Source organism: Saccoglossus kowalevskii, chromosome 2 (assembly GCF_978046115.1).
Source record: "Saccoglossus kowalevskii chromosome 2, keSacKowa6.1, whole genome shotgun sequence".
Taxonomy (NCBI): domain Eukaryota; kingdom Metazoa; phylum Hemichordata; class Enteropneusta; family Harrimaniidae; genus Saccoglossus; species Saccoglossus kowalevskii.
In genome coordinates, this window is record NC_140642.1 from 25,220,498 (window position 1) to 25,484,155 (window position 263,658).

General features: G+C 35.8%; 14 protein-coding genes, 2 long non-coding RNA genes and 1 pseudogene across 29 annotated transcripts; 7 read left to right on the forward strand and 10 right to left on the reverse strand.

Moving 5' to 3' along the window:
- Window positions 1-5,149: 5,149 nt before the first annotated feature.
- Window positions 5,150-13,836, reverse strand: LOC100376154 (uncharacterized). 3 transcript variants are annotated; one of them, XM_085493463.1, is made up of 4 exons: window positions 13,794-13,836; window positions 8,776-8,849; window positions 7,263-8,122; window positions 5,150-6,567 (listed from the first exon to the last, which is right to left on the reverse strand). In XM_085493463.1, exon 3 carries the CDS (start codon window positions 7,973-7,975, stop codon window positions 7,274-7,276), a length of 702 nt encoding a protein of 233 aa, XP_085349589.1. In that variant the 5' UTR covers window positions 7,976-8,122; window positions 8,776-8,849; window positions 13,794-13,836; the 3' UTR covers window positions 5,150-6,567; window positions 7,263-7,273. The 3 variants fall into 3 exon arrangements, with proteins under 3 accessions (XP_085349589.1, XP_006813603.2, XP_085349588.1); XM_006813540.3 differs by lacking the exon at window positions 13,794-13,836 and adding an exon at window positions 13,535-13,669; XM_085493462.1 differs by lacking the exons at window positions 8,776-8,849; window positions 13,794-13,836 and having other exon boundaries at window positions 7,263-8,284.
- A 5,260-nt stretch (window positions 13,837-19,096) lies between these two features.
- Window positions 19,097-37,990, reverse strand: LOC102805147 (uncharacterized). Of its 9 annotated transcripts, none has more exons than XM_085493483.1 (2): window positions 37,801-37,990; window positions 19,097-25,351 (listed from the first exon to the last, which is right to left on the reverse strand). In XM_085493483.1, exon 2 carries the CDS (start codon window positions 25,224-25,226, stop codon window positions 23,865-23,867), a length of 1,362 nt encoding a protein of 453 aa, XP_085349609.1. In that variant the 5' UTR covers window positions 25,227-25,351; window positions 37,801-37,990; the 3' UTR covers window positions 19,097-23,864. The 9 variants fall into 9 exon arrangements, with proteins under 9 accessions (XP_085349609.1, XP_085349593.1, XP_085349599.1 ...); XM_085493467.1 differs by lacking the exon at window positions 37,801-37,990 and adding an exon at window positions 31,331-31,578; XM_085493473.1 differs by lacking the exon at window positions 37,801-37,990 and adding an exon at window positions 31,134-31,277.
- LOC144346717 (uncharacterized) lies at window positions 27,668-28,626 on the forward strand. Its single transcript, XR_013419555.2, has 2 exons — window positions 27,668-27,804; window positions 28,160-28,626. It is a non-coding gene; the product is annotated as an uncharacterized LOC144346717 (long non-coding RNA).
- Window positions 37,991-39,524: 1,534 nt separating the features above from the next.
- Window positions 39,525-41,995, forward strand: LOC146748615 (uncharacterized). The gene is made up of 2 exons (XR_014931387.1): window positions 39,525-39,700; window positions 41,870-41,995. It is a non-coding gene; the product is annotated as an uncharacterized LOC146748615 (long non-coding RNA).
- Window positions 41,996-42,747: 752 nt separating this feature from the next.
- On the reverse strand, window positions 42,748-50,123 carry LOC102800670 (protein SpAN-like). Its single transcript, XM_006821428.3, has 9 exons — window positions 49,876-50,123; window positions 49,572-49,701; window positions 49,409-49,478; window positions 48,850-49,053; window positions 47,342-47,468; window positions 46,357-46,473; window positions 44,970-45,067; window positions 44,243-44,367; window positions 42,748-44,105 (listed from the first exon to the last, which is right to left on the reverse strand). Exons 1-9 carry the CDS (start codon window positions 50,111-50,113, stop codon window positions 43,973-43,975), a joined length of 1,242 nt encoding a protein of 413 aa, XP_006821491.1. The 5' UTR covers window positions 50,114-50,123; the 3' UTR covers window positions 42,748-43,972.
- Window positions 50,124-65,555: 15,432 nt separating this feature from the next.
- LOC144359454 (somatostatin receptor type 2-like) lies at window positions 65,556-66,422 on the forward strand. The gene has a single exon (XM_078012633.2). It carries the CDS (start codon window positions 65,556-65,558, stop codon window positions 66,288-66,290), a length of 735 nt encoding a protein of 244 aa, XP_077868759.1. The 3' UTR covers window positions 66,291-66,422.
- An 8,709-nt stretch (window positions 66,423-75,131) lies between these two features.
- Window positions 75,132-95,941, reverse strand: LOC100370229 (RNA-binding protein 25-like). Of its 2 annotated transcripts, XM_085493488.1 has the most exons (21): window positions 95,836-95,941; window positions 94,090-94,229; window positions 93,716-93,759; window positions 93,506-93,571; window positions 92,577-92,630; window positions 92,353-92,424; window positions 91,977-92,072; window positions 91,346-91,495; window positions 90,635-90,727; window positions 88,620-88,734; window positions 88,470-88,528; window positions 87,953-88,036; window positions 82,847-83,010; window positions 80,097-80,220; window positions 79,626-79,789; window positions 79,022-79,172; window positions 78,798-78,926; window positions 77,727-77,865; window positions 76,957-77,237; window positions 76,224-76,370; window positions 75,132-75,796 (listed from the first exon to the last, which is right to left on the reverse strand). In XM_085493488.1, the coding sequence occupies exons 2-21, from the start codon at window positions 94,190-94,192 to the stop codon at window positions 75,704-75,706; spliced, it is 2,328 nt and encodes a 775-aa protein (XP_085349614.1). In that variant the 5' UTR covers window positions 94,193-94,229; window positions 95,836-95,941; the 3' UTR covers window positions 75,132-75,703. The 2 variants fall into 2 exon arrangements, with proteins under 2 accessions (XP_085349614.1, XP_085349620.1); XM_085493494.1 differs by lacking the exon at window positions 92,577-92,630.
- Window positions 95,942-96,176: 235 nt separating this feature from the next.
- LOC100369488 (exosome complex component MTR3-like) lies at window positions 96,177-97,158 on the forward strand. Its single transcript, XM_002738699.4, has one exon. The coding sequence runs from the start codon at window positions 96,256-96,258 to the stop codon at window positions 97,075-97,077; it is 822 nt and encodes a 273-aa protein (XP_002738745.1). The 5' UTR covers window positions 96,177-96,255; the 3' UTR covers window positions 97,078-97,158.
- Window positions 97,159-101,968: 4,810 nt separating this feature from the next.
- LOC100370380 (testis-specific serine/threonine-protein kinase 2-like) lies at window positions 101,969-102,847 on the reverse strand. Its single transcript, XM_002738705.1, has one exon. It carries the CDS (start codon window positions 102,845-102,847, stop codon window positions 101,969-101,971), a length of 879 nt encoding a protein of 292 aa, XP_002738751.1.
- A 275-nt stretch (window positions 102,848-103,122) lies between these two features.
- LOC100370525 (testis-specific serine/threonine-protein kinase 3 pseudogene) lies at window positions 103,123-104,133 on the forward strand (annotated as a pseudogene).
- A 973-nt stretch (window positions 104,134-105,106) lies between these two features.
- Window positions 105,107-132,615, reverse strand: LOC100370676 (WD repeat-containing protein 64-like). The gene is made up of 28 exons (XM_078012634.2): window positions 132,266-132,615; window positions 131,758-131,888; window positions 128,632-128,737; window positions 126,333-126,439; window positions 124,382-124,414; window positions 123,899-124,009; window positions 121,675-121,889; window positions 119,382-119,424; window positions 118,894-118,991; window positions 118,515-118,734; window positions 118,123-118,249; window positions 117,392-117,540; window positions 117,046-117,169; window positions 116,531-116,700; window positions 115,693-115,851; window positions 115,038-115,165; window positions 114,581-114,730; window positions 114,234-114,306; window positions 113,361-113,442; window positions 112,294-112,523; window positions 111,725-111,830; window positions 111,179-111,240; window positions 110,255-110,367; window positions 109,440-109,655; window positions 108,647-108,824; window positions 107,998-108,123; window positions 107,419-107,442; window positions 105,107-106,470 (listed from the first exon to the last, which is right to left on the reverse strand). The coding sequence occupies exons 1-28, from the start codon at window positions 132,411-132,413 to the stop codon at window positions 106,375-106,377; spliced, it is 3,525 nt and encodes a 1,174-aa protein (XP_077868760.1). The 5' UTR covers window positions 132,414-132,615; the 3' UTR covers window positions 105,107-106,374.
- A 7,392-nt stretch (window positions 132,616-140,007) lies between these two features.
- Window positions 140,008-142,659, forward strand: LOC100370823 (methyltransferase-like protein 25B). The gene has a single exon (XM_006821431.2). It carries the CDS (start codon window positions 140,008-140,010, stop codon window positions 141,685-141,687), a length of 1,680 nt encoding a protein of 559 aa, XP_006821494.1. The 3' UTR covers window positions 141,688-142,659.
- Window positions 142,660-146,175: 3,516 nt separating this feature from the next.
- Window positions 146,176-171,769, reverse strand: LOC100369635 (presenilin-1). Of its 3 annotated transcripts, none has more exons than XM_002738700.4 (10): window positions 171,301-171,769; window positions 159,095-159,339; window positions 158,541-158,682; window positions 157,485-157,552; window positions 156,058-156,278; window positions 153,947-154,045; window positions 150,164-150,289; window positions 148,511-148,714; window positions 147,556-147,668; window positions 146,176-147,073 (listed from the first exon to the last, which is right to left on the reverse strand). In XM_002738700.4, exons 1-10 carry the CDS (start codon window positions 171,478-171,480, stop codon window positions 146,918-146,920), a joined length of 1,554 nt encoding a protein of 517 aa, XP_002738746.1. In that variant the 5' UTR covers window positions 171,481-171,769; the 3' UTR covers window positions 146,176-146,917. The 3 variants fall into 3 exon arrangements, with proteins under 3 accessions (XP_002738746.1, XP_085349637.1, XP_085349641.1); XM_085493511.1 differs by having other exon boundaries at window positions 146,595-147,073; window positions 150,176-150,289; window positions 171,301-171,763; XM_085493515.1 differs by lacking the exon at window positions 171,301-171,769 and adding an exon at window positions 163,522-163,557 and having other exon boundaries at window positions 146,595-147,073.
- Window positions 171,770-175,134: 3,365 nt separating this feature from the next.
- Window positions 175,135-187,990, reverse strand: LOC102801373 (cubilin-like). The gene is made up of 4 exons (XM_006821432.3): window positions 187,744-187,990; window positions 186,990-187,038; window positions 176,705-184,570; window positions 175,135-176,031 (listed from the first exon to the last, which is right to left on the reverse strand). The coding sequence occupies exons 1-4, from the start codon at window positions 187,873-187,875 to the stop codon at window positions 175,781-175,783; spliced, it is 8,298 nt and encodes a 2,765-aa protein (XP_006821495.1). The 5' UTR covers window positions 187,876-187,990; the 3' UTR covers window positions 175,135-175,780.
- A 5,365-nt stretch (window positions 187,991-193,355) lies between these two features.
- On the reverse strand, window positions 193,356-200,931 carry LOC100369786 (ras-related protein Rab-1A). Its single transcript, XM_002738701.4, has 7 exons — window positions 200,782-200,931; window positions 197,445-197,517; window positions 196,850-196,897; window positions 196,399-196,446; window positions 196,059-196,154; window positions 195,558-195,689; window positions 193,356-194,046 (listed from the first exon to the last, which is right to left on the reverse strand). Exons 1-7 carry the CDS (start codon window positions 200,802-200,804, stop codon window positions 193,846-193,848), a joined length of 621 nt encoding a protein of 206 aa, XP_002738747.1. The 5' UTR covers window positions 200,805-200,931; the 3' UTR covers window positions 193,356-193,845.
- Window positions 200,932-212,810: 11,879 nt separating this feature from the next.
- On the forward strand, window positions 212,811-227,484 carry LOC100369935 (adenylate kinase 7-like). The gene is made up of 17 exons (XM_002738702.4): window positions 212,811-212,954; window positions 213,631-213,804; window positions 214,250-214,358; window positions 214,569-214,663; window positions 215,062-215,172; window positions 215,441-215,524; window positions 215,682-215,770; window positions 215,936-216,026; window positions 216,682-216,759; window positions 220,360-220,509; window positions 220,812-220,940; window positions 221,038-221,149; window positions 221,389-221,517; window positions 221,842-222,105; window positions 222,306-222,526; window positions 222,686-222,844; window positions 227,066-227,484. Exons 1-17 carry the CDS (start codon window positions 212,862-212,864, stop codon window positions 227,102-227,104), a joined length of 2,127 nt encoding a protein of 708 aa, XP_002738748.2. The 5' UTR covers window positions 212,811-212,861; the 3' UTR covers window positions 227,105-227,484.
- A 2,980-nt stretch (window positions 227,485-230,464) lies between these two features.
- Window positions 230,465-252,324, reverse strand: LOC100370975 (UDP-galactose transporter senju-like). The gene is made up of 5 exons (XM_002738709.4): window positions 252,067-252,324; window positions 243,776-243,893; window positions 242,492-242,538; window positions 232,580-232,719; window positions 230,465-231,354 (listed from the first exon to the last, which is right to left on the reverse strand). Exons 1-5 carry the CDS (start codon window positions 252,194-252,196, stop codon window positions 230,659-230,661), a joined length of 1,131 nt encoding a protein of 376 aa, XP_002738755.2. The 5' UTR covers window positions 252,197-252,324; the 3' UTR covers window positions 230,465-230,658.
- Between the last annotated feature and the right edge of the window lie 11,334 nt (window positions 252,325-263,658).

Genomic DNA, 263,658 nt, shown 5'->3' on the forward strand with positions numbered 1-263,658 from the left:
CACCTGCGCACCCGAGTCCCAAGCGACGATAACAACACACGCTAAAAACGCAAAGGCTCATGGGTAGACGCTTGTTTGTAAACAATGACACGCTATGGCCATCTGACGCATGCGCAGGTGACGACTCCCCGCTTTAAGGTACTGTAAAGGGGTTAATTATTCACTGGGTTTTAATTTAGCTTATTTCGCTGACTGGAAAAATGCGCTAAATTAAAACACAGTGAACATGTAAAATTTAGCATAGAACACATTATCTAAATGACGAAACAGTGAATTTAAAACCCACTGAATATGCCTGAAATGGTAAATCAGTGAAATTTAAACCCAGTGAAAATTAGGCATTTTACAGTATACAATAATAAAATCTTGTATTTGTCGTTTTGTAAGACTTACCTGGTATGGGATATTGTATTTTTTCTATTCAATTTTATCCTGAAATAAGATTTGTTAATAATACTAATAACTACTGTTATAGATATTGCGGACTTGACCTCTTTTTTATATGCACATGTCGACTGGAACCACATACTGCTATCAGGGTAAATTGCTCAACATCTATCAATGATTCTAATCTCGTAGTATAAACTTGGACTTTGGACACTATTTGCTGACAATAATAATACAATAAATGGTTGCTCCGACATGATTTAGATTTCTTTGTTTGATCATGTATTATCTGTACAACGTTTTGATCGGTGAAGGCTCACCCCTCCGCAGTGTAGGGTGGGTCATGTTTAGTTACACCGTTTTAATCAATGAAAGCTCACCCCTCCGCAGTGTAGGATGGATTATGTTTAGTTAAACCGTTTTAATCGGCGAAGGCTCACCCCCTTCGCAGTGTGGGATGGTTCATGTAAAGCTCGCCCCTTCGCAGTGTAGGATGGATTATGTTTAGTTACACCGTTTTAATCGATGAAAGCTCGCCCCTCCGCAGTGTGGGATGGTTTAAAAGTGTGCCTGGTCTTGAAAGGGCATATAACGGTATGAAAAATCATTTACAACTACATGGTTTTGAAAGGGTATGAAAAAACGGGATTTAAAAACATGGTCTATGTAAGGTAAGCAAATAACACCGAATAAACGGCAAGGTAAAGACTATGTCTAATTATAGTAAACACGTACTGCGTGCATGACTTTAACGGGCGCTCGTGTACGGCACCTAATCGCCTAGCTTCACGCCATTACACGTCTTCCCCTCGGCCACCGGGCATCCCCAAAAAAGGATGCTTAATAACCGAGCTTATTACGTGCAGAGAACATGAAACCCGTCCACGCGATCCGCGTCACACAGCGAGCGCGAGCGCCGGTTCGAGTCACGCACGCAGTACGTGTTTACTATAATTAGACATAGTCTTTACCTTGCCTTTTATTCGGTGTTATTTGCTTACTTTACTTCCTATGTCGACAGCAACTATGGTCTATGTAAGGGTATGTAAATGGTATTCACAACAACGTGCTTAGCCACCATTTCCAAAATCAAACTATCCCACGTTTTGGCTGAGTGGCCTGGGATGTGTACGTCATAGCAGCTCTGTGCACTCATGTTTGTTTGTTAGTCAGTACATGCGCTGGTTAACACTCGATCAGTTTGTATTTGGTATTTACCTTTTGTAGTTGCTATCTCTTAGACCAGGCTGCTTGTACTTGAAAAATGGTACTTGAAAAAATTTAAAATAAAAGTTCAGTTGACAAAAATGTGGAATACAATTAACTCGTGGCTTCCTATATTACAATCGGGTGGATTTGCTTCCCGGCACTTGAACATACAGCGCCCTCTAAGTCGGGTGTCGATTTTCGTGCTGGAATGTACATTCTGAAATATTTTCTTAGAGCATATGTTTGAAATTATAATGGTTTTTAATAACTAATCATTTAATTAATTATCTATGAAAACATTTCGTTCTTTACGTGAAATTATACATATTACTGATACATTTATTACCATTTTCACATAATTATCTAAATTAATCGACGTTCATGATAGATCGGCATCAACTAGCACTTATAAATATTAATATGATTAATATCTGTTTTGTTGGGTAGAACATGGAGGTAGAAAAGAGAAGGAGTGAGGACGCTATTTAAGCCCATGTTAATCTTATAAACATCCTTTGTCTTCGCTCTGGTTAAGCCACTTATTGTTTTTGTTTAGAAGTCGTTTTATCTACATGATGATAGCCGCTTATTTACACAAGAAAACGAGAGTAGAACTGAAAAAAATAAATTCCGTTTAAACATCGTCTATAAAATTGAATGCGCAAACCATAAATAAAAGAATTGTGCATGCGCAATGACCTTTATCAGATCACAAAGGTCATTTCACACTTGTAGGTACCGGAAATTCTGCATACGGACGCCACCAAGATGTGTGATTACTTCTTTTCTGATATTTTACATCGCAATAGTCGTCCAACTTTGGACATTGATTAAAAAAATCCCGCAAATTTCCGCAGTGAAATTTAAATATACATGATAAGATTATAACAAGATGTTTTGACTCGTCATTTTTCATTGGTGTGCAGAACTGTGCAGATGTTTAAAATCGCGCATTTTGTTGTAATAGATTTCGGGCGTTGAGTACACTCAGCGTACGTCTTTCACTGCATTCTGTATTATTGTTATCTGTTTGGGCATGCGCAGTGCGTTGAGAATCTTCGTGAAGCTTCCGAATACAGCCGAAACACGTAAGCCGATTAACTGTGACATTGTACAGCGTGTTTGCAAACTAATTACATTGTGTATGTGAGTAAACAAATCCAAAGCATCATGAAACCAGCGGAAACAATAGCGTCATCACTCCTTCTCTTTTCTACCTCCATGGGTAGAATGATTATCAACACTGGTGGGTGGTTAGCTTCAAGGTCACTATCTCTGGCGATATTGACGTTATAGCTAGTATTCTAGCTAGAGTGGGCGATAATCGATAAGCCGATATTACCATGAATGTGTCATTGGTTGTCACACTACTTGCATTTTAAGAATAACAAACATTCCGGATAAAACTGGTAGCAAATAACACGATGCGGCAAAGTCGTTGTTTTTTTCACGAATGGGGATGGGGAAGTAATACGTCATTTTCACATAAAGAAGCTACTTTTACGGTATTAAATTCAGCATGAATGTGTTATTTTTAATCAGGTGACCTCATTCTGAAATAACTAATTCATAATTATCGAATTTCGTGTCCGCTGCGGCTCGACATCGATCAATGACAGCAAGTGACGTGTCGTGATCAATATTAGCCCCCTGTTTGTGGTTAATTAGAATATTAAGTAATTACATAATTAGTTTTATTGTCACTCCGTAGATAAGTTTCTATTTGACAAGGATGTGTTTGTAAATGTTCCAACCTGCGTACACAATGATGTAATATCCTAATCCCCGATAGGTAAGCACACCTGCATGAGCAGAGCGCTTTATGAACACCGGCCTTATACTGGTCGGTTGCTATGAACTCCTCAAATAAAAAGCAGCATTATAAATTTAAATTTTAAATTATGGTTTATATATAAATAGAACGAAATAAAATAATCGAAATAAACGATCAAGATACACATGTAGATCAATACAAAATTGTAGCTGTGACAAACAAGGTAGCCTTGACTTCTACTACCAATGTTTGTTCATGATCGAGGTCGCTTTGCACGTTACGTATAAATCAATTCGCCAATATAAGATATGAACTTGGGCATTGTATGTTTGAACGATTTTATCGAATTTAAGTGGAGCCAAAATGAGAAGCATCGATTTTGGGTAAGGTTTCGTGGGATAGAAGCGTTCGTAGAGCGACGTATTCATAACGCTGTGACCCCACGTTGTACATATATAGCTGGTAACGACATTACTAATGGTCCTTTATCGCATCTCCCATACACTGATTTATTACTACTGTTATCTTAAGTGGTTGCCAGGATTTGGGCTTGATATTTATTTTGATTTAATTAAAACCGCCCCCTGATACAAAGATAAAACACCTTGGTAACTTTTAATCTATCAACAAAATCTTGTAGCCAAAACACCTGCTGCTATATTATATAATATTATCTTATATTATCTTATAATATTGGGTTGCTAGCTATGGGTGGCATTCTTATCGCTGGTTTCTCCATTAAATATGTACGATTGTGCCCAGTTGCCGAGTGAATAAATGGCATCATTGAGATAATGTGGGCAATGTGTTCTTATTTCTCACGATCTAATACGATCTCATTATAATTGTACTAAATTGATTCATATATTGATTTGTAAATACAACCGTGAAAAGATATCCGCATTCACCAATGTGCGTGTCACGGGAAGCATTGTGCAATTCCAGCTTGTTCCAACTAAATCTACCGCGTCACGCCTCTATTCTTATTGCGGAAGTAATACACAAAAGCCTGTACTTTATAAAAACAGAAAACTGTATAATTGCTTATAACATGCCGTGATACAGGAGACCATTTTCTGAGGTGTGTATGATGCTGGGTACTAATCAATGCCAAGTAGTTTAGTAGTTTTAGGATGTATACGCGGCACACTATTCAAAGAATGTTGACGTAAATATTAAGTGTCACACAATAGTCACAAGGAACAAACACATCGTTGTGTGCGTGGTGACAAGGACTACTAAGATGTTTTACGTCGTCCATTCACCATGTGATGAATGGTCAAAATACACACTGAACGGATTAAAGTTGAAAGGTGGGTAACAAAAACCCACAATTATTTTCTCGCCACTGGAGCACAGTTTTAAAAATGATATGTTTTTGTTTTAGATTAAGATAGAAGGTTGCAAATTAAGGATGTTTCGCCGAGTACTAGGTTACGCCAAAGGTATTTAGCGGTTCCATCACGGCTCTTGTTTAGTAACCGTGCATGGTGCCATGCAAGTTAGTAACACACTGTAAATACAAGAAGAAGGTACCAGTCGTGGTTCCTTAACTGAAAACAAGCATGTTTTGATTTTCACTAATTCGGAGGCCATTTGATCGAAAAATGGTGAATTAAATCTAGTCAACAAGTATGGGGAACTATATTTTATATAATAAAACAAAACTATGGGGAAATGTCGACATAAATGTTCAGGCTTCTAAGACGATGTCGAGACAGATTACAGTGATCCAGTTAGACAATAAAACAAGAATAAAATAACCAATAAACCCATCAATTCAAAGAATGCATACTGACGTTTATTGCTCGTTGACACAACACGTGACCCTTTCAGTTAGCAGTTAGTTAATCAGTCTAGTAACAAATCCTGCTGGTTCGTGGTACTTTAAATAAACTTTGTTGACAAATAATTGTAACTACAGTATACACAGGTATAAATATACTATTTGCAGTGGCTTCAATAATCTGTGAAATATTGTTACGTCATAACAACAAATATGGTGATAAATAATAAAGCTGAAAGAAAATTTTGATCAAAAATAAAAGTTTTCCTAACACTCATTTGTAAATAAAGTTCAATCAATAACTGGCATTAACACAATCCTTCAAGGTCTGCGATCATGCCAGATATTATCGTCATGGATACAGATAGGATAATTGTATAATCATACTATTGATATACTATCGTGATATCTCGCATACTGTCTCTGACCATGAATCTGAAACTGTGCACTGCGTACAATTCATAGATAAAATGAGCGATAACGGCGACAGGCTGGTGCCACAATCCATCTTACTGATCCTAAAATGTCTCTTTATACCAATGCAGGCCTGTAATTAGCGTTCCTTGGATGCAAACTTACTCTAACCCCGTGACCCCGGAGATTTTTTTAGGAGAGGCACTAAATCCCCCCAACTACTCTGTAATCTGGACAAATGTTGGTAGAAATGTAGATATTACACGAGAATGCAGTTATGAGATGGCGCATGTGTTTGTTCATCATAACCATTTTTACCAAATCCAATTAAATTACTGTAAATTATTCACCATTGTTTAATTAGCGAAATTCGTGAAATTAAATCAACGTGAACATGTAGAATAGTAATATTACTGGCAAATTCGTGAACTTAAAATCCTTCGAATATGCTCAAAATATCAAAATAGTGAAATTTCAATGTCAGTAAAAAATATTTTGTCTCAACAATGTGGCGTTTGTCCACTGATAAAACATTAAGACCACGAAACATTGAGATTCCGATGAAAAGGTCTATTTTGCTGATCAGTTGAAAACGTTCGGAGATAAGTCAAGAAATTCATTATAATGATAAACACGTACAATTACGAAAAAATAAAGACCCAACCCACCCTGAAGTCTGGCGTGCACAAGGGCTATAGTATAGGACGATGAACCCTTTTATCCTTGTAACCGTGCATGTTTTTGATTGTACAGTCAGTGGAATTTGGCGCGACATTAGCGGTCGCGGAATTTGACGAATTAAATGTGTTTTCTCCTTCTTGCGAGACCAGTTTCGACTTCATTTGAACCACTACGCGTGGTCAATATGCCATGAATGTGGAGACGGCAAACAACCCATTGACAAGCAAGCAAGCGTCCATCGGAACAAAGAACTCGATTCTCAACACGGGGCTCAATACATTGGCTTCGAACACGGAGTCGCCACGTGCTGGCTTCCCTGGAAGAGAATAATATATAAAAGAATATTATTAATACTCATTGAAGGAAAACGTTGGAACCGAGAATTGTAAGAACTTAATCTTCTTGTCGAAATATCGCATTTCGTTTCGGTGGGACATTGAAAGAAAGTGTTGCTGCAAGTCGTGGGGTAATATTTAAATGATAGAAGGCATCGCGTGGCATAGGTGCGACAAGAAGCAGTCAACATAACACACTATTGCAATAACCACTCACATGGTAGTAAAAAGAAGAATAATGCGCGAAAAAAACGCGTGGTCTCAGAGACTGCGTTCATGGCCACGGGCGTGTCAATGCTTACACCGAGACAAAGGGGAAGGGTCACGTCATTGTAATAATAACTGGCCATTAAGGAGCACTTACTTGGTCAAGCCGAAAACTGACCGCAATATATTTATAGTGTGTTATAGTATTATCAAATATATGCCATGTTTTTTTTTCTAATGATAACATCAATTCATTGAATTTTATTATGTAGCATTATTATTTGTGGCGAGTGAGAATGGTATTTTCACGAAATGGTGGGATGATTTCGCGACAACCTTCCATCAATCAAGACAAACTACTATTTTCACATGTTTACGATACTAGTGTATAAAAAACAACAAGTCCAGTATCGTACGACTGGAGCAAGTATGTCATCCTAGACCAGGTAGTGGATACACTAAGACTTACCGACGTTTCCATTACTGTTGGTCGATGTAGTCGATTGGATCCTCTGGTACATAGTCGTCCAATGCATCTGGTAACGGTGGGGTAAATGATGGGGCTGGTGCTGACGGTCTACTTGGTATTGCTGGTCTTCCGATAGGCGGCAAGTGATTAACACTACCAACTATATTTCTATTTGTGTTCCCACGTCTAGTTCGTACGTGATCATTTCTGTTGTGACTTTCACAATGATAGCTACGATGGGATCGAGCGAATCCTCGTGAATTTGCCCCATAGACACCGTAATCAAATATATCCGTAGGTGTGTGTGCCCGAGGAGGGCTGGGAATTGTCCTGCTGTACATATCAAGTTCATAGTCTGAGTCCGAATCGATCATGTCGTTGTACCCCGATTCGTCACTATCGGGTGTTCGAACCTCGTAGCTTGGAGTCACGGTGTGTTTTGTTCTTATGCTAGGCAATGGCGCCGGTTTCCTCAAATGTGCCAACTCACCTCCTCGCCGGTATCTACGCGTTGGATGTGTGTCTTGGTCCCGTATAAATTGCATAATTTGTAAAACCTGATCGTTATTTCTGTGTCGCTGTACCACATTTTCGTACGAAATTGGCTTCAATGACACGTTCTTCGCTTTTCCCGGCTCCATGTTGATTTTTCCAAACCGATACAACCTGATATCAGAAGCTGCGATAACAAATACTTTCAATCTGTCTGTCATGAGTCACGGATGTCCTTAGCGATTGGAAACACGGTATGTGTGTCGGATGTTCACGCGGTTTCTACGTCGAAAGTTCTACATCATATTAATTATTTATATTTGCTTTGTTTCACAGTGAAGCCTACCTTTTCCTTATTCTTCAATTTGCTGTGGAAGTGAGCATTGATCGATAAGTAACAAAATATTTGTTTTCAACTGAGCCACTGTACGGACAAATAGCGAACGACAGCAGACTACTGAACCGTCAGTTACAACAACGCCGACACGAGCTAATGGAAGCGATGCGATCACGTCAGTGGCTATTTAGACAATCAACTGGGTCTTGAAAGCCCTACCAACCCTGACCAGTTCATGGAGTACAATTGAATGAACAAAAATACGAGCTAACAAAAGATTGTTTACCTTTCATCTACTCTAAAAACAAGGAGATGGACATAAATAAGGACATCATTTATTTCACTCGCAACTATATTATCGTTGGCAAACGATTCTCATGAACTAAATGATATCAGAGGTCGTTTATGCAATTAATAGCACACAGGCCCCGAATACGCAATTAATCTAATTACCGGCCATGTAATTAATACAAAATAATAATAACACTTCGAATAAATAGCCGTTTATTTTTTTAATTAGGATTCACATATATGTTTCTATGGCCTTGACGAAGACTGAATCGTGCTCAACAAGGTGACAGCCACAGACCACAAAGCAGGTTTGTGTCCTGATGTTTTTTACTTATTCTTTCTGTACCAGTAAACGACATTTGAATGAAAAGGAGTTTGAATCAAGTCACATACCTGAGTGGTCCGAAGAAATGGTCTTCAGCACGTAGTGTTGTATAAAATAAGCAGGCACAGAGCAAAGACCAGTGCTGTTGACAGAAGGGAAATAAATGTTAAACACACAGTCCTCTCTTCATGCAATTTTCTTGGTTTCGGTCACAAACATAGTTGCCCGGCTGCAACAGTTTGTGCCTTATACTTACTGTGACCGAGTATACATCGAGTAGGTGATCTGACAGGTGATAACGCTGACAACGATATGATTCGACGAACCTGTGTATTGTAACCCTTCTTAGGGTTTTCGAGTATACTAGTAGGTAAACTCCAGGTGTGTCACTTCAATCAACAACTCGATATACACTTTTCATTTTGTCTTCATCGACTCCATTATTAAAAAAAATAAACGAAGAACAAACTAACGTATTATGTGTATTAAATCTGACTTACACTAATAATGACCTCGGAACTCCTAAGGCGAGTTGAGAATATCAAACAGATGTTTCTATGACAACGCCGAGAATGAGAATGCCTACCTTGGCGAGGTCTGATATTTCAGTTCTCGTTGTCAGTCGTCACGGTATTTAAAATGCTTACAAGAAGAGCATAAGATTGACCGTGAATCGTAACTGCTCGTTAACTAATTCTAGAGGTGTCCTTGATCGACATGACATCGCTAAATAGCTCGAACAGTGCCGGTAGGCATATTGGCAATGCAGCGAAACGCGGTACGGTGATGCCTTAAAATGCACAGTACACGTAATACAGTTTTGGTGATGAATTTTGTGGCAAATATTGGTTTACGTACGTCTCGATAACATCTCCGATACCGATAGATGACATATCAAATTTGTGCAAGTTAGTTTGGTCAGTTCATTTCTAAGATATTTTTAGATGGAACATAAAGTGATGGATGGATATAAATAGGGTTTGACCCCTTGCCCGCAGACTGTCGCCGACCTAGCCTACGATTCAGCCAAGAGTAAATACTAGTATACATTTTTCCGTTTTCCAAGCTCAGCATGAAACATCAGTTTGACGTTGTCATTCAGTTGTATTTGTATAGGTATAGTCGGCATATGAAAACGTTGAGGTTGTTGCCATGGCCACGTTTATAACTAGAAGCAATTGGGAGAGGTGTACTACTTTCTGCGGACGGGAAGATTTCAACTTGGCCAGTACCGTGTGTAGGAGGGTGTTATTTGAACGCAGCTCTCCCTCGCCCGATGCGTAATATGGCCCATCCCTTATATGTCATTTCACGCCCAATTTCACTGGTAAGACTCAAATGAATTCCATGAGCGTTTACTATTAAAGCATGGTCCACTCATACAATTGGATCGATAAAATAACTAAAGAAACCTTCAAATGCATTTTCGCTGGCTACCTTTCAGTTTATTTAATAACACTGGCACGATACAATAGATTCTATGCTCTTAGTATACTTCACAGTGACCTTTAGCTCGATTGTGGTGGCAATGATGAACACCCTAATGACGTCACCTTCTCTATGCGATGGTCGTTTCCTGCAATAACCAATCTGATGTAGAAAATTGGGATAATTTATTTATTCATGCTGTGTTAGTGTTCATCTTGTATTTTTTATTGTCGAATAACCTATTCATAGCCGGTTTGTGGAAACAATTAAAACATCATTGATGTTATTACCTGGTTCATTATTTGTCATCATGCAATAATAGTTAAATGGAAGGGTAATACTTGTAATAAAGTGTCCGCATTGGTTGGATTAAATAAGTTATGGCCATGTATCAAACATCTTTCGAAAAAGGCAATACTGTTTCCATAGAAACAAATATCAACATTCCATCATCAATTTGGCCTCATCTTCTTGTTGACATGGGTTCAATGTCCATGAAAAGGACTAGAAATCAATTCTAAATTTCCCAAATAAAAAAGTGGCTTTCAACAACATGGCACACAGTATAACCCGTAACTATTAGTCTGGAATATAATGGCATTGTATGAATCTTAATTTTCTGTTTTATAATTAATTTTCAAATTTAAGTAGGATTTGGGATTCTATGTTTCCTGTTCTGTGCATGTATATCTCCCTGGGTGCAATACTCCGCAACTAGAAAATGTCTACATAATGCCAATTTGGTTTGATGTGTTAACTTTCACCGAATATACTTCTGCCACGAAAAGAACAGAATAAAACAACCGATGGCCTCTTTATAAAAGTGAATATAGTAGTTGACAACTGTGAGGTCAAGTTTGCATACACTCAGTATTGACAGCCACGCGAGGCTGATTGTTTTCATCCTATTTAACCAGATAATGTCATTACCGTCTTTGTCGACAGCCGTGACCTCGGACAACAAACGGCGTGTTTATTATTGTATCTTAGTGACGACAACTGTCATTTTCTGTGCTTGACAGCTTGAAGCAGAAATGGGCGTTTTATGTTATAAAAATATGAAATGGTATTGTATCGGATCAGTGGAGACTGACAGCCTACTAACCCGAGATATGTATGATATCAATTGAATAAGACGTATATTCGCTTTATTAGTATCAGTACGCACCCATCACTAATGTTATTTTGAAAAATAAAACTACGCCGTTTCACTGTCTGCACGTGGAAGTAAACAAGTAGATGAACCCAACTATATTTGTATGCGCATATCAATATTTTCATTGGTGGCTCACGCGATATACGTATTCGGGGTATGCGAGGTCTGAAATAGAAATTGAGACTCATTACGATCGAACATGTCAAAACGATCAAATTAAATAGAAAGCCTGTAATCATTTGTAATTACATGTGAATTAATGAAATGTCATTTTCGATGGATTTGACGTTAACCTGGACAAGTACGGTTGTTCGCGTGTATTTGTTGGCTGAATGTCGGACCATTTTGTGCAACGATGAAACAAACAACTGGATTTCCAGCAACTGAGAAAACGTCCATTATCAGCTCTATGTTTGCAATACCCAACACAGATCTTACAAAATAAAAATGGCCGATAATCACATCCTAATATTGTATCGATGGCTCCGTCAAATATTGCTATATTGAGTGGTAATTTAATAGTTCTATACGTGACATATGTTTTTTTAAACATGATGATTGGTACTAACATCTTTTTTTGCAAAATATGTCAAAAATGTAAATCAAAATGTACCGACCTACGAATACCATGCGATCAACACAAACAAATGTATACGTGATGTGACCAAATCGAAGTTTGATGTCTTCACTGTAAAAATCGTCGTCACTTACTAATGCGGCATACCATCTCAGGGATGGTGTATGTCATATAGACAGTACAATAGAAAACACCATACACTTCACTTTTACGGGACATTAGACAACTTGAATACGATATGAAACAAGTCTACATGAGGTTTCTTCCAATATACAGTCGCTATAAGCACTTGTAAATAAAGTTGAAATAACTTGAATTATAAATTGAGTTGAAAAGTATTCTACAGTATTTAAATAGCTCTTTTGTAAATTTGGTCATATGCAATAATATGTTGTGCCAGGAAGTGTTAGGTGTTATATATATATATATATATATATATATATATATATATATATATATTGGACACTACATTTCGAAAATACACAATTTACAACAAAAGCCGATATACCATCTGTATGCTACACAATTCGATTAACTTTATTACTTTAAAAATTATGTGAAATGATAATACCCAGAATGCATTATGTTGTACTGTCGATTAAAACAATATAATCATGATGTCGGCCATTTTTCAATTTTGTTACCACGGTGTTGTCATTGGTTTATATGGTGCATATATCATATCTTATCTCAATATGACCATGGAGGTAATACTAAAATTATTTCCACCGTGATATGAACAACCCTTTTTTTTTACAATGTTTTAATCTGCTTTTTGAGAATAGATTTTATTTAAATAATGTTTTACCAACGAGTTGAAAATAGCAGTCCTTGTCACATCATATTGGCTATTTTCTAATAAATATGGTTTGGACACATGGCAGAATAACGTTCACAGGGTGAATATAATAACTTTACACAAATTAATGTGTACGACACTGTTCTGCGATTTTTACCACGTTTCTAAAAACCTATACGAATTATTTAATTACAAATGTAATTCTTCGATCCGCCGAGTTATTTAGTCCGCGTCGAGATATAAAACATGTAATGGCAATTCATCGAACACTCCAGAATTGCCATTGCAGTATTTTCGATAGTAGTAAATTTTGTTTCTTTGTAATCCTGGCTAGTATTCCCGACTACTAAAAATCGAATTATTATGATTAAGTAAAAAATATATGAAACGAAATTACGACGCCTTTCAATTACGACAGTAGCTTATTGCTGGGGCCGTGCGTCAAGCGATTGAAACCCGACATGGTGAATTCAACGCGCGTTGCCGAGTTCTGTACAATCAGCGTACCTCTCGTGCGTGGTAAGGAAACACGGGGGGCGGGGTACGGCCTCTTTGAATGTTTGTCAATATTAGACGGATCTGTTAATGAAAATAACTCATTCAAACGCACCGCGCTTGTTTTCACACATCATGATATTGTATTAGTTCTCTTACATCTCGTTACTTGGGAGAATGAAAACCATGCAGTTGGTATCCTAGTGACGAGACGTATTAATAATAAGTCTTCTGTTGTTTTTTTTCAACGCAGCAGTGATGGTGCTGGTCGAAGCTACCGACTAACGTAGTGTGACGATACAGTTATCTACCAGGAACTGAGAACCGCTAAGTTGGTTTCAAAAACTGTGTATTGGCGCTGGTCATACATACCTTACCTCGTTGAGATTAATCTTGCCGTTGGTCATAGACATTATACTTCAGTATGGACCCAATCTTATCGATTTGTCGTGCCATAGCTTTGTTCGTTACTGGTTATGTTGAATAGCGAGTGTTCAGCGCTGAATACTCTCTATAAGTGAACACGATTCTAATCTAAAGACTTACCTATGTCCCAGTCATTTGAATGCCAAAACAATTCCTTTCATGTTATCCAATCGTCTTTGAAGAAATACTTTCTTTTTGGACTTACCGTAGATATAGTCAAAGCGTTTTTCTTTTTGCGTTGTTGTTGCTACGTCACCAATTGCAAAAGATTTGTGACCTTAGATCGCCTCCTGCTTAGAGTATAGGAAAGGTGTTTCCACGCTCGTCAAAGGACACAAAACAACCACACCAAACATATCCTTCTTATCGACAATATGTTACACGCCTATAAGGCCTCTAAAAGACAAAAAACTACGACGTGTATTTTGTCTCAGAGACACTCCTTTATAAATATATATACGCGATCATATTATACTTTATCTCTGGTTAATTATACACACTTCAACAACACTTACCAAATATTTCATCTAGTTTTTGTATAACGAAAATAAATTATTTAATAATAGTTTTAAACTACCGTGACGAAATGCCTCTGAAACAACTATTAATGTGACCCCAGTATGGTTCATACACTCCGTTGTCAAGGATACCTACACCACCCATAAACAATGTATTCCTTTGGGGTTTGGCTTCTTTATACAAAAATAAAGACGAAAGGAAATTTTTAAAAATTGGTCTATACATATGTATATTTCCAGTATTATCTTGGTCTAATTATGTGTTCATATTAAAAATATAGAAAAATATCAAAACATAATATTAATTAGTGCCTTCTATCAAACAAGTACTCTCATCCGTGGTCACCTTTCCCATGCAACATTCGATGACCCAGTAGACGTGGATATCTTTACAAATAATCTTTCCTTTTGTGGCCGCGATTGCATACAGTAAAAACAGGCACAACCACGCGACCCTGTGACTATACAGAGTCAACTAAACCACCGTCGACCCCATGAATATACAATCAATTGTAGCCGAATGTGTTATCTCATTCGGTAAAGACAAATTTCTCCCACAGGTAAACAAGCCTACCGCTTCGCTGAATTTCAGTATCAATCTAAAGTAGCGTTTTTACGATCGCTTAAAGAAAAGACGCCTGATCGCTTGAACGGTTCCCTGTGGGGACACTGTGCGATATCCCATGAATAAGAAGTCATCGACATGTCAACTATTTTCAATTGAGGTCTTCTCACCGAGAATCAGTTACTTCAGCAAAACAAATTACCCCCTATTTTTTTCATTATACCCGTATCCTTTGTGGGTACATGTAGTATAATCTATATATCGATTGTTTTAGATACAACAAGTATGTCAATAACGCAAAGTCATGTGCTGTAACATAGCCAAATGACGAAATTGAACTTTAGTATAAAAAAGATGTGTACACACAATTGGAGATAACAAGACCTATTGTGATTCAAATGTGATGTGATTCGTGTTATTGCCAATGGCAACTTGGTGTTCAAAGCTCTAATGCTAAACTGTATAAACAACATACTGTCAGATTTACATGTTACGGTAAATATGGCTCTTTGTAAATGGAGAACTTGAAAACGATACGTTCAACTGTTTTATTTTCCTCAATAAAATCGAATTACTAGAGGGACGATTAGCCCACTCATTCAATAGCAAGGCCAACGAGATTATTTTATGGACGATTGAAGTAGTCTTTGTGGCTAACACTGCGTGACTATAGTGTTAAGATCTGCACTAACTGGGTCAATGGTATAGTTAAACCAGAACACGGTTTTCGAGTATATGTGTACAGGGTGTGTTTTTGTGAAGACCACTAGGTTGTAAATGTGTATGTCCAGTAAATATTAGCAGTGCATGGTTTCAATCTCTTTAAACTCTTTGAGTTTAAATAATATTCCCTCTTATTCACTAACTACCCCAGTAGTACACGTATAATATTGTTCATACAACTTGGAGATGAGCTGACCTCAATATCGATTTCACGCCGTTTCATGGCCAATACTATGTGATGAGAAATAGCTTACGTATTATAACCCCTAGTTCAAAGTCTGGAGATAAACAAACACATAAACACAGAATATATTTTCTGTTTGTTTCTGGAAAGAGTTTTATGATATAAATTTGTAAAAAAAAAAAATGTGCTTCTCTTAACAAGAAATATAATATTGAAAATACATTCTGTACGTCATGCAGTTATTGCAACCGTTTAAATTGTTTTCGATATTTAAAGCATATATAAAGATGTAAGCTGCAATATCAGACTGTGAAAGATGCAACTACACATTTTGGCATAATCCTCCACTATTAATACGCGTATATAGTGGACACTGTTTTTAAAATGCCAAAGCGACTACAACCTAAGAAATAAACATGTTTCAAAGCGGCCCTGAGATATACAAATGATATGGTAAATTGGCACTTTTCAATGTAGATAAGTTGGTTTTATGTGGCAGAATTCATCACAGCAACATTATCAATAATCCCGTTCTCGTCGAATTCACCATAGGATGACCGTGAGTTCGTGTTCACCATTCTATATCTAGGGTGATGGGGTCCTGGACTCTTAGGCCTGGGTTTTCGTAATGCTCTTTGTATTTCCGATGGTTCATCCTCACTCACTTCGCCCTGTTCTCCCCTCCGCCTCCCTCCGCCCCTTGCTGTTTTCGGCCGCTCATACGGTTCGTAAGCGTCCTGTTCGCTGATTTCACGCCTTCGACCTCTAGTCCTCGGCCTTGCATCGCTAGAGTCACCGTCAACAAAACGCCTACTTCTGGCTGTTTTGGGCCTTTCTGTTATCATACCAGTATCAACACTGGCTGATGAGCACCTACTTCTTGGCGTAGATCTTTCTATAACTTCGCGTTCATCTCTCCTTCTCCCCCTGGCTGTTTTCGGTCTTTCGTATGGCTGATCCTGTTCTTGTGCACCACCTTCTTCATTGTCCATAGCTTCAGTTGCAGACCACGGTAACAATCGTTCTTGTCCGCCATTATTAGTGTGTTGAAAATATCCCGTATTAGTGTCGTACGTCGAACTTCCATCACATAGTTCGGCGTACTTAGCATATTGGTTGTTATTGTTCGAACTCAAGTCTATATTTATTCCCTCTTCATGTGTGTAGAATTCCTTCGATAAAGGAGACGGTGCCGAAGGTCGCTCAATGTCGCATATGTCCTGCATTTGAAAACTGGAGAGCGGAGGCAAGTGATAGTTGGTGCCTTCCCTTCGCATCGCATACGGGACACGAGGGGCTGGTTTCCCCTTAGATTTACACTTAAGCACATTCTGATCGCCTTTTAATTTGGGGGAGATATCAAGATTGTCTGTGCTGAGATTAGGTCCTATATTGTTGGATCTGCTTTGCTTCAAATCAAATATTGTCGATTCCCGTTCTAACTTGGGTTGTACATGGCGAGCATTAGACTTAGTCTTATTTTTACCGGTCCCATTCAAAGCACCGATCGACGGTCCGCGTTTAGTTCCAATTGCTGGTAAGGGGTTGAAAACACGACCACGAAAATCCCCGTCGTGTACTTGCTGTCGCTGAACTAGCTCCAACATTTCTTGTACGCTATCCTCTGAAGGTTTCTTCATTATCGTATTGTGTTCAGCCGTGGTGCTATATTCCATATCAACACATAATACTGCGTGCACATAACCTCCAACTACGCCTCGCTCATATACTATTGGTGTATCATCGTGGCTCAAATTTCAACACGCAAGACAAACAAGGGAACACTACAACTTTGTTTCAGTCTCCCTACCTCTGCCTATAGCTGTATTTTGAAATCGCACCACGAATGGAACATCCCAAATGATCGTAGGGGTGACAGGGTATGTAACCGTTGACGACGGACCGAATTGCTTATGAAAGATAAACTGTGCGGTTTGTACAAGTTGAATATAGGTCAGCCGAGGTGGGCCAATGACAGTAAAAAAACTTGAGGAATTTGAAAGAAAAAAATGGTAAAATTTAAAAAGTGTGATGGCTTTATTTGATCCCTACGAGATACCGACCTTTATTATTGACGGAATGCAGCATTCCAAAGTTCCCGTCCGATCGCAAGTCTTTGTGCATTTTTCAATTGGGCTAACTATGGTGGGTAAACAAGTAGTAACAATGAGAAACCATTAGAAACCAATAGCGTAGAAGTTGAAGGGACGTCAAACACACTGCCCAATCCATATGACAACACATATAAATGTAGTAGTAATGTACCAGATTTAGTACGTGGCGGTCCCCTATACTAAATTAATTATTTGTTTAATGTTTTCTCAGTTTGAATCTAGTAATCTTTATGATCAGTGTTAATTGTGTGATATGCACCCTCGTGTGTTTGAGGTGAAGATAATAACAGACCATAGAATATAACAGAAACCGCTAAATGGTCGTCATTGTGGCGGCCTGGCCGATGGGGAATATACAGTACGGTACGATGCCTCCAAGCTGGTTTTAACGTTGGCAGTGTGGTGGAAATTCGACATGGTAAAATGGCTGATATAAGCATGTATTGACTTGTCGTTCGGATGGCACGGTTCCAAATTTACGGTGCCATCTTGAGGGCGAACTCAGTCAACCAGGTATATTAACCATATAATAGTGAAGAGCTGATTACATAGTTTCCCCCGCGAAACTGCATAATTTGAAGGCCATTGTTCAGTGTGTATCGATGTTGTGTTTGATGGTTCCAAATAATAGGTGCGTATCGTATGTTTATCGAGTCCACTGCGTGACATCTTGAGTGTTCAGCGTGCACAGTGTGTCAAACTAATATAACTGCCCCTCAGCGTCTCTCTTATATTCCCTGCCATACCCACCTAACGCCCCTCCGCATCGCAATGGTTGCGTCCATAGTTGTTGTGGGTGAGCTGAGTGCAGCTATGTTGCACGACGATAGCGAATAAAACCTAGGTACGGCCATAGCCTAGGGTAGCCATAGCGTCCACTGTTCAGTCAATATCATAATTGCTAGTGGGTGTTCCATCTCACTGTTCATGTCCATTCGTCCGTACAAAATTTCAATCGCGATATGTCAAATGCTCGTTTTTTTTATGAGAAATCCCAGTCAGACTACATCTTAAAATGGATTTAGCTTAGGGCGTGAAATGCAGACAACATAAATGGCAATTGTCTAGTCAAATTTATCATCTATGGTAGGAGGGGGGCTCATGACATTTGTTTGTGGTTCCCGCTTTCCCTTTTACAGTTATAATTCTGAATATTCAATATATATTGTGACCAAAGGCCGAGAATTTTTAAATAGACATTCTCATCTATCGAGGATTTGAATCCCGGCCGAAATCGTCAATTATGTCGAGAAGCCTGGAGATAGGCAAGGCCCATTGGATTCGTGATAATTATAAAAGCAATCGTAAATCCTGCTCATAACGGAACATTTGAGACATGCGATTAATGGATGGACTAAGAAAACACCCTTCGTTAGAGATATAATCATTGTCCGCTCACAAAAGAACACGGCAGCTTTGCTAGTTTTATTATCAAATCTGACAGCTATGTTAACGTCAAAATCAACTAACTAAGTGGAACCCCAAGTACGGTACCATGTGATAGGAAAAAACAACAATTGTATTACTTGAGACAAAGTTATAACAAGAGAGTTTGAGTGATTGTTGTAGGTTGAAGTGGGTGATCCAAGCCATTACCGGGTCATTGGCATCACCACAGTTTCAATTTCAACATCTATAGCTGACCGCGCGACCGTCTTACTGGTATTGATTTGTCGTAAAGTCGATCATGATTGTTGAAAGCAGATGGGCTTAGTCACATCACAGCCCCGAGTAATTAACGGACTGTCGTCAAAATGTACCATTGTAGCCTTGCCCTCGACCTATTATATAATGATTTATCATAGCACTGACTTGACAAAAAAAAAAAAAAAAACGTCTACTCCAGAAATTCGATATCAATCATAACTCATTTCAATAATAATAATAAATTGTCTAAATTCATCGTAGATGGCGTTGGACAACACTACTTGCGGGAATGTAGATGATTGGAAAAGGGCATGGTTCAATTCATATGACGTCACCGCTTCTAAATATATATATATATATATATATATATAATTTATTCAGTATTGCTGTAAATATAGTATACAAATCAACACACACACAGTGAGCTGAATTCAAGCAGAGTATATTGACACGCAAAAATAAGACTGAGCAAAGCGAACTCACGAGACGGACACTTTCGCCAGTTATCAAACAAAATTGCATACAATAATATCTCTGCGCTTAAAGCGGGGGGAATTCGCCACCTGCGCATGCGTCAGATGGCCATAGCGTGTCATTGTTTACAAACAAGCGCCTACCCATGAGCCTTTGAGTTTTAGCGTGTGTTGTTATCGTCGCTTGGAATTCAATTCCTGCACGTGCGCAGGTGACGACCCCTCCGCTTTAAAGTAATATTTAAATAATATATGACGGATTTTAAAATTATCAACGGGCTCTCGCAGAACCGCGAGAAAATACACAATTGAAGACGAGAACATGGTATATCTCGGAAATTAGATATGTACTTGTCTTGGTGTTCGCGATACGCGAAAATATGTGGAGTCGTCAAATAATAAATACATGACGAATTCACATATTCCATCATAATGTTAACGACGACCACGAGCGACAGAAACAATATTCTATATTTCATTTTTTGCTCATTGTCCTTAGCCGGCAAAATAATTTATCAGGAAAAAATGACGATTTTTTGTAAATGGTAATACAGACTCGAATACGTAAAAACACTCTCTAAATACAATCACACACATACACACATTTTGGTTACAATGAAATAATATGTACAGCACGAACAAACAAACTGTGGAGGGTTCCGGTCATGCGACAAATACCGGACGAAATATATATAGTTTTTGTCCAATTAGATTAATAAGGGATAGTAGAGATCAAATTCACATAATCCTGATTTTTGGGAAAGTTCCCTCACCCTAACTTTTCGCAGCAACATGCTTTAAAACGGTGCCAATTTCTGGAGAAGACAGGAAAACTTTCAAGAAACTCTTGTAGTTATCCATCAGAGATACATGAGAAGTTTCAGAAATTGATAGTCTGTGTTCACTCATTAGTAAATGGTTAATGTCCATGTTTGATCAATAATGGATGATTACAGTCAACGATCCTTCATCAATATATCATTACAGTCTAGGTTCCCTCATTAACAGATGAATACAGCCTAAGTTCCCTAATTAATAGATGATTACAGTCTAGGTTTCTACATCGATAGATGATTACAGTCTAGGTTCCCTCATTAATAGATGATTACTGTCTAGGTTCCCTCATCAATAGATGATTACTGTCTAGGTTCTCTCACTAATAGATGATTACTGTCTAGGTTCCCTCATTAATAGATGAATACAGTCTAGGTTTTCTCATTAATAGATGATTACTGTCTAGGTTCTCTCATTAATAGATGATTACTGTCTAGGTTCCCTCATTAATAGCTGATTACTGTCTAGGTTCTCTCATTAGTAGATGATTACTGTCTAGGTCCACTCATTAATAGATGATTACAGTCTAGGTTTCTACATCAATAGGTGATTACAGTCTAGGTTTCTACACCAATAGATGATTACAGTCTAGTTTCCTATCGATAGATGATTACATTTTAGGTTCCCTCATTAATAGATGATTACTGTCTAGAGTCTCTCATTTATAGATGATTAATGTCTATTTCCCCTTGTCGATAGATGATTACAGTCTAGGTTTCCTCATTAATAGATGATTACAGTCAACGTTCTTTCATCAACAGATGAATACAGTCTAGGTTCCCTCGTTAATATATGATTACAGTCTAGGTTCCTTCATTAATAGATGATTACTGTCTAGGTTCCCTCATTAATAGATTATTACTGTCTAGGTTCCCTCATTAATATATTATTACAGTCTAGGTTTCTACATCAATAGATGATTACAGTCAACGTTCTTTCATCAACAGATGAATACAGTCTAGGTTCCCTCATTAATATATGATTACAGTCTAGGTTCCCTCATTAATAGATGATTACTGTCTAGGTTTCCTCATTAATAGATGATTACTGTCTAGGTTCCCTCATTAATATATTATTACAGTCTAGGTTTCTACATCAATAGATGATTACAGTCAACGTTCTTTCATCAACAGATGAATACAGTCTAGGTTCCCTCATTAATATATGATTACAGTCTAGGTTCCCTCATTAATAGATGATTACTGTCTAGGTTCCCTCATTAATAGATGATTACTGTCTAAGTTCCCTCATTAATATATGATTACAGTCTAGGTTTCTACATCAATAGATGATTACAGTCTAGGTTTCTACATCAATAGATGATTGCAGTCAACGTTCTTTCATCAATAGATGATTACAGTCTAGGTTCCCTCATTAATGGGTGATTACAGTCAAGGTTTCCTTATCAATAGATGAATACAGTCTAGGTTCCCTCATTAATAGCTGATTACTGTCTAGGTCCCCTCATTAATAGATGATTACAGTCTAGGTTTCTACATCAATAGGTGATTACAGTCTAGGTTTCTACACCAATAGATGATTACAGTCTAGGTTCCTATCGATAGATGATTACATTCTAGGTTCCCTAATCAATAGATGATTACAGTCTAGGTTCCCTCATTAATAGATTATTACAGTCTAGGGTCTCTCATTTATAGATGAATACAGTCTATGTCCCCTTGTCGATAGATGATTACAGTCTAGGTTCCCTCATTAATAGTTGATTTTAGTCAACGTTCTTTCATCAACAGATGGTTACAGTCTAGGTGCCCTCATTAATATATGATTACAGTCTAGATTTCTACATCAATAGATGATTACAGTCTAGGTTTCTACATCAATAGATGATTGCAGTCAACGTTCTTTCATCAATAGATGATTACAGTCTAGGTTTCTACACCGATAAATGTTTACAGTCTAGGTTCCCTAATCAATAGATGATTACAGTCTAGGTTCCCTCATTGATAGATTATTACAGTCTAGAGTCTCTCATTTATAGATGATTACTGTCTATGTCCCCTTGTCGATAGATGATTACAGTCTAGGTTCCCTCATTAATAGTTGATTTTAGTCAACGTTCTTTCATCAACAGATGGTTACAGTCTAGGTGCCCTCATTAATATATGATTACAGTCTAGATTTCTACATCAATAGATGATTACAGTCTAGGTTTCTACATCAATAGATGATTGCAGTCAACGTTCTTTCATCAATAGATGATTACAGTCTAGGTTTCTACACCGATAAATGTTTACAGTCTAGGTTCCCTCATTAATAGATGATTACAGTCTAGAGTATCTCATTTATAGATGATTACTGTATAGGTTCCCTCATTAATAGATGATTACAGTCTAGGTTTCTACATCAATAGATGATTACAGTCTAGGTTCCCTCATTAATAGATGATTACAGTCTAGAGTCTCTCATTTATAGATGATTACTGTCCAGGTTCCCTCATTAATATATGATTACAGTCTAGATTTCTACATCAATAGATGATTACAGTCTAGGTTTCTACATCAATAGATGATTGCAGTCAACGTTCTTTCATCAATAGATGATTACAGTCTATGTTTCTACAATAATAAATGATTACAGTCTAGGTTCCCTCATTAATAGATGATTACAGTCTAGAGTATCTCATTTATAGATGATTACTGTATAGGTTCCCTCATTAATAGATGATTACAGTCTAGGTTTCTACATCAATAGATGATTGCAGTCTAGGTTCCCTCATTAATAGATGATTACAGTCTAGAGTCTCTCATTTATAGATGATTACAGTCTAGGTTCCCTCATTAATATATGATTACAGTCTAAGTTTCTACATCAATAGATGACTACGTCTAGGTTTCTACACCAATAGATGATTACAGTCTAGGTTCCCTCATTAATAGATGATTATCGTCTAGGTTCCCTTGTCAATAGATGATTACAGTATAAATTCTCTCCAGGATACATGATTAGAGTTTAGGTTCCTCCATTAAATAGATAATTACAGGCTATGTTGCCTTAGAGTTGTGTTCACTGGAGATTTCCGATGTGAATGATTCCCAAGACTCGGTGGTTGATGCTGCCAGTTGTGTAAAATAAGACCAGATTAATAATTATTGGCAGAACACAACGAGCAGAAAAAAATAATCAACTTGATAATAAAGCAACAAAAGCCATCTACGACCACAGGTGGCGCTATACACATCTACGAAAAAGTGTTAGTCTTAGTGTTCTATATCTTCATCGGATGGTTTTCTCCGCAAATATCGACAGTTTTCCAATGACGCAAAATCTATTTCTGGCGTTATCAGTACTGGTGAAGGTGGCATTGTAGAAGGCAATGATTTGCGCCTCGTTCTGAATGATCTCTGTGTCTGTCGCTCTGGTTGTAGGGGTGAAAGACTCTCGGAAATTACGTTTCCGTACGATTTAATTTCACGTTTACGGATCCTCAAAGATCCCAATTTGGACTCAAGATTTTTCATTTCTTGCTCGCGGTTAACGTTATCTTTGGCAGAGTCTGGTGTAAAAGACGATGATTTGGACATGGGTTCCAGTGCAGCAAGATCCGGTTTGGCATTCTGACCCAGCGAGACCGCTCTTCGCTTTAGCAACTTTGGGGGCGTCGTCAAAGAGTTCCTTGGACTGCGTGATTCAGGAGAACCTATATTGTTCGTATTCGACGAAGACCCGTTTTTGTTTGTTAGCTGTTGGTCTCGAGCGTCAATACTTCGCGACGTTGAATCGGGTGTGCCATTAGACATCCTGGACACCGGTTTAAATGTATTGTCTTGAGGTGTTCCAGTGTTATAGTTCACAACACCCATTCTGCGTCGACGCGGAGTTGGAACTCTGGGAGAAGAAATGGACATGAGCGGAGATGGCGTCAAAATCGCCGTATTTTCATTAATAGACTGTAAAGGCGACTCAGTTGTAACTCGATCTTCTTCCATTGGAATATTATCCTCGGAATCGTCGGAATCGTCTTCAACATCGTCACTGTCTGACGAACATTTCATGGCGGCTAAAAAATGTGCTGATCCTAAACTGGAGTTTTTTGTTGCTGAATCTTCCCTTGGTGTACCGGGTGTGTCCCTGGACACCAACGAATTCACTAGTTTATCCACGGATTTTACCTGGCTTTCATAGAAAGTCTCTACCGTATAATTTATCGGTGGTAAACTACTTTTACGTGTTCGTCGTATCTCGCCGCATGTAGTGTCGTCACTACTTTCGTCTCTCGACAAATTGCCGACCATTGAAGGTGTCGAGAATCGTCGAACGCGTTGGAGTTCTTCCTCTACTCTGGCGGGAAATAGACATTTCCCGCCCATTCCAGGTAGGCTGAACCGAACGCGGCGCCGTACTTTACTGTCTGCCGAGTAAACATTTCTGCCCCCGTTATCGCATCCACTATTACTAACAGCGCCCTCCTCGTCAATCATCGATTTTGGACTTTTCACGTTTATCATGAAGACGTCGTCTTCTGTTTGAGCGAAATGACTCTCGTCCTCCATGATATCGCACAACGTTTTACCGTCAGATATAACACTGATTATTCCCTTTCTTTCTTCTTTTTTAGTCATTAAATGTTTTATCCGCTGTCTTTTCAAACGTACTTCATCAGCCGGAATGAGTGTGGCGTTAACGTTGTTGACACCATCCGTAGTTTCGGAGAACGTGGGACTTGGTAGCTTCGGTAGCTTCACACCTGAAATTTTAAATCAAATTAGAATGATGAACTCAAATAATCAATAAACAACCAGGCCATGGTGACTTTTGTAAGTGTCCCACTTTTAACCTCACCTTCCCCAGGCTAGGGTTATTTCAAAACTTACAGAACATTCATATTGAATTGAGACTGTCAACAAAGCTGAATTAAAAATACTTTTCATGACTCCGTAGTAATTCTCGTTAAGCAGCCCGAGGGTAGACGAACAAACAAATCAACATGATGGTTGCCAATAACAAGGTATGCCAGCTAATCAGTGAGTGAAGTAGAATGGCTGGCGGCATAAACAAGAATCATGTGACGCTGGGGTCAAAAAGCCACAACGTTGCATTCAGACGGGGCCTTATATGTTACAAGTAAGAACTAGAAACAAATGAACGAGGGCCCTGGAATTCGACGTTTTGATACTATCTATAGTTGAGCACGGAAAGAGTGTTGGCATCAACAGATTGTTTAAGTTTGCAAGGGATTACGTTGTATATACGCTAATTGGAAGGCGGTATACCAACACAAAAGTTAATTAAAAATAGTCGACTGGAATATTAATATTAACGCCGAGTCAGGCAAAAACGCAGGTAACGTTTGAATAATGCATTTGAAATCAAGAATTGCGCCGAGGGTCAAACTGGTATGTTTTCTGTATTACGTGTCTGACAACATTGAGTAACACAAGGTCAGCTAGCAGGCAACGTTTTCACGAAAGATTTCAACGCTATGTCCGTGTTCAATTTTTAACTGCTTGTAAGGAGGTTTTTTTTATCGTGCGTGTTGTTTTAAAACTACTATAGTAACAATGAATATATGTGTCGATTATTTTTACGAGTTTCGTGTTGAATTGGGGTTGTTATTTATACGGCAGGCTGTTTACATGTGTACAAATGAGTCTAGAGCGAAGCGAGCCGAGAGAGGCTGGATATGCACCCGACGATGGGTACCTGGACACGTAAGTCGAGGCAAAGTTGTTTTTCGCGTATTTACAATGCCAGTGAAACAATAGAACTTAAAGTGTCAGCTATCAAGATACTTGCTTTCCGTAATATCACACCACTGAGAGTATGGTATGAGGGAAAAGTGTTTTACGGTTTGTCCGAATATATTCCAATAAATACTACCATGACCCAGCCTTGTTTTATTTCAGACATAATAATCACTGAAATGCATGGCAATTGAAAAAAATAATAATCAAAGCATTCGACAGTATAAATGGGGCGTTGAAATCGCTAGTAAATGTCGTGTAGTGACTTCAAGTTGTTCCAACCACCACGTCACGGTCGTAATCCTCGTCATTGCTAGGAGTTGTTCGCTGAGCTGGAACAGGAAATAGGAGAAGGCGGATCTGTGCCACGGAATTATTAGATGTAATTATAGTGTTTAGTAGTAGCACTCACAGACCGTTTTTCAAGATAGCAAATCTGTTCTGATTCTAGGTGATAACGGGTATATCTGATATATAATATTAAAAAAAACATAATGGCTTCTAGTATAAAGTGTCTAAGGAGTGTTCGAGTTGTCTGCATTCAGTCGGAGCCTAGTTTCATAAGACTTGATGGTGTCACACACGACGTTGAAGGTCAGCCAGCCAAACAACTTGTTGATTACAATACAGTTCATCACAGTTAAGTAAATCGCCTCTAAAGAAGCACGCATGCGTTTACTGGTTAAGCAATTGTTCAGAGTTTATATAAATTGCAATTATTGATTGATTGAAATTAAAAAAAGTCGTGGTTTGCTAAACCCATCGCGACAAAGCAGGCATTTGGCCAATTGTATAAGTTGAGTTTGTCGGAGAATTTACCGAGTCAGAGACCGACAAAGACTGGTATACACACAAGTCAAGTCATATTTGTATTACAAAACTAAGAATTAAAACAACGAGATGTCCATGTAAGGACGTATAACTCACCATGACAACTCTTACGCGCGATATTTTCTGTTTGTTTGTCAATACTGCCGTTGTTTGCTCGAGCGTTAATCCCATAACTAGTACGATGTCTACTCTCTAACACCATTGCTATTCGCACACGAGTTTATATAACGACTATCGAATTTGGAAAGGTGCGACTAAGTCTGCTTGAAACTACGATCTCACCGACGGTCCTTCCTAACAGAAATACTTCTGAATTATATATACTCAGGCAAGGTGGATGACCTAGATTGGATTACACTCGGTCAATCCACACAAACAGTTCATATCAATGGCATTACGCACGAGGTGGCGTCCATCGCCGTACAAATAGTCAGCGTACCCATTCGTGACTTGGACAACGCATGCTTTCCATTGGCTATATATATATTCAAGTACTACTGCGTATACAGGGATTAATTTGTAAGAGGTCACCTCCTATAAAATAAACACAGCATGTCGCTAAGCAGCTGAGTATTGGTAATGCGTTTTCAATCCCTACGTAACGGTGGGTTCCCTCTTAGCACAGGTATGTTTGCTGTGGCAGCGCCCTTGGTTCTGTCAGTGTGTTTTTTTTTTCTTTCTAGCGACGTTAACAGGTCTGTTTTCCAAACTAGTGGGGGCCTCGGCCAAAATAAGTATTACCTTAGCTTTGATGTAAATTGAATCCGTGATTTTATCGTACTAGACAATTGACACTTGTTTTTGTTTAATCACTATATAGCATTTTATGAAAGACGCCGCAGTTATTGTGCGTAAGATTTTAAAGAAACGTGTGTATTACTCGTTTCATATCTTCCCTATAAAATCACCCTTGAATCCAAACAAATTATTATTATTAATAATTCCACATTTTCTTTTTTTGTTTATGACAACCACTACAGGTGGCGATATATGGGAGGGGGTGATACAATAATGTCCATCTATGATGCCACGGCCACGGTCTGAATCGCCTGACTGATCCAAAATTAACAACAACGAGGAAGGGTATATATCAATCCATGTTCGAGTTGATTGGATAAATTGACCGATGATGTAAAATATCATTTAATTTATTGCTGAACTAACACTGTTATCAATGAAATCGCGTTGTCGTAACTGATTGACACTTCACGTCTGGCCTATGACCCCACACGAATAATATACGTCATCGACTATAATTTACAGCATTTCCTATCACGGTATCACTTGAAAATCAGTGCGAGGTTTGAATTGTCACGAAGATATTAACCTTATTATATCTCAGCTTGATCTATGACGTCAGTGGTCACGTGATCGTGTCCGTGACTTTGTTTGCTAAACTGTAGTAAAAAAAAATAATAATAAAAAGCCACGCTATTACTAAATGGAATATACCTTTGATTTTGTTTAAAAAAGAACATGCTAACTTGCCGATGACAAACGGAATCCTGTTTGAATGATTAAGTGGAGTAACTCTAGTGTGGACAGTATTGAACAGATGATTCTATTGTAGTGTGCGTATTCAGACACAGCCATTCGTTCTATATATAGAGAGCTAGTCTTCTCTGTTCGTCAGGGTCGATGTTGTAGTATTTCAACCGAAGTCACCATGTCGTTTTTTTGAAGTGCGTTTTTGCCAAAGCTGGAAAGACGCAGCTATCGCCGCTTGCTTTATATCCACTGTAAGAATCAAAGTCGTGGTAATGAAATCTATATCAATCGCTCGATGTGACGAAAAACGTAAATAAATAGGAATGTAATGACTTGTCGTATTGAGATTACAGGTTCCAATTATACTTAGATTACGGTTAACATGCGTGTTAATGGGGACGTGGGTATTGGAACTAGACTAATTTAGGGTATCATAGCAACGCAATATCAATAGAAAGCATTAACTTCTAAGTATCCAAAATAAAGCAAAACTAATATGAAAAAGATACCCCGTATAAATTGACAACATTATACGAACCCCCACCCCACCCCTATAATGTCATGTACCTGGTTTTACTTAACACCGCGGTATCACCGTGAATGCAGACAAACAGACCCCAGGCAACCGTTGTCCTCGTACGTTGCGTGTACTAAGCGGACTAAGATATCGACGTACCAAGTTGTGACGTCGCGTTTTATAATATGCTGTTCTTGCACTGCAATGGTTGGTTCGTACACGGCGATAAGTCTTACCGTTGCATTACTTACAAGCATAGCAGCCTTGAGGGACCATTCTTTCGTGGACACGAACCGAATCGGATAAAAGCGACGTACGAACTGCGCACGAGTGTGGTTCCATGTTGATTGAAACGACCACTACGTCTCTGATACCCTACTTATATACTGCCACGTCCCACGGATTACTACGAACATTCACGCCGTATTCGACAGACATTGTACAATGGTCGTGGTCGACGTACGACACACTAAGTCAAGCTTTTGAAAAGGGACGGTGACTCGAGGTTATTTACAGCCTTTAATCTGAGGATTTAGTGAAGGGTCACCAACTCGTCAAGACCCATGTATACTTTAAATAGAACCAATTGTATATATTGAGCAGCATGCTTGTTGAATCATATTCCGGTATCGACGTCTTTTTTATATCATCAAAACAAAAAAATTAGCGGCGGCTTTGAAATCACACTTTAGAATAGAGGGCAGTTGCTTTGACAACCGTCAACAGATTTTCTAAAATTAACTAAATTTTACAACGCGTATATTTTAATTTCAATTCCACAATCTAATTACAGAAAACTGCCGTCATTGAAATACAATCTAATTGAACTCTGTGACGCAAGGCATATGAACGATTAATGTACAGCAACTATATCGAAGTAAAACGACACGTAGGTCATAAATAAAATTGCGGTTATTTTTTAAGGTATGTTGTTCGGGGTATAAGTGCTTGCGTATCGAATGGGAATAATGCGACCCTAAAGAATAAAAAAAAGCCGATTAGTCGCCATTTTCTACAAACTATTGAAATGTTGGTCAATTATGCACAGAAGAGCAGGACAATATCGCCATGTCACTTGTGATGGTCGATTAACAAACTACGGTGGCACTCACTCATAAAATACGGTCAACGCTAAGTGTTTTTTTTTTTTTTTTGTCAATTTCTCTGAAGATATACAATTATGACCGATTAAGCACAGACACAAGTCTTCCAATCCATTATGATCATGATCAGACGTGACGAAATTCGCCCAAGAAAGAAGTTTTTTAAGCAAATAATCCTAATAATTAAATATTGGTACTACGTAAACTCACGATGATAATGTAAACTACCAGTTTTCTGTTCACGACCCAATGTATTAATAGATACACCATGACCCTACAATTAATCTTGGAATTGTTAATCGATTTTGATGATGATTATGGTGAAGAGTTGGTCGTCGATGCCACCGGCTACGTTGTGCTCCCCCGTATGCCACTGTGATAGCTCCTATCATGATGTCATAGAGACCAGATAAGTTTGTTTTAGCGTCTCATAAAGCATATTATTTTGACAGTAGGTGAATAGCATATATTGATATATTTAGCTAATACGATTCAAAGCAGGCACAACTTTACACGACAACACATAACAAAAGCATGAAAGTAATATTACTTATAAAACTGTTACGAAATACTCACCAAGGGCTAGGTCACAGAATTTTCAACCCCCGCCTTCTCCAAAGAGAAACAACCTTGTAGTAGTGCCTATTAACGATTGTGCCGCCCATACACCATACGTAAACCACCCGGCCATTGTGGGACAGTGTAAAGGACTCTAATTATGTACAATTATGGAGGTGGCCGCACTACCAAAACAAATCAGGGTGTCGTTAATACTGTGTAAGTGGGACCGGGAACTGTGTATACAGCAATAGAAACCCACCTACCGCTTATGAAAGCAGATCCTACCTGTGAGATACTGTTACGAAAACGGGTTGCCTAAACACGCATTTTGACAATAGCATAGAGTGGGTTCTCTAACAGACCTGAGATCGACTCCGATGAGCGGCACATGCATCTAGCTTGGTACAAACAGACCTGTCACTATTGTCACTGTGTCTAATAGATATGTCTAGAAAGCAAAATGGCATCAGAAAAATACTTACAAAGACATCAAGTGTTTCTGTTGGATCTAAGTACGGTACTCTTTTCATCAGCTGAGATAAAATGTCTATGTTTGCTACGAGTGAATAGACTTTGGACACCGCCATCGGGAAATACTCAATTCTCCTAAATTACCATAATTTATTGCCTGTGTTCAATAGATATAACCCAGTCTGTGTGGCCGTGACATCGTATAAGGACGTGGTCTGGGACGACAAAGTTTGACAAAGTCACGGGGTTTCTTTTTGTTGGTGGCAGATCAAGTGATCCGTCCTTCAATCAGTAGCCATGTTCACATAAGACGGTTAATCGGTCTAAATTTGAAATACTGAGACCATATCTTGTTGCCAAAAATGTAATTTGGTGGAGGCGGTTTAGAAAACCGTGTTTCTGATTGGGCGGTTTCCACTTAGACAGTCTGTGTACACTCAACGACTTTGTTAGTCAAACCGTAGATAAAACAGTAATTTATTTATCAATATTTTATGACTGTATTGTAACCGTTTAAAGTTGACGGAATCATCATGGCTATAAAGAAGCTTACAGTGATGAATCGCTGAATGTGATTTAAGGCAGGATGAAAAAAAAATTGAATGTGATTTAAGGCATGATCAATAAGAAATACACTTAAAATACGTCAACTAGATCATGGTGATGGTTGTTTTATTCTGTGCTAATTGCTTGTCTTTCGGTTTCGCAATGTGTTTTATGACATTGAAATAGGTTCCCATTACACTCTAATAAAAATATATAAACACAAATAACAAGGCATTATGTCAACGCTGACATTACTGATTGTGCGTATCATTTCTGACACTGTGTTTGGAATGGAACTCCGCCTTAAGCCACAGCCCGGTACGGTACGGCACGGTACGACACCCGGCATGGTACACTAGATCAAATATATTCCCTGTTGGTTAAGGTTTGTCTTCAGTAGAGCGTTAAGATTCTGATGAAGAACAATTGTTTCTTAAATATCCCGAGTTATTTAAGAATTATATCAATCACGTTTTTCGTGTGGGTTCTTGTTAACAAGATGTCACGCACATACAAATGTCATCATTAATACCAGCATCGGTATGTATCGATCCGCACGCTTGTCACAGCATTTCAAGTCATTACACGTACGGCGTTAGTCCACGTGATACACATTATAAATTATGACCGCTTTGTTTGCTTACTAACTTGTCAGCATTTTGTGTGTGTGTGTGTTATTAAGTAACGTGTCTATAACATATTGCATTACAAATTATATCCATGACTGGCGTGGAATTGGGGTAAAGCGCCAAGGGGTTTATAAACGGATGACAAGAATTCTCCGGCAGCTCAGAGGTTCAGTCTACTAATCATGTTTTAAAAAACTATTAAATAGGATTTTGTTAATATGCTGTGGTCTATAGGGGATTTTTTTTATGTTAAAGCACTCATTACGCTAACAATGAAATACACAATAGATCGAGTGAAGAGATAGCATTTTAACTGTATGATTGTTGACTATATCTACTATATCGTTAACGCTGTCAACAAGGTTTAAATGAGTGAGAAGTAATTTCACCTGTGTTACATATTTCGACGCCTAACATGACCATGTTGTTAAAGTACTATCGAGAATACTATCGTCGTTCAGTTGTTGTTCTGACACCCTGACCAGCTGAGTAATTGTCACCAGTTGACAAGTCGTAATGTATTCACATCGGCCAAGAGTAGACAAAGCTATGAAGTGAGTTGCATAAATGACATAACAGAGAGAAGAAAACGTGCTAGGGGCTAGTTTCATTTCTGCTACGGAGAAGCAGTGTTGTGTTTGATCTTTTTTTCCAAGTAGGTTCTAAATATTTGAAGATGGCAACATATACACCAAACGCGTGACGTGCCCGGCCAACATATTTACCTCTAATTATGTGTTTCAAGTTTGCGTACCCAACTTTTAGCCGAGTAGCCCGGCATTGTACGCATAAAGCGGCGTGTTGTGTTTCTTGTCTTCTCTAGTAGGCTGGGCACGGACAGAACTTAAGACTATCTGTGGCTTCTGGTGGTTACCACAAGAACGCCGTGGTAAAATCCACTTACATCGTGGTATCCAATATCTTACAAATGCACCAATCAGCGTATTCCATTACTGTACCAACCGATCATTTTGTTCGTGGAAGCAACTTTCCTCTTTCTAAACACGCGCTGATTTACTCATTCACTTTCGTGACTTTTACTCATGAATATTGAAATCATGGTTCCACATACTGTGGATGAGAATGAGGCAAATCTGTACCATCAGCGGAGTAATGCAACCTACACGCCGCAGTATTACATTACAAGGGACATATAATTGATAACTTTGAGTATATACTTTAAAATTTAGGTTCGTTATATATCTGAAATTTGGGTCCAGTTTTTTTCGTGTTTTTAGCACACAAAGTTATACTTACAATTCAACTATGTCTTCGTGCACCTGCTTTCAAATGGCGTATCGATTGAATTGCGTTAAAATCGACTCAAAGTAAATGATACATGCCTTTGATGTCGGACATCACATCATGTCGAACAGTTGTTGATGTTACATATCTGTAACAAATTCCCACGTAATTAGTTGTTCCTGTATGAGAGACATACGTTTGCGTAACATACGAGAATAACTGACTACTGATGTATAACCTCGGTGCGTACTATACGAGAGATAATTTCATGAACCAGAAACAATGAACCACATTTAATCAAGGGCTGCAAATCCACCACATGTACATGCGAGAAATCAGGCATTGTTTTGATACCGTGTGTCCAACACAGTAAATTAGCGTCATTGTAAGATCATGATGAAATATCGGACTTGCCGTGCGGACGATAACCCACATTTCAGAGGTTGCACTTCCTTACTGATGAACGTCACGTGTTTCAAGTGCTCCTTGGCAAGTCTGCCTAATTACATAGAAAGTGTGGAGTGGTTGGTGACATGGTCCCGGCTAAGTGTTTTCGATAGACATTTCAAGTATTTACTAGTGATCGGTGCATACGTCATTTCGTGAGGTTGTCGTTAACAAATAGAAACCAACAAAAAAGACCTACTGACTACATAAGTTGGTGAATTTAGTGCTCGCAAAATATGCGATGACATTATATGCTACTAACGAATAATCCATGATGGTGTTTTTTTTTAATATCCATGTTTTAATATTGGCTTAATTTCCCGAGGCGCGTTGCATTGTTGCTCAATATTGAGAAGATGAGAACAAATTTGTTCACTTCAAGTTTGTAAATATCAATCATTTTCGAAACAGAATGAGGTGTAATACTAGTATCCGAGTTGCTGAGCAGTGTTATTTATAATAAGTAATACAACTTAAATATAATCTATACTATAGGTCACTTCATTCATACGTCAACTACGATCGTCAATGACTTTCTTAATCGAGAAAGGTGGGGTCGTACGTCATTGTAGTATATATATAGAACAACGAAATTACCGCGTCTAGCGAATGTTCATTTCTATAACCTAATTTGATGACGTCATTTTCTGAGAGAAATACACTTGATATATTAACTAATATGCTCAAATTAGTCTATCGGCGCCCGCCATCATGATTTTGATATACCGAATTACCAGTTAATTCGTTTAATGTCATTTTTGATAAGCCAAACTGTCTGAAAGATTTGAATATGCTTGATCATTTTATCATTCAGATTGAACCAATCTGTTCGTCGTGTGCACTTCTCAACCCAGTGCTGTGTAGATTTCATAAATAACACGAAGTACCATATATTGTACATCGTTGTCATGGCAATACTCAAAGCAGCAATTGTTAGAATAATTCAAATGTAAAGTATTTATCATGTATGAACAAATAGAGTATATTGTTACATGTCAGAGTGGTAATGATGTGATGAATATATTCCTAGTGAAAAACGATATAGGACGAAAATCGGTCAAATAACTCGGAATTGGTCGTTGTTACTACATATCATCATTCCTGATTGTTATAGTTACTATCGATTTCAAGGACTCGACGATAAGCTAGGAATATGGGGGCTCGCGTTTCTTTATTTGAATAAGGCGTAATCTTGTATGTATGTATGCAATGTACTAGTGTAGTCTTGCGTATAATCACGTGACATGTGTAAAGTTTAATTATGCGTACAAAGAACACGTGTAAAAGGTTACGAACTGATGTATCCCTTAAATTCCACAGAAGTAGTCGAAACAACAACCCATTAAAAAAATTAAACTGACATTTTCTCAATGTTATGATGCAAAATCCTGTTTTTTGTTTGTATTTTTTTTCTTTAAATAGGCTTACATACTAGTACTAACAGCCGCTATCAGTGATTTGGAAATCCTTCAAAAATGTGTATTATCTCTAACTGATCAATGGGGCGGATATTTGCCGTTATATTTGTGTAATGTAACGTAAAATTAGTATTAACGGTTCTCATATATGATACAGTGATAATAAGTTATTGTATATCTGATTGAATTACAAATACAATACATTTCCTGTTTGTGTTATCGTCGAATACTTCCACGAAGGTATCTGCAATTATGTAGCCCGCTGGAGCATGAAACCTCGTCATCCGTTGACTGGTCGATGTCCGTATCGTTTTCTTCGTGCGATTGTATCCTGTTGTTGTCGATATCCCACTGACGTCTTTTTGCTGCTAATTGTTGTAGTCGCCTCTCTAATCTCGCCACGTACATGTTTCGAATGTATGACTTTCTCCCCTCGTATAGAGTATATCTTGTAATGGCCTGTGGTGATATTATGTGAGGTCTTTTAGAATACGAAATCGTGATAGTCCTCTGGGCTATATCTTTATCATCTGAGAATCCTACAGAACCGCACTTTTTGGTGGTTATCCGGCGGTTCTGCAAATATTGGTTTGCCCGCTCTGTGCGAGTATCGAAGAGCAGCTCTCTCGGGGTACTCAATGTCGACGCGAGAGTCACGTTGCTGCTAGACATTGAACTTGATGATCTTGTAGATTCTTGGCTGGGGACGACTGGCTCGGAAATACTGAACTTCTTCACATTCAAAAAGACTCGTTCATTGTTTTCTTCACTTTTTAAAGTTTGTGAATATTTCCTGTCTCGTCCCTTTAACAGCGATTGCACTATCGGTTCCAGGGACTTCACTTCGGTATCATAGTATGAGGACACTGCTTTGTAATCGTAAGTAATTGGATGAGGCAAAGACTCTTTTACTAGTGTTTTTGGATGAAGACACCGCTCGTTGTTTAGTCCATGTTTAAATTTCTGTGGTATTTTCGGTGTTGGTTTCTCTTTAGGACAAGTGTAACCATTATTTCCGATATTGTTTTTTCTATGGCCACTGTAGCTCTCGGTTTGTTTACAGCTCGCCGTATTACTGTCTACTGTATTCACTCGGTCCTCTTCATCATCAGCGCAACTTACAACATCGATTTCGTCAAGTTCAACCAGCGTTGGAAGAACTGTTACAATGCCCTGCAGATTTGTCCCACGGTTGCGATATTGTTTCACCTGCGTATCGAGTGTTCCTCCAGCCATACTCACAATGCTAGCAAAGTGTAACAAGGTTCATACATGGATAACTCAAAGAAAAACAGGTTGTAACACTTGACCGCATCACATAATTCTGCGTCTAGTTTTCTTCTAAAGCTCCCTTAACAACATAACTGACCTGACTATAGAAGGATGGGAAACGTCCGTCTGAATTCACAATCGCATAAATGATGACAAAAGTGACTTCGAAATGGCGACTGCACGATATACAGTACTCGTCCCACAAGTGTAGTGAGTCGAAATCCCCCCACATAATCTGTTTACAATGTACCCCATTGTTGTCAAGAATTTCCTTTTGTTTAGGTACGTTCAACACATGTTTTGAGCAAGTGGAAACGTCTTACAACTCGTTCTTAAGTTACTCTTCGACTTGTGCTGGGAATTGTGTGTTTTTTCACACCTGAATGGTAGTACATCAATGCTGACTGGTTTCAAACAATCACATTCGTTCGTTTCACACGATGCAGTGAGTCGAAACCAAACATAAATCACCGAGTATAGTAGGGCTGGTTTCATATCACATATTAGCTATGACGCTCGATAGCCGTATTACTTTCTCTATACTATATTGTTTTTATATTTCAAATTTAATATTATTTAAAGAGGCAATATGGTGTAGTTTTCAAAAATATTTTGTTCGATAATTAATCAGTAGGTTTATTGAGAACTAAAAATACTGCAATGTCGTGCATATTACAGAATTTTGAATTACTGGAACGTACTATTAATCAAATCTTATTTATCGATCTGCATCCCATTCTGGAAATCATACCAACAAACTTGGTTGTAACCCTGAGATGTTATGCAAACTTTTTCTCTTTCTTTTCTTTTGACAACGATCCGAAAAAGGTCTTAAACTGTACTTTTGACTAACGCGCGCGCTGAGCAGTATAAACAGTTGGCAGAAATACGTCATTGTGTATGCCCAATTCTAGTGCTACTTACCTGTGCGTATAGATGTAATTTAAAATGATCAGAACATTCATGATTTAAGTGTGGCGCATGATATTCATCTACGTACTTAGGTGACGTCATCAGATACTCAGATACCCGAGCGAAATAGCTGCCCTGATGACGAAATGACAACAGGTAATCAGTCAAACAGGAAAAACTATTCCCTGATGGCGTCATTGCACCATCCATACGGGTAATCCGGGTGGAAAGCTACTCTGACGACGTCATCATGCTAGTCATTCAGACCGAGATGAGACTCTGTATAATTTGATATCTAAATCATATTTATTCCCAGAGGGTAAGCAATAATGTTTTTTTTTTATGTTATTGTTTTATTTGCAAATATAAGAAATACAAAAAAGGAAAAACAAGGAAGCTGGAACGAATGGAAACATTAGAAATTAATACATATAAAAAAGGCAATGAAGAAATGATAGTGACAGTGTAAGCAATAATGATGAGGTCGTCATTTCAAGTGTTTTTTTTTGGGGGGGGGGGCATCACGGCATTATCATTGGCGGTGCCTGTTGGCGTGCATCGCCCCAGGTAACACACAATTAAATTTGTTTATAGTTAACAACATTTCTGGTATGCGTGACATCAATCTCAGACCATCAATGCTTCACAAATGACTGGTTTAGTGGTTTAATAGCAGTCACGCGGTCTGCATTTCACAGAATCATGTACCGCAAATTTCACTACCCTGGAAAGTGCACAAATTGTGCGATGAACCGTCCCGTCATGAATAAAACAAAACTCACCTTATATCTGAACGCGTCGTGGACTCGTACTATATTGAAATATTGGTTAAAGTATTTGGAATTCATTATGATATCGAAGTTTTACTTAATATACAATGCTACTTTTTTTCGTTTCGTTTTATTTATTTGTGTGTCCGTGAGACAGAGCACATATTTATCTTCTACGAGGCCTTCAGAGTAAATTCCAGTCATCCCATGGAAATCAAATACTCGTTGCAATAAGGATACCGTGATTTTTTACAGCACATGGATCGACAGGTTTACGTCACTTCCGACTGGAAGTCGCATTTCCACATATACGTAAATATTAAGTTGCTGCATAACGTGCCCACTCCATCAAAGCACTTTTTTGGTGTAGCAAGTGGAATCACAATAGTGCAGCGGCAAGAGACAGTTATCTCTTGAAAGAAAACGTTCACAATGTTAACAATTCCAACATGATCATTTTGTGTATCACATAGTATGGTCACGTGACCATAACACAAATCACTTAAAAGTAAGAGCATATAGTGTTGAACTTAGACAAAAGAAGGCATGATATTTTCTTTGCTGTAATTATGGCATATGTATCTTCGTGATCTAGAATCGTAGTGGGTCATATGCTTTTTTTATCCAAATTTTATCATTTTATTTCAATTTTATACTACTTCTACAGCGTGTCCCGTTTCCTTATTGAATTTTAGAATAAACGTCAATTTTCATAAATGAATTATTATCATTCTATGTTGTGAGTTTAATTTTGTTCAGTTTTTAATGATACTGGGTAACAAATGCTCTTATACAAAGTCCCAATCTGATTAAAATCTGATGTAGTGTACGGGCTTTAATTATTTTGGCTATAAACTTATTTTAATTTAATTCTTTAATACTTTTGTTATTAATGCCCTTTTATTTTATTATTTTACTTTGATTTTGTGATTTTTTTTAATTCCGCCCCACCTACATCTGACCCGATGTCTATGTAACGAGAATTCAACGAGACCCACTATCGACGATTTTAGTCAACGAATCACAGACCTCCTTCTATAGCGCACATGATGACGTCACTGGACAGAGTCTGGTGGCAAACACACTCAAATAAAATGGCGGATTATACCGACGTTAGCGACCGAGAAAAACACGGCTTTTCGGTAAGTTTATCATTGTCAAATGCAACGAAAGTCATTTTTAGTCCCCGTTCGGACGCAGTCCGAAAACGGGGACTTATGTTTTGCCCTGTGTGCGTCCGTCCGTGCGTCCGTGCGTCCGTCCGCGATCACCTGTATCTCGAACATGCATGGACCGATTAAGTTCAAACTTCACTCATACATCACACATTATATGGGACATATGCACATGCATTTTTTTCATGATCTGATTAACGATAGCCGAATAGCGGCCATTTTAAGGCCGAAAATGCATCAAAATCGCACATTTTCACCATTCCGGACCCGGATCTCAGTTATGCATGGTCGGATTTTGTTCAAATTTGGTACATACATTAAACATAATAGGACCTTGATGCACGTCATTTTTTTTTTGGATCGGGTTCGAAATGGCCGACTGGCGGCCATTTTGTTTTAAAGAATTCAGTTCTGGATCCGTATCTGAGACATGCTTGGATTGATAGAGTTCAAACTTCACACACACAAGGTACATCATGTCACAAATATGTATGTGCATTTGTTTCATGATCTCATTAACGATAGCCAACACTGCGCGAAAAGGCTATAATTCACATAAATACAGCCATGCATTATAGCCCATATTAAACGTTAATACAGACAAATACAAAACAATACACATGAATACAGGAATTACAAATACATTTCCTGTATTTCTGCTTGTATTTAGCTGTATATGCACTATTGTGTATTTTCCACAAATACAGGTAAATGTAGATAAATAGAGTGCATGAATTCACTGTGTATAAACGTCTGTATTTCTCATGAATTTAATGCAAATACGTGCAAAAATACAGGCTGATAAATGTAGTATTATAGCTGTTTCACGCAGTGCAAATGGCGGCCGCTTTAAGGCCGAAAATGCATTGAAATCGCACATTTTCACCATTCTGGACCCGGATCTCAGTTATGCATGGACGGATTTCATTCAAATTTGGTACATACATTAAACATAATAGGACCTTGATGCACGTCATTTTTTTTTCGGATCAAGTTCGAAATGGCCGACTGGCGGCCATTTTGTTTTAAAGAATTCAGTTCTGGATCCGTATCCGAGACATGTCTGGATTGATCAAGTTCAAACTTCACACACACAAGGTACATCATGTCACAAATATGTATGTGCATTTGTTTCATGATCTCATTAACGATAGCCAAATGGGGGCCGCTTTAAGGCCGAAAATGCATTGAAATCGCACATTTTCACCATTCCGGACCCGTATCTCAGTTATGCATGGATGGATTTTGTTCAAATTTGGTACATACATTAAACATAATAGGACCTTGATGCACGTCTTTTTTTTCGCATCAAGTTCGAAATGGCCGACTGGCGGCCATTTTGTTAAAGAATTCAGTTCTGGATCCGTATCCAAGACATGTCTGGATTGATCAAGTTCAAACTTCACACACACATGGTACATCATGTCACAAATAGATATGTGCATTTGTTTCATGATCTGCTTAACAATAGTGGAATGATGGCCATTTTAAGGCCGAAAATGCATCAAAATCACGTATTTTCACAATTCCAGAACCGGATCTCAGTCATGCATGGATGGATTTTGTTCAGATTTAGCACAATGTGTTGTACATATGCAGGTGCATTTCGGTCATGATCTGCTTTGACTGTATATGTCACTCAAATATGAACGGAACGGGGACGTGTCATTGACAATGACTTGTTATGTTAATATTGTGGCTCGAATGGTTCGACTTTAGATCGTTATTTTGCATAGTTATTCTGGGAGTGACGATTTTGTTTCCACCGGTTCGACCGAACATCAGTGTCTTTTTTCCAGTCGCATGCCCTGGAGACGGGTGATGTTTTGTTGACGATCGGGCCAAAATCGTCTACGGTATTGAAGCCGTACCTGTAAATATTCATCAAATTGTATCAACATTTTGTACATTATACAATAACTCTTTATTAAAGTAATTGAGCTGATTTGGACTGGAATAAAATATTTTTTATTTGGAACACATCATCGCAATTGATCAGGAAATATTTTTTGGCTCCAATTTTCTGCGTCGATGCCGTGGGCCGGTGACCGTTATACAATTTAAAATTAGTTTGCATTGTTTACTATAGCTGTTTACAGTGTTCTAATCATTACGATTGTTTTGCTTCCATTCTAGATAATTATGCTCAGTGATGTCAAATTGAAGCGATGACTGAATGAACGAACCTTGGCTGGCGAAGATGTATTTGGAGGTGTACACATTTGTTGGAAGTGAAAAAAATATTCAATGTAATGACAAAAATTGCAAAATGCTGTGGAATTTCTTTTGTAAATAAAAATATACTAGCAATTTTCTATTAATGGTTTATTCAAGTGGGCAAAATATAATGTACAGAAAGATTGCCCGTATACACTGAAAAGTAAGCAACCGACAGCCTGTATAAAAGGGGGGGGCTGTGATTGGCTGTTACTTACGCGAGATTTGAACGGGACTTACATAGGCGTCGGATCAGATGTAGGTAGGGCGGAATTTAAAAAAAATCACCAAATCAAAATCAAAGTGCATTAATAATAAAAGTAATAAAAAATAAAATTAAAATAAGTTTATAGCCAAAATAATTAAAGCCGATGGTTGTTGAGTCCCCTGAACAGTGTAACGAGATTTAACCCGTTTTAGTTCGAATAAAGGTAATGCAAGTCGATCGATAGTTTCTACCGATGTCATGCTTGAGTTGTGTGAAGCGGATCGAAATATAATTTGGAAAATCGTGTTATTTTCGGGAAGTTTCGATGTCATGGTGTCAACGCTTTCCTACCTTGTGTTATTATATGAGTAGTAGGGGAATTTACCGGCGACTGACTAACTATGCCGATCCCACTTTAGGTCATTTTTTATTATCCAGGAAACGTTCCGAGCGCCTGTGGCGCACACAAAGCCCATAGAAATACGTGGTACAGTGGTGCGCGTCTTTGCAACGTAGAACGTCTGTGACGTAGCTCTGTCCCGAGGATAGGGGGCTCGGGGTTATCTTCAATTGCCAATAAACGTTCAACTTTTAAATTGTACAAAACCATTCATTTATTTGCTTATAATCCAAAGTACATTACGATGACGTAGTTTAATTATTTAAAGACAAGCACGAATATTTACACTTATTTATTTATCTTTATCAACGTTACATAATAGTTATACACTGTCAATCTGTCTTGTGTTTCCATTGTAATTATAATTCGGTAGATAAGTAGATTTGCCGCGAGGGTAGGCTTAACTGAGGGCATGTAATGTTAATAAAAAAATAATTTAAATTTGGAGCCCACATACAATGGCATCACTCACAACAAGTGTTTATATATATACAAGCATATATATATATATTGGAAAATGTACGGTTTGGGTACAATTTTCTCTATATAGTATAAAGAACATTTCCTAATGCACTCTACCAGGATTGATTGTAAATGAAACAATGTGTTAGTGTGCATGTTGTTTAATATCGCCCTATTGTCATTTCATTATTTATTGTTCATAGTACATTATATGTGTAAGAAAACACAATATATAAATATGTGTGTGAAATATGATTATTTCGAATGGCTTATTAAATTTTTCGCGAGAAATGGATTTATGTTAAATGCTGTATGTATTTCGATATCTCTGTTTCCTGTGTACAATTCGTTACTTTTTACAGGCGACCAACACGGAGAATTACTTTACTAGAAACTAACCATCTTTTATACACAATCTACTATGTTTTGACAAGCTGTAAATCTTCAGTGCAGAGTTAAGAAGACCACAACAAAGATAATATAAACTAAGTACAACTGCAAACATATCTTGATATGGAAACACAATTGTGAATGACGTCACGACATTATTACATGACGATAAAGTAAAATAAAAATTACAATTTTTAATCAGCATATCAATTTCACATCAATACTAGACGAACATATTGTTTATATAAATCTATTCGTGGCGAATGAAGCAGGTTGTGATATTCATTTAAATCACAATTATTGTATTTTAATAAGCACGTAGACGATATATCGCCGTGTCAGCAGACAATACTACTCGATAGGTACGTATCTATGAAAACTGAACAGAAATCACACTCACCATACCACCCACTAATGATCGGTGATGAGACACGTAAAATATAAACACAATAAAATAATCAAGATCACCGGTTAAACAGTTTCTGAGAAGCATGTAAGATGAAATGTGGTTATTGCCGTATGATATCAAGGTAATGGAGTGTATAACAGCGAAGTCGTAATCCTATGTGGTTGGAATGAAGTGGTAAGTTGCAGAGAATCCCGGCATTCCAACGCTGTAGTCGGAAGTAAAATTTAGAAAGATGGAGTTGTGACTGGATTCCAACGTCACGCCGTACAAGTCGGTACCACAGGCGCTGAAAAATGCAAAACATCAGCATAGTTTGAAGATGGCAACGTGACATGTCGTAATAATGTCGAGAGAATGATCATCAAGAACTTTCCAATATTTTATGTTTGTATCTAAATCAGCACTCACTGCACATTGCCTTACCTTCGCGGATAGCCATCATAATAAGGCTCGTCATAACGTATTTCTAAACGATCAAACTCACAAGGTTCGGAAAACTCCAGTAAGAAATCGTCGAATGTAATGGAAACTCTGTAATCATCTGGTGCCTGCAAGAAGTAAAGATAGAAAGAAAGAAACAATTACCAAATCCCATGTTATAGTGAACGTGAAGACGATTTCCACTCAAATATTACCACAGAGGGCGCAAACCACGAAACACGCTGCAGTCACCTTGGGACCATGTACGATGAAACACACACGATCGTTTCCGCATACATGATCTGGTGAAACATGTATGGTGGCTGCGAATTTTGATCTCGAAGTGATATATTTTGCAAGAAAGTTTTGGAATTCTTAGCGATTGCGTAATCCAAGAAGGTTTTGGATAACAGAGACGCAGGCGGTCGACCACATCATCGATATAAAACTTATACGCAAATAGCCGCCGAAATCTCGAAGACAGCCCCTCATTTAGGTTTCCATTTTGTCCATCAAGTAAACCGTTTCTGTGATCTATGTAACAATAGTATGAAACAGTGTACGCAATGGCGACAGAGTCTGAGAATGGAGAATGGAGAACGGTGTTTGAAAGACAAAAACACGTTTCGTAGTTTTCTCGCTCGCAACGAGAACGCAGCGGCCACATGCCCCTAAGGTCTATTTTTCATGTCATTCTCAGTTGCAGTGTGACAAATTTTTGTATACATACTTGTATAAACCAGCTACATTGTACATTATCGTCGTAATCGTCGGGATAATTCGGTGATGTAATGGTACCTGATGAACTCGTCAACTTCTCTCCACAATCTGCAAAGTGGAATGACATATCCAACCTAAGATCTTTAGACAAAAGTCGTATAGGGAAATTTAAAGTCCAAGAACACACAAAAAAGAACTGACAACGATTGACAAAATAATCCACAAGCACACTACACTGCATAGTCAAGTCAGTCAGAGAAATGTATCATGGACCGTGACTCCGCATGGCTCCATGGTATATAGGAAGTGATGTCAAAAGAGTACATCCTGCTTCATATGTGACACCCGCTATATATCTCTGAGTCATAATCAAATTGTTTGTTTTGTTTTTTGAAACGCGAGGACTACACCAGCCAAGTGACATTGGTGTCATCTGAGATCCAAATAGGTTCAGCGATTTATTGTTAATGCGCATTCGCTTTGTGTTAATAATAAAAACTCAAATGTCCTGAAGCAACATGTATTTCATCAAACGATGTTGAAAATAAAACAAACAAAGACATATTTTAATTGACACTAAATCGTCATCTGGCTTGTACCGGGGTCACGTGTGTACATCAACATGCATTACAGGAGTAAATTAATAAGAATTAACACACAGTTCAACGAGTGTGAAGACAGAGTACGATTGACGTGCGATTGATACTTCCGTTGAAATACCTATAATTCACGCAAATGTTGATATATAGCAATCTTAGCCAATGCAACAATATTTTTGCGCGGAAAAATGGGGATCAACTTAGTATTTTATAAGAAAATCAAGATTATAAATACTTTTATAGTGCGCACAACAGTTCATTGACACGTCTGCGCATGCGGGAGAAGGTCAAAGGGCAATGAATATAAATAAATAAACAATATCTTCAACGTCCTTGTTTCAGAGATTTCATTTGTATTTTAACACTGTGTAGTGATAATTTGAGACTATATATTTTACATGTTCTTTTAAACATATTTCTGCGATTCTCGTGCGTTTCTATAGCCATGATTTTCTAAAAATAAAAATAGGTTGATCTCTATTTTTCCCACATAAAAATATTAAAACATTGGCTCAAATTGCTATATATAATATCTGTGTAAATTATAGATATTTCAATGGGAGTATCAATCTTACGTGAATCGAACAGTACGTTGTCTTGCACACTCGTTACTGTACATAATTTGTACGACACAAACAACTTGAAAGTTATACGATCAGTTCACCGATGTCATAGGTGGGTGTTTGTGTGCTTCGTTTAGCATTCAGTGATATTCTGCATATATCGCCATCACAATGCGCGTAGTCGAATATTCATTTATATATCATATATGTTATTGTATTATTTCAAATTTCTAACCTGATCGGGAGACCACGTCGTTACATGTAACACCACTAAAACCATTTGGACATACACACTGACAGTGACGATCCATGTAACCCCCGTACAAACATTCCAATCTATTGGTGCAGTTGTCTATAAACAAATAGAAATAAATAAATCTATAATCGCATATTATGATTTAGAGACGACGGTGAACTGTAAACACAATGTAATTGTCTTCATATTTCATAAAAGGGAGCCAGTGAGACACAGAATGTTGGATGGGGTAATATCTATCATTACACGTTAGATTTTTTTTCTCCCAGAATGCATCGTATGTTCGGTACAAATATCAAAATATGCAAATCTTGAAATAGACTCAGATTCCCTTAAGTGATTTTCAGTGTTCTGAAACCTTGACTTGATGTTTAAACAACATATATGGAACGTGTCTCTCCTTGGCTTACATATGTCTTGTTCTTAATTGATAAGGTTGTTAATGCTTTGTGAGAAATAAGGTCAAGTAATTCAAATCACTCAGTCAATAACAAGAAACGGCGACAGAAATTTCGTTTCTGTTAACAAATCTGCAGCAATTCCATATTTGCAGATTTCACATGCTATACTATGTAAAACGAACGAAATGCTATATTATGAATATTTCACGGTGCTATATGACATGTAAATCTGAACAAAATGTCATATTATGCAGCACATTTCATATGGCATGATATGTAAAACTAAATTAAAAGCTATATTATGCATAATTCACATGCTACATTATGTAAAACGAACGAAATGCTAAAGCAAAGATGAAAACAAGATTTATTGGTCATTTTAACGTAACTATCAAACAACGCTAAGATCGATGCTTCTAAGATATGAATGTCTCACAACTACTTTCACGACAACCCAGTTTGACACATCTTGTCAGCAAAGTGGGTTTTATTTACTCTATGCGTGGATCAACTTCAATATACATGAAACAGCCAAGGTTACTCTGGGCTAATGTGACACTCACCACTACATCTGTACAATTCATTCATGATCTTTCGATCTAAAAATGTTAATTGTCTCTGTTTCCCCATCGTCGATTGTTTTTCTGGGTCAAGTGACTCGATCGTTTCGTTTCCATCCTTACTGAATGACTATAAAAATATAAAATTTAAGAGTAAATAAAAAAGATGGAATTGAATTTAATCACTTATGCCACTAATGACTCACAACTCGCCTTGGAATTATATTATCTCTAGTCACGGTAAATATCCTTGAATTTAGTATAAATTACAGATTTTCTTTGGAAGAGATAAGTGTATGACTCAAGTTGAGTAAATTGATTCCTTATGTACGCTGTTACTCACGATTTGTATTCGTTTTGCAACCACGGTGACCACGAGGCGCCACCAAGCGACACGTAGCGGAGAGTCTATTCAAATAATTGTCGTCCCACACGTTAACATCTTTATACTCCATATTAATTGAAGTTTTATTCATGTCGATTGCCGAGATTATGGAAATCAAGTAGATTTTCTAGTTTTGGTCGTAAATATAATCACACAGTAAATTAATCAATAGAGAATATTAAAACTGAATCACCAACGTCGTAAATAACAACCACGAGCTTGCGAAATGTTCACCGACACGCGTGAGTCTGCCTTTCAAAACATCAGATGGTTTTGAAGTATGGAAATACATTTATTGAGATATGAGATACTTGATTTTTTACATTTAATAAAACAGAATATCACAAAATTATATTCGTACAAGTGGTGCTACAGTGTGACATAGCCTATTCACACAGCCCGATGTATTGCCTGTTTACTGACAAATAAAAATTAGCCAATTTGATAAAATCAGAATTTATGAATATAAATATCGACAAATAGTGCCACTGCGTTGATGTTGATGATGATACGACAGGTGAGATGGATTAGAAAACGAGAATGTGGAAACTGATGTGTTGTAATACTTGTTCTTACATCATACCAGTAGCCAAGTAGAATGAGATAGTGTGGGAGTTATCTAAGTGGTAATCTCGAGGCGGTATTTCTGATACACCCACACTAATATAAGCTAAACCGGAAATTATAAATCACATAATAATATTTCTCTATTTATTTATTTATTTATTCATTAATTCAACGATTTTATCAGTTCTAGTCACGAGAGTGAACAACATACAACATTCGAAACAAATTATTAAAGGGCGGTAGTCCGAGTCGTCGAGCCACGCATGCACGAGATATATGGGTCTCGTATATACAAGATGGCGACTTTGACTCGCAGATCAATGTGTACAAACTGAGACGTTACCAAGCTTTAATTAGGTATTTTTAGATGATTGGAAGGTATCGAAGGAGTCACCGGTGGTAATTAGTGCATCGTGCTCAGCTAAAACCTCATACTTGTGATTTCCATTAGAGCGCTTTGGATTGCGGAAAAATCAATACTCATCAACACAAAAGTCGCACATGCGCAGCGCGACGACTGCCGCCTTTTAGGGATAAAAAATTCTGGTTTATAATATACCTTGGGACCATAGTGCATTACGGAACTAACATCATATGGCACGTCGAGGGTACTGGCTTCGGTAAAATCTCTCTTTTTAAAATTGCCTTCTTTGCCGTGCTGTACGTGTTCGATGTGTACTGCAATGTACTCGTCCCTATCAGGGCGGGACTGCTCATGGAATAGACCTAACGTGTGCCCCAATTCGTGCAATGCCACTCCAATCTGAAACAAATCCAAAAATATGTTCAATTCTAGAATACCCACACGAGCCCCTTGGCCAATACAGAAGTACTCATCGTTTACCGGGTAACTGTGTTTGTATATTTACATTTATGTAATTCGCTGACGTACAAATGATCAACGAGAATAATACAAACATACGACATTTCTCATTGAAACATATGTCCACATTGTACATGTACGAAGACGTTGCTGGGAAATCATACTCTTGTCACAGAGGGCGCTGCATTTTAAAACACGGCCATGATGACTTGTCCAAAAAAGACCTGTTCAACGCACGAGAGTGTACATGCATTAGTACGTTATCAGAAAAGAAAATACCAATACTGTGTCTTACCGAGTTGCAAGTACCCTTTTGGAGAGATATTTTCTGAGCATTTCCTGTGAATGCCACATTGGCCCAGCACCTGTGGAAATTTAAAAAATGTGTTTTTATTCAGTTGTGAAGCTGAATACTGATCTGAATCGCTGGATTCGAGAATCGAAATAAATGTACTCACCCGTTTCCAGCAACGAATTCTATTCTTCCGTCGTGATTAACGTCTAAAGTGGGATATGTTACAAAGCGGATACAAGTATTGCTTTCCCATTGTTCCATAGCACTCCGGGCGTAGTAGATCATGTCGGGTTCTGAATAAGCATACAATATTTAATCAGATTATACATTTATTCCATGTCTGCTAAAAATAAAATGTGCATTTCTTAATCTGTCTGCCTGTGACGAACAATCGTCATTATTACGGTCTTTATTTATTTGTGAAAAACCAATAATCTTGAAAGCAGAACGAAATTGTATTTACTAACCCAACGTATCAAACACGTATGGAATTATCCCATTTGGCCAAACCTTGTATCGATCTGTGTTAATCGCTTTTCGTTTGACTTTCATTTCCTCCTCCGTTGAATGATGGAGGTTTAAATCAGTAAGGTGGTTGCTATAAAACTGTTTTTGTGCAGGATCCATCATCATATCGCCTTCTATGGCTCCCGAAGTCTCGGCTGCTTCAACAGATGACGGATCGTCTTTAACTAAGGTGGACATGCGTATATAATTATCCAAGTCGCGGGCCTGTGTTCGGATAAAGTGGATGCTTTTCAAATCACGTAACACTTAAAAGTCTCGTCGTGAAAAAAGTAATTAAGTGTGTATTGTATCATAAGTCGGACTGTCTACACTGCGATCATCGTCGTCAGTGAATTATGTACCGTAACTCGTGAAGTTTAACTAGACGTATATTGTACACTGCGATTTATTGAATCAAATCATACGTTTAAAACATTGTAATAATTTATATATGTATTATATGCTAACTCTCTGGAATATTGTCATATAACAGCAACTAATAAACAGGCAGAATAATACTGCTAGATTGGATATATTGTGCAGTGAATTAAGCTGTGCATATTTACTGACTGAGAGTAATAATAGTAGATCGATAGAGTTCGGCATAGTATGATACGAGTGCCAATATTCGCAACGTGGACTGCCAGGCATAGTTGGCGGGGTACCTCAATGCGTCAACGCACCACACACACACACACACATACACTCACACGAATTAAAGAACAGAAACGCAGTTACCTGTTCCCGTAGAAAAGCAGCTCCAAGACATTGTCCGAGATATGACAGTAATATAGCGATACACACGAAGCTCCGTACCACACGTGTTGGCATCTTGGAATGATGTCTAGTCGTAGAGTAGTGGCACTATTGGTTAACGTGAAATGACCCTGAGAGAGTAATCCGTCGACGTGACTGTCTCGTCTTTTATAAACTTACAAACTCTATTACCACCTACAACATTGAGGCAAAACCAACTGAAATTTTCGTTTTCAATATCCGTCATTTGTTCGAATTATCTCTCGATGGAATCCCCGTGGAGGCCCGAACGTCTGGACGTAGAATCATACAATAATTCTCTACTGCCTTCCTACTTACGTCCATTTGCATCAATGTTTAATGCCCCGTATGTGTAATTTGTTCGATGAACCGTTCCGTAAGTGTAATTAACGCACGGCAACAGAAAGGATAGTATATGCGGGTCTTGTATTTCGCCGGAAACATGTTCTTCCTGTAATGCATGCCTTGTGTACGCTGGTATGATTTTACTAGGCCGACTTTTAAGGGTATTTTATGTGTTTTTCATGAATAAATGTGTGTTTGTTTTCATATATCTGCAGTAACATGAACCACTGTAAACTCCTTGTACCAGTCTGTTTCAGGGACTCGACGTTAGCACTGCGTTAGGTCACATTACAGTGTATGTATGTACAAGGAAGGAAGGAAGGTTGTGTTTGTGGTTATCGTTCGTTATGCGTCATTTAACAGTTCCTTTGAACGTAAGGATTTTCCCCGTCAAATGTGGTATAATATTTTGCACATTTCGGTGATTTTTTAAAATAATTTTAAAGTCTTAAGCTTAATTTTTTGAAGAACAAATGGATAAAATTAAGCGGGGTTATTTTGTGAAAGGTCACTTGACTTGAAAGGGTCAAAGTTCAAATGCTTGGCACGAGTTACTACGTCTATTTGCTTCAGGCTAACTCGCATTGACGATCAGTTTTATATTATTCTGTGATCATTATTTTCTGGGTACTAGTAATTTCACAAAGAAGCAACTATTTATTTTAATTCAGGACTCAACATTCGCCGAACACAGTCATACACGCACAGCCAATTTCGCATAAATAATTATCATTTTTTGAGTGACAGAGTGTAATTTATCAATCAGAGCAGAATATGCAACGACTACCTGAATACAAATATGTATGAAATCGGTGAATGCAAATATATTAGAACATCCACTCGTATACGTGACGGTAAATACGTATACAGCGGTATGTTACATAACATATGACGTCATTAACTCGAAATTACTGCTGACTAAAGCTGAAAGTACGATGATGTCGGTCAAAAATCTTTGGCGAGAATTGACAATGGACACGCAAAATCTTTCCACCCGGCAATTGAAATTAACGTGTTCCAGATGACGTCTGACAACGAACTGTCGGCTGATGATTGCCAACACCTGAAAATCGTCGGAAGACAATTGTCGGCAGAATGTAGTAGTTTTTGTAATTTCAGCTTATCGATATCACGATTATAATATATATGAACACCCCCATATAGTATTATACATCTGTCACCGTGACGCCATAAGTTACAGCGTGCCGTAATTTTGCGGTAGGATTAAGTCAGCATATAGCGTAGACGATTTCCAGATTACTGAGTATGTCTGAATCCTGCAATCCTTATATTTCTCCTCTTACGGAGGCGTGATTGGTTTTCGTCGGTCGTAGTTTTCGAACACTTAACAATTAAAATGAACGATTTGAAAGTATTGTGTCGACAAACTTTCAAATTATAATGTAACTATTCGGTTGCGTGTAGACTATAGCTTGACTGCGTCATTTGCATATTCAAGTTGATAAACAGGTTGATCAGACTTCTCGGCGCACTCCGTATAACATATTTTTCTGCATAATGTTATGATCAGATTACACTAATCGCATGAACACGAAGACGTAAGACACATGGTTTCCGGTGACAACATTTATAAGTCCGACGCCCTCAAAAGTTCCTGTGGGAGAGGCCTCACAAGTGAAGTCAGAAACCGCTTTCCCGAAAATTAAAACAATTCTTGTTAATTTAACATTACTGTGTTCAAGTATGGTATGAGTTTATTAAAGTAGTTTGTTGATGTTTTTATTTTTTGTAGTTTTTTCAATGTTGTTATTATATTATTGGTATCTCATAAATGTTGAAAAATTACAAACCTAAACTGCCATCGTAACTGAAGACACTGATTAATAAAACACGAATTACAATTGATTTTACCTTTTGAAAAAGAAGCTTGCCAAGCTAGGAGCCTCAAAACACGTCACGGCCAAGTCTAATTAGACAATGACACATGTTATAACCTTGATACATTATTGATTTGCATAATAGTGTAATTAACATCATAACTTCAGCACGACTCCCCATTTTACACACACACGCGTGATCTCAATATACCGTAACACTGATGTTTCATTTACCATAAATACAAGAAGTCACCGGGGGATATATAAAACGAGACAACCAATTAGTTGTGGGAGTGTATTATAATCAAAATAGTGTCACAGAGTCACGTGATTCATCGTCATATTGATTGTGATATAATATGGGGTTATTGCAAGGGTAGTGTGTACGATGGCAGTACAGCGGAAGTGACGTGAGGTCAATATGACCATTACGTGTAAGCAGATTAGAACGAGATTCACGAACTCATGGGAATATACATGTAATTGGTGTCGCAAGTGATAATTACGTTATGTAATAGTTTTGTACTGACTCATATGTCCTTGGTGTATGATAGAGGGCGCATATACAACACTACATTCTCAGGGAAAAGCAAATACGTCTCATATCATAAAGAATTACTATTTAAAAAAAAATACATTCTCGACAACATGAACAAATTCCCCCTGACATGGACAAATTCCGTCGAACAATCGTATTTAAGGTATGTAGGGTACAATTGGATTTCTGGTCCAATTCAGATAAAAATAAAATATAAATATAAAATCTAATTTGAATCTGATTTAATTTAAACGCTCTTTTCAATAATTGTGTTCAAAGATAGTATAGAAAAACAACATAATGGTTTCAAAATAATTTAGTTTACAATTAGTTTGGGTGGCTGACCAGAATGATTTCACGCAGAATAAAATGAATCTATTGTAAAATACAATGCGTGTACCAAGGTGCCTTAAACATGACAATATTTTCATACATGGTTGTTTAAAGCCGTCGTTAGATAGCGCAACTCATGTGAATTTGACGAGCTGTTCATACCTACGTTGTCGTGGTTGCTAGATAAAAACATGAGCTGTATCTAACATGTTATTTTAGCTAAAGTAACTGCCATGTAATTTCACTAACTCAAGATGTAGTTAATTTAACAGACAATGTTTTCTCACAGTTAGATTGCTGGTAAATGTTAGCTACATTAAGATTTCATCAAGTATCCCCGGGGGCGGAGCTACGTCACAAGACGTTCCACGTTGCTAAGACGCGCACCACTGTACATGCATTTCTATGGGCTCTGTGCGCGCTGCTGTGGAACGCCGGTCGAGCTGGTGAAAATTCGAGAAAACAACACAAACTCAACTTTGAAGTAATCCCGAACAACCAAATTTATATATGTTACACACGTAGGGCTAATCTTGTTACACTGTTCAGAGGAGTCTCAACAGTCATCCCAAAGTACCGTTTTCTGCGAGTTTTGGGCCTTCGTATTCACCGCGGGTTGCCAGGCGGTGAAAATGCCCGGATGTCCGCGCCCGAGGATTCAGCCAAATTCTGTAAAATGGCATGTAGCTTTTGCAATGTATTTTACAGTATGATAGCGCCACCAACGTTGATGAAATGAACGTATCGTCCACGAAAACTTGACGCTAATTGTATGTTATTCACTAAAAGGTTGTTAAATTGTTATTCCAGTAATATCTGTAATTGAGAAGAATTCACATAACAGTGCAAAAACACTGATATATTTGGTGTATAATTGTAATATGTTAGAGAAAAATCAGAGTTTTTGAACCTATCCGTGTATGATATGTTGGCTCCAGTAGTCGCGTTTTCAAATTTATAAAGGCATTTTAAGTCTTTTTTTGAAAACAGAAAATACCAATGTATTCAATGTTTTCATTCATGAAAACAAGTGAAAGTTTATTCTCATTTTGTATCATGTGCAGAACATCTCCCACTAATTGATGCGAACATCATCATGAATATAATCAGTTGGTTTGACCAATATTCTTAAAATCTTAGAGCACTGAAGCTAGTCTACACTGAAGTTCATGTTGTCTAATCGCCAATTTAAACATGATTGTTATTTTTATAATCATGTAATAGTCCACTTTATTTTATTTTAGCAGATACTTCTAAATTCGATTTCAAGATTCTCACGAATTACAAGTCCTTTTTCTGCTTCCAGGAGTCAATGATAGGGTTTTCTATAAATCAGACGATCGGAAGTAGAAAATAATGTAAATGGTCTTTTTAAAGCACATGATCATATGTTACTATAATCGAAAACTCATATTTCATACATTGTGAAAAGTAAGGATAACCATCTATCAACACATACACATTTTATATTATGAATTAAAAGTTAGTAAGTTGACCTCTAAAATGGGTTAAACATCACAAATTGATGATAATCATTTGATCGTTCCATGTCGAGACTGGTCTTTTCAATGCAAATAAATTTACCTGGCGCTGTTTAAAATGTTCCATTTTTCGACTTCTACACACAAGTATTTGTCAAATCAGGTTGAGTCTCCTAGAATGAGCACGAAGTACGAGAATGGAGGACACTTCTCAGCTTCGATTACGTCACCGTTTTAAACAGTTTAACTTTGATACAACGCACACACTAACGATTTATTGTGGACAATTTCAAACCACATTCACAATCAAATCATACAATGCCTAATATACAAATATGTATTATTACATTTCTGGACTGAAACGCGATTGAAAGATCTGCAAGCTCCCTGTATGCCAACACATTAGACAAGCGTCGACTTGACGCTGGTTGGCTGAAAATCCGACATCGCGACTGAGGAATATCCTCTCTTTTCATAATATGTGCTCGATCTAGTAGCTTGGCCATTCGTTGACAAGTCGATGAGCTCCCACACAAGTGAATTGCTTCATTGTGTTCCTTGCTCGTGATTAACATTCCACTGTTGGCTGAAGATGACTGTGTTATAAGTACAGTACATGGCCTTAATAATGTGTACTTGCCTTTGGTACTGAACCATTATAGAATCAGGGTTAATTTCTGACATGTTTTCTACCCACAATCCAAACAAATCGCGCTCGTACACAAGGCCTACTGTAAGGATTGGGAGCTATCTTGAAAAAAACGACTCATATTATGCATATTTAACTAGATATCAATATTCCTAGTATTCCATTTTTAACGACACCAACTTGATGCTATATCAAACTTTGAATATTTATAAATTACATTTTTTCATCTTCATATATTATGTGGATGAATAAAAACACGTTTTCCATATTTTACACACATTTATTAAAGTAACGTGGATTCCTACATTAAAAACAACAACATGCTCAGTGCAAAATTGAAACTAGTATAGTGAATATCTGCATACAAATGCATATTTCTACAGATCAAACACCAAAGAAATCTGACTTGAAATAATAACACAACAATTCAACAATCAAGACTGTTTTCCAAAAGAAGATTGAATATAGATAATTGAAATTATCATTAAGAACTGAACACCCTAATAGAGCTTCAAACAAGGCACATATATATCAAATATTAGAGCAATCAATTCGTTGAGTTAAACAGACTGAATGCGTGCCGCTATTGTCTCATTTCATTGCTTGACAGTTCACTCTACATCTTGAGTGTACAGATCACGACTCTCCTAATCGTATTTGGAGATCGCAAATGTCGTCAGAAAGTACAATTTAGTAAGTGTGTCGTGTCGAATTAATTTTTGCTGAAAGAATGATTTAGTGAAAATAAAATCCAGTGAATATACTTTTTCCTATATTTTACATCCAACTCGTCAAAAACCAGTGAAAATAAATTCCATACAAAACACCTAAAAAATAAAGTAGTGATAAAATGTATTGTTGTTTGTTTTACAGTCCTCGCAGGTATATCATTTATGTACCTCGAAGGACTGTAAATGTGCAGTTTAAAAAGGTTTCCACTACTCTGAAGAATTGTGTCTGGTTTATGATTGTGAGGTTGAAACTTCAACCAGTTAAGATAGCTCTGCCCACATATGTCTATGAATCCAAGTGTGAGGTTTACAAGCCTTGGACTCAATCTCAATAAAAGTGTCTATATACCCCAGAAATCAGCCTCAAAGAAATTTACAACCCTGCTTCTCATTGTTACGCACCACAAAGTTCCCATCTTGACGAGTCTTGTTTCCTTTCTATCGTTTCCACGATGCATTGACTTGTAACGCTTGCTGTGATATGCCAGCGATGGAGAGACCGATGTGAAACTATAATTGATAATATATATGATTTTTGCCTAAGTTGGATATTAGTAATTCCAGTTTTGAGATTATTTAGAAAAATTAAAAGAGTTAAATATTTTGCCAGAAATACTTCAGATCTAATAATAACATGTTTTTGGATCATGGGCGTTTCTAGGGCGACCGGTTCAAGTGCATAAAGCCCTTGAGGTTTAAATTAGGGAGCGCCGTTGTTGCCAACTTTGTGATGCTATAATGCAGCCCTACGAGTATCCTAACATCTGCTCTATCTCTGTTCTATTGCGGTCTGAGTAGCGAGGCTTCCGGCAATATTGTGACTTGTAGTGTTTGCTAAGTTTTCGTCGCAACAGTGCTCTATACCCTGGCGATATGGAGCAGTATCAAGCTTCAATCCAATCTGTGGCTCTTAAGTTAGTGGGCCTCGCACTATATGTTAATAATGCCTGTACTACTCAGCCGACTACTGTGCGCCTTACTAGACCAGAGAACAAATACCAAACTGACCCCAGTACATCATTTACTGCAGGTTCAAGTCAGCGGTTTAGGCTTTCTGATTACGATTTACAGTATATCCACCATTTTCCAATTTTTCCAATTCTGTTAACTTTGACGTGATGTTTTATTTGCATACTGTTGTCAATAATGATTCCAATGTCTTTGGCAAGTGAAGATGTAGACCTATCAGATATTGATATTAGAATGGTGTGAATCACTGAATGTCTGTGGAATTTGGAGCTCACGTGAACTACTCCTGGTTTGGCATACTTAATTATGAGTTTGTTTGTTTGTGATATCTCACATACGTATATCAGTTTTGTAACATTATTGCAGCAACATTATGCGTGACGATCACCGAAGGATGCCCCAAAGAAGATGATGACAGCTTGTTTGCGATTCTGCAGATATGCATTTTATCCACTGCAGAGCAGTTCTAGTGATTCCATATCCATTGTCATGTCATTGTCATAGTGTTGAATGCTGCACTATATTTTAACAAACCTGAGCATCTATTCGATTTTTGTCAAGAGCTAGAAGTAGGTTATACAGCAGAACAGTTTCAGTAGAGTGATAAGCAGATTGCCTTTTAGAGATTACTAATAGGGTGTTGGTCAACAATGTTTTCCAATACTTTGGAGATGAACATGAGGTTAACAATAGTCCGATAGTTCTTGAGCTTATTGCAATCAAAATAAAGCTTCATTAGAAGTGGCATGATATATGATGTTTTGAAACAGTCAGGTACAATGCCATTAAGCAGAGAATTATTGATGTCTATTATTGATGAAAGGAGCTCATCCAAGCAGATTTTAAATAGCCACGTTGGAAGTGGATCACGCTGGCATGACTAGGATGGACTTCCATTAATTACTTTGTGAACATCGTCCTCACAGAAAGGTACAAAATTGACGAAGCAATACGACATTTCACAGGGAAAGTATTAAGTGATTTGATCTAGTTATCATGGAAAAATCGACCAAGATTATTGACAAATAACTGTAAATTGTATGAGTAGGCAGAGTGAGTGATGTGTGATGTTGCATAACTTTCCAACAATATGGAAAACTTTCTTGTCTTCACGAATACGAACTTTGCTCTGGTGGTATTTGACACATGGCATGTTTAAGCATATCTTTATAAATCTTGCATTGGTCTTTGCAAAGATGTTTGTGGATTACTAAACTGATTTTAACAGTCTCCAGTCTTCTCTTGCTGACACTATGGAGCTCCCCAGTATACCAAGGAACATTTAGCTTGAGATAAATAAACTTGGCCTCACAGGAAAATGTATGAGTCTACTAACAACATCATTATGTTGCGCAGCAAGATCATTTAAATTTGTTGCAGGCTTGAGGACGAAGAAAAAATGTCGTCATTGAATTTTCCAATGTCAATGCTTGATGATGCTTATTAAATTTCACCTTTTTTATCCGGACGTTCATATCTTGTCTCAAACCTGATACATATACTAGATGTTCTCTCAACACATTGTCTCTCCGATATTAATGTAGTACTATATGCTTTTGACATAACTTGAATACAATAAATAATTATATCCGAAAGTTGAAAGGGGGAATCTTTCAATGGGAAAAAAATGTATCAAAAGAAGTGAGTGATAAATAATGTTTCAGGCGTTAATTAACTATAAAATATATACACAGATTATCTAAAATTATTTGATTTTCATTCATGACTAACAAAAAAAATATACATTCAAATGCAGGAGAAAAGTAAAATTTTGGAAAGAATATTTAAAAATAATCTTTTGTGCAACAACATTCTAAATCATGTCAAAGTCTTCCATGGGAGCTGAACAGTTTTTTTTTTTACATAAAAGGCCAAACCTTTCAAATTCATGTTAGGTGTTCTGAATTTTTATTTATATGTATATTTTAGTGTGATTCGATGTGGATACATTTTATTCTAAACCAAATTACCTCAGTATTAGTATTCAAACGTAATAAATATATTCCAACACACCTCCAGCTGCGATGTTGTTCGTATTGACACCTAATATAATGTGTTAAGTTCTTATTCAATATCTATGCAAGTATGTATTTCCCACATTGCACTGTCATAATTAGAGAATTTTACATTCAACAATTTTAATATTTTATATTTAATTGAATTCATTAGTTGCTTTTTGTAGAATATAAAGCACTATTTAGTCTGATCAGTAATATTTGTTGTGGTTGGTACTATATGCAGGGGCTAGAAAATATTACCCCTGTATAATTATATTTAGTTTTTTTTTCTTCCACGTCCACTTTACACTTTTCTTTAATCTGTCTCTTTTCGAAACACAATAATAATAATTAACTTTCTTCTTAAACTTTACATTTATCACAATATTCCTTAGTCTTTATGCCGCAAGAGAAATCGCTGAAAAGAGCTAGGTCATTTGCGAATAGAAGATACAATAATTTTAATATATTAGAGAAGACAGCTGTTTCATACCCCGAGCTAATGATTTGTCTGAATCATTCGTGTTAAACAAAGTAGAGGCAATGTTATAAACCAGCATTTATTTCAATGAAAGTGTTCAAACCTTGGGCGTCCTTTAGCTGCATGTACATGTTTTCCTCGCATACCCACATTGGCTAATTTATAAAACATTGAAAAATGATGAACGTGGTAAAATCCATTTTTCATAGTCAATGAAAGCGCAATACGGTCAACAGTGAAGAAGAGATACATATGGTTTTCAGTCCCTGTAGCCAATATAAAAACAGTGTACCTTTTTTTCCTAAAGCCACTTCATTCTTATTCTGTTTTTGCAATCATGGTGCATGTAAGTTGACAATGTATGTACTTAAGTATGTATAAGCATAACACTATATGGCAGTTAACTGTATCATCTTTGTTTTAGCCAAAGGACCCAATTACTTGGGAAAAATACCTAGTTCCAAACTATTATTAAATAAAATGATCAGCATTTCAATAATTTTAATGGTAAAAATGTCAAGTGGTGTTACTTCACAGTCTGCACACTGCAACAGCTTTCAAAGAGAGTTGTTACAGTAAAGGACATTTCGCCCTCCCTGCACTGCCGCTCATATACATATCATTGTAGATTAGTCTGATGGAGTCCCTCAACCAAATTATGATACATACGACCATTCATCAACAATGAGGGAGATACTAAATCAGCGATATTGAATTCATTTGCAGTTAAATCAAAATCACAGGCACATATTCAACTCATCGATGACAAGAGGGAACATGAACACTCGCGTGGTCGATCGAGGCAATTAAATCTGCCAATAGAAACCCCATGTCAAGGGATTCCAGGGATACATATGTTTTACATCAGCAGGAAAACTAATGACCCCTTGGCTTTCCTTGATGGTCCACTGGATCATGCCCTTGTCAGGTTAAAGCTATTTAAAGGACCTTCACTAAATACGACTTCAATAACTATATCTATTTTGTGTTATTTAGCTACACGTTATTCTAGCATATATTCTCTGTCCATCCAGGTAAAAATATATTAATTTCAATTATGGACTGATTCTGATCATGTCCCTCTCTGTTGGCTTAGACCTAAGATTGTACCTGGTGTTAATTTTCATCAGTATAGGATCCTCTTAGTCATTAGAATTATCTATTTATGTTCAGGAACTATTGTGAGTGTATTTTAAATTTGTTCTGTATGGCACCCACTCTGTGCACAGAAATCGGGATGCAGAGAACTACTAAAGTCACCACCTCATCAATCAGAGTTCACACACAGATTGAAGTGCAGACACATTACATTGAAATGCATACGAAATACCGCTATCACCGACAGCTATTTAGTCGTCGATTGTCACGAATGAACGAATATGTGTTTCAATCTTAATTGCATCTATTCTCGATATCCTTAAAACGCTCAAGTAAATATTGCCTAGTTTGTGAGTGTGGGTCATTTCGTACAGTGGCGTAAATATTATTGCAATTGGAGAATGTTCGGAACCGGAAGGCAGCATTGGGACGTACCAATATCGATTTATGAGGAGTTTAAGGTTCTTTTTTTATATACATGGTTCGTTCCCATAAGCAATTGTTAAAATTTGGTGATCGACATTTAAAAATACTTTATTTCAATCAAACAAAGTTTTTTTCTGTATTCATCAAAAAACAACACTTGAAACAAAAAAAGTTCACATCGAGTAATATCGAGTCATAACGCCTTTGCGTTTCCGTGCGAAAAAAGTCCACTCCAAAACGATCGATTTTCAGTTATATAGGTTGTGATATAGATCACTCCGAATACGAAGAATTAGCTAAGAAGATTAGCTAAGAAGAAATACGATGAAGATTTTTCGTTTCGACATTGTGAATTTTTTTCGTTTTTATGCAGGAAACTGTAGCATTTTACAAAGTAAAATCATATTTTTGAAAGTTATTATTATTTATTTATTATTCACCGTATTTCAGCCATAATTCAAAACATATAAAACGAAAAAACATAGAGAATATAGCATATTGTCCTTTGTTTGGTGTGCACATGAAAAAAAATATTTGTTATATATTTCAGAATTGTCTTCTTCAAGTTTTCCCCCAAAACACTAACAATGTCGAAAACAGATAGTTTTGATCGTAGTATTAAGGGGTGTTTTATGAATTTGTCGACTTGCGATATATCATATACTAGCTATATGGATAGTCGTCCGGTGAAACAATTAAACGCTCTAATACGCATGTGCGCTGATCATTGTTTTTTTTTCTAGCAAAAGTATACTTTATATTAATACTGTAACATTGTGTTGCAAAAGTTTTTTTTTTTTTTAGTTCGCGCTAAATCTTAATTTGGTCAAATTTGTTACATCTAATAAGATGCAGTTTATGTATATTTGTCTGCACTTGAATACATTTATAACAATAACAGAATACTAGTACCGTAAGTCTACATAGGTCTTCTAATTACACGCATACATTTTATTGCTGTCTAGTTTTGTAATGTGTGTTCTCTATTTCGTCACGGCGAAATCCACAATCAGGATATATGTACAGGATATAACACCGACGAAAATAATCAACGAGCGGTTCTAATTTAACCACTTTAATCAATCTCACAGTCTACCATTAATAATGGTGGCGGTGGCGTCGCCAATGACGATTTGTGGAACCCCAAGAGAGTGATGTATTTGTATTACGGAACGTAAATTATACGTTTCCAGCCTTAGAAGACGTCAAGATTTGATTGTGATTGCGTATACTGATTTTACGATAGAGAACGTATCTCAATTGCATTCCTGGAATTTTGCGATGTGAAATTCGTGGCATGGTTACTGTAATAACATCACTGCATATCAGAGAAAATAAGCTAAATTATTTTACAGATTTCTGAATAATTATTAAAAAGCTACAATTTCAATAATAGCATACTCAGTAATATTTTACATACATTGAATTCGGGTTCGTGACCTCTCAATTTGGCCATATTATATCGAGGCTTCATTAGATATAATGATAATTCTAATTGAGCTAGAGGGTTTGCATTGGGCGGGGTAGGCTACTTATTTCTCTATCAAGTTCAGGTAATCAGGTTGCATTTGTAGTTACATTGAACGTACCTTCCATGGTAGTTAGAAGTGCATGGGAGTCGCGGCAACGCATGTGCGAGAACATTTTTTCCCATAATCCAATGCGCTATTCTGGCAACTTGACCGAAGCACGAACACGATTTTTGATCGACACGCGATATTCGCTATATTTAATAAAACACCGGCTTTCTGTTCCAATCATCCAAGAAAATCTTAATATCTTGTTTTTTGTACTCTTTTTTTCAGCGCAACACTCAAAATCGCTATCTTTGGGCGTATGGGTCCACAGTCACTTGTCATGTTTGGGGGTATGCGTGCATGCGAGCATGCGTTGAGTGACGGCCATCGTCCTTTAACCGAATCCGCGGAAAACGCCGCTCACGGGATATGTCGTTAATCATTGAACCTTTGTTCTGTCACGTAGCTCTGCCATCGATCTTGCTTGGTCAACATTGATGTTGTAGCCTCGCTTATTACTCACAGCGCTAGGGATTCTGGGATATAAACAGTTAAATTAAAATAAATATAAATTAGTAAATTTATCTGAGATGCGAAAATTTCATTTACTTTATGCAGCATGTGTATATGACAATTAAACTACATGTATTACTCGACGAATCTGATAAGCGATTGGTTAATGTTCATTGCCTGATGGCGGGGGACTGTGAATGTAGGATTATTTTACACAACTATCATTACCCAGACACTTTTTGATAAACAAAATCCAAACAGCTAGTTCTTCTAGTTTCGTGATATTCTTGAGACTAATATTCTAAATGCTAGTAGTGATGAAATGTGAGTTGTCCAACTCTCGTGTTACTGTAACAATGAAAATGAATTGTGTCCCGAAATGCTAGTGTATTCAAATTCAGAATTGGTCTTATTTTTGAAACATTGAAAGGCTGCAAGGTGCACGTGGTACTTAGTAACTGATAAAAGATGTGCACTGCACGCTGTCACTATTGAAACTACACTTAGTGTCGTCAATTTAAATGTCGCCATCATATTTCTTCTGTTTCTGTCAACTTGAATTGCAATTAAAGGTAATTCAATATAATAGTTGGTTTATTTTGCAGTAAAAACATTAACCCATGTTTAAATGGCAAAAAGATATCGGAACAAATCAGTCAGCCATACTGAACTACGAACTCGTTCAATCACTGTGACAGCCGCTAATTTGTATGAACGTAATTTCACTGTTCCATAACTAGAACGCTAAAATATTAACGCAAGAGTGTGCGCAAAAAAACAAGCAAGTTTCAAAAGGAAATGCGATGAAAGTTTAATTTGAAAAAAATTAAATGCCAGAGAAATAGTAATTTGGAAATCAGTGACCAATTACTTTCCATGTGTGGTTCAATCGTATTTATAGTCCCGTCGTGGAAACATGTATCCAGAAGTAATAAAATTGAGGAAAATCAATGAAATTAAGCCTACCTTTGAAATACTTGGTTATCTATAAAATTTTTTGTCACTTTATATTACTCCCGAGACTGTCGTATAACAGAGATAACTTCAAAGGACAAATAAATAAAACAAAGACAAATAAAAGTCCATTTATCAAAATATCATAAATAATTGATAATACACGTTCATTAAATGGATATTGCATAGGTCAGAAGGAAAACTGCGGTCAATGTCAATGCCGATGCACGGTCATTTATTTATTTAGTTTGCTATTTATAACTCGGTCTCGGTAGAGATAATTTATCGTGACATGCATGCTTGTCATTACTAAGTACACTTCGCACGTTTTAACCTTTCTTGCGTCGTCCTCTGAGACCTACGCTACAGTAACTGTCAAAACGATCGTCGACGCAGCACATACATTGCCTGCAGACTGTTGGGCCCCCCTGCTCAGCTCGGCACAAGTGTCACGTGACTTAAAGCTTCAAGCTTGTCTTCAGTCTTGAGCCGGGGATTATATAGCAAGTGAAATTGTATAGCCGCTCAATTAACCGCTGTTCTGACGTGGTGTGGCTGTAGGAAATACATCCATCCATCTATCTGTATGTCGATCTTTCTCATCTTGGTGTCTTCTGCTTGCATGTCGTTATGATTCCCAATCTGTTTGCCTCTAATATTTCAAAATCGTCTGGGATCAGCATAAATGACGTCACGGCTTACCCAGGAATGCGCTACCTATTTGTAACAGTTTATGGACTAACTATAACAGTGGGGACGATCGGAAATACCATGCTTCTTTACGCTCTATGTCGGGGTCGCGGTTTGAGGACTGTGTCAAACATCTACTTAGCCAACCTCGCAATGTGTAACCTGTCGATGTTATTGATGGACGCGCCTGTGAAAATACTATCTCTAATATTTTCGACTTTGACTCCGAACCAGTTAAACGATACAATTTGTCACGTGACCTCGTTTGTGACATTGGTCTCGGGCTCATCGTCTTTACTCACGATGTTAGTACTTAGCATTGAGCGCTACATCGCTGTTTGTCGTCCGATGAAGTTCCGTACGGCGTGCACAGTGAAGACGGCCATCGTGATCACCGTACTGACGTGGGTCGTATGCAGTGTGTTCATGTTACCCTTGGCGTTGCAGTCCTCCGCGGCATCCGTTGTCCGGATATCGACATACGGTTATGATGACTACACAATCAGAACATTTTGCCTAACAGAAATTGACAGTAAGCGGATCGCCTCACCGGCATATTATACATTTCTGCTAACGGCGTTCTTAGTTACACCGATTCTTACGGCAATTCCGGCGTACTTGAGCATAATATACAAACTACGTAAAACAAGTGTGAACATGAACGTGGAACACATAAGCCTCAGGAAGAGATTGTCAAAAATGATGATTTGGGTTCTGTTGGTTTTCATAATATCGTGGCTACCTTTTATTTGTATGTCTTTAGTTTCTGCCTCAGGTTTTAGAATGTATCGAGATAATATCCTGTGTCTTTATCTTGTTGTCATCTGGTTTGTATTTGTAGGATACGCAATTAATCCATACATTTATATACATTACTCGGACACTTTTCGAAATCAATTACGCAAATTATCATTCTTCAGTCCAGTGTCTGGAAAAGACAACAATGTCAACAAACGGTTCTCAGTTTTACATAACACTACTTGTCGTAAATATTCGTCGACTGCTCGGCGACTCAAACATCCATCTTACGATCTGTAGAGGCCGTTATTGACACATGACAAAACAGCGCCACCACTGGTCATTTTCATGCATGGGTTCAGACGTCCCAGACATATTATATATACTAGTATGTTCAGGTTTAATATTCAGTGCAGTACTTGTAATTTAAAAAAATAAAAAATAATTTAGGGTAAAGATTTAAGGAGATTCCATATATGTGGTCATATATAACAGTGTATGTTGACATGCATATTATTAGATCAAGTTTTTCAAAATCATCAAAAAAGAAAACTACACACAACAAAAAAGTTGCCTCATTGTTTAAATACCATTTGGCATTATTTTGCTTCACATATGTACGAGAATACTTTGTATGTACTTTAAGCAAAGTTTAGTAAACATTTAATATAATCGAGACCAAAAACAGACTTAACTTCCACTAGCAATTTTTTTTTCTGCAGCCCTGTTGCGGGCTGTGTAGTGTCACGGTGTACGTGTGTTACTTATTTTTTTCTGTATGGAAGGGAAATGGGAAATGACGTGTAAAAATCGCGTCTGATTCATGTACATGTAGTGAACTTCATGTTGCATTCAACCACGTATCACGTGCTTTAGATCATTCAGTAGAATAATCATGTATTCACACCACTCGTCGCATCGTTGGTCATGAAAAACAGTACCTTCCCAGTAAACAGGTATCGATGAGAACGAAAAAAACAAGTACTGTTTGGAACAAAGAAAAAGATTTCTTGGTAAACGGGCATTGCTGGAAACAATGAAACTAATACTTTTAAAAAATCGCACAATGTTATGTGTTTTGGACACTTTTTAAAACAAAGATTTTTTTAGATAATTCAGGTCAACAAAAGTACACATTCATGCACAATATATAATTTTTTGTGTCACCAGCCTACGATTTGACATGTGGCATTATATCTCTGCCATAGACACCAGTGATAAAAGTACTTACAAAATGGCCACTAACCACTAATTTAAACATACAACCACCATTTTCTTGAAAATTAGGCTGGTAACCCCAACTTCGTTTAAAGTCAATATCCTTAAATTCCCCGGGAGTACAAATTACTTCAAAATGAATACATTTTTTGTATTTGCATTTATGAGTAGGCTTCTTGATGTCAAAAGATAGAGCCCTCAGTTTGCTGCAAAGCCACAATGATGAGAAATATTAGCCAGTGGTGCAAAATGCGGTAGCTCATTGGTGGGTGGTGACTGTTGATGAAATTCACGTACTAGCAGCAAAAAACGAGAAGGGGGCTAAGCTTAGTGTGGCTTTAGTTTTTAAATACATCAGTCAATTCATAAACGTCTTTACTGCTTTGTCCTAAGAAATGTACATTGTCACTTTCATATTTGTCACTGCTGAGAGTACCCTTTCGCATTAGCCAAATTGCAGAGAAAATCCACTAACTTGATAGAACGCGTTTGCTTCCAATTGGATTGAGTTTGGTGGTAGGTTTTTGAGCATAGTTCTAATAGCTCTACTATAAAACCCATGTGCCAATCGGAGCTTGACGAATTTCATAGGACAGTGTCATTAAGTACTCCGCTGGCAAATATAGAAGCAGTAGTTTCCGACCCTACTCTGTCAGAGATAATAGCAGTAGTTGAGAGTTGGGTGACATGGTTTCCCAGGAGTTTTTCCTATTAATGAAAATTACAGTTCTGCATATGCGTTGATGTTGTCCCAACTGACTGTCCCATGCATAAGCTACTTGGCAAAAGATGCATGTCACATATACCACTTTCTTGGTGTTCAGTGGTGTGGCAAACAGACCAAGAGATCGAGCAGCCATAGTGAGAATTGCCATTTGATAGCATTGAATTTCTAATGGGTTCTGTCACACACTCTCTAAATTGATCAGAAGCTATTCAGACAAGTGTATAAGACACAAAACATTCATGGTTACATGATTTAAGGTCGAAGCCTACTCAAATTAAAAACCCAGAATTTATTCATTTTGCAATAAATTGTACTCCAAGACAATACAAGAATATTGACTTAAAAAAAAGTTGGGGGTCATCAGCCTTTTTTTCAAGAAATTAATGGTTGTATTTTAGTGGAAAGTCTCCATTTTGACACTATTATAACACTTTTACTACAGGTTCCTATGGAAGAGATATTATGCAATATCTCAAAAACTAGCCTGGTGACATGGGCTGAAAAAATCATATATTGTTAATGATGGAGTACTTTTTGTTGTTCTGAATTATTTAAAAAATCTGGGTTATAAAAAAGTGTCAAACAAGCAGCCTCTCGGCTGAGATAGCTCCGCTGTTAGCAATGCATATTTCAATTAAAGAACAGAAGATATATTAGAAAATGAACAATATGCATAGTATCAATGCAATGGGACTTGCTGTTTTAAACAAGAATTCAAAAATATCATTTTTCACCATAAATGATTGTGGTTTTTAACAAGAAGAAAATATCACTTTTTACCAAAAATGACAAAAATATTCACCAAAATTAGAAAATTAAAGATATCATCATGAAATGAACAAATTTGAGAGTGGTCCACATGTAGTACCTATATATGTAATATCAAAGCAATTGGACTTGCGGTTTTTAACAAGAAGTCGAAAATATCACTTCTTACCAAAAATGACAAAAATATTCACCAAAATTAGACAAGCAGCCTGTCGGCTGAGATAGCTCCGCTGTTAGCAATGCACATGGCAATTAAAGAACAGAAGATATCATTAGAAAATGAACAAATCTGAGAGAGGTCCACATGTAGTACCTATATGTATAATATATCAAAGCAATTGGACTTGCGGTTTTCAACAAGAAGTCGAAAATATCACTTTTTACCAAAAATTACAAAAATATTCATCAAAATTAGAGAATTAAAGATATCATCATGAAATGAACAAATCTGAGAGAGGTCCACATGTAGTACCTATATATGTAATATCAAAGCAATTGGACTTGCGGTTTTCAACAAGAAGTCGAAAATATCACTTTTTACCAAAAATTACAAAAATATTCACCGAAATTAGAGAATTAAAGATATCATTACAAAATGAACAAATCTGAGAGAGGTCCACATGTAGTACCTATATATGTAATATCAAAGCAATTGGACTTGCGGTTTTCAACAAGAAGTCGAAAATATCACTTTTTACCAAAAATTACAAAAATATTCACCAAAATTAGAGAATTAAAGATATCATTACAAAATGAACAAATCTGAGAGAGGTCCACATGTAGTACCTATATATGTAATATCAAAGCAATTGGACTTGCGGTTTTCAACAAGAGGTCGAAAATATCACTTTTTACCAAAAATTACAAAAATATTCACCAAAATTAGAAAATTGAAGATATCATTACAAAATGAACAAATCTGAGAGAGGTCGACATGTAGTACCTATATATGTAAATATCAAAGCAATTGGACTTGCGGTTTTCAACAAGAAGTCGAAAATATCACTTTTTACCAAAAATGACAAAAATATTCACCAAAATTAGAGAATTGAAGATATCATCATGAAATGAACAAATCTGAGAGAGGTCTACCCAAGGTACATATACACCAAGTATCAAAGCATTCAGGCTTGTAGTTTTCAAGAAGAAGTCGAAAAAGTAAAACATTGACACGGACGACGGACAATCACTCATATGATAAGCTCCGCTCGACAAAGTCGACAGCGGAGCTAAAAATTAAAGATATCATCATGAAATGAAAAAATTTTAGAGTGGACCACATGTAGTACCTATATATGTAATATCAAAGCAATTGGACTTGGGGTTTTTAACAAGAAGTTGAAAATATCACTTTTTACCAAAAATGACAAAAATATTCACCAAAATTAGAGAATTAAAGATATCATTACAAAATGAACAAATCTGAGAGAGGTCCACATGTAGTACCTACATATGTAATATCAAAGCAATTGGACTTGCGGTTTTTAACAAGAAGTTGAAAATATCACTTTTTATCAAAAATGACAAAAATATTCACCAAAATTAGAGAATTGAAGATATGATCATGAAATGAACAAATCTGAGCGAGGTCCACATGTAGTACCTATATATGTAATATCAAAGCAATTGGACTTGCAGTTTTTAACAAGTCGAAAATAACACTTTTTACCAAAAATGACAAAAATATTCACCAAAATTAGAGAATTGAAGATATGATCATGAAATGAACAAATCTGAGAGAGGTCTACCCAAGGTACATATACACCAAGTATCAAAGCATTCAGGCTTGTAGTTTTCAAGAAGCAGTTGAAAAAGTAAAACATTGACACGGACGACGACGGACAATCACTCATATGATAAGCTCCGCTCAACAAAGTCTACAACGGAGCTAAAAATGCAATTTTTCTTTAACATTGTGTTCTATGAAATTGTTCTAAAAATAGCAATTTTTAAGGTAGAGATGCAGTTTATTAGTGAATTTCAATCAAAAATAGTTTTTTTCGTTTTTTATATAGATTTTTATCTAAAGAACATTCTGTGAAAATTTGACCAATGAATTCTTATTGGAACACCATTAAAATTGCTGTTTATTTTCTGGTTAAAAATAAAAAACACTCGCACGTGTCAATGTTTATGTCCAATTGCCTAATTTGCATGAGTAAGCAAATAACAGGACCTTTGATTGACAATATGCATATCGAGATTGTACGGGTCATAGTTCATTCAATTCACGCGCATGTGCAATTATTCTCGAATCAGTTATCGCTCGCTAGCAAACCAAACATTATATTTCCTCAGCGTTTTTTCCTAATTTTTATCATTACATTATGCGTGGTGTGAAAAGAAAGAGAGGTAGAAAGAAGATTCAGATGATTTCTATGTCGGAAGAGGCAAAAGCTACACTGAAGGCATCAGCCCGCCGAACGAAAAACAAAATCGATGTGAGCGTCTAAACGTGACTTTCCCTGAAGGCGTGAATCCGAGTTTCTGATTGACTGAGAGATTTTATTTTTAAATAATTGTTCTCAAAAAATAAACTGAGCATGTGAAGAATAATTTAACATTGTTCACAGTGATAACAACTCATTGTCGAAACGAAGCTTACCCATTCACGCTAGTCACAATAAACATCATACTCTTGAATAGACGTAAATGACTACGGTAAAACGTAGACTCTATATTAGGCATCAGGAATGATTGAAATGTCCGAAAATGACGCCAAAATACACCTTAAAAGTCCTTTTTTTTCTAAATCCCATCCCGAATTTACGGCAGAATCTGGTCCCTCAAATAAGGGACACGTGAGCTTTGATTCTAACCGGATATATTGCACTGGGTCGGGGAGATACAAACTTTCGTGTATCTTTTGTCCAATGCTAGGTGCTAGGTGGTACGAGACAGCTTTGTTTGCAACCGGACGAAGTCCGTTTAATTCAATGAAACAAACAACTGACAATGCTAAAATAAATTGCAGAGGTACGCTAAAATTAATTGAAAACAACCAAATAATTTCAATGAAAAATAAATCACAGAGAGAGGTAACTTGATACATTAACAACTCTTTTGACGCGCTGACCGCTTCTCCGCGTCTGATGTTTTGTTTTCCTTGTCATAATACTTACTGATTGATGATTTTGTTTTGATTTTTGAGTTCTTTAGCCTGCAACTCAACCACGACCGTTGCTTTTTCCGTGAAAAATGGGGAAGTTTACGTCAATTTGACGGACATTCCATTTTTTTAAAACTAACGAGCACACTGTTTAGCACTCCTATTTTTTCATTTGCTGATTTCTATTCAGAAAAATTCGACCGCTCGAAAATGCACCTTAATTTTGCACTCATGTCATGTCAGATTTCCAACACAAATTATATAAAACCGGTCGAAATTTTAAAACTTTTACGTTAGGAGCTGGAGCTCTCTCCTTGCAGCGAGCGTCGCCGGTAGTACAACAGCATGTTTTGTACTAGTACGTACATCCGTGCGCTGATTGTCTGCGACTGTCTTAGAAAATCCCTGAATAAAGCGTTACCAAAATCGGAAAAAATAAAAAAATTGCCTCCTTAAAAAACGAACAGAATTCAAATATTTCTTTTAACAAATATGTTGCAGTGGGAAAATGGGATTGGAAACGCTGAACAAAACTTCTGTGCCTCGCGTTTCGATTCGAGGATTACGCGATTATTTATTATTGTGCGTTCGCTTCCTGGAGTTGGTTCTAAATACTACATAAAAATCATCAAGGATAATTAATTTAATATCCCACTTTGTACTCTTCACGGAAAACCATAGGCTCTGAAATACTCGTAGATTTTTTATTGAAAATACATCGAAGAGAAGCCATGATGTTTTGATCGTGATAAAAAGTCACCTTCCTAGGACCGCCCCCTGTTTAATTATTCATGAGATGACGTCATGTTTACTGGGCATTGACACGTGTTTTTACCGACCCCATCAAAACACTGGTATGAATGACGTGTTTCTGATTTATATATTCAAGAGCAGGTTTTCTGGTCCAACAATTTTACATAAAATGTCTATGTCTATACGTTAACTTTCAATTTCAATAGTCTAGAAAGTATGACAAAGTATGACAAAGCAGTAATTCCCGGTTTAACGCGCAAATATGCAAATTAGCCTTTTTCTCGTCTTCTATTTTTGGTGAATTCTTGGGTTTTAAATTAAAATAGCTGATAGACGCTTTGGCCATTTGCCTCGAAATTTTCACACATTATTGACAAGGTGTTCCCCCTTCAAAATGCGTCCGGACAGTTTATTACTGCGAGTGGAACAAAAATAACAAGTCCGCAATTAACATGGATATATAAATTATGCAAAAATAGAAAAGAGTGAACTTTGAGGTCATGCTGTGCGACTTTGAAAGCCGTTAGAGAGATGAGTGGACGCATTGGAATTAGTAGTATACCAAGGTATCCAGTGATGTAATTTTACCCACAAACGGACTTGAAGTTTTTGAGCTAATTTTTTTTAAACCACTTTTGTCCAAAAAAGCATATTTTTGATCCAAAATCAAAAACGCATTCTGGATATTTAAAATAAAGACAAGTTTTACAAAGTTTGTATAATAAGCTTTCAGAAAATATATAACATGCTGGATATATAATACCATCTTCATTGTCTAATTACTCAATTAAAAAGCAAGCCAAATAAACTGCATCTCTACCTTAAGAAATATTAGATCACGTTTCTCAAAAAGCATAACTAACACACAAAATAATGCCATTTCATTGTACCATGAGACATGATAAACATGTACATGATAAACTAATGAACATTGTCATACGATTTATGACCAATTTTGTCAAAAATTATGACTAGGCTTCTATCTTAACACAATATTGATTACATGAAATGGGTTAATACTCACACTATCATTTGATTTACAACATATAAAAGAGTTTTACTGCGTCTACCTTTTGGACATAATTTCTAATTGGTTTTGGCAGCATGAAACTTGGACGGGGCACCAACAATTTCACTAAACTTCAAAGCATACTTTGTAGAATCCGCTAGATTTCTCACCAACAGAAAAGTAAAATTTGTCTTGGTGTAAAAACATAGTGGAGTGGGCTCACACAGAGTGGCAACATAAATGTGTCATTGCAGCATGAAATACCATCATATCCAAGTCAATCAAAGTTACACCACGAGCAACAAACAATGTAGGCAAGTGTTGTAGCATAAGCTAGCATATTTTCTCAGTATCGAGGCAGACAATTGTCAGCAACACTACTACACTACACTACACTACACTACACTACACTACACGACAAATTACTCTTGGAAAGACACAAGCTGCAATACTTGGCAAATCAAACCCCCCAAGTAAACATTGTAGTATTGTAGCATAAGTCAGTTAATAGCAATTTACTCAGGGATACCAGGCAGAGTAGAAGTGAACACTTCATTGGCTGTCTTCAAATTGACTCCAGTGAATTTCACTGGCGGTACCCACAAGCAAATTCCTGCTAGTCAGAAGAGGGAGCAGTGAACACATGTGCCTAAAAAAAAAAGAGATTAGTACTGATGGTCAAAATAATACAGGTGCAAGATGTGTATACAAAGTTTGGACATGGCATATCAGATAGACCTCCAGAACCACATTTATTAAAACAATTCGTCAGCAGTTCACAATCTGATCTGAAAACAAGACATTGCCATAATGTCCAACATATGTACCGAGTTTGTAAAAATCCATGCATACACGACAAAATCTGGTTCTGGAATGGCTCCATTTTTGGATTGCATCTAAATAGGAACCAACATATCTGGGTTCACGTTATGCATTTAAATTCCATGTCTTCACTTACACCTTCAGTGATAAGGGAACTAATCATTTACTCGGGTATTACCCAGAAAATACAGAGCCTCTTCCAGTCAGTAGAAGGTGCTTTGAATATGAAGTTTTGGTCCATCCATCCAACTTTCCCAGGTTAGCTCCCTGTTGCTCCGGCATAAATAAAGTGCCTGTGAAATGCCCACCAACACATTTTCTGTTTTGGATTTGTGTTCCACTGAAATAGACAGTTATTGATTTTGTTGTTGAAAATGATACCTTCATACGTTATCAGGGGTACTTCTGTAGGCATATGAGAAGCTAATGAGGAGCTTCGTTTTAAAATACACAAAAATAAAGTTGCAGTAGACTGAGTTTAAAACCCATTTTTCACCTAAAAAAATATTTTATGCTTAGAAAAAATTAATAATATTGATGTACCAGTAGAAAGTAGCAGGCATTTAACAGGCACTTTAAAACCAGACCTAATGTTACCCCCTCCCAAACCCCCACTGAGGGCTGTAACTACCAGTACTGCTAAACATTTAGTTTTGTGTAGTGTAGTGTAGTGTAGTGTAGTGTAGTGTAGTGCAGTGCAATGCAGTGCAGTAAACAAATGAGGAGCTTCACTCATTATTTACAAATAGGAATGTTTTAATCCATATCTGAACTAATACATATACATTGTGGCAGTTCAAACCAAAGTTTAAAATAAGAAAATACAAGATTCGTTTAATAAACTACTTGCAGCATATAAGGTCTATGACATGTTGGCAACAGTCTCAGATAGGACTTCTTTACAGTTATTTAGATTCTACAGAAAATAACCATACCCATTTGAATAAGGCCTATACATTTTTGATGAGTTACGGTAGTATTGGTGAAACACAATATATTGCACCAAATTCAAATGAATCCGAGTCACCTAAAACTAATAGGGTAGTTTCTGGCACCCTGAGAAAGAATTTGAAAACATATTTAACATCAATTATTGGTCTAAGTGGCATGAAGAAATCATTAGAGCTGGAAAAAACTAAAATTCATAAGGAACTTTTTTGTTTATTTACATTGCAAAGAGTTCAGTCAGCTCCAAAATTTTGATGAGTAAGGGCACTGAAAACACCGAATTTGAGACCTTGATTTATACAATGAAATAGACTACTTAGGTGTTAAAATAACCACATTGTGGTCAATAAATTGGTTATCTACTTTACTAGACCTATTTTCTTTGCTTCAGTTTCATAAATGAGTAGTCGCCACATCTTTACAACAAAGACTTCAGCTTCTTCATCAAGTACCTGAAAAAAAAAAAGAGTAGAAAATGTCTCTTTATAATTTGTAAATAAATAAAACATATATACTGTAAACCATTTAATGTTTACTAATAGATTTATTTATAGATTTATTTAAGTATATAGTATTTCACGAACGTCACTGACACTGTGTCAGGAGAACCTGAGCAACATTTTCACTGCTACCAAATTTAACGACTTTCACTAACTCACGAAATTCAAGAAGATTTGTCTCTGGTGCAATTAAAAAAGTTTACAGTATTCTGAAATACGGCCAAAAACACATTTGACATGCATTTTTGCAATATACGAATGAAACAGAAATGTTTGAAATTCAGTTGTTGACAGTTCCAGTTTTCATAGATGTTGACATTTATTTTCTTTATGTTCAATGTTTACAAACACAAATTCCTCTTTCCTTGAACAAACTTACCATAGTGACATCATTTAAAATACTTTGAGGAGTACTTCTATCCATAACTTTTTGACAAATAAAATCTACTAATGTGGCCTCTTCTTCACCAATGTATTCAACAATTTTCTTATTCACCCACGGCTTCACTCGCCTTTCCATCAGGCTCTGTAGAAAACATTAATACAAGTATGATTTTACCGGGGGTAGTGAGTATCCAGCCATCTAAAAGTGTCTTTATTCTAACATCTCATCAAAAACAGAGAGAAGTGTCAATAATTTTGGGAAATGCAGAGTAATCAGTTGTCAGATTGCACAATGTTTTGATCATTGTCATGCTTGTCATTTATCTGCATCAATATATATTAACACATAATGTTCAACCATAGATAAGGTGTATGGTTAATCCTAGTGGTCAAATCACAATTTTAGGTCAGCTTGCATCAAGATTGAGCCAACAATTTATGTTACCGTAAAAACTCAATGAGTTTTACGGTATAATAAGTTAAGACAATGAACAAACATGATGAACATTCAGGTGGCACCATACACTTTTATCAAGAGTACTAATTATTTGACATACTGAAATGTTTAAAATCACTAGCAGAATTGACAATGAACAAAACAGGAGTATGAAAGAGAGAGATAATCTAGAAATATAGATGGAAGAGAAACGTGTTTTTGTATCGATATAGAACATGCAACCTGAAGATAGCAAATACAAATTTAGTGAAATTTCACAAAAATAACTCACCTCATCTACCATCGTCCAATTCAATGAATAATTAAATAATTCTTCTTTAGCAGTTGGTATTCTTTCAATAAGATTCTTAATATGTTTCCTTTTTTCTTCAGCAGCAGTAATAACAGACTGTGATGACCTAACTGCTTTCATTTCTTCTTCTGTGTAATCAAGTGGTATAAGTTTACGTTTCTTGGATTTCCCATCTGCTCCTTCCTCTTCATTTGCATTGAACACTTCACTTAGCATCAACTTCTTTTTACTGCCAGCCTGTTGAGGACTATTTGCTGCAGCTGCAACAAAGACAACAATTAACTGATGAATATTTTTTAATTTTAGGGAATAGTTGATAGAGAAGAATATCCAATGAATACACTGTAAACAGTTTTAATATCTCATAATACAAAATTTGACAAACATTTATAGCATCAAAGATTTCATTTGGAATTTTAAAACAGTGAGTCACATTGACTACGTGTATTGCAAAAACGTTTTCCAATAACGCCAACAATTATCATACAAATTGATAGCGGCAATAAATTAATCTGCGAAGATTATTTATAGGCGAAAATATTACATCATTAAAAGGCCATGTGATCACCATTGTTCATGATATCACCTTGCACAGTGGTTTCAGAGAAGAAACACCATAGTATAATTGAAACTGACTTGTGGAAAGAGAACAATGAATGAAATGATGACTGATATCACTTCCATAAAGTGGAAAGACTATTTTGTAGTCTTCCCCACTCCAAAAATAATAAATGAATCGTTTTATTTACCAAGTTTTAAGCCTGAAAAGCCAAGTCTTGGTTTCTGTTCTGCAGCTTCTATCAAGAAAGAACCTTCACTGTCGTCATTTTCAGTCATGCCTGACTCTGGAGTATGCGTTACAGGTAACATGGTTGGCTCTGGTGCAGCCTACAGAAACATATATAGCATTAGCAATGATAGCACATGCAAATAAACAATATATTGGAGCTTGTCAATAAAACAATCTTGCAGCATCTTACAATGTATAAGATCCTACACTGAACTCCCACACTTATCTATTTTGAACAGCTGGACACATTCGAGTATTCCGGAACCCTCTGCAATGCCACAGATAAAATGAAAAAGAATAGAACCACAGAGGAATGAGTATACCGAAAGAGAAAATGTCGTAAGGATACAACTAAACCTTGTATATAGTTCAGTAAACACAAATAGGACAGTTTTAAAGATTTTCTTTACATATATACACAAGCATGTCCATGTAGAAGGCACTAGGAAAAAATGTTTGCTTTACAGTGATAAATTTCTACCAGCTACTATGGTAGTCAAAATACACAAAATAAGTCATTGTTAACGACATAGTCCTAGTCAGTTTTCGGTAACTGTGTGAACTATGAAAAATTTAGATTCTAATAAAATGTTGGGAGAATATTCAGCATAAAAATGCTACCCACTGAGTAAAGGTCTTTCTTTAACAAAATCTGTGAAATTATGTCTGAATTTTGAATCAAATCAGAAGTCAAAAAGACAAGAATCAAAACCATGATTATGTGTGTGTTCAAACAAAGTTTAATCAAATTGTTTAATTAATTGTTTAATTAATTGTTTGAATGTTGTATTGGGGACTAAAATGGGGTCCAAAACATGATTTTTAGCAGGGACTATTAGAGGAAGTTACAGTTATTACAATAATGAATTGAATACCAACTCAGCAATATTCCAGCTAATTGGCTAATTATACATTAGGTATTTGAACAGACAAAATTATTTGGGTTATCATTATCAAGAGGGTACACTTATATTGACATTTTCAATTTTACATCATGGACATATGCAATGACAGTAACCAAGTGACTTACTTGAAGTGGTGCATATGCTGGTTTTAATGTAGGTTCTAATTTGTGTTTTACATCTGGTATTATTTCTGGTTCAGGTTCTTCTATCTTGATGATCTGTGGTTGTTTGTGACTTTCAGTTTCCCTCTCAAGCTGCCAATAACAATAGAACACCATAAATAAAAGAAATAAATATGAATAGCATGACGATTGTGCTTTAAATAGTTAACTATTACCGGTAGTCTTACTTTCTGTATTTCCGCTTCGGGATCAGGATGGCCTTCTTCCATTAATCTCCTTCTTATATCTTCCAACTCTTCTTTTTCTTTCTTCCTGTCTCTGATATCATCATCAATCTCCTTTTCCCTATCTCTAAGTCGTCTTTGGAAGGCACTTCCTCTGTTAACAATATATAAGTTTACCATAAGTATTCTAATTCAGGCTTCAAGCAAGAGTGAAAGGCCTTTATTTAGGTCTCAAATAGGCATCACAAATGGTTGAAATTTGACAGCCCCCGTCCTCAAATATGTATTTGGTTTTAATTTTGTTGGTAATGAAAAGTATAGAACAAGTTCCAAATCAAAACAAACACAAATGCATTGTTTAGTACAAATGCAGTGGTGTAAGCCATTCACACTATTTCACAGAAGGAAATGCGCCAGTAAGCGTTGGGACTCAATTCACACGCATGTGATGTGACGACCCCTCCGCTTCAATATCGTACAAAAATTATATTCATTGAAGTTAATTTCAATTTACTTTGATCATAATCGTAATATTTTTAGTTGCAAGCAAACACTCAATGTTAAACAATATTCGTCATAGATGAAATTTCAACAAAATCAAACTAACCTGTAATATTTTGGATCATCTTTATCATCATCGTAATCTTCTAAAAACTCCTTCAGACGTTTTGCTTCTCTTCCTTGTTCTATTTTACGGTCTTCTTCTTTATCTCGTTCTTTCTCGTATTCTCGATGCCTCTTGCGTTCTCTTGTTTCCCACTGTTTGAGTTGCTGAAACATGAATCGAGACAGATGTATGAAACATGCAGATAAACAAGACAGAGACATACATGCATGTATTTCAGAAAAGTACATTTTTATCAGAGAACAAGCTGCTCTGTGAGTGAGTGAGTGAGTGAGTGAGTGAGTGAGTGAGTGAGTGAGTGAGTGAGTGAGTGAGTGAGTGAGTGAGTGAGTGAGTGTGTGAGTGAGTGAGTGTGTGAGTGAGTGAGTGAGTGTGTGAGTGTGTAAGTGTGTGAGTGTGTGAGTGAGTACAATTTCAATGTCAGGTAAACAGAATAGTCCAATGGTGTCCTACCTCTTGATATGCGGATTCTTTCTCTCTGAGTTTTCTTTCCAATCTTCTTCTTTCATAGAGTTCTTCTTCTTCTTCTTTCTCTCTTTCCCTTTCTTCTCTTTCCCTCTCCCTGTCTCTCTCTCGTCTATAAACATACATGTTCAAATTAGAAACCAACTACAGCAATTACATAATTTATGAATAGTATGTGAATGATTACACTTGCAAAACATGCTATCAGGAAATGAACCCTTCCCTTTCATCTAAGTGTCGGGAGATGCTATGTGTCAAACCAGTGGATTTGATGACAAAGGATTTAACTATGAAATGAAAGATATTACAAGTGCTGTAAAAGTGTTAATACCAGTCTATTCATAGCACTGACAGTCATATAGATATATATCCTACTTAATTAATAGGTCATTGACTCTGGCATGACTACAGCAACTTTGATATTTACAAAGAATATGCTAATGTAAGAAAAACCTGCACAAACCATGGTCATGTTAAACTGCTATGCAAAATAAAAGATGTATATAAATTATAATCAAACATTAGAAAAGTATGCAGCATGTTAAAATATGGTGTTACTTTATGGTGGCACATTATTCAGATTTTGTTCAGTCAAAGTAATATGATCATTCTCATACTGTACAATGTACAATACTGTATAATTAACACTAAAAAACCAGATGGATATTTTGAATCAAATAACAATCAAAGAAAGCTTAGAAAGAACTCCCGTGTGCTGAGAGTATTGAAGACACATTAAAAATTAATTCAAAATTACCTGTACATGAGATATTGATAGAAAAGCTGAAAACTAATTATGTACATCAGGTAACTAATATAAACAGAACAGAACAAAAAAATTATAAATTATTATGCTAATTAGAGAATTAATATGAACAAATTTTAACCCAAAATTAATCAGGCCTGTCTATTGTCCTAGAGCATTTATGTACCAAATTTTATTCAAATGTGATGATCAGTAATTGAGCTATCAGTGTTAATTAATTATGTTAATTAGGTGATTAATAAGCATAAATATTTACCAAAAACTAATTGGGTTTCTGCATAGTTCTCTTTAAAAGTTTCATTAAAATCCAATTTGTGGTTCTTTATATATCAGTGGAACATTATGCAAATTAGGTAATTAATATCCAATTAAAACTAATTAGGTCTCTGCATAATCCTAGAAGATCTATGTAGCAAGTCTCATTGAAATATGATTACTACTTGATATATCAAAAGCTGAAAATTAATTAATTATGCAAATTAGATAATTAATATGTACTCATATTACCCTAAAAACTATCAGGTTTGTGCAGTGTCCTATGACATCTATGTACCAAGTGTCATTGAAATGTGATGATTACACTACTTGAAATATCAAAAGCTGAAAATTAATTAATTATGCAAATTAGCTAATTAATATATACTGATATTAGCCTAAAACTATCAGGTCTGTGCAGTGTCCTATGATGTCTATGTACCAAATTTCATTGAAATGTGATGATTACTACTTGAAATATCAGAAGCTGAAAATTAATTAATTATGCAAATTAGGTAATTAATATGTACTCATATTACCTTAAAAACTATCAGGTCTGTGCAGTGTCCTATGACATCTATGTACCAAATTTCATTGAAATGTGATGATTACTACTTAAAATATCAAAAGCTGAAAATTAATTAATTATGCAAATTAGGTAATATATACTGATATTACCCAAAAAACTATCAGGTCTGTGCAGTGTCCTATGACATCTATGTACCAAATTTCATTGAAATGTGATGATTACTACTTGAAATATCAAAAGCTGAAATATAATTAATTATGCTAATTAGGTAATTAATATGTACTCGTATTACCCTAAAAACTATCAGGTCTGTGCAGTGTCCTATGACATCTATGTACCAAGTGTCATTGAAATGTGATGATTAGTACTTGAAATATCAAAAGCTGAAAATTAATTAAATATGCAAATTAGGTAATTAATATGTACTCATATTACCCTAAAAACTCTCAGGTCTGTGCAGTGTAATATGACATCTATGTACCAAGTTTCATTGAAATGTGACAATTACTACTTGAAATATCAAAAGCTGAAAATTAATTAATTATGCTAATTAGGTAATTAATGTCTACTGATATTACCCTAAAAACTTTCCAGTTTGTGCAGTGTCCTATGACATCTATGTACCAAGTTTTATTGAAATGTGATGATTAGTACTTGAGATATCAGTGGAAAAGCCGAAAATTGATTAATCATTATGCAAATTAGGTAATTAATATTGCACAGATTTTTACCCAAAACTAATTAAATCTGCGCATTAGTTTGGAGCATCTGTGTGCCAAGTTTCATCAAAATCCAATGAGTGGTTCTTTAGATATCAGTGGAACAGTCATGAAACAGCTAAAAATCAGCTAATTATCATGCAAATTAGGTAATTAATATGCATGGATTTTTACCAAAACCTAATCAAATCTGCGCATTGGCCCAGAGCATCTATGCACCAAGTTTCATCAAAAACTGATGTATGGTTCTTGAGATATCAGTGGAACAGACGGACACACATACACACACACACACACACACACATACACACATACAGACACACTAACTGCAAAGACTCCCTTTTTGTGCTTCGCACACGGGAGTCAAAAACAAAACATGCAGAACAAAAATGTGGGACAAATATTGCCACTAGTCGGTCAAAGGTCATCAAAATGCAAAACAAATTGACAATACAAAATTATAGATTACCTTTCAGAGATCTTATCCTTTTCCCTTTTTTTTGGTTTGTCCCGTAGCCTTTCTCTTTCTCTGGCCTTTTCAATAGTTTTTTCCCGTTCACGTCTTTCTCGTTCTCGACGCTCTCTTTCACGCTCTCGTTCCCTTTCTCTTTCTTTTTCCCTCTCATCTTCATTCTATGTGGTAAGAGAAAACAAAAGGCAATAGATGAATATTAATCCTTGGACTGAATAAAAAAGTAAACAAATATTGCATTTGTCATGGATATTTAACCAACCAGAGGAGAGAGTTATTAAATCCTGTCACATAGTAAGTTGTACACTCCATTACGGTAGCCATACATGAAAAGCTGAACAGACTGATTTGTAGTGGATTGTAATAATCAAAGTTGGTTGGTTCAACAGGTACGTATAAACATGCATATTATAAATACATATATGATATTCAAGTGATAATAGCAAAAAGAGAAATCTGCAAGAGATGACAACTTTCATTGAACCAAAACATTCATTGAGTTGAGTCACATGTTCAAAATGAATAACTGACATGAAATTCTGACATTAAAACTTGGGTACTACTTTTGCCAGGTTCCAGAGTAGACTCACGCTTCCCACGTCTTCATGATTGTAGTGACATTGTACAGATCAAGTCTTGAAATTCGGCGTTCAACGATGTTTGGCTTATGGAGAGAACTGGTTTTTAGTTTACAAAGGAATATTTGTCAAGTGCACATTAAAGTCTATGTACACAGGAGGTTATATATGCAAATCACCATTACAACCCCACAATTGCAGTTTTGAGACTGAAACGATTAAACAGCACTGTGGTAGATTGAAAAAACTGTTGATTTTTAACTACCGGATTCGGCTGATACCCCGCCCTGGGCGATCTTATGGAGGATTCGATTTTTTTAAAGAAAAATGTGGACCAAAGATCGCCCGGGCAGATATTACGAGGCCCATCTTGTCTAAAAAAATAACCCTGCGTTGATAGAAATGGTCTAGAAAAAATAATGTTTCGCGTTGACCAAATATAATCATGCAAAGTATAAATTCAAAGTGTTTTAATACATTGGTGAGAGGTCGCATTTTACGTGAACAAGAACATGCACTAAGAAGAAAAAGCAAGTCAAAGTCGAAACGGGGTGCATCATGGACATGACACAACACACGCTGCGACAACTGAGTGATTAGCGACATAATTTTGGGACGCAATTGAACTTAAAGTACTTGCTGCGCGGTGATGCTGGCATCAAGTGTGTGTTGACCGAAGTTTGACCCCAAGTCACGCGCTGAACTGGCGCGTTACCTTAGCAACCTTTTTCTTTTGCGGTCCGCGTGTCGATCTAGTAAAATTTTTATTATATCCGACGGTACTGTAATTACGCAACTTGTATGCAACTCTGTACTGGCTTTGAATATATCAACGTCATTTACTTAGTGCACTGCTTTTCTAATTACGCAAATTTGATTACAATATTGTACCAGCTCTGAATATTTCAACTTTGTATTAAATGTATTGCTTTCATGATAATTACGCAAACTCAAGTTAATTTTTACTATTGTTAGGTCACTGACCCGGGGTATTGGGTCTGTGAATATTTCAATATTACCGACTTGATAATGCGTTGCATTCGTAATAATTACGCAAACATAAACATTGGCGCATTTAAATCATTAAAAATGATAGTAGTCGGGTATCTACGGAAAGTCGAGAAAATATTTTACTTGTGATTCATCGATGTTCCAATGGTGATTTTTTTATTCGAAATGAAGTGAACATGTAATATAAACCATACCATGCGTCAAGTTACATTTTACTATAATATAATAAACTCTGGACAGCGCACTTCGATCGCAATATTCACGTACATTTCGACTGAACTCTAAAAACCACGCGTTTGAGTTCACGCACTGATATTTAAATTCGGGCCACCCAGCTTGACGCAAATCAATATAGTTACTTGTCATGTGTTCAAAAAATCTTTCAACTCTCACAAATACCATGAACACGAAGAGCTAACTGGGGGTTAACTGAAAGAGAACGTCTTTTTTGGAGAAAAAACACGCCAGTACAAGATTATGTGTACAAGGTTAGCTTTATAGAACTTACATGATCGCTTAACTCCGTGTTTTTTAATAATCATGTTGCATGTGAAACGCAGGAGACATTTTAGTTCGCCCATTCCTTGTTTACCGACATTTTGTCTGGAATGCGATACAGACTAATCTTACTGATAACAACCAAGAGGCTCGAACAAGGAAGGCTTGGATATTTTAAACTTCGTAAATAACATTCTTTTCAAGCGTAGACTTTATTCGAGTGTAATAATACGCAACAACAATTCGTTTACAGCATTGGTTTTATTGAAGTTTTTAATGCTTTTCAGCTTCACAGTGAATTATTTTAGCGTCATATTTGAAATAGCGCGCTCGATACAAGATGTCGGACGGGAAAATTGGGGTCTGTAAAAATGTTTGTTGGTTCAGTCAGGCAATGTGTGGACCAAAACATCGCCCACTATTTGAAACATGGGCAGGGTTTAGGATGGGCGGGGTATCAGCCGAATCCGGTAGAAGGAATCCACATAATATCATCGTCTATGGATAAATATTTCACAATAATGAAATTAAAAATTGATTATCATGTACACCTTGTCTAAAGTTCCGCCAGAATTAGTGAGGACAGAGACAAGTGAAAATGATATAGCAATCACTACAAGATGCGATACTGATGCATAGATAAGCAGCAACATGTATATATCTAAATGTTTGTTCCTTGATATGGCTCTGGTTCTACTGGCAGTCACAATGAAGACCGAGGTAGGTCTTTAAAACTCAAATTTAAAAACATCAAGTGATGTTTGCAATAATCATACAATAGAATGCTGTAGATAAAAGTTATGTCATTATAAATATATTAATTATCAAACATATTCATATCTCATAGAAATGCACATTATTACCTGCTAGAGCTGGTTCGACCATGTGTGCAAAGTTGCCAACGAAAACACATGTCTAACTATTGCAGCTCAGATTCCTAACCCTAATTTTGTTTTAGTTATGACTGTAACTGGTATGTGAGGCTTGTTATCAAAGACACACAAAAAAACTTAGTACAATCAAACTTAAATTTGCACCACATGAAAAATACAGAATTTGTGAGACATGAAAAATTGTGAAAAGTGAAAATGCTATAAAATTGTGAAAATTCCTAAAGCAGAAATCGTGTGGTTAACAGTATACAATGTCCTGTATAATAAAGGAAAGACCAGTGCATCAGGGTGTGGCTGGTATCTGAGGTACAAATAGTTACAAATGTGTTTGAGTGCCTGATGCCTTTGTTTACCATTGCAATTTAATAAAAAAATTAAAAATTAATTGTTATATTTTATAACAGAATTGACCATTGTGCTAGATCAAAATAACTAATACTGTACATACTCCAGACAATGCAGTGGTGAACTCTGCACTGTATTTACAGTAGGTCAACATTCATCAATTCAGGTACATTTTATAATATTCAAACTACAGTACATGATGTTAGCAGAACAAAATTAAATAAGTTCATATCATATTCAATTTCTCTGATTTTGAAAAATATTATTGCGCACAGATAGAATACTGCTACAAGTGATGAAATTATGATCAATATACAAGATCAAGGAATGTGCAGAAAATTGCTTTTCTATCAGTTTGTGTAGAGCTTATAATAATGGAAGAACTTTGGTGTTTGGAGACTACCGGTACATCATACATGTTGTAAACTACAATAAGACAAGCAAGCAAATCGCACCAACGCCCCCAACCCCACCCCAGCCCAAACCCTACTTCAGACTCCCTGGATGTAGGCATCAGGCAATCTCCTCAAGGCAATAGAGACTGAGAAATATAAGTAAACAATATGTAACATACTCACCAAAATCTTTATCATCTCAAAGGTTAATTGAACCATACTTATATAGTAAATGAAACACGTACCTCAATTAATATAGATGGTAGTTACACAACTACATACAGCGTGTTATGATTGCTTTGTGTGTAATGTGTAAAGACAAAGAGAAAAGGAAAGAACACTAACTTCATTCATTCATTCATGTTTACTTACTACACATACTCATCGCATGCCATTTTCACAAGTCATTGAATTTACACACGAGAGCTTTTCTAAGAACTATCCAATTTTTAATACTCTTTCTCATGTCCTACTGACAAGACTTAAATGCCTTATAAAAAAATTACATAGAAAAGTAATACTGTGCAGTTACTTAATCACCTTAAAATTACAATCAGATCATTACATATATATACCAACCGCAAAATACCAACATTCCATCAGTTCTTTAATGATGACAACAGAACAATCCAACTTGGCATCAGTTCAAGCAACAATCTTTGGACATATTCATATAAAATCAGTTGGCAGTGAAAACAATTTCTAACAATTTAAACTTTGGATTATTTTAGCATACTTTAATTAAAAAAGAGAAAGGTGTGGGTGAATTCTGTATCACTAACCTTAATGATAAACAGCTTCATTTATACTCAACTAATAGTATATATACAAATATATATATAAACTACCAAGATGTTGTACTCACCACCTTAATATTTTCCTCTTTAGGCATACAGCAAAGCAGCTATGGTGCTGTCGCTTCGTTTTCTCATCGACACATCTAGTGTATTATATACAGTTGGGGAAGTGGCCCATTAATTTGGGGGGCAAAAAAGTAAATTTCAGTCACAAAATTGGGTATGTGCTAAATTGGTGAATGATTACACAGCCTTTCAGTTGTATTAAAACCGACAGCACACTGATTTGATCCAAATTATAATAACAGATAATTCCTATATTTTTTTTCTCTACGAATCAAAAGCTCCAGGTTGCACAGATTAATTTTTCTAAATAGTTCATGAAGGCCATAAATTGTTCACTGCAAATAAATTTCTCATCATTTCGAATTAAAGACACATTTTGGTAGCTATGACAACTTGTTGTATTATTGTAAATTTAAGTAACACAAGATAGTGATTCTTGACAGAGTTTGACATAGTTGTACTGGTACACTATAAGGGACACACCAACAAGATATTATGGAATTGATAAGTATAAGCATACCTTATGTGAATCCCGAAATGTACGGATTTCACGTGATATTAAATTTTTCTTGTCTTCATCCATCTCCATGTCATCAATTTTCTCCTGAAATATTCAAATGTAATTGGAGGGTCATTTTTCAGACAAGAAAATCAAGGCTAAGTTACTTGAATGAAATAAGACACAAGTCTCAGTTCAGGTTTTAGTGACTGTGTGAATCATAAAGTAAAGAAAACTTTTAAAAAAAGCACATTCAAGAGATGGTTGAGAATACATCACAATGAAAAAACAGCATGGCCACCAGCTAATCATTTTGTATCGAATCACAAAATAAACAGATGTGCTTTATATGTGATGTTTTCTAAGCTTGTTAAAGAATCAGCCATGGAAATGGGTACAATTTTAACCAGACTTTGCCTCATGCAGCCAAAATACCATGGAATGTATATATTACCTTCAAATGCACTAAGGGGGTTGGAGGAATATGCAAGTTGTGTATTTTGTAAATAAATAGCTTTCATTAAATGGAAATGCTTACGTCTTCTTTTTTATCCTTTTCTTTCATTTTCCTTTTCTTTTGTGATCCATCACCATCATCTACAATTGGTAAATAATAAATAAGAGTAAATACCAACAAATAAATATATAAATTGATAAAATAAACAAACAAAAAATAAACTATTCTCACCATCCAAAGAGGCTTTATTGATTTCAGAAGCATATTCCTTCATGACAGTGTCCAGCTGCATTTTATAAATTCTATCTTTTTTCATCATATCATGATCATGAATGTCTTCTGCACTCTGAAATGAAAAAAAATACATATTATTAAAGGATGTATACTATTCATGGTACACACAGAGTAAAATCAAAATCCTGCCAGGGATTGCATATGGCACTTGCCAGGGACCAAAGAGACAAGTATCATAATTGTTTACATATGCAGGGATCACACCAGCCCAACTGGAGTGCCGGTTTCTCATGAATATTAACGAGTTAATAATGAGAATGAGCTTGGTCACACTTTTTTTTAATCAAGTCAAGATATTATTTGTCTATATTTCACAAAGAATGTCACCATTATTATTATTGAATGATTAAATAACTGTTTGTTTATTTTTTATTTAATAAATATAGCAATATTTCTTAAAATTGGACATTGTACTATGAGCTCCCAAAACGCTTACATTTAATGAACCGGCATATGTCCTTCGACTAGATGGGCAAGGCCATTAACCAACCAGAATGCCGCATTGTTTAGCCAGTAGAACCAAAAGTTTTCCGAATGGTGGTGAGCGTAAAGATTACATTGCGCAAGTAAAGCGATGTTGTAGCATGATGTGTCTGCATGGATTTTGGATGAAAAAACAGCACGATGGTTTTCAAAAGAGATAATTAGCAATTTTTCAAAAAGTAAAACAAATGTTGAAGGAAGTGTTTTGAAATTATTTGTGATGTTAACAGTTGAAATGTATTTTACCCACTCGTGCAATAAAGACACAGCTTTTTTTTTGAGCAGCATAAACAGAATGTGACTTACACTTTGACCATGTTTTATTGAGTGGAAGTGATTCTGTAGCATAAACAGAATGTGACTTACACTTTGACCATGTTTTATTGAGTGGAAGTGACTCTGTAGCATAAACAGAATGTGACTCACACTTTGACCATGTTTTATTGAGTGGAAGTGATTCTGTAGCATAAACAGAATGTGACTTACACTTTGACCATGTTTTATTGAGTGGAAGTGATTCTGTAGCATAAACAGAATGTGACTTACACTTTGACCATGTTTTATTGAGTGGAAGTGACTCTGTAGCATAAACAGAATGTGACTCACACTTTGACCATGTTTTATTGAGTGGAAGTGATTCTGTAGCATAAACAGAATGTGACTTACACTTTGACCATGTTTTATTGAGTGGAAGTGATTCTGTAGCATAAACAGAATGTGACTCACACTTTGACCATGTTTTATTGAGTGGAAGTGATTCTGTAGCATAAACAGAATGTGACTTACACTTTGACCATGTTTTATTGAGTGGAAGTGATTCTGTAGCATAAACAGAAAGTGACTTACACTTTGACCATGTTTTATGGAGTGGAAGTGATTCTGTAGCATAAACAGAATGTGACTTACACTTTGACCATGTTTTATTGAGTGGAAGTGATTCTGTAGCATAAACAGAATGTGACTTACACTTTGACCATGTTTTATGGAGTGGAAGTGATTCTGTAGCATAAACAGAATGTGACTTACACTTTGACCATGTTTTATTGAGTGGAAGTGATTCTGTAGCATAAACAGAATGTGACTCACACTTTGACCATGTTTTATTGAGTGGAAGTGATTCTCTAGCATAAACAGAATGTGACTTACACTTTGACCATGTTTTATTGAGTGGAAGTGATTCTGTAGCATAAACAGAATGTGACTTACACTTTGACCATGTTTTATTGAGTGGAAGTGATTCTGTAGCATAAACAGAATGTGACTCACACTTTGACCATGTTTTATTGAGTGGAAGTGATTCTGTAGCATAAACAGAATGTGACTTACACTTTGACCATGTTTTATTGAGTGGAAGTGATTCTGTAGCATAAACAGAATGTGACTTACACTTTGACCATGTTTTATTGAGTGGAAGTGATTCTGATTTTCAAATTTAGCTTTCAAATATTTTACAGTAACTGCTTTCTTACCTTAGTATCGTTGTCGTCGTCATCATCATCATCATTTTTTTTCTTTGCTAAATAATCATCTAATAATGCTCGAGTCTTGGCATCTACTTTTACCTGAACAAATACAAAATCATGATTATATCTCATTTAGTCTTTCAGGCAATTCAAACCCCCGTTTTTTTAATATGGCTGGCGAGTTTGCTGAGCTATCAAAATCGCTTCAAAATTAGCTCTTGGCAGGCAACAGGTTTTACTGTGATCGAATGCCAAAAAAACATGAGAAAACATTAACATATTGCCGCACCTCACAAGCAGTTTTCTGCAATGTGGCAAGCCCAGATTGATCATTTGTGGATTACAGCAGAAAATCTTGTAACTGGGTAGCTGTAGCAGACAATTCTGTTACCGGGTGTTGTAACAGCTGTTGTCATCAGGGACTACCAAAACATATGTGTCACGTTGTGCCATTCAAAAATGTATCAGTACATTGAAAGGCTTTGGAAACAGATACATGTATGGGTTTACAATCAGATCAAATTAAGAGATTGTAAAATGAAAATATTGGAACACCCTTTTCTGTGCATTCTATATCAACCTGCACTGTACAAACATGAGATTGTAAATAATCACAGTAAAATATGCATAGCTTTTCGACAATTCAAACACAATTATAGCAATTAACCAAAAATTAATCTCATTGAAACATGCTAAAGTCAACCTAATGGTACATACCACTAATTTCTTGTTTGCTATCTGCCAGTCATGTAGTAGCCTCATGGCTCGTAAACTAGCTTCTGGGTCGGCATATTCACAAAATCCAAATGCTTGCAGTTTACCCGACGCACCCTGAACTCTTTTCCAGCTTACAATTGCACCACATTTCTATGGATGAAATGAGTGAATCTAATGTCAACAATGTTTTGGGTTACAAATAATACCAGATTCATGAACTCAAAAAGACAGATGTCTGAAAAATGCATACACGATACTACTATAAAAGCAATACAACAATTCAATAGTATTTTAGCACACTGGGACAAGTAGAAGCATTAACAATGAAATGTGTTTTAGCTAGGTTAACACTTGAATTGAAGGCAAACCATGAGGAGAAACTTTCAATGGATTTTATTTGCACTGATAGAACACAAGCTGAAGTGCGAGTCAAATTGCATAACTGATAATAATTTGCTAATAATTTGGTATTTATTGAATATTAATAAGAATAAAATCCACCAACAATTTTTTGGCATATTAGTGAGCAGCAACAAAAATGAATGACATGTTTAAAAGTATATTTTACAACACATTCTCATACAGTCACTTTAGTTATAACACAAAACTACCAAGCTATGTTATTACTCACATTTAACATCTGCCTGATCATCATGTCTGAAGCTCTCTCGGATATATTACCCACAAAAACTGTCGTCTTTGGTTTATTTGGATCATCATCATCCCGCTGTTTAATGAGAAAGTATATTATTATGAAACATGGAGTTTCAAGAGCCAGTCAAATCAGGGTTTATCACCAAAAACAGCGCAGCAATTTTAAGCACAATTCAGCACAACATACTACAGCAGAGCCCAAAAATTGGTGTGTGTGTCACCACATAAAACCATCTATAAAGAACCTTCACTTGGTATAACAGCCAAGTTGTAAGTGCTGTGAAGTACCAGTAATCCATAAAACAAGTTGCATGTGTCTATGCGAGTAAGGATACACGAGAAGTACTACCTACTTTGTCATCATCATCATCATCTCTATCATATTTTCTATAGGTGCTTGCTACTCTACTCGGCTGCATGTAATTCTATCAAAAAGAAACAAGAGTATTAGAAAGCAACTATATGCCAAATATCTGTTGTGTTAGCTATAGGTTATAGCTACTACTAACATACCCCAAATACTGGAGATGTACAAGAAATCAAATTGAATATTTAGATATATTGTATGATAACTGACCTTTCTACCAAACATTTGATACCTTCTCATGTGTGTTGATGACGATGAATCAGTCTTTAAGAAAATGAAAACAGATTCATTTTCTCTCAAATTAAAACTAACTGACCATCTTTCCACAAAGAAGGCCATCAGGTTTATCTAGAATCCATCATCAACCCACTTTCTTGCTGATTGTACATCATCAACAACTCAGCAAGGGCAGGGCACAAGATGATTACAGTAACTGTTACTACATGTATATTTTTAACTATAAATCCATGTTTCACTCAACATGTGAAAATTTCACTGAGCTAATATACAATACACAGTCTGAGCTACGAGTACAGGTTTGCGAATGCATGTTTAGGAATTGGGGATCTCATGGTTGAAAAAGCCCAGCAATCTTTTTATCCATGATGAATAACATTTCATCACAGAAAGATAAATTTGATTCATATTTTTTTTTTAAAACAAAATTTTAATTTCAGTGGCAATATTTTGATATGTTAGGGGCAAAGGTTTAAATCTTATATGGTCAAAGTCAATGTAAAAGTACACATGGGCTCACAGCATAAGGGTTAAAATTTGTAAGACAAATATTTCTTTTCCAGAACACAGCTTCACAGAGTCATGGGACACAATCAGGCATAAAAAAAAATCATGGCACACAAGTTTAATAATATACAAATACAAATCTGAAAGCGAACCACAAAATGGACTTGTTTACCAAACACCAAAGCACTCAGGCTACTGGTTTTCAAGAAGAAGATGATGATGTTCACAAACTGGTGTAGGACAATTAATAATACGTCATTTTCAAAGACAACTGAGCTAAAAAGCTGTAATACAAAAAAGCACATGGCCAGAGTCTTTTCAAAATCCAAATATGGTTTTATTGCAAAAAATATTCCATATATCAATTGCACATTAACTTGATAAAGATTACTTACCTTTCTTCCTGAATTTGAATAGGACTGTCTGTGAAGATTGCTTGACGGTGATGGTGATGAAGCGTTCTTTGTATAAAAATAACAATTATTATTAGCATTAAAATACACTGTTAATGAAGATGTGATACAAATTCTACTGCTGCCTGTATACAAGGTATATTATTTGTCTCATACCGGTACATCATATAAATGTTACATGCATGTACTTACTGATGTAACTGGAGGTATCATTGACATTGACATCGGCATGGTTCCTAGATAGAATAGAAGACAGTGATTGGTATTCGCACAGCACGTTTGCCAATAGAGGGACTAATATATTGTCTCTCTCTGGCTCAAATCAAACAAACACAAAGACATGTGCAGAATAAATTAGGTTTCACATTTCGCAGGTGAACTGTACCACAGTACAAGAAAGATGTCATGTGTGCAGAGTGAGTTGAAGGCATAAGACCCGACACTCGGGTTGTGTTGATATCTCTATCGTGAACACCACTAATATTTGTAGTCAAATCGCAGTTTGTCATGTGTATCAAGTTGCCAATGCAGTTATTACATTAGCATATACAAACAACAAAACATACCAGGTGGCAATGGTGGAAATGATGCGAATGGCGGTGGCTGCATTCCTGGTGGAAGTGGCGGCATTGGTATTGGAGGTCTATTCATTGAAGGAGGAAACGACATCGTGAAATTATATACACAACTTCTTTATTTATTTTACCTGTAAATAATGTTAACATGAAAAAGAACAATCATCAGTAAAAATTAGTTTGACAAAAATATATGTATACTGTATTTGCTCTATTAGAGGCGCAATAAGCAATGTTTTGTTTATATGCAATTATTTTAAAATGCGCTTCCAACTGAACAACTACAAATTAGAATACTTGATTGTGATAATTATATAGATCTTGCACCATTTTACACACGTAAGTTTATTTTCATTTAAGCAATTTCATGTCCAGAGTATACAGATAAAAAGTTCTAAAAGGAGATTCTTATAAAACATACTGTATTTTCCTGGGTATAAGCCCAGGATGTTTTTATGAGATGTCAACAATAGATATACATAATTTTAAAAATAAAGATGTGTGTTTTATTCTGTGAAAATCATGATTGGTATGGTAGTTCTTTTTTTGGAGTGTGTGGTGGCCCGGAAAAAGGCCATTTGGTTCCTGCTTTTACAAAAAAAATTGCATAAATTTCAGTGTTTGATGAACAACGGAATATGGTTTGCATATCTTCTAGAATAAGGTCAATGATTATGATAATATTGAAGGTCAGTTGTAGTCTTGCTTCAAATGCACAAGTCTGGGTTCCATATGAACAAAAATGGCAACTCTGTGAGTGTTGCACAAAATGAGACATTACCAAGGTTTAACTAGGTAATTTCTAAGATGATTAGAATGCATCAAAGAATATTCTGAGGAGTCAAATGAATATTTAGTGCACACCATGCCAAGGACAAAACTTGTATTCATGCTTGGAAATGGATTGTAGGCTAATTAATGTTTATCAAAAATTAATCTTGTATATGCGCAACGCGACTACCACCAACCTTTGATATTAATATTCATGGTGGTTTTTAAGTTATCAGGTACTAATGTAAAAATGAGACGAACATCACGTTGGTCATGGATATTCATTATATGACATCTTCCAGTTGGATATAAACTTGTGTTTTTAGCATTTTCTACCTCTAAGTGGTTGCTTTTTTGCCAGTTTCACATACAAATTTGCATATTTACCTCTATGTCACCATCACACATGAGACTCCTGTTACATACATAACATGATCAATATTTAGTAGTTATCTTTATTTCACTAGAAACTAGCAGTTTTGCTTATTACTATTTAAATGTCCACTACTAATAATCACCAAAAATTAGCAAAATGGATTCTGATTTCAACACGGAAATCAGCTAAATGAGGCCCAACACCATACCTATAACGCAACGCACTACAGATAACATAGAAAACATCTAATTGGGTCACCCTCCATGCCCTCAACAACACCAATTTATTAGGAGAATAAACACATCCGAAGGTTTTAATAATGTTTACAATAAGTAAACATATGTCAGTGTGATGGTCGTGATAAACCTGGTAACGTGTGTTTGGTTTGGAAGCAAATTTAAAATGTTTAATAAAACGCGCCGATTTCAACTACACTGCCCTGACCCACTGTGATGGCAAAACACGCTCTGAGCATAAACTGAAACAAAAGCCAAAAGCATCGGTAAAAACATGGTCAAATATACAAGCTGAACCAGCACCACCACGTCTACGAATTATCTGCCTATAACAGAGGGGATAAAATAACTCACCTGATCTTGAAACACAGGAAAAGGGTTGATAAACTTGCGATTTTGGCGTATTTTTCCTTCTTCGAACTTTCCGAAGCAACATGGACGCCACGATATAATAGCCCTCTAGAGTTGGAGTCAAGTGAGGTCATCCTCTTTCACCAATAGATATGTTTGATCATGCATCGTTATTCATGCATGTAATCGGTAGAAATTTTGCAGTTTATGTTAATGACAAATATATATAGTAAAGCATTAAATTAAATGAAAGAATAGCTGAATTGATAAACAAGACTACACAATGTTTCTACTTGTATCTATTTGCGAACGAGACTGAGGAATTGTGTGTTGTTATTCATTTCCTCAAAACACATGGTTTGTGGCTTTTACTAATTCAATTCATGGTTTTTTGCCAAACATTTGTTAGCAAAGTCTTCTAAAATGCCACTAGACTCAAAACGTATACCGGGGCCACGCGAATCATTCCCAGTTACGAACTTTATTAGCACGGAGAAAGACAACCCCGATCTTGTTAATGACGATGGAACCAGGCATGATGGACGAAAACCGAACGACATACGCCCTATATTTTTGAGATGCGGTATTATCAGCAATGCTAAAGGATCTGCGTATATTGAAACGAAAGATACAAAAGTCACCTGCGCGGTTTATGGGCCACGGCAGGTTGTTAGGAGAGAGGATTTCAAATTGACTGGGACACTAACATGTGATTTCAAATTTGCAACATTCTCTTGCCAGAAGCGCCAACAGCACATGCAGAGTAGTAATGAAAAGGACTTGTCACTAATCGTTCTACAAGCGATGGAGCCAGCCGTTTGCCTCGAGAAATACCCAAGAGCCCAGATAGATATATTCATCACAGTACTCCAGAATGGTGGCAGTGCTTTGAGTGCTGCTATAACATGTGCATCAGCGGCCTTGGCTGCTGCGGGAATCGAAATGTACGATGTTGTGGTCGGATGCTCCACCCGACAGATTGGCAACACGTGTCTCGTAGACCCTGCTTATGATGAGGAATACAACAGCAAAACGGGCGGAAAAAACAACGGGAGTTTGTGCTTAGGTCTGATGCCATCATTGAACCAAGTGTCAGCTTTTATTGAGTGCGGAGAACTAGAGACTGAGATCTTGATGCAGAGCATACATTCCTGTGTTGATGGGTGCATGAGAATTTATCCAGTTGTGAGACAGTGTCTGACTAAGTCAATAAAGTCACTTCAAAAGCACCAAGATGGAACGTAATTACTACCAAATTAAACTCGTAGTGTATTCACTAGAAGTGGTTACTAGTTAAAATAAATAAATTGATTTTTTTTAAATTAAGTTGTATAATGATTATTTATTGACCACTTGGCTCCCAGAGACAGATACTTGGGTACTAGATATCAACACAATAATCCTCGCAAATTGAAATATTGTATTTGCTCTGCAGAAGTACTTCTATAAAGCAACTGCAAGTACTTCTGACATAAAGCAACTTCAATATTAAGTGTAATATTGTTAGTACCATGATCTGGATTTTTCCACATAAAATACTGGTCAAATAAAGTACTAGTATCATCCACCGCCTTCTATTCTACTATCTATTATTACTATAATATTCTTGTGAATTATATACGTTTTAGGCTTCCCACAAAACAGAAATTTAGTGACATGTTATTTGGAAATTTGCCGAACTATGGGTTGATGGAAATTGAATCCATCGAGGTCAGGAATCTCGTCTTCGCATCTATTGGCTTGATTTTTAGTGTGAACAAAAAAAAAGCAGTATTGATATCAATCTGATTAAAATCTGGTGTATGGTGTGAATTGAATTTTATTTTATATTTTTTAGTTTATTTTTACAATATATTTTTATTGTAGTTTATTATTATTACATACATCTTGTATTACTTTAACTATTGCCACATACTATAGCAATTAAATAATAAAGAAAAGAAAATTTATAATAAAAATAAATAATTATGCACATATTTAAAAAAAATAAAGCCCAGACTAGGATTCTATTTTAATCAGATTATATCAGATGCCTTGAACTATGAATATATCTGGTTTGTTTGCAATAGTGCTGCTTAGGCTGCCTTCAATTCACAGTAAGCATATCCAACATGTCGATGTGTGGAATTAATTTACAGTTTTGGGTTGGTTAAATTTAAAATGTTTTCTTCTGTACAGATAGGAAATCCTTGTCATTGAGAGGAACATTTCCCATGAAATAGGTTGGGTGGGTAGAAGAATCAGCTATTAATCAAAGAAAGCTTAGAAAGAACTCCCGTGTGCTGAGAGTATTGAAGACACATTAAAAATTACTTGTACCTGACATATTGATGGAAAAGCTGAAAACTAATTATGTAAATCAAGTAACAAATATGAACAGAACAAACAAATTATGAATTATTATGCTAATTAGAGAATTAATATGAACAAATTTTAACCCAAAATTAATTAGGCCTGTCTATTGTTCTAGAGCATTTATGTACCAAATTTTATTCAAATGTGATGATCAGTAATTGAGATATCAGTGTTAATTAATTAGGAGATTAATAAGCATAAATATTCACCAAAACCTAATTGGGTTTCTGCATAGTTCTCTTTAAAAGTTTCATTAAAATCCAATTTGTGGTTCTTTATATATCAGTGGAACATTATGCAAATTAGGTAATTAATATCCAATTAAAACTAATCAGGTCTCTGCATAATCCTAGAAGATCTATGTAGCAAGTCTCATTGAAATATGATTACTACTTGATATATCAAAAGCTGAAAATTAATATGTACTCATATTACACTAAAAACTATCAGGTCTGTGCAGTGTCCTATGACATCTATGTACCAAATTTCATTGAAATGTGATGATTACTACTTGAAATATCAAAAGCTGAAAATTAATTAATTATGCTAATTAGGTAATTAATATCCAATTAAAACTAATCAGGTCTCTGCATAATCCTAGAAGATCTATGTAGCAAGTCTCATTGAAATATGATGATTACTACTTGATATATCAAAAGCTGAAAATTAATTAATTATGCAAATTAGCTAACTAATATGTACTCATATTACCCTAAAAACTATCAGGTCTGTGCAGTGTCCTATGACATCTATGTACCAAGTGTCATTGAAAGGTAATGATTACTACTTGAAATATCAAAAGTTGAAAATTAATTCATTATGCAAATTAGCTAATTAATATATACTGATATTACCCTAAAAACTATCAGGTCTGTGCAGTGTCCTATGACATCTATGTACCAAGTGTCATTGAAATGTGATGATTTCTACTTGAAATATCAAAAGCTGAAAAATAATTAATTATGCAAATTAGCTAATTAATATGTACTCATATTACCCTAAAAACTATCAGGTCTGTGCAGTGTCCTATGACATCTATGTACCAAATTTCATTGAAATGTGATGATTACTACTTGAAATATCAAAAGCTGAAAATTAATTAAGTATGCTAATTAGGTAAATTATATCCAATTAAAACTAATCAGGTCTCTGCATAATCCTAGAAGATTTACGTAGCAAGTCTCATTGAAATATGATGATTACTACTTGATATATCAAAAGCTGAAAATTAATAATTATGCAAATTAGCTCATTAATATGTACTCATATTACCCTAAAAACTGTCAGGTCTGTGCAGTGTCCTATGACATCTATGTACCAAGTGTCATTGAAATGTGATGATTACTACTTGAAATATCAAAAGTTGAAAATTAATTAATTATGCAAATTAGCTAATTAATATATACTGACATTACCCTAAAAACTATCAGGTCTGTGCAGTGTCCTATGACATCTATGTACCAAGTGTCATTGAAATGTGATGATTTCTACTTGAAATATCAAAAGCTGAAAATAAATTAATTATGCAAATTAGGTAATTAATATGTACTCATATTTCCCTAAAAACTATCAGGTCTGCGCAGTGTCTTATGACATCTATGTACCAAGTTTTATTGAAATGTGATGATTAGTACTTGAGATATCAGTGGAAAAGCCGAAAATTGATTAATCATTATGCAAATTAGGTAATTAATATTGCACAAATTTTACCCAAAACTAATCAAATCTGTGCATTAGTTTGGAGCATCTGTGTGCCAAGTTTCATCAAAATCCAATGAGTGTTTTTTTTAGATATCAGTGGAACAGTCATGGAACAGCTAAAAATCAGCTAATTATCATGCAAATTAGGTAATTATTATGCATAGATTTTTACCAAAACCTAATCAAATCTGCGCATTGGCCCAGAGCATCTATGCACCAAGTTTCATCAAAAACTGATGTATGGTTCTTGAGATATCAGTGGAACAGACGGACACACATACACACACACACATACACACACACACATACTCACACATACACACACACACACACTTTCCATACTGGAATCGCACGCACGCACGCACCCACACACACACACACACACACACACACATACAGACACACTAACTGCAAAGACTCCCTTTTTGTGCTTCGCACACGGGAGTCAAAAATTGTCAACCCTTAATCTGTTTTGAGAAAAAGAAAACTACGAGGCAGGTTCTACAACCTGGAGGACATGCAATAGTGTTGTTCTGTAGTTGAAAAATATATCCCATGAATGTGGCATTTCAGTAAATCTGGTTTCTGAGAAACTATACTAAATAATATGTAGACCAGCTAGAAGTTGTGTTTTTTAAAAACCTGTCCACATGAATACTCACTCTTTCCTATAATTCACGCCCTCTAGAGACTAAGCGAAAAAGCGGTTTATTCACAGCGTCGATACCGCCTTGGCTGGTTCCCGCCTCAAGTGTCATGGCGTACCAAGCCACAAGAGGGCGGTAACTAGTAACGGTTCTGGCATTCTGATTGGTACATCACTTTCTCGTTGCTTGTTCCATTTCTCTTAGTTACTAGTACCTGACGTCAGCGCTTACGCTCGTGGCCGTTCAGAGGTTTCCTTTTGCTTTCGAAAGTTGGGCGAATAAAAAGAATTGTTTCTTTTGTTATAAATTTGCACAGAACATATCAAATCTGTAAATCTAAGCAGGCAGTATGTATGAGCATGGCTTTATTGTAGCATTACAGACACGTTTACGCAAAACGGAACTTGGAAAGTTTTCAAATTACGTCACCCAGTCGTGTTCCTTCCGGCCGGAAAACCGGTCCAAATGAAACAATATGGCGATTACTAGTTACCTGCGTCCTACCTGCCATTCGCAAAGGACGCCGGGAACCAGCGTACGATACCGCCTTGAGATGCTGAATTGTTCGAGTTACGGACATTTGCGCTCTTCTAATGAAATCACAGGTACGAGTTTTGATCTTGGCGCAACGGGCACTAATTGCCGTCGACGAATCCTTAGATACTTTCTAATCACCAAAGAAATTAGTTACAGCTTGATAACGTCTCAGTTTGCAATCGTTGGTCCGCGCAACAGTAACAATCGCTATCTTGCTTCAGTTCATATGAGACCCATATCTCGCATGCGCGGGGCGACGTCCATCGCCCTTTAAAAGTTTACAGAACTTCGACTTACGGGCAACATGGATTTATTTTTTTGGCGTCAATCACTTGTTGTGAGAATGGTCAAGAAAAACAAAAGTAAATAAACTTAACCAAAAACTGATCAGAACGTGAATGATTACCACATTTCTTTCCTTGTATTGACTCTTTGGAAGTGGGATGAAAACGAAACAAAATTGAATTTTTTCACCAGATGAAATAACTTTATGTATAACACATGTATGCGAACACGATAACAATAATACAATACTCAATATAAAAGTTGTAATTTGCAATTTATTGCAAACTGCAGTGAAAATAAGACATTACTAAATCTCAAAATCGAAAATTTCAAAAACACAAACCATTTAGTCCTGATTGTCGTCTGTTATTTCCTTAACTTTGGCGCTCATCCGAGACATCCAAAAGTTGCATCGTAATTCACTCGAAAACGAAACAAATTTGAATTTTTTCACCAGATGAAATAACTTTATGTATAACACATGTATGCGAACACGATAACAATAATACAATACTCAATATAAAAGTTGTAATTTGCAATTTATTGCAAACTGCAGTGAAAATAAGACATTACTAAATCTCAAAATCGAAAATTTCAAAAACATAAACCATTTAGTCTTGATTGTCGTCTGTTATTTCCTTAACTTTGGCGCTCATCCGGGACATCCAAGAGTTGCATCGTAATTCACTCATTTTTGCGCGTTCTTCTGGGTTAACATTGAGCATGTGTTTGATGAGATCTTTGCATTCTGTTGATAATTTCTTGGAGCGTGAAAATCCAAGTCCTTTCTCCATCTGATCTTTTACCATTTTCTTGACATTAGTGTCATCGTAAGGCATTGAGCCACACACCATGATATACAGTATCACACCCATACTCCAGATGTCGTATCCCGTAGCATCATACGGAATACCTTGTAAGATTTCCGGTGCGGCGTAGGCGGCACTGCCGCAAAAGGTTTTACTCATGTCGCCGTCATGGATGCGTCGAGCAAATCCAAAGTCGGTGATTTTGATGTGGTTGTTGACGTCCAGCAGTATGTTTTCGCATTTGAGGTCCCTGTGGACGATGTTCTTCTCGTGACAGTACTCAATGCCATCGCACAATTCTAGAAACATTTGATTCGCCGTCTCTTCCTTGATTGCACCGCGAAGTTTGATATAATCCAATAGATCACCATGTCCCGCTATTTCCATGGTGATGTATACTCGATCTCCCAAGTCCATTACATCAAAGACTTGGATGATATTTTTATGGCTAATATCCTTCACAATTTCAAGTTCTCGCGGCAGGAATTTTTTCTGGAAATCCCTTGGTGCCTTCTTTCGGTTGATGATCTTGATGGCCACACGTTCTTTCTTTTGTTCGCTGTAAGCACTTTTAACTTTTGCATACGACCCCTCGCCAAGAACGGGTCCGACTATATAGCCTTTCTTCTTTAATGATTCTTCGTCGGTGAGCGTCTTTTGGAACGGCCTGGTCACAGACATATTCACGAACTGTCCGATGATCCTACCAACCAACCAACCCTTTCTCCGCCAGTTTATGGTTTCACAAACTTATGTTATGATTTCTGTGATACACACTGTACACTGCGGTACAGATGAAAACAAAATATAAAATAACGATAACAAATCCGCAGAAAACAATCACCCGTAGCTGCGCGCGTCGGTGGAACAATACGCGCGAGGTCATTGACCCACGCCGAACGCATAATCACGCAAGCAAAGCGAGGTGACGTCATTCAATAGAGATTTACGTCACAATGCGCTACGTTCTAAAGGACAGTGGTTCTATACAACACAAACTGGGGACGTCTGACAACATCTTAGTCACTTTACTGTATACTTGTCATCTAGATAATATGGAACACGACGGCACAAACGTCAATATGAACGAACAAGTACAGCAACAAGAAACAACAAGAGCGACTAGAGAGTGCCCGAAAGATCGAGACATTTTAAGGAGTAGAGGCTTGATGGTTGGAGAAAGCCTTGGTTACGGATCGTATTCCAAAGTGAAGTTTGCAATCGAGACGAAGACAATGAGAAAGATTGCTGTTAAGATTATTGATCGTCGGAAAGCACCGCGCGACTTCCTTCAAAATTTCCTACCAAGGGAACTTGATATTTTGCCAAACCTGAAACACGAAGGTATTATACTGACGTATGGTTATTTTGAAGAAAATAACAAAATCTTTATAACCCAAGAGTTGGCCGAGAACGGTGATATGTTGACATATATTCGAGGCGCTGGTTCAGCACTACCAGAAAGATTGGCCAAGCAGTGGATCCTAGAGATGACAGAAGCACTGGACTACCTCAACAAGCAATGCCTGGTACACAGAGATTTGAAATGTGAAAACATACTACTTGATTCTAACATGCATGTGAAAATCGGCGATTTTGGGTTTGCCCGAAAAATTGGAGAGCACGAACTTAGCAAGACATACTGTGGATCAGCGGCTTATGCGGCGCCTGAAATTCTGCAATCACTGCCATACAGCCCGGCAAAGTCCGATATATGGGCACTAGGAGTTATAATGTACATTCTAACGTGCGGTGAAATGCCTTTTGGCGACGACTCCATGAATGTCTCTAAAATTCTGCATCGACAAATGGATGGAATTCGATTCCCACTTTTGCGAAGGATTACCCCAGAGTGTAGAAAACTTATAGAAGCAATGTTAACAATCGATCCCGATAAACGTATCAATTTGGAAGGTGTGTTGGCAAGTGCATGGTTAAACCCACCTGATAATAAAACACCCAATTAATAATAGCATGCAAAGATAATAGCTACAATCATTCTCAATGTAAATCATAATAACCAATATCATGACCACCATTGTCACCTGCCAAAGCTGATCTGACCGTCACGTTTTGAGGTGAAATACTCTACAGAATAGAACTTTTTTATGTAAATTAATAACATTTTATTACTTTTTTCTAAAATAAATCAAAGTCTTTGTAATTTACATGATGCGAATTTGTATGTTGATCTCATTTTATGTATGCTTCTTCAGCCTATACCATTACCTACTTCCAGCCACAATTTCTGTGTACAAATGCAGTGTCTGCATTATAAAAATACACCGCACATACCAGCAATACAGACGTATTCAATCATACACAAGGCAACGTTTACACGGAAATAAATTTGCAATGCAAATGAATTTCACAACTTAATGAACAGCGCCACCTAGAGATTAATTTACACAATAAGACTGTTGATGTGCACGAAGTGAAAACAAATGGATGTGTATAAGAAACCTGGAAAGTCTTTGACTAAACTTTTTATTTTTAAAATATCTCAAACTATAAAGCACAAAATCAGCTAGAATCCAATATAAACATGCAAGGAACTCAAATAAGTTATATGCTGGTATAATGTTAAGCCTTGGAATTTCAGTTTTATGTAAAATTTGCAAATGATTTAAGAGGGGCTAACTGTCTTGGAATGATGCATATACGTATGAATCCCTGGTGACACATATATGTAACGTTATTATATATTGATAAGAAAAGTTTCATTTTGTTTATGCATTTATATTCGTCAGCAAATTTAAAATGGCATTACCGATACATGATATACAAATGTCGACTCTGTAGTTTCAGACTAAAAACAAGTCTCATGTCTGTAATTAAGTCCTAAGTGACACATGCAATTGGATTCACTGTAGACTTTGGAATGAAGGACATATAATGATATTTGGCAAACCAAAAATAACATGGCACCTCGGAAACAAGTTAAGATTAAAATATTTTTCCACTTTATTAATGAATTTATCAAATTAAAGAAACATAATATTTTGACCAATACTCATAATTTCAGCACCTGAAGCTATTTTCAAATACGAATATATGTGGTTTCTATTTATACACACTATTAACAGCATATTAAACACTAATAGTATTTACATAAAACAGAAAAAAATCATATAAAAATAGCTGTACAAATATAATACAATTAATGACAATAAGGTCAATAGGTGATTTCCCATACAATTGCGAGATCTCGCGAGATGCATGAAAGACGCGTGTTGAATGTCTGCCACAAAAATCGAACGATTTGATTTTGAACTAGAATTTCTTTATTTCGTAGCTCCCATCGACCGGCCGATCTTCGACAGATGAATGAATATTGCTTCCGAATACCCTCGATTAGGCAAAATTGTTAATCATCAAATGTGGACAGCACATTATTTAGCATAGAATTGTCTTCCAAAATACTTTCGCGTTTGTCGAATCCCACGCAATGTTTGACGCCAATACGACGCTATAACCTTTGTTTGTTCTGTTTTTATGTTCGATTTCATGAATGGAAAATGGTCTATTAAACATTTTATGTGATATTGAAAAAGAACCAGGGTCGCGTACACACAGTACATGTCGTTTACTCATTTTGAATACTGTAGTTATTTAAGACAATGATTGCCAAATATTGTCTACCATATATGATGGTCACTTGGACCATGGTATAGAATTTTGGAAATTTTTAACTAAATTGTCCACAATACTGTATCTTTAAAGCGAGAGGGTCGTCACCTGCATACACAGTCCAAGGCGACGATAATAATACATGCTAAAAACGCAAAGGGTCAAGAGTCACGCGTGTTTGTTAACAATGACACGCTATGGCTATCTGACACATGCGCAGGTGATGACTCCCTCTCTTTAACTGAAATTACTATTTTTGTAATAATGGAAATAATGATGTATATTTTCTTCATTTCTGCATTACATATCTCAATTATATATATATATATACGCTTGTAACAATGCTGTACACTTTTTATAAACTTTTCACTTTCATCCACAAACTTATTCAGCACATCACCTGCTTGACTCTTGGCTATTCATGGAGGCTTTTAACGATGTGTTAAAGTAAATTCATTTGCATAAATTTGTTTTGATCGGAGCACTCTAACACGTCTTGTGATAATACATCAGATAAATAGATACAGTTTAATGCATCTGTCAACACTTCATTTTAAGCAGAATGGTTGAATACAGTATCATCTTTTTCTAGGTGATGGTAGAGAAGACCAAGAACTGCTACTTGTTGTGGTATTAGTTGTAGCTAATCTCTGTAACTTTCTTCTACTTTGTTGCTAATGAAAAATACAAAGAGAAAAAGACATTTATACAAGTTTTCCACATTCAAGTTTTGTACCTTTTAGCATTTAAAGTATTATAAATCTCCAAATAGTGAAATTATGTTTCAAGTTTCATGCAGTATTATATTATTTCTTTAAAGAAAGTAGCAAATACAAAATTTCAATCATGCATTACTAGCGCATGATCTTATGAGGCTTTCACAAGAATACCACACAAAATGCATGAATGCAGTACAGAGATCATATCAAAATGACAATCAAACAAGTTTTGCGTTTGGGTTCAGTGACAAAATTCTATTTACATATACAGTGATCGATGCGTTCAATGTAAACAAAAAGAAGTGTTCAAATGTGATGTCAATAAACCTTGAACGTGTCTATGTTGGTGACTCCATATAAGAGACAATTTACAGAATGACAAATTGGTGTTAGATGTATAATAATATACAGTACTGAAATCTCATCATCATGTTACAATAAATTGATATGAAGTCACAAACGTTTTTTTAATTGCAGATACATTAAAAAATCTCAGAGCCATATTCAAGCAATCTTATAGTTGTAAAACCTTATTATGTAAAACAACACCCTCTTACGGATAACAAACAATTAACACTGCACTTGCATATACTGTAAACCGTTTTAATTTTGCAAGAGATAACATTTTTAGAATTTTGTGAGTCAGTGAAAATTGTAAAATTTCGTAGCAGCGAAAATTTCTCTGGATTTCTACTACACATGTGATTTTTGCAAAATTTGTCTTTACAAATGCCATAATATCGTGAAATTTCTAGCAGTTAAAATGAAACGATTTACAGTAGGTCAAGCATGCTCAAGTCAAACATTTGCCACGGATAAATTTCCGAAACAAGACAAGCCTTGTGCATACGAAACTGTGCTGATAACTGAATGCATGCAGAAAATGAACCTCTATACATGTACCTTCATGTGATACAATGTCCGACGCTGCACAGTATTAATCAATGAGGAAGAAACAGTGAACATAATAATTGTTAGTAATCCCAATGTCGCTTGTAAGTAAAGAAACTTTATTGGAGTTGTATCCACATTTGAATCATGATTTCAGTAAGTGTTGGATTAGAAGACAAGAAATGAAATACAGCTCCAGAGACAAAGAACAAGTAGCTCTAGTTCTGTTTATTTTTGAAGGGTTGCACTTTCACTTGTGAGGGTTAATATAGGAGGGAGCAGTAATTGATGCAGAGGTCAAGCTCTATACTGTCATGAGGTACTGGTATCATCATGAAAACATTATTTGGAAATTAGATTTTTTATGAGGGAGTATACAAATACCCCTGTTGATCCTGAAAAATTAAGATACACTGTAACTCAGGGAGAAATTCACATAGATAATACCAAGACATCGTAAAACGCGGTTACAATAAGGTTATTTTCATTAATGAGAGTTTAACTTGTTGTGTCTTTTAGACATGGTGTTTATTATTCGTACAGTTAAATTATATGACATTTTAAACTAAAAATCAATTAAATTCCTGGTACCTTGCCAATGTCTTTAATTGGAGAATTGCTCTTCATTTTACTCGGTTGAGTAAAAAAATAGGCCTGTGCTTCTTGAGATGTCAATTTATCAAATGTAGGTGTACTTAATCTCACTGGTGTGGTTATCTGAAAGCAGAACAAATACATACATATAGTAACACAATTGAATAGATCTTAGTAACAATACTGACTATTCTGCATGTGAATACCCGGTAACATGTTTTTCACCTTATTAAAGTATGTATGTGACTTTTCAGGGGTTTCTCTAAAAAAAAAAATGCACGAGGAAGCATTGCAATTCAGCGGCGCCACCAAGTGGGGGAGATAGGGTTCTCCCTACCAGGGTGTGGAATTTTTGATAATTCTAAGTTAATCTCTGCTTTTCAATGATGATATGGAAAATCAAAAGGAAGTTTACTACCTGAACAAAGATCTTGCAAAATTATTGCAACATCACAAGTATAAATACAACTGTTGGTATTCTATTTTTTTTCTTAGTATTTTTTTTTTTGAATCAAATGTCTAGACAATTAATTAACCAGATAACATAATGCTTAGCGATGTAATTTATATGATACCAGTGGCAGAAATTTAGGTGATGCCTGCATGTACCTATATTAAATGCCTGGTGAAATGAATCAGAACTTACCCTATAGACTGGAAGTGATCTGAAAACAGCACCACTATCGGCATCACCAGCTTTCATGTACTCAAGATGGTGATTATAAAACTGAGGTTTTCTTAAAGCATCAAAAAACTTCTTGTCTTCAGGTTCCTTGGGCTTTACTCTCTTTTGAAAGTATGCAGATCGCCTGACTGGCTGCCAGCTGAAGAAGAATTAAAGAAAGCTTAAAAAGAAGTTCCATGTTCTAAGGGTATTGGAGGCATAGACTTAAAGAAAATTAACTACAAATTGAAACTGATACAGCTCTGCTCTGGTGTATAAAGTAAAAGTTATCTGATCCACAAAATCAAAATTGTTAAAGCAAATGGTTTGCAATGTATCCCAGAGCATCTACATGTATGCAACAAGATTCACTTGAATACAATTCTCTGTGCACCAAGTATAACCGCATGAATTTGAAATATAAGCCAAGATGTGTGAAAGGATGACAATTGTTGATTTTCGTCAAAAAAAAAAATGGCTACCAGGCGACCATCTTGAGTTGGATTGTAACCCAAATCAATTTTTGTTGATGTGCTGCAACCAAGTTTGGACTTAATTGGGCTGCATAAATTTGAGATATAGGCCAAAATTTGCAAAAAATAATGGAAATTGCCAATTTAGTCAAACAACTGCCTTTATACACAAATAAATTGTTGTTGACGTGGCTAATTTGTCTTAATTATGCAAATTAGGTAATTAATACACACCAACCAATAAAAAAAAAATATCCTCTAAACTAAGAAATTAGTAAAATTGGCAAACCAGACAAACTTACTTTGATTCTTTAAATATCAGTGGATATTCATAACTTTGTGCTCGTTTGGCTTTCTGTCTCGCACTCATACTTTTGATGGGTTTCATCGGTCTTTCACTGATATCATAGGGAAGAACAGGTGTACTAACCCTCTCTGTATTAGGATAATTCCATGCTCTATGCTGCCCAAAGAAACCCATAAAGTGACCTCTGGCCATGGCAGCAGCATACCACATTCTGTATATTGAAAAATAATTTGTTTGGAACAATTAAATAGGCGTATATCCCACTAGCTACAGGAATTGATCAAAATTGCTTTCAAAATATGGAAAACTTATGAATACATCGTGGTTGTGGTCATCACAATGCATCAAGGTAGATATGGTTCCCATGCAATGTATAAAATGAAAAATATATTGTTTAGTTTACAAAATTTGATAACCACCACCCAAAGACACACATTTTTCTATACAGAAGAGTGACTTAATTTGTTTGGAGCAACCTATATATTTGAATTCATGGAAATTTATTAATATAATCCTGTTTTTGAGATTATTGATTAAACATGGTTTAATGTAATTAAAAATATTCACAAATCATATCGTTACAAATATTCTTGGAATTCACAAAGTATGTTTACACATAGTGTTACCAGAATATGTACAAATAATGTTTGGGTAAACTCAACAAATTAGTCCTATAGGGTCTTTAGCTAAAAAAACAAATGTAGTGCTATACCAACCTACCAGAGAGCAGCATAATTTAAGCAATTATCCACAATGCTTCACTCTCCATTTTGATGGAACTTTAGGAACATGAGGAGTGTGTACACTCACCTTACAGATCCATCAGTTGATGCTGACAATATAGCTTTCATATTATCTATATATATAAGTGTAACAACTCTTGTTGAATGTCCTCTCCAGCTAAGAACCTGCTTAATTTGTTCCTATTAGAGAAATTTGTTATATTCTTTAACAAGCAGCCTCTCGGCTGAGATAGCTCCGCTGTTAGCAATGCACATTTCAATTAAAGAACAGAAGATATCATTAGAAAATGAACAAAATGTATAGTATCAAAACAATCAGACTTGCGGTTTTCAACAAGAAGTGGAAAATATCACTTTTTACCAAAAATTACAAAAATATTCATCAAAATTAGAGAATTGAAGATATCATCATGAAATGAACAAATCTGAGTTAGAACCACATGTAGTACCTATATATGTAGTACCTATGTATCAAAGCAATTGGACTTGCGGTTTTCAACAAAAAGTCGAAAATATCACTTTTTACCAAAAATGACAAAAATATTCACGAAAATTAGAGAATTAAAGATATCATTACAAAATGAACAAATCTGAGAGAGGTCCACATGTAGTACCTATATATGTAATATCAAAGCAATTGGATTTGCAGTTTTTAACAAGAAGTTAAAAATATCACTTTTTACCAAAAATGACAAAAATATTCACCAAAATTAGAGAATTGAAGATATCATCATGAAATGAAGAAATCTAAGAGAGGTCTACCCAAGATACATATACACCAAGTATCAAAGCATTCAGGCTTGTAGTTTTCAAGAAGAAGTCGAAAAAGTAAAACATTGACACGGACGACAATGGACTAAGACTCACAATCACTCATATTATAAGCTCCGCTCGACAAAGTCAACAGCGGAGCTAAAAAGACAGCTAAAACAAAAGAATTTACATCATATAACAGCATAAAGTGCAAACATAATGGGAGATAGATACTTACCTTTTTTCCTGCTTTTGGGTCTTCCAAAAACTGTCCAACCTCCCACATGGTGATATAACCCCCTGTAAAAAACAAGGTTAATTAATCTTTAAAATTAATACGTCATTTTACATTACATATTCATTAACGTTTTTTTTTTAATTATTTAGACACAGACCTTAGAAATATTTTTAAGATCTATGAATTTCTGTCTCGTTTAAAGACAAACAATCTGGTTTTATGGAGAAAAACTAAACCTGTATATATCCAACACAAAATAAAAAATGGATGGAGTCACCTATGTTCACACTTCATATCTCAGTGCATACTTAAAAATTGAACTGCAAAAGCTTATGTATTTTTTGCCTAATTAATGTATATTTAAAATATAGAAAATAAAAATATACAATTTCAAACAATGATGAATGAATAAATGGATTGATTTGACAAAGACAAATGATCCCCCCCAAAGTTGATTTACATCATGTTTCTAATTAGTAAAGTCATTTCCTATAAAACTACCATCATGATAGTTACCGGTATTATTAAATATCACAATGTACTCACTATTATCGCCGGTTACTAACACATGACAATCTTCATCCGAACACACAGCTGTTACAGCAGATCCTTGACGTCTTGTCATTGCACTAACTTGGCATAACATCTTACCCTACAATAATCAACAGATCAACTATTATTGATATATTATTGATATGATATAGAACATACCTTCAGTGAAAATAGCAAAAATGAAGTATTTTACAGTAGTTTACAATTTGAGAGGTCACATACTAATAGATTTTTGATACTGTATATTGATGAATATATCTGAGTTTTTGTTTGATGGAACAATGAAATACTTAAATATACATGTGCATTTGTTGCCTAGTTACAGACAATAACAATCTCTGCACATTCATATTTCATAGTGGTTTTGATTTTTTTTCTAGTGATTATTGAATTCTGCAAACACAACATTAGTTTAGGATAAATCATAATTTAATTTGGTCTACAGTAAGGAGTATTGAATAACAATATTATATTATATATATTTTTTGTCCATATCGCATCTTTAACATCAACCATATTTGATATGTAAGTTCAATCACGAAAATAACACAAATTGAACAAACCTGTAAAGTCCAGTATCTAATGTAAGAATCTGCATGGCATGTGACTAAAATAGGATCATATTCGGATACTATCATAGTAGCTTGTGGATCAATATTGTCTTCATCATCATCATCATCATCATCATCATCATCATCATCATTATCACCTGTCTCATTCTCTTTTATCATCCCCTCTACACTATCAGTACCACTTTTATTTTCACCATCAACATCCATATTTTTATCAGTCTCTGCAATTTTAAAAACATTCAAACATTTTTGTGACAGTTGATACAAAGTTCATGCATGGTTTAAAATGTTCATTGTACTGTAAAACCATTCGTTTTCACTGGCAATTATTTTCACTATTTTGGTATGTTGAGCACATTCACTGAGTTTTGAGTTGACAAATTTGCCAAGGGAACAATTTTACATGTTCATGTGAATTTAATTTAGCCACAGAGAGACTGTGATTTAGCGGATTTTATTTATCAACAAAAATTGCAAAATTAAAACCCAGTGAATAATTAGTGCATTTACAGTGCATTTACATTTATAAATATACTCAAATATAGTCATATGTATTATTAGTACATGCATTGATATGATATGATTTTCATTTTTTGAAGAATATTCTCATACCCTGTATATATATATATATACTGTAAAATATTTAGTTATTAGTATTGAATTTATATCCCCAGGGGTGACTCGGCGGAAATGAAGGATAGCATGTGTGTTACTGAATTTAAGAAATAAGGGTAGGCACATGGTTCTGAATCCTATTTCACACACTTTCCAAGACAAGACAAACATTTAGAGCCAGTTTGTAAGTGTAAATTGAAATGTGAAACAAAGCATTTCATACACATTATCTTTCAATGGATGTCCAAATACAGTACTCGCATTTTCACACATCAAAGAATGAAAAAAAATTTGCATTTCATGGTAGTCATTACAATATCATTACGATAAAAAGAAGACATTATTATATTTGTATACCTTCTTTCTGAATGAGAATCTCATGTGACATTAAATTGTTAACGACAGTCAATATTAGACAATAGAATGTTAATATAAATGTTTACCTTGATTATCACCACCTTGTACCACTAATTCATCAATGTGGCTCTCTCTTCTACTTATTTGTTTACTAGTTGATTGTGATGTCTGTGTCAACAAATAAACAATGATGAATATTGATACTCACACCTTAATTTTACAATATTATTTACTATATATAAATAATTATATTTTCGCTGCAGTTTGATGATTTAAGACCATCTGCAATCACAAATTTCTTCAACCTGCCATATTGTCAAAATTTGCAAAAATTAATGCAGCATACAGTCTTTTTACCACCAATGTGTTAGAACAATTGTTATTTTTCTAAATTTTAAAGCTGTAACCAAGCACAATTTAACACTGCTCATACATTTAGTTATGAGGATTCAGAAGCATATAAACTGGGAAATTTTCATTGCTAGCAATTTTCATAATTTGATTATTTTATGGCATTTCTAAAGACAAAATTTGGCAAAAGTCAATGATATTTCATGTTGTAGAAGAGCAGAAAACATTTTCACTCCGACACAATTCTAGGATTTTCACTAACTCACAAAATTTAAACGAAAATTGTCTCCTGCAGTTTACAGTAGTCATCGGTATCAAGAAGCAGACACAAGTTAATTGACATGGTGACAAAATAGATACATATGCGACTACATTGAGAAAGGTGACAAAGGTTGACAATATGGTGGTGAAAAAGCTGGTGCATGTATGAAGCCCAGACAACTAGACTAGAGTCACGGAATAAAGCATAATTACCAGTAGCATTCTAAAATATGGTGCATTTCAATCAAATTATTCCATGGTTGTCACTAGAGGGCGCTAAGCACATCAAACCACCCCCACACCATGAGATCATTAAAATGCCAAGTTTCATTATTTAATTTATTTACCTCGTTCTTGTTTTCATCTTCATCTGTAGTTTCTTCTTTTGAATCTGATGGAACCACATGTTTAGTTAGCCTCCTGCCAAGAGATAAATGATGAAGATGATTAATTTAGACAATTTTGTGATGAATATTTGTCTATAATTCATAATAACTATGATCTATGTATTGGTGCAACAATGGTTAAACAATTATTGCTTGTTTCTATAATGTGGTAGATCTAAATGTGGTGTTATCCAATCGTAATCTTTACAACTTTGAAGCACATTGTATCAGTACAATGAAATTATCATTCTATATATACGATCAAGGTTAATTTTTATACTGCACGAATCAAATGTGTAATGACTTACTTGATATAAGCTGGATCTGGTCGTCTTGTTTTATGAACAAGAAATCTTAGTGCATTAACTTTTTTGGCATTAGTTATCTTAGTTCTATGTCCATTGGAACTTTCTCTGATACCATTATGTGATGCATTCAAATCATCTGGTAATTTGAACCTAATGCACATACAAAGAATCAAAGGGTACAATATGAGAGAATATGGAATATTAAATAACATAATTTTTTGGTTGTATTGCTTTGTGCATGCATTCCACAATTGTATTTGCAGGCCTTTATAGGCTGTTGCATTATAACATCCTTTGTTTAAAATTTTACCAACCATCTTACAAAAGATGCTCACAGATCAGCACTAGCTCGTGATCTGCTGTGACAGAGTTGCTAACAATTTGTTTTATTAACAGGGACACATACTTGTATATTTAATTACAACAATAGCAATCAACTACAAAAAAATGAACTCACACTTGTTTGACACTAGCTTTTTCATAGTTCCATATAATCGTATCACCATTACTACAGCCAGTTGCAAAAACATTCTTAGAATGTAAGATATCCAGGCAAATGAGATCATAAGTTGATAACACATTTTCCTATAAATAAATTTTGATGAATAACAGAAATTAAAGTTTAGAATTTGGACTACTTTATGTGAGGCATTAGAATACATACATTGGTAATGGAGTCATAATCCACCTGATCACTGTGTATTGTTATGCTCAAAATAGTGGGATTTGTTGAATTAAAAATCTAACGGTAAGACAGTTATCGTAGTATACATTTTAGCATTATATATAGCTTTTGAAAATATGAATATGCCATGATTTCTTGAACTAATAAATATATACCGGTAGGAAATTATAAACAACAGACCCGACTTATCGAAGGTGACCTTAAAATACCAAGTTAAATTGTTGCATTACGTTGGTTTTTTCAATATGGGTTCACACAGTCAATTGTGAATCTTACCATAAATAGTACACATATTAATCTAAAAAAATAGATGTATTTTCTGCACATCACATCTTTGGAGGAGGTGTCTCTTTTTTTGTGTGTCTCTTTAAAAAGTACAAATGACAGAAGATCTGTTTTTTATCTTTTCCATGATAAAATCACACACCTTTTCAAATATATTAGTAACTTGTGCTGAGGTTTGTCCAATTTGTGGCAGTGGTGATGTTTTAGTGAAGACATTAGGAGACTCTGACGGTGTGATCTGAGGTACAAAGTACTGATCATTGAAGTCTTCTACAAAGATTAAGTCGCCTTCATTCTGATCCTGTAAGGTAAAAATCATTATTAGCATATTAGTTCATTAGTTTATTTAACAACTTATAATAAACATAATAACAAATTATTGACAGATGTAAGTAGACAGACCAGTGTGGTTGGTGACTTTCTATGAAATAAAGTTACTCAACTTTAACAATGTTGTATATAATTGTAATTTCACACCACCACCCCCCAACAAAATTACCCCCCTCCCCCCCCCCCCCGGTAATTATTGAACGTGATACTTGTCATTAGTGTATAACTGGGCACTCATAATTTAATTTTAATTAGCTGATTTCCTAAGAATAGTTGACGATGCATTAACTCCACAATACATAAAGGTAAAATGCTACTCATAAATTTTTTACATGAGTGCATATTTTAACACATACAGGAGTGACAATATTTCACGTCAAAATTTTTCTGTAATTAATTGTTTCAGCCAACAGTATGTGGACTGTTTAATTAATTTACTGTTAATATGTTTTTTGAGAACTGTCAAAATAATAAGCATAAAATGTGCTATTCTAAATTATATTCTGAAATTTAATTATCATTTAATTTCTGACAATACAGTATTAAAACATTGCTTATATTGATATCAAATTATTGGGAATGCATGGAATCAAAATTAAAGAAATCAAAATAAATTTAATACCAATATATCTCTAACCAAGTTTACTGACCTGAAATAATTTGAGTTTATTATTCCATCCAACAGCTATAAGATGTCGTTCATTGTTAATAAGACAATAGAAGAGACATGTCACACTGAAATCTTCTTCTTTTTCTGTATCATGTGGAGACCATAATCTTATTTCCTGACCACTGCCAAAGTCCCATATCTTTAATGAGCCTGTAAAATTAATTCATTTCAAATGAAAAATATTCTAGTTCAGCTGAGCACTGGAGAAATAATATAATATTAAAAGAGACAAGAAATTGTTTTAAGCTGCAAAAAAAATAGATTTACATTATGATTATATGGTCTCTATTCTGAAGAAGTACTATACAAGACTAGTCTGAAATATTTTCAGCTGCTTCTTTCTCTGACATTTCTCATATTTATCCATAATTTAAAACTTTTATTGAGGCTTTTATAAAATGTTAAAACATGAATACAATATTCTGTGGTTGTTTTTTATTTTCCAGGTGTTCTTCATCAACCAGGATTAACTGTGATATCATGTTTCATTCTTACCATCTAAAGCACCAGATGCAAGTCTATATCCAGTTTTATCAAGGGCAATAGAAGTAACTTCAATATTGGGTCCATGAGCTTCAGCTATTTGGTATACCTGTCTACCAGCCTCCATCTCCCATACCTGCACAAAAATACATAATATTATTTACTAACTAAAAGGGTATTTCATAAAATACTAGAAATATAGTTTAATATTTTAGCAATAACTTATACTTAAATGAGTGAGATAAATGTAAAAGATTATCAATTTTTTACTGTGTGAATAATATTTCCTAAGCATATATTTTCTTTACGAAACAGTACTGTAGCATTTTAATCATTTCCATATTTTGCATGAGCTTACCTTTATTATTGACTCAGAACACAGTGAGACACACTGGTTTAATTCTTTATTATACAATATATGTGTGATTGGTCTGTCATGTGTATGAGGTACTTGCATAGTGTCTTGAACAGCTCTGGTTAACGGCCAAGAATCTAACACACTGGAACCTTCAAATGAAAACATACAGGATAAGTTTAAAACATTTAATTTTTTGGTGTGCTCTCTCAAAGTCACTATGGTTATTAAGAACTTCTTTGCAATGTTCACTGATACAAAAGTTTGCACATTTTCCTGACTTTGAAAATTAGTCTCTCAGAAATCAAAGTTGTTTACAATATAAAACAATCTTGTTTTAATAGATACAATGTGAAAGGCTAGTCTGCCACAAGGCAGTGATCATATTCTTATTGAAATAATGTTAATATTTCCAAACAATGTAATCAAAATGTCTGTGTTCAATTCATAATATCTGAATGTACAAAAGTTAGCACAGAGTGGAGAAAATTATCCATTTGCGTTCCCTCAATATGTGCAAAACCTATAAACTGTTATGCCTAAGTTGAAAAGTAAATAGTCAAGACTACCCACAACAGTATCAAATTACACCCTCCTTCTTAATAATAATAACAGAAATTTAAAAAAAAGAAAAATATTGGCTTCAAAATATTTTGATGGAAAAATTAGTTATTGGCCTTCAAATTTTAACACTTTTTACTTTGCTGTTATTATCATTGTTTTTGAATGCTAACCTGTAACAAGTCTCTCGTGTTTATCATCAAACACCATACAGTGTATTCTTTTCTCTCCTGGCCTTTCTTCATTGTCTGTGAAGACTTGCAGGCTTGTTAGTGTATGGATGTCCCACACCCTGAATACCTAGGTAATCAAAATATAATGTTGTATTATACACCAACAATTATTAATATTAATGCAGTTTTAGTTAGAATATATAATTCAACAAAACCATAGCAACAAAGATGCATGGCTGCAAAATCGTACATGCAAGTCTACGAACAGAGTAATTTTTTTTTATTAACAAAAATTTAATAGTGTCAGAAGTGACCAACTGAATAGAGTCAATTACTCTGCAATAATTCAAAATTGTTGGAATATTTTAAAATTTCAAACTTAATAAACTCACCCTAGCAGTTGAAAGACTGATAACATGTTGATCTTTCTCATTAACAGCAATATCAGAAATGGTAAATAAATGACCAATCATCTTTCCTGTGGGTCTAGTGAAAATATGTGGATGCCAAATTCTGATAACCTTGTCTGCACCTCCTGTTGCTATGACATTAGCTTTGGCACAGTATGCAAAGCAGTTCACACCTTTGTTTATTCCAACAGATCTGATTGGTCTACAAGCAAAAACAGAATTGTAGAAGCTCAATAACAACAAACTGTGTCTGTGATCGGTGATTTATTCATTCACAGAGCATGTATATTACCGGTATGAGGAAATATATACTTTCCATAATTATATAACAATCTGAAATTGATGGGACATCCATACTTACTGATTATCATTTATTCTTTGTACATCTTCAAGGACAAATGAAACAGTTGTACTTGGTGAACAAGAAGCAAAGCACCTCAATTCAGGAAAGTATTTAACCTATCAATGAGAATTATAGATACAATGTAGTTAACTGCTGTATACCATGGTTACTAGTAACAGTCTTCTAGTAACCGAGTGTATACCTAACATCCAGATACCAAATCATAGACTGGCTGACTCCAGCTATGGTACCCGGTAATAGATAATAATCTCTGAGATATTTTATCTCACTCCACCCTGACAAAATATGATACCATATTTCACTTAAAAGCAGTACATGAATTCATCATAACTAACCACTGGTATGTCAGTTTAATCAAAGCAATATGGTATGTGCATTACTATAGTATAAAGCCAGTTAATATCTTATGCGTTATGGAAATCATTCACACTATTAAAGTAAAAGAAGTAATTAAATGTCCATAATTTATTTCATAAAATACTCACATTTAGCACCCAGTCATTGTGAAACTTTCTTTTATATATAGGACTGAAAAAAAGTACCAATTAAAAGTTAACAACCAGGTGTTCCAAAGTCATAAAAAATACAATGTACTATAATTACACATAGTCCCTCCATAGAGGGACTGTGAATTACGGTAGCACTTAACCTCTGTCAGACATTAAGAGTATAAAATCAAATACATTTTTGCGTGTATTCTCCTCAAATTGTTGTTGTTCTCACACTTGTACACACACAGTGTAATCATAAGAAACTAATAATGCACAGTCATACAAGGCTCATTTAATTAGACAGATCAAATATGGAGGAAATAGAATTTTATGATTTCCATTCCAATAGAAAATAAAAGACAAAATCAAAGTGCACACAATACAGATAATAACACTTTTGGCAGTAAATGTAAAACATTTTGCAGGTAAATCATCAAGTACTGTGAAACTCTAAAAACAAATTATAGTTGCGGGACACAGTGGCCCTCACCTGAACTGATTTACAACAATATGCACTAATTCTTTATGATGATAGTTTAAATATGAAAATACCAAAGTCAAATTCAGACACAGTATTATGAATGAGAACTCCTGTTGTAGGTGTTAATACATGCATTGGCAGTAAACGATTCATGGATATAACCATGGAACTATAAACCCCAGGAAGAACAACCACTTCGTTTCCTTTGAACTATAATAGTTGCCGCGATGACGAATGTTTATTTTGACTGTTTATTTCGTTGCATTAAAAAATAAGCCGATTTACGCAAATGAACGTTTATCTCCGACTATCGGTCATTTTCGGAGTCAATCAGGCGACTTCGGGGATCACGTGATCGAGTTGTTTCGGTTATAGCATAAAAAAACAATGGCGCCAAGATAAAAACACTGATAAATGAGCGACATTCAACGGGAAAAAAAACACATTGCCACTTCTGGCGATCGAAGAGAAACACGGAATAAGTCGGGATATCTCGACAACAAACAGCATACCAAACCCCATGTTTCGTAAACTTTCGCAACCTTATTTTTTCGAGGGTTGAAAAAAACAAGAAATAATCTAAAAACGACATTGAAAATTATGAAATCTCGCTAAAACTCCGACCCATTGCATAATTTCCGGAACACTGAAGGTCACCCTGCAGACAGACTTGTTTGCGCATACGTAGTGAACGAAATATTTTACTGCGCAGATATGAAATATTTTTTTCAAGTTTTCCGTTTCCAGCAAAGCGGTTGATACGGGCGTATCGGTGGCAACTAACATGGAGTATGACTAATGTTGTGGAAACAAAAGCGAAAGCACTGTAAGATAAACTAAGACAAAAGTTTTTTTAATCCTCTTAGTTTCGTTGTTCTTCCTGGGGTTTATAGTTCCATGATATAACCTAACCGTTAAGCACAAGAATAATGATATTTTATGACTAGGTTTTACACTACTAGAATTGGTATCAAGGAGCAGTCACATTGGCAACCAATTTAATCCAGTCTATTTAGTAAACAACTTTTGCTTGAATGTACTTTTGGATTTTAAACTGTTTTATAGAACATGATACTAGAATAAACAAGCCTTAGCTTTGTGGGTGCTTTAAATTTTAGTAAAAATCAAATGGTTTTGAAATAAGAGACACATTTAAAGGGAGTACAGTTTCATCAAATATTCACTGTCAGTACAGTGGCTATTTGGTTTCATTTCTGGGACTGTTTTATTATTAGACAAAAATAAAATAGACAAAGCACTTTTTCAAATTGTGGGTGCTTGATTCTAGTGCAAAAATAACCCCTGCTTTTCAAGTATTTATGTTGTCATCTATAGGAGTTTAATTGCAGTGGGAGGCCTATAAGGCCAACAAAAAAAACTTATGTTGCCCTCAAGTCGGAAAATTGAAAAATTGGGTCGGTCTGTCGAATTTTTTTTTTTTTAAACTTGTGAAAACTAAGGGTATCGTAAATAGCCGAGGTATGTGGGAATCAATCAAACACATGCTAGATATTAAACACAAAAATCAAAGTGTTTCTTTCATTTGTTTGCATTTAAATACAGATCAACCCGAGGTTGAAAGTCGCCACTTATCTCCCTAGGGGACCCTGGGGATTGTTAATTTTTAGAGGAAACACTTTTTACTGCTTAAAATGGTGATGTTTTAATATTTGGGCCTATTAAAGAAAAAAAAAAAAAAAATGCGACCCGATATTTCATATTTTTCAGCCACTTGCTGAGGGCAACAATTTTTTTTGGCCTAATAAGCTGCAAATTTCTGAAATAAGTTCACTACAAAATACTCACTTGCTGAGATTAGCAGGATCCAGACAGAGATTAAGTGGATTTTTCTTGTCGACTTTAGCATCTTTAGGATTAAGATCTTTAGCTGCTATTGTGATTAAACTAATACATCCTTGGTCATCTCCAACCAATATACAGTCTTCATGCATGCTATTACTACAGGGTATGTACGTCATACATTGCGGTGAATGGTCCAATGGTTTGATAACAAAATTGGTCTGCATATGGGAATGAACAGAGAATAATTTGAAATTATAAGAAAATGCAAGCAATTTGACCAATTTATTACATGTAAATTTATAGTAAACAGTTTTAAAGGAATATCAACTTTACAAATAAATACATACCAACAATATTTATGTTTCTTGTCACCATGCTAAAAATGTGCATATTATTGCTTTTGTTTGTCAGAATTTTAGAAAAACATTTTAAAAAAATCAATCTTCAGGGATAATCATTATTAATCAATGGTATTTTTCATATCTTTATGCACAGGTGTTGGATTTGTTTGGTAATATTGGGGTTGTCAATTTTTGTAATTAAGCAGGGTTTCACAAGTAATATTTGATAAATATAACATTTCATAAAGTGAAGTCTTTGTCTACCAAATAAAATCTGCTTAACTTTTTGAAACACACAGAATTATGTTTAGAACTTGTTCAGATTCTATCCTGTCAAACTCTGTGTACACAGCCATATTGGACTTTGAATATGTAGAGTGTAGCATCCATTGTAAAATTCACATCAAATACTGATTCCTGAAAACTGATTCCCTAATGTTTACTGGAACAGTAAACGCAGCTACATTCTCAACAATCTGTACATTTTGAGAAAGTTCTTTTGTGTGTTAAATTTTCAAAATCTAAATTAAACTATCAATTGTCTTGGACAATATACACAATTGAATGTGTTTTCTAGTTATTGTTATTATATTTCAGGCATATATAACTATATATTTTCTTTCTAAAACTGAATTAGACACATCTAAATCTTGGGTTGACCTTTGGCCTCTTCTGCTGCAAATACAAGTTACACATGCATAGATTTTGGAGAATAGAAACTCACGAATGTGTTTCTAAAAATAATTTTGTTAATTTCTTCATATATTTTTTCTCATTTGTTGTTATACCAACATATGAATGCAAGGAAGATAATTAAATTACAGATAAATATAAAAGTTTCTGGAATTAGACAAATTCATTTTTTGACATGCTGTCTGAACATAGCAAATACCTCCTTATGAAACCTTTTTGTAACAGTAGAAACATTTTGAACCATTTTAAATGTTTTGTCTTGCTTTGTAATTTAATTGATTGTAAATAAATTAAAAAAAAAATTGAAATTTTGAAACAAGTTAGTCTGTAAACTGCTAGGCTATGAACAATCAAACAGCAAATAGGTCAAAGGTTATATCAATACAAAAAAAAAACCACTGGAGTATGTAGATCATGTATAGGTTACTATGTATTCAGTGTATGCATTACTGTAGATTACTTTATTTTCGCTTGGAATTTATTTTCGCTATTTTCGCTGAAGGGATAATTCCGTAAAATAAATTCCAGCGAATATACTTTTTTCCAATATTTCACATTAAACTCATCAAAAATCTGTGAAAATAAATCCCATACAAAACACCCAAAAAGCCTTTTCAGCGAAAATTAATTCCAGCAAAAATAAAGTATTCCACAGTATTAGAAAACAGAGAGCAGAGACAATAAACACATTGATAGCTGCACTTAAAACACACTGGGCATTGGCCCTGTGGTTGCCATTATACTGATGTTATTTAGCATATGTATCAAGGATACATACTGTATGTTGCATCATGACAACACCTGTTGTTAGAGTGTACGTTTTCACAACAGTATAGTATAGTATCAGTATAGTTCAGAATTCAAGCCATTAAATGACATGTTAAATGATCATGTGATCAATCTGGGTTAACTACCACATACGGAACTCGTTGTTGATGAGAAGAAGAAAGAAGAAAGAGCACCATTATAAATCAATTTCTATACATTTATGGTTTAATATATATTCCCTGCTCCATTATCATGTTTTCTGACAGCCTATCTAGAATAAATACATGATAAAACTAGGGCTATATTTATACATTATCTAAACAGCAATTCACATGTACAGTATCTAGAATATGTGTACCCTTATTGTCCATGGTCCCGGTACTCTGCACTAATTGGCCATTTAAAGAATAAATAGTCAAACTTACAGGATGTTTGCCTTTTGATCTGTTGTCCCATATTGCTATGCTTCTTTCTGTTGCCACAGCAACTTTTCTTACACTAGGTAAGTAATCAACACCTGTGACCCACGCTGACTCCTAAAAAAAAAAAAAAAAAAAGCATGCAATCGTGGACAAGACAATACTAACTTATTTGTTGCCACTAAGATATGAGCACAAATTATGACCAAACAGAAAGAAAGAATGAATATTCTTTTAGATGTATGTAGTGAAGTAAACAAAATTGAAATAAATAATTATTGAATTTTTTCAGTATTTTGGACATCATCATTTCGTAGACTTTTGGAGCCTCACCAAAATTCCATCATATGAAAACAAGTTTTTATGACATTCCAAAGTTCATACAAATCCGTCTTGGTCAATTTGCCTGCAGAAATCACCCACAATAATGAAATGTACTGCTTATAGGAATATACCAGTGCATTAGTGGCACAAGTGGCAAATACTTACATTTATATCACAGCATGACTGCAGTCGCATGTTCTACAAAATAACAATAAAGAAATGTTTTAAAATAATGGTCAATATATTATAAACTTAATCAGAAAACATTATTTATGACTAACCAAGGCAAAAACATGTAATTGGACATGCACTTATACACCAAGTGACTTGTGGTGCAACATGCAAGATAAACTGTTTGAACATTCGTTTCCGATAGGCTGGAGTGATAAACCAGGTTAAACTCTAGCAGGTAGACTATATGCCACCTATGAGACTTTGAAAAATCATTCTTGAGTGCGCTCGATTTGAGTGCAGATTTGAGAGAAAAAGAAAATTGCAAAGAAAAGTAACTGAAAAAAAAAAATTATTCCACATAGTGTATAAATAAAACAAATATAGTAAATTCATCATGGAAACAAAACTTTTGAACAAAACTAGATGAAGAAAAAGAAAAATTTTGCACAGTTTTTGTGCCATCGCCCAAAGAATTGTAATGGTTTATCCTGAATGGTTGGATTCCAGGCTAGCAGGCTCCGGTCTTCCGCACAATCTGTTCTAAGCGTCGTCGATACCTGGGGCACTTGGATGTGGATCCAGAAACTGTACCTTATGCGTTGAATGATGGTGCCCTCGTCTTCTCTCTATTTGATGAAAGTGAGAACCTCCACTTTGCCTCTCCGTTTGTGGACCGGGCCGTAATCAGTGTGTAATATGCGCCAATTTCGCCTTCAGACTCCATCTTCCGGTTGTCCCATTCCAAACACATTCACTCCACACCACACCACCAAGTCATTCGTGTCATATCGTCACGGGCCTGTCTGGACATTCATTTCCATCAGTAAAGGGCGACGTCAATAGTTTAAGCTGGGTGGCGGGGTTGATCACCTCGCAATATTTTCTCCTTTGCATTCACGCACAGTACACTATATAAGTAACCGCGCATTTGATTGGTGTTCATGACGAATAACTACTCCCATCAGTGAATGACAGGGCTCGTTGTAAACGATAGTGAGTTATGAAGTATAAACAACCAAACAATGTAGCAGACGACATGGGAATTTATTTTCGAATGCTTTCCAGAACGTAGGTTTTCATGACAATTACAACACTGGTAAGCCGACAGACTTGTTTGTTTGTATTTGTACATATATGTAACATATTCCCGGCATACAACATTTGTATTCATCTATATTTTTTTTTGTCACTAACGTTGGACCAAATGTAAGCGTTATAGTGCATACATACATTTCCGTAAATTGCAAATATAAGGGAAATTTGTCAACAATTTTAAAGTAGTGAAAAAACACACTTCAAATTAATCACAAACTTAAAAAAATGCAATCAGCCTATTTACCTACAATGACACGGCGTAAATATAATGCAGTGTATGCAATATATTTTCTCCAGGATTGCAGTAGGTTTGAGTCGAATATTTGTTAGTATTAAACAAAATGGCGATTGTTCAATCACTATAGTTTCAGTGTCAGGAATTTGTGTAATTTTTATAAACATGATATGCATCTTTAAATTACTTTTAAAAACAAACTTTTTACCATTGTGATCTACGGAACCTGTTATCAGAAGAACAATTATATCCTAACATTTGGTCTTGTCTATCAATCTATGCGATTTTTACTAATTTTTTTTAAAATATTCATATTATATGATAATGGTTTTTTTTTTTCAATCTACTCTTGTCATAACAAACCCGTTCCCTTATATATATTTAGAAATTTCAAAATTAAAACTGAAACAAGAAATTTATATTGGCCGATTGAATTTGAATGTTTTCGGTCCGTCGTTTACAACCGATGTCGTTGCGCACTTCTCTCGATGATTGATTGACTGGATTCAATGACTGCCATTGAACATTATAAATATTTATAAAGATGATGGGAACAGGTTTACCGAGAGTATTGTGTATTGTTCGAATATGCATGCAGATGAAAACACTCACCTTTGCTGTCCATACGCATAATACACCTTTCAGAGACGCTGTTATGTAAATGTCAAAATGAGGATTATACTGTATATTTTGTATGGTATCTCGTCTCTTCTTGTCACCTAGATACGAACGATAACGTAATGATAAGGTCACACATATCTATAAGAAGTTTATTCATGAATTCAGGTCACCAGGTGCATATAACGGCCCACGTTGTTGCCATGGCATACAGCGCACCCACTTTAGAATTAATGTACGTGTAATACGTGAGAAATTTTACGGATATATATTTACAGTCACTTAAATTCATAAATGCTAGTACAATTTTACCTAAAAGTTTTGAGAAGAAACAAAAAGTTGGTCAACAACACATGACCCACGCTTTATATCGGGAAGGGTTAGTTCATGTATGTATTGAATTCGGGGTAACACACCTGGGACGTTTGATGACACCCCACCCCTCGCTTTAGCTTCTGCCATCATTGTAGTTGTGATATTCAATTGCACGTATTGTATCAGTTGTAAATAGCTGATGATCTAGTGCCACTGTGGCAAAGAACGAATATAATTTCTTCGTGACTCAAAATGAATTAAATGTCCATAACTAATTTATCTGACTGGCTGCCTCCTGAAATTAGAGTGTTCATTGTACTCGGGCCGCATATTATGTGTACAATTATATCATACAATCGATCGTCGTGACTGTGACGTGCGATTCAACTGTGACCATAACAGAACACAGGGGGTGTATTAGCTGTCGCAATAACCATATCGAATACTAAAAAACTCTAGCACACTCCAGTGTCAAATATTTACTTCTTCGCCACATGCAGTCTTTCGATTCAACATATGTTGACGTGTTCTTTCTCTTTTCTTCTCGTGTTCCTGGGCCCACAGTTTCTCAAATTCCGCCTATTGATATTTTGCAACAACTAAGAACTAAGCTAAGCAGACTTACAATGTCCAAATAGCCACACTTATTAACTTTTGTTGCCGGGTCTATCGTATACACTCATGTGTTCATGCACGGTTGAACTTTTATAATATTCTGAAAGTGTCGAAGAATGTACTCAATAGGCATCTATTACAGTGCTGTGTCTATTTTACATCCACTGGTGGTCATTGAAAGATTTGAAAACTTATTGTCAACAATATAACTGACTCTTATTATGTTTCTCTCAATCATGATTACGACCGAAAAAATCTCAACTTTTACTAGATGCTTCATTTTACTTCACGTATTGCTTCGCAGTTATATGCATTGACTACTAAGCTAGTTTTGACTGATTTCGCCTGACCATGACACATACAACGGCACGAGTAGAGATTCCTGAATGTCATCATTATTACTGTATTACGTACTAACGTTCAAAGGTTTTTCATCTACTCGTTTTTCATTATGATCAAAAATCACGTGACTCCTGAGGTTTACCATCACACTTTTCCAAATATGTCAACAATACAGATATATTTTATTCATTAGTCGAAGTTATGCACATAACATAACAACCAATAATTCAATAAGTACAGTTGTCAAGACAACCAAACTTTGAGACGGTAATTATTTTTCAAAGGTATAATCACCTACACAAATGAACTAACGGCCGCGGCATCGACCTTCCATTTAATCAAATAATGCAGTAACGTCAATTACTGCATTCAAATTGAATGAATGGCAACTGTTTTAGATATCAATTATATCGTATTTCGACTTGGAGTAATGAATAGAAATGTACTATGATATACCAAACTATGTCACGGTAAGTAGTTCTGCGTTGCTAATTCGGCATATCAGTAATCGCTGTATTCTCGTGAGACGAAATGAAACCGTGCGACTATGTATATCGCAGTCCTTCCATCGCCTCTATAAGGGACTATGCATATACAATGTCGAATACAATATAATCACAGTTCTTTTGATTGTGGCACACTCTGAAAGATTCTTGAGTACATCACATTCTGTGCTCTTTGAGTTTAGCGCACTCGACCGAGTTCCTAGCATTATGTTTACATGCTTCATGTTTCTATGAAGGGAGTTCCTGACAACCGTGTTCATTATTTCGCTGCTAAAAGATTCTGTATCACACAACAATATATTTATGCTTTGCTGCACTCACGTACCCCCTTCCCCAGACATATGACACTTTAAAAAAGTAGCTGTCATTCTCTTGGATTGTCAGTGTTACATAATACTGTTACCGGTAATTTTTTTGATCATTCAAGTAAAAATACATTTTTCTGCGTGGAAACTAATTTTATATCAAGATACCCCGATTATTGATTTTACATTTGATTTGTATTTATAACTTACCGGCAGCCTCTCCAATTCTGTGTCTTTTAGATACTGTGAATACACTGACCTCTTCATTCACGATCTGTTCCTGGTCTTCATTTTCGGATTGAAAATAACCAAACAACTGAAAGTAAATTAAATTGAAAACGTTTAGAACGTTATGCTGCTGAGTTAAGCGCTAATGACAGGGGCGACAGGGGAAGTGAATGTTTTCTATCTCACTTTCTTTGTTCAAGTTGAAGAATAACCACAATTAAATTAATTTCAAATTGCATTGCAACGAAACTTATCTTTGATTTCGGTGAAATCAGAAATAGGTACATGTAATAAGAAAACGAAGAACCACTGATAATTCCAAGTTTAATGCTCCGTGGGTTCCGGGCCAGAATAGAGCTCCACAATGATCCTGATAACAACCCAAGAAGCATCATTGATCGTCACCACTGAACATGAATACATTTTGTAAAGATAGCTGCTGTCAGTTGGTGCATATGCAGTACATGGATATTCAATAAATCGGAATGCGCCATTGCATTGTGGGATACCTACCGGTGTACAGAGTAATGCAGTTTTACACAGAACTGTCACGAACTTATAACCATGCATGTACACCATTTATGTTAAATTGATATTTGTCAATTATATAACTTCAGTGAGCAAATGCTGTCCTCGTAAATTGCTTTAAATCTCAGTTGTTATATAAATTGTATCATATCGCAACAGTGAGTTAGCAATCAATTCAATATAAACGATTTACGAGAGCTATACTTCGAATATTTCAATTGTTATGTAGTAAAACACCATGACATTCACAATGAATGTAACTGCACTGTCAACAAACATATTAGATACATATAGAAGCACATACTAGTACGTCAATACAGTTAATGGGCACGCGGCCGTGATCGTGGCATTTAATTGATTGGCACATGATGTTGGCGGCACTTCCGTCATCATAAATGAGTAGTTATTGAAACGGCTCTTTCCTTTCAGGTTTCATATAAGATAACCAACGAATTCCGTATTAGCTCTGCGCTTGACAATATATAATTAAATGTTCTTTTTTAAATTGCTGTTTTCTGTATAATGAGCTGGAATATTTATTCTAGAGACTAATTACACATACAGACTCTCACGTGTAATGATAAACACTTCGCGCGAAGCTTGGTAACCATTGGTTTCAATTGTATCACATTTCCCTCTGAATGCCAGTAAAGCTTTATGCTTCATATTGAATATGAATTGTAAACATTGCTTAATCGTTTCAGTTACATTGCCTGCTTTTATTTGAGGAGAATTCCAGGGCGCTCGATATGTATTTGATGTCATTGTCCCTCAGGCTGGCACTTGCACGTAATACTTTGTTGTATCAAATATTCTGTATATTACCATGTCCTCTCAAATAATCGAGTTTACACTTTTCAATTGTTTTCTTTTACTAACTTATTATATTTAAAGGCCGAATTCAGAAAATAACTTATCTAGAGGTTCATAATACCAACGACACTAGATACTCGGTGTCTTTGATATTACAAACAAATAACAACTAAACAGGCTTCACATAATTTAGTAATAATATTATAATATCTGACTGTCCTGCATTGGTAATAATTTGTGACGATAAATTGTTAACATTTAGTATCAAGGAAGGTACTAGGCATCTATTTATTTGTTTGCCTGCCTGCCTGACTGACCGTTTGTTTATCTTTTTTTTTTTATTTCTGACTTTCAAATTATTGCGTTATTGTTATTAGTGCCCTCTCGTTTCACATTCTAATCAATGTTATTATATTGCGTTTCTACATTGCCCACATCAATAAATGTTTATACCCGCTGTTAATTATCCTTCCCATATACAGATGAGTAGACTGTGACTACAGTTACCTCGACCTTACGACAAAACCTGACGCACGAATCTTGTTGCTACTCGTTGCTATTGACATTTGGTGTTTATAACGTTTCCAGGCAAAACTGTAGTTTTTTTTTAAATACTGATAGACACTCGTGTCATCTTGTAGTCTAGTTTCAGAAACAATATTCCAAATGCTTTATATTGTCATCATTGAATATTGATCATGATTAATCATTTAAACAATAAATGACTAATTATTAGATAACATTATCATTGGGTATTATGACTATATATGTAAGTTGTTAGTTAGAGGACAAGGCACTGTGTTTTGTCGCCGGGAGCAAAGAGTATTGCAGTGTTGTTGCCAACGCAAATATGAGGCACGTTAAGATAAAGCTCATTCTGCCAATCTGTGTAGACCGAGACAACACGTACACATACTACTATAAACTAATTCAACAGTACGACGCCAGTTAAAAAGAAATAAAGAAAATTCTATAGCATTGCAATAAAATTCCCATACATCTTTCATATGTCCATATACGACAGTCTTACATCAAGCTTGTAAATAATTATACTATGGTATACATGTGGACAATGAACATCTGTCTGAATTATGGTTATATTTGAATGGATTCCATGGAAACCCAGGCGTTTGTACGCGTTGCCGGGCTAAACTATTCTTGATAGACATACATTGCAATCTGATCGCTTTATTCTGATACAGTCTCTCGGATCGAGATGTTTTCCATGCAGCTGATATTTCTTCATCATCGGCACCGTCAGTTGCGTTGTTTTCTTTCCATTTTAATGACATGTTCGGTGATAAATTAAATCGATGATGCATTAAAAGATCACGTCTCCCGGGAGACGGAAGCAATAAGAATAATACATTTGCCATTTCCATTGATCGTGATTTTCATTTAAATATCCATCCCATGAGTGTAAAATAATGGTTTATGTTACTGCCCCGGGTTTATTTTATGTAATTACATGTAACTATAGTAGAATAATTGTACTATAGTATATGTGTACATTTATTATGACAGTATAGCCCAGGAGCTATGAGTCAATCACTCCTGGCATAGGTCATAATAAGCTTAGCATGTGAACGCAAATAATAAGGGGATTACGGTTTGCAATAAGTGTATAGAGAGTAATAACTCAATGTATAAGGCTCACAGACATTATTCTAGACACAAGTCGTCGTGACAACCCCCATTTATGCCGACGGTGTTACCGCCGCCCCCTTGATGTTGTTATGTCCTTGTAATATATGTACTGTTACTTGCCTCGCTCCAATCGACTTTAGCATCGGGATTAGTGGTAATTTTTCTGTATATTGCTTTTAGGTCTTGGTTGCGTATATCAGGTCCAAATAACGAACGGATTGCGTCACAAAATGCGTCGAACCGTAGCGTTTCTGAAATGAATGTGAGACAGATTTATAGTGTGAGCTCCGCTGTAAATATGTTCAACTTCAGTACAGTACCGAATAACTATCTGGAACAGAATGCGGAAGATAGCGTCCGTGGATTTCTTAGAAGTTAAAATGTTCGGTCGATATGCCAGGCTTGTGTCCTGCAGACCGTAAGGTATTCAATGTGGTGTTTACCATTGCGCTATTAGCGTCATGGTTGTTCGTGTTGTTAATAACAGTATACACTACAGTGACACAGAATAGATACCAGTGGGATATTATACACAACTCAACGACTACCTGTTTGCGGGTTGACATTGAAATCACTAATCAATTAATGGTGCATGGGCGTACGGATATACCGAATAAAACTACCCTACCGTTTATAATCTGTCGACGTTCTTCTGGACTTGCTTCACTGTCTTGTTGAGTAAGTTCTGCAATTAGTTCCTTAAACTGGTACAGTTTCGTCTGAAAGCTATTGTTAGTATAGGGTCGTGGTAAACCTCCGTATTCCTTAGCAGACATGTTGATATGTTACGTGTGAGGTGCACAGGCCATACTGTTAGCCACTTAACCGATTCTTCTCCAATGGTGTCCTGCTGGACACACTGTCAGATCTCTATACATGGGTTCAGTGTTAGCGACTTGACACCGAGACTTTACTTACGTCGATCGGCTTTCCTCGAGTCTATTGTCCTACAGTAGGTCTACAATCGTGCTTCGGCGTGTAGTTATGACAACCCCCTAGCTCATGAATATGAATGAGTTGTATCGGTGTCGTTTTTCACACTCTGCCCTTGTGGTGTATTGACGCAGTCGCACCTACAGTATAGGTGTATCGTACAGGCAGTGCTTGAGTCAAATGGTCGGTTAAACAAAGGGAATATTAAAATTGATAATATCCCAGCATGGTTGATATTTGACCCTTAACCCCCGGTTAACATTTCAGGGTTTTCCTTTGATGATAACAATGCCAGAAAACAAACTCGGGCTCAGATTAGTGGCGCAAAATTTGACCTAAGCCCGACAAGTTCATTAATTGCTTCTCAACAGTTATGGAATTTATTTGTTTTGCGTGTCGTTAAATGTCATTGTCCATGAGTCGCATGAATGTACGGCCTTTAAAAAGAACATATTCTAGATATCCTTCGTGTTCTAAGATAGACAATGCAAACCGAACACCGTGTATTTTTTTCTGAACAAACGAGCGTTACAAGTTAATCGACACGTGCCTCTGTGTGGTCATTGGGGGTTTGATCATTACCAGTCACCACGGGGGAACTATTTCACCGTGCGCCCAAATGTTACACCGTGATAGCCGCCCAGAGACCAATTTGAAGACTGTTTTTTCATTCTATTTCGAATATATTATTTGATTGATGTATAACATAATGTAAAGAGGGTGCATGTAATTGCATATGTACACTATCAATATACAATATAGTTGAAACATGGAGGTATAATCTGTTTATACCTCCATGGTTGAAACTTACTCGTATGATAACCTTCTGGGAGGTTTGGGGTTAAATTATTTATTTTATTAGCCCACAATGTGTATTGTATTAACCTTTTAAGAAACTATAGACAAAAGAATATTACATTTTACTGTCAAAATAAAAATAAAATGAATATAAATAAATGTTAAAATAAGTAAATATGTATTTGTCTGTCTGTTTGATTGTTTGATTTTCAGGCCGTGTATAAGTATTTTTTATTAACCGTTACTATTAAATAAAAAAAATACATTTTACAAATATTAAAACAAAATTGTCAACAAAGATACTGACTGGACTAAAACATGTTTAAAGTTTTTAAACAGATTTTGAAAAAACAAAAAAACATTTGATTTCAGTAATGTACATATCGGGGTTGTGTATGTGGATGCCCGATGCTATGTTTCCAACCGGTAAGAATGATACTTTCAAGCACATACCTTAATATATAATTTAAAAGTGTCCTACACAAGGAAAAATATTTACATTGTATTGATGGTACGGATTTCAGACATGCAATGTAATCTTGCCAAATAACGTAGTCGCAGATGAGTTGCAGTTTAGTCGTATCTGCCTAACGTGTTATGAACTGAGAACAATATATATCTCTGACTTTTTTCATACAGGTCCTTATCCTAGGCAAATTCATTGAGTTGATGAGTATTATCCATTTTCAAACTATATGCAATCCAACCATTTTTTGTTTGTTATTTTCCTTTAAAAAACAAACCAGCATGCTTAATATGTAGCTGAATATGTAAATATTATTGTATTGCTATTTTATTTTGCGCTATTCCTCAACACTATACATATTGACGAAAGCGCTGTATATGTTTGGGACTGTGTCCTATAGTATAAATATCAATAAATATACTTGACATGTCGTGGGTTTTCAAGGTATATGGTTCAAGGGATGAGAGACTGTTAAAATAATGAGAATGAGTATCTTGGGACTGAAAAACTGCTTATATATGTGTTTGAGACATCCCTACAGGGCAAATATCACTGACACAGTAGGCGCTCTTTACTGTCGACAAAAAAATCCACAGGTGTCAGGCAGTTTGCTTCCCGAGTGATTCTGTCGATGAGGGCGCAGAAACACTATCTGAACATTATCACAAGCATGTTAAATCTGTGCCTATCATAAACTCAGCCAACCTGTCCAGGGAGCACCATAATGACATGCATGACAAATCTGTGATAACAATAAACTCGGCTAACGTGTACTAGGGAGCACCATAATGACATGCATGACAAATCTGTGATAACAATAAACTCGGCTAACGTATACTAGGGAGCATGATGTGTGTATGTGTATGTGTATGACAAATCTGTGCCAACTATAAATTCCTTACCCAACTTGTATCAGCAAACAATACCATGATATGCGTCAGGGGCGGATCTAGGATTCTGAAATGGGGGGGGGGGGCGATAAGTTGGCGGAAGGCCAAGTTCGCGAGCGCCGATGGCGCGAAGCCCTCTTGGTTGTTAAAAATAAAGGGGCGCGGCCCCCTCGGCCCCCTCTAAATCCGCTCATGTGCGTGGCAAATCTGTGCCAACCATAAACGCGGCTAACCTGTGCCAAGGAACAACACCACGACTTGCATAGCAATTCTGTGTCAACCATAAACTTGTACCAGGGAACACCGTCATGACGTGTATAGAAAATCTGTTCCAACTATAAACTTGTGCCAGGGAACACCATCATGACTTGCATAGCAATTCTGTGTCAACCATAAACTTGTGCCAGGAAACACCTTCGTGACATGCATGGAAAATTAGTGCCTGCCATAATCTCGGTAAACATTATTCAATATCTTGTTGGAAAAATCAGAAATCCATCGGTAGGATTGGAATCATATGTATCCATGACAATGACGACCATCGCTGAGGGTCGAGAATAATAAAGAATAAATATAACATTACTCCCTGTTCACCCCTTTGAGCGTTATAAAAATCAGTTATACAAATATCAGTACGCCTCCCCCGATTTAATCCTTCAGAAAACATATCTCCTAATAAGCAGCTCTTACCTGTTATATACAAAAGTGTTTCGTCTATAAATTCTGTATACATAGTAGGGACATATAGGTGACCTATCCCACCAATGTATTATTTGTCACAATAATTAATATTACATATCACAATACACCATTGATTCTTGTGGGCCTTTTCACACTGGCAGTCAACGTGAGTCACTGCGCCCTCATCGACAGACTCAGTTGCAAATTGAAAGAACTATCTGTACATTAAATTATGACCAATCAGTCTGTAATTTATGTGAAATCTACCTTCTCACATACAGTTAATAATTACCTCCGTATTTTTTTGTTTTTTCTGGTGTTGTTTAGAAAGACAAACTCTCTAGACTTCTATGACCTTATAAAATTGTCATTAGGATTATTTACCTCTATTACACGTGACATTTGCCGGCCTCTACCGGAAAACGTTTGTGGATAGCCGCTCACTTTCATACTGGAAAAACCGCCAATAGACCATGAGAACAGCAAAAGCGACCACTGGTATTTTAGGGCTGTTAACATTCGTCTCCAAACCAACTGATGATTATGTGTTAAGAAATTTAATTTTTGAAAAAAAAAAAAAAAATCTATGGTACCTGTTTTGTAGTAAAGTTGAAATTCGCTTCCCGTTCTCCATTCCAAGCTCCTTCCCCTTAATGGTGGCGTAGTATGTTGTGCGGGAAAATTTGCCATTTTTTTGTAGTTTAATATTGCACGTGTTCTTTGTAAAGTTCACACACATTCGTACTCTAAAATGGACCGTGATAAAATTGAAAACAGAAAAAAAAGGGAGATCGATTTTGACTCCTTCTGGTCAATATAAATCATATGTCCATGGTAGAGAGACAAATAAGGCATTGGATTAGTTATCGGACAAACTATATCGTTACTACGATCGTGATACGCGGGTTAACGCGTATCAAACTTTATTGAATTTTCAATAATTACCCTAGCACAGAGCGATACTAACTCCAATACGAAAGACCGGTTTCAGCAATGGCTTGAGAAACGTCGTTATCAAATTCAGGTTGATACTACGCGTCTGACATTTATTTTGTCATGAGTGTAACGACGAACATCACCATGACTTTTCCCTTAGTCTGTAAATGATTGTTTTTCTGCCTTGAAAATACATTTTACTAACTTCATGATTTTACGGTGTAATTCGGACCTGAAGTCACTACTAGTACGTTGGATGTCGGGCGATGAATAAAACGTGTTTTTAATTCACGCATACAACCCGAATTAGTAGCAGCAGGTGACAATTAATTAACAATTAATTAACATAGTGGGGAAAAAAATCACATATTGATTTCTCTGATTTTCACATATTAAAGTGTGTATTCACCCAGAGTACGCTCACGTGACTGCTATTACCGGGATTGCCTGTGACCGAAGCTGTAAGAAGTGGACGATTTGGAATTCATATTATTCAGAAGATTATAAGAACAGATTTTAAACCCGAATTGATGTCAATGAATCTAGATAAATTGTTCGAAACTAGTATATAGACAACAACTAAATAGACAAAACCCAAAAAATATAGTAAGCGAACTAAAATTCCTTCAGACTTTATTACCTTTCCAGAATGCGCATGGTTCCGGTTTCAAATCTGACATCAGTACCAGTTATAAGGTAAATTGGCGCGTCGCCATGTGATTGTTGAACCCTATATCACTCAAAGGGGGCAATATTGGTGTATATTGAGTACGCGTGGTTAACATTTCTTGGCCGCTTTTTGTCACTGACTATTTAAATCGGCTGGTTAAACGCGTCCACTCAACGGAAATATTTTGAAATCTATGAGTAACAATACCCAATGAAAAAGGGTCGTGATCATGTTTGCATTGGTAAGGAAGTAAAGTATGCTATATTGATTATTCTCGGTTCTTATTCGACGGCCCCGAATAGAATAGATTCATAAAACATCCTTGTCTACTTTGTTTGCACTGTAAACAAACCTTTGAAATTGTCTTTTATTGTGAAATTAAGATTTATATAACGGTTTACAGGATTTATCCAGTGCGCCCTCTTGCGATGGTTATGGAAACTTTTGATTAAATGAACCGATTTTACCAGAGCACCCTCTCCAGGATATATAACACAAATGATGTTTCACTCATTGCGCCAGTTTTCTTCACCATGCACTATTCCTGCGTTAATAATAATAACTAATTCTATACAACACATTGCGTAACTAAGCAACTTTGAAGTGACTTGGTAGAAAATACTTTTCGAAAAAAGTGACAGTCTGAAACGTATCAATATGTACTATTCTCTATTTCTGTTTTCAGCTGGGTAAATACTCACGAGGAAGGTTAGTATGCTACGACGTGTGTCGTCAACAGTGAATCAAGTTGTGATAATCTGAAAATAGACAATCCAGCCAAACACGCTGCCCATAAAATAAGACTATGGCCTTTTAGGTGAATCTATTTTGAAATTTCAAGAAACAATGACCAGCAACACACTGGGGGGGGGGGAGAGAGAGAGAGAGAGAGAGAGAGAGAGAGAGAGAGAGAGAGAGAGAGAGAGAGAGAGAGAGAGAGAGAGAGAGAGAGAGAGAGAGAGAGAGAGAGAGAGAGAGAGAGAGAGAGAGAGAGAGAGAGAGAGAGAGAGAGAGAGAGAGAGAGAGAGAGAGAGAGAGAGAGAGAGAGAGAGAGAGAGAGAGAGAGAGAGAGAGAGAGAGAGAGAGAGAATTCAACTACGACATGAACGATGTACACCACGTCATCAAGTCACGGTGTTAACTATTCCCCTAAATACATATGTAACTTGCCCTGAACCCGATAAAATTACAAACAGTTAGCAACAACGAAAACTATAGAACTATGCTTGGTACGGTACTAACTATGCTAGTTTATGAATGCCATTAGTTGAGATACAAGATGATTCAGTTTTCCAAAGCCGGTAGGGATTTATTTTATTCTTTCACTATTTAAATGTCTAATATATAAAGGTCGATGGCTATAAAACTTTTAAACGACGTACAAAGCACTGCGTCACGTCGTGGCGAGTGTTGCTTCATGCTTAAATGGGCCCGCACCTGTTGACTGCGAAAAGACCCACTGACCGACTCCTGACATATATCAACATTTTAATATTAAGTTCACATGACCGCGAAAACAATATAAATTGTGGATTATAATTAATAATTAGCAAGACCGAGTAAACTAACTTCTGTAACGTATAAACACGTAATTTATTTCCAACTAAACACTTGTTTGTTTATATACTCGCATCAGTAGTGAATAGTTTAAATAGTGCGTTGCGTATAGGCGAAAGTGTATGTAAGTATGTTTCCATTTTGATTTAATATTTTGTCACGGACATAATTTAGTGAATGAAGATGTTAAAATCCCATTGTTCAGTTGAATACTGACCGCATATGTTGGCGGGTGATGTTCATTACCGAGGATTAGTCCTCCTTGTCCATACCGTGGTGATATAATTTGATAAATTCCTAAAAGTCGTGGATAACGTCTTTCAAAAGGAGTGATTTGTATTACATGTTTGATTGTCGGTGGAATTTAAACTATCAGATATGGTCAACCTGTACTTACCGCCGTTGAGGTCACCTTTCAAGACTGTAAACGTCATTGACTTACCTTTTATTTATTGTTTATAAAGTACCAGAATGTAACAATCAGTCTCCATGTAAATGGTTAAGGAGTAAATATATATCGGCTAAGACACGTGTAAGTATTAAAATAACTATACTATAATTTACTCACCAAGAATGTACATATGTCATAAGGCTGATAACATTATTATCTTGAACTTTGAAATACTGACCTTTGTTATAAGGATATATGCGTCTCATAGTTTTGTATATCTCCCCAGGTGTCGCCATAGTAACTCGCGATTTACAGGTTTAATCCAAATATCGATTATATCATTTCTATATGTCCATGTGTTTATGGATAATGAGACCGGCTTGTTGATAATTACTACTCCCGTGTCAAGACCGTGCAACGTCTGAACAACCGAGCCGTCTGATCACCTCAGGCTGAATCTTTTCGATTTAATAAAATAGTCGTAATTAATTTACCTGGATGAATAAACTGTTCCTAATTCGTCGAAATTTCCCCGGGCAGTGGGTCTATTGTGTTTTGATTTTCGCTTCTCGAAGAACGTATAAAGTCACTTCGTTTTATTACTTTTTTTGGCGTTTCTATGGTGAATATAGTTGTGTAAATCGTTTGCATTGTCTGCGTGATCAGCGCTTACTGGATACAATGATTGACCTTAAAACGGTTGAGTGATAAGTCTCAACAGATCAAGCGTCCCACAAAGGGTTTTTTGTGCACATAACGGAAGGTAACACAATAAAATGAACTGGTATTTTTTTAATTAAAAACATGTATATATTTGACTATCGCATACTTGCTAAGCGTTTGTGTCTACGCTTTCATACTGGTGTCAGAGTATAACATCTGTCTATATTACGTACGCAGTCCGGTACGCAGTCATCATGGGTACGCATTTCGACTATGAGTGCGCCATCTCGCGTCAGCTATAGATTCACGTTTTTTTAAATGGCCGCCTCCTGTCATTGAGAAGTGTCAGCGACTGGGTAGAGTTTTTTTTTGGATTTCCTAGACCATGGGCATCCTATGCAACTCCGACACTGTTAGAAGCCTCAAGGAACACACGAAGAGACTTCTTTGTTTTGTTAATTACTACAAATGGCTATCGGATGCTTATGTGGTAGAGTTTTTTGTTAAAGACCACTGGAACACTATCCCTAAACAATGGCAAGACGTGCTGCAAGATCTGGAAATAGATGTAATGGGATCACTGTTGATGCAGTCCCCGAAAGCGGAGACGTCTTTCTGTAAGGTGTGGCCTTTGTCTTTACTGGCCTATCGCAGCGCAGCCCATGCACTGGCACTGAGCAGAACGCCGCGCGATACAGACGACGAAATACAACACGTGCTGAAGAAAACAAAGCCTTGTTATGAACCACTACCTCATCACTACCGACGACACGTAAAACCAAAGAAACAGTACGAGATAAGCCGATTAGCTAAACTCATCTACGGGGTATCTGAGCAAGTTCTCTGTAAAAACCTCGTAGATGTGGGATCTGGACAAGGACACTTGACAAGGCTTTTATCGTTCGGTTATGGGCTCAATATAACAACGGTTGAGGCAGAAGGGTGTCACATCAGTGGAGCAAATAAATACGACAGGAAATTGAAAAAGTTTATTGATCTAAAGACTATTGAGAACCCAAGTAAGTTGAAAGGCATCAAGCAAAGTGAGGCGATAGAATCGCTTGTTCCCAGTCATGTTATATATCGCATTGATCCTTCTATTGCCGTTGATAACTTCTTGACTCTAATCTCAGAAAATAAAAATTCAATGCTCGCGAATGGAACAGCACAACAGAAAGGAACGCCTGATTTGTCAGATATCAACGATGCATTGCAATGTGTTAGCAGTGACTTAGATAATGAAAAGAATAGTGCTGCAGGACACAGTGAAAAACAGAATGATAAGTTTGTTTTTGCTGGGTTACACACCTGTGGAGACTTGGGACCAACAATGTTAAGAGTTTTCACAAAATGTTTAAATGCCAAGGCATTGGTATCTGTTGGATGCTGCTATTCAAAAATGACCTGCAAGACCGTACAACCTGCACAACCTCCCCATCGTGGGAAATCATGTACACACAGTGACTGTATAGATGAAGTGAAAACACAAAGAATAGGGGGGGATGACCCAACTATCAGCCAACCTGTAGGGTTCCCCATGAGTTGTTGGCTGGAAAGTATCCCAAATCATGAACTAAATTATGAGCCCAGAGAGTTAGCGTGCCATTCTGTAGACATATACTGTCAACGATTACGTGATGAAGATCCTAATATAATACTACAGTCTTACCGCGCCATATTGGAAATAGTTATCCAGAAACAAGCACCCGACTTAACACAACATCATTCTGGGGTCAGACATATTAAAAAAACAATGCATAATATTAAAAAGGGTCATGATATGCCCCTTGAAAGCTATATATCCGATGCTTTGAGAAAATTGGGCATTCCACCAATTTCGTTTGCTGAATTTAAAGATTTGAGGGAGTGTTTGACGAGATGGAAACAACATATAGCATTTCATATTTTGAGATCGTTAACTGCTCCTGTCATAGAATCACTTATTTTAATTGATAGGATGATATATTTACATGAACAGGGCATTGACAGTGAACTTATTCCATTGTTTGATCCAAAACTTTCTCCAAGAAACTTTGTGCTAGTTGCTTTGAAAAACAATGAGTGAACAAGTTACAAATATAAAGTTTTCCTCAGATTGAGAATCTAATAATGATTCCTCCCCAAGAATGTTGTTTTTCAACCATAACTTGTACAATTTTATATTCGTCTAAACAAGTTTTACTTAAATATTCAACACAGTCAGAAAATGCATCATTTATTCATGGAATTGTGGGTAATTTATGATGTGCCTCTCTTTTTATGGAACTATTAGAAAGGCGACTCTTGGAGGCAATCATAAAATCTGATGAGAACTCTTCTGCAAGAATTGAGCACAGTTTTAATCTTCAAGTTGTTGAATCTGCTTCTTTTTAATGACAATTTATAATAAAATTTTCCATTTTGTCTACCACACATAAATCCAGTCAGTCGGTGTATACCATGAACATGCTATTCTGCTACTTAATAGTAATGCGGCTTCTAATACAGATTTTACGGTAGTTTGAGAATTGACTTTTTCCATGAGTATCCTCAAAGGTTTACCTCTCCAGTGTGAGGGTGCTGCAAATACATCATTGCGCATATCAAACTCTTGTGAGTTCGCAAATGGTGGGGTCAAACATCATAATGGCAGCTATATTGGAGTATGTAAATTAACTGAATTGCAACAGGCATTAATGTTCCAGTGAGAGTTATAATTATGAATGTTCCTGTTCTTCAATGTTGGATCTTACAAGGATGACAGTCACTGTGTTTTAATTATTTCATTCGTGGAAATATAGTTAGGTGAACTGTTATGGTGCGACTTTCAAATCAGTTTGAGATAATTTACTATTATGTTTCTCCATGTCATGTTCTGTGTGCTTTGATAAACCGATACTGTAGTGACCCTACCATATGCGCCCTCTTACTGTAGAAATGGAATTCAGTTTGTATTTTTATACATGTAATTTAATGTCGCTACTTCTTTACAGATTACTTGTGGATGTCTTTTATGAGAAGTTTATGATTTTTAAATAAAAGATTTATGAATGAATAAGGGATGACGTCAAAAGAATCTCAACACTCATCAGACCATTATAGTCTGCCCATTGATAACTACCCTTTGTTTTATGTTACTAATATACCGGTAGTATTTAAGCAAGTTATGCAATAGTCCAGTAATATAAGAAAATTGTAGCTTGTGTAATAACATTGGATCGCTCATAGAATTAAATGCCATATTGAAAATCTATAAATAAATAGTCAACTTGACTGCCAGCATTATTTTCCTGACTGATAAAGTCTAAGTAATAAATTAAATTTGTCACAGTGGACTGTCCAGCCAGGAAACAGAGGTGACAATCGCGGATGTGTTTAATGTGTATACCTCTCTTTTAGCCAATATATATTTTGTGTTATCCTACCAACACCATAAAAAAACCATGTGAATATGTTATACTACTTTTATGGGCTAAAACAGCTGTCATTTTAAAATGTTAATGGATCTTCATTTGTTTATAGACTAGCAGCACGAGAAGAATTTGTTTATCAAAAAAAATTAACCATATTCCTATATTTGCCCGACTGGCAACACCCCTCCATTCCTAGATTGGTCAGGATGGTACTACCCCTCCATTCCCAGATTGGCAACGATGGTACCATCCCTCCATTTCTAGATTTGCCAGACTGGTACTACCACTATATTCCTAGATTGGCCAGGATGGTACCATCCCTCCATTCCTAGATTGGTCAGGATGGTACCACCCCTCCATTCCCAGATTGACCACAATGGTACCATCCCTCCATTTCTAGATTGGCCAGGATTGTACCACCCCTCAATTTCTAGATTTGCCAGACTGGTACTACCACTATATTCCTAGATTGGCCAGACTGGTACCATCACTATATTCCTAGATTTGCCAGACTGGTACCACCACTATATTCCTAGATTGGCCAGACTGGTACCACCACAATATTCCTAGATTGGCCAGACTGGTACCACCACTATATTCCTAGATTGGCCAGACTGGTACCATCACTATATTCCTAGATTTGCCAGACTGGTACCACCACTATATTCCTAGATTGGCCAGACTGGTACCACCACAATATTCCTAGATTGGCCAGACTGGTACTACCACTATATTCCTAGATTGGCCAGACTGGTACCACCACTATATTCCTAGATTGGCCAGACCGGTACCATCACTATATTCCTAGATTTGCCAGACTGGTACCACCACTATATTCCTAGATTGGCCAGACTGGTACCACCACTATATTCCTAGATTGGCCAGACTGGTACCATCACTATATTCCTAGATTTGCCAGACTGGTACCACCACTATATTCCTAGATTGGCCAGACTGGTACCACCCCTCCATTCCCAGATTGGCCAGGAAGGTACCACCCTCCATTCCCAGATTGGCCAGAATGGTACCACCTCTTCATTCCTAGATTGGCCAGACTAGTCCCATCACTATATTCCTAGATTGGCCAGACTGGTACCACCACTATATTCCTAGATTGGCCAGGATATTACCACCCCTCCATTCAGTGAATATACTATTAGTACCTAGGTCAAAGAACCAACCACTGCGAACTGCCAACAACATACTTTGCATGTAACAGCCAATGAGATCCATATACGCAAGGCCTTAGGTCATCATCTCATATGAATCATTAACAAGTTTATCAACTTTCATGATGCAGTATCAGACAGGAACTTGACCATTTGATAGGCAAGTAAACTATCTTTCACAAAATAAACCTGCATAATTATTTCTGTATTTTCAAATACAATTTGATCAAGAAATGTATAAAAGCAGAAAATTTGGCCAAAAATGATAGAAAAATACATAAAAATGTGCCAAATATTGTACCACATTTTAGGTGGTAAAAATCAATAATTAAATTTTAGAATACTTTTTGTCATGCATTAAGTGACACATTAACTTCACTCCATACATTATCAACAGCATTCCGTAATGTCATGCAATCTAGCATTGCATCACATTGCACATAAAACAATAAACCAAAAAATTTACCACTCTTGCTATCAACAAATACCATCAAATTTGGGTAAAACATTCCTGATTTATGGTGGTTTATATTACAAAGCATGATTTTATTCAGAAAAAAACAATATATATCCTTGAGGTACACGGCTATAAGGGCATTATAAACCGGGGTACTGGTGGTCACCATGTAGAACTATATATTGATACATTTCTCAAATAGCAGACATTATTCAGTAATGATTTTTGCATTTATGTTCTGTTTGATAAAAATTATTAATACATCACATGAATATGTTTTTTCTGAAGCTTATCGAGCATGGAGCATTTTCAGTAAATAATAACATCAATGTATTCAAATTTATTATTACAAAACTATGGTGTTTACATGTTACCATAGGCTTACAGTGTATCATTAAAAGTACATGTGAAAGATTACTGACATACGATACAAAGAATAGAAAATATAGCTCAAAAGTGAAGAGTGGATAGGTATCCTATACATGCTAGCTCTACCCTTACTACAGTAATAACATTAAATCACCACAGTCATCATGCGGTGTGTATTTACCGAGTAAATGCATTTTACATGCGTTGTATAAGTTGCTATGGGTCCCACATTGAACATGACGTGGTGTGACGACTGTAGCGCTTTAATTTATTAGAGAGGTGATTTGTGTAGATAGTAGATGGAAATGTAAAATACAACATTTAAGTAAAATTTACAAGTGCTTTCTGTGGTGACTGAAGCTTTAATTGAGTGTTTAATTGCGGCGATGACTTTTATACCTAGTATTACTTTTAATATGGACTGTGGTGTCCTAGTAATCCATCAAAGCAATGAAAAACAACAAAGTTTTTAAAAAAGTCTACATATTTGGAATGGTTCTGTGTGATTCCAAAATTGTTTTTGTTTTTTTGTATTACAATTTTATTAAACTCCAGATATCTATCACAACTATATGTATAAAATCTGTCACAAGTAATGGTAGAAAGTCAAATTAGAATCTCATGGCTCCACCGAACCTCTTTAGCGTGAAATTGATATGTATGAATAAATCTAAAATATGGCAGGATTACACACTGTTAAAAGGAGAATCCTCACAGCAAGTACTTGTATTTAAATATTTAGATAAAATCGTAACATTCTATCTGCAGAAAATAATATTGCTATTTTCAAAAAAATGTATCAGCCATACGTTGAATTGAAAATGTTGTTTTACTGTGAAAAACAGCATTGTACATAAAACACTTAAGCAATGTATATAACATTTCCAGCATTGACTATAAAAAAAATCTGATATATTTACTCAGACAATTAGATGTTGTTGATAATGTGTATGGCAGCCACATGGCCAATCTAATATATTTCTGCCAATTTATCATATGCTCTATTAGTAATGCATGTGCTTTTGTATATGACAGAGGAATGTCTATGGTCAAAATAAAGTCACGTTTTAATAATCCAGTATGTAATTTCTGGTTTCTATGCAATTCAGATGCACTTTTAATAAGAGCAAATATGGCATTGGTGCTAGGTGAGTATGAGGACAAACAATCATTGTTATGATTTTGCTTTGGATTACTTTCCTAAATCTTTCAAATTTCTTACTATAAACCTAATATGTTCAGATTTATAGTAAGGATTTAGACATGTGTACATAGATGTTTGTACATATCTGTGATTTGAAGAAAGACAGAGTAACATGACTCATGGTGCAACAAGTTCAATTACTTAATTCACACATATTGATACATTCCAGTTCAGACAGCAAAAATATGTCATATCTGTACAACTATATGAAGTTAGAATACTGCCTCCTAGATTCAAATAGTTTCAAGCCAGGAAAGAAAACAGATCAGTTCCTAGCATTGGAGTTTGGCAGGCAAGCAAGTGGAACAGAAAACAGAGTTTTTCTTGGCCTTAGCTGTTTTTTTATGTCTTAATTATTTTAACTGACTTGTGTCTTGTTACATGCAAAATGTACTGGGGTAAATAAATGTACTGTCACTGGATTATATTTGTTACAGAACTTCCTGTCCAAGTAAAGTACGGTAGCCTTCCATGAGGGTAATGTTTAACATTTTGAATGCCCAAGTCTTTTTTTTTTTCACCTCTCAGAAAATAAATCAGCATAATTGTTTTTTCATACATATAAGTGGAGAACTACTGAACATACCTTTGGTCAAAAATCAAAAAGAAATTAGAATTAAACACACATAAATGTGCAAAATGTAGAGGTGGCAAAGATGATGAGAGCATTCAAAAAATCAAACAGCGCCTTCCGACAACATGTATCATATATAAACCTGCTGACTTGCTAAAGTATCAGTAAATGGTGACACCAAATATCTGGTAGTGAAGTAGAATATGAGACCAAACGTGATGGAGATTGGTAAGGCTGGTAAAGCTTTCTTGAAAATAGCCAACAATAACAGAGTCAAACACAATCCCTGCAAAATAAAACATACATTCAGGTAGAATATTTGATGCAAACTTCACAAGAACTGGCCCTGTCATATTCCAAGGAAGCAAAAGCTCATATTATCAAAACTTCACATGGTAAGTATTCAAAACAAATCGAAACAAGTCGCTGGAAATGACAATACATGAATGAAATCGGCCCAAGCATGCCTGAGAAACTGACATGGCGTTTTTTTTTATAGAAAAAACTAAATTAAGGTGTACATGTATACTATTACGCATTGTCTTTGTGCCTGCTTTGAACAAAATTGGGCAAGGCCTGCCCAAGAAAAGATATTGGACACATTCACAGATGGAGCCTATACCATACAAAACATAGTTTTGTTTTTCGTGCAAATTTTTTTAGGTCGGAATAGTAAAACATTTTGAAAGAGGTGGTGGGCATTTTAGTAAATGTGACCCCAAATTATGCAAAGTAAAAGGTGGGTACTTTACCGGATATGATACTTACAATGAGTATAGCAACAAAACAAGCAAGCGTTGTTGTCCAGTCACCGTAAGAAGAGGCTTTTCCAACAAGAACACTGTAGAAGATGAAATCACCTAATCCAAGCTTCACACCACCTACAGATAACGAGAAAGCAACAATACTGAGCTCCACAATTTCTTAGGAGCTGTAATACCATAAGTGCCCCTACTAACAAACTTGTACAGTCGTGAATTAGTTAGTACATCTTGAACACCAGGTGGGATTGAAAATGAATGTATTGGGATCAGAACTAAATTGAAATTTCAGGCAGTCATTGTGAGTATCATATTGAATTTTGCGCCTCACACATTTTTTCGCAATTTTGCGTTCAGGTAACATACAGTTTGTTTTCTATTTCAGAGGAGAGGAAGTCTGTTGATCTAAACCTTCAATGCATGTATTGAATAGCATCATTTAATAAAAATTTTGATTCATACGCCTATCACAAAACTTTAAAAAATACAAAAACAAATACAGACTAGCTTGTGAGCTGATATAGCTCTGCTGTTTGAGATGCATAATGAGAAAGGAATATCACATCAATCAGTCTAGCCATTTTCAAGATAAAAGGATGTTCACTAAAATAAGAATTGGTGTTATCAAAACTAAATGAATGAATCTGATAGTGGAATGAACCAAATCAATCTGACTGAGGTCCATCAAAGGTGTCTACATATAAACTATCAAAGCAATTGGGCTACCCATTTTCAATAACAAATCAAAAATAACAAATTTTACCAAAAATATTCACTTAAATTAAAGAATTGAAGGTATTGTTCTGGTTTTTAAGCAGAAGTCAAAAATGTAAAGTTGACGACGATGAACCACTATATCCTGCCTTTGTACTAACATTTAAACAAAATCTAGAAATGGGAAGGGAAAGTTTAATGGTCACCAGCTATAAGTTCTTATTGACAAAAGTTGAAATTCAACTCACGTTCTTCTTCTTCTTCTAAATCCAGAGTTGCGGTCGTGTCTCTTGGTCGTTCATTACTTGCTGATCGTCTCAATGCACTGGCGGCAGCTCTAGCATCTACAGATTCCACACTTTGTGTTCTTGGGTCAGTTGGTGTTTGTATGGGTTGACGATTTGACCAGTCTGTAAAACCACCCTCATCCAAATCCTCATTCAAGGCGTCATCTGCCATAACAATTAAATCTCTTAAGTCACAAATCATTACAATGTGTTGTCCATTTTTGTTATAAATTCTCTAGCCTTGTTTCAATCCCCCAAATTAATTATTTATAATAGACTGGGATTTATAGGGTGTGCAATTGACCATGGTGTGATGTGCGATAAAGATCCTGTTTATGACATGAAATCATCGTGGTGGATTGTATAAACATGAGAAAAACATTGATTATTGTTGAGTGAGAATGGTACATGTATTACATGTATAATTATTTACATCACTGTTCTAATACCTAAATATCTGATGCTGGAAAAAAAACTTAAAAACTGTTTATATTACATCACAGCTAACTGGTAAAAACATGCGGCTTCACATTCAATTCACTATGGCAACACATGAGGGCACATACTGCTGTTGTTTGATTTTGGCGATAGCGATATGAATACAGGTTTATTGGAAAAATTCTGCCAAGGTATAAGGGTGAGACAATAGTCGAATGAAATGAACCATGGCTGGCTGAGATGGACAGCAGCATATATTTTAAAATAGAACATGCTTGCGGTAATTCTAATGATCACACAGGTTTATTAAACTAATGTTCATACTCAGAAAGAACTGATTTTAAATTTTTATAATTAAATCAAGGAATAAATTAACCTAAAAGATAAAACACTGTAAACAAGCCATGCATGGCACAGTCCCCATTAGTTATCAAATTTAAGATGTATATTTTTGTTTATAGTTTTAATCAGTCAAAGCATGTCAAAGTGGCTCTCGAACCATATTCATTAAAACAAAATGACCGATTTGAAAAACAAATGACATGGACAAAATACTGTATGTTCCAAGTTTGAACAAAATCCATCCATAAACAACCGAGATCCGGTTCCGGAATGCCAGATTTTTGAGATGATTTGTTAGCACAAAAAATGGCCACCATAGGATAGGCATTCATGTGATCACAATCATCATAATCTCAGTAATTAATTATCATGCATATGAATATTAATAAGCAAGCTGAATGCAACATAGAATTGACAGCAAAGAGATAGGAAATGACAGTGAAATGGGAGTGACGTAATATGTTAATGATACCATATTTCCGCTATTAGAAGCACATGGGTCTAAAACATCAAGTCAGACAAAATGAATGTAAACATTCTTATTATTGTTAGCTACTGCAAACCATTTTCATTTTGCAGGACAAACCTTTTTTACAAGAATAACTACTTAAGTAATAAAACTGAAATTTGTCTTCTGATACAGGAAACATGGTATTTTATATCTACACAAGATAATTACAATACTAACAATTCACAAGTTAAAATAAAATAAATATTATAAAAAAAGGTAAAGTTAGAAAAACGATAGAGGGGTTAACACAGGTTAGTAACTGCATGCATACAGCCTGGCAACACTGCACAATGTATACCTATCAGTTGTTCCAACTTTCTTACCATGACGCTTACCAGGCTCCCTTATTGGTTGTTCAAGTTCCGTTTTTTTGTTGGACTTTTTCTTTTTCCTTTTTGGTCTCTGCTCGGGATTATTGTCGGCCATTCCTACTAACCAAACCATTGTGGCTAAAGAAATAATGAAGAAAAGAATATATCAATTTGAAAACTAGGGAATCTTAAATTTCATAAACAAATAGGTTTGTGTTATTGGAAACCTAAGTAGGTGAATGGTTTTTGCATTCAAAACATGTCTTGAGATGAAAATATCTGGATTTAGTACAGATTTGAACACACATATGAACCTCCTATCATAATGACCCCACGGCAATTTAGAAGCGATCACTTGATGTGTTACATCCAAGCTAAAAAGTGAAAACATAGGAACATTACATTTCAACTGAATTGTCAGAAATATCAAAAATATGTGGAGAAAATGAATAACTATCATCCACATATAGCAAATATAATATAGCATAATATAGCATATAGCATGTGCTATATTTATCAGCCAATTATGGCCACCCAAGCAACGACCATGAAGGTGAAATATTCGACTACAGTGGACAGTGAATAATCAGTGGAACAGTACTCAGTACTCAAGCTTATGAAGAACATTAATTCTATTGATCCAGTGGTTTTAGAGAATCAATCAAAGAAAGCTTAAAAAGAACTCCCATGTGCTGAGAGTATTGGAGACACATTAAATATAATTCGAAATTACTTAGCTGAAAACTAATTATGCAAATCAGAAAATTAATATGACCAGATTTGAGTGTAAAACTAATGAGGTCTGCGCAATGTAACAGAAAATCTATGTCTCCAAGTTTAATTGAAATGTGATTAGAACCAAAAAATTATGAATTATTATGCTTATTAGGGAATTAATATGAACAGATTTTTACCCCAAACTAATTAGGTTTGTACATTATCCTAGAGCATCTTTGTACTAAGTTTCATTGAAATGGAATAATTAGTACCGTGAAAACTCCAAAATTTCGACCCCTCTAAAAATTCGACCGCCTGTTTATTTGCCGGGTTTCGGTGTTTTATTTACCTCCAAATTTTCGACTCCACTAAAAATTTTTACCGACTCATTCTTATTAGAAAATTGCGACCAGTTTTAGTTTTCCCTCAAACGAAAAAAAAACCGATGTGAGCGTTCAAACGGGACCTTCCTCGAAGGCATGAATCCGGGTTTCTGATTGACTGAGAGATTTTTATTTTATTGGTAACGAAAATATATTCTAAATAAACGAAGTTTCAAATAAAAACGAACACAAAAATCTCGGCATGCTGCGTTTCTGAATTGTTGATTATTACTGTACTCAGTAGTGATTATAATAATGTACACAAAATAAATTTGTTGAATGGTTATGAAATACAAATAAAAGTCAACTTAGTTTCATCGTAAGCGAATGATTCCGGTCTCGTATAAACGTTTGATGCTGTAGGATATCCGCCATGTTCTCTTAGGTCAAATAGGTCAAATCGCTAATTAACCAATCAAAAAGCTGGATGATGCCAACGTGTTCAAATTACCATAGCTTATTTAAATATGTTAATGTTATTGAACGCAATGCGGAAGAGATTGATGTTGTAGTACGATATTTTGGCTTAGATTTTGATGCGAAAACGGCATGATTTTTTTTAAATAAAAAAATTAGTTGTTTTTAAAAAATAAACTGGTCATCTGAAGAATAATTTAACATTGTTCACAGTGATAACAGCTCATTCTCGAAAGGAAGCTTACCCGCTCACGCTAGTCACGATAAAAATCATACACGTGTACTCTTGAATAGACAGACGTCAATGACTACGGTAAAACTTAGACTCTATTTTAGCCGGCAGGATTGATTGAAATGTCCGAAAAATGACGCCAAAATACACCTTAAAAGTCCCATTTTATTTTCTTAAATCCCATTTTATTTTTTAATCCAGGGGCGAATTTACGGCAGAATTTGGTCCCTCAAATAAGGGACACGTGAGCTTTGATTCTAACCGGATACATTGCACTGGGTCAGGGAGATCGTTTGCTAAACTTCCATGTATCTTTTGTCCAATGGGTACCTGTACTTCGAACATTCGCAAGTTTTCCTAGGTAGTGCGAGACAGCTTTGTCTTTTGACCTATTAGTTTTGTGCTGACCTCTTCTCCGCGTCTTGATGTTTTGTTTTGCTTGTCATAATACTGATTGATGACTTTGTTTAGATTTTGAGTTACAACTCGGCCACGACCTTTGCTTTTACCGTGAAACATGAGGAAGTTTACGTCAATTGACGGACATTGCATTTTTTAAAAACTAATGAAGCACACTGTCTATCATCCCCATTTTTTCATTTACTGATTTCTATTCTGAAAAATTCGACCGTCCGAAAATGCACCTTAATTTTGACTCTAAAAACACGTCACATTTCTAACACCAATTATTTAAAACCGGTCGAAATTTTGGAGTTTTTACGGTACTTTAGATATCAGTGTGAAAGCTTAAAAATGGTTAATTATGCAAATTAGGTAATTAATATGTACAGATTTTAACCCACAATTATTCAGGTCTGTCTATTGTCCTACAGCATCCATGTACATTCATTGATATGTGATGTATAGTACCTGAGATATCAATGTGAAAGTTGGTTAATTATGCAAATTAGGTGATTAATATGCACAAATATTTACCGGAAACTAATTGGGTCTGCATAATTCTAGATTCATTGAAATGTGATGATTAGTACTTTAGATATCAGTAGAAAAGCTGAAAATTAATTATGCAAATTAGGTAATTAATATGCACAATTATTTACCCTAAAACTAATCAGGTCTCTGCATAGTCCTAAAGGATCTATGTACCAAGTTTCATTGAAATGCGATGATTAGTACTTGAGATACCCGTGGAAAAGCTGAAAATTAACTAATTATGCAAATTAGGTGATTAATATGCACAAATATTTATCGAAAACAATCAATCTCTGCATAGTCCTTGAGTATGTAAGTACCAAGTTTCATTGAAATGTAATGCTAACTACTTATATCAAATGCTGAAAATTAATTAATTATGCAAATTAAGTAATTAATATGTACTGATATTACCATAAAAACTATCAGGACTGTGCAGTGTCGTATGACATCTATGTACCAAGTTTCATTGAAATGTGATGATTAGTACTTGAGATATCAGTGGAAAAACCGAAAATTGACTAATCATTATGCAAATTAGGTAATTAGTATCCATGGATTATTACCAAAAACTAATCAAAACCTAGCATTAGTTCAGAGCATCTATGTACCAAGTTTCATCAAAATCCAATGAGTGGTTGTTTAGATATCAGTGGAACAGTCATGGAACCACTAAAAAATAGCTAATTATCATGCAAATTAGGTAATTAATATGCACGAATTTTTACCAAAAATTAATCAAATCTGCGCATATGTTCAGAGCATCTATGTACCAAGTTTCATCAAAATCCAATGAGTGGTTCTTTAGATATCAGTGGAACAGTCATAGAACAGCTAAAAATTAGCTAATTATCATGCAAATTAGGTAATTAACGAGCATGGATTTTTACCAAAAGCTAATCAAATCTGCGCATTGGCCCAGAGCATCTATGCACCACGCAGTGGAACAGTCGGACACACATACACACATACACACACACATACACACATACACACACACACACATACACACATACAGACACACTAACTGCAAAGACTCCCATTTTGTGCTTCGCACATGGGAGTCAAAAATACTCGTTAAACGCATAGCCTCACAGCAATACCAATACTCACATGAATAAATCAGTGCCGGGAATATTGGTTCATTTCTTTCTTGTGCAGTCTCAACAAGAACTCTTAGAGGACCACGAGGGCATAACACTGCTACAAGATCTGTCAACATAAAACATACACTGTAATCAACATACTGTAAAACCATTTATTTTTGCTATTTTAATGTTTTGAGCATATTCACTTTGTTTTAGTTTCATGAATTTGTCAAGGAAAGAAAAATTTAATTTATCAGCAATAATAAAAAATTAAAACCCCGTGAATAATTAATGCATTTAGAGTATTGTAACAAATCTTGACTACCGGTACATTCACAAACAATAACAACAATTTCAACTCATTCGCATTACTTCATTGCTGCTTTTTTGTTGTAAATCCCAAGGTAGTTTACTGCCTGACCAAAGACCTAGCTAAATTATTCAATGACACAAAAATTATACATACATCTTTCGCTACCCTAATATTCTAGTTTTTATTCTTATTTCTTTGTTTGCTGGAATTGTCTTCATGAATAACAAGCCATGCATGGCACAATCCCCGTTAGTTATCAAATTTAAGATATATAGTTTTGTTTATAGTAATATAGCTGGAATAAAACCATGTTAGGAATATGATTTTTTAACATTAAAATGATTGACATTTGTATCTGATCGTCAAACAAGTACTTGTCCATATTGAGAGATATTGCTCTGGAACAGCATTCAAAATCAGCCATTTTGAATACATGTATATATGTAACATGATGTATAAGGAATATATAAAATTTGAATATAATTAGTCAAAGCATTTAAGAGATATGGCTCTAGAAACCCAATCATTAAAACAAAATGGCCGCCAGTCAGCCATTTTTAATCCAATCTGAAAAATAAAATGATGTGCATCAGGAAACCGTAATGTCTAATGTAAGTACCAAGTTTGAACGAAATCCATCCATATATGCCAGAAATGCTTGATATTTGATGATTTTTTAGCACAAAAATGACCACCATATGGCCATTTTGAATAGGATCGTCAAACCAATATATCTGTTTATCTATGACATGATGTATAATGAATATTTAAAATTTGAATATAATCAGTCAAAACAAGTCGGAGATATGGGTCTAGAAGCCCATTCATTAAAACAAAATGGCCGCCAGACAGCCATTTTGAATACGATCTGAAAAATAAATGATGTGCATCAGGAACCTGTAATGTCTAATATATGTACCAAGTTTGAATGAAATCCATCCATAAATGCTTGATATTTGATGATTTTTTTAGCACAAAAATGGCCAATATTTGGCCATTTTGAATAGGATCGTCAAACTAAAATATCTGTCTATCTATGACATGATGTATAATGAATATATAAAATTTAAACATAATCAGTGAAAGCAAGTCAGAGATATGGCATGAGAACCACATTCATTAAAACAAAATGGCCACTAGTCGGCCATTTTGAATCTTATCTGAAAAACAAAATTATTTGCATCAAGGTCCCATAATGTCTAATGTATATACAAAATATATCTGTAAACAGCCGAGAAATGGTTGATTTTTAAGATTTTTTAGCACAAAAATGGCCGCCATTTGGCCATCTTAAAATGTGCATCAAGGTCCTATAATGTCTAATGTATATACCAAGTTTGAACAAAATCCATCTGTAAATAGTAGAGAAATGCTTGATTTTGATGATTTTTAGCACAAAAATGGCCACCATTCGGCCATCTTGAATCAGATCGTGAAAAAAAATGATGTGCATATGTATAATATCATGTATGATGTATGTGTGAAGTTTGATTGTGATTCATCCAGGCATTTCTAAGATACAGGTCCGGACGCATGCACGCACGCACGCACGGACACACGGGGGTCAAAACATAAGTCCCCGTTTTCGGACTGCGTCCAAACGGGGACTAATAAATTGCATTACCTGTACATAATGCTTAGTGATGTGATTATGTTATCAATTTTTAATTAAAATTTCTAGGTGGAAGGAGAATCTACTTTTACAGCATGATATAGGCATGTGCTGAGATATGAAAGGAAACATCTTCTAAAGCTAATAAACACACTAACCATTATTGCTCAAGGAGAGAAAGAATGTGATTTCACACTTAGTTTAGACATACCATATATGGATATAGCACCAAGAATAACCCAAGTTGTCCACTCTGGTAGATATTTGATAAACACTAACGCCATCAATGCAGAGATTATAATCAAATAGGCTTGCTGTAGATGTAATGGTCCCTTCCAATGTATACACATCATCCCAACCACGCCGAAATTCCACATGAAAATGGTCAGCGTTATATAATCCATAGGCACATTGTAGGTACTCAACAATTCTCTGCAATTCAATATATGTATCATAGTTAATATGTTCAAAAGAAATAAATACAACAGCATAAGGTACAGTTTTCTAGATGTTAAGGTGCAACAAAGGTAATCGACTTTTATTTTCGATATCATTTGTTGTCACACGTTTGTGTTATGCAAGTCTATGGAGGAAACGTAGCTCTTCTGTGTCCTGAAAATAGCAAATTTAATGACACAAAATGTATCAGAAATGACTAAATCACCATCACAAAGACTAAAGACAGACACAAGAAGAGCTATGAACCCACAGCTACCGGTACATGCTTTAGTAACTTTTAGCGAATGTATGTATCACAAAATAAATGCCAACATGTTTTACTCCTATGATAGCTGTTAAAGCTTCACCTTCACTAATCAAGTAGTTAATAGTACATGTAAAACGCTGAAATTGGACTTTGTGTCAGCGACCATATATTTATTTATTTATTTATTTTATATTAGACGCATACAATCCTTAGGAAAGGATAAAAAGGGTCTTACAGAAAGAAATTAAAAAAAACTACAATCTAAAAAATAAAACAAAAAATAAAAACTTTTCTAAAAAAATAAAACAAATCAAAAACAATAAAGACAATTTGCAGCCAATGGTGAATACAGAATATAGAATGAACACAAAATGTAGCCTAATACACTGATAGTTGTTGCTGTTTTGTTCCATAGCTGTTTTTTAGGAAGACAGCTAAGGCTGGTGCTAGAGTATGGTTTGCCATAATCAAAATGAATTTATTCTGACTATTTTCTTTATCAAAATTTGGAACTTTATTTTGTGCAGTCAGGAATAATTTGTCCCTATGGTGACTGTAAGCTGGACATTTCATGACAAAATGTTGCTCATCCTCAACTATATTTTGGCTGCACATATCACATGTTCTTTTATCCAGCGGCACATTATTATGTCTGCCTTTCTCAATTTTAAGGTCATGGTTGCTTGTCCTGAATTTTGCAATTAACCAAAGCAAAGCCAGTAAGCGATTCCACATTACATGGAACTATCAGGCACGAATGACCGAAAGGTTTTACTAATCACTTGTGATAATCTATTGAAAATATCCTGAAAATAAATTTCAAATAATATTTCACAAAATTAACATCTTGTATTATAGTAATAAACTTCTCAATAACTATACTCTAATGGCTCAAGTTTACGACAAAGTATGCAAGTTGCTTCAATACTTACTGTAAATAGATGTAGGTGAACAAGAACAATAACATCAGTGAGGATACAATCAGCCAACCATGTATAAACTGTAAGGGAAAGTCGTTACACGAATATTGACAATTATACTGTCACAAGTTTACAGGTAAAATATTTCACAAAGTACAGCAGCACAGAATCACTTAGCATTTATCACTGAGGTAGTGATGAGCACCTACAGGACAAGGTTTGAGTGACACATCAGTAGATGTGCATGAGGTACATTCAAGATACATGTAGTGGTGGACTACTCAGAAATGATTATATTTTACTCGGATGTTGATCTAGTTTCACAATCGAAAAGCATGTTTAATAACCTGTGTATGAAAAATTATAGTGATACAAATACAATGTACATCACAACAATATGCACTAAAGATTATGTTCTGTTATTAAGGCTACCGATATGCATGAATTTTTGCATGAATAGGCTGTACAAAATAATATACTATTTCTATCATCAGTTCCAGGTAAGCATAAAATTGCAGGTCAATAAATTACACTTACTAGTTGAAATGGATAATATAGATCAATCATCAATACGCTACAAGTAATCCCCTCCCCTCCCATTTTCGGTCCCCCCTCTTTTCTTCATTTATTTTGTTTAGGCTAAACTTTCTTTATTCCTTGTTTCTCGAGTTTTTATAAGGCAATTTTTTTGAGGAGGGCTGAACAAAAATAAAATTAATTCTTTTTTTCCATTAGATTTGTGTAATTCTCAAAGAATTGTAAATGAGATCATTGATCAGAGAGAAGAAATGAAATAAAATTTTATTTATTTATAGACTTCGGTACTTTGATCATGATACTCCCACAAAAATGCAACTTGGATTTGTTATGTGGCGGGGTGGTAAAAAAATGAAGATAACAATAATATTTTTTTAGCATTTTTTTTTGCGCTTACAAGTCAGCGGGCACGAGAAATTACGCTGAAATAAAATGTTATTTTTATTTCATTTTCGGCTCCTGTTCATTCGGCGGGTTCGCGAAACAAGGGATAATAAAAAGTTTGGCATTACAATGAAATTTAGTGCTTACTTTATAACATCGCTTTTTGTAGAGAATGACAAGGAAGATAGTCATGACAAGAATAACACCAATCATAATAGCTGCATTTGCAAAAGCATTCCATGCCTTTGTACCAGCACCACCTTTATCCTCATGGAATGGAGTGTAAATTCTGTAACAAACAATACAATAAGCTTGTAAAATCATTCCAAAAACTACAGTATTGATTGTGTTCGAACACTTCTGTCTCAGCTTGTTTCTTTCTGTATAATTTAATGTGACAGGACAGTTTTTGTGTAAAGTCAGTTTGGATAGAAATAAGGTATCTAAATTCACAAAGATTGAATGTGCCATCTGAATACCTTAGTGTTCTTCAAAATAGTCCAATATATCTTATCAATAAAAAACCTCAAATCTAAATAGCCCCAAGTTTTTGCTGAGAGTCAGAGAGGGCCTTTGGAATATCACAGTTCAAGCCCTGACCAGTTACATGTATATACAGTGAATGTTTGTTTGCTAACACAACAACAGCTATAAAGCCACCTCCTTGGGTGCTAGGGTAAAGATACAATTTTAATACTTACAAGTAGGCTCCACCACTATCATCTGTATAGAAAGTTACAGCACCAACTGTAGCAACAACAACTAACATACATAAAGATACAGGTGCAAATAACATTATCACATGCTTGGCTCCATATTTTAATGTCAACTCTTCATCATCTTCATCGTCATGTTGCTGCACAGTCCTACGAGTTGAACTTTCTTGCTGAATCCGTCGGTTACAGGCTTCATCACTATCAGATTCCACATTCTGTTCTCTGACACCCTGGAAGAGTAAAAATATACAGGTAAATCAAATCTTTTAGTACAATAATAGTAATTGTAGAATAATGATCAAGAGTTCAGAGTTCAAAGTTGAGGACAGACATAAACTTGTGGCCATGCTTAATTCATATGCTCACGGACTTTACAGGACCCTTGGCCATGTGTCTGCATATAAAAAGTCTGACCAGCCACAGGATAGCACATTTAAGCGACCCTATTATAGAAAGATGGATGGTCTCCAAATTTGGAACATCATACTGGTGGCATCAGGCCTAATTTGTTGACATGGTAAATATATTCTCTATTTAGTTTTCCAAAATGTTCAAGCATTTTGATCACAATGCTTGGAATGCTCTTGTGTCATGCTCCCCTAAATATATCAGATCACTGGCAATTTTCAAACCATTTTGACATTTTGTTGGCCTAAACTCAATGCCCTAAAATAAAATAATTTGACCTGGATTCACCCAAAGCATAATGCAAATATTTTCTTTCACACCAAAAAACCTTTACTCTAGTCTAGTTTTCAAGTTGCTTCATTTCACTTTTTCTTTAAATTAAAATTACAGTATGACTTTAGAGCAACCTGTCATTATTCATATCTTACATTTATAGCACAAGGGTCGCATATTTCCATCATGCGTGCACCACACATTATAACCACCAGTGACAAATTACCCTTACTGTAAAAACAAAACCACCCGACTTCTATAATCACCAATGCAAGATCATTTCTTTGAAAAAATTACCCATTAAAAACAACCAAGGCTGAGTTTACTAAAGTCACAATGTATTGCAATAAAATGCATGATTAAAATGCCACCAATACAATAAATGTGCAAATGTATGGTGTAACAGACTGGATAAAAGCTGTACTGTATGTTTACATATGTAACCATCATCTATAAACCCAATTTTAATTACCCCATTAAAAATGAACCAGAAAATAAACTTTGTTTATGGAGACTGTTTATGGAGAAAATTGGTAACAACGAGAAAATAATACAAACAAGGTCACACACAACCACACCCACCAACCCATATATTTTTACGACAGGCAATACCAAAATGGTAAATTAATTGTTAACTACCAGGAATAATAGGACTTAAAAACTATTATCTGTAGCACTGATAATTTATGCATGTAGAAGTGAAATCATTTAAGTAACTTTGCCCTATACTAATGGGTTTGAAAGAATGAAGGTTAAACCGAGGCATGAAAATTATGATGAATATATAGTAATTATTAAGATAAATGTTTTCATGTCATTGAGAACACCACGTGTTAAAACATACATCACAACATGGTTTCCAAGTTGTATGAAACCGCTTCACCACCTGTCTTGCAATGTAAAGTTTAAAGTTCATGGGAAATATCAAATCATGAAAATATGCAGATGTATTGCTGCTCACACAAGTATGCCTGATAATGCTTTCTGTGCAGCAAATGAAACAAGAAATTCTACACACAATTCTTACTGTGATTGGTCAAAAAGACAGACAATACACTGCACACCTTACACAATGTACATTGTGCCATGATCACAAATAAGTTAAATGATTGCATACCATTTTTGCTCTATTTGTAATACATGCACTTATATAAATGACAGGGGTGTGTCTGCAGTTCTATTGGAGATGAGCTCCAAATGGATACAAGTCATTGTAATTAAAGTAAGCAATTTCTAAAAAATGCATTTGAAATGAGACAATGCTTCCTGAATTAAATATTTATTCTTTTTTTCTCATTGACAACTGTACAAAGTACTCCTTTCTATTGCTATGTACTTATTATCCATTGGCAGTCGCAAAATTTTGTTCTGACAATGCCCATCAAATTGTGGAAATTTAATGGTTGACACTACTTAGCTTGAATTCAATTCTATAAAGAATATAAATTTGCAGTCAAGTCAAAGTTTATACAAGGCAGAATTTGATACTGTGAAATAACCCTACAACCATGTTGTTCTCTGATTGGTCTGATTTTTTGTTGGAGGTTGGGTAGCCAATCAGGTACAATCTTTTTGCAATGTGAATTAGTTCATAATAAATAGTCTTTGTAGCCTTTTTTTTAAAAGCTGTGCGCAGTACAACCATATCTAAAACAACCTGTTTACTTAACTTAATCACCATTTTAAGAGGCTGCCACAACATATGTACTGAATTGTTCCACTATAAAGTGCCTAAGCTGTTGTGTAACAACAAGCTAATAATATTTCACATGTGTTACATGCTTGTATGTCACATGGGACCGAAACTGAACATGGTGGAGTACAATGACTACATCGCTATAACCAAAGCTTTTCAGTTCCACATACAGTTAATATCCAAACCATTTATTGTCATCAAATCAACAATTTTCACCACCAGTTCCCTCTTTGCATCATAAATTCTCAAAATAGTCCTGCTTATAGTCTGCACTTTTTTTCAGAAGATTGGGATTAAAATAGCAACATTTTTTTTGGACTAATAATTGAAAAATGACTCAAATTTTGTCTGCTGGCTCAAAATTTTGGGTTCATTTCCAGAAAACTTACGATAGTGAGTGACAAAGTAGAGAGTAAAATACTTTCATTCAATAAAATGCAAAACCAGCATGTTCAATCAATGTTCTAACCATGTAATTGATGTTTGCTATACGATGAATGCTACACAAATAACATTTTAACTGAATATTAAGTATGTTATTAATATTTAGCCACAAAGCAGAAAATAAATTTATTAAAGCGACAATAGCTGCGATTTTGTTCATTTTTTTTTTCATAACACTAGTAGCTTTGCTATGAGTGGCTTTTGCAGTAAGTGGATTTAACAGTAGTGAATTGTTTTGCATATGAATATCCTTCATTGGAACAGAACATGTTCCAATATATATCTATATTTACAAAAAAACAACATTGCCATGTTTCTTGGTATACAACAAACTCTAAACAAATCCTGCGTCCTTAAAAATCTATCTTATCACCTTTGTCTTTCAGAGGCCAAAAATAGGATAGGTTATCCAACAGAGCCAACCAAAGAACCAAAATTTGGGACGTGAATTGCGACCCAAACAATATTGGCAATAAACAACAGGAAACGTGGTGACCAGTGAGGACCAAAACGACACAACTTGAATTTGTATGAAGGACATGGATTTATTTTTATTACAGACTCCCGGGGAACTATTCTTCGTGACTCAAACATAATTAATACGAGGTAGTAATAACTAAATGATGATATAATGTAATCATCATATATTGTTTTAGACACAATTGCTGAAGGCTAATGTTACGTGGAATGCGATGTGAAAACAAAGAATCGAGTAGTCGCTATTTTGTTGAAATTCGTCACGCGATGGGAAACATAAGAAAATGATGGCAAGGTAATTTGACATTTCACCCAGGGCCTGATAAAATTGTCATTATGTACCATAATCCCTGAGGTTTGCTTTTTTAAAAATTTGATTTCAAAAGGTGGAACCCTCTGACTTGGACATATACATGTATATGTGTATACATGATGTATGCTATGCTTACAGTGTCCACATTTTGGCAACGACCGTTACAAACTGTCATTAATGACACTGAAAATGTTTTATTAAAAAAAAAAAAAAATAAAAAAAAAAATTTATAGTTACAGCTATTGTCGCTTCAAATTCTTGCAGGTTTCACAATACAAATAAAACTGATATACAAGTATTACTTGTTCTAACATCAGTTTTCATCATCAGACACAGTTTTTGTCCCATTCATTTTGTCCAGAAAATCTAATTGTAAAATAAGTGACAATTTGTAATCATTTTTTGTCTTTATTTGTATTATACAACAGGCATTGTATACTATAAACAATGAATTGTGATAAAACCCAAATACATCTCCTACATGTAGGACACGCACTATTATGTATTAATTATAAAATAACGCATTATAAATGTTTCATTTCCCTGCACACTCTGATTAAGCTTGCTACAGGTACATGATTTATATATTTCCGCAATAACAATTCTATTTAATATAACATCATAAATGATACATTACCATTTCAAAGTGTACTCGTCCATTTTGTACGAAAGCTGTCTCTGGAAAGTCGGTATCCAATAGTAACACAGCGCATTCCTCACTATCGGACATTAAACTAATTATCTATTAACAAAACTAATTACGATTATTGACAAAAATCTAGAATAATTATAATGAAATACCATAAAAATGCCGTACAACATGTGGTCAGGTATGGAGTGTTTTTTTTCTCATGACCTATTACTGTTCGCCAAATCTACAGGACTATTTTTAGTGTACTGGTATGGGACTGCTACATGTAGCTAGCAAACCATATAGATGTCAGTAGCTTATATCAAACAGAGATCAAAACTCCCACAGAGAGATAATAAGCTATATTTAAATATGTAAACTTAACATGGAATTAGTCCACACATGTTGCACTCATTTTCATTCATTGTTTTCTCAATACCAAGTAATAATCATACAAATAATGTATGCATATATTTACACCTTTTTTTTAAATATTTTTGTATTTATGCAACTTTTTCAGATATTGAAGCCACTGCTGTATTTCCTAAAATGTTTGTTTTGGTGCTAACTGCACAAGCCTAACAGTCTTCCAAGCCCAATACCGCATGCTTGGAAGGCAACAGTCAGCTCCAAGAATCAAACTCTTCAACCAGTGTACTATCGCTCTGGCCTTATTTTTACATTTTTCATACAAAATTACCCAATATTAAAATCATTTATTTTATTACGTACTAATAGACAGATACTACATGTAATAGTTATCATGAATATATATATATATATATGTGCATGACGACAAACTTCAAAATGTTTATAAAATATTGCTATTGTAATTCTTATTTAATAATGAATAACTATGGCTTATCTATGCATTTTATCATGGTTGTCTTAAATTGCCTAATGCGCATACAAGAATTACAGTGGCTATAAAGATTAACTTGGTATATGCGAGTATAGTAGTGACCAAAACATGATATCTAATATGCAACAAATTGACTACAAATTAAGCAATACATAATCACAACAACAATTTGATTGGCCAAAACCTCCCTAATTTGCGACAGCTGTGGCACAAATTAGTTAAATCAGTCACTTGAGGATTAGAGTACTTTTAACATTCAAGCTTCGTACTCTAGATTTATATGCAGTAACCGTAACTTCACCATGTTTCAACCAGTGCGTAATCATATATATTCAGTTTAGCGTAAATAATAAACAAAAATGAATGGCCTGATTCACAAGGGGTCACAATATTAACAATCATATGGCACAGTGCCCTCTGTAGTCCAAACAAATTAGAACTTTCACTGAAATCAATACCAGGACTCAGAGACTCATAACATTACATATATTTGCTTTACTACTCTGTATTTTTGATAAACAATATAGTTTAGTAATAATAACAATGAACATGCATTCGTCAATAGTTATTTCCACCACAATACTGACTATATATAAATTACCCTCAAATTATTGTACATGTAAGTATAAATACTTAAGGTAACAGGATAGTTTTTTTGCTGTGTAGGTGTGGTTAGGACTTTCTGGGGGTCAGGGGATAAATAGCTGTAAACTAGGGTTAGGATTTTGTAAAGTCTCTAGAGGAATTCTTCCCTGTATGGGCAGAGGTGCAGTAAGCGCCAGGAAAAGGGTATTTCACCTGTAAAATGTGCAGAGATGTGGTAAGGTCCTGGAGGTGGGGGATGTCTCATCTGCAGAATGAGCATAGGCTTGTTGAGGTCAGGGGTCTCACATATAAAAAGAGCAAGTGTTGTAAGGTCTTGGGGGAGGGGGGTTTTCAACTATAGAATGTGCAGAGGATGTGTCATGCTCAGAACAAAAAAAAAACATTCTTGCCATTCTGTGTGTTTTAAAGTAGCGACTCTCGTTCATGGTCTCCCATTTTAACTCCTTTTTTTGTGGCTAACTGAACAATAACACTCTTTTGAGGAGAGTTTGTATTTATATCATTAGATATGTTAGTTTGGTCAATCTAAGCCTTGTAACTTTGAAATGACAAGTCACTGTCAATGACACGTCCCCGTTCCGTTCATATTTGAGTGACATATACATTCAAAGCAGATCATGACCGAAATGCAACTGCATATGTACAACACATTGTTCTAAATCTGAACAAAATCCATCCATGCATGACTGAGATCAGGTTCCGGAATTGTGAAAATACGTGATTTTGATGCATTTTCGGCCTTAAAATGGCCATCATTCAGCTATTGTTAAGCGGATCATGAAATAAATGCACATATCTATTTGTGACATGATGTACCTTGTGTGTGTGAAGTTTAAACTTGATCAATCCAGACATGTCTCGGATACGGATCCAGAACTGAATTCTTTAAAACAAAATGGCCGCCAGTCGGCCATTTCAAACCCAATCCAAAAAAAAATCAAAGAAAGCTTAGAAAGAACTCCCATGTGCTGAGAGTATTGGAGACACATTAAATATAATTCGAAATTACTTAGCTGAAAACTAATTATGCAAATCAGAAAATTAATATGAACAGATTTGAGTGTAAAACTAATGAGGTCTGCGCAATGTAACAGAAAATCTATGTTTCCAAGTTTAATTGAAATGTGATTAGAACCAAAAAATTATGAATTATTATGCTTATTAGGGAATTAATATGAACAGATTTTTACCCCAAACTAATTAGGTTTGTACATTGTCCTAGAGCATCTTTGTACTAAGTTTCATTGAAATGTGATGATTAGTACTTGAGATATCAGTGGAAAAACCCAAAATTGACTAATCATTATGCAAATTAGGTAATTAGTATCCACGGATTATTACCAAAAACTAATCAAAACCTAGCATTAGTTCAGAGCATGTATGTACAAAGTTTCATCAAAATCCAATGAGTTGTTGTTTAGATATCAGTGGAACAATCATGGAACAGCTAAAAATCAGCTAATTATCATGCAAATTAGGTAATTAATATGCACGGATTTTTACCAAAAACTGATCAAATCTGCGCATTGGCCCAGAGCATCTATGCACCAAGTTTCATCAAAAACTGATGTATGGTTCTTGAGATAGCAGTGGAACAGTCGGACACACATACACACACACACACAGACACAGACACACTAACTGCAAATGACGTGCATCAAGGTCCTATTATGTTTAATGTATGTACCAAATTTGAACGAAATCCGTCCATGCATAACTGAGTTCCGGGTCCGGAATAGTGAAAATATGTGTGATTTTGATGCATTTTCGGCCTTAAAATGGCCGCTATTCGGCTATCGTTAATCGGATCATGAAAAAAATGCATGTGCATATGTCCCATATAATGTGTGATGTATGAGTGAAGTTTGAACTTAATCGGTCCATGCATGTTCGAGATACAGGTGATCACGGACGAACGGACGGACGGACGCACACAGGGCAAAACATAAGTCCCCGTTTTCGGACTACGTCCGAACGGGGACTAAAAACTCCAATTTATGCCCTGAATGGTTTAAACAATGGGTGTTTACATTGCACGTGTGAGCAGCTGACTGTTTATTTCACAATTTATTTTTAGGTTATTCTTTTATTTATTTTTTTCCAAACGCGCATTTTCGATAACTCATGACCAAATATTTTTTTTAAAAAGCGTAGTGACATTCCTTTATGTGAGGTTCATTTGAACAAGATGTGAAAATTTCAAAGGAATCAGCTAACCCACTCTTTATTCACCAGACTTCTAAGTTAGTCGAAACAGTTAAAAATGAAATTGGAGAAAACATCAATTTTGTAAAAAACACGTTTCATGCGTCACAAATAGTGTGCAGTTTAAAAAGTTCTATTACAGTGACCACTTTTAATCCATTATAAACACGCCCGTGTTGTATTACCGGTAGAGAATAATCTACACTTGACTTGTAATGTATCTGCAAACAACAGTATTCGATGCATTTGGAGTCACAGTGGTGTTGTCTTTGTTTGGTTGTAGAGACTGCGCTGGTGACGGTTGATCTCCGGCGATCTGAGTCTGTGGTATAGTTGGAAGTGGTGCGTTGGCGGCTGATCGTGCTGCCGTTGCTCGGCGTTGACGTGTTGTGGTAGGTTGACTAGTTGTAACATTGTCGTTGATAAAGCGTGCTGGGCGTTTTGACGATCTCTTCTTTCTTGCTGGAGCCATTTTTGGAAGTACGGAAAGCGATTTTGCGAATTGCGGGATACTAAGTGCATACAGCGAGGCAGCGAGATAGTGTGCTTCGGCAATGGAAGCATGGGCTAGTTATGCACTAAGGTGTGAATGGTTGAGCGAATGACACGAGCCCAGGTTAAATGCCAAGGGTTAAGCCGGTGAATTTAAGCCTGATGGACAGGCGGGAGATGTCGAGTTGAGGATTAATGTGAGGGTGTGCCAAGGTCATTTTTTAGCATTAACACTGAATATATCAGTGCCTTTAATATCCAAACGATTAATCGTAGAACAAGGGATGTTGATGATCTAGGGTGTGTGATTCAAGGCGAGAACATGATCATGCTTAATTGTTTTGAATTCAAGGCGAAGACACCATGATCACTTATTTTGTAAGATTGTAAAATACTATCTGATAAAGGAGCTTTACAGAACACGTTGTTACAGATAAAACTGATACTGTCCAATACGGTAGTTGTCAAACACTGCCAAATATGGTATTATCAATTGTTTTTTTTTGTGTTGACCGGTGATTTTACATCACAGGTGGTTTACAGCAAGCACAAGATATTTACATACACCTACCAACTACCGCACACAGTAGGTAATTACCGAGGGACTTTGCAACATTCCCAGACACTTTCCCAGACGCTCCAACGATCGTTGTAGACGCAATAAAGTTACAGACATGCATGCCTACGTGACAGTTAATCAAAACAACTGACCAGGGTTTCAGATGGGTTCAATTCTATTCTGATCGTTTTGTGAAAATAATAAACCTATTTGATACAAATATTTAAAAACGCCCCTAACATATAATGAAATTATCTAAATTATCCTCGTGAAAGCAGTTTAGTTTTGAATGCAGTTTCTGATTTTGAACAATTGTTGCTATTATGTCAAAGCCTTTAGACGAAGACACTGAGATAGAGATTATTCTACGGTTGCGAATGATCGACAACAGAGGAAGATAGACTAACGAGGGCAACAGTTCAAGGGATTGTGCGAGATTTCAGTCGCATCGGTGGGATATGTCCCTTCGTCAACTGAATCGTTGAGTTTATCAAATTTTTCTGAAGGATATTTGAAACTGGTATATAGTGACGGTGTGGTGAAACTAAGTAGAAGATTCAAGGGAAAGATTGACTGGGCGATGAGTGTTCTGGCAAACAGGGCAATGAGACCAGCCATTATGCGAGAAATTGAACGGGACACTCACAACACTCATATTATTAATACAATACCCATTGACAACATCTTAACAAACTACCAGTCAAAAGAATTTATGTAGCGTCTGCATGTAGCAAAGTGTCGGGGGATGTTGCAAAGTCTCTCGGTAATTGCCTACCAAGTGCAGGAGTTAGGTATATGTAAATATCTTGCACCCGCTGTAAATGGGGCCAGTATAATGACTCATTCTTTTTTTGCTACTAGCGTGTGAGCATGTTCGTACAATATGACTTTTTATCAACTTCTTTTGAAATAGGCTAACTTGAACCTGGTTGTCTGGTAAAACAAAAGAATCAATTATGCAGTTGTTGAAGATTTAGTCATTCACAGACAGGCACCTCAGTCTTCGGGCGGCCTTTTTTCTCCAGTAATCAAAACCTACAGACAGTCTGTTATCGAGAAATTTTAGAAGTTTTAAGTTTTAGGGCTGCCTTGGTATCTTCTTCTTTGATCTACTACGTTTGGCATTGTAAACAGTGACATTTTCAAATACAGAAGTAAAAGCAAAGGTCACCCTTAAAATTAGCCTTAAGGCAATACATGTATATGGCATAAATTACACTTCCAAAGTTTGTTTGAAATTTTCCCACAAAAACAATTTCATTTTGAAATTTCTAATCCCAGAATAAGGAAATCAGAAACAAAATAAATGTGTACACACAGCACCATGCACGTTTACACTGGATAAGGATGAATAAACATAATACACTGAATCCTTCAACGTTACCTCACTGAAAAACACTGCATTACTGTTTTTATTTTATTTTTTGCTAATAGATGCAGGTTAAATTTTGTAAGAAATCGCCAAACACAGAGAGTGATTTGTCACATACGTCAGTGCAAAGGTCAAATTGCAACACTAGCAGACTGTAGCACTAATATTGTTATTTCAATTTATGATTTTAATCATATTTTTTGTCCTAGTCAAAACAGAAAATGCCAAGTTGTTCTTATAAAAAGAGCAACACTTATAAAAATGCCAAATTTAATGTTTTGATTTTGAAAGGTGAACACTTGTTCATCACTTTAAACTATGATTTTTGCTTGAGATTCTAAGAAAACGGAATTGATGTTACACTGGAGGTAATCTCAGAATTATATATAATTTTTGCATTTATTCCTGTAAATATATATTTTCATACATGTAGATTTACAGGATTAAGCATTTCATCAGATTTGGCCTTGAAACCAGAAACTCTCTCAACTCTGAAGTTCCAGCCCTGTCAATGAAGCTGTCAAGACTTGTCTATTAAAATTGGAGAATGGACATTGATACACTGCGTTTCATGCAGCTTGACTGTATTTTAAATAAACTATTTATAAATGTTTAATTTCAAATGAAAACAAATTGACCAAGCACAATGCCTTAGCAGATCTATTCATATCACCCCATAAGAACATCTATCAGGTACATTGCAGTAAATCGCCCAATGTCATGAGAAAACAAGCAAAGACTCATGGGAATGGGCATTACTGAATGGCTTCTACTAAAGTCAACTAAATGAATTTGAATATGAGGATGTTCCAGAGCAAAGGTTTTAAAATATTCTTATACCTCTCCCTAAACATTTCACTCCAAATTGAAAAAAAAATTGTATGCTCCCATACACGAAGGGCAACACATATCTCTATTTTAAGTGCATGCACTTTATTGAAATTTCCTGTCATGAGTTTACAGATGATAGTGTTAGAATAGTATGTTTCAAAGATAGCCTAAATAAGTCGTTGGCTTACATGTGCTTTTGAATTGCAGGTGAGCTTCTAACAAAGCAAAATATTATTTCCTTCTCTATACAAGTGTAAATTTGATATTATTTTTTTTTGCATCACAAAATCATCATTGTATCTAGATATTAGACGTTTGATAACTTATTCATTTATGCAAAAGGCAGAACCCTTATAATAATTGCAATATTTCCTCTACTCGTTGTGAAAGACACTGTGAGCCATTGTTCACAAATGACATCAATAAGTACTCATGAAGACGTTTGAGTCAGGAAAATAAGAAAACAAAAACTAAAATACCGACATACATGTAGTTATTCAGGGATGTTTTTAAACAAGGGAACAGGGGTGCAGCGCCCTCATGCCATGGCCATGTGCCCCTTACCCTGGGAAGCAGATCCTCTGGCAACCATAGAATTCTGATTGACCAGGGATCACATGATAGTAATTTTGAACCCAAGGAAGCCATAGAATGCTTCATTTTAACTTAGAACTCCACACCCTGGCAGGGAGAACCCTAACCCCCCCCCCCCCCCACTTGGTGGCTCCGCTGAATTGCAGTGCTCCCTCTTGATTTTTTTTTCTAGAAAACCCCCTGGGTATTTATAACTTTGTGAAGTTGAAACAATGTACCAAGACTCAGACTTAAAGTTGTCTGGGATCAAAAGGATTAGTTCATAATAATAAAAGCATTAAGAAGGCGACATACGCGTATAATCTTCGCCCAAACTTCCTTAGTATGCGCATATATCATAACATATCCCTGACCTATGGAACGAGCATAAACAACTTATGAATTATACCAAGAAATAAAGTTGTACCAGGAAGTCTCCGTGTACTTACAGTGGGCCTCGTTCTGTCAAAGCCGCCATACATATGGGTTCTGATCCCGCCATCTTCCGTGTCTGGCGGGTCACTAAAATTTACACTTCCTCCTGTTCCACTGTAACGAACATTTGGCACGGTCTCCATGAGTTGTGAGCGTTCGGAGCAATCCTCTTCCTCCTCGTTTGATAAACTCATACAGCTATAACAGATGAATTCGCCGACACCAATATTTCAATCGGCGACGACCCAGGAAGTGAATCTGAAGGCTGAATGTTTTTTTCTGATGATGAGTCACGAAATATGGCTGATTTCCACGATCAGACACACCCTAACTAACCTGAAAAATCCCTTGCACTTCGGTTGAATTGGTAAATTGGCTTTCGAAAAATTAATGCGCTAAGTGTTAAAGACATTGAGATTAGTGTTAAAACGAACACGGAATACGTATATTGTGTCAGAAAACAAACATGGCGGATCACAGCGAAGGAAAGGCCATGACGTCACATTAGGAGGGGGATATCCTGGTCACGTGGCAGTGTTGGGAACTAGTTCCTCCTCTGAAAAGACATGTATTTACGCTCATATTGTAGTTTATTGTATTGATAATTGACTGATATCACGTAAGTAAGTCGAATTCAAGGTTTGCATCAAGTTTCATTCTTTAAGCAAGGATGTTTGTTGTAGTTGTTGGCGTCAGTGATTTCAGTAGTTTCGGAGTTGTGTGGCCATTATGATGCGTGTACTTATTTTCGATTTTCATGAATAGTTAATTTTATGGTGGATCAGTTTGTGTTGAATAAATAAAAACAAAATTATTTTACGTGAGCTGTATACGTGTGATGCACCACTGTAGAGTTGTAATTTATAGACCCGACCACGCCCACTTTAAACCTATTTGGGAAGGCAAGGTCAGCATTCATGAAGACCATTTTGCGACTTCGAATTTCGTTAACGCCACTTATTTTGAAAATTAATTCAAAATTTCTTAAATCGACCAACGGTACTTTATTGGCCAATATCCAAGCGTCGAGCACACATTGCTAACCACCTTCACTGTGACCCCTCCCCCATTATGAATAAAACTACAATCATTGAATCAAAGTCGTGTACATTGTATGTGCAGATGTTGAGTAGGATTTCGATTACACGGGTAACAAATTTATTAAATAATTTATTAAATTCTTAATTTAAATAGTAAATTGTATGTAATATTTGGCTGAAAAAAAAGTTTTCGATTAGTTTGGCGAGAAAAAGTTTAGTGATTTCAATGTAAGTGATCACGTAATTGAATAAAAATGTGTAAATTTGTTTGTCCAAAGAAGATGCGTTTGCCTGTTCTCTGCAATGCATTGACCATTTTATTCAGTCTTCAAATTTAGCTATTACACAATAGATTGCATAATAGATCTCTCGACACCTTCAGCAAAATGTTTACATTTTTAATCAATGCCTTAGTTTACGGGCAATGTATTGCACAACACTGACATGTCAGCCTGAGGAGAGGTTCAGACCTATAAGACAAGGGAGGAAACAAAATATGCACACATTTTTCTAGCTGCCGAAAATCATACCTCAAAATACAAAATACCTTGTCCAAACTAGTTACGAGTGCTTATAAGACATTGAACTATCGCAAAATGTTGGCCGATTACATGTAAATCATATATTTTTCCAGATTTTACGCATTTATGACGAAATTTGACAATTTCTATTCTCTGTAATACCAGCCTTCAAGTTGTGTCAATCTGCGGATGCGTTCATTTATACACAATTCTGTATTGTCTTACCTGTCTTTCTCGATTTAGTTGAAATATCAAACAGGATGCTTCAGATTATGCATAGTTGAGAGCGCGTTTGATTATGCATAGTTGCGAATTTCAAACTCTGGCAGCAAAGAAAGGAAATGCAGTCCTGGCGTTTGAGGGCGCGGACGCATGCGCAGATTGACACAACTTGAAGGCTGGTATCACAGAGAATAGAAATTGTCAAATTTCGTCATAAATGCGTAAAATCTGGAAAAATATACGATTTACATGTAATCGGACAACATTTTGCGATAGTTCAATGTCTTATAAGCACTCGTAACTAGTTTGGACAAGGTATTTTGAGGTATGATTATCGGCAGCTAGAAAAATGTGGGCATATTTTGTTTCCTCCCTTGTCTTATATATAGTGCAAGCTGATCGACCGGAAACAAGTATTAGTGATTTTTGTGGTTTCGGAGCGTGACGATTAAATTTAATATCATATGCTTGCTTTACATTACTAAACTGTTTTAATTCCATAATTTCTATTATTTTGAGCAAGGGTAAGGTCCTGTACCGGGACGGCCCCATATACGTCCACGCATTGAGACGAATAGATCGTCAAGCCCCTGTGGTTCAGACCTGGGTATTCGACTATTGACAGTATTTTTATTCCATCTATTCAAAAATGCGTGATACTTTTCGAACGAATTTAATTATTACGAAGAAGTGTATAAAATATAGGGCCTAGCTATTTAATATGCTATCTCGGATATCCCAGGAAATATTTCGCAAACCAGAGCGAACAACGTTTATACTTAGATTGCCATGGAGATATTTCGACAATTGAAAATTCAACACCAATCGCAATCCTGGAACAAGAAGGGTATTCATAGTTACGGTAATAAATTCCCATTCACAGGTTATTATCTAAACTGTTGTTAAAGTTCATCCCACTGCATTAGAAAAGCACGAAAATGGGGGAGGGGGCGTTGATCTGAGCGTTAATTTTCTTTGCGATTCGCAAATCGAAAAAGAGTTCCATTTATTAAAATGTATTTTTTGGTTGGTGGTCAAAGTTCACCCCAATGCATGGTGTAGATCTGAGCATTAGTTTTCTTTGTGATTAGCAAATCGCAATAGTGCTCCATATATTCAGAGGCGTCGGCACGACATTTTGCATGGAGGAGCGGGATCTGCTCACAAACCTCGCGCCGAAAGCCCGACCTTACTAGGGGGTCCGGGGCATGCTCCTCTTAACAATTTTGAAATTTAGACCCTCTGAAATGCCATTTCCTGCATTTAGAGGGGCAAATTTTGCTGACACAAAGTATTTCAGCTTGATTTCGGAGGGGAGGGTAGACGCCCCCCCCCCCACCACCACCACCATTTTTCGAGGGGGAGAGGCGCTCCGCCACTGTTATTAATTTGCATTTTTGGGATGGTCAAACTTCAACCCACTGCATTAGAATTGACGCACGGGGGGTAGTAGATTCAGAAATTTATTAATTACATTTATTAATTTGTATTCTTTTGATACTTTGAGATTCCTAGATATTTTACACCTTTATATCAAAACAAATCCTCGATTTACTAAATACAATCTACTATAACAAATTACTATTAAAGTCTAGCAGTCCATTTACACCACGGTTGGAAGTTAAGTTGCCAGATAATCAAATATCAGACACCTATATTGTAAATATTTACTACACTGAGTTTTATTTATTCTTGTATTTTGGGTCACCGTGACGGACCATGCATTACAAAGAAGATCAATGTTAACAATTATGACACGATTATGACCCATAGGCAAGTTACTACGACAATCAATCCATTACCACGACAGTCAACAGGTCTCGCTTTATGCTGTCACACTTTCACAGAAATCGCGTGACCTTTCACGTGTGACCACGTTTTTTTAAGTTACTAATTTAGACGTTCTATCCTCATATTACTCCGCCATAATCGTAATGAGTTGAATATGTATTATTGTCCGGCGTTTCTGACGATAGCAGTCATAGTTTGGTGGTTGCCAGAGAAGTATAAAGAACAAGACGATTGCTGCAATGCAGAAAAAACATAATATGCACTATGATGCCAATTGTGTTGGTAAATATCTTAAACGTATCGATTTATTTCCATCCACGGTATAACGTACGAGATATGCATACAGAACAATATACCAGGAAAAGTATTTGACAATTAGTATATAATAATTGAATTTGCTATATAAAAGAAAATTCTTATGATATTTATATAAATATATACTCTGAAAAATCGATTATTCTATTACTATACGTGTTTACATACTAAACATCAATATGTGGGTAATTGAAAACTGAGAAATACGAAGCATAACATCACTCAAATCGTGGTTTAACAAATTGTAAAAAATAAATAGAATACTTCACAAATATTACCTGTTTAAGCTACGCTCAATGTGATCGACGATTTAATTGAGTATTATACAACTTTCACATTTTTGGGCAAAACGAATATACATTCCAGAAAATATTAATTACAAGTGTCGAGTGATTTTAGTATTTTCTTATTTTACACATGTCAAGAAAGCACGTATTACGTGTACAGTTGATATAATAATGTATACAAATATTTTCGTAAATCGTCGAGTTATCTATAGCTTATTTATAAATGCCTTAAGTATGACAAATTAAAACCGCTGCAAGTAGGACACAACATTAAACTGTGTTGATTAAAATTCGGTGTCGTAAATTGCATTCTTTCAGTTAAACACTAGGCGTGTCCAGTGGCCAATGACGAACCCATTGATCATACCGAAGTCTTTCAGTTTCACTCTCGTTGTCTGATATAGCAAAGTCTTTTTCCTTAGGTTGTTGGCGAGGACGTTTGGGTCTTCGTTTGTGACGTTTGCAAACCATGATACCGATAATAAAAATAAACATGGCCAAGCAGGCTATAGCCGCTATAATTGCTATTATGAATGTGGTTTTCTGATAATTCCCCAGATCCATATCGCCTGAAAAAAGAATACAAAAAGGCAGTTTAGGTTGACAATTTTGGAACTACTAAACAAATTCGCCCAGCAATGCTCGTTCTCACTCTTTGATATGACAAAGTCCTTTTCTGGTGTGGTGGCGTTGTTTTCGTTTTTTACATTTGCACACCATATACCGACAATAAAACTCAAAAGAGTCATTTCGGGCACTTTAAATAAGTAACATTGAAAGTAGCATGGTAGAAAAAAAGTAACCACCGAAAGTGTTGACATGCTCTTTTATTGGTGATAGCTCGCTAACAGCTTCGGGATAACGTAACGTTTTTTTCAGTATGCCGTGATGGGAGGAATGATTTGATACATTACTCAATGGAATTTGAAGTAGTTTTAAATTTTGACACTTGTTTGACCTCTGACCCAATCTAAACTTGTCCAGTTTTCAGTATTTTCCAGGAATGCCAAAACAAATTTTAGACCTTCACGATGATTTTTGTCAGGAACGTGGGATTGTTCCTCTTCTAATAGTCAATTTGTCACAAAAACTAGGTCGAGGTTTACTATACATCTCAACAACGTGATATGCATAAATTTGGTGGTGATGTTAATATTGTCTTGTCCATACTTTAAATCGCGTTGACAATAATAATGCAAATACTATTAAATACAATCCGAATGAATAAAAGAACATACTCACCCTTTCCCACTTCGCCTCTATGAATGGTAACTTTTTGGATTGTGCTAGTTGTATGAATGGCTTCAGTAGTATCATTAAACTCGCCCATCTGGCCATTCTGTTCATCAACGGCGGTCTTATTGGGAATTAAAACTGCAGCACCTACTTCAATTTCGGTGTAGATAGCATCAAATCCAATACTTTGACCATAATTACTTTGAAATATTACATCAATTTCATTGGTAGAAGTTGTAATAACATTCGGAATTCCATATCCACAAAGTTTCCTAGATTTTATGTTTCCATTGGATTTGTATTCGAGAATCAGTACATGATCATAGTTTTCTGAGCATTCATTTCCATTTGCACTTGAATCAACGCCAAAGTACAAGAACTGCAACCGAATTCTTCTACCACCACCAACAGTTATGTGCCAAGAACAATGTTTATTAGGAGGGTAGTAGTTCGGAAAATTTGGAGAATAGAACGTTCCCGAAGGACCAGTCAATGTAAAATTACAAAGTTCAAAATCTTCACCAAGTGGTGCTATATCACGGGTTTTATATAAAGCTTGAAATCCAGTGCCATAGCCATATTTACTTTGGAATTCCACTTGCAACTTGTTCGTAGTGGTGAATATTGAAAGCGGAAGCTGGTTCCCACAATGCAAGGAAGAGAGTTCATCTTCAGTATCAACATCTGTGATCACCTTAATATGGTCATATACATCACTACAAGTTCCATTGAAAAGTTGAAAATCAAGATCCATGTACAGAAATTGTAACAAAATTGTATTTCCAATGGAAGTAGTAATTCTCCAAATGCAAGTTGAATGAAAAGGATATTGATTCGGAAATTTTGGAGATTGTATTAAACCATAGTCATTAGTTATGTCATAATTGCATTCGATTCTTGGAAGCTCTGAAGTATATGCAGGATGTTCATGTTTTTCTGTTGATGTTGTAGAGGATTCCGAAAAGGTATCTGTTGATGTTTTGTCTACAGTTAGTGTTACTATAGCGCCAGCAGTGGTAACAATATCACCAGGAAGATGCCTGTCGAATTGTGGTGGCATTTCTTTATATATAGCAGCAAATCCGGTACCATGCCCATAATTACTTTTAAATACAATATCAATAGCATTTGAGACAGTTGCAATTTTGTCAGGGATGTCTACTCCACACAGCGTTGAAGTTTTAACAATTTTTCCATTCTCACTGTATTCAACAATATTTAAATGGTCATATGAGCGAGAGCAATTTGTTCCAATCATCCGAGAATCCATATCAAAATAAAGGAATTTTAATTGTATGACCTTCTCTTCTCTAACAATAATATTCCAAGAACATATTTTATGAGGTGGGTAATAGCTCGGAAAGTTCAAAGAATGCAATATTCCCGATGGACCAGAGAGCTTATAGTCACAAGGTTCTAGAACATCTCCAGGTGGTGCTAGATCACGAGTTTTAAACAAAGCTTGAAATCCAGTGCCATAGCCATATTTACTTTGGAATTCCACTTGTAACTTGTTTGTAGTGGTGAGTATTGGCGATGGAAGCTTGTCTCCACAATGCAAGGAAGAGAGTTCATCTTCAGTATCAACATCTGTGATCACCTTAATATGGTCATATACATCACTACAAGTTCCATTGAAATGCTGAAAATCAAGATCCATGTACAGAAATTGTAACAAAATTGTATTTCCAATGGAAGTAGTAATTCTCCAAATGCAAGTAGAATGAAGAGGATATTGATTCGGAAATTTTGGAGATTGCATTAAACCATAGTCATTAGTTATGTCATAATTGCATTCGATTCCTGGAAGCTCTGAAGTATGTGCAGTATGTTCATGTTTTTCTGTTGATGTTGTAGAGGATTCCGAAAAGGTATCTGTTGATGTTTTGTCTACAGTTCGTGTTACTATAGCGCCATCAGTGGTAACAATATCACCAGGAACATGCCTGTCGAATTGTGGTGGCATTTCTTTATATATAGCAGCAAATCCGGTACCATGCCCATAATTACTTTTAAATACAAGATCAATAGCATTTGAGACAGTTTCAATTTTGTCAGGGATGTCTACTCCACACAGCGTTGAAGTTTTAACAATTTTTCCATTCTCACTGTATTCAACAATATTTAAATGGTCATATGAGCGAGAGCAATTTGTTCCAATCATTCGGGAATCCATATCAAAATGAAGAAATTCTAATTTTATGACCTTCCCTTCTCCAACAATAATAGTCCAAGAACACATTTTATAAGGTGGGTAATAGCTCGGAAAGTTCAAAGAATGCAATGTTCCTGATGGACCAGAGAGGTTATAGTCGCAAGGTTCTAGAACATCTCCAGGTGGTACTAGATCACGGGTTTTAAACAAAGCTTGAAATCCAGTGCCATAGCCATATTTACTTTGGAATTCCACTTGTAACTTGTTTGTAGTGGTGAGTATTGGCGATGGAAGCTTGTCTCCACAATGCAAGGAAGAGAGTTCATCTTCAGTATCAACATCTGTGATCACCTTAATATGGTCATATACATCACTACAACTTCCATTGATATGCTGAAAATCAAGGTCCATGTACAAAAATGTTATAGATATTGTTTTTCCAACAGAGGCAGTAATTTGCCAAATGCATGTAGTCTGTTGAGGATATTCACTTGGAAAATTGGGCGACTGTATCACGCCATGATCTGATGTTAATACGTGAAAGCAATCACTGTCAGTATGTTGTGTAATTTGTTCAGGTGGAGCACGGGTAGTTGCTACATTGTGACCATGAACCCGCTCATATAGTGGGATAATTTCTTTATAATGAATTTTAAATCCAGTACTGAATCCATAGTTACTATGAAAAATAACATCAATACTGTTTGTTGTAGTTATAATTGTATCAGGAATTCCTGGACTACACACCAAGGTTGACTTCACAACATTTCCACTTTTGGAGCTGTATTCTACAATTTGCAAATAATCATATGAAAGAGAACAATTTCCCATTGCCATCCTGGAATCAATATCAAAGTACAGAAACTGTAGTTCAATTACTTTGTTATCTTCAACAACAATGTGCCAGGAACATAATGTATTTGGTGGATGGTAGCTCGGAAAATACAACATGCCTGCAGGTCCAGTTTTGGTGAATTTACAGGGAGGCGATATGGATGTAGAAATTGGCGTATTGCTTGTAGTTTCCTCTGGCAATGTAATATAATCTGGCTCCAGAGATTCGAATGAAACTTGAAATCCAGTGCCTTGTCCAGACATACTTTGAAAAAGTATCTGTAATCTATTTGTAGTGGTAATTAACTCGGGTGGCAAAACCCTTCCACAAAATACCAAAGACTCGGCATTCTCAGTACCAGGCTGTGTTACAATAGTAACATGATCATATAAAATATTACAAGTTTCATTGATTGGGACAAAATCCAGGTCCATGGCAAGAAATTTCAAATGAATTATTTTCTTCAAAGGAACAGTTACTTCCCAAGTACATGTTGTGTGATGTGGGTACTGATTTGGAAATTGAGGTGATTGTATTAATCCATGGTCATATGAAATATCAAAGTTACAGTCACGTGTCAAGGACTGGGTTGTTGGTGACGACACCTCTTCAGAAATATCACCAAGACCAGGCCAATCACGACCATGATCTGCATCTATTTCATTATAAATTGCATCAAAACCAGTACTAAATCCATATTTACTTTGAAACAAAATGCGCATTTCATTTGATCCAACTATTATGACATCTGGAACAAATTTACACAAAGTCAGAGTTTTGCCAACTCTCCCATCTGTGTGATATTCTACGATCTTAACATTGTCATAAAGTTCTGAACATTCTTCACCATCGGTATGAGAGTCAATATCAAAATATAAAAATTCTAACCGAATAAATTTACCTTCCCCTACAATAATATGCCAAAAACACAGTTGATGAGCAGGGTAGTAGCTTGGAAAATTTAATGACTGGATTACTCCAGATGATCCAGCGATGATGAAACTGCACATTTCATCATCTGGTTGAATATTAGCTCGTTCCGGGCTATCAGTCATGTAATCAGACACATATTCTGCAGCAGCTTTCTCATCTACAGATTTAAATATAGCATGAAATCCAGTACCATTACCATATTTGCTTCGAAATTCGACTTGTAAAGTTCTAAATTTTGTAATTATTTCTGAAGGTAGTTCACTCCCGCAATACAATGTGGTAACTGCATCTTCAGTATCAACATCTGTTTTCACAACAATATGATCATATTCCTCACGACAAGTTCCATTGAAATGTTGATCAAGATCCATGTACAATATTTGTAATGATATTTTCATTCCAATCTGTGCAGTGATCTTCCAAATGCAGGTTGTATGTAGAGGGTAAGTACTTGGAAAGTTTGGCGACTGTATCACTCCATACTCTGATGTGATATCAAATTGACAGGGATTATTCTTGTCAATTTCAGTATCATTAATCAACAACTTTTCCCTAATCACATGATCTGTTGAGTCTTGTTCGATTTCTTCATAAAGAACATCAAATCCAGTACTAAATCCATACCTACTTTGTAATACAACATCAATTGTATTAGTAGCAGTTTTAATGATATCTGGCACTTCACTTCCACAAAGAATAATCACTTCTTCAGCATCTCCATGTGTACTGTACTCCTTGATCTTCATATGATCATACTGTTCAGAGCATTCAGGACCAATATTCATTGTAGAATCAATATCAAAATACAAGAATTGCAATTTGATGACTTTACCTGCTTCAACAATAATGTGCCATGTGCACAATTGATTAGGTGGGTAGTAGCTTGGAAAATTCAAGGAATGAAACACGCCTAATGGTCCAGAGGTGTTAAATTCGCAAGACTCATTAACTTGATTCACTTCAAATGATTTGAAGAATGCTTGAAACCCTGTACCAGAACCATACATACTTCGGAATTCTATTTGCAATTTATTTGTGAAAGTGTCAATATCCTGTGGAAGGTCACCCCCGCAAAACAGCATAGTAGATTGATCTTTCGTACCAATACCTGTTATAATTGCAATATGGTCATATAGATGATTACAAGTTGCATTGAAATATTGAGAATCTAGGTCCATGTACATAAATTGCAACACCACAATTTTTCCTACTGGAACTGTTATTTTCCAAATACATGTAGTTTGTTCAGGATACACTGTTGGAAAGTTTGGTGACTCGATTAATCCATGTTCGGCAGTTATATCATAAAGACATTCATCTTTTTGTTGTGGAATATCAACTGTTTGTGCATTATTCACTGAAGATGTTTCTTGTAAATTAGTAATAATACCAGTAATCTCAGTTGTTGGAAGATTAATGTCCATGGTCGTCCCAGGTTGATCTATCTCATTGTATATTGCATCAAATCCAGTACTAAATCCATACATACTTTGAAACGTAATTTCAATTCGCCTTGTGGATGTTTCAACTACACTTGGAATATCAAATCTACAAAACAACATTGATTTAATTACATTTCCATTGACATCATATTCTACTATTTTCACGTGATCATATGCCTCAGAACATCTGCCATCAACCGTTTTGGAATCAATATCAAAATACAAGAATTGCAGGTTTATGATTTTGTTATCTGCAACAGTTATGCGCCATGAGCACAGTGTATTGGGTGGATAGTACCCTGGGAAATTCAAGGAATGTATTACCCCTGATGGACCATATTTGTTCACATTACAATGCTGTTCAAGCTTGTCTTCATCGGTAACAATCGCTAGTGCTTTAAAAAAAGCTTGAAACCCATTTCCAATACCATATTTACTTTTAAATTCAACGCGTAATTTACTTGTTGTGGTAACTATTTTTGGTGGCGGATTGTGTCCACAGAATAGTGAAGTGACTGCATTGCCTGTATCAAAATCTGTAATGACTGCCACATGATCATACATATTGCTACAAGTTCCGTTAATTTGTTCATTATCAATATCCATATACAAAAATTGTAAAAATATAGGTTTGTTTGAAGGAACTGTTATCTCCCACACGCATGCAGTATGTTCAGGATAGTAGTCTGGAAAGTTGGGCGTCTGCACAATTCCTTTTTCAGCATATATTTTCTCAGAGCATGATTGTTCAGATGATGTACCACGAACATGGTCTATTGGATAAGTTATAATCTGACGGGTTGGCGTTGGCGTTGGCGTCTCTGTGGATTGTATATGCAGTTCAGTCTCATCTAGAATTTTAAGATTCAAAGTAGGGTTGAATTGGATCACATCGGAAGTAGATAGTACATTAACCTGATCAGAGGTTGAAATGCTTGATGGTGTAGATGTCTCAATGTGTTGTGCTTTCTCAGTAGTTGGGTGCTGGTTCAAAGTGTTTAAAAAAGTTTGTAATTGTGGTAGGGTTGTTGGGGTTGGGGTTGGGGCTAATGTACTTGCTTGGTCAGAAGTGCTGTTGAATTTATACATGCGATAATAAAGTTTGAAGCCAGTGTATAGCTTATTATTAAAAGTGTTAAATATCAATATCAATGAACCTGATGTAATCGGGCTTGGTAAATCTGCTCCACATAATATTTTTTCCCCAAGTGAATGACCTTGCCAATAATTAAGTACAACAAGATGATCTCTCTGGTCAAGACATGGATTGTCTTCATTAACTGGCGGAAGATTGATGTGCAAAAAATTAACCAGAATGTAACAGTTCGTACATGCTGTTATTTCCCACTTGCATGATAGGTGGTCTGGATATCTTAATGGGTATAAAGGTGAAGTTATGAAATCAGATTTGTTTTCAAATATGCCACCACATTCAACATTGTCACTCACAATGTTCTCTGTTGGCACTATAGTATCTGATTGTTCAGTATCAATAGCAGTGATAGGAAGGGAGGCGACAGTTGACAGATCATGTGTACCAAATCTGGATAGAACAGTCTCAAAATGCATCTCAAAACCAAGGAAGAAATCAACATTTTGAAAGCTTATAAACTGTAAATAGATGTTGTTCACTGGCAGTGTAAATTTCACCCCAGTCTGGAAGCCACACAATCTATAACCTTGTACAACTAAAGTGCCATTCACAGAAGCGTTAAGTAAAATATGGTCCTGTTGATAATCGCACAATCCATCACTTGATGGTAGCGGCATGTCAATGAATATGAAATTCATGGATATGAAACAAGTTTCACATGCTTGAATCGTCCATTCACAAAAAGAATCAGATGGGTATGGGGATGGGTATTTGGGTGATGTGACAATTTCAGACGGTTTCCCTAGTAAATGCCGACAATCATTGTTCAATTGATGCTCCAACGGACCCTTTGTGCTACTCTCGTGTATTTCGTCATTTAACTTTGATATGTCGAAAGCTGTAGCCAACAATTTTCTTCTGAACGATGTTGTGCTCGAAAATTCTTCATTTCTATGTTTTAATTCCATATCACCTACAGACATGGCGGCAATTCCTGGTAACAGTGGGAACAGATTCTTCGGATGTACAAGATTCCCATTATTACGTCTTTGAATGTTTGCAGGCATGGAAATGAATTCAATAGAAAAACCCCTTCCCGTAGTGTAACTGTCCGAATACTGAGATATTATTATCACGTTAGAGCTTGATGTGATGTGCTGCAACCCATGTTCATTGCACAGTGTACAAAGAAGGGGACCTGTGATGGTTTCCTCCGTGATATTCATATGATCACTAAACACACTACAGTAACCATGGCCAGTATTAGGAAGATCTACATCTTTAACAGATATACTTATCTGGGAACCATATGGAGCCGTTATCTTCCAGTGACACGAGAGATTATTGGTGTAGTTTTTCGGATATCCCAGTGACGTCACAATCCCTTCCTCTGCCACGATGGATCGTCCACATGCTACGTGAAACAGAATGGTTTGGTCAGTAAAATATCATTGAGCTGTTTTTAATTGATGTATACAATAAAGACCCCAGTACATGCGCATATGAAAAAATATACCAATCGAGGTTTAGGCTTGGAAGACAAATTATAGAAGCAAAACATTTCCAAAAATTATAGAAATTTAAGGTTTCACCCTGAAACGCCAAAATATGGGAGAGACCAGTACTGTATTATTAAATGATACCAGAGAAACATTTGTACAGGTAATGTTTGCATTATAGTAATGGGGTCAGCAAATGTCTATCTACATACCCCAAGCCAGCAAATTACAAAAAACTAGTAAAACTGTTACACTTCATTTTTCAAGCCCTCCACCGATGGGTGAACGGCAGGAAAGACCCTTATTGGGCTGAACATTCACATTAGAAAACTCGCTATAGTTATAATAATTAGGGCTTCAGCATTTGAACACTGGGGAAAGGAATTGACAATATGTGTCGATGGCGAAGAGAAAACAATTTAGAAAATCACTTTTTTATCTAAATGTGGGGGAAGATTAATGCCACACTAAAACATTCTTGTTAGATCAGGTTATAACGATTTTTTGTTTGTTTTGACGATGTTTTTAGTTGTAACACGTTTCTTGTCTTGGTACAGTGAACGGCAGAAAGCTGTACTTCACTTTATAATTGTATTTAAAAATATACAGATGCTCAGCTTCATTCGAATTTAAATATTTAAAAATGATTGCGCGCGCATGCTTCAGGTAACGCAGGAACTGCGACGGCCAAAGATAAAGTGCTTGCAGATCGGATGATGTTGAACCAACTCATCAATAGTTAATTAAAATTGGTAACGATGATGTCAGAATACCATTTCCGAATCGGTCAATTTTAATTGTACCAGCCATTTTGATTTATAACAAGTTTTATTTTACAAAAACGTTTATAAATCCCTAAGCTTGTTTGCCGTTTAATGCATGTCAATGAGAAAACTAAAACCATTGAATCCAGTGTGCACACAACTGAAAATCTGGCGAAAGAAAATTAATTAGGCCAAATCTGATATGGCATAAAGAGATTTCCGCTAAATTTCGAAACTAGTACTGTAACAACAAAAGCCGCAAATAATTTCCAGTTGAATCCCCCGTTCCAGTTCCGACGCTAAACGACGTGCGATCGATGCCCTTTATATGGAATTGATAAATTTACTTTATTTCAATCATAAATAAATAAATACAACGCGTAATTAAATTAAATGTATTGTCATCGTCCGAACATGAAATGAAATTCACGGTATTTGAAGCACCCGCAACACCGTGAATAAAACAAATGTCAAGTATAACGTTAGTAAAACAGTTGCCTTCAAAACTGAAACATTACTCCACACTACGATATCCCCTCACATAGTAGCGTTAGTGAATGGTGATAACGGCCATGTGCTTATTTTAATAGGTTGCTTGTAGACATAGAAACATTTTAATAATCTTAGGAGGTCACTATTCGAAAAATTACAAAATGTTATCTCGAAATGAACATAAACCATCAATTATCAAAGCAGCAGAGTTTTAAGAATAACAAATGGCATATATATATTTCACTAAAGTAATTACTACGAACTATAGAGACAATCTTTTTAAATAGCAATACAAAGACAAAACAAGTGGTAAAATATTTTATTAAAGGCAGATACATCAGTTGCTGATTCAACACTGAAATTTAGAAACAACCTATCACACTTTATTAAATTATTTAGTTTGTTCTTTAGGTTTCAAATAAAAGGAGAGAAATTGGGTGGCAACATATGAATTCGAATATAAGAATAAAACGAATACTACATGATCAAATCAGTATGCCGAGTGCTTAGTCATACTATCGTCATCACAAACCCTTTCTCTTGTTTTGTATAGTTGATTGGCAGTTGCATCCAACAAGCCAATCAACGAGCGCAGTGATGTTATTTGAAGATGTTCGATTATTATTACATCAATTATTAGAAATCCTTCGTTTCGGTTTAAATTGTAGAGTTTATACACATTTATAAAAATAGAAAAAAGGATTAGAGGTGTCGATGGCACTGATCCAGATTGGCAATCTCGTGCACCACACCCTGTTTAATCGCGAATGAATCCGTGTACATATCTAATGCACGTATATACTAGAGTCGACCTGCATTATAAAAACAAACATTCACTATATCTTGCATGTAGAGAAAAAATAGGTAAATGATTAAGTTTGATCGAGAGATTGTTACAACGGTGGATTTCTAAATAATCGGATGCTCGAAAGAATGTGCAGTGATATGGAGACTGGGGGTAGCTTACTGACCTATATCGGTGTAATGTTGCTTGTAATGATGAAACTATTTAAATTTACTGTAATTACAGGTGGCATTATAATTATATTGCTCTTTAACAAAGTAGTCACAGTCTTACCTTCATTCCATCTATCCACATCTGTTGTAGAGCCAGTAATAGATTCAACCTGCAGTCAATAATAGATTATATCTCGTTATTAAAACAAGTTATGAATATTTTGTTTGGTTATCTACACTGCAGTATACTTGTACAAGTTGAGTCGAAGCATACATACAAAGAAGAATTTAATACATCGAAGAAACCTGTGAAGTTGCTCTGACTAGCATAATCTCGTCTACAAGTTCTTGTGAGACCGAGCGGGAAGACAAGTTTCTCATCTCGCTCATCCTACTCGCTAACTCTCCCATTCGCTTATTCACTAAATGCACATACTTTCAGTGAATGTGTCAAAACCAAATACTAAATTAGTAATGTCATACATTTCAGTTGCAATCGAATCTAACCAGATGTAGCGTAGAAAAATAACGTCTAAGAAGCAGCCAATCAAAGAAAATGTTCCAATGACAATGTTACTCTATCGGCCAACATAAATCTCAGTTTCACCATTTATTGTAACATTTATAAAAATGGGTGTGTTATGTCGGTAGTTTGTACTTAAAATCAAAGAATATAAGAGCGTACGTAATCGGGTGTGATTATTCGAGAACTATAAAAGCCTTGCACACAATTGATCTTTGGTATAACTCGTGGTTTCATTAGTTTATACCATTACTTTTCACGAGATGCGATAATTTCGGCCACCATTTCAAAGTTGTGTCATCAACAGAAATGTGCATGAATTGAGCGTTTCTTGACAAAGTCTATTACTCACCTGTGGAACTGCCGGAACCGACGACGTCACGCAGTTTTGAAGGAAAACCAGAAAAAACACGATGAGCCGCCTGTCCAGATAAGCCACGCAACCCTTTGTAATGCAGCTCATTGTATATTTCTTTTTTAACATTGACTATCGTACGAAGGAAAGAGAATTCGACATGGCCCGGTCGGGGAGACGTTTAAGAGCAGCACAATTTTGACGACACCTAATTGGTCCACAACAAACTAGTGCAACGTGTCTGATTTGCATATAAGGTGACATGCGTGGCATTGCAAATGAAATGTACTACTAGGTTTGTTGCACGTATGATTTAGGATTTTGAGGTCCAACGCAAGGAAGAGTTTTTCAATCTACAGTATTTTGAAAACAAATTGTATTGAAAAAATTGTAAAATACGATTTGTTATATTTATATTTTTTAATCTCGCGTTTTTCTGATTTTCTTTATAGATGCATGCGTTGACAAGTCGTGAAAGTCAAGTATATAAAACTCGATCTCGAACTTTAGTTTATTAATTTATTAGTCTCTATTATACAAACTATTTGTAGCACGTTCTACTCTAAACAAACATAGGATCCCGTAGTGAAGTCCGGGAGGGGCAAGATGACTGACATCCCCGACCATTAATTGTCAATCCTGCTTGAAGACATTTTTGTCTCCAGAAAATTGGTACGGTTTAGGGTTAAATCCAGTTTTAAATTGTTACCGCGGTTCTAGGGGCAATGTATAGTACAATAGTACTGGGGATACAATGAACCAACGAGATTACTTCCTGTTTTTTTCTGATTTTACGCCAACAAAGTCACAGTCGATTTAAATATACAGGTGTACATGTGAAACAAACACGTGTCTTTCTGTTACGTAATTCAGTAGTATCCATTAATTTCATCCAATTTAACCGAATACAAAGTTACTTCCCCGGTGGGTGTGATATTTGTGAGTTGGGACCCAATGAAGATTCGAAAGTTTAACGCTTGAATTTCGTTGACTGAGGTTATACTTCTGCATTGGATTGATTGATCTGAGCATGGAACTATAGTTTATAGTTCCATGATCTGAGTCAAACAATCAATTTGTTCTTCCCTCAGTCTCTGTTGACACACTTACACACTTCACGTAGTGGTAGGTTACCTTGTTGGGGCTTTGTTGCCCTTTAAATACTATTGTAGAATACTATATTTTCGCTTGGAATTTATTTTTGATATTTTCGCTGAAGCGATGCTTCAGTGAAAATAAAATCCAGCGAATGCTAGTATACTTGTTTTCATGTGTCACGCATTAAACTCGTCAACAATCAATGAAAAAAAAAATCCATAAAAAAAACACATGAAATATAATTCCAGCTAAAATAAAGTATTTCACAGTATATTCAGAATCAAATAATTCGTTTTCTTTATTATCCGAGGCCTTAATATAATCATTCATTCTACAGTGCTTTCGGGAAAGTCATTTCCATGTTTAGTTTTATAGTTAGTTTATCATTAATTTATCTAACGTTTCATTCAAATACTCTTTAGACAAGTGTTAGGGATTAGCAATGATAATTCCGTGTTACACGCTGTTACGCAAAGCCATTCAGATTTTGATGATACGGTACGCGCATGTGTCGATTGAGTGACTCCCGCTGCACATGTGCAGATTGGGTAATCCTTTTCAAGGGGCGTATTCGTCGGCGTTGATGTCACGGTGATCGTTCTGGTTGGTCAACTGCAGTTTTCAATTGTAAATATCAAATAATTGAAATAATCTTCTTATTGTTATTATTGATAATCATCCAAAAACACTTGGAAGTCAAGAATCGAATACCCGTTTCTACGTTGTTTTGAAGAGAAAGAAGAATATTTAGACTGACGTTTTTTTAGATTTTTATACGTAGGGTTAATTGCTGCATTAGCTGATTAGTATGTGCAGTTTAATCCCTGGTGTTGGACGCCAGTCCGCCAATTGAAACAAAAAAAATAACGAATGTGCCTCAGTATGTCAATCATTTTTTGAGTTTGAATATAATCACCGTCCCGGTGTTGAGGGACGGTGATATAATTGACCTGCAACTTGAAGACGATGCACTACATGTATAAAATCTAACACAGGTTTCTAATATGACCACTAGTCGGCAATTTTTAATCAGATCAAAAAAATACTAGATACCATCATGTATCAATGTACGTAAAAGGTTTGGAAACAATCTTCCATGAACTTCAAAGAAAACGTGACAGACGAAAGCTGAAATTACAAAAATATTCATTAAAAATTGAGAATTAATGACATCGTCATGATATGATCAAATCTCATAAAAAAGAATATATGTACCAAGTATAAAAGCAATAGTGGTAATGGTTTTCATTTTTTTAGTGACGAAGTCAATCAGCCTAGACATGCCTGAGGAACCTGCATAAGACATAAGTGTAAGACATAAATGGCCACCAGTTGGTAAAAGGTTGTCAAAATAGAAAACAAATTGACCTGCCTAGGTGTACCATTATGTTTTGTCTTTGTACTTGGTTCCAGCAACAAATTCAGTCATATGAAATGGCCAACAGAAAATTGTATTGTAACAGTGTTACGTTTATGCCATATAACAAATAATTAGTGTGAATTGATAGTGCACAGGACAGAAGTGTCAAAATTATGGTGTATACATACATGGTGGCCAGGGAATGAATGATTCAATTCAGGAAACAAAATTACATGCCTAAAGGTCCATGATGTTCATTATATCATAGACCCTCCAGTAGAGGGTCTATGATTATATGGACCAAGTTTGAATTCAATCAGTTAATGAGTAACTGAAATCCATTTCCAGAGTATATGACCTGATGTGCGAAGTTTAGACTTGATTAGTTCAGGCATGTACGAGATATGGCTCCATGGAACTGCATTTGTTTTAACAAGATGACCACCAGTCAGCAATTTTGAATTTAATGGTGATAAAAATCTGATGTGCACCTGAAATCTACAGATAATATACAAGATCCTGGTACAGATTTCGAAGCAGCAAACACTTTTTTTCTCTCCTACTTTTAGTTTTATACAAAAATGTCCTGTGTCACTATTGTAATCGCCAAAATGTGGGCACTCAAAGCATAGCATATACCCTATATACCAACGTTGTATATTAAATCACTTGCAAGTGGAATCAAAGAAATTTTCTCCTGTGTGCTAAAGTGGTTGAAAGCATGAAGTTTGAACAAGGAATACTGTATTTACTATATTAGAAATACATCTACAATTCATATGAAACAAAATATGTATATATTGCATGCAAAATCATCAGAGTATGTCTTATTTTGACCACTGACTTGTCTTTGTCTGAGATATTACAGTTATGCATATTAATGAGGTCACATGAGCCCATTTGTACAAGATAATTAATATAAAAAAATACCAACACCGAAGTAATCAGATCTGTGGATTACTCAAAAACACCAATTTACAATGTTTCATCAAAATTTAGTGGTACCGGTACTCAATATATCTGAATCATACAATTCGACTCTAAATTAACAATGTATATGGTTTATCTAAGAGCACCTATGTACAAGTACCTAGTTTCAATGAAATCTGATGATTGGCTGAAATATTGATGGAAATGCTAAAAATTCATGAATTCATATGCAAATTATGTCATTAATATGCAAGATTTCAATCAAAGACAACAGTTTTGTGTATTATCCAAGAACTACATTTCATTGAAATCTGTTAAATGGTATTTTAAAGACCAATGCAAAAGCTTAAAATTGGCTAACATGTGCACACACAGCAATTTTTAAACAAAATGGTCATTAATTTGACAAATTTGATCAAAACACAAAAAACCACAACCTACAATATCAGTGTGTAAACTTTCAAATAAATAAGGTGATATATTGATGAGGAATCTGCATAGAAATGAAAACTGGCCACAAATCACATTTTTGTCTGAAATATGACATGCATCTGACATAATATGCATGAAATCACCCGGTTCATCTTCAAGAAATTGTTCTCGACATGTTTAACCATGAGCAAATTTCACTACTGCATTGGCAGTCAGTCTGGCACATTTGACAGAATAATTTAATCTTTGTTCCAAACAGTACCTGTTTACTAATATTTTTGTTTTCACTAACGATTTTCAGATCATCAAATGTTGTGAATGCACAAACACTCAACTGAATGTGCTTAACAGGTGGTTGAATGCAATATTTTGTTTACTATGATAACTACTTTTTTAAAAGTCTTTGGCCCATTGTTCTACACAAAAGGAGTTAACCAACACAAAAACTATGTGACATGCGACAGGCTTCAAACAAAACCAACTAAAACTTTCAAAATTTGCAGTATTACCAGTACTTCATTAAAGTACTGCAACTTTGATGCTAACAGTAGTTAATGGCCTTTTTGGGATCTCTGTACTATCAAACGGCTGGAGCCCACACATAGAACCTTAATTTCAGGCCGTTAACGTCCTCGTACCTGTACTCCACAGACATACACATCCTTCCACAGCTTGGCTACAGTAAACAGACAACATTTAGCATTACATAATTATATTTTTAATAAATGGTTACAGCAAAATTAAACAGAACTTAATATTTCCTGACTATAACTGAATATAATATGTGTAAGGCCATACTATTATAAACCTACCAAGTCTCTGCATTGAAAACCTCCATCCTAAAAGTCTGGTACAACTGTTAGTACATTAATACTGCTATGAGTACATGGCATCTATTTCTCAATCTGTAACTACAGTAGGATAAAAAAAAACACTCAAAAGCTTAGAACAAGCAGCACATGGAAGCACAAATTTACTACATAACAAAACAGTCTCCATGATATGTATAGTTTTCAATGCAGAGACTAAAATGAAACTTGTTTACCAAATGAGCATGTGTATCTACAGTGCCTGCACATTCATGCACAATCTTGATATAACCAATTTACAGTTTATTTGTGGCCAATTATTTCCAAATAACCTACTTTCCCACAAATCATTGAATACCACATGGAATTTTCTACAATGTAATAATAACTCAGAATAAAATGAAAAAAACAAAACAGCAATGCACAAATATTTATCTCTGTAGAATTATTGTTTTTAAAGGTTTTTAACACACTAAGGCATGTAAAATTTTCTTCCTGAAAAAAGTTCACCACTACCATTTGCAAGAATTGCTTGGCCTTTGTCGAAAATCTTTTCCGACAAAAAACATACTGACTATAAAAATGAAGCTCAACCACTTCATCAGCTGTGCTCAGTTATCCCAAATAAAACAAACACTACTACACTAGCTAAAAGTGTGATACAGTCACCAAAACTTTAACAAAAGCTAGAACATAATATTTACTATTTTGAATCTATACTGTACAAGTAATGGTAAATGTATGCTGACAAAGTCACCATGAAAGCATGCATGTAAGAGTAAAATGGGCAATGAACTGTAATGGAGACTTTGTCAGAAAATGAGCGTTATTCATACGCTTGATATTGAGTCAACTCCCCCACATACATATATTAATACCGCCCACCCCCACAAACACACAAGAAAGGGTCAAAATTGTGAGTGAGATACTTCATTTGTGTAACCATACAAATACTTAGGAAATGAATACATGCTAAGAAATGACATGATTAATAATATAATTCAAGCTGTCCATTACATTTTTTATGTTTTGTTACATAAATTAAACACTGGGGATAGATTATATTTTTGATGACTGGGCCTAGTTACTAGATTTCTGAAACTACTTATTATTGTAGCTAGTGAAGCAACCCTCATAATGCCAAAATAACAATACATTTAGAACAACAGGCATTTCCCTTTTTATGATTCCTTTTATAAATTACTTCTCAGAAAACAGCTTGATGCTGTAAGTATGTCTACATACACAATATTTAGTGCTGTAAATTAAATGACCTTGTGTGAAAATCATTGTATTTTCCAGTTAAACAATGTATGATCTCTCTTTGAACTAAGACATCCAGTGAAGTGAAACTCCCCACAAATCAAAGTGCCATGTTACCCTCATAATTGGAAACTTAAAAACTGTATAAACCAGGCTTCGGAGAGGAATAAACATTGTAATAGCTGTACAGTTCAATATGACATAAATTCAACAACAACCACCTGATGATTGTTTTACAGGAGTACTTGCACCTTGAATTTTAACATTTTGTTTGCCATCTTGTGGCATGCTACCTGGTCCCATGCGATTCTTAATTTCTGCGGCCATTGTCATGAAGGCTTGTTCTACATTTGTTGCATTCTTCGCACTGGTCTCAAGGAATGGAATTTCCAGTTGGTCAGCATACTCCTAGTAACAAAGCATAGTGTTATAAAATATAATTATGCCAACTAATACATAAAATAAAGAAATAAAGTGTATGTTACACATCTGGTAGAGGAAATAACATCTTGACAACCACATAAATGTTACACATTATTCACAGCATACAACTTCTATGGGTGATAACACATTGAATTCCACAAATGTTACCCCATACATTATTCACAGCATACAACTTCTATGGGTGATAAAACATTGAATTCCACAAATGTTACCCCATACGTTATTCACAGCATACAACTTCTAGGTGTAACACATTGAAATCCACAAATGTTACCCCATACATTATTCACAGCATACAACTTCTATGGGTGATAACACATTGAAATCCACAAATGTTACCCAATACGTTATTCACAGCATACAACTTCTAGGTGTAACACATTGAAATCCACAAATGTTACTCCATACATTATTCACAGCATACAACTTCTATGGGTGATAACACATTGAATTCCACAAATGTTACCCCATACATTATTCACAGCATACAACTTCTAGGTGATAACACATTGAAATCCACAAATGTTACCCAATACGTTATTCACAACATACGAATTCTATGGGTGATAACACATTGAAATCCACAAATGTTACCCCATATGTTATTCACAACATACAAATTCTACAGGTAACACATTGAAAACCACAAATGTTACCTCATACATTATTCACAGCATACAACTTCTATGGGTGATAACACATTGAATTCCACAAATGTTACCCCATACATTATTCACAGCATACAACTTCTAGGTGATAACACATTGAAATCCACAAATGTTACCCAATACGTTATTCACAACATACGAATTCTATGGGTGATAACACATTGAAATCCACAAATGTTACCCCATACGTTATTCACAACATACAAATTCTACAGGTAACACATTGAAAACCACAAATGTTACCCCATACATTATTCACAGCATACAACTTCTATGGGTGATAACACATTGAAAACCACAAATGTTACCCAATACGTTATTCACAGCATACAACTTCTATGGGTGATAACACATTGAATTCCACAAATGTTACTCCATACATTATTCACAGCATACAACTTCTATGGGTGATAACACATTGAAATCCACAAATGTTACCCCATACATTATTCACAGCATACAACTTCTATGGGTGATAACACATTGAATTCCACAAATGTTACCCCATACATTATTCACAGCATACAACTTCTATGGGTGATAACACATTGAATTCCACAAATGTTACTCCATACATTATTCACAGCATACAACTTCTAGGTGACAACACATTGAAATCCACAAATGTTACCCAATACGTTATTCACAACATACGAATTCTACGGGTAACACATTGAAAACCACAAATGTTACTCCATACATTATTCACAACATGTGACTTCTATGGGTGATATACAGCATATGGCACATTGACAACCACAAATGCTAAACAATGTTAAAATTGCATTATACACATATTATACTGACCTTTGCCGTTGTGTAATCAACTACTTTCTTTGTGGTCAAATCACATTTGTTACCAACTAATAATTTATTCACATTTTCACAAGCGTAACGATCTATTTCTTGTAACCACTGTTTAACGTTATGAAATGACTCCTGTGACAGGGAAGGAAAAACAGAATTGTCATTAAAATGAGCTAATGTGTCATATGTTATAATCAGTCATAATTACTTAGTCATTGGTAAATTTACGTTCAATCACAAAACTAACAAATTTCGTCTATACCATGTTCAATTGACGACCTAACTGGGCACAATGTACAATACAAGATAGTGACAAATACTGAAACTTGTATTCCTTTGACAAAACTAATGATGAATGGAATTACAATACTGTTTATAGGATGTTGAGAACCAGCTTTAGAATTTACAAATCTCATCAAAAGAAATGAAATCAGTAAACATTCAGCTCAATTTTACAAGATTCTATAATGCTTAATAAAATCAAACCAAGAATGAACTTGCCTGGTCTGTAACATCGTAAACAACAATTATACCGTGCGCACCCCTATAATAACTAGATGTGATAGTACGAAACCTCTCTTGTCCAGCTGTGTCCCACTAAAAAAATGAAGAAATATACAATGGTTAGAAACCATACTTTTACTTTCACACACCATTATTATTATTAAGACATTAATTTTGTATTCTTCACATCGCTGACAGAAAATGTCCTAAACAGTGTTCACTCAGTAACATGCGACTGAAATAGTCATCAGCACATACTGAAAAATAATGGTAATACAGCTACAGTCAAATAAATTGTACTATAGTACAATTCAACAAGTCAGAGCATCGTACTTACTATTTGTAGTTTAATTGTTTTTCCATCTAATTCTATCGTTCTGATTTTCTAAAAGGACAAGAAATAAAAAGTAACAATCAATACAATGACCAGCAAATTGTAAAGAACACCAATGATGAGGACTAAATTTGTGGTGGTCATTGTGTTAAACTATTACAAATGAAGGAGGTAAACCAATGACCAATTCCACGAAAGGACTTGACTTCTTTGTGCAGTCTATTTATAATATCAAAGTTTCATGCATAAATGGCAACAAATGATGACTACCTACCAAGTAAAAGTTGTGTTGAAATCTCCATAAAGCATTGTTCAGAACAGTTCAGTTCAAAAAAAAAAAATTGCCTGACATGGCATTTACAGATATTCAATTGCTTCCCTCTCAAAGTACATTTTATTCAGCTGGTTGCAAACAAGACAACTTGCTGAACTTAACAAAATATGTAATACTTACAAAATCAACACCAATCGTACTGATGTAACTTTCTGTATATGTATCATCCTGTTTGAATAACAAAATATAAATTGAGTAAGATTACAAATTCTTTTATACTGTGTACTATTAAGTCGCCACACTGTATCCACACACTAGCAAATCTTGCTGTACAAGGAATAACAAACAAGTGTGTTGGTCAATCATGATTTAATATCAGTTTTTCTAAAAAGATGCAAGTAAGTCATAGCATTTTCATACTTTGTAGGTCACAATATGTGTGAAATTGAACGTAAAAACAGTACAAACAAAGATGGTAGTGGTGTCAAAAGATTATGTGGGATTCCACAGATGGGAAAGTATTTTGGGATATTTATGCACTTGATATGTAGTGAGCATATCCTGCTATGAAAGATTTGCATTTGAACATTGAAAGATAAATTAAAGTTCAAAATTAAGTATTTTCATTTTTGTGGCATTTTTTCACCCATTACTCAAGACCTTGAAGTAAACAGAAAATCATCTATTTACACAATTTTATTTTAACCATGCAACAACAATTACAAAGAAGCCATTAAACCAAGCACAATAATTAGGGAGTCATTCAGTTACTTACAGCAAAACGAAGTAACAAACATGATTTTCCTACACCAGAGTCTCCGATGAGTAGTAGTTTAAACAGGTAGTCACTGGAAGATAATGAAGCATGTCAGATTAGCAAGAATATGTATTAGGCTATCTACAGTGTAACCTGTACTGAACACCAAATGACCAAGAGAATTATTCAATTTATAGGGTTTTGACTGAACAGATGTCCTACAATTTGAATATAACCTTCATTCTGTCACCATCAAATGCTAGTCATCACTAAAGAATAGTATTTTAAAGCATCAATAGCCGTAATTGTTAACATTTTTTGTTTTTATATATAACCACATAAAGATGACAAATAACAATTGTTTTAGGTACACTTGCATGGCCAAAGTGACCCTGCACGAGACTAAAGTCACATAAAAAGTGACGTGAAAACTAAAGGTTGAGTAGTTGTAATTTTCTTGAAATCGATCATGTGTTGGGAAAACAGAGAAAATTATGATCCATGATGCATACTAACATTGGAAATGACATGTAAAATCATAAATGAAACCTTCTGAGAGTGACTTAACCTCTCAAGATGGTGACTTATTTGACATTTCGACCAGGGCCCCCACAAGTTGTCATCTTGTACCATAATTGCAGTGGTTAACTTGACAAAAATGGATTTTAATAGATGGTGCCCCCTGGAGACCTAGATGCAACCTCCCATGTTGGCTGGTTCCCGCCTCAAGTGTCATGGCGTACCAAGCCATAAGAGGCCGGTAACTAGTAACAGTTCTGGCATTCTGATTGGTACATCACTTTCTCGTTGCTTGTTGCTTGTTCCATTTCCCTTAGTTACCTGACGTCAACGCTTACGCTCGTGGCCGTTCAGGGGTTTCCTTTTGCTTTCGAAAGTTGGGCGAATAAAAAGAATTGTTTCTTTTGTTATAAATTTGCACAGAACATATCAAATCTGTAAATCTAAGCAGGCAGTATGTATGAGCATGGCTTTATTGTAGCATTACAGACACGTTTACGCAAAACGGAACTTGGAATGTTTTCAAATTACGTCACCCAGTCGCGTTCCTTCCGGCCTGAAAACAGACCCAAATGGAACAATATGGCGATTACTAGTTACCTGCGTCCTACCTGCCATTCGCAAAGGACGCCGGGAACCAGCGAACCTCCCATGTTGGCTGGTTCCTGCCTCAAGTGTCATGGTGCACCAAGCCACAAGAGGGCGGTAACTAGTAATGGTTCCATTCTGATTGGTTGATCAAGTTTTCATTCTTTGTTCTATTTCCCATGGTTACTTGTGGTACTTCTAAGTATAAAGCATGGGTTTTCCTTTTGACTTCACGAATATAAAACTGTTTCATTTGGTATCACTTTGCACAAAAACAGTGAAAAAAGCTAGAACCATCTCAAGTATGAAGTATAAGCAGGTGGAATGAGTGGACGCGGCATATTACAGACACGTTAACGAAGAAAGGAACTTTGAATGTTTTCAAATTACGTCACTCTGTCGCATACCTTTGGGCTGGAAGCCCAGTGGAACAATATGGCGATTACTAGTTACCTACTAGCCATTCGCAAAAGAAGCAAGGAACCAGTGATCCTCCAATGGCCATCTTTTTCCACTTATAAGTGATTTAATGTACAATGCAGATATGTGGCAAATATACTATTCTTTCAGTTTTTACACAGGAATTGTAGTTACAGCTCTTGTTATCATGTTTATGTGTTTTTACAAGACTGAAAAGTATCAAATCGACTTTGTCAAAACTAAAGTTGCCAGTGAATAAGTGAGCAAGTGTGCTCAGAGGTCACAATGGTAATGATCATGTACCAAACCACTGGTTTATAATTACAATTGTACCATTGTGATACAAAACACAAATTTTATGTATAAAACAGATTTGAAACGCATTTCCAGCAAAATGTGGCACAGCTAAAACTGTATTGCCTCAAGCAAAAATATGTTGGGTAAATTTATTACTATAATATTGACAATATTTTTTTCTGGTATGGTTCAATGCCATTCTGAAAACTGACATCACAGGAGTTTTTGCATTTTGATTATTATACCATGAAACAAGAGATTGTATTAACCACAAATTCCGTTCTACAAACCCTTAAATTGACTTCACTGAGACCCAAAACAATAGGCCTGGCCTGTTTTGTCAGTGTGTTTTCTAGGAATCGTACAAGAGTGATTAGATTGATGATGCATCTGAAGAATAACAGACAGGGACAGATAGAAGAAATGCACTTTCTCATCTGGCCATGCCAGGTACATGAAAATTCTAACAAAAATTCCAATCTCAATATACGTAATTTATATTTAATAAATTGATGATCCCTGAAGTAGACGCTACAAAATAATGACTTCTAAAAGAAATGGAACCACTAAAAAGTGGGCTTAATTATATATGCAAGAACAACTTCTGGAATACAATTAATTCCATAAATGCTTCTTCAACTGTTACCTCTTGTATGACAGTGTAGCATGAAAAAGAAATGACCAGCTGTTGCAGGAAACTCTAAAAAGATGGAACCTGAAAATAGGATTGATGTATATATTCACACTGTACTAATTCCAGCTTGTGGTCTTAAATACGACCGATTGTTTTGAAAATATAAAAATAATCAATGATTACTTCCTGGTTTTGATCATGCGAAGTGTATATTTATACACCTTTCAAATATAATCAAAACGCAGTTATGGCACACGAATAACGGGAAATCTAGCATTATATATATAGAAAATATGATCACAGATTAAGTTCCATAATAAATGGAGGATCGTGCAGAAAAAATGTTCGACTACAGAATTTGTTTCGTCAATGGCGTCATCGGGATCCACCTCTCTGTTTGGAAATCACATTATGCGCCATCACCTCGACGACACGGTACTTTCATTATTTACATACATATAAACACTCTGAAATACAGATTGGGCGTCTCCGATGAGAATATACTACATATACCGTGTTTCAATGAAATAATAGTCATATTTAGGACTCAAGTTTAGAATACTTTGCTTGCCGGTTGAAAATTTCCCAAATGGCCTCGAGTTTCGTCGTAGTCATCCTCCATTCATTACCTATTTCCAATATTTCGTCCTTAGATTTTTGAACAAAACATATCGATCTCGACTTACGAAACATCTCCACTACATACATGATGTATGTAACTAGAAACAATCAACATTTCGTTTATATTACGAGTCTACCAAGCATATCGGTCACAATTATCACGAATGGGGCCGACAACAGGCTAAATCAACTACGTCGCGTAAATACACGGACATACATTTTTTTCCATGACGTATTATCAAAATTTGGACTGTACTACATACACTTTTCACTTACTATTCAGGATTCATAGTTGACATGGCCTGGAGACTTCTCAATGATGTAAAATACGCTTATTTACCCGTCTCCGGTCTAAAATTTGGTTACGTCGCCGATTATTCGATGCGATCTGCCACGAAAGGAAGTTCCAAGATGGCTTCCCTTGTCTAACGTGCAATAGCCAATAGCTCCTATAGGGGGTCTCTAGTATTGCTCGATCCGACAATGACGTAATGCTCCAACGTGGCAACATCTGACCTCGCCCCTAATATGTATGATTTTATTACCAAACACCCATTTATTTAAGATTTTCCAGTTATTTTCCAGAAAAATAGCAAACAGAAACATATATTATTTTTGAAGAGTCTGCTGTAAAATAAATTGCATATAGATCGGAGCTTGCTCAGACTTGGGGTTGAGAGTGGCACACCCCTTCCGTTCTATTCAAATGGCGGTGATGATGCGTCAGACCTGACCGCGGCCAATGTCCATCGGATCTTGCGGATAATCAACTTCAAACTCTTACTCTTGCCAATATCATTATTAGACTATTCCATAGTGAGCATAATACAAAAACGACACAGATATGTGGGTGTGGCTCAGCAGATGAAGTATTAAAATACACCGTGATGATGTACTCCATATTACATATTTAGTAATTTACTCAGTAAACACAATTCTCCACCATTTTGCAGTAGTTGTATAATACAGCATAGATTTATATTTATGTATATACGCACAGATGAAAATATAAGTTTGGACAATTACGTCGTATTTTATAACTGATGTCACAGACCACAATATACCCGATCTCAGCTTATTGTCTACTATACAGACGGACTTTACTGCATCAATTTATGTGAATTTTGATTTGGTGTGAATCTATAGCACTTATAATTAACCTATACCAGCCCCATGGGTGTATTCGAATACTAATGGAGGCAAGAGGGTATCTGATTAAATTTGACAGAAAAGTTAATCTGTACTTTACATATGATAATCATTAGAAATGTTCTTAATTAGTTATACTACTGAATTAAATGTTCGTTTACGTTTTTTATTTCGAAAACAAATGCAGCCAACATTATCCTGAATCAAATTATTGATTCCACATCTTTGAAGATTTCAGTATGCTACAGTAGGACACGTCCTACTAGAGTGTGAACGCCTAATACGGTAACGTTCGCGTCCCCGTTGTTCACGAGAATGGCATACCGGTGATAGGTTAGGCAAACAATGTTTCCAAATGTACCCATATCTTCTCACCTACCCAAGCTTTTAGAGAATGTGTAAATTACTACTACCACCTCTACTACTCAATATATGATATACATATGCATATACATATACAGGTCTTCTTCAAGTAGGTCACCTTCAGAAAAATTATTTTCGTTTATGCTGTATCAACTCGTGCATTTTAACAACGTTTAATCGTCTTTATTTCAATCACAGCATTTTGTTAAAATTTAACATAAAATATAACAACACTAACCTATTACACACAGCTGTAATTGTTTTTTGTTCTCGGGCCGTTAATACACATCATAAACCTTTCGGCAAAACTTGACAGATGTGTCAACACAAATGGACAAGAAGTATATTGCACACATACCAAGGTGTCACATACTATACTTAGATTTATCCAAATTTATAATCCCCCCCCCCTCATCAGCTCATGATTGAAAGGGGTGAATCGAATGCTATCCTATAAGTCGGGCGAGTAGGCCTGATTGGATGTAATTTAATTTGGGAGTATTATTTTGTTTCGAACTGTCTAAGGTTGAATACTAATTGCTGAATACTGCTATGTACCGCTTTCTAGATAGAAGATATACACGTAAAATTATGCATTCTCTGACAGCGACACATTTAGGGCAATGCATTTGTCCCAGCTTTAGCGAACGCAACAAATGTTATGTTTGTTTTATATTATTCTCAATAATGTTTTCAGCGGCAAGTTTTTTTTCTGTATGTTTTCAAGGACAATTTAGTACGTGACATAGTATTACATTGCATTACGTATACTTGACTATTGTATTATGTTTCACATTTTCGATACGCGTACATCGAAACGACTCTTGTCATGTGACAATCGGTAAAGTAAGATTGATCACATTACTGAGAAATGAAATACACATGTAACATATGGTGACGTAGAACGGTTATACGTGTACTGCATAAATGAAATCTTGAAAATAAAATATCGATGATGCGATACTTGAAACTTGCTTTACTTGGAATCCGAAATCAGACTTGATACTTTTGTGAAATTTGTTTTCTGTTTTTTTATGGGAAGCCCATGAATACTAACTTCTAATGGACAATACCAGTTCAATGTCTGTAATCTCAATTCTTGCCCGACCGTATATTTCTTTACAAGCCTACAGTCGTGAAATGCACGCTCATACTTACTATTCAAATGTCCACCCATACCTACAATCTCAATACATGTCCCCCTCCACCTGCCATCTCAATACATGCCCATTTGTGTCTGCCATCTCAATAATGTCCATCTGCACCTGCCATCTCAATATATGTCCACCCATACCTGTCATCTCAACACATGTCCACCCGTATCTGCCATCTAATACATGTCCATCTCGTGTCTGTCATCTTAATACATGACTTTGTTCACCTGTACCTGCCACATTACGAAATGTCCACCTGTACCTGCCATCTCAATACATGTCCATCTCGTGTCTGTCATCTTAATACATGTCCACCTGTACCTGCCATATTACTAAATGTCCACCTGTACCTGCCATCTCAATACATGCCCATCTCATGTCTGTCATCTTAATACATGTCTACCCGTACATGGGATCTCAATACATGTCCACATGTACCTGTCATCTCAATACATGTCCATCTCGTGTCTGCCATCACAGTACATGTCCACCTGTACCTGCCATCTCAATACATGTCCACCTGTACCTGTCATCTCAATACATGTCTACCTCGTGTCTGCCATCACAGTACATGTCCACCTGTACCTGAGATCTCAATACATGTCCATCTCGTGTCTGTCATCTTAATACTTGTCCACCTGTACCTGCCATAATACTAAATGTCCACCTGTACCTGCCATCTCAATACATGTCCATCTCGTGTGTGTCATCTTAATACATGTCCACCTGTACCTGCCATATTACTAAATGTCCACCTGTACCTGCCATCTCAATACATGGCCATCTCGTGTCTGTCATATTAATACATGTCCACCTGTACCTGCCATATTACTAAATGTCCACCTGTACCTGCCATCTCAATACATGTCCATTTCGTGTCTGTCATCTTAATACATGTCCACCCATACCTGTCATCTCAATACATGTCCACCTGTACCTGCCATATTACTAAATGTCCACCTGTACCTGCCATCTCAATACATGGCCATCTCGTGTCTGTCATATTAATACATGTCCACCTGTACCTGCCATATTACTAAATGTCCACCTGTACCTGCCATCTCAATACATGTCCATTTCGTGTCTGTCATCTTAATACATGTCTACCCGTACATGGGATCTCAATACATGTCCACCTGTACCTGTCATCTCAATACATGTCCACTTGTACCTGCCATCTCAATACATGTCCACCTATACCTGTCATCTCAATACATGTCTACCTCGTGTCTGCCATCACAGTACATGTCCACCCGTACATGGGATCTCAATACATGTCCACCTGTACCTGAGATCTCGATACATGTTCATCTCGTGTCTGTCATCTTAATACTTGTCCACCTGTACCTGCCATAATACTATATGTCCACCTGTACCTGCCATCTCAATACATGTCCATCTCGTGTGTGTCATCTTAATACATGTCCACCTGTACCTGCCATATTACTAAATGTCCACCTGTACCTGCCATCTCAATACATGGCCATCTCGTGTCTGTCATATTAATACATGTCCACCTGTACCTGCCATATTACTAAATGTCCACCTGTACCTGCCATCTCAATACATGTCCATTTCGTGTCTGTCATCTTAATACATGTCCACCCATACCTGTCATCTCAATACATGTCCACCTGTACCTGCCATATTACTAAATGTCCACCTGTACCTGCCATCTCAATACATGGCCATCTCGTGTCTGTCATATTAATACATGTCCACCTGTACCTGCCATATTACTAAATGTCCACCTGTACCTGCCATCTCAATACATGTCCATTTCGTGTCTGTCATCTTAATACATGTCTACCCGTACATGGGATCTCAATACATGTCCACCTGTACCTGTCATCTCAATACATGTCCACTTGTACCTGCCATCTCAATACATGTCCACCTATACCTGTCATCTCAATACATGTCTACCTCGTGTCTGCCATCACAGTACATGTCCACCCGTACATGGGATCTCAATACATGTCCACCTGTACCTGAGATCTCGATACATGTTCATCTCGTGTCTGTCATCTTAATACTTGTCCACCTGTACCTGCCATAATACTATATGTCCACCTGTACCTGCCATCTCAATACATGTCCATCTCGTGTCTGTCATCTTAATACATGTCCACCTGTACCTGCCATATTACTAAATGTCCACCTGTACCTGCCATCTCAATACATGTCCATCTCGTGTCTGTCATCTTAATACATGTCCACCTGTACCTGCCATATTACTAAATGTCCACCTGTACCTGTCATCTCAATACATGTCCATCTCGTGTCTGTCATCTTAATACATGTCTACCCGTACATGGGATCTCTGTACATGTCCACCTGTACCTGTCATCTCAATACATGTCCACTTGTACCTGCCATCTCAATACATGTCCACCTGTACCTGTCATCTCAATACATGTCTACCTCGTGTCTACAATCACAGTACATGTCCACCTGTACCTGAGATCTCAATACATGTCCATCTTGTGTCTGTTATCTTAATACATGTCCACCTGTACCTGCCATATTACTAAATGTCCACCTGTACCTGCCATCATAATACATGTCCATTTCGTGTCTGTCATCTTAATACATGTCCACCTGTACCTGCCATATTACTAAATGTCCACCTGTACCTGTCATCTCAATACATGTCCATCTCGTGTCTGTCATCTTAATACATGTCTACCCGTACATGGGATCTCAATACATGTCCACCTGTACCTGTCATCTCAATACATGTCCACTTGTACCTGCCATCTCAATACATGTCCACCTGTACCTGTCATCTCAACACATGTCTACCTCGTGTCTGCCATCACAGTACATGTCCACCTGTACCTGAGATCTCAATACATGCCCATCTTGTGTCTGTCATCTTAATACATGTCCACCTGTACCTGCCATAATACTAAATGTCCACCTGTACCTGCCATCTCAATACATGTCCATCTCGTGTCTGTCATCATAATACGTGTCCACCTGTACCTGCCATATTACTAAATGTCCACCTGTACCTGCCATCTCAATACATGTCCATCTCGTGTCTGTCATCTTAATATATGTCCACCTGTACCTGCCATATTACTAAATGTTCACCTGTACCTGCCATCTCAATACATGTCCACTTGTACCTGCCATCTCAATACATGTCCACCTGTACCTGCCATCTCAATACATGTCCACCCATGCCTGTCATCTCAATACATGTCCACCTGTACCTGCCATCTCAATACATGTCCACCCGTACCTGTCATCTCAATACATGTCAACCTCGTGTCTGCCATCTCAGTACATGTCCACCCGTACCTGCCATCTCAATACATGTCCACCCATAGTTGCCATCTCAATACATGTCCACCTGTACCTGCCATATTACTAAATGTCCACCTGTACCTGCCATCATAATACATGTCCATCTCGTGTCTGTCATCTTAATACATGTCCACCTGTACCTGCCATATTACTAAATGTCCACCTGTACCTGTCATCTCAATACATGTCCATCTCGTGTCTGTCATCTTAATACATGTCTACCCGTACATGGGATCTCAATACATGTCCACCTGTACCTGTCATCTCAATACATGTCCACTTGTATCTGTCATCTCAATACATGTCCACCTGTACCTGTCATCTCAATACATGTCTACCTCGTGTCTGCCATCACAGTACATGTCCACCTCTACCTGAGATCACAATACATGCCCATCTTGTGTCTGTCATCTTAATACATGTCCACCTGTACCTGCCATAATACTAAATGTCCACCTGTACCTGCCATCTCAATACATGTCCATCTCGTGTCTGTCATCATAATACATGTCCACCTGTACCTGCCATATTACTAAATGTCCACCTGTACCTGCCATCTCAATACATGTCCATCTCGTGTCTGTCATCTTAATATATGTCCACCTGTACCTGCCATATTACTAAATGTTCACCTGTACCTGCCATCTCAATACATGTCCACTTGTACCTGCCATCTCAATACATGTCCACCTGTACCTGCCATCTCAATACATGTCCACCCATACCTGCCATCTAAATACATGTCCACCTGTACCTACAATCTCAATACATGTCCACACTTACCTGTCATCTCAATACATGTCCACATGTACCTGCCATCTCAATACATGTCCACCCATGCCTGTCATCTCAATACATGTCCACCTGTACCTGCCATCTCAATACATGTCCACCCGTACCTGTCATCTCAATACATGTCAACCTCGTGTCTGCCATCTCAATACATGTCCACCTGTACCTGCCATCTCAATACATGTCCACCCATATCTGTCATCTCAATACATGTCCACCCGTATCTGTCATCTAATACATGTCCATCTCGTGTCTGCCATCTCAGTACATGTCCACCTGTGCCTATCTTCTCAATACATGCCTATCTGTACCTACTATTTCGATACACGTCCATCCGTACCTGTCATCTTAATACATGTCCACCCGTATCTGTCATCTAATACATGTCCATCTCGTGTCTGCCATCTCAGTACATGTCCACCTGTGCCTATCTTCTCAATACATGCCCATCCGTACCTACTATTTCGATACACGTCCATCCGTACCTGTCATCTCAATACATGTCCACCTGTACCTGCCATCTCAATACATGTCCACTTGTATCTGCCATCTCAATACATCTCCACCCATACATGCCATCTCAATACATGTCCACCCATACCTGCCATCTCAATACATGTCCACATGTAAATGCCATCTCAATACATGTCCACCCATACCTGCCATCTCAATACATGTCCACTTGTATCTGCCATCTCAATACATGTCCACCTGTACCTGCCATCTCAATACATGTCCAACAATACCTGCCATCTCAATACATGTCCACATGTACCTGCCATCTCAATACATGTCAACCTCGTGTCTGCCATCTCAGTACATGTCCTGTACCTGCCATCTCAGTACATGTCCACCTTGTGTCTGTCATCTCACTACATTTCCACCCGTATCTGGCTTCTCAATACATGTCCACCACTACCTGCCATCTCAATATACTAGTATGTCCACCCGTACCTGCCATCTCACTAAATGCCCACCTGTAACTGCCATCTCAATACATGTCCACCCGTACCTGTCATCTCAATGCATGTTCACCTTTACCTGGCATCTCACTACATTTCCACCTGTATCTGGCTTCTCAATACATGTCCACCCCTACCTGCCATCTCAATATACTAGTATGTCCACCCGTACCTGCCATCTCACTAAATGCCCACCTGTAACTGCCATCTCAATACATGTCCACCCGTACCTGTCATCTCAATGCATGTCCACCTTTACCTGGCATCTCACTACATTTCCACCTGTATCTGGCTTCTCAATACATGTCCACCCCTACCTGCCATCTCAATATACTAGTATGTCTACCTGTACTTGCCATCTTAATACATGTCCACTCCGTATTTGTCATCTCTATACATGTTCACCCGAATCTGTCATCTCCAATACATGCCCACCTGTACCTATCATCATACCCTATGACACTCCTAGAACCGCCACAGTGACATAACACTCATCATTCGAACAAACGTTTGAAATTTACCATGACCTACACAGATCGTATTGGGGCGAAACGTTGCGCATATCAATCAGCAACGGTTGGCACTCACTACATGTATGTCGATGTCGACTTATTAATGTGAGTACGGCAAAGTTGGACAAGGTATTTGGTAGAATTACATAATCATACGAGAAAATTGATTTAGATTATAAAGACAGTCAAAGTCATTTCTCCAATATGTAACTCGTCACCAGAAACTCTAAAGCAACTTGAGTCGTGACTCAAATCTATTTTAAAGTCGAGGAACTTGAACACGTACATGGATAAGACGTGGCATTAATTGACGTAGAGTTGCATATGCGCTGACGAAAACATGCTTCTTACCTTAAAACAGTAGCGGCAGCACAAAGGGACAGAAGGGGCAGTCGCTCCTCTCGAAAAAAGAGGTTAGGGGCGTCGCCCCTTCAAAATCAAGCTGAAACCCTTTGTGTCAGCAAAATGTGTCCCCCAAATAGCAGGAAATAGCGTTCCAGAGAGTCTAGATTTCAACATTTTTAACTCAGTAATAAAGAGGATATTGACAATAGTTCCAATGATCATTATAATTACACATAATATAGACACGTGAGAACATATCAGATTAGTAATTTATTTCAGCATTATTAATTATCATAATGACATCTTGAGCGTCGTTAGTCTGAGACGTGGTACATTATATGGTATACCCACTACAAGCCATCCCACAATGCCAATGTACAGTGGTGTATCTTGGGATTTACTCACTTATTACCAGAACTAAAAGTTATTCATAATGAATTACCACTTCAAAAATAATGTAAGAAACATATGAATCTTATTTTTTATTACATCTTTAGGGGGTCTCTAATAGAAAGCGCTGAGAGTGTGACCTGCACTGCAGTGGTTATATCATGCTTTTAAAGTCCCGCGTGTTCTTCGCTTTCTGTTTTCTCCAAAATCAGATGTGTTTTCCAAAGTCAGCCTTAATTTAAAAAAAATATAACCTAAATAAATTTGAGTTGCCAAATCAGCGAGGATCCCTCCCCAACCGAAAATGTGCTCGAGCTGTTGATGCGTAATCCGTTAGAATGTTAGCGACTTGCCCATTGAATGATATTGCATTTATCTTCATACAAATTAGTCGAATCCATAACGCCCAAACGATCGTGTCGGTGCTAACTTCGCAATGTTAGTCAAATGAGTTATTTATTTATTTATTTATTTGTTTGTTTATTTATTTATTTCAAACATTATTAAGTTATATCGAGATGTGAACTCAACATGAGTACTGCCAGTGCGAAGTGACCGACCAATCAATCAATCATTTATTTATTTATTTATTTATTTATTTATTTATTTATTTATTTATTTATTTATTTATTTATTTATTTATTTATTTATTTATTTATTTCAAACATTATTAAGTTATATCGAGATGTGAACTCAACAAGAGTACTTACTGCCAGTGCGAAGTGGCCAATCAATGGCCGCGGCGCATGCGCAGAAATTAGTAAGTAAGTGGACCACATCAGACCAAGTCACGTTTGTATGCATCAAGTTTATTTTTAAAACATACAATTGGCTACTATACTGTGAATACTGAGATGATATTGTGCAATTGTATTGATGTAGCGTAGGACAAAAAAGTGAAGGTCGCTTGATAGATAGATATCTGAAATGATAATTTAAATCTACAATATGAGTTCTTCTGCAACATCAAATCAAATAAATGGGTCTCTGATAACAAATAACACGACTCTATGGAAACTAGTAAGGAAATAAACATGCTAAAAATGTTGTCTGTTGTGGAAAATTTTCCAAAATTGCATGGTCAAAAAAGGCGAGTAAACTTGGATTGTCTGTGTCCACACATGGAGGTAAAAGACATGGTCCACATATGTTAGTGTTCGTTCGGTACCTGGTATTGAATTACCACCAGTTACATTGCCTTAAGTCGACGGTCGGAGACATCTGCATGTACAACCCAGACGTCGTTTGTCAGTCTTCAGCCTGAGACAATCCATTGTCCATAGAATACTGAAACGAATAAGCTGTCTAGTATTTGAGTTGATTTGACCTAAATTATTTTGGGTCATTAATGTACGATATTTCGATACATATTACTAAATGTCCACTTGATGACGAAGTTTCTGATGACCATATAGCTATCGACGTGGAAGTCATGCATTGACAATAAGCACCAAAGACCTTGTAACCATGACAACTCAAGGGCGCAATCATAATGTAGTATTCTACGGGAATCATTCGATGACAAATGTACCTTGAAATTTCGAATTTATTAATTTTCAATAAATTGTACTTCCGTGCAATATAAGAATATTGACGTAAATAAAGTCAGCTCAATTTTCGAGAAAATGATGGTTGTATCTTAGTGGTCATTTTGACAGTGTTGTAGTACCCCAGGTTTCATATGGGAGAGATAATATGCGCTCAAATTATAGGCTCGTGAGAAAAAAAATATTTGTTTGTTGTTTTCTATTATTTCACAAATCTGGGTTTTAAAAAGTGACAAAATGTACAATTTCTCTTTAACATTTTGCCCTATGGAATTATTCTTAAAGTAGCGTCCGTGTAACACACAAAATATTTCTATTTCATGGTACCGTGAGACAAAAACTTCATAATTTCACATAATAAACCAATGAGCAACCAAATTTCTCAAAAAATTATGAGTAGACAAAAAAATGTACTTTGGAACGGTCACGGTAACCTGTATCAGGTGAAGATGGAGGTAAAGTATGTGGTTTCAGTCCTAACAAATCCAAGGGACGTGGGTCCGAGATCTTAATCGTATGACATACCCTGGGGGGGGGGGCTACTTGCATAGAAGTGCAATACGGGTATGTGCCGCCCGACCGGGGTGTCAGTTCACGTTATTTTGGTTTAGAAGTGTGTAGCATTTTTCACAGGTCCTTATATTCAAAGCCAAATACCAGAGAGGCTGAATAAAAAGCGTCGCCCGGATGCGCTCACTGGGTGCAAAAGTAATCGTATCCATATAAAGCCAGTTTCTCCTGATGCTTGGCGCTCAGTTGCAGATTCTACAAAGTCACCGCCCTGAACACGTGGCATGAGTTAGGGTTAGGGTTAGGGCTAGGTTAAATTATTTCTAATAACAGAATAGAATAGAATAGAATAGAATAGAATAGAATAGAATAGAATAGAATAGAATAGAATAGAATAGAATAGAATAGAATAGAATAGAATATTTGACTCGAAATAATGTAAGAAATTACATAATTTATGGCCAAAAACGAACAAAGTAACACACATTGTCACAAACAACAATAATAAATAAAACCAAAAACATGTTTAACAATAAGCATAAATTTCTAAGATTTTATGAATAAAGACTCCTAGACTGCTGGCAATGAAACTATCTTTTGAACTCAACAGTTTCTTAAACATGAACTGCCTAGGCGAACGAGATTTTTCATATAAGTTAGCATCTAGCAGATTCCATGTAGATATGTTACCAGTGGACAGGGAGGTCTCAGTCCGGTAATGTACGTAAACGTTTCATTATACGAATTCTGAAACTCAGTGGCAACCCAACTACATTTCCATTTGTATTGTAATAATTAATGAAAAAGTTAATAATACAATGAAATATAATGCAACGTAATATTGTTTTTAAATGCGGAACACGCTAACAAATGTATTCGTTCGAACACGCTATCCATTTTATTTGTTCGCATGCTTGTTATGCAAGCTGTTGCAAATTGAAATACACAAAATTACATAACAAAAAAGCTGAATAAATTTTAACCAGTTAAGTATAGAATGGACTACATTCAATGACAATGAAAAACCTAAAACAACTGCAATAATTACAGAAACAAAAATTCAAAATTGGATGATAACTACCAAGAAAAATAAGAATAATATATATTTATATCATATTTTTTTTAAAAAGTCGTTTTACCTGGCGAATTTACCACGCGTCTGATAGCGCCATCTACATTTATATTTCGAAAATCGGAAATTTAGAAAATGTCGCAAGAGGGCAGTATTTAATCACGTGATCTTCATAGCGACGGATTTTACTGCGCATCCAAACATTGTCTTCTTTGCGCATTGCACGAAAACAGTCTGCAGTCAAGATGGCGGAAGAAACTGCATCTTCAGAAAAACCCCAATCAAAACTGATCTTTGTGAATCAGTTAGACTGTTATGGTGGAAAAAACATAGGAAACGTGAGTACACTGAGCTCGAGTATATGTAGCCTGTAGAATGTATATCTTTATCGGTTTGACATTAAGTTTAATATCGATAGTGTTTTTTTGCCCAACGACCAGATCGAGTTATTCAAACACGAAGCGACGTGTTTGCTTCACCGTATTTTCATTTATCTCGAATGTTAATTTTATACCGTGAAGAGGGTATAATTTATAAACATGTTCATTTGTTGTGTACGATCATTACACTGTTGCTGATCGGCACTACTATAATAACTGTGAATTCAGCTCAGCTTTGGGACATGGTCAATTTATTTGCCACGAAGTTGTACCGAACTGCTTAAACCATATTGTGAAAGTCACGAAATTCTGTCCAGAACGATCGTCTTATAAACCACAGTCCCTCTAGAAGGCCGTGACATATTCCATACCATTTTTTACCCGTATGTAACTGTACCTCACTTTATATTATTTTTTGGCAGTTTCGTTTTATAGGATGAGCGTGACTTTTGTCATAATGATATGCACTCAAGATCTTGCGCGAATTGACTAAGTCATACGAATTGTGATATAATCAAAAATGGCAAGACAAACATACATTTCCAGATTTTATTGAATCTATGAAATAGCTGTTATCGAACTGCAACTCTCTTGGAAACTCCATTTAATAAACTATTATTTATCCCAATTCTAGTTTCTGTCCCAATGCTTAGTTGGTGCATCATTGGAGGAAATTGAAGAGGAAGAAGATGACAGAAGTATTGACACTGATATTCTTCAAAAACCAAAGGAAGGTACCTTCCAGGTAGTGGGGACAGCAAAGGATCAATCAACACAAAAACCAGACTGGGCAAAAGATGTAATACTGGTAAGATTTTTCTTAAATGTCTTTATCAGTGTCCTGTGCATTTCAGTTTGGGAAAAGTTAAAATTAAATCTTTCTCCTGTTGTATAAATAACAAATATTAAACTATACTTTTAATTCTCATGTGGGAGCTAATGCATAAATTAATGTTTTTCCCCAGTGGTGTGATAATTCTGATTGAATTGAAATTATTAAAAAAAATGAAGGGTGTTTAAAATATTCAACAATTTTTTAGCCTTTGACTTTTTGAAACTGTGAAAAAAATATGTTTTATTTTCAGTGACCCCAGCTATCTATGGCAGTGTGTTTTGATATAATTATCTCATTGAGAAATGTACCCACAATCAATAACATATATAAACATTGCATGAAATTTATTGTGATAGACTGTATTTTACGAATATCTTCACATTAAATTTTACTTATTTATTCCATCATTTTTTTATAGACAACTGAACGGGACCAACTTTTGGAGCATTTAATGGAATGTGATGTAATCATTTATGATATCACAGAAGATCCCGATCAAATAGATGAAGCATCTTGGGCAGTGTCAGGTAAATGACTTTTCTAACTAGTCAGTAAAATTTCAATCTAGGTTTTTGAATAATTAAGGACAGAACTAAAAAAAAATAATAATAAACTCTGAGATGCATAACAATTTAATTAAAAATATACATGGTAAACTCTTCTTTTTAAGACTGATAATTTAACAAGGCAAATTGATGTTGTATGCATTATTATTCATATATGCATTTTAATTACAGCACTACATGCTGAGATTGAGAGATTTGACAGTCCAAAAATGTTTGTTTTATTATCAACTGTAATGACTTGGGCAAAAAGCAAACCATTGGATCCAGTAAGTACATTATTATAATGATGATATGCTCACAGTGCTGTTTTCACTACTGGACAATATCTTACGTTCTGTGAAACTGAAAATATTTAACTAGTTGTCTGTGTATTGTAACAATTAAGTTTAAAACAAATGAGACTTGACATGATTTTTTCATTATGTCTATTTTTTGTTGAACATTAACTGATTGTGTTTGTATTGACTTGGTGTTTATACTATATTATTTGATTGGGGTGTAGCTTTTGACTCTACAACACTCATTTTCTGCAAAGTGTTAAATAATATTGTAGAACCTTTGAAATTAATTTGATGTGAACTGTGGCTACAATTATTATTATATTTTCTTCTCACAAGTTATTTAAATGTTTGATTAACTAAGAATGTATAACATTCCCTTGCAGGATGATCCGGAAATTCCGTTCACAGAAGATGATTATCGGCGTAGGAAGCCTCATCCAAATTATAAATCTCACATCAGTGCTGAAAAGTTAGTTATTAAACTTGGAAAAACAGTAAGTCATTTCCAACATGACATTGGTAAATATGTTATAATCCCAGTAAAAATATGCATAATGGCTGTAAAAGTGAGTTAGTTAGAAGTAATTTAACGGCTGTAAAAGTAAGTTAGTTAGTAATAATTTAAAATTGCTGCTCAACTCTTAACACCTGATAAACTGGCTAATCATGGTTCCTATTTTTGCTTGGTTTCATGATATCTTCAATTTCAACGAAACTGCAAAATGTTGGACATATGTCAATTGGTACTTTTGTTTATTTCAGGACAAATCTCGATTTGTGACCTATGTTGTTGCCTCTGGACTGACGTATGGAGCTGGTGAAAACATCTTTCATTATCTTACAAAGGTAATTGTTCAGAACGAAAAATATCAAATTGAACATGGTTTTTGTGGTGAATATGTCAAAATGTTTGCACCTCTATGAGTGAGACTACAACTATTTCATTTCTTTTATTCTAGAATTTGCCCAAATCATTATTTTAAAATATATGCTTTCCTTTCAGACTGCCTGGCATGGTCAAGCCGAAGCTCTTCAGTGTTTTGGCACTGGAATGAATGTTGTACCCACAATTCATATCAAGGATCTTGCTGCGTAAGTAACTTGGGTTATTTTTCTCAGTGCTTAGATACTTGGGTACACAAGTCATTTGATGATATTAAAATAAAAATTTTAGTGATTTGTGCTATAACATTAATCTGTTTACATTTTCCAACATTACTTCTAGTAATAGTTTTATTTATTTTATTTTTTATTCAGAGTTCTTCAGAATACTATTGATAGTCGACCAAAAACTAGGTATCTAGTGGCTGTTGATGATTCACAGAACACTCTTGAAGAAATTGTCAGGGTGAGTATTAATAAATAATCATGTTAGGAAACATTGTTGTATTTGTTATAATTATGATTTCTATATACATAATGAATATATATTTGTAAATTATAGTTAAAGGACGGTAGTCGTTGCGCCACACATGCGCAAGATATATGGGTCTCATATAAACAAAGATGGCGACTTTGACTGTTGCGCAGGTCAATGAGTCCAAACTGAGACGTTTCAAAGCTCTAATTAGGTAATTTTTAGGTGATTGGAAGATATCGAAAGAGTTCCCAGCGGTATTCATTGCAAATCGCGTCCAGGTCAAACCTCATACTTGAGATTTCCATTGGAAGAGCGTGTTGGATTGTGGGAAAATCAATGTTTATCAACACAAATGTCGCACATGCGCAGCGCGACGACCACTGCGCTTTGAATATTTGATTATAAATGCCTGCTGTCTTTAATTGTCAGCAGGATCACACCATTAAAGGGCACTGGTCGTTAGAACATGCTTTGTTCCATACAGGTCACATAATACAAAGAAAATGTAATTGTTTGTTTTTCACAAAATTTTAACATGCATGGTACAATGGTCACCACCCTTTAATCTACATGTTGAATGATCCACCCACTATTGTGGATTTGAGGGATTGTTGAATATATTTGTTTACCATTCTATTCACAGACTGTTAGTACTAGTCTTGGCACTGGAAAAGTAAAAAATATTACAAAGGAAGAAGCATTACTGAGTAAGGATCTTGAGGTAAGGATTTAGACAAATGTTGTTTTCTACAGACAGATTGGAACTGTGAATCAATGCAGTGTACATTGATAATTTTAATTAATGAAAGACATTCTGCATTATTTAAACAATCAAATTTAATTGAAATGAAAAACTAGACATATCCATATTTGATATTCAACCTAGTCCAATAGTACTGTAAAATCTGTATTAGAAGCTGCGGTTTCTATTAAAATGGTAAAATACAACAGAGGAGATGCGATGTCTATTAGAGCATGAGAAATTGTGATTTTTGGGTTCGCAGTTATTCAAAAAGAATGTGTGCTGCTTCAATTAGAGATGCGGCTTCTAATACAGATTTTACGGTAATATGTACAAGGTTTGTATTTTTCTGATCAGTCATTTATATAGACTAGTTCAGCTAACTCCTGTACACAAAGGCTGTACCTAATTTGTGGTATCTCTATAACAGGGATATATTGTGATTGCTAATGTACTAGAACTGTAGTATTTCACTGTTGTACAAATAATACAATACCTTGCTAGTTCATGAATGCCTTATTCCCTCACTGAACCAACAACTTTCAGATGATTCTGGCAAACATTCCTGGATGCCTTTCCCTGATGAAAGGATGTTGGTTAAGGGAAGAGTAGGAAATCAAACGGGCGGTGCACCGTGGTCGTTACCGCGGTGTACTGCAGAACGCCGGGGAGAGCCGCGGACTGCTTATAACTAGGGGCCTCTATCGCTGTACTGGTCACAACCGCAGTCCTTGGTAATGTGTGAAATACGTACTTAACAGTTTCTTTGTTATTCCACGAGTCATTGTTTTAAAATCCGATGCTGTAAATGGATACGATATGTGCGCTTGTTTAGTATTTAGTACATGTATTTAGCGTCAATTTCCAAAGTGATGCGATACAATTTTCACAAAGTTTCAGCGTATCCAAGCCGTATCCTGGTTCTTGATTGATTTGGCAGTATCATGTTCACCATTTGTGTCACACTCCAGAAAAAATGGCTAGCAAACGAGAAACGGACGAACTAATCAAAACAGGTCAGGCTGTCTGCATTGCTATCACGGGGGTAATTCTTCTCCTCTAGGGTTCTCCACACGTGCCAGGGGGAATCCTGTCTCGTCTCTATATCGCGTCCCCTTGAGGTATGGGATCGGGAAAGTCACTTAAGCTTTACAGTCAAATAAGACACACACAACGAAATACGTTTCAACTCTCGTCTTAGTCCATCAGTCGAGCACTCTATAAGACACAGCGCCCTGGGGAAAAATCCCCAAGACTATCGCAAGGCTGACCCAAGACTGGACTGCCTCAAGGCTCGCCCCAAGACTCTCCAGGACTGGACTGCGTCTGTCGTGCTGTACTCGCCAAGACCAACTCAAACTCTCTTTATTCATTTTCAAAACTCTAACCAATTACAAAGCAGTATTAAGACTCTAGGAGGTAACCTTCAATCATACAGCCAATCAAACTAAGTACTGAACACATCATATCTTTTGATTAATCGTTCACTACATTAATAATTACGAATACTAACGTCAGAAATAGCAGTCCGAATAGCGACGGTTATCTCGTAATTAGTTCCAAATCACTGAGTCGAGTTCCGTCCAGGACCTCGCCTGCCTAAACGATGATAGACATAACACAGCCATTCGCAAATAATCAGCTAATTAAGTCGATTAACAGATACGCGAAAACAATTTCATCATATTGCACTGACCATGGAGCTAAAAAAAAAAATTGTCATCTAAGCGTTAGGCCGTCGCTGATTGGCTGCTGTGCTGGAATGCCAATTTTTAGTTTCAAATACCCCAGCTTAGTGTTCTGTGTTCTTCGCGTAATGAGGTGTTCGTATGCAAGAGATTTTTCCACACAAAAACGACGAATTCGGCCGAATTTTGTTATCGGTTGGCTTAATATAACCCCAACGGACCGTATTTTTGTGAAAGATTGGTATTTTTGTCCTGATTTGCAGGAAACTGAAAAACGCATTTCACAACTTGTCTCTTATTTAGTTTTATGCGTCATTCAAGATGGCGGCCCCCATATAGTAAATATCGTATTTATTTTATTATCATGTGTGCGCCAGCTGTTTGTTTACAATATCATTATCAACAAAAGTTATTCAGTGGCCCGTCTCTGAGACAGTAAGTCGCGGTTTCGACTAAGTCGCGTAGTTATAAATTATACAAATTATACGAAAGCAACGCAATTTCAAGTCGACAATGTTGAAATATTCACAGCCAGTACGTAAACAATGGAAAATAAGTTTGCGTAATTATTACAAAGGCAACGTATTATAAAGTCGGCAAATTTGAAATATTCACAGCCAGTACGTAAACAGCGGAAAATAAGTTTGCGTAATTATTACAAAGGCCGTTAAATATTCACAGCCAGTACGTAGACAACGGAAAATAAGTTTGCGTAATTATTGCAAAGCCAACGCATTATCAAGTCGGCAAAGTTGAAATGTTCACAGCCAGTACGTAAACAGTGGAAAATAAGTTTGCGTAATTATTACGAAGGCAACGCATTATCACGTCGGCAATGGTAAAATATTCACAACCAGAACGGTAACAATTTTTACGTAGGCAACGCAGAGCCAGTTAAAATTTGCGTAATGGGATGTGTATAATAATAAGGTCAACGCGCGGAGCACGAATGGTCACCAAGGTAACAACAACCCACTTGTTCAGCGCGTGACTTGTGGTTAAACTTAGGCCAAGGTTTATTACATTAGTCAGTTTCGCCATGGAACTATAAATAGTTCCATGGTTTCGCCAAGACGTGCGCTATTTTTTTCGCTGATCACCCAGTTGTTGTAGTATATATTGTAGCACCAAGTGTGTGACACTCCCTCTTCGACTTCGGCTTGCTTTTCCTACTTAGTGCATGGTCTCGAGGTAACGTAAACTGCGGCCTCTCATCGAGTGTTTTACACTTGGAATTTATACTTCGCCCGATTATATTGGTATACGCGAAACATTAATCTTTTAAAATAAATCCTGAGACCATACATGATGTAAATTCAAAATAATGTGATATTATTTTACATTATGTGGGGTCTACATTATTCTGGGTTGTTTTGCGATGTTATACCAAGACTCGTGAAAATAAAATAGTGTTCTTCTGCGAACTAATAGAGACGATTTTTCCAATCTTCTGGTACCACTCGATTTTTATTATTTGAACTTGGCGGCAAGTAACCTTTAGTTTCCCAGTCTATCGTGTCCATTCATAGTCTTAACAATAGGGTGTAAATTGCCATGCGAGCCTACCGCACACGACCGTGGTAAACCGGGGTCATGGAATCTATGCATAAATTTGCATAAAATGCGGTCGACCGGTGAGCACCCACCACCACCGCGGTTAACCGCGAGTTTGATTCCCTACTCTTCCCTAACTCCAGGATCATATAATCGTCTTACTAGTTCTTTACATTTGAAGATTGTCTGATCAGTCACTGCAATCATATAGACACCATTATGAAATAAAAGTCTTGTAAATACTACTACTATGACATCTTTGACGTTAATGTTAATGTAACCAAATATTATGCTAAATACGTAACCAGTGCCTAATAAGAATTTATTCATTTAATAGCAAGCAGACTTTGATCAATTATTGGTCAATCTTCGAATGGATGCAGTATATATTAAGGAAAGTATGAATATTAGATGGGTTGCTGAGACTGGTATTGTTGATAACATACAAAGTATTATTAAAGAATACAAGACAACTCGAGGACTGCTTGTAAGTACATCATAGATACAACACCTACATGATCATATTATTTCACGCCCCACAAGTTACACCTTATAAGTTAATTTAGTCGGAGCTTAAAGTTATAATTACAATTCTTTTACCGGATAAAATTGTAGTCATTTGGCGTTTGCCACTAAAGGTTATTTTATTTTGAAGCCATCTCATGGCGTGTCTACTGTAATCAGAAAATTTTGAATACACTGTCTGTTCTCTTATGTTGGCAAGTGATGTATTGATTTATGCAATGTATTTATTACTATAATAACATCTCATTCCTCTGACTCATGTAGCCCATGCGTGCATGTATCCTTGGACCACCTGCTGTGGGAAAGACCTCAGTTGTCCAGAAACTGTGTGAACATTATAAACTGCATCATATAAAGATTAATGATGTAATCAAAGAAGCCATTGAAAAATTGGTGAGTGTCATTATGATTTTTTTTTTAAAAATGCTAGATATGTCAGCAAGCAACAATTTAACTGGTACAGTTGTATCTTGTATTGTTTGCTTCTTAGGAGAAGAGTGCTGCTCGTGGAGATCAAGATGAGAATGAAGATGATGATGGAAAGGCACAAGAAGATCAGGAATTGTTAGACCAGATTACAGAAAGTAAAGATAATAATGGTGGTAAGCTATTCTTAAAGTATAACTGTAGTGTAGTTGGATCAAGCTCACTAATATGTTCTGTTAACCACCGTTATCTTAAAAGTTTTCAATTTTACTGTCATGAGAATTGAAAAGAATTATTATGCATTATTACATTTATTTACCCTTTTTTTAAAACTATAAACATCATTCAACTATGTGCATGTGAGTACCGGTATGCTCACATGATTTTCATGTCTTTATTTTATTATTTTTCTCAGGTCGTATTGAGGATCAGTACATCATCCAGTTCTTTCGTGAGAAGCTTCATTCGATGCCATGTCAGAACCAAGGCTTCATCCTGGATGGATATCCCAAAACTTATGAACAAGCTAAGGAACTGTTTGCTAGTACGTGCCAATTTATTTTTAAAATGATCACTGTTTACCATATAGTGTACTTATGAAAGGTTCCATCAAAAGTGTTAAATGTCCTCAAATGCTTTGCCCCTTTTAACGCCCTGAAAATGCCTAAAGACATTTTTGGTGAAATCCAAACCATTTGTACTAAATTGTTTATTGTGATCATGACCTTTACACATTGTATGTATTACTTGTACACTTCAGGCCATATAGATTGACTATGACATCTAGAGAACTATATACAATGTAGGTACAATACTTGAATGCATATACTGTGAGAAATATGCTATAATTTATCATTCTCTCCTACAGCTGATGAAGAAGAAGAGGAACCTGAAGGCAGCAAAGTTCCTGCGTATGATAAAAATATAATGCCAGAAGTTGTTATCTCCCTCAATGCGCCGGATGAATTCTTGAAAATCCGAGTCATGAACTTACCAGAGAGTGTTGTTGCTGATACTCATAATACAGAAGATGGACTTTTGAGACGCCTCAGTGACTTCCGCGTTGTCAATGAAGAAGATAGCACAGTGCTGAACTATTTTGATGAATTGGAAATCCATCCAGATCACATTGGTAAGTGTTGTGATAGTAATAGCAAAGCTCAAGTTACATTTTGTATAATGGGATGTGCCTTTAGAATGTTTCTTCATGAGAATCCATATTTTTAGTTTTCTATGAGCAATTAAATGTGATAAAATGCTGATGGTAATCCAAAACACTTGTCATCAGCATAAAGGACATAGTTTTCAACCTCTGTTTCTGCTGTCCTTTAGATGCCACTAAAGAGACAGATCCTGAAAACAAAGGCATTGTGGACAAAATTATCAAGATTATGGGTGAACCACGTAACTATGGGCCTACTCCAGAAGAACTTGAAGAAATGGAGAGAGTTAATACTGAAAAGAGACTGCAGAGAGAAAAGGAAGAAAAAGAAGAAAGGGAAATGAGAGAAGCTGAAGAAGCTGCTGAAAGGCAACGGAGGCAAGAAGAATGGGTGAGTGACTTTATTATTGAAACAACTGATTTTATGCAGTCCATGTTTCCCATGTATTGTAAAACTTACTGGCTCACATAAGAGATTAAAATAGTAAAAAGTTTGTGATGTTAATGTGGCTGGTGTTATATACATTGTTTTCTTTCTCTTACCAACCAGGCACAACGTCTAGAGGAAGTGAAACGACAGGAACAGGAAGTTTTAGAAAACCAGGCTGTACCATTGAGAAATTATTTGATGAAGCATGTTATGCCAACACTCACTCAAGGCCTTATTGAATGTTGTAAAGTCAGACCTGATGATGCAATTGATCATCTGGTTAGTATTTCCCAAATTCAGTGTGTAGTTTTAAATCTTTCATGTGTTTTTATGACTCACATTTCTTCTGACTGCCATGACTGCAGTATGGCTTCTATCTAGCTCAATGGGTTGAAGGTCTGCTGAGCTATTGGAAAGAGTTCATTGAGTTTTGTTAAAAAAAAATATTTGGACATGTATTACTTGAAATTGTAAGATCAACAATCAATAATTATTAATGTTCTTGAATTATGCTATTCGTTAACCAGAGCTCAAAATCAAGACATTTTTTGAAGAATTGCTGGGCTACCAGTCCCATAGTAATATTAGGTAGTCCATCCTGTTTAGTAGGTTCTTTCAGTCAATAAAAATAAATTTGGCTTAATTTGTGTTGGACACCCATGATTTGGAAACAAATTTGTTTATTATAAAAAAAATATTTTGTAAATATCTAGTAGTCCGGTAGTTTTGAAAAATGGTAGCCCCCGGACAAGATTTCGTAGTCCCTGTGCATTGGGCCACTGTTAATTTTGTGCCCTCTTAAACACATTAGGGGCATTTATACATTTATGTTATTGGTGTCTATTGTGTCCAATTTTTAATGACTTTTTAGCTCCGCTGTTGACTTTGTCGAGCTTATCATATGAGTGATTGTCCATCGTCGTCCGTGTCAATGTTCTTCTTGAAAACTACAAGCCTGAATGCTTTGATACTTGGTGTATATGTACCTTGGGTAAACCTCTTTCAGATTTGTTCATTTCATGATCATATCTTCAATTCTCTAATTTTGGGAATATTTTTGTCATTTTTGGTAAAAAGTGATATTTTCGACTTCTTGTTAAAAACTGCAAGTCCAATTGCTTTGATATTACATATATAGGTACTACCGTAGTGGATCTCTCTCAGATTTGTTCATTTTGTAATGATATCTTCAATTCTCTAATTTTGGTAAATATTTTTGTCATTTTTGGTAAAAAGTAATATTTTCAACTTCTTATTAAAAACCACAAGTGCAATTGCTTTTATATTACATATATAGGTACTACATGTGGACCTCTCTCATATTTGTTCATTTTGTAATGATATCTTTAATTCACTAGTTTTAGTGAATATTTTTGTCATTTTTGGTAAAAAGTGATATTTTCGACTTCTTGTTAAAAACCACAAGTCCAATTGCTTTGATATTACATATATAAGTACTACGTGTGGACCACTCTCAAATTTGTTCATTTCATGATGATATCTTGAATTTTCTAATTTTAAAAACCACAAGTCCAATTGCTTTGATATTACATATATAAGTACTACATGTGGACCACTCTCAAATTTGTTCATTTCATGATGATATCTTGAATTTTCTAATTTTGGTAAAAAGTGATATTTTCAACTTCTTGTTAAAAATCACAATCATTTATGGTGAAAAATGATTTTTTTGAATTCTTGTTGAAAACAACAAGTCCCATTGCATTGATACTATGCATATTGTTCATTTTCTAATGATATCTTCTGTTCTTTAATTGAAATGTGCATTGCTAACAGCGGAGCTATCTCAGCCGAGAGGCTGCTTGTTTAATGACTTATGAGTGCATAGCTACAAACAGTTTAAATAGTTATTGAACGATATATTCTTTTTAGCTCCGCTGTCGACTTTGTCGAGCGGAGCTTATCATATGAGTGATTGTCCGTCGTCGTCGTCCGTGTCAATGTTTTACTTTTTCGACTTCTTCTTGAAAACTACAAGCCTAAATGCTTTGATACTTGGTGTATATGTACCTTGGGTAGACCTCTCTTAGGTTTGTTCATTTCATGTTGATATCTTTAATTCTCTAATTTTGGTGAATATCTTTGTCATTTTTGGTAAAAACTGATATTTTCGACTTCCTGTTAAAAACCGCAAGTGCAATTGCTTTGATATTACATATATAGGTACTACATGTGAACCTCTCTCAGATTTGTTCATTTTGTAATGATATCTTTAATTCTTTAATTTTGGTGAATATTTTTGTCATTTTTGGTAAAAACTGATATTTTCGACTTCTTGTTAAAAACCGCAAGTCCAATTGCTTTGATACTACATATATATGTACTACATGTGGACCTCTCTCAGATTTGTTCGTTTCGTGATGATATCTTCAATTCTCTAATTTTGGTGAATATTTTTGTCATTTTTGGTAAAAACTGATATTTTCGACTTCTTGTTAAAAACCGCAAGTGCAATTGCTTTGATATTACATATATAGGTACTACATGTGGACCTCTCTCAGATTTGTTCGTTTCGTGATGATATCTTCAATTCTCTAATTTTAGTGAATATTTTTGTCATTTTTGGTAAAAAGTGATATTTTCGACTTCTTGTTAAAAACCACAAGTCCAATTGCTTTGATATTACATATATAAGTACTACGTGTGGACCACTCTCAAATTTGTTCATTTCATGATGATATCTTGAATTTTCTAATTTTAAAAACCACAAGTCCAATTGCTTTGATATTACATATATAAGTACTACATGTGGACCACTCTCAAATTTGTTCATTTCATGATGATATCTTGAATTTTCTAATTTTGGTAAAAAGTGATATTTTCAACTTCTTGTTAAAAATCACAATCATTTATGGTGAAAAATGATTTTTTTGAATTCTTGTTGAAAACAACAAGTCCCATTGCATTGATACTATGCATATTGTTCATTTTCTAATGATATCTTCTGTTCTTTAATTGAAATGTGCATTGCTAACAGCGGAGCTATCTCAGCCGAGAGGCTGCTTGTTTAATGACTTATGAGTGCATAGCTACAAACAGTTTAAATAGTTATTGAACGATATATTCTTTTTAGCTCCGCTGTCGACTTTGTCGAGCGGAGCTTATCATATGAGTGATTGTCCGTCGTCGTCGTCCGTGTCAATGTTTTACTTTTTCGACTTCTTCTTGAAAACTACAAGCCTAAATGCTTTGATACTTGGTGTATATGTACCTTGGGTAGACCTCTCTTAGGTTTGTTCATTTCATGTTGATATCTTTAATTCTCTAATTTTGGTGAATATCTTTGTCATTTTTGGTAAAAACTGATATTTTCGACTTCCTGTTAAAAACCGCAAGTGCAATTGCTTTGATATTACATATATAGGTACTACATGTGAACCTCTCTCAGATTTGTTCATTTTGTAATGATATCTTTAATTCTTTAATTTTGGTGAATATTTTTGTCATTTTTGGTAAAAACTGATATTTTCGACTTCTTGTTAAAAACCGCAAGTCCAATTGCTTTGATACTACATATATATGTACTACATGTGGACCTCTCTCAGATTTGTTCGTTTCGTGATGATATCTTCAATTCTCTAATTTTGGTGAATATTTTTGTCATTTTTGGTAAAAACTGATATTTTCGACTTCTTGTTAAAAACCGCAAGTGCAATTGCTTTGATATTACATATATAGGTACTACATGTGGACCTCTCTCAGATTTGTTCATTTTGTAATGATATCTTTAATTCTCTAATTTTGGTGAATATTTTTGTCATTTTTGGTAAAAACTGATATTTTCGACTTCTTGTTAAAAACTGCAAGTGCAATTGCTTTGATATTACATATATAGGTACTACATGTGGACCTCTCTCAGATTTGTTCATTTTGTAATGATATCTTTAATTCTCTAATTTTGGTGAATATTTTTGTCATTTTTGGTAAAAACTGATATTTTCGACTTGTTAAAAACCGCAAGTGCAAATGCTTTGATATTACATATATAGGTACTACATGTGGACCTCTCTCAGATTTGTTCATTTTGTAATGATATCTTTAATTCTCTAATTTTGGTGAATATTTTTGTCATTTTTTGGTGAAAAGTGATATTTTCGACTTCTTGTTGAAAACCGTAAGTCCGATTGCTTTGATATTACATATATAGGTACTACATGTGGACCTCTCTCAGATTTGTTCGTTTTGTGATGATATCTTCAATTCTCTAATTAATTTATTTTGGTGAATATTTTTGTAATTTTTGGTAAAAAGTGATATTTTCGACTTCTTGTTAAAAACTGTAAGTCCGATTGCTTTGATACTATTCATATTGTTCATTTTCTAATGATGTCTTCAGTTCTTTAATTGAAATGTGCATTGCTAACAGCGGAGCTATCTCAGCCGATAGGCTGCTTGTTTTTTTAATCAAATGGACCCCCCAAGAACATTAATCAGGAAATATGCATTGTACTTAATACGTTTCATTCCTTTTCTTTTCAGGCTGAGTATCTTTTTAAGGCTAATCCTCAAGTCGACTGAAGTCATTTATACCGGTAGTCAGAGTGAACAGCTGAGTAGGAGTTTCATGTGTTGTGCTATGATCTTTGAGAACTTCCTATATTTATGTCCTGTGAATATACACCAGTGCATACAATTGAATGGTGATCTTGTTTCTTTTTCAAACCAATTATTCATGCAGATATTACATGTATATATAAATAAATTGTACATTGAAAGGAAAACATGTTTTGTTACTGATAAGTTGGTATTAGGGGTTGTATTCTGTGTACATAAAAAATAAACTTCTAATCTGTGTATCAATGTTACATTATTTTCTGGCAATGTAAGATGTATTATTTCATTTTTCTTCTGTATATTTTAAATATTTGAATTTAAATAAAATATGAAACCAATTGAAATATTCCTCATTGAGCAATATGTACATGTACTAGTGGCAGGAGAAATGAATACATTGAGATGATTGATGTCATAGCAGTAGTATTTTCAACTTTTAATTGATACTATTGTTGTGTTGTGAACTTTCAAATGTTTGCAATTCATGATTTGATGGTATTTATTCACTAAACTTCATGAAATGTACTGAAATTTTCATTACTACACACTTTTGCAATTTTTCTCCATTCCTCGACTGATTTTGTTCAGTCAGTACAGACAAGTCATAATTGTATACATACAAAGTTTGCATGTGATTTGTTTTTCATTTTGTCCCTCAAAACACAAAGGAAAATAAACTGGGAATTACTTAAACCAAGATTTAGGACTGCGAATTTATTATACAGAAACAAATATAGCCCTTGTATATAATAATCATGTGAATAAATCCTGAATTTATATAGACCCTTTTAAGTCAGGTGCCCTCACAGTTGCTTTTGAGAACGGAAGTCCAAAAGAGACTCCTGGAGAAGTTGTTTCCCTACACAGACATAGGAATCTACTCTTCCAAAGGTATATAAACACTTTACATGTCTACATATATAGACTAACGTCTTGTCTGTGGAAGAGGGAGGGTGGCACCAACAATCCTCAAATCTATGCCATCTTGCATTACAAAAAATGTGTAGTGAAAGCCATTGAAAGATTGCAATTACAATTGGCCTTGAACCACATGGCATTAAGTGACCACTCAGTATTGACCAACTCTACCTGAGTTAATATTAATCAAATGTTTAGATTGCCGACTCATTCAGATTCTATTCTGGGGTTCCTGCATGTTCAAGTGATCTGGCTTCCCCTTGTACTGACAATCCAGTAACAACTGCAGGAATAAATGTCCACCACATAGTGTGATTATCAGAAAACTTGGCAAGTAAAAGTGTGTGAACGCAATTAGGTCTATCTGACATGCTTAAATGTTAGCCCGTACTTTGTGTAGCGTCAACACTACTAATGAGTGATGTAATGAGTTAACATACGTATGACACATAACAGTTTTGTATATACATTATAATTTATTTATTAATCAAATAAATTATATCTGTTATTCAGTTTTGGTCTACATTAGACACAATATGTATACATCATAATTACATTATTAAACCTCAATTATTTGCATCATTGTATATAATTTGTTACATCTGCATTTATCATAAAACATAAGTTTCAGCCAATTTGTTTTCAAAAATATTTTTTTTATTTTAAAAGTGACCATCTGCGTATAGTGACCACCCCTATATAAAGACCACCTGCGCATAGTGACTACTTTTAGGCAGTTCAAGCAACACATCGGCAACCTGCAAGTGTATATAGACCACCAGTGGTCACCAATGTCCCATTCATTTAATAATTATTACATACACCCATTTAAATACAAAGGTAAATGAGTGTAATATAATTTTGATACCTCATACCAAGCTTACTCTTACAGCACCATTGAATAATTAACACTTTAGATTCTTTAGATTTAAATGAATTATTCTTGTACATCAAGCTTTAAAAACAATAGCATCTGTCGTATCAGCACTTGATTGTTCCAAAACGCTTGTTTTGAACATTTTCACTTATCTGGTGTAAACTGCATATCACCAACATTGACATATTTAAGAATACTGACATCATATTGGAAATTTTTTCTTTGTATACGGTACATTGGATGCAGAAGCAAGTATAGCTTAACAGAAATATAATTTCGTCACTGAATGTAAATTTTACAGCTGAAATTGTTTTTGTTTTTATTTTAGGCTATAATTTCTCATTAAAGGGCGGCAGTTGTCGCGCTGCGTTCTATTCGATGTGGGACTCGTAGCGGCGTACACAACGCGTGTAAAATACATTGTTTATTTACATGAAATTCGAACTTGCGCTGCCCAGCGACCACCGCGCTTCAAATTATTGCTACATGCAGGAAAGACGTGTATAGTAATCATAAGATTATCACGAGAAATACCGCAAAGTATGTACTACAGTATGTACTTTGTGGCATTCTTACGATAACACCATAATGCCAAGGACTTGGGAAAGGAGTATATAACTGATGTGATATGCCATGACGATCATGCGAATTGCGAGACCAATTAAATGCAAATTTGCAAGTTCGTGAATCGCTTTTGCTAGCATCATTGCATTTTTGCGAAAAGCGTATTATGTATTTTTGTTGTTGTTGTTTAGGCCAATATCCTCACAATAACCTGGTGTGCTGTGATATCATTGGACAGAAATAATCTCCCATGATGCAATGGAATTCACATGGGTTTGGATGGGGGATTTGTTATGCATATACCACCTTACATGACATGCATGTTTCGTACCCTTATTGTATAAATCCTTGGTAATGTGACAGAAATAGTAAAAAACACAATTGAATTGACAAAACTAATAAATTAAAAGTGTAGTTGTGAACTCTCAACAATGAAAACTCCCTCCTCCACTTGTAGCTGATATGCCTGTTCTAAAATACAGTGTATATATACAAATATTTAAAATCAGTCAAAAATGAGAGTAAAATAAGTGGTATGAATATAAGTTCCTACATAAAGGGAAGGATATAAAGGAAATTTCATCAAAAGAAATCAAATGAAAACTGAAAGAACTCATGTGTGCTTGGAAGTATTGGGGACATATGAAGTAGAAATGAGAAATATTTCAAAAATTAAGATGAGCCAGGAAATCAATCAAAGCTTGAGAGTTGTCACCTAAGCATGCATAGCTAAGCTATAGCGTATTGTAGTTTATACAAATAAGTGTCTACCCATGAGCCTTTGCGTTTGAGCATGTTTTTTTTTATCTATCATCGCTAATAGCTATTCCTATGTATGCACAGGTGACAACCAGCTCTGCTTCAAACATTAAGTTTTACCTAGATTTATACTAAAATTGATTAACCATTTAATAAATAGTACATTACAAAAATTAAGTATGCAGAGAAACTGAAATCAAAACCAGTTGTACCGGGGTACATGCCTATTAAAATTTATTAAACTTGTAAATGTTTGCTTAAAACTACACAATAAATGCTGTCGATATCAACTCAAGATTTAACACTAGCACCATTATTACTACAAAATCTCACTATCAGTGTTTCATTCTAGCTCCAACCATGGTCTTTTAAAAAAATACTGACACGTGTTTTCATTCCATCAGATAATATCTTCATTCTCTTCGCTATTGAAATCATCCCTGAAATTTGTATCAAGTTCAGACTGTTTTCTTTTTAGCTTTTTCTCCTGCACACAGGATGTGTTTATAACAGGATTCGTAGAATACATGTACACTGCATAGGATACCACTCCGATGGCGACAATAGTGAATATATCGATTTGAATATCAAAGATAATCCAACATAGCACCGCTGTAAACATCAACTCGAGTGCGCTTGCAAATGTTTTTAAAATAGAATTGAGGTTCATCAGAAACAGACTAGTGACTATACCTATGGCTGCATAGTTTAATATAATTGCTATAACTTTCACTTGGAAGATTGATTGTAAACTACTTGCGCTGAAGGCACGAGAAATGCCGCCGATACAGCTTAGCATAAACAGGTTACACACAATGGAATCACAATACATGAAAATATTCTGCACCCAAATGCTGACTGAACCTTCTTTACCTTTGAGAAGATACTCATTATAGACTCCCGCAAAGCATGAACAGAATATCTGAACAAGCATAAGGAGAATATTCTTTCCAATATTGAAACTGACGGATTCGCCACCGAATGATACCAAGTCTTTCATCGTAACATCTTGCTTGAGGTGTTTGATAACGCATCCTAGTGTTAGAAGTAGTAAGGAAAACCACTGTTTAGAGCTCAGAACTCGATTGAATAAAAACTGCAAATGAAAGAAACAACATCTATGGGTTGGTATGTAAAGAAGGTTATATTGGAATGCATTTGCAAGTAAAATCAAGTCCAACCAAACAAGCCTCTGGAAAATAACACCTAATTATTATTAAATTTTTTCAGTCAAGCTGTGTTATAAATAAATAAAAACATTTATTTTGTTACATGTATGCATCCAGGGAGCTGATTTTTATGTTCATGCCTGCCAACTTTCCACAGAATCATATTTCTACTAGTGAAATACACAACGCAATCACTCAATCAGTACAGTACATTGTCAAATGTTAATCGATGACCATAAATTGTTACAGACAAGCTGTTATTATCTTTATGTCTTTACAGTGCATGTCTAGACCAGTGGGATCTGATGATTATGATATGACTGTCAGAGATTTGTACAAAAAATATGAACCTAAATACACACAACTTTGGCATAATGAATTCTTGAGTTATTGAGTGCACTGGAGTTATTGAATACACAGTTATTGAGTGCACTGGAGTTATTGAATACACAGAGTTATTGAGTGCACTGGAGTTATTGAATACACAGTTATTGAGTGCACTTGAGTTATTGAATACACAGAGTTATTGAGTGCACTGGAGTTATTGAATACACTGGAGTTATTGAATACACAGAGTTATTGAGTGCACTGGAGTTATTGAATACACAGTTATTGAGTGCACTGAAGTTATTGAATACACAGAGTTATTGAGTGCACTTGAGTTATTGAATACACAGAGTTATTGAGTGCACTGGAGTTATTGAATACACAGAGATATTAGGTACACTTGAGTTATTGAATACACAGTTATTGAGTGCACTGGAGTTATTGAATACACAGGGATATTAGGTGCACTTGAATTATTGAATACACAGAGTTATTGAGTGCACTGGAGTTATTGAATACACAGAGTTATTGAGTGCACTGGAGTTATTGAATACACGGAGATATTGAGTGCACTTGAGTTATTGAATACACAGAGTTATTGAGTGCACTTGAGTTATTGAATACACGGAGATATTGAGTGCACTTGAGTTATTGAATACACAGAGATATTGAGTGCACTTGAGTTAATGAATACACAGAGTTACAATGTATTGAATACATGGAGATATTAAGTGCACTTAAGTTATTGAATACATAGACTTACATTGAGTTATTAAGTATAATTGAGTACGATGACATGAATAAAATATGGTGCATCATACTTACCTGGAAAATTATTCCAGTGACGACAACTCGAAACTGAAGTAGCAGATAATAGGTGGTAGGATCATACACGGCAAGATTTACAAACTGTAAATTATTGTATAAGCAGTAAAGACCCGCTGGTACAAAATATAAAACAAATACTGAAATGAAACACAAAATCTGGGTTAATAAGGTTAAAATTCAAATATTTTTTAATACACAAATGTTGTCTATTAACACCTCAATATACACTACTGAAATATTCATTTGTATATGTAACGCAGAAAATATGACACCAGGCAGATGTGAAGTCACCATGCGTTCTTTTAATTTCCAATATGAGCAACTATAAAAGTTAACACAACTGAAACCTACATAAATACAATAAATAGTCAAGATTAATACAATGTCATTGGAGGTATGGAGATCATAATTCCAAGTAGAAACCATGATATGTAAACGGAATAGTTTAGCTAATATGTAAGTACTGAATGTACGAAATACACAATAAACTGAATCATGTCTCTCAATAGACTTAAGTCGACGCATAGAGACTTCCTTTTTTCCATGAATATAAATAAGTAACATAATGCGAGTCAAAGAAATAATATTGCACTCGAGTAGCGTATATAAACTCACCCCAACCAGTACAATTCAGTGACGCCCTATATGATTACATAGTTTCTTTTTACACGCAAACACACCTACAATAATTTATAACAAATAAACGAGTCGTGATAACTGCTAAACTTAAATCCTAACAATTCGCACATTTAAACAGTGCCACAAACTTGGACAGTTCTCATTTAGAAAAAACTACAATTCCACAAATATATACATAAATATTACATAAATATTACATAAATGTTACGCAAATACAATAAGAAAAATGAACAATTCATAATGAGTTTATGTATCCCGAATAACTAATTACCACTATGAACAAATGTAATGGGCTTTCAACGTTGTTCCGTACAAGCAATGGGTACACGTGGCGTACACGCTCCTACTCGTGTTTTACAAGTTAGCGAAATATACAATGTTTACACTAAATTTGCTACAAAATACGTTTGAAATAATAGCTATCCTCTTACCGAAAGTGAATTCATAAACGTGGAAAGTAGATGGAGAAGTACTGCACGGGTTGTCGTCCCTCGGTGGTTTCAAAGCGATGTTCACGCCGCAAATCTCAGTGACCAACTGACTGGATGTCAAGTTGAGCACCACTGCGCATGCGCAAAGTGAATTACAAGGCTAATTAGAATGTGAATACATTTGACCTGTCACACACTTCCCTATCTAAGTGGTTGATGTCCTCAGCAACCGTTTTAGTTGATTTACAAAGCTATGTAATTATGTTATGTAACTATGTATAACTGTATCCCCAGTAAGGGCGACTGCGGGGTTACTCTCACTTGTCGAAGGTGCGACCCCAAGGCTTGTGGAGGGTGGGAGTGTCTTACATTTCCCATACAGATCTGTCAGACCTGTCCACTGCCCAAAATTACAAATCTTATGAATTAGTATTATGTATTAACATTATGTGCCATTCCTGACAGCACTTGCATAAACAGTAAATTTGATTTGGCGATATCAGCAATAACTTGTGGATCAACTTGTGGAGTAGCTTGTGGAGTAGCTTGTGGAGTAGCTTGTGGAGTAGCTTTAACTTCTTGGATCGCAGATTTGGGTAGATGGTGGGGATTCGAATGTGTTCCAGCATTTGCACGAGTTGTACGTCTAAGTTTTACTGGTTCACTAGCAGCAGCTACAGTGGGAGGCTCTTCGACTAACTCTTCAGGGTTATCCTCACCCGATACAACAGGTAATGGAATACCTTCTGGCTTGTCCACAATTGGTTGTTTAAGTGCTTTGAACGATCCGGAAAGAGGCTTCCCTACTTTGTCTATGGCACGATCACCACCATGTACAAATCTGTTGGTTTGATTGTCATGACGTCTAGCACCACCACCATCGCCGCCGCCGCCGCCGCCGCCGCCGCCGCCGCCGCCATCCAGACAACTAACCTTTATGCCAATGTCATACTCATCCTCACTCGAATCTTCACTCGCATTATCACCATACTCATCTGTTGCGTCATGTTTTCCATTACCACTTTCTGTGTGTACATCTTTCGCCAGGCTTCGGGAGTCTAAAAGTTCGCCTCTATGCACGGTTTTTCTTGGTCCATCTCCATCTAGTGGTTCTACCACATAGGTGTTGCCTCCAGTATCCAATCGCTTCACCACCTTATGGGGTGTCGAGTTCCATGCGTCTTGTATTTTGTTGCGACCTTTAACACTTCTATTGCGTAAAAAAACTCTCGCGCCAATTGGTAGATCAGTGTTTTTTGCATCTCTATCATTTCTAACTTTCCTTCGCAACACTTCTTTCTCGCTTTTCTCGGACGCTTTCTCAAATGCACCCATCAATCGTTCATGATGCTTGGAAATCCAATCCTCAACTTGACCATTTCCAATGTCATCACTGTTTTCTATGCCAAGAAAATGGTCAACAGGGAGAACAGGCTCTCTACCAAAGAACAAATAATGTGGTGAATACCCAGTTGAGGAATGGGGAGTACAGTTATAGGCGTAAATGATTTCGGGTAACAACTCAGGCCATCGACGCTTTCTCTCTGGAGGAAGAGTGCGGAGTCTATCATGTAATGTCCTATTGAATCTTTCACATTGGCCATTACCCTCTGGATGGTAGGGAGTAGTCCTACTCTTTGCGATTCCATAAAGTACACACAACGCCTGTATAATTTTACTTTCGAAATTGCGACCTTGATCGCTGTGGATTCTGTGTGGAACTCCAAACCTCAAGAACCAATCTCGAACTAACACACGAGCAACTGTACTGGCTTTCTGGTCACGCGTAGGAATTGCTTGGGTGAATTTCGTAAATACATCTGTTAATACCAATACATTTTCCATCCCATTAATACCAGGTTCAAGCACAGTAAAGTCCATTGCAAGAACTTCTAAGGGTTTCTTGGCCGTTAAAGATCCCATAGTAGAATGGACTTTCTTACCTGCTTTGGCCAGGACACATCGAGTACAATTCTGACAGTATTCAGCAATTTCTGCCAGCATGCCTGGCCAATAGCATCGACTTCTGGCGAGGGCTGCCGTTTTTTCAGTGGCTTGGTGACCAACGCTGTCATGAATGGCTGCAAATAGTTGGGGCTTCAGTGATTCTGGAAGTATCAGCTGTTTGACCTCTTGACCAGCATCATGCACAACACGGTAAAGAACACCATCTTCCTCCCTGCACCTCTTCCAGTTTCGAAGTAGTTTTCTAGTCGGTCTCGACTCTTTCATCAGCTGTCTTGTTGTTGGGGGATGCTTACTGTCCCAATAATGACGGAACCTACTAATCACTTCGTCTACCCTCTGCATTTTTGACAGATCATGTTTCGAAATAGAGGGGTAAGTAGATGTTGACTCCGGCTCTATTACTTGCGACCGTACACGAACTTCATCAAGTAGTAGGTCTGATGTCAACTGACACATCTGTGTTTGAAGTTCACTTGGAACCTGTGTGGATACATATTCTCTTGGGATGCAACCATGAATAACATGACCACTAACTTGTTCAAACCTCACGGTTTGTGGTTCAATGCCATGGTCATTTTTCCTGCTTAAAGCGTCAGCACTCGTATTGCTCTTGCCTGATCGGTACTTGATTACAAAATTGAATTGCGCTAGTTCGGCTGCCCACCGAGTTTCTGTTGCACCCAATTTAGCTGACGTCTGCAGGTAACTTAGTGGATTATTGTCAGTATACACTGTGAACTCTGCTCCAACTAATACGTCTCTAAACTTCTGGGTAATGGCCCACTTTAATGCCAAAAGTTCCAACTTCATGCTGGAGTAGTTTTGCATATTTCTTTCATTCGTCTTCAAGCTACGACTGGCATACGCCAAGACTACAGTTCCATTCTCTTGATTTTGAGAAAGTACAGCACCAAGGCCATTCAAACTGGCATTCGTTTCGACTACAAAGGGTTTATGGAAGTCTGGGTAACCTAGTACGGGTGCACTAGTTAGGGCATTCTTAATTGCAACAAAAGCCTCCTCACAAGCAGCGTCCCATAACAGCCTGATTTTCATTGACGAATCCTTGGATTTTTTCTTTCCATTCTTCGTGTCATTCTTCCCTCCTTTCAACAAGTTGTGTAGTGGGGCGGCTATCTTTGCATACCCCTTGATGAACCTTCTATAATATCCGGAGAGGCCAAGATACCCACGAAGTTGACGCTCCGTCTCTGGGCGAGACCACTCCTGAACAGCACGTAGTTTCTCTGGATCAGGGGAGGTGCCGTCACTTGATATAACGTGACCTAAATACCTCACCTTTTTTCTGAAGAGTTGACATTTTTCAGGTTTAACTTTTAAGTTTAGACTAGCCAAGCGGGAAAGGACAGTGTCCAGTCTTGATAGTGTCTCTTCGAAAGTTGCACCAAATATTAAAATGTCGTCAAGGTAGACTAGAAGAGTTTGAAAATTTAGGTCCCCAAATGCTTTGTCCATCAACCTCATAAACGTGCCACTTGCATTACATAAGCCAAACGGCATACGTAAAAACTCATAGTGACCTCCCGTCCCAGTCCTGAAGGCTGTTTTTTCCACATCCTCTTCTGCCATAGGAATTTGGTGGTATCCATGGGCAAGATCTAAACTGCAGAAATATTTTGCCCCCTTCAGAACATCGAGTGCTTCTTCAATTCTCGGCAAAGGATATGCATCCTTGCGAGTTTTGGCGTTAAGCGCACGATAGTCTACGCATAATCTCAACTTGCCATCTTTTTTTCTGACTAGAACTATTGGTGAGGCATAAGGGCTACACGACTCTTGGATTACACCTCTTTCCAATGACTTTTGGAGGTAATCCCTCACTTCACCCCACTGGTGTGGTGGTACTCTTCTATATGGTACTTTCACTGGTTTATCATCGATAGTGACTATCCTATGTTTCACCACATCACAATAACCAATGTCATTTTCATCTTGGCTAAAGACGTGTCGGTGCTTGCTTATCACCTTGTGCAGCTCTTTCTGTCTGGGGTCATCAAGGGAATTACCAAGATCCATTCTTGCCAGAATATCAGTCGCCGATGACAAGGCAGGGTTATCCGCAGACACATCTTTCACTTCCACTTCATTCTCATTTATGGTATAAAATTGAAGTCTGGGCTCCACAGTGGCTGACTTTAGTTCTCCAATCGGAGTTCTGGGTAACAAATGTACATCAGTATCACTAAAATTAGCAACTTGAATTGGTACTCTTCCATTATCATCCACAGAGACATACGCTGCTCCCATGGAAACCCCATTCTGTAATTCAGCAACCCGAGCAACATTTCTCTCAAGTAAGGCATGATATGTTTGCCCTCTCTTTGCTGGCCTCACGGACCCTTGAATAACCTTAAGAGTGCGAGCAGGAATTAAAACTGGTTTCTTTCCAGCAACTCTCACATACATTACCTCGGTGTCAACCATTCTTGTCTCTTGGCTCAATGCTATTGACTGATAAAGTTCAAGTACATGTAAAAGTTTGCGCTCTTCTTCGTCTACTGATTGCATTAAAATTGGTACGAAATTATTGCCAAATTTGTTAACTAATTTCTGTCTTATGTCACGAAATACATTAGAGCCAAGTACACCAGGGATCATCCTTTTGTGCTCTGCAATGGGTGTATTGACAGGATCACTGACAACCAAGAATCCTAAATTGTGGAATGTTTGTCCAAATACTGACAGTGGGAGCTCAACATAACCTAAATAAGGTACTTCCAAACCTTGGGAACCAGATATGCGGATGAAGGATGTTACATCTATTAACTGTCCTTCATGAGCGAAGTGCTCCTTGAAGAAGTCTTCTGTAACTGTAGACACCTGGGCACCAGTATCCAACAAACACCCGATTTCTGTCTGTCCCAACTTCACAGTAAGCTCTGGACAATGTCCCACAACTTTGTGTATTACTGAGCCTTCCGTTTCGCATCCACCCACCACATGGCTCTCGGCAGTAGGCACTACTTGTTTAAATCATGGACTCTTTTAGAGGACAATTTTGAACTGTCGTCCTGTGCACCACGTTTTTTAGGACAATCACGGCGAAAATGGTCTGGTGCATTACAGTACCAGCATCCAGATTTCGGTTTATTCTGGTAATGTGGCTGCTCCCTTACACCAGGCTGCACAAGCTTTAGCAGAGACTCTATTTGCTCCTGTTGGGCAGCCATCTGCTCACTCAATTTCTTCACGGTGTCCTTCAGTTCACTATCCATAGATACTTCGTGAAGGGTAGCATATGATTTAACTTTGGACGTCTTGCTTCCATACCCCATCAATTTCATGATGTGGTCCCGGGCCTCGAAGAATGTGTAATCTGGATGATCACTAGTTAAACGCCTCAGCTCCATAGAAACATTTCCGTCACGAACAGCTTCAGCCAAACGACTTTTAAGCTGACTTTCTCTGACAGCTTTAAGAGAAGAATCTAGTTTTACCATCCGATCATATAAATCAACCAGTTTGAGAGAGCATGTAACCAAATCTTCCCTTTCCCCTTGTCTATATGTAAAGAAACGTTGCTGTAACTGAGGTAGGCTATCACCATCTCCAAATACTCTGACCAATACTGCAAAGATCTTTTCGGGATCATCCTTCACCGCTTCTCCTCTACCAAGCACTTCACGGCGAGCTTCTCCTGCTAAGTGTTCAATAATAAAGGCGGCTTTTTCCCTCCCGTCAAGTTTCCTGGTAGCAAGTATGGCTTCGGCATCTTCAATCCATTCATCAATAGCCAAATCCATGGGTTTCTCTGGCCTACCTCTAAATCGGTCAAGTCGTCTTGCTTGGGTCAAATAAACCATACGTTCACCAGAACTTTGACTGCTATATGCTTCACTTTCCGCTGACCGACTTTCTTTGTCAACCAGACGCTGAATTTCCTCGTGCGCTAATTTGGCATCTGAAACTGCGGCAGCAGCTTCACCCTCCTGCTTACTGACAGCCAGCTTAAGAGCCTCTACCTGTTGTTCCAGCTCGTGGATTTTCTCCTCGGCCGCCATATTACATCAAAATAGTCAACGCAAAAATAAACTTTACAATACACACAACATTTAAACAAATTGGCACTGATGAATATACAGCGTATACACATATAAATATATATCACCCAATACAAAAATATATACTATATCATAAACATTTTTAAAATGCTAGCTTAACGCTAACTCAGTCAGATATATATTTAACGCCTTCTTTGCCACAAATTCGTCTTCACTGGGCAAACTTCAACACTCGGACCATATTCTCACTTTCTTGAACATGTACCATGGTTGGGGTTGTTGATTGGAAATCCTGCCGACTACGCCAAATGTAACGCAGAAAATATGACACCAGGCAGATGTGAAGTCACCATGCGTTCTTTTAATTTCCAATATGAGCAACTATAAAAGTTAACACAACTGAAACCTACATAAATACAATAAATAGTCAAGATTAATACAATGTCATTGGAGGTATGGAGATCATAATTCCAAGTAGAAACCATGATATGTAAACGGAATAGTTTAGCTAATATGTAAGTACTGAATGTACGAAATACACAATAAACTGAATCATGTCTCTCAATAGACTTAAGTCGACGCATAGAGACTTCCTTTTTTCCATGAATATAAATAAGTAACATAATGCGAGTCAAAGAAATAATATTGCACTCGAGTAGCGTATATAAACTCACCCCAACCAGTACAATTCAGTGACGCCCTATATGATTACATAGTTTCTTTTTACACGCAAACACACCTACAATAATTTATAACAAATAAACGAGTCGTGATAACTGCTAAACTTAAATCCTAACAATTCGCACATTTAAACAGTGCCACAAACTTGGACAGTTCTCATTTAGAAAAAACTACAATTCCACAAATATATACATAAATATTACATAAATATTACATAAATGTTACGCAAATACAATAAGAAAAATGAACAATTCATAATGAGTTTATGTATCCCGAATAACTAATTACCACTATGAACAAATGTAATGGGCTTTCAACGTTGTTCCGTACAAGCAATGGGTACACGTGGCGTACACGCTCCTACTCGTGTTTTACAAGTTAGCGAAATATACAATGTTTACACTAAATTTGCTACAAAATACGTTTGAAATAATAGCTATCCTCTTACCGAAAGTGAATTCATAAACGTGGAAAGTAGATGGAGAAGTACTGCACGGGTTGTCGTCCCTCGGTGGTTTCAAAGCGATGTTCACGCCGCAAATCTCAGTGACCAACTGACTGGATGTCAAGTTGAGCACCACTGCGCATGCGCAAAGTGAATTACAAGGCTAATTAGAATGTGAATACATTTGACCTGTCACATATACACAGATGTTGTATATTAACCTCAATATACACTACTGAAATATTCATTTGTATACATGGATGTTGTATATTAACATCTTAATATACACTTCTGAAATATTCATATGTATACATGGATGTTGTATATTAACATCTTAATATACACTTCTGAAATATTCATATGTATACATGGGTGTTGTATATTAACCTCAATATACACTTCTGAAATATTCGTTTGTATACATGGATGTTGTATATTAACATCTTAATATACACTTCTGAAATATTCATATGTATACATGGATGTTGTATATTAACACCTCAATATACACTACTGAAATATTCATTTGTATACATGGATGTTGTCAATTAACCTCAATATACACTTCTGAAATATTCATATGCATACATGGATGTTGTCTATTAACATCTTAATATACACTTCTGAAATATTCATATGTATACATGGATGTTGTATATTAACACCTCAATATACACTACTGAAATGTTCATATGTATACACGGATGTTGTATATTAACCTCAATATACACTACTGAAATATTCATATGCATACATGGATGTTGTCTATTAACACCTCAATATACACTACTGAAATATTCATATGCATACATGGATGTTGTCTATTAACACCTCAATATACACTTCTGAAAAATTCATATGTATACATGGATGTTGTCTATTAACATCTTAATATACACTACTGAAATATTCATATGCATACATGGATGTTGTATATTAACAACTCAATATACACTTCTGAAATATTCATATGTATATATGGATGTTGTATATTAACACCTCAATATACACTTCTGAAATATTCATACGTATACATGGATGTTGTCTATTAACACCTCAAAATACACTTCTGAAATATTCATATGTATACATGGATGTTGTATATTAACACCTCAATATACACTTCTGAAATATTCATACGTATACATGGATGTTGTCTATTAACACCTCAAAATACACTTCTGAAATATTCATATGTATATATGGATGTTGTATATTAACACCTCAATATACACTTCTGAAATATTCATACGTATACATGGATGTTGTCTATTAACACCTCAATATACACTTCTGAAATATTCATATGTATATATGGATGAGGTTTTTACCAGTTTGCCCCTTTAAAGAAAATAAGGAATTTAAAGCTTCTCTTTTTATGCTTTTTAGGCTTTCCTTGAATTTCCCATTGACCCTTACTATTATAGTATTAATCTTAGGTACCGGTAATTAAATGTTTTTACAGTATTTAATTCACAATCTTCAAAGAAGAAAATGTTATTCTCTAAAAGTCTGTTTGATCTGTTAAAGATCATAATTTTTGTTTTTTTCTGTGTTAACAGATACCAGTAGCAATATATGTGCTTAATATGTAAATTACAGGGGAGTATCTGTCGAAAAATTAAGTAATATTTTGGGTTTACGCATGCTTCTTTAGAATACAAAGCTAATTTCTATTGTTTTCATTGAATGATAATAATGAGTATAGTGATAAACTATGTACCTCTTTTGTTATTCAGAATTTCTGTGAACATTGATGAAAATGTATTTCTGTAAAAAACAAAACAAAAACAAAACTGTTAGGGTTACAAAACAAATATGCTTATTTCCCAATCACTGATCACATCTGATATTGTAATGATTGTGATGACTTGTTGGACAGCAGCATGAAAACCATTATTGAAAATACTTATTAAGTTGAAACCAGTTGATGCATATTCACAAACAGCGCCACCTAGAGACAAAGCAACATGCGCTGCCATTGAAATAGAGCAAATTGGTGATTTTTTATAAAAAAAATAATTTGCTGGTACAAAAAGCAAAAATACAGAAAATTATTGAATGATATATATTTCTTTTTAAAATAATATTTTGTGATTAATTTTGTACAAACATGTACTCTCAGATGAGTTTTATGTGCTTTATCAATGCAAAGAATAACAAATCTCTGAATAAAATGTTTTACAATGGCACAATGGATTTGTGTTTAGACTAATCAAATATGGTATGTGTCAATGGAAATGCATGCATGAACACATATAGACTAAATGTAAATTCATATTCTATTGCTATTGTAGCTGCTTAGTTTTTTTTCACCGGTGATTGAAAATACAACAATATTTGCTTGAGCAATTAATGAAGAAATTGCTGTAGTTAAAATCACAGTGCTGTTAAAAATATGATTTAGGGGTGGAACATTAGCCATGGTTTGGAGGGGGTTGCTGCAGTGATAGTACTGTGATGTGCATTATTTTTACTTGGAATTTATTTCCGCGAACTAAGGAACGAATCAGTGAAAATACCTGAACGCATAAAAAAATCAGTGAAAATTAAGCGAAAATTAATTCCAGCTTAAAACAAATTATTTTACAGTACTCAATTTCATCTGATGAAATTTCTGTACGATTAGTTTTCTTTCTATCAAGAATATTTTTTTTTTTGCTTCACCAGCACAAATTGTACTCAGCATCAAGACCAGTCCTCTGACTCAGAGCTAAAACTAGCCAGGGCCAACACTGTTCACACATGTTTTGGGACAGCGTCTAAAAATAACTCTGGATCAACCCCTGTATTTTACTACACATGTGAACACCCAATAGGACAGTCAATCATGGCTATTCTTGTGTCAGTTTACAATTGATAAGAATTTGAATTGGACAGCTTCCAACAAGAGACAAAACCATCATTATGCTAAAAGTAACTGCTCATGAGAAATTGAACTTTAAAACCAATTAATTCAAAATTATTCACCCATGAACAAGAAATTAGCAATAAAATATAAACTTACTCTCTTAAATATAAACATATTGCTAGTACCAATTTGAGACATTCTGTAAAAAGCACTACGGTTGTGGTATTGTAATGGTACTCATTATTTTCATCTTTTGTGGAAGTAACTAATATACCTACAAACAAACAAAGAAAACAGATGACAACTGCGTACTTTTCAGGCAAGCTATTGTTCATCTGAATCCAAACTGTCGTTTTTTTGCGCTTATGCAGATTATACGTGACAGCACATGTTTTTTTGGTCCACCACAAAATACTATCAAAAATGTTATATTATAGCCAAAATGCAGTCAGCGTGGACCATCTGTTGCAAGATATGATAAAAACAAGCGACCTGATGGTCGAAATAGCTCCGCTGTCTTCATTATCATGGAACAAGAATTAGTAAAGTGGCATTGTGGTTGACGATTTCGGACAAGTTGTCGAAAATAACATTTTTTACCAAAAATGACAAAAATATTCACTAAAAATCCAAATTTGCTTACTTTGATACAAATTTAACAAATCTGACAGAGGACCACTCAAAGTACCATTGCTGCAAATATCAAAGCATTTGGACTTGCGGTTTCGGACTAGTTGTTAAAAATAACATTTTTTACCAAAAATGACAAAAATATTCACTAAAAATCCAAATTTGCACATTTTGAGACAAATTTAACAAATCTGACAGAGGACCACCCCACGTATCATTGCTGGAAATATGAAAGCATTTGGATTTACGGTTTCAGACTAGTTGTCGAAAATAACATTTTTTCCAAAAAATGACAAAAATATTACGTAAAAATCCCAATTTTCATGTTTTGACACAAATTTAACAAATCTGACAGAGAACCACCCCAAGTACCTTATATGAATGTAATTCGTCAAATTTTTATGAAGAAGAAGTCGTTTAAAGGAAAACTTCACGTGGGACATGAGACGGACAACGCCGGAGAGACCCTCATACCAACAGCTCCGATGGGTCATCTGCGATGACAGCGGAGCTAAAAATACAGCCAGTGATATATTTTGAGTATAAAAAATCCAATAAGCGTAACCAAAGGTACCGACCACGTGTGTTGAACACATTGTTGCATATGAGGTCTCACCGTCTCCACTCACTTACGCGTACACACCTGTACATAATTATATTTATGCTACACCAAACACACCATAGTAAAATTATGTACATGTATCTTGATGAAAATGCGTCATATGATCAAAATGTTGTAAAAAGAAAACACTGCAAGGTAAAAGGTAAATCAGATTTTCAACTATAATTATTTAAACATGTGTGGTAGGTGCCTTCGATTATTTTGTTTGTTTTTTTCATTCTCAAATGTAACACTGGCTACGTTTATTTTGTAGTGTAACCGAAGGTCCACAATGACTCTGTTTTGGCTATAAATAATCAACAAATATGATCTTGAACTAATCTTGAAAATATATTGAAAAAAATATACAATTAAGATTGAATCGAAATTATTGGAATTAAAAGTAAATACATATCTCAAATTAAAAAATAAATATATACTCATACTAGTTGCTTAAAATATTCAATGAAATGGTTGAAACCAACCTGTAGATGAGGTGAACTATAATCAAAACAATATATTCAGTTCGGCGCTTCCTGTACGCCAAATTGTGTCATATGCTATACCATATTTGCTCTATTCAATCAATCAATCAATCAATCAATCGATCGATAAAAAGACAGACGAACCAAAGATTGTATGATGGCTCATTAAAATATTATTTATTTTGACAACTTATACATTCACTACTATGTTTTTACATGATATGTATAAAGCACCCAACATACCTACTAACATGCAAGGATTGACAAGCTGTAAAAATCACAGACAGCTAGGGACTGATTAAATGATAAGTACTATTTTATTAGGTATTTTATAATATATGTAAACATCTTTATGGCATGCATATATACCCTAAAATAGTTGTTCTGTTGAATTTCCCCACCAGATGACACCACTCCGCTGTTCTCCTGGTCTATCTGTTAACACAAACTAACAAATATACCTATATGAATTATCGTATATAAGTTTTTGTATCATCATCACCACGGCAACTATAAAGTGTCAATACCCAATGTGTCAACTTAACTACTTTGTAATGTAATATATCATAACATGATATCATAAACAAAGATTTTGATTAAACAGATTTGGCAATCCATTAAGGTTGTAAATAATCAAGGTGTACACATGTAGTCTCTTCACTAAAACCGTGATTACTATTTATTGTTATGCTGTACTTTGAGTTTTCTCGTAAAAAGCACATTTGGCAAACAATGCCAACCGAGTTGACTTGACTACAATAGAATGCAGCACAAAGCAGATTTTCACTCTTGTTGTTGATATTAACTAAAACGTACAACATATGTCGCAAACATTAATATTGTTATTAATTTCGAAGTTATTATTTTTATATTCGATCAAATGGTGATACTGCGGATATCCAATTGAAATGCATAAATTATGTTAATTAGGGTCAATCTACATCCACACTTGGTCGGTATTGACCAATCAGTGTTTGTTTAGCTTCTGCTCGCGTGCAGTTCAATTTCTGTTTATTTTATACTGCGTTTCTGTTCCAGATGACATTTTCTTACCGCTGTATTTTTACTGGAGTCGTTTTGAAATAAATGGTATACAGGTTGTGATTGTAATATTCATCGGAAAACCTAACCGAGTCTGTATTTCTGTGACGCAACATACTAGTAGTATACTTGACAGAATCAAGACTTAATGAAATGTTGGATTTAGCAAATGACATTACCAATTTGGAAATCAGCGTCTCAAAACTGACCAGAAAAGTTTTGTCCAGCAAATGGTCATGACACCTCACCCCCTTATTGGTTTTGTTTTTCAGATGAAAACGACATTTTAAATCAAAGTCAAGTATAAACTCACCATTGAATACCTGTATAACATGCATTTTTTGGAATCAGCATCTTAAATTGATTATAAAGAGTCTGTCTTACAATTTTGTATTTGAATGACACATGCTCCTTTAATACTGGTTATTGTTTACAATAATTTGGACAAAAATGAAGTTGAAGTTCAAATCTCAAACCTATGAACGCCTGTATAGTATGCATTTTCACAACCATCATCCTAAATTGACAAGAAAAAGTTGGTCTGCATATTTTCTCAAGGTAGGGCTTTAAACTCAAATTACGACTAAATGCTTCGTAAATGCCAGTATAACATGCATTTCGGATTCAGTCGCCATAAAATGATAAAAAAAAGTGATAAATTTCCCAACCATTTGAGCATACGCTAGGTTATTATCTGCCCTGAATATGCTAATTTTACACTCTAGAGAGAGCTTAGTGGGTAAATACCTGAGCTTTTTTATAATTTCATTCCACAAACGTAACATGCTGTGTGTAAATTTACAATTCTCCCAACATCCTTTTTTGAATATACTGGTAGCTTCTCGATGAGTGGCTTCGTGATGAGTGGAGTTAGCAGTGAGTAGCTCTCGCTGTCAATTGTCCTTTCTATAGGAGTTGAGAATTGATTTTTTTATGGAATTATAGGAATACCATCCTTTGGGGCTGTTAATTTATCCTTACGATTTTTGCAGTTGTTCTGGCAGGAGTTCCTAAATAAGACCCATGCCCTGATATTGCCCTTATTTTTTTACTTAGACCAAGAACCATTTATAGTTGTACTGCTTAGTGACGTACTAAAAGTAATGATATTATTGGCATTGCATAAGGAAAGTTGAATATTGTTTATTTAAATTAATAATCCCTTGTATAATTTTCCAATATAGATGAGAAACTATAGTATGAAACAAATCTATTCCTCATTCCCAGCAATGATATGAAGAAGCCTATATACATGTATATATATGCTTCTATAGTAATTTTTATTAATGAATTGCAATACAACAAATTAAAATTGAAAGAAATTGCAATATAAAATATTCCATCAATGACACTTCAGTACTGTGAATTTTCTGACGATATTTGCTTGAATCTGTAAACACTGAAAGATGTATATTAGAGATGAAAATGCGAAATTGTTTTGATAAATTTAGAAATATAGCAAGGCTTTCTGGTTAATTTGATTGGAGCTTTCCCAGCTGTAATAGCTGTACCATCTAGCGACAATTAATAGATAAATAAGTCCTGTCATGAGCAGAATTCTTGGCCATCTGCCAAATAAATCAGTTAAATAGCAAAATTGCATGATTATTTGTATACAATGTGAAGTTATAGCAAGGAATTTTTGAAAATGAAATCTGCTCCCAGCTCTTCACAATGGGTAAACTGAGTTGGATAGTTATGAAAGTATCAACACATACAGTTTTATATCAAGTTTTGGATGAGGATAATTGTTATCCCCAGTGAATGAGTGGTATGACACACATAACCTTGCCCTCAGTTTACAAAACTGTAATGTAATTTGAAATGCTTGAAATTGGTTCTGTAATTTTCTAAACGTGCGAGATGAACCACCAGGTGAAATGTATTTACAGGCAAAATGAAGTGAAAATCTGTATTGCATGTAAATAAATGTGACAGATGGGTTGACAAGTTAAAATGGAATGAACGAAGAATTTATGAAGATGTATATGTTGATTTTTTGTTTAAATGACAAAACATGGGAAACTTGGAGGTTAATTGTAGTAAGAATATTGCAGTAGTTTAATACATGGTATGGTTGAAAGTAGATAAGTTGAGCATGCAAATTAATTGTTTATTACTTGTAGAATGAACTGCACTTAAATATTATTACATGAAGATGTATGATACAAAGTATATTAGATATGCAATAAGATGCATAAATGAGAAATGCAACGAAGAGAAAATGTGTATAAGGTACTTTATAAGTAGTTATGCAGTTATTGAATGTTGTTATTCTGCCAGCAATTTGGGGAGATAAACACTGGCAGTAAAAACATATGACAAAAATAATATTGAAATGAATGGCATGTAGGCTATACATGGAATTAGTATATGTGGAGAAGATTCAACATGTTATTTTTTACTTCAAGAGATAACAACTATTGTGTTCCAGACTCTTTAGGATTAAATTCTGCGAGGTTCAATGAATCCAAAGAATTATCTGCAGCTGAATTTTTGAGATTGTATATCCGAAGTATCTGATTGGATTGATTGATTGAATTGGCAGAGTGACTGGCAGCTGAGTTTTGATAACAATCGGATTTGATATGTATTGTCAAATTAGTTTGGATTAGAATGATTTCCCTTATCAAATTGTAACTTTTTTGGAGAGAAATGTTGTTGTTTCTGCCACCTGGTGATCAGGAATTATTCCAGAAATGTTTGAAAATGTTAAGACAAATGTGAAAATGTTGTAAAGGATGACAACTTACCTAAAATGACAAAACAAACTTCAGTGTCAAAAGAAAATCTCTTAAGACTGATTGGAGAAGGTTCACTTGGAAAAACACAGTATCTCAAGAGTAATGTGGCAGGCGTTCATCCAGTTGATATTAATATCAGTCGATTGCAACAAAAGATTACAGAAATTTGCATTTGATCACTGTCTTAGCAATGAGGAATGTGCATTTTCGTCTACCAATCAATGATTGAGATTTCAATAAAGAGTGATAGTCACACCAATGAAAACTAGTTTGTGTCGCATGCTTAGTGATAGTCACACCAATGGAAACTAGTTTGTGTCGCAAGCTTCAGACTAGTCCTGAGAACATCCCAGATATTCTTAGTAAAATTTCAAACCTTGTTGTTCATGAAATTGTATTCAAACTACAAAAATTGGATATGGACATTTCTCAGACTAGTCTCAGACATATTCCAAAAGACTTATAATATTTTTGCACTCTGGTTTAATAAAGCTGTAGCTATTTATTGGACAGTTTGAGTCGAGTAACTTTCATTGAAATCACAAGGACAGGCACAGAGTAAGTTTTCTTGATGAACATAGAATTTTCAACATAGGATGTCAATAACATATTTTGGTGCACTGCTCAAATTGCCGTTACCGAAATTGGACAAGTGTCATTCATGTTTGGGTTAGGTCTGAAACATGTCTGCTTTCTGTGTCGGAGACATACTTCATATGTGTCCCACACATGTTTCAGACACTTCATCTTCTAGTTTAAAACTAGTATAATTTCGGATGACTGCATGCGCACACTTTTGGGACATGAATGCATTCACTACAAAAAACACACAGTTAGGGCATGTTTGGGACATGTTTGGAGCTTGACTGAAACATTTTATTTAAACATATCTGAAAAATGTTTCAAACAAATATCAAAAATATAAACATGTTTCAAACATGAATACAATTAGTGATCACAATGAACAAAGACACTCTAACATCAGTATGAAGATTCACCATTTATTCCTAACAAAATTTTCCAAATAAATCATGTGACAAAACCCAGTAAAATAACAAATACATTGTAGATTGCATTCACCAAATAAATCTACAACATCATTGAGGCAGTAACCACTATAGTTAGGGATTATGAAGATTTAAGAGTTTTTAAAACACCTAATAATATTGGAATTTTGAAATCATATTACGTTATAAATTGATTTCCACATGGATTTGAGGTTTTATTTGTGTAAACTGGCATTCTAATACATTTTGAGAGGGTAGAATTTACCTGTGTACTGGTAGTGCATGTTTTAGATTTTGTGTTCAAATTCTAGGGATAAAAGCGCACTCCATAGAATTTACACATAGATGACAAAAGCAACAATTTCAGCATATTTCAACTACCGGTAAGAGGTGGTAATACAGACTACCAGTATACACTGTTTTCACACACAAAGTGAAGCAAAAAAAGTAAGAAATATACTGTTTTTTGTTGCATTTACACTGATTTGTGAAATAAACAACAGACTAGCAAGTGACAACAGCGGATATGTTGATGGTATCACTTATGTAATTTGAATACTATATGCAGCCATGGATTGTGGAGAGTTTCTCTAAAAATGTGCAACAATATTAGAGACATTAAGCTAAGATGTGCGTACAAGAATGGAACGAGAACGGATACATCATTACTTTGTACAGGACCTCCATACGAACCAATGATGTTATCAATAGCCAGGTCACACAGTGGTAATTTTGAACGTGAGTGACTCGTAGTTGATTTTCCGAGAATTTTTCTCACAGTCAATTTTAATTGTTTCAGCAAACTAGCCTGAGACAACAGCAGCAGATGTGTGGGAAGTAACTACTAATTCAGATTCCGGACGTGAAATGACAATTTTATTGGATAGTTATATTATGGTTGCCCAATGAGTGAGAAACCTAACTACTAGTACACATATTTAAAACAAATTCTACACAAATTCTACTGTCTAAGGTTCGTGTTATTTTTAACAAAATTGGGCAAGTAGTATATGTACATTCAGGTTTGTATCACCCATTTAATTTTCAAAATTTGTTGTAGTCACTCATATTCATGAAGTTTATAATGTGTTTAGTAGTCTCTTCAAATTCAAATAGTGCTTTTCACGAGTTTTCGTAAAAGGAGCATTTCATAATACCAAAAAAATGGTACTCATCATCTACTTTTATTATTTAAACACAAATTCTTTTTCCTGTTTCTGTTTTTGGTTTTGCATACCTCAATGTTTCAATTTTTAGTTTATGATTGCTCAGACGCAACCTACTTAGACATTCATTTTTGAAATTGTTGTATGTTCTGAATTTATTCCTTCTGTTATTATTATTTTGGTTATCATAAGACCTTGTGTAAATTTCACTTTTCCAGTATAATTTAAATTATATATTTTTTCAATTTTCAAACTTAATTTCTTGATTTCTCGGTGGTTTAGTACTAGTTGTTGTTTCGATAATTTGTGGTTGGTTTATTCCGGTTATCATTAGTTATCATTATGGCAAAGTACCATTTGCTGCTTAATTGTTTGTTCATAATTGCTGCCTCTTTTACTAATTCATTAAATGTATTCATTACTCTGTTGAAATATTTAATTAATTAACATAAACAACACGTTACGTTACCGCTACGTACACAAATCTTAAACCCTCTATTGACAGTATCATTTGTGCCAAATCTTCCCGTTTTGACCATACACCCCAAAGCACTGACCACAGTTATATGCAATCTCGATTCAGTAAGTTTCGGGCAAGATCAAAGGTCATCCAGTGCCAAATATAAGTCCTTGCTAGGTTTGTTTATTTGACCTTCGCCACACCACTATTAGGTAACGGTGATCGGCTATACATCGAGATCGAGAAAGCGTGCGATCAACCGAAAGCGAACCCGGAAGTGGAAGTGGAACATTTATTACTTTATGTACCTTACCTTGATTTACAAATAACGCCATATAAGCAACGAAAATCACAGCACTAAACGTTGTTGGAAACATGGCGCTGATTTTACTGATGTTGCTTTCTTGGCCTTCAGTTCTACCAGTAGTACTAGAGGATACCATTTGCGTTACGTGTCTCTATTCTACTAACTACCGAATACTCCAACAAACCCATCTGATGTGCACACCTGCGCAGTTTCGTGCGCACTCAATAGAGTAACAACACGCCTCAAGGCGTAACAAAACTCATTGTGCCAAATACAGCATGTGACTTACATAAACAGGCCCTGACCTATTAATACAGTTTGTTTATTATTGATGCATTGGGGAATGTCTGTTCATTACAAATTTATAGTGTTTATATGCAAAAATTTTAATTTATATTTATAAATGACATATTTACATTTGTTAAACCACTATTTGTATTTGTAAAATCTCATTTGTATTCGTGATACAAATTTGCATTCGTTTTTGAGAAATTTGCATCTGTATTTGTAAAATTTTCGTAAAAGCTATTTTGATAGACACATTTGTAAATTGGACAATTCCACCGTGACAATGACGAACGTTACATTCATAGGGGGTGGAAAGTAGTTTCAGTTGCCCTTATTTTGCTTATTACTAGATTATTTTATCTCGTGGAATTTGTTACTTGCTTATGTCAAACGGCAGGCATTCTCGTGCCATGAAGAAATATTTTTAGATTTACATACAGCTTGAGGGAAATCAGAAAAACTTCTTTCTGGGAGGCTGGGGGTCTTGTGAATAAATTTCTGCCATATATAGAATAAAAAAATGTCCTTCCTGCTGTGGAATTGTCCATTTGTAAAACCTCCTCTATATTCGTGTATTCCTACACAGTCCCTCTATCTAGAGGGACTGTGCTCTATCCCTATAGAGGGGATGCGTATTACGAGGCGTGTATTTTGTGTATACTAGAAGAAAACGTACTAATAATTCAAAATTACGTACGTATTGGAGGCCGTGGCGCGTGGCGTGTGTGTTTTAAAATGATGTGTGCATTTTTAAAAAACGGCGCGACTGTGCGTTTTAATGGTATGTGCTTTAAAAAATCATGTGTGTGTATTAAATAGCGTGTTTTAAAAATAACGTGTGTGTTTTTAAAAATGGCGTGTGTTTAAAAATGACGTGTGTGTTTAAAAACGACGTGTGTGTTTTTAAAATCGGCGTGTGTTTAAAAACGACGTGCGTGTTTTTAAAAATGGCGTGTGTTTAAAAACGACGTGCGTGTTAAAAAAATGACGTGTGTGTTTTTAAAAATGGCGTGTGTGTTTAAAAATGACGTGTGTGTTTTTAAAAATGACGTGTGTGTTAAAAACGACGTGTGTGTTAAAAAATGACGTGTGTGTTTTTAAAAATGGCGTGTGTGAGGTCGAATTAAAATTTCGTGTGTGTAAAAAGAAAAAAAACGCGTGCATTAACTTATTTACGCCTGTGGGGGCGCTGTTTTGAATAGATTTTTTTTCGTGTGTGTGTGTGCAAAAAAATGCGTGTGTTAACCTTTTTACGCCTGTGGGGTGCTATTTGAGAGATTTATTTCATGTGTGTTAAAAAAATCGCGTGCATTAACCTATTTATATACGTATAGCGGATGATTTTTTTTTTTTGAAAATTAGTATTTATTGATTTTCAGCCCCCAAGTGACTGTGGCGACGACCACCGCGCTTTAATTAAGATCTTAGAAAGTTCTGTGGTTGAACACTCAGATGAACCCGCTATAAATCTGGCTTTATATGATAATTTATGCAGCTTGGGCATCCAAGTTAAGCTGGGCAAATCATTCGCTTTTTTTTTCAGAATGGAAATTACTAATGTTGTCATGAATGACTGGTGGTTAGCCAGAATGCCATCGTTGCTGAATGTAGAGTGCTTGTGGACAGAGTTACGAGACAGCATCAGAGAAGCCAAATTCCTTCATTAAACATTCAAAATATTATTTCCTACAAACAAATACAATATAAATGGCTGCTTAATCAGCATAACATGTAGCAATAACATGGAGAGGTGTGAGACACTTTTAGATCACCGAATATGGATTTGGATCTACTCAGGAAGCATGATATATTGAAGATAATATTTGGTAATCGTAGTCCTAAATAACTATTAAAAATAGCTAGACGTTTCGAGCAATGGCTCTTTATCGATAGCATAGAAGCAAGTGTGATAACGTACAGGTAGAACATAGGAACGTAAGAACGCGCATGAACTATAAGTTAGAATCACAAAAAATTCCACAATAGAACAAATACCGCGCCTTAGGTAGTGAGCTCAACAAATGAGTTGAACTGTTTGTTAATACCATGGGGTTCTTTAGTTCCAAGGCGGAATATAGTTTCCTCCTCGACACGCCTGAGCTGATTTTCGTTGCCATTGACAACACATACACCAGAAATAGACATATCTGTAATATTATGTCCACTAGAGATATTATTATAATATTACAGATATGTCTATTTCTGGTGTATGTGTTGTCAATGGCAACGAAAATCAGCTCAGGCGTGTCGAGGAGGAAACTATATTCCGCCTTGGAACTAAAGAACCCCATGGTATTAACAAACAGTTCAACTCATTTGTTGAGCTCACTACCTAAGGCGCGGTATTTGTTCTATTGTGGAATTTTTTGTGATTCTAACTTATAGTTCATGCGCGTTCTTACGTTCCTATGTTCTACCTGTACGTTATCACACTTGCTTCTATGCTATCGATAAAGAGCCATTGCTCGAAACGTCTAGCTATTTTTAATAGTTATTTAGGACTAAGATTACCAAATATTATCTTCAATATATCATACCAGAGGTACATTACTTGGGGTTTGTAACTACGGTGACATGATACCAAGATCCCGTCACAATCTCGCTCTCGCATAAACGTTCCAACTCAGAAAAAATGCGAATGCGCATGCCCGAGGTAACTAGGATACTGGGATGTCCAGGTGGATCAAAATAGCTGCCCACGATATGACGGATTACGAGAACTATATTTTCAGTACATTTTCGATGTATTACATTTTTCACTATGATAGTGACAAGAAAAGTTTATTTTTTTCATTACAAACCTTGAACATTGATATGCGTCATGTCAGAAGGTCGTAGCCTCAGTCTCGCTATCTACGAGAAGAGACTTGAATGGGATCTTGACATGATGTCACCATACAGTACTATGCGAGTTGCAAACCTCAAGTAATGTACCTCTGATCATACTTATCAGTCCGAGCAGCGTTTATTTTTTTATTTATTTATTTTTTTATTTTTTTATAAACTACTATTACTCAGGAAGCATGATTGATGTTTGTAAATGTAACTTTGACCCATTCTGTCAGTGTGTCAGATTCAACGTTCTCCTGTTTAGCCCATTGGCATACTCAACAACAGAGTACGGAATGATTTTATGAAGCCATTACCTTAGAAACTTATTTTAGCCTTGCATATGTAAATGTCCCCGGCATTACAGCAATTCTGCAATTGAGTCACTATTGATCGCATGCTGGCATAAGGCTACTGCACACCCAAAAACACATACATTTGTTTCTTACTTACTTCTTGAGAGATATGTTCCTAGACACAGGCCTGCATAGATTAAGCTTGTCCACGGTAGAACAGAGAATACCAAACTTTATACACACTGATTAGTTTCTAACATTTCTCTAAGAACCTATAATGTTGTTTTACCACTGTTGCCTTCATTCTCAGTATAAACTATAAACATTTTGATCTAGAGTTAGTATTTTTGTTAAGCAGACAGAGTTTTCATTGAAATGGCAATCCCATTTAATTTACTATTAGTAGGTCAATCTTTTTAATCTTTGCAGCAATATTTCACTCTCTTCTTTCTATGGGTATACAATTCCTAGATCAGTTGTAGTGGTACGTAAGCCAAACTGTTGAAAACAAATTGTCTTCTTTCATCAAAACTAGAGTACCAAGTGTTTTGTAGTAGAACAAGGTAAATAATCAAACTTTTACACAAATTATCTTGCACAGATTTATACTGAAACAATTTGATTACGCTCACTCTTTTCAAAATACTTGACATTCCTTCATGTACACCATGGAATCCATATTATCTTGCTCTTACTGATTTGACTATAGTGTCGTGTACTTGTCAATGTTGTTTCCACTTTACTTTCAAATATTACATGGTGATTTATCATACAATAGTTAAATATTTCTTCAAATAAAAAGAAAGAAATACATTTCATTCCGTTTAAAAAGTAATTAAATGACGGGTTCAAGTTTAAGTAAAGAATTAACCTGTCTGTTGGACATAATTACTGTCTGTCTGTCTGTCTTGCTTAATTAATTTTTACCCGCGCCTTTAGTTCGTCAGTTGGACTATTAGATATTACATGGGGGTGCTAGTATCGTTCAGTTTAGGTGAAATTAGTTAAAATAATGCTTTGTAGCTCCCATATTTTCTTAATTTTCAAAAATCGTACCCAGAGTACGAAGATGAGCCATCTATAATTTTTTACTTTTGTCACCATCATTATTCTCCTGAAAAAATACTATTCGAAAAATATACTGTAATACATCCTTATAGATATGTGAGTTGTCTTGTTTTGTCTTAGAAATAGAAACATTGTACGAAATATTATAAACGTTTATGACGGCGGAAATGAGTTCACAAACAAGGTACAGTCTTATTTCCCATAAATTTAAAATGCAAGTGTTGTTTCTTTGTAGATTAAGTGAGACAACACTGTTTTAGCAAAATGTTGAATAAGACCTTTAGGCGATTGGAAAAATGGTCTATTTTACCCAAAATTAACAAAACAAATGTAGAAAATACAAAAAATATGCAACATATCTGGTTAAAAACAATGTTGTGTTCAACTCAAAAGTGTCTTACTATAGAAATGAAATCATTACTCAGAATTAGACGTTATAAAATCTGTCTACTATAACTACTGTACGTATATATTATTTATGTACATAATCAGTAGTTCAGTGTGGACATACAATACATAAAAAGGAAATAAAATCAAACAAGAAATCTATAAATGACTTGACAATATTGAAGTAGGCATACATATAAAAGGCACAGTAAGACAATAAAAACAAAATGCAAACATATTAAATGCAACAGAATAACGTATTCGAAGCTGTTCTAATTATACAGGCATTATGATGTAATCAGCGTCGTATGCACTTAATTGAGGCACACTGTGCGAAAATTAACCACGCCAACCGCCCAAGAAATTACCATCATTACATTCCACAAACTTGATCAGTAGCACGGGTATCGATGATATACGTATTCACAGCCGGTTACGTATTAGAAATAACATTTTATGAATTATAAAACTATGACCAATATATAACTTATAACATAATTCACGTTAAACTTACGTAACAAGACATCAAAACATAACATATAATTACCAAACAACCAACGCCGCATATCTCAAACTAAATGTTCATTTTGAAATGATATATTTAAAAACATATGAACAGAACAGACAGGTTTCTAATCCTGGGGGAAATATTCTTCTTTTTATTGAATGATTTTATCAAATGTGACACAATCGGATACTCTAAAACAATTAACCGGACTCATCAAAATTGCATTTACAATGCGATATAACCCATACATTGACAGCACAGGCTACAAGTCGAACTTGTCGGGAATTTGAATATACCAGTAATCAATAAAGATCATCAAGGTGGATTGCGAGCGACATAGAGAAACTAGAAACTGTAGAAAGACAAATTGTCAATGAAAGTCTTAAAGGGGGGGGGATACAACAAACATTTCATATGCACAGTATCCGACTTTTTACGCGCCGTGCAATGTCATATATAGTTACTAACTCGTTTCTTTTTAGTGGGAAATGTGCTACTGAGAAGCTTACTGCTGTTTACGTTGCAATATTTTGTAGAAGTAGTATGCAGTGAAAATACAAGAAAGACCATTATTATATTCTAATGTTGAATTCCCTTCCTTGACCATTTACAAAGACAAATAGTTATAAAGAATGAAATCATTGCAAAATCCCGTCTAGTACACGAATAAACGATTTATCACAGAAGACGTGGCATTGCATGTTTTTTACCATATAATTATCAAAAAATTATCAATATTAACGAACTGTCTAATATCGGACAATTATTATTTTGTCTTGCCTACTAGAGGTATTAAATTATTAAAACTTCTGGTAATTATCGGTATTTAGATTCTACGTCTCAGAGAATTACTGGTCCAAGAACAGAGAAACTATCTCTAATATCGATCTAAATACTATTTTAAGACAGAAATATTGAAATTATTCTATATTTATAGAAGAATTACTGTCTCGTGAAACGGGGGACCCAATAGTAGCGGTACTCCAATATCGATCTAACTACGTTTTATCTCTTAAAATAACGATGTCATCACGTTTTTAGATAAAATGAAATGTTGTACATGTATATTTGACGTAACTAACAGATAATGAAACAAGCCGGTAGGCTGGTTGGCGATCCGCTCCGTTCAAAAAGCAAGCAACATGTTTTCGGCTGTTGTCGTGGTTGGACATGAACGTGAAGCTAACATCGGTTTATAACTAAAACCGAATCACGTATACGAAGTTCGCAAAAAAAAACAAAAAAACATTCAGTCTTTAGAAGTTACTTTAACTACTACTACTAATAATAATAACAATGTCGGCGCCGGTGATCTCTTAGTAGGAAGTAATAAGTATGGACAAAAAGTTACTCCAACTTTCAGGTAAATTTTCTCTGTAATGACATAAAAAACAGTAAATTTATGTGCTTTTTAATCATAGAAATGTAGGGTGAGATACATTTGGCGCAAATGTATTAAAAAAATAAGTTTTTTGGTTGTTGCCATAGAAACGGTGGACCAGAATTTGTTTTCATTTTTTACAACCTAATTAGAGTGAAAGTGTGACTTGCCTGCCAAGTTTGAACCAAATCGGCTCAGCCAAAAAAAATCACAAAAGAGTTAAAAAAGTCATTCCTGGTGAACAGTTATTAACTTTGGGGTCAATTTTCTCGGTAATGAAAAAAGATATCAAAAATTCATATAGTAGCTTTGTGCCCACACTCAAGTTGAGTAGAATGAGCTATGTCTGAGGTGTTTTATCCTGAATTTGTAGGAGGGATACATTTAATGCGGAGCTATCCAAAAAAACAGTGTTTTGACTGTTGCTATGGCAACGGCGGACCGACATTTTGCAGATTTTTCCTAATAACTAGGGTGAAGGTGTGACCTACCAGCCAAATTTGAGCGAAATCGGCCAAGCCAAAAAAAAATCAAAGAAATAATACGTGAAAAGACTGGAAATCACACACACAAAAGTGATTTTAAGGGCAATCCTAGCGGAGCGGATCGCCAAAAATGCAAAAAAATCAACATACACTGAGCTATTATAAATTGTTCAATATATTGATGGAATAAATGCGAGTCTGACTTGTACCAGATGGGAAAGAAACATAGTGTTTATCTGTGTTGCAGTCGTTATATAATGTTTGTTTACTCATTTACTATACAACTTTTAAAACGTTGTAACATTTTTGACTATTTAAATGACAATTTAGTGTTTCGTAGGCGTGTATGAAAAACGAAGATTCAAAACGAGGCTAGTATGATCAGTTGGTCTGAGGCAGGATGTACTTTCGGATATTTCGAAAAGATATCACACCAGCTGTTTATCCCGCCTTATAATCCTTGACGATTTATATTTGATGTATTTTATTAGCAGTGCTGTTTTATGAGTCATGGATAGTTTAAACAGCCACTTGGATGGATTTACAGCAAGTCTCAGAAATATTGGGGCAGCCAATTTGCAAACTCGCTAGCGAATTTTAAAACGTTGTAACATTTTTGACTATTTAAATGACAATTTAGTGTTTCGTAAGCGTGTATGAAAAACGAAGATTCAAAACGAAGATTCAAAACGAGGCTAGTATGATTAGTTGGTCTGAGGCAGGATGTACTTTCGGATATTTCGAAAAGATATCACACCAGTTATTTATCCCGCCTTATAATCCTTGACGATTTATATTTGATGTATTTTATTAGCAGTGCTGTTTTATGAGTCATGGATAGTTTAAACAGCCACTTGGATGGATTTACAGCAAGTCTCAGAAATATTGGGGCAGCCAATTTGCAAACTCGCTAGCGAATTGGCTAACTGCTTTGGTTTTGACTAAACGGTTGGCTTTTGAATCTCGCTGGCGCCGTCTTGCGACACGCCCACTTAAGACGAATCTATGTACTATAACAGTAGGCAGGCCCGTAGCCAGCTCTTTTGAATAGGGGTTCGAAAACAACAATTATATATTTGATGTGAAATGTGTGAATTTTATAATATTCAAAAAGTGTTTTTGAGCTCAGTTACAGACATTTTTATATTATCGATTCTAAATTCAATTGGTTTACTTTGCGTTACACTGGTAAGATATTTCACATAACATCTTTGGACTATTTTACCATTTTAGAGAAGGGGTCCTGAGCCATTCCCCACCTACAGACAAAAATATCCACACCATTGATCCACTACGGCAAAATGTTGTACACAAAAAATACAAGACTGTACTTATCTTAGCATTATTGTCTAAGTATTTTAAGGTAGGAGGCTACTTACGAGTTTTTTCGCTCTTCGCAGATGTTAGCGCACATAAAAGTGACACGATTTCATGTCGAAATCTGTCTACAATTATTCATTTTAGTATTAGTCAATTTTGTATTATGTAATTTTATTTCTGTACAGGGCCTCAGCCTATTGTACAAAATGTAATGGGTAGAAAAGTGCATATCACGTTTTAAACACAATACAACATCCATGTAAACATATGGTACTAAGTTAAGCTGAATTCATATTCATCTCGTCGCTTGAAAACTTTTAAAAAATATAGAGCTACTAGTATTTGATATATGGTGTGGCAGTTTGTGTAGCGACGAAGTAAGCCCAGACTGTCAGTATTTGCATAATTGCATAGGGTTACTGACAAAAGATCAGCCCTTAGATCATTATATAATGGACATATAAAAACAAAGTGAATTTCATTTTCTACCATGCTAAATTCGAACGTATCACTGCAAAAACTAAAAAATTATTGATCTAACTGTATCTTTTTGTGTCTGCCTAATTCTACATTATGTTTATGGCCAAAACAGCGAAAACTCGTCAGTATATATTTTAGTCTATAATTGCTTGCCAATAAATCTCCCAGGTTATAATACTACTTTGATTTTCCAAAAGTACACAGCTTGGATGATTGTGAAATTGAGGCATGCCACTATTTTTTTATTTTTTGAGTAAATATCCCTAAGAAATTTGCAGTATCTTCAACTTGTTTTTCAAACCAGACAATGCCGAAACCATATTTGAACAGGAGATTTCTATGTGGGTTTCCCAAGCAAGTCTGCCGGTCTTGTCTAATCGTTTAAGCATGATATAATATCAGGGGGGAAAATCTCTCCTCTCGGGGTTCTCCACACTTGTCAGGGGGGAATCTCGTCTTGTCTCTCTATCGCGTCCCCTTGAGGTACGGTATCGGGAAAGTCACTTATACTTTACAGTCAAATAAGACACACACAACGAAATACGTTTCAACTCTCGTCTTAGTCGATCTTTTGGAGCACTCTATAAGACACAGCGCCCTGGGGAAAAGTCCCCAAGACTCTCACAAGGCTGAACCAAGACTCGCCCAAGACTGGACTGCCTCAAGGCTCGCCCCTGGACTCTCCCGGATTCTCCAGGACTGCACTCTCTCTTCTGCGTCTATCGTGCTGTGCTCCCCAAGACCAACTCAAACTCTCTTTATTCATTTTCAAAACTCTAACCAATTACAAAGCAGTAAAAAGACTCTAGGGCGTAACCTTCAATCATAAAGCCAACCACACTAAGCACTGAATACGTCAAATCTTTTGATTAATCGTTCACTACATTAATAACTATGGAATACCAACTGTCAGAATCGCGACGGATATCTCGTAATTAGTTCCAAATCACTGAGCAAAGTTCCGTCCAAAACTTCAAATAGGCCTACACGATGACAGACATAACACAGCAATTCGCTAATAATCAACTAATTAAGTCGGTTAACAGATACGCGAAAACAAATTCATGACAATAACATGTTTTGGGGTTTCAGTAATTTTAACCAATATAAGATACAACGCTTGAAATAACCACAGCACAATGGCAGCCTTCCACATTCGTCTAACATCGCTACATTGTTTGTACAACTACATGTATTAATGCTAAGTACCGGGTAGATATCTGCAAAATGTTATCTGTACCCTCTCGATTTCCAAATTTACGTTCCCCCATATCGCTACCACAAGAAATAGTTGGCACAATGATTGCATCAAACAAATTAAATGCACTAACCAATGGCATACTACCAAGTTTCTTACAGTATGTAAATATATTTGGTTCACTGTAAATCTGTTTTTAAAGGGCGGTAATATAATATGCATACAGTGGCAGTTTAGCAGCGGTATCAATAGACTTCAATGACTACAACTCCTTTTATGAACCCATTAAAAATATAGTAAATTTTCTGAGACATCAAAAAAAAACGTGTAAAAAAAATATGTTTGCAATTTATGATTCATCGCATAGTTTCTGTGCTGAAGCAAAACTGTAGGGTAAATTGTTGGCTACAAGAAGCTCTTCGACCTATACAACTCGTGATGATAAATCTTCGGCATTTTTTAATGATATGTCCAACCCGTAGCTGTACACTATTGTCCAATAACAGAGGCTACACGTACTAATACAATAAGTTAACTACATTTGGCTGATACACTTGAAACAAAACAGTATATATGCCATCATTAACTTGAAGAATACAAAACTAATGAACCAAACTAGGAAAGTACAGTTTCGTGTTGTCGTGTCAATCCCGTTCGATCCCAACACTTTACTAACTGAGCGAACATTAGCACAAGACAAACTGCCCTATTCAGGACCACCACATCATTCAGATAGTGACTACCATTACATTATTGTTTCAATGTTGTTTTAATATTTAACATCAGGTGCTTGAACGCGATCTTCATTACACCATCGCGGAAAAAACGAATAAAAGATGCCTATTTATAACAACCTGTTTTGGTTGGCTGCTGTTGAGCTGAGACGGCATAACTTCACGATTGATATTTAAAGCTCGTTGCCACCTAAATGCTCATTACTATGCATTACTCATTACATTACTCTGATAGTTGCATCACGGAGTCAAGTGATTTAAACAACGATAATTATTTTAATTAATACTCTTTGTTTTATTATGTTCTAATCTACGATCATAAATCTATTCACTTCCAAAATTTAGGGGGTTCGATCGAACCCCCGAACCCCCCCCCCCCCCCCAAAAAAAAAAACAAAACTACGGGCCTGGTAGGGGAAGATCCTCATACTATAGGAGCTAAACAGTGACGGTCTTTACAGTTGGATGGCGATTTCGCTTTGAAATATACCAGGGAAAGTGTTCCATGCTCTTCGTGTCCACACAAAAACGACGAATGCGGTTAATTTTTTCAGCGGTTGAAAAACGGATCGTTTGAGTGTGAAAGTTTGTTATTTTCTCCCTGATTTGTAGGAAACTGTTTCT

Coding starts and splice junctions, on each gene's coding strand:
- LOC100370229 (XM_085493488.1), bottom strand. CDS start 94,192: ATGTCGTTTCCTCCTTCAATGAATAGACCTCCAATACCAATGCCGCCA. Junction 92,425..92,576: donor ATCAAATGTTTGGTAGAAAG/GTCAGTTATCAT, acceptor TCTTTTTGATAG/AATTACATGCAGCCGAGTAG. Junction 79,790..80,096: donor AAGAATCCGCATATCAAGAG/GTAGGACACCAT, acceptor TTCATGTTTCAG/CAACTCAAACAGTGGGAAAC.
- LOC100369935 (XM_002738702.4), top strand. CDS start 212,862: ATGGCGGAAGAAACTGCATCTTCAGAAAAACCCCAATCAAAACTGATC. Junction 215,173..215,440: donor TTATTAAACTTGGAAAAACA/GTAAGTCATTTC, acceptor TGTTTATTTCAG/GACAAATCTCGATTTGTGAC. Junction 222,106..222,305: donor AATCCATCCAGATCACATTG/GTAAGTGTTGTG, acceptor GCTGTCCTTTAG/ATGCCACTAAAGAGACAGAT.
- LOC144359454 (XM_078012633.2), top strand. CDS start 65,556: ATGTTAGTACTTAGCATTGAGCGCTACATCGCTGTTTGTCGTCCGATG.
- LOC102800670 (XM_006821428.3), bottom strand. CDS start 50,113: ATGTCCACCTTAGTTAAAGACGATCCGTCATCTGTTGAAGCAGCCGAG. Junction 47,469..48,849: donor TAATGCACTATGGTCCCAAG/GTATATTATAAA, acceptor ATATTTTTATAG/TCATTCAGTAAGGATGGAAA. Junction 44,106..44,242: donor TATGATGGCTATCCGCGAAG/GTAAGGCAATGT, acceptor TGCATTTTTCAG/CGCCTGTGGTACCGACTTGT.
- LOC100370380 (XM_002738705.1), bottom strand. CDS start 102,847: ATGTCTGTGACCAGGCCGTTCCAAAAGACGCTCACCGACGAAGAATCA.
- LOC100370823 (XM_006821431.2), top strand. CDS start 140,008: ATGGGCATCCTATGCAACTCCGACACTGTTAGAAGCCTCAAGGAACAC.
- LOC102801373 (XM_006821432.3), bottom strand. CDS start 187,875: ATGTTAAAAAAGAAATATACAATGAGCTGCATTACAAAGGGTTGCGTG. Junction 184,571..186,989: donor TGTGGATAGATGGAATGAAG/GTAAGACTGTGA, acceptor TGTTTCACGTAG/CATGTGGACGATCCATCGTG. Junction 176,032..176,704: donor TAGAGGCGAAGTGGGAAAGG/GTGAGTATGTTC, acceptor TTCTTTTTTCAG/GCGATATGGATCTGGGGAAT.
- LOC102805147 (XM_006813546.3), bottom strand. CDS start 27,381: ATGGTGTTAGAGAGTAGACATCGTACTAGTTATGGGATTAACGCTCGA. Junction 25,352..27,275: donor CGCGCGTAAGAGTTGTCATG/GTGAGTTATACG, acceptor TTAAAATTTCAG/GTGTGAAGCTACCGAAGCTA.
- LOC100370676 (XM_078012634.2), bottom strand. CDS start 132,413: ATGTCTGCTAAGGAATACGGAGGTTTACCACGACCCTATACTAACAAT. Junction 126,440..128,631: donor CAGAATTGGAGAGGCTGCCG/GTAAGTTATAAA, acceptor GTTCGTATCTAG/GTGACAAGAAGAGACGAGAT. Junction 118,992..119,381: donor ACAATGACTGGGTGCTAAAT/GTGAGTATTTTA, acceptor TCTCATTGATAG/GTTAAATACTTTCCTGAATT.
- LOC100376154 (XM_085493463.1), bottom strand. CDS start 7,975: ATGACAGACAGATTGAAAGTATTTGTTATCGCAGCTTCTGATATCAGG.
- LOC100370975 (XM_002738709.4), bottom strand. CDS start 252,196: ATGGTATCCTCTAGTACTACTGGTAGAACTGAAGGCCAAGAAAGCAAC. Junction 242,539..243,775: donor ATATGTTTATATTTAAGAGA/GTAAGTTTATAT, acceptor TGTTTTTTACAG/AAATACATTTTCATCAATGT. Junction 231,355..232,579: donor TCACTGGAATAATTTTCCAG/GTAAGTATGATG, acceptor TTTCATTTGCAG/TTTTTATTCAATCGAGTTCT.
- LOC100369488 (XM_002738699.4), top strand. CDS start 96,256: ATGCCACTAGACTCAAAACGTATACCGGGGCCACGCGAATCATTCCCA.
- LOC100369635 (XM_002738700.4), bottom strand. CDS start 171,480: ATGAGTTTATCAAACGAGGAGGAAGAGGATTGCTCCGAACGCTCACAA. Junction 157,553..158,540: donor ACAAAAAGCGATGTTATAAA/GTAAGCACTAAA, acceptor TTTCCCTTACAG/TTTATACATGGTTGGCTGAT. Junction 147,669..148,510: donor TTTAGAAGAAGAAGAAGAAC/GTGAGTTGAATT, acceptor CGTTATCTGTAG/GTGGTGTGAAGCTTGGATTA.
- LOC100369786 (XM_002738701.4), bottom strand. CDS start 200,804: ATGTCAACTATGAATCCTGAATA. Junction 196,898..197,444: donor GTTTGTTACTTCGTTTTGCT/GTAAGTAACTGA, acceptor TTATTCAAACAG/GATGATACATATACAGAAAG. Junction 195,690..196,058: donor TTTACGATGTTACAGACCAG/GCAAGTTCATTC, acceptor TCCCTGTCACAG/GAGTCATTTCATAACGTTAA.